Source organism: Pomacea canaliculata, linkage group LG11 (genome assembly GCF_003073045.1).
Source record: "Pomacea canaliculata isolate SZHN2017 linkage group LG11, ASM307304v1, whole genome shotgun sequence".
Taxonomy (NCBI): domain Eukaryota; kingdom Metazoa; phylum Mollusca; class Gastropoda; order Architaenioglossa; family Ampullariidae; genus Pomacea; species Pomacea canaliculata.
Window position 1 is genome coordinate 15,112,881 of NC_037600.1, and position 280,913 is coordinate 15,393,793.

General features: G+C 38.6%; 25 protein-coding genes across 43 annotated transcripts; 9 read left to right on the top strand and 16 right to left on the bottom strand.

Moving 5' to 3' along the window:
- The first annotated feature begins 250 nt into the window (after window positions 1–250).
- LOC112576036 lies at window positions 251–21,944 on the top strand. 5 transcript variants are annotated; one of them, XM_025258251.1, is made up of 22 exons: window positions 251–368; window positions 1,902–2,035; window positions 2,375–2,519; window positions 3,189–4,976; window positions 5,608–5,849; window positions 6,186–6,333; window positions 6,555–6,754; window positions 7,378–7,578; window positions 8,417–8,481; window positions 9,107–9,163; window positions 10,037–10,184; window positions 10,516–10,678; window positions 11,750–11,922; window positions 12,046–12,305; window positions 12,506–12,897; window positions 14,688–15,126; window positions 15,441–15,560; window positions 15,955–17,010; window positions 17,648–17,671; window positions 19,025–19,177; window positions 19,690–19,795; window positions 20,154–21,944. In XM_025258251.1, exons 3-22 carry the CDS (start codon window positions 2,450–2,452, stop codon window positions 20,298–20,300), a joined length of 5,952 nt encoding a protein of 1,983 aa, XP_025114036.1. In that variant the 5' UTR covers window positions 251–368; window positions 1,902–2,035; window positions 2,375–2,449; the 3' UTR covers window positions 20,301–21,944. The 5 variants fall into 5 exon arrangements, with proteins under 5 accessions (XP_025114036.1, XP_025114038.1, XP_025114039.1 ...); XM_025258253.1 differs by having other exon boundaries at window positions 11,762–11,922; XM_025258252.1 differs by having other exon boundaries at window positions 269–375.
- A 521-nt stretch (window positions 21,945–22,465) lies between these two features.
- On the bottom strand, window positions 22,466–29,238 carry LOC112576040. Of its 2 annotated transcripts, none has more exons than XM_025258263.1 (5): window positions 28,731–29,238; window positions 27,601–27,718; window positions 24,277–24,439; window positions 23,607–23,824; window positions 22,466–23,112 (listed from the first exon to the last, which is right to left on the bottom strand). In XM_025258263.1, the coding sequence occupies exons 2-5, from the start codon at window positions 27,697–27,699 to the stop codon at window positions 22,948–22,950; spliced, it is 645 nt and encodes a 214-aa protein (XP_025114048.1). In that variant the 5' UTR covers window positions 27,700–27,718; window positions 28,731–29,238; the 3' UTR covers window positions 22,466–22,947. The 2 variants fall into 2 exon arrangements, with proteins under 2 accessions (XP_025114048.1, XP_025114047.1); XM_025258262.1 differs by having other exon boundaries at window positions 22,472–23,112; window positions 27,601–27,748; window positions 28,731–29,210.
- Window positions 29,239–33,404: 4,166 nt separating this feature from the next.
- Window positions 33,405–41,522, bottom strand: LOC112576039. 2 transcript variants are annotated; one of them, XM_025258260.1, is made up of 5 exons: window positions 41,147–41,522; window positions 40,547–40,679; window positions 36,625–36,814; window positions 35,564–35,787; window positions 33,405–35,321 (listed from the first exon to the last, which is right to left on the bottom strand). In XM_025258260.1, the coding sequence occupies exons 2-5, from the start codon at window positions 40,637–40,639 to the stop codon at window positions 35,157–35,159; spliced, it is 672 nt and encodes a 223-aa protein (XP_025114045.1). In that variant the 5' UTR covers window positions 40,640–40,679; window positions 41,147–41,522; the 3' UTR covers window positions 33,405–35,156. The 2 variants fall into 2 exon arrangements, with proteins under 2 accessions (XP_025114045.1, XP_025114046.1); XM_025258261.1 differs by lacking the exon at window positions 41,147–41,522 and adding an exon at window positions 40,815–41,008.
- A 6,507-nt stretch (window positions 41,523–48,029) lies between these two features.
- On the top strand, window positions 48,030–59,258 carry LOC112575804 (PE-PGRS family protein PE_PGRS30-like). 3 transcript variants are annotated; one of them, XM_025257829.1, is made up of 11 exons: window positions 48,030–48,267; window positions 50,078–50,141; window positions 50,374–50,469; window positions 51,400–51,462; window positions 54,803–54,829; window positions 55,356–56,612; window positions 57,217–57,294; window positions 57,476–57,697; window positions 58,143–58,176; window positions 58,685–58,860; window positions 59,092–59,258. In XM_025257829.1, exons 1-11 carry the CDS (start codon window positions 48,250–48,252, stop codon window positions 59,106–59,108), a joined length of 2,052 nt encoding a protein of 683 aa, XP_025113614.1. In that variant the 5' UTR covers window positions 48,030–48,249; the 3' UTR covers window positions 59,109–59,258. The 3 variants fall into 3 exon arrangements, with proteins under 3 accessions (XP_025113614.1, XP_025113616.1, XP_025113615.1); XM_025257830.1 differs by lacking the exon at window positions 51,400–51,462 and having other exon boundaries at window positions 48,037–48,267; XM_025257831.1 differs by lacking the exons at window positions 51,400–51,462; window positions 54,803–54,829 and having other exon boundaries at window positions 48,036–48,267.
- A 902-nt stretch (window positions 59,259–60,160) lies between these two features.
- On the bottom strand, window positions 60,161–68,155 carry LOC112575528 (transcription initiation factor IIB-like). The gene is made up of 10 exons (XM_025257463.1): window positions 68,080–68,155; window positions 67,543–67,650; window positions 66,546–66,627; window positions 66,013–66,117; window positions 64,835–64,921; window positions 64,290–64,419; window positions 64,051–64,160; window positions 63,573–63,667; window positions 63,037–63,113; window positions 60,161–62,344 (listed from the first exon to the last, which is right to left on the bottom strand). Exons 1-10 carry the CDS (start codon window positions 68,097–68,099, stop codon window positions 62,211–62,213), a joined length of 948 nt encoding a protein of 315 aa, XP_025113248.1. The 5' UTR covers window positions 68,100–68,155; the 3' UTR covers window positions 60,161–62,210.
- Window positions 68,156–70,763: 2,608 nt separating this feature from the next.
- Window positions 70,764–75,551, bottom strand: LOC112575420. The gene is made up of 2 exons (XM_025257287.1): window positions 74,545–75,551; window positions 70,764–74,210 (listed from the first exon to the last, which is right to left on the bottom strand). Exons 1-2 carry the CDS (start codon window positions 75,108–75,110, stop codon window positions 73,487–73,489), a joined length of 1,290 nt encoding a protein of 429 aa, XP_025113072.1. The 5' UTR covers window positions 75,111–75,551; the 3' UTR covers window positions 70,764–73,486.
- Window positions 75,552–75,611: 60 nt separating this feature from the next.
- Window positions 75,612–77,925, top strand: LOC112575421. The gene has a single exon (XM_025257288.1). The coding sequence runs from the start codon at window positions 75,760–75,762 to the stop codon at window positions 76,618–76,620; it is 861 nt and encodes a 286-aa protein (XP_025113073.1). The 5' UTR covers window positions 75,612–75,759; the 3' UTR covers window positions 76,621–77,925.
- A 657-nt stretch (window positions 77,926–78,582) lies between these two features.
- LOC112575193 (coiled-coil alpha-helical rod protein 1-like) lies at window positions 78,583–89,005 on the top strand. Its single transcript, XM_025256863.1, has 20 exons — window positions 78,583–78,687; window positions 79,167–79,314; window positions 79,576–79,597; window positions 79,882–80,130; window positions 80,487–80,674; window positions 81,348–81,483; window positions 81,975–82,082; window positions 82,339–82,391; window positions 82,807–82,894; window positions 83,725–83,835; window positions 84,237–84,343; window positions 84,830–84,942; window positions 85,374–85,467; window positions 85,793–85,917; window positions 86,081–86,151; window positions 86,672–86,789; window positions 86,976–87,077; window positions 87,381–87,532; window positions 87,654–87,804; window positions 88,215–89,005. Exons 1-20 carry the CDS (start codon window positions 78,642–78,644, stop codon window positions 88,319–88,321), a joined length of 2,289 nt encoding a protein of 762 aa, XP_025112648.1. The 5' UTR covers window positions 78,583–78,641; the 3' UTR covers window positions 88,322–89,005.
- Window positions 89,006–89,113: 108 nt separating this feature from the next.
- Window positions 89,114–96,030, bottom strand: LOC112575194 (adenylate kinase 8-like). Of its 2 annotated transcripts, XR_003101580.1 has the most exons (11): window positions 95,857–96,030; window positions 94,706–94,790; window positions 93,295–93,458; window positions 92,833–92,983; window positions 92,016–92,087; window positions 91,627–91,827; window positions 90,962–91,093; window positions 90,409–90,498; window positions 89,965–90,106; window positions 89,310–89,703; window positions 89,124–89,235 (listed from the first exon to the last, which is right to left on the bottom strand). XR_003101580.1 is itself a non-coding variant. In XM_025256864.1 (10 exons), the coding sequence occupies exons 1-10, from the start codon at window positions 95,938–95,940 to the stop codon at window positions 89,388–89,390; spliced, it is 1,437 nt and encodes a 478-aa protein (XP_025112649.1). In that variant the 5' UTR covers window positions 95,941–96,030; the 3' UTR covers window positions 89,114–89,387. The 2 variants fall into 2 exon arrangements, 1 of the variants encoding a protein (XP_025112649.1); XM_025256864.1 differs by having other exon boundaries at window positions 89,114–89,703.
- An 86-nt stretch (window positions 96,031–96,116) lies between these two features.
- LOC112575195 (mitochondrial carrier homolog 2-like) lies at window positions 96,117–98,746 on the top strand. Its single transcript, XM_025256866.1, has one exon. The coding sequence runs from the start codon at window positions 96,154–96,156 to the stop codon at window positions 97,069–97,071; it is 918 nt and encodes a 305-aa protein (XP_025112651.1). The 5' UTR covers window positions 96,117–96,153; the 3' UTR covers window positions 97,072–98,746.
- Window positions 98,747–99,152: 406 nt separating this feature from the next.
- Window positions 99,153–115,470, bottom strand: LOC112575192. 3 transcript variants are annotated; one of them, XM_025256860.1, is made up of 10 exons: window positions 115,276–115,470; window positions 114,324–114,519; window positions 113,418–113,534; window positions 113,032–113,194; window positions 109,365–112,693; window positions 108,740–108,847; window positions 107,321–108,332; window positions 106,128–106,178; window positions 105,581–105,658; window positions 99,153–103,785 (listed from the first exon to the last, which is right to left on the bottom strand). In XM_025256860.1, the coding sequence occupies exons 2-10, from the start codon at window positions 114,486–114,488 to the stop codon at window positions 103,595–103,597; spliced, it is 5,214 nt and encodes a 1,737-aa protein (XP_025112645.1). In that variant the 5' UTR covers window positions 114,489–114,519; window positions 115,276–115,470; the 3' UTR covers window positions 99,153–103,594. The 3 variants fall into 3 exon arrangements, with proteins under 3 accessions (XP_025112645.1, XP_025112646.1, XP_025112647.1); XM_025256861.1 differs by lacking the exon at window positions 115,276–115,470 and adding an exon at window positions 115,087–115,186; XM_025256862.1 differs by lacking the exons at window positions 99,153–103,785; window positions 105,581–105,658; window positions 106,128–106,178 and adding an exon at window positions 106,397–107,138.
- A 1,205-nt stretch (window positions 115,471–116,675) lies between these two features.
- On the top strand, window positions 116,676–127,705 carry LOC112575931 (probable ATP-dependent RNA helicase DHX58). Its single transcript, XM_025258075.1, has 16 exons — window positions 116,676–117,650; window positions 117,762–117,908; window positions 118,468–118,776; window positions 119,071–119,181; window positions 119,475–119,558; window positions 119,987–120,243; window positions 121,124–121,296; window positions 121,856–122,057; window positions 122,411–122,579; window positions 123,087–123,194; window positions 123,594–123,778; window positions 124,108–124,249; window positions 124,380–124,970; window positions 125,524–125,691; window positions 125,799–126,162; window positions 126,292–127,705. The coding sequence occupies exons 1-16, from the start codon at window positions 117,458–117,460 to the stop codon at window positions 126,839–126,841; spliced, it is 3,753 nt and encodes a 1,250-aa protein (XP_025113860.1). The 5' UTR covers window positions 116,676–117,457; the 3' UTR covers window positions 126,842–127,705.
- Window positions 127,706–129,819: 2,114 nt separating this feature from the next.
- On the top strand, window positions 129,820–139,268 carry LOC112575488 (GTPase IMAP family member 4-like). 3 transcript variants are annotated; one of them, XM_025257393.1, is made up of 6 exons: window positions 129,820–130,056; window positions 131,513–131,843; window positions 132,443–132,618; window positions 133,532–133,825; window positions 136,860–137,056; window positions 137,425–139,268. In XM_025257393.1, exons 2-6 carry the CDS (start codon window positions 131,813–131,815, stop codon window positions 137,609–137,611), a joined length of 885 nt encoding a protein of 294 aa, XP_025113178.1. In that variant the 5' UTR covers window positions 129,820–130,056; window positions 131,513–131,812; the 3' UTR covers window positions 137,612–139,268. The 3 variants fall into 3 exon arrangements, with proteins under 3 accessions (XP_025113178.1, XP_025113179.1, XP_025113180.1); XM_025257394.1 differs by having other exon boundaries at window positions 129,820–130,019; XM_025257395.1 differs by lacking the exon at window positions 129,820–130,056 and adding an exon at window positions 130,131–130,151.
- Window positions 139,269–140,043: 775 nt separating this feature from the next.
- LOC112575487 (hillarin-like) lies at window positions 140,044–153,083 on the top strand. Of its 2 annotated transcripts, XM_025257392.1 has the most exons (13): window positions 140,044–141,813; window positions 142,272–142,415; window positions 143,345–143,579; window positions 144,861–144,983; window positions 145,428–145,657; window positions 146,534–146,752; window positions 147,161–147,520; window positions 148,161–148,635; window positions 149,906–150,055; window positions 150,604–150,889; window positions 151,426–151,703; window positions 152,019–152,201; window positions 152,406–153,083. In XM_025257392.1, exons 3-13 carry the CDS (start codon window positions 143,577–143,579, stop codon window positions 152,475–152,477), a joined length of 2,379 nt encoding a protein of 792 aa, XP_025113177.1. In that variant the 5' UTR covers window positions 140,044–141,813; window positions 142,272–142,415; window positions 143,345–143,576; the 3' UTR covers window positions 152,478–153,083. The 2 variants fall into 2 exon arrangements, with proteins under 2 accessions (XP_025113177.1, XP_025113176.1); XM_025257391.1 differs by lacking the exon at window positions 142,272–142,415.
- Window positions 153,084–160,320: 7,237 nt separating this feature from the next.
- Window positions 160,321–165,655, top strand: LOC112576145 (gibberellic acid methyltransferase 2-like). Its single transcript, XM_025258420.1, has 8 exons — window positions 160,321–160,777; window positions 161,776–161,874; window positions 162,186–162,284; window positions 162,570–162,708; window positions 162,930–163,060; window positions 163,323–163,471; window positions 163,784–163,961; window positions 164,263–165,655. Exons 1-8 carry the CDS (start codon window positions 160,522–160,524, stop codon window positions 164,502–164,504), a joined length of 1,293 nt encoding a protein of 430 aa, XP_025114205.1. The 5' UTR covers window positions 160,321–160,521; the 3' UTR covers window positions 164,505–165,655.
- A 477-nt stretch (window positions 165,656–166,132) lies between these two features.
- LOC112575788 lies at window positions 166,133–170,710 on the bottom strand. Its single transcript, XM_025257810.1, has 8 exons — window positions 170,337–170,710; window positions 169,512–169,610; window positions 169,150–169,248; window positions 168,861–169,002; window positions 168,170–168,327; window positions 167,228–167,400; window positions 166,629–166,848; window positions 166,133–166,428 (listed from the first exon to the last, which is right to left on the bottom strand). The coding sequence occupies exons 1-8, from the start codon at window positions 170,620–170,622 to the stop codon at window positions 166,133–166,135; spliced, it is 1,473 nt and encodes a 490-aa protein (XP_025113595.1). The 5' UTR covers window positions 170,623–170,710.
- Window positions 170,711–185,915: 15,205 nt separating this feature from the next.
- On the bottom strand, window positions 185,916–191,778 carry LOC112576213. The gene is made up of 6 exons (XM_025258508.1): window positions 191,711–191,778; window positions 190,707–190,845; window positions 187,558–187,688; window positions 187,118–187,293; window positions 186,705–186,873; window positions 185,916–186,533 (listed from the first exon to the last, which is right to left on the bottom strand). The coding sequence occupies exons 2-6, from the start codon at window positions 190,829–190,831 to the stop codon at window positions 186,298–186,300; spliced, it is 837 nt and encodes a 278-aa protein (XP_025114293.1). The 5' UTR covers window positions 190,832–190,845; window positions 191,711–191,778; the 3' UTR covers window positions 185,916–186,297.
- Window positions 191,779–194,137: 2,359 nt separating this feature from the next.
- On the bottom strand, window positions 194,138–200,310 carry LOC112576130 (probable S-adenosylmethionine-dependent methyltransferase At5g38780). The gene is made up of 8 exons (XM_025258390.1): window positions 199,816–200,310; window positions 199,121–199,219; window positions 198,678–198,776; window positions 197,884–198,022; window positions 197,226–197,356; window positions 196,766–196,941; window positions 195,100–195,268; window positions 194,138–194,741 (listed from the first exon to the last, which is right to left on the bottom strand). The coding sequence occupies exons 1-8, from the start codon at window positions 200,072–200,074 to the stop codon at window positions 194,503–194,505; spliced, it is 1,311 nt and encodes a 436-aa protein (XP_025114175.1). The 5' UTR covers window positions 200,075–200,310; the 3' UTR covers window positions 194,138–194,502.
- Window positions 200,311–201,714: 1,404 nt separating this feature from the next.
- LOC112576129 lies at window positions 201,715–209,252 on the bottom strand. Of its 2 annotated transcripts, none has more exons than XM_025258388.1 (11): window positions 209,047–209,252; window positions 207,955–208,052; window positions 207,688–207,804; window positions 207,061–207,290; window positions 206,638–206,856; window positions 205,740–206,096; window positions 204,800–205,343; window positions 204,149–204,446; window positions 203,737–204,014; window positions 203,330–203,509; window positions 201,715–202,986 (listed from the first exon to the last, which is right to left on the bottom strand). In XM_025258388.1, the coding sequence occupies exons 2-11, from the start codon at window positions 207,961–207,963 to the stop codon at window positions 202,930–202,932; spliced, it is 2,289 nt and encodes a 762-aa protein (XP_025114173.1). In that variant the 5' UTR covers window positions 207,964–208,052; window positions 209,047–209,252; the 3' UTR covers window positions 201,715–202,929. The 2 variants fall into 2 exon arrangements, with proteins under 2 accessions (XP_025114173.1, XP_025114174.1); XM_025258389.1 differs by having other exon boundaries at window positions 208,995–209,252.
- A 1,115-nt stretch (window positions 209,253–210,367) lies between these two features.
- LOC112576189 (hillarin-like) lies at window positions 210,368–217,462 on the bottom strand. 2 transcript variants are annotated; one of them, XM_025258469.1, is made up of 11 exons: window positions 217,282–217,462; window positions 216,687–216,742; window positions 216,062–216,178; window positions 215,486–215,715; window positions 215,027–215,245; window positions 214,402–214,758; window positions 213,325–213,883; window positions 212,726–213,035; window positions 212,300–212,577; window positions 211,739–211,918; window positions 210,368–211,330 (listed from the first exon to the last, which is right to left on the bottom strand). In XM_025258469.1, exons 2-11 carry the CDS (start codon window positions 216,693–216,695, stop codon window positions 211,274–211,276), a joined length of 2,316 nt encoding a protein of 771 aa, XP_025114254.1. In that variant the 5' UTR covers window positions 216,696–216,742; window positions 217,282–217,462; the 3' UTR covers window positions 210,368–211,273. The 2 variants fall into 2 exon arrangements, with proteins under 2 accessions (XP_025114254.1, XP_025114253.1); XM_025258468.1 differs by having other exon boundaries at window positions 216,687–216,789.
- Window positions 217,463–219,753: 2,291 nt separating this feature from the next.
- On the bottom strand, window positions 219,754–230,455 carry LOC112575895. Its single transcript, XM_025258027.1, has 10 exons — window positions 230,372–230,455; window positions 228,588–228,785; window positions 227,511–227,740; window positions 227,114–227,332; window positions 225,729–226,085; window positions 224,910–225,438; window positions 224,419–224,716; window positions 222,899–223,176; window positions 221,947–222,120; window positions 219,754–221,788 (listed from the first exon to the last, which is right to left on the bottom strand). Exons 1-10 carry the CDS (start codon window positions 230,384–230,386, stop codon window positions 221,735–221,737), a joined length of 2,352 nt encoding a protein of 783 aa, XP_025113812.1. The 5' UTR covers window positions 230,387–230,455; the 3' UTR covers window positions 219,754–221,734.
- Window positions 230,456–236,471: 6,016 nt separating this feature from the next.
- Window positions 236,472–251,095, bottom strand: LOC112575894. The gene is made up of 10 exons (XM_025258026.1): window positions 250,986–251,095; window positions 249,004–249,165; window positions 247,874–248,100; window positions 247,496–247,711; window positions 246,085–246,441; window positions 245,270–245,798; window positions 244,769–245,066; window positions 238,985–239,262; window positions 238,002–238,175; window positions 236,472–237,560 (listed from the first exon to the last, which is right to left on the bottom strand). The coding sequence occupies exons 1-10, from the start codon at window positions 251,064–251,066 to the stop codon at window positions 237,510–237,512; spliced, it is 2,373 nt and encodes a 790-aa protein (XP_025113811.1). The 5' UTR covers window positions 251,067–251,095; the 3' UTR covers window positions 236,472–237,509.
- Window positions 251,096–252,452: 1,357 nt separating this feature from the next.
- On the bottom strand, window positions 252,453–259,204 carry LOC112575789 (hillarin-like). Its single transcript, XM_025257811.1, has 10 exons — window positions 259,127–259,204; window positions 258,016–258,162; window positions 257,553–257,782; window positions 257,204–257,422; window positions 256,445–256,801; window positions 255,611–256,172; window positions 255,121–255,418; window positions 254,490–254,767; window positions 253,988–254,167; window positions 252,453–252,551 (listed from the first exon to the last, which is right to left on the bottom strand). Exons 1-10 carry the CDS (start codon window positions 259,202–259,204, stop codon window positions 252,453–252,455), a joined length of 2,448 nt encoding a protein of 815 aa, XP_025113596.1.
- Window positions 259,205–267,705: 8,501 nt separating this feature from the next.
- Window positions 267,706–275,714, bottom strand: LOC112574772. 2 transcript variants are annotated; one of them, XM_025256035.1, is made up of 11 exons: window positions 275,392–275,714; window positions 273,007–273,098; window positions 272,668–272,784; window positions 272,060–272,289; window positions 271,442–271,660; window positions 270,908–271,264; window positions 270,066–270,624; window positions 269,565–269,862; window positions 269,139–269,416; window positions 268,506–268,685; window positions 267,706–268,161 (listed from the first exon to the last, which is right to left on the bottom strand). In XM_025256035.1, the coding sequence occupies exons 2-11, from the start codon at window positions 273,013–273,015 to the stop codon at window positions 268,105–268,107; spliced, it is 2,304 nt and encodes a 767-aa protein (XP_025111820.1). In that variant the 5' UTR covers window positions 273,016–273,098; window positions 275,392–275,714; the 3' UTR covers window positions 267,706–268,104. The 2 variants fall into 2 exon arrangements, with proteins under 2 accessions (XP_025111820.1, XP_025111819.1); XM_025256034.1 differs by lacking the exon at window positions 275,392–275,714 and adding an exon at window positions 273,573–274,146.
- A 1,119-nt stretch (window positions 275,715–276,833) lies between these two features.
- On the bottom strand, window positions 276,834–280,309 carry LOC112574785. 2 transcript variants are annotated; one of them, XM_025256062.1, is made up of 6 exons: window positions 280,237–280,308; window positions 279,674–279,757; window positions 278,699–278,840; window positions 278,262–278,533; window positions 277,457–277,636; window positions 276,834–277,144 (listed from the first exon to the last, which is right to left on the bottom strand). In XM_025256062.1, the coding sequence occupies exons 2-5, from the start codon at window positions 279,680–279,682 to the stop codon at window positions 277,508–277,510; spliced, it is 552 nt and encodes a 183-aa protein (XP_025111847.1). In that variant the 5' UTR covers window positions 279,683–279,757; window positions 280,237–280,308; the 3' UTR covers window positions 276,834–277,144; window positions 277,457–277,507. The 2 variants fall into 2 exon arrangements, with proteins under 2 accessions (XP_025111847.1, XP_025111848.1); XM_025256063.1 differs by lacking the exon at window positions 276,834–277,144 and adding an exon at window positions 277,169–277,217 and having other exon boundaries at window positions 280,237–280,309.
- Window positions 280,310–280,913: the final 604 nt, after the last annotated feature.

A 280,913-nucleotide genomic window follows, 5' to 3' on the forward strand; every position in this document is an offset into this window, starting at 1 on the left:
TGCTTTCAGAAATGATCGTAAAATAGTTCTTCCATTTTTCATGTTTGAGAGCAGTCATTCACACTACAGTGTCGATCACTGTACGTCAAGTTCACTCACATCGCTTCTGCCAAATGATTCGATCACGGAATTTCATTTGGCATTTCAGCCTATCGAATCATTAAAATCAAAGTATTATTTGATTCAAACACTTATTTCTTTCACAAAAACGTCGAGTTTGTAAAACTGGAAAAAAATGAACCCGCTACATTCTCGCTGCAGACGACACACTTGTTTCTGTGACGTCACAAAGAAAATGTCGGCTATCCTCTTGTGTACGATTACCAAGGCACAGACGCCGTATCTCGGACAACGCCTTCCTGTGATGTGTACGTAGTACGTGTCGTATTATCTTATTAGCAGTTGTACCTAAAGCATAGCTCTCACCACTTTTCTGTGTATAGTTAGTTTAAGTGTGTCTGTCTTGGTTTTAGAATGTCAGCGCAGAGTGATTCTGTAATTTCTTGTTATGAGATACTGACGGAGTGGAGGAATAAACATATTTGCGTGTCACAGGTGTTTATACTTTCTGACCAATAAAACTACAAGTGTTCACTAAGCACGGATTTGAATTTATCATACTTTTAGTACAATCATATAACATTGTAACTCAAAGTGCGAAATATGCATGTGCTGTTTTACGTGGGAATGTCCCTGTGAAAATTATATGGCATGTACTGTCATCGGCGCAAAAAAGATCATGTCTGTGCATGCAGTGCTTTCTGACCAGTCTACTTTCCGAGGTATTTAAATTATTCCCGAATGTAATAAAACATTTAACGACATTTTCTTAGATCTTATGGAAAGTTGTGTACTGATTAATCTTCTCTGCTATAAAATTATTGCATGTGTTTTGTACTGTCAGTGCTGTGAAACAAAGACCTATATATATATATGCAATGTTATTTGAGTTGTGTGTATTTGTCAAGTTAGTTAAATATAAAAATATTTTTACTTAAAAGTCTACACATGCTATTATGTATTTTGATGTAGATGGGATGTATAATTAATTAGTTACTGCAAATTTAAAAATATACAAGACTGCCATGCAGTCTCATGTAAACACAAACACACATATAGTGTATACTGACAGGTAAAATCAGTGACCTGTGAACTACGTCACAATGTAGTACACCAATAAACAAGATTTATGGTTGTTTTGCATGCAACTATGTTAAAGATAAGCAACTCAACATTTCTGGTATATAACGTACATTGGTAAAGACCATATATAACTGATCATTTACTTAGTGAAAAAAAAAATGATCCTCATATGCAAAAGTTTCCATTTTAATATTGATAGTTGTCAGTAAGTGAAATATCCATTTGAATTTGCTTTTTTCAGAAATAATGCTATATATCTTCTCAGATTTCAGTGCATTTTAATACTTTAATGAGGTGTGGTTGACAGAAATAAAAATGTATGCTGAGTTGCTAATGCAAAAATGGCATATAATTACTAAACACATTATTAATTAAATTATGCTCTGATATTTGTTCTTGAGTGTGTAGGCCTGCTTGTATGCAAGTATGCTTATGTATTGTATGCATTTTAGAAGCTGGTAAAAAAATTAACTGGCCATCTGCCATTAATGGACTAGATTTTATTTATAGTTAGTAATATACCATATAAATCAGCATGCTTAAACTTGAAACAAGTAAAAACATTTGTGACTGAGAAAGTTTATGTACTGGATATTTATAAACAAAATATTGCAGTATTTACATTATCAGTGTGAATTTATAATTGTAGAAAATTTTTTAGAGGTTGAGCATAAGTTTTATCAGTATATCTTGCATTGAATAGGAAAGAGACAAGAGGTGTCCTGAATGATCAAGAATGTTAATGACTGTCTTTTCAGAATACAAATGATTTCTTCTAAGCCAAAACATTTGGCTTCATGCCAGCTGGGATTGTCCTGTCACACAACCATGATAGTCTGCACCACAACCTACATTGCTTAGGTTTTGCTTTCATCTGTTACTTTCCTGTCAGGTGCAGCTGCTTTTTTATCAGTAGCATGTAATTTAAAAGTCTCTCAGATTATGTTCACAGTCAGAATAGCTAGATCATTAATGATACTTGCATGCTCACATGTTTAAATAAGATCATTACAACATGCCTTTTATTATATATTGGATCGAGAGCATGATCATACATACATTCACTCTTATAGACATATAAGACATATATACTTATATACATGCACATACAGACGCACACACAGACACATATGCACGAATATATCTTTAGATAGACAAGACAGTTACTTGAATAATGAAAATTAAAATTCTACTGCACAGATGTATCATTTAATCATTTGTTATTTTTCAGATAATTGAATAATCAGCCATAGAATGTATTCTGTAAATGCATAAAAGAAAAAAAATCTGACAGAAAAGTTCAAGGATGGCACTAGCTGCAATAAGTGATGACTTTGACCTTGATGACTGTGGAATTCTCAGAGATTCAGTGACTTGTAAGTCACTTGTTTATTGTTATGTCAAAATCTTATAATCTGTAATCATTCTTTTGCACTTTCAGTAGTAACAACAACAACAACAACAACAACAACAACAACAACAACAACAACAACAACAACAACAACAACAGTTTGCTTGTATAGCACCCTCATTTTAAAAAAAGTGCATTGTTTGTTTGTGACTTGGTGATGGTGAGAGAGTGGAATACAATATGTCATTTAAAACAATAGTGTTCTGAAATCCTTATGATAACATCCCTAGTTTTGATTTTATGTCTTCATCCTTTGCACAGATTTTCCCACTGGTCTTCATATACATCCAGCTTAATTCATTTACAGCACTTTTTGTAGTTAACTGATCTACCATATATAAAGCTTGTGTAATTTACGAGCTTGTGCTTTTATTTTAATTTTACTTTTTCTTTGTTCCATGCCTACTCTAGCACCAGTAGATTTGAGGATCCAAGATATCAAGGCTTCCTTCTTGTTTAAGCTGCAAGTTGTTAGAGCTATATCAATACATTTAAAGACATCGTACTTGAATTTGAGCAAGTGTGAACAAAACATTTTTTTGGATGTTCACAAATTTATAGAAATTATTATAGTAATGCACTTGGGCATTTTAGTTACTGATATCTGTCATAATTTTTGTTATCTTTATTTTAGCTGCAGAACTACTAATTGATGATGATGGCATTCTTCAAGATGACATCAATGTTTTCAAGCATGTGGCTGGGACAGGGGGTCAGGGGACAGACTCTGGCTTTGGAGGAGATAAACAGTCAAGCACATCAACAATTCAGCATCTTCAGGCCAGCTTTGATGAGGATCTTGCTCCCATTGGCGATGAGAGCATCAACATCAGTGACTTTGAGGCATCCAGAGATGACCTCGATAGTATTGGCGGTGACCTTGATGGTCATCGAGAAGGAAAATCCCGATTCTATCATAAGTCAAAAAACTTGAGTCTGGAGGTTGATACACCAGGAAGCACTTTAGAGCATCCTCCGGATTTCAAACGGGAAGTATTATCCCAACAGAAGCTGTGGGGGAAAAACGAGAACAGGAGCGAAGATAAGAACCTCTTCACAGATGACTACTATCAGCAGCTGAGAGAGCTTGGTGTATTGGTGGAAGGTGCTGACTTCTCCAAAGATGAGTCCTTCAATGACGAGTCAGAGATGCTTGAGGGTCAAATGTCACAAGAACCTGGTGACTATGATGATCACAGGGATCTGATTGGTGAATACCTGCAGGAACAATATGACAGGGAACTTGCAGAACAAGAAGAAACAGAGTCACATAGCAGAGTGAGGAGCTATGAGATGAGTGAGGCGCAGGTCGGCCGACATTCACGAGCTAGCTCTGCACCTACGATCAGTGGACGTTCTTTTCCAGAAATCTCACCTGAAGATGCTGGCATAATTCTGTCTGAGTCACAACAAACAGAAAATGAGGATGAGATTTTCTTGATCAACAACCAGTTATTACCAGCATCAAAGCTGAAGGCTCAAAAATTGCCTGTCACACCATCAACACAAGGCAGTCGTCCTGGAAGTCGGACTGGCAGTCGTCCTGGAAGTCGGACTGGCAGTCGTCCTAGCAGTCGTCTCAGTACTGTGGGAAGTCGATCAAATACACCTCAAAGTATTGATAGTCGAGGAGGAGGTGATAGTCTAAGGCAGACTTTTCAAAATCACTTACAGCAACCAAGTTCTAGGCAAATTCATTCTCCAGATACTTGTCACCATGAGATGCCATTCAGTCATGAAGAACAGGTAGTGTCTCGGTCCGAAACAAATACCCCGCACAGGAGACGCACAGATTCTATGACATCAGAAAATATGTCTGCAGCAAGTCCTTCCAAATCTACAATTTCTAAAGCTCGATCACAGGAAAGCTTCTTTGAACTGGATAGACAGCAAGCAGTATCTGCAGAGAAAGGTCACAAACGACTGCTGCCTACTCCTAGTATTTCTGATGTAAATGAGTCATTTAAGATCAGAAGCAAAAGCAAAAGCGTCAGCAACATCTCTCAGCGTTCTGGCCCAGTTAAGCCCACCCATATGTCCATTTCTGAAATTGACCGCATGGCAACAGAAGAAGGAGGCATCAGCATTGGTGAACAATCCGACGAGATGTTAAAGAAGCTGGAAGGTGAGTTGAGCACTCAGCTGAAGCAGGAGTCAGTGCGCCGTAAACAGGCCACAGAACTTGTACAGCAGCTGCAGAAAGAATATGACATGCTTCTGTCAAAATATGCCCTGGCAGAACTCACCATTGACCAGATGCGACTAGGTGCCCGCATCACACTGCATGCCAATTCACCTACCCCAATCTCCACACATGCAGGAATGGTCTCGTCTGGCACAGGTGCCCATAAAGGCCAGATTATGCAACTGGCTCCACCACCAGTCCAAAAGGCTGTTGTTGATCACTTCAGCCCTACCCCAGGTAAGAAGACTTGATATGTTTAAATCTTATTTTAGAAGCTATACTGTAGCAACAGTTCCATTACATATCTTAATTCCTTATTATTAGTTTAAATTATAAGAGAAAGAATGCAATGACAGAGAAATTTTAGAAGTTTATTGTTAAATGCAGATGATTAATGGGATTCTAATTCTACATAAAAAATGTATTGAAAATATGGAATTGTTTATCTTACATTACTTGCTATCGAAAAATAACAAGTCTGTTACATCTTTCAATATATTAAGGAAACATGTATTTACAATGCATGAGAGTGACAATTGCAGTAAGATTAGATATGCCTAATAGTCAGCATAGTCAACATAGTAGTCATAGTCAAGTGACAATTGCAGTAAGATTAGATATGCCTAATAGTCAGCATAGTCAACATAGTAGTCATAGTCAAAAGATTGATGCTTAGAATGTGTCATACTCATGTTGTTTCAAGGACACAGATTTTATTTCTTTTAATTTCTTTACATTTTTTGTTTGTTTCTTCATATCATAGCTTTATTGATATATTTGAACAAACAGATCACCTTTGATAATTTAATGATTTATTTCATTGGTTTTCTTCCTTTTATTATTCTTTTTGTATCTTTACTTTTTGCAGCCAACACAGTCCTACTGCCAAAATCAGCAGGTGCAAAGAATAGTGATCAACATACCAACTCAGGTTCTCAGACAGAGAAAGCAATGACCTTTGGCAGTGCTGCCATTGGTGTTGGTGAAGATAGCAGTAGGCCAGGTGAGCCTGTTTTTAGGACTGAAAACCGAGTAGGCAATAGAACATCAGTGCCACCAGAGACAGTGAAGTTGAATCTTCAAACACAGGCATCATCACTTGATGATCGGGTGAGAAAATGTTTATTTGCCCCTGAAATATTTATTTTAAAGTATCAGTGTCTGTGTTGTCCATGATTAAGATGTCTGTGTGTGTGTGCTTTGGTGAAAGAAAGTACTGTTATTTTACACCCTTCCCCTATCAATTGCATTCCATATACATGGCTTTATAACGGGAATCTTAAAGAACCTGGCTATGGGATTCAGTGCTATACAATCATAATCATCATCATCTATATATATATATCATATATATAATGCAGTGAGTGCTCTGGGAAATTCACAATCCTCAATCCACTCTTTTCAGATCATTCAGTAAGTTCTCATGAAGTCTTTTTCCCATTATAGCTCTCTCACTTCTACACACTTCTTGAGGAGCAGCATCTGACTCTTGAAGAACAGGAACAGGTCTTCGACAACATTCGCACAGACCATGACAAACTGCGACGAGCATATCTGCAGGCTAAAGAGGACTATAATGTTCTGAGACGTTCAGGTAACAGGTTTACAGAATCTTGCATTGTTTGAAAACAGATCTTTAGCATATCAATAGCTTAAACCTGGTATATTTTTGGTAATGAGATATAAGTACAGGTCTGTTTTAGGTAATACAATCTAAAAGTTTAGAACATGGAAAGTGCAGGGTAGCACTACCCTATTTTTAAATTCACAGGATCTTCAAAACACATGCCATCTTTCTAATGTGTGGGATTACAGGTGCATCACTTCCAAACACAGAATTTGATGCCAACAAGGAATTAGAAGGTCAGTTATTCCGCTTGGGAATGAGGTTTGATGAAATTCATGAAAGGGTAGATTCAAACCTGAAGGAAAAGTCCATGAGGCGGCATCCTTTTCAAGCCAACCGTCATGCCAATGATGATGATAGTGATCAAGGCAATAATACTGATAACCAGGTATGCTGTAAATTGGCTATTAAATATAAGATTAATATGAACTACAAGAGGAAATAACTCACAGTTAAGGTGGCCACAATTTGAGATTCTCCTTTATTGTGACTAACCCCAGTGATTGCTGTGTTCCATGGCAAGCTGATTTTCTGTGAGAATATGTTTGAGATAATGGAGTTTCAAACTTTGCTTAAAGAGAAAATGTATTTCTAGCAGTTCAATGCTTCAAAATATATTTTCATCCTTAGAATTATTCTGATTCTTGTATGTATTCTGACCAAAAATTAATCCTCCAGTTTCACTACAAAACCATGTTGCCATGTATTTTTGTAGCGCACAATTATCTGACACAAAGTTCAAAGAGATCACTGGTCTTGTACAAAGATTTCCATGCATTTGATGGAGGAAATTGGAATGCATATTATTCTTCTTGCATCCAGAATTTTGCAACAATTTATTTAAATGTGCATTCCAGAAAAGTGGTAGAGAACAGGTAGTTTGATGATGATAATGATAATTGATGACAGTGACAACAGCAATGATGACGATGATTATGGTGGTGGTGATAGACTTCTTGTAAATCCAAGGTTTTTTTTCCAACTGATTTCTCCCTCCTTACTTTGGTTCAGGACATAAACAGAGGCAGTGAACAGGCTAAAGATGGCATGCAGCTAGCAGTTTCTGAATCTGAAACTGGAGATGAACAACAATTCGAAAAACGAGCCCAGTTTCTTCATGATGAATATAAAGCACTAATGGACAGATATCGACGTTTAAAACAGATGTCAGAGACACCTGAACGTGAGAAGGAGACAGACAGTCTAGTCAGAGTAAGTTTGCTGATGCCGCTGAGATATATGTTGGGGGTATTCTGTCCATTTCTTTACTAAGTCGAATACTGGGATTTATATTGTAGCACTTTAGTAGTGTACTAAGTTGTCTTTGTTTGCAGAGGGTAGGATCAAACAGCTCCCAGGAATATCCCTTTCTCTTGCCGACTGCATATATAATAGCCAGCCTTAAACTGCCCACCCACAGCCACTGGTGACTGGACCTATTGTTATACCAGAAGTTACAAAAGTTGCCTAAGACACTTGGGGAGACGATGACCAGACAGGGCGGGGTGGATGTGATTACGGGGGCTAAGAAAGGTCATGACGAGACAGTGGGAAAAGGGGGTGGATGGTTCTGGAACGTTCGACGAGGAGGGAATCAGTAGTGTAGCTTTACAGTTGAGAGAGGCTTTTTGATTTTGGAAGTGAGAGTGCAGGCCAGCCGTTTAGTAAGACTCTGAATAAAATCTATGGTTATGCGGCAATATCCATCTTTGTTGTGTTCTTTTACGACTAGCCCACCCCTATGTAGCCATCAGGGTCTGACATGTTGGTTACAAAATATGTAGTTCTTTACGAAGTTAAATCTACATTACATATTTATTTTTTAAAGCAAGATAGGCTGTGTGTTTGTTTCTGACTTAAAAGACAAAAACTTATATTGTAATGTTAGTTGTAATGGTGATGTTGGCAGTGATATTGTAAAAAAAAATACTGATCAGTATGTTGACAAAATTATGTCACGTTAAATAAGATAATGTGCAGTATTGAAAAATATGTTGCTGACTCTAACAGGTTTTCTTTTTTTCATAATTCTTTCATTTTTGCATTTCAGAAATTAAAAGACATCTGTAATGAAATGCCTGACATGTTCAGATTACCACCAGAACTACAAAAAAGGTGAGATAGTGGAAATGGAAGAATTAAAAAAGTTCAGCCTGCAGGCCAGCAAAGGCTTAGACTATTTATAAATTCTCCATAGTTTTTAGTTTACCTTTGGCATTGGTCTGGCAGTTTTTCTGGAAGTTGTCATGATCCAGTAGTTATTTTTGAAGAGGCATTTTTTAAATTTAGGATTTTATTTAGAATTAGAAGGCACTGTCAAATGATGGTAATATTGAAATGTTGTTCTCTATTAGGACTAATCAGAATTTCAAATGATTTCCTTATCAATTCATCGCCATAACAAATATGCATAACTCTGTGGTGGGAAAGTTCAGGCATGTCAGCATTGCTGCCAACAGTGAACAGGGCTATAGTGTTTCAAAAGTCTTTTTGATGGCAGTTCACATAAAGAGGTCATAATTATAATGTCTACAAAGCACATTTAATTTTTTTCCAAATAATTAATTCAAGATTCCTGTAATTTCATTGTTAGATCTTCCTAAATAGTATGAGAAGGAAAGGTGTCTTGTAATAACTACATAGGTTTCATACTTTATAATTTATAAAGAGTTTGGGGGAAAAATTTGCACAAAGCATTCTGGTATATTACATATGCTTGGTGCTCCTCTTCATTTTTAAGGTTTAAGGAATGGAAAAAGAATGAACGACTGAGACTGTACTACCAAATGAACAGTGTGTGAGTTTTTAAAAAAAAAATGCATTTAGTTTTGTGTTGTATGCTGCCAGTATATTACTGGGTGTTCCTGACATGACAGCAATGTGTCTGGTCTGCTTGTTCATATGTTGTCATATGTGTAGGAGAACACACTTTTTGTGTGAATTGCTAGTTTCAAAACTGATTTCCATCATCCTAATGTTGTTCACTTATTGGTTTTTACTGTTGACAAATATTTTCAGACAGCAGCCTCTGCATGAAATTCAATAAAGAACCTATAGAAGTCACATGTCAGCAGTTTATTTGCATTAATATATGCAGAGTCAAATATCTGATGATTCTAAATTATGTTCACTTTGATCAAGTCACTTCACATCTGTTTTGAGGCAACAGTCTTATGCATCCTGTGTATTCTTCTGCATGCCTTAACAGAATTGTCTAGCTTTGAATAGGAATTTTATTTTAGAATTCAAAACGGCTTGAGAGCCTTTTGCATGCAGTTGTCGTGAAGTTATTTGGCACATTTTTAATATTTTGTGGCAGTTTGCGTTTTTTAAAATTTTAGCACACTTTTTATATCTTAGCTGATCTTAGACATGTAGGTTCAGATCATAATGAATCTGTAAAAGCATCATTCAATACATTTCCTGCAAGCATCTTTGAAAGAAATGTGTAAACATCTCAGTTTTCTTTGTATCTTAGTTTTATTACAGCTCTGAAATGAAAGTATTTAAAATTGAAGTATCATCTGAAATAGAAAGTATAATGTGTTGTCTATTATTTTATTTGGTTTATTGTGTATTGAATATTCAATTGATCAATATTTCTTTAAATGTTTATAACATCTGCATTAAAAAAAATTGTTTCACTAAAGTAGAGATCCCTTTCACACAGATGGGAGCGACTCCAAATTCGAGATCAAAGACGATCTCCTGTATTGTCATCAATGACACAGCAGCAAAAGAAAACAGGAGACGTAGTTGGAGGAACTGTACCTTCCAGGGAGATTGGAGGATCTCGTGACATGTCACCACTTCCTAGGGTTGGTTTTTTTGCCTTTTCCTTCATAGTTACGTTTTACTTGGTTTGCACAATTCACAAAAGAGAGAAAAACGATGACCGCCTTAAAAATATATTTAAACTGTTTTATATCTTCGGTTTTGTAGTTAATAATCAAATGCACCTTGATCAATGTTTTATTGCTTCACTGAAATTTTGTTAGGTCCTGTGTTTGAGAAAGACTAGAAGGCACTTGGCATGAATCAAAATAAAATGTCCAAAAGCTTATCTCAAATGTATGTGCAGTCACAATCAAAATGAAACAAATGTAAACAAATAATGTTTCTGAGTGAAGTTTTTTTAATTATGTGCAGGGCCTGGGGACACCTGTCATGGGCGATCACACAATTAATGCATATGGTTTAAATCAGCATGGTGGGAGAGACATGACTGGGGATGACAATTTTAGAAGATCACTTAGCAGTCTTGCTGGCAGCCATTCCAGCATGGCATCTCCCAGGGATAATGACTCTGCAGGTGGGAAGTCATTAATAACTGACATGTGCTCGTCCAGTGGTTCTTAAAGTATTTTGGGCTGCAGACCAATTGACTAAAGTAAAAACCAAGGCCTAAAATTAGTCTGTACCATGAATTTCAAATTTAAATTGCTGCATTTGTTTCATTACAATTCAAAACTAAGTGTACTTTTGTGACAGTAGTAGAGTAATAATTACATAAAATTACATACTTCACAAAGTTCTTTATTAAAATGTTAGTGTGATGAATGTGGTTGTTTTTGATGAGATGTTAAGGTGATAAACATCACTTTGCTGACATTTGACTGTCGACTACGGACCACCTGACTTATGCATGCAGCCCACAAGTGATCTTCAGACCACATTTTGAGAACCACTGTGCTAGCTAACTGCATGGGCATCAGAGTTAAAGGGAATAGCTAAAGGAGCAGGTTGGGTTCAAATGATAGACACTGACATTCTGAATCATTTCTTCTCAAAACCTGCAGATCCAAAACCATCATTTCCTTGTGATCACATCTGAAACACATTTAAAGGGCCAAAGGAAGAGTCAGTCATATTTTATTGAGTGAAATCATTGATTCCATCCTGCACTAGAGTTCACCTTCAGTTTCCTAAGTGCAGTCTTCACAACACTGGCATCCTGGATGGGAGGATCATGCCAACATTTTCAAAGAGAAGTCTCACATGAGAGAGGATTCCTTTTCTTATCAAATGGTACCTCATATGTCATGGATTAGGATAAGTTTTTCCTTTGCACCACATGGCAGTTTCTGGCAATCAGCACAAAGCTGTAGTTTAGACATGATTGTAAGTAAACAGCTCATTTGAAACCTCAAAGATTGAGCAGAAATGATTCAGAACATCATTCTCTATCTTTCTAGTAATTTGCCTTCTACTTTATTATTCTTCATAATAATAGAAAGGGAGTTAATAAAGCATAGGATTTGTCATATGGAAATTAACAATACAGTTTTAAGGTTCATTCAAAAATTTTGAATTTTAGCATTTCCCTCATCCCCAGTTGATAAAATTGTGGACTATATTATTACTGTGGAAGTATCATGGTCAGGTATGCTTGCAGCTGGTCGTTCCAGTGCTCCTTTTTCTCCCCACCATCGTGAGCTTATGTCTCCTAGTAGTGCAGATGGAGCAGCAGCTCTCAGAGACAAGGAATCTTATGACCCTCGAATGCCTCGCCCTCATCAGCATAAACACGGCTTTCATGATCCCAAACTTACCAAGGTGAGGTCACTTGTGTATGTATTTTATATATTTTAATGCTTATGGGTGCACCGAGTGCTCATTTTTGTTAGACCATTAGAAAACACACAAGTTAACATCTCTTTCTAATATCTTTGACAATAGCTCCCAGACAGAGGAAGCTACTCCAGTCTTCCAGACAGTGGAATTTCAGACCAGGAGCAGCAAACCAAAGATCGTCATCACAATGATGCCCTTGCAAACCTGCCAGGACCAGGGAAGTTTAAACAGATGACACGGCAGAGAGGGGCAGATGATGTTGACAGTGGCTTTGTGGGCTCTGTTGTTGGATCCGAGGTGCTACAAAATCAGTCACATGATCAGGCTGAGAGACCACTAAGGCTGCAGGATAGACGTATTGATCAGTGAGTTTCTAAGCTGTCTTCAAAGCAAGTTTATCAGTTTCTTTTGTAATAGGATTTAATTTTGTCTTCTCCCTTTGGAAAAAGTAGCTAACCTTTTAATAAACAAAACAAAACAAAAGTACATTGTGCTGCTTTCATAGTTTTGCAAGGGACTGTTTCTTTTTTGTCTTCAAAGTCTTTTGTTTCTTTTTTTAAAAAAGGAATCCAAACAGGTCCTTTTTAAACAGCTCAGGTTCGACCTCCACAATTGCTACTTCAGCAGGGTCTAGCAGAAGAAGCAGCCTAAAGCAAAATCTCCCATCAAAACATTCATCAACAGCAACAGGAATGGTCAATCGGTCTGTGAGTCACAGCACTGACCAAAGCTATGACGGGGAGCTGGATGAATCAACAGTAAGTGAAGTGCGCGCCAAAGTCCTGCAGCCTAGGGATGTACCAACCAAGGAAAGATACTCAGTGAATCCATTGAAACTGCAGTTGTCAGAGTCTGTACCAGGTCATAAGTCAAAGGGGAAGGATGAGTCGGTTGAAAAGTCACAGTCTGTCCAGGAGAGCACATTTGAAGACACAAAGAACGAGGAAACAGACGAAGGTGAGCAGAGATAATAATAAAATATGTAATACATGACTTGACAGGTGAAATTCAGAATAAACCTAAGAAAAGTTACATATAATGATGAATTTGTTAAGCAATGTTAAGACAATGTTTCCCATCCATAAAATGTAAGGAGTTTTCAAATGTCCAATTGTAAATTTTTTTAACAGCTGATACATTTAACCAGCCTTAGAAAAAAGTACACGTCAGTGTCCATGTCTTAATATTATCATTTTCATGAACCTGAGTCTAAGAAACCGATTTAATTATTAGTACATTACAGTGGAACCTCGGTTAACGAACTTAATCCGTTCTGGAAAGCTGTTCGTTATCCGAAATGTTCGTTATCCGAAACAATTGTTTCCATAAGAAATAAAGGAAATAGATTTAATTGGTTCCCAGCCCCTGTTGACTCGCTAATATTTGAAAGTTACAGGCTATATAGGTATTTGTTTTAATGAGAACAGTTATAATGAAATATGAATGGAGTTAAATAAACATAAAAACATTAACGAAAGCATTTAAACATCAGGAAACTTGCCGTTTTGACGGCGTGAGTGGATGGAGGTGTGGGGAGGAAGGGGTGGAATTACTTGGATTCCCCCTCCATGAGCACACGTGACATAATAAAATCGGGGATGACTTCCCTTTTCTGTAGCTTTGAGGTTAAAGGAAAAAACTTGTCCAGTGTCTGTTGCTTCTGCCTTTTTTGTAAAACTCTTCGGTAATACGACATCACATTACGACAGACGCATGCCACCTTAACATACTTTGAAATCATTTCCTATTTCAATTCATTTGTTGGCCGCTTCCTTGTCATTACCTCACTACTATTAATTGCTCTTAATCTTCTTTAATGCCATTATTGAGGATTATCTTATTAAAATAAAGCACAAAAATCACTAAATAAGAAGGATGCGCATAGATAAGGAACGACTGATCGTAACTGGGTCTCGAGCGCGAATGATGACCTGCTGGTCGGTCACGTGTGGTTCACGTGGCTGTTCGTTATCCGAAATTTTGTTCGCTATCCGAGACAAACTTTTAGCGAAATTTTTGTTCGTTAACCGAAATATTCGCTATCCGAGGCGTTCGCTAACCGAGGTTCCACTGTATTTTTATTTATGCAAAACTTTGTCACAAAATTTATAACAAGTAACGGTGAAATATCACCTTTTGATATCTTGGATTTGATTAGTACAAAAAGTCATATGCAGTGCAATATAGTTCTTTATATAATTTGGGTATCTTTTATGTGATTTACAGAGATTTTATGTGATGAGAAATTAAAGTTTTCTTGCAAACTCTGTCTTTGATACTTACCAGGTGACCCAGCTTTAGGAGGAGCTTAGGGGATACAACTGCTTTTTAACCTAATTACTTTACCGTCAGTGGGATTAACAGTTCTGGCCTCCGAGGGCTCCAATGTATCTGTGTGCATTCACTTTAGACCATTATATAATGCTCCATGCAGACTCAGCGAAGGCAGGAAAGGCATCCAAGAAAGAATTTACAAGGAAAATTTCATTTCTTTATTAAATTTATCAGATGACCTCACTGTTAGGAGTATAACTACCAAACTTTGACAGAACCACACTCACATTGCAGTAAGAGAGGTGAACTGTATTAATCACTTGGAGAGAGTGGAGGTGAACCTGTGATTGAAAAAGCTGCTGTATAATCATCTAGCTGATTATCTAAAGTATTTTACTTGCTTTACTAAGCAAAATTTTGTAATTTAGGTTTTCTTTGCATGCCCTTCAGCATTTGAAAATGTTTGGTGCCAGATTTTTCCACTTCTGGGCCTGAAGAATCGGCAGCAAGAGTTTATAAATCAGTGGAAATAACAAGAGAACAGCATATTCAGGCCACTCAGCATGAAACTGCTTCTCTTCGTCCATCCACACCTCGTCGTCCACCTACACCGTACCAGCTGGAGCAATCTCAGGAGAATCACGTAGAAGATGCAGATAAAAAGAGAAATGGGTTGCAGCAGCAGAAAATGCACCCAGCTAAAACTTTGAAATCTCATGTAACTTCAGATAATGAACTTCACAGCATGAGCAAACTGAGGCAGATGCATAGATCACAAACTCCGCCAGTACAAATGCAACAAGATCAGCAAAGACCACAGAGCCGCGGTGAACCAACCACAGACCTGTACCATACCCGTGGACAAAGAGGTCACAATAGCGATGAAACTAAGGTCATTTCAGAACCAGTTAGGCAAGTCATTTGATAAGCTTTTATACCTTTGTTCTCAAGATCATTGTCAGATATTAATTGACTGTTACTAAAATTGCCAAGCACATGCAGAGAATGAGAGTTTAAAGGTGTTTTTAAAATTTTAATTATTTTTTTATTTTAGGAAGATGATAACTCTGACTGCCATAGATGACCTTCTATTTTTACTTGATCTTAGATTATCACAATTCAGGAAAATTTAATTTGCCTGCTTCCTTATTGGGCATTAATACACTTTATACTAATATGATACATTTTGTATATATATATCTTAAATTGATCTTTTATATTGACAGGCGTTCATCTTATGAAGGCAGACGAGAAAACCAGAGACAAGACTCTAGAGTTGAGGATGTTGGCATAAGCACCGATACAGATGTTCGATCTGATGTCACTAGAGGCTCTTCTGTAAACAGGTAAAGTGGATATATTCACCTCTGCCCAGGCAGGCTAGAAATGTTTGATGAGATTCTCTTTTATTTATAAAACCCTTTTTATAAGACTGAGTTATGAAACATTTTGTGAATATTATCCATTTTTTTCCTCTGCTTTTTTTTAATGGACAGGACACTGGCAAGTACAATAGTAGTGATATGCAGAGTTAATATGTTAAAGGTATATATGAGATATTGGAGATGAGGGATAGAATGAAAATGAAACTATCCACATACAACATTTGTTTACTGTCACATTGGTTTTTATATACATAGGAGCTGTTGTTATATTTTTCTAAGTAAGAATATAACAGCCGATATCAATACTTTCCTTTATTATTTTGGCATTTTACTGGTAGTGGTCGAAAAATTTAAGTTCCAGGCTGCGAGCACTTCAAGAAGAGATTGAGAGGCTGAAGGAAGGAGTGAAACAAGCCAATGAGAAGGCTTCTAATCCTCCACAGTTTCCTCCTCCACCCCCTCCCCCAGAGCGTCAGGACCCTGAATACTACGATCCCTTTGATGACCCTTATGGATTTATGAGGATGCCTCGTCGCCGTGCAAACTCTTTCTCTGGGGGACGGGTGCGAGATTATGATGAGTGGTATTGGACATTGCCAAATGAGAGAAGGAACGAAGATGGGGACATTCCACTGGGTTATGCTGCAGCCGATTCTTTTAACAGACGAGCTCATGGACAGAGAGACACACATGAGGCTTCCCATCGTCTTAAGCACCGTGTGCCAAGAAGACGTGCCAGCTACATGCAGCCAAAAACAGTAGATGCTGGTGGTGGTGTTGATGGTGAGGCAGCACCTGGAATGACATCTGAGCCAACTGCACAGGGTGCACAAGGTGCACAAAGTGCAGCACCATCTCAGACTGCCAGATCCATGCCCTTAAGAGGACATCCTCCTCCACCTCACATTACAGACCCTCAGGCTTTGTTCAACTATTATGTTCCAACCCGAAACAACATTCAACCAGCTTATATGCCATCTGCTACAAAAACAAATCATACAGTTCCTCCTTCTTCCTCCCAAACAAATATGGCTGACGTTCATGCATCAGCAGTCACTTACCAACCCCAGAGGAGAGCATCTGACTCACAGCAAAGGTTGAGAAAAGAGCCTTGGTACACCATCCGACGTGATCCAAGGCATTTGTCTGGTGGGGAGTATGTGCCTGTCTATTCACACCAGCCTGCAAGACCCGAGTATCAGCAGGCTGCAACCTCCCAGTCCTACATGGCTCCCAACACTTACTATGCTGCTTACCCTGTGGTAGGGGGAGTAGCTACAGCCCATGGTAATGTTGGGCATAGTTACTGGACAGAGGTGTGCCCTCTTTGTGGTGGCCCAGGAGGTCATATTCATGAGGAAGATGTGGAGCCTGTCTATGGATATGCCGCAGATGATTTTGCAACAGAGGGGTAAGTTGCTATATGTTTTTATGTAGTACATGATGAGGCTTACATTCCTCCCTCCCAAAAATAAAACATAAAATAAACCCTACTGACACCACTTTGGTATGATGCCTAAACACAGTATTGTCTTTGCCTTTGATAAGCATTATTGAAGTAGTAATAATAATCTCATGGTTAGAGTTAAAAGCTCACTCTCTTTTGAGTGCCCTTACTGTTCAATCAGAGTTTAAAAATAAGGTAAAGATAAGATCAAGCAATAATGTCAGAGATTATAGAAGAGCAGCACCAGACAAGTCGGACATGACAGGAACTACCCCAAAGCAAATATTTTCATATATTTTTATCCCCTTGTGTAAATATCTTTTTATGATCTTAGATTTAAAAAGGAAGCTTTACTTGAAGTGTGTTAAAGACAGCAGTGACAATCTCATTATAAGTAATTAATACTCCAGTATTGACAAGTTTAACTATTGACACATTTTCTAAGTCATTCGTTGCTGAGTTGCACAGGAAGCAAAACTTTGGTTCTCCTTTTACCTTTTGCACTCAGTAGCAGGCATCAATATTAATCATTTTCATATTTAATGCTTATTTATTCTGAATCTTCTTCATGCTGGTCAGAGATATATGATCATGATTGCAGGATGCGCTATAAGAGGCGATGGCGGTAAGATTGCAGTAAAAATATTTTGAAGATTCCTGCTCCGCTTATTAATGGTTGTTGTTCAGTTTTGTGTTTTTATTTTTCTTTGTTACATCTAACAGGTCAAACTCTGCCACCTAGCAAATTCTGCAAATGTTGTCAGCAGCAATAGATCTTTGAATTTTTCATCACATGTGCTGCCTGTCTGTTCATGAAATAATAGCTGGTGTTTTCTTTCATTACCTGTTTAATGACAAAATGTGCCATCACTGTTGTTAAAAGTTATTTTTGATGAACACTGCAATTTACCATCTTCACTTATTTCTAACATTGCCATTCCTTCTCCCATTACGGGTTTCATCTGAGTTTCCAAGCATTCTGGTGCTTGTCAGTTGTCTTTATGCTTATTACTATTTGAAATGCTGGGAAATCTGCTGTGTGTGCTTACTGAAAGGTGTTAGTTTTGATCTTCTCCATCTTGGCTCATTACACACATAGTTCTTAAACAATCTTATGACTGAACCTGATCCATATAGGTGTAGAAAGCTTGAGTCTGATATCACAGTTGGCAGTAAAAAAAAAAAAAAAGCACCCAACCATGATTATTTCAAATTACTTACGCTGGTACAAAAATTGTAGGCACAGTGCTTCACTCAGTATAAGTAGATTTAAAGTCATGCTTAGATTTGTTAACATTAAAGAAATTCTCATCAATTTTATTTTCGTGGAAGATCTGTTGATACATAAGTAGCCTTATTTGTATCTTGAAATGTATTTGAATGTCTGTGTGAATTCCGTTGAAACTAATATATGCTAACCACTTATCAGTTAATAACCGTTTGTCGAGCGGTTATGTAAGTTCCTCTAGTAAGCTTCTGCTTAGAATATGTCTCTGATGTGAAATCAGCCCTAGAAAATATATTTTTAATTACCGAGTTATTTGCTCAATTTGAAATTAACAGCTCAATTAGTATAATGAGAAATTATGAATTCAACCATGACATAATTGTTAAGGAGCTGTCCTCAAAAAGAAATTTTACAGCTTAAATTAATTTCAAGTGAATGATATCTATGCTAGTAATTTATTATAAAGATGTTAAATAATCTCAGAGTAAAAATTTTAAAAGTTGTCCAGATAATACATCTATAATTATTTCCTTTTCAGTTATATATATTGCAAAAATTGTTGCAGTGTTGAAAAAGGGTATGGGGGCAGGGGAGGCATTGTCCAAGCACATTCCTCATAATTTGGATCTAAGCAAGCAACTCATTGCAACATTGTATTTATAATATTGCATTTACAAGGTTGTATTTGCAACATTGCATTTACAACATTGTATTTGAGCTGATTATATATATATATTTTTTTTCTCAAAGACAATACCGAGGACGTACAAGGCAGAGGTCCAAATCTAGATCACAGCGCTACACACCAGAAAGAAGTTCCTCACAGAATCAGTATCTGGTGCGAGAGTATAGAGAAGCTGCAAGCGATGATTCTGACTTGGAGGAAGCAACCTTTCACAGAAGGTAATAGTTAACATTCAAATATGACAGTTTCTTCTTGTTGTTCCTATTCGCCCCCAGTGGAGCATAGGGCCAATATGACAGTTTACTCGGTGATAAAATTTGATGTGTCAGCATATTGTGTGAGAGCATACACTGGTTTATATGTATGTGCAATCTACATGACATGCAAGCAGGGCCGTGCTTAGGGGCAGGCGGACGAGGCATCTGCCTAGGGCCCCGCGCTTCAAGGGGCCCCGCGCTTTTGATTGACGAACGTTACAAATAAATTAATCGTAGGCTTATGTTGTAATGTGTATGCAGCGTGCTGTCAATGATAAAAGACGAGATATCCCTGAGGAAAAAAGTGACTTTAGATCCCAACTAAAACCATGTGATCGTGGCGTGAGGGCCCCGCACATGCCCTTTGCCTCGGGCCCCGCGGGGGCTAAGAACGGGCCTGCATGCAAGTATGAGGGAAAGAAGGCTGCATGTTTTGTGGACATACAATTTTTTTCTTTTATTATTATTATTAGGAATCGCAGCAAGTCGCGTTCAAGAAGCCATTCAGAAACACGTTCTTCTTCAAGACATAGGCACAGCAGACGATACCGACGGAGGAGGGATCAAAGTCCAGACTTGGTAATTAATAAATGAATGAATTAAGAAAATAAATAAATCTGCTTATCATTTTTCTGTCCATGTAAGATAATTGAACTCACATTACAAGCTGCTTAATACCCGAACATTTATCTCAGATTGTGTTAGTGATGCTTGAACATGTTGTTGGCCTCTCAGAGTGATCACTTGAACCATATAAGCATCATTATGGGGCATAGTGTTAATGGGCAAGTACTTTTGTCTTTGTGACTTATGTAATGACAATTATATAAGTTATGTGATCTTGTTTTTCTTTAGGCATTTAGATCTTTCTTTAAATCTAATCACCTCTTTCCCTTTTTCTTAAAATCTATTTAAAAAAACAATATCCTTTCTGCAGCTTGACTCAGATGAGAATGTGGACTTGAATGAATCACTTGTACTTTCTGAAGACATCAGTCGTTTGACAAAAAGGATGTTGGGCACCGTTCATGGTGAACTGGTAAAATCAAGAAGCAAGCCTGACTTTGGTTCTTCGTACTGGTGATACTTACACCATCAAGCATCTGGAGATAAAATTTGGTGAATCTGAATTTTTATCGCCTGCCATGTTAACATTGCTTTTCAAGAACCCTACTTTAGGTGAGGAAAACTGTATCTAAAATACAGGCTAGCTTTTGAGCTGCAGTTGTCTAAACCTAAGAAAAGCTGGAAGGCTTAATAAGTCTCAACACCAAAGATTTTTTGTCAATGCAGCAAAGCTGACATCACCTGTTACAAAGGAGGATTTTCCTTAAGTAGCATTTTTTTTAAAAAGGCATTTCAGTAACTTGAAGTCAAATATCTTACTTTTAGTGAGAGATTGGGAATTTGTAATTTTATTTCATTTTACACTGTCTCTCATCCTAAAGCTGCTTGTTTATCTGCAATAATTAGTACAAATACCCAATATTGTTCCAAAGTATACAGTTGAATGCAATGTGCTTGTAAAGTGTACACTAGAGACTGATATTTACCCAATACTTGTTTTTTAAGCAATATACAAATAGTTCAGCTGATTTTATACCCAGGGACTTCACTTTATTATTTTTTCATTCACTACTACTCATTTTTTTTACTGAGTTTTTAATGTGAGAATAATAATTATTGTATACACATAAAATAATTAGTTTGAATGAGCCAGAAACAAATATTATGAATGTAACTGTTGGCAAGAAAACAAGTGTTGATTTGAGATGAATCATGTAAAGAATTGTGATATCAGTGAAATTTTAGACTAATTAATTTGTAAAGTACTTATTGCATATTTTATCGATTCTGGGTCTTGAATTTTCCGGATACTAATTTTTGTCAAGTTGTAAATTTCTGGAAATTTTAATTGAAATTAACTGCATCCCTAGTATACTTGTTACTTCCAAAAAGTGGTTATTTTATACGTTTTTTTGTCACTAAGAGATCATGAAGACTGTCTTCTCGAAAGCTAGTTCATTCATATTTTGTGTTGAAAGAGAAATGACCCATACATATTTTTAGTGAACATTATGACAGAATGTAATTTGATATTTGAAAAGTTTAAGAAAATGTTTCATTATAAAATAGTTTATAAAAATAATGGCATACATAATATTTAAATAGCTTTAATATTTTGTATTCTTATTTTATAAGCCTGTTTTACTTTATTTTTCTTCTCTGTAATGAATTTTATTGACCATCTTGCTGTGATAAAATAAGTTTTTCAACAGACAGGAGGCTGTTTTGGTCTACAGTTGACCTCTTAAGTGCTATCTTTATATCTGCACATGGATGTACGCACTTAATTGCATCGAAACCTTGGAGTGCCTTTTGGTGGAGAAATGTGGAAATGGTCATGATGAATTACAGACAGTCTTATATCCACCAACAACTTGTAATCTCGTATTTCATTTCGCATATCACTTTTATCAACATCTAAAAACACTCATCAAAGATAATGCTGCTTAAGACTTTATCACTATCTACAATATGTTGCGATTGTAATATTATAATATAAAAGGACATTTTTCTCATGTTTTACTTTATCATATCTGGTATTGTAATGTTTTATAAGTCAATTCTTTTGGAAATATTCTTGTATTACTGCAGGCTTTTGCATGCATATCAAAGTTTTGTATTGCATTCCGTCCACTGAAATAAACATGATATGCTGAAAGTAGTTCAAAGTTCTCTCTCTTTAAACTTTAGAGCCCCTTATACAAACTCCATCACTGCAAGACTACAGTTAGTAAATTTGGTTAAAAATTATATGACGATATTTTACTAACTTCATATATTGTGATAGGGCTGCAATCTTAAACTGCATTTGGAACATAATGTCCACGTGGTGTGAAATTATTCAAGTTAACTCCGTACAGCCCAGAACATTGCTCCATGCTTGCTTGCTATTTTCATTTGACTGTAAAGTAAGAAATGGAGGCCCTACACACTTTTTCTGTCATGCACAGCATGGTAAAACCAAGCCCGTCATCACAGACTGACAAATATGCCCAGAAGTGCTTTGTCATCGGTCGTTAAACCTGGCCACACTGTGCTTGAAGCATTTTTTTTTTTTTAAAGAAAGCCGAACCTGAACGAGACTATGCCAAAGCAGTCTGCCTATTGCAGTTTCCAGTTTGTCCATTTCTTCCATTCACCTGTCGTATGGAAACGTAGATCGAGGGGTCGGTCGGTGGCGCAACGGTAAGCGCCTGTCACCAATACAGTGAAGGTTGTACGTGTGTCCTTTTTTAAATACTTCGTGACCGCATTATTTCTAAGCTGGTAGGAATGGGGCTGCGAATGATTGTTCGTTTGTGCACGTGAGCTGTAGTTCTTGCACGAAATAATAGGGGTGGAACATGTAGCTAAGCTGGAACATCGAACTTGTCTCTGATATTCGTAAAACGTGCCTCTAGAGGAGAATCTAGGTTTTATTACTCGCAAATGTCAGCATCATTAAGACATGGGTTCTTATAACTACTTACGATGACGGCATTGGTATATGTTTTTGACAAATGTTAAAACAAATTTACAGAAATGTCAATAATAATAACAACATATTTAAGAAAGCATTTAAAGCACATCAGTTTTTCTTGATTTCAAGTATTCTTTCTCAAGAAGAGTTTTTTTCCAATGTATTCCAAACTCGAGTTTTAGCCTACATTCTTCAGAACAGACGATTACTGCCTGACATCTCTGCAGAAGAATTTTGTCTGGTCCCGAACGGACCGATCAGGGTCGCAACTGGTGTCTGTGGGACACTCGCAAGGATATTGTGTACGAGTCTCGTCCTCGTTGGTCGACATGCATTCATCTCGGTTAGGTCCTTGGATGTTGCATTGCCTCTGCATGTAAATAAATAAATAAAATGTTTACAGCGTAGCGTCGATCCCAAAAGCTCTACTACACCTTTTTACAAGATACAATTTCCACAAACATTTGTGAAAACCCTCCTTAGGTTCTCGAGACACGGGTCTACAAACATCACCATGCACAGGAAGCTGTCAAAAATGCAAGATATCGGAATTGTAACTGTATATATTTACGTTGTCAAAGCGTCAACCACTGAGAGAGTTGAGACTTCGTATGTTAATTAAGTGTAGCTGTGGAATCGTTTGACATCTTTTATGAGGATGACGATATTTGTAGGTGGGTATCTTGATCGAGTTATTCACCCACGTTTCAAGTAATAGTAACTACACCTGAGTTTCATCCGTTTATTTTTTTAAATGCACCTTTAATGTAAGGACCTAGCAAAAGTGATAAATTACGCCAAAAAAAAAAAATTATGCAAATTGAAGATAATTAGACCTAATGGAGCAGTTTGTGCAGTACAAACCTTGAACTCTGGACAACTGTATTTCATGTGCGTGGCATGGTCATAATCGATGTAAGTCTCGTCCAGAACAAGCGGTCGCGAATCTGCGCATGTGCAGGTGAAGAACTCAACATTTTGAGGAAGTATGGAAACCTCAGCGAGTTGCAGTGCCGTGCCATTGTCAGTGCACAGTATTCTAGGCTGAACTTCGCTGCAGAACATCATGCTCATGGTCATATCTAGAATCAGAAACGGATTTATTAGTAAGACAATCGAAAGCAGACGACTGCAAACGCGTCTTTTGTTCGATGAGGTTTTGAAGAACTCCCTCCTGCGTCCCCCACTCCCAATAAATATATAAACAAAATAACGAAGAAAGATCCTTCATCTTGTGATGACTAAAATAATGAAAATGATGATGATGTAATAATGATTCCGTGTCTATATTAAAAATATTTCTTTGTTATGGAGATGCAAAGCGCACTGAGCTTGCTGCTATACTGTAGTGTGAAAGTGCGCTATATAAATCCACTTTTCTTACATATTTATTTTTTTAAGTGATATTGATCGAAAAATCATAAAATTGATTTGTATATATATATATAAACAGGTGGATGTAGTCACAGGTATAAATGTGCCAGAAAAAGTGACACAACTGTCGGGGGATTCATTGAGGTGAACAGAAACTCACCGTTTAAATGCTTGACGGTGATGACGCGGCTGGCGTCCCCCTCCCAGTCCGAGGAACAAGGGTTGCTGGGAGGACACCTGCACTGCTCAGCGGTTTCCGTGGTGGTGGAGGTGCGGTGCAGGTGAATTTTGATGCGACAGGGTTCTGATAAGCTGCAGCGACCCTGTCAAACAACGTTGAATCCAGTAGTATGCAAGTCTGGGAACGAATTCCTTCCCATACAGGCCATCAACAGTTAAACTATAAAAATTATGAGTATTACTGGATTAGGGAACAGCGTTTATTTATTTATTTATTTATTTATTTTTGTACACACATTTATTTAACTCACTATCCTTATCTGTCGGTCCGTTTAATTTTATAATCAACATTATACCAATTTCCCATTTTTTTCTTGGGTCTCGGGATTATTTTTAATACAAAGAGCTTAAAATATAAATGTGTGTGGGTGGTGGGTGGTCTACCTATCAAAAATTTTAAAGTTATATATTTGTTGATAAGATTATTATCGAAAGAAAGTTAATTATCAATATTTGTACGAGTGCCCCTAACAGGTTTAACTTGAACATTATTCGAAAAAAAATTGACCCAGCTGTATCATTTAACCAGTCAGTGCTCAGTACCTAGTGATTATCTCCGCACGTTTTCTAAAGTACACCGCAGAATATCTCTGCGTCCGGCTTCTCGGCAGCTACGGGAGACGGATTCGGTCTAGTTCACATCAGCAGGCGGCGCCATGTCGACCTCGAACGTGTGAAGACTCACGGGGAACACATGCAGTCATCTTCACGAGAAAGGAAGTGCATGGCTTTCAGCCTGATCGAGGTTCTGATGGGGGTCAGCGGCAGTAACACTCAACCCTCTGTTGTGTGGCCAAATGTGACCGAACACTGGAGGAAATGCACATGCATCTTACTTAGACCCGCACAAAGCTGGGGCTATGTCGGGGTTATGACCCTCGGTGCAAGATGTCCAACTAACCTATATATTATATCTATATATATATTTCATTACATATATTTCAGTCACATAGCTCTCTCTTCATGTAGACCTCTCTAGCCCTCTGTGTGTGTGTGGGTAAATGGAAAGGGGAGGGCTACATTCTATGTTGAGATACTTGTATCACGAGAATCGACAGCTGTTCGCTTAAACTTTAAATATTGCTCATTTTCCAATGAGCTAAACCTAAATACTTGAAAAAAAAAAGAAAAAACAAAACAAAACAAAAGAAAACAAACAAACAAAAAAAGCAAACAAACAAAAAACAAAAAAACAAAACAAAAAAACAAAAAAACAACAACAACAAACAAACAAAGAAAAAGTTTTGCAGACGGCTTAGTCTTTAACTAAATTCGTACTTTTTCTTTTTTCTTTTGGGATTCTTTATCTCCTTTCCCTTTTTTTTTAAACGAGGGGTTGTGGAATGCGACATGTATAAATATAACAGCTGAAAATAAACTAAATAAAATAGGTATCCTTGTAACAACAACAACAACAACAACAACAACAACAACAACAACAACAACAACAACAACAACAACTTTGACGTCATTTCCAGGCTGAGGCCAACGCAAGAAATCATGCACGTGCTTTGCTTATCTCGGCGACGTTTCGCGCCAAGTAGATATCAACGCACGCCGTCGAGGGAGAGAACTCTGCGGGGAGTAACTCGCGGTATGCGTTGTGTACCCGACCCCATATCTTTCCGGAAACAGTTGGTTAGCGTGGGTGGAAGGACACGACTCGTTGCACCGCAAACTTTCCGGCGAGGGAAACTTGATATCAAGCTTCCGGGCACTGTCAATGCTCTGCCTTCCCCATCCCCTTACAAATGTTTCTTTCTGGCTGCCTGGTGTTTACCTTTCCTGTCAAAACAAACTGCCCCTCTCGTTTTTTTTCAGGATCTGCACTTAATCTAGTTTCTACCAGAAATTTTGTTGTGGGAACATATTTGATCAAATGCTTCTTCTAAGACTTCAAACAAACACTCCTCTCCTTCCCGCCCCGTACAACATGTAGAATCAGGAATACGTTTTTGAGGATTGCATTCCCGTACCTTGTTTTCTGTAAATAATTTGTCTTTTTATGAGTGTTGTCATGGACGCAAGATGCTAACCAGTGTTACTACAAAAAGTTTTCTTTTAATAACACATAAGAATCCTGATGTCCTGTTAAAGAAATATTCTGTAATGTCTGTCTAAGGAAATCAAGAAGTGTGCTGATTTTCATGGACCCTTCCTCTACTCCAGTGTTGCTTATTGACCTTTTTTAAAAAAATAACGTGTCACCTTCCTTGTATGTTTAGGCATAAGCAGCTAAAAAATGCGAAAGCTAGCGGGAGGAGAATTTTGTTTATAAACATCCCTTTCAAATATACGCCCCTGAACAAGAAGCAAACGGCCACAGGCCCGCCAGGAATTTCATGTCACGACTGACATGCAGACCACGAGACGTAACAGGGGGAGCTCCTTAAAACAGGGGACCATGCTTCTAACACTGGACTGTGAGATGGACTGAGGAGATGGACTGACTGAGGAGGCGCCAATCCCTTCAGGCTCAATTCATTGGGAGACAAGAGCAGGAGGAGGTAATCGCTATTAAATGCTGGTCTACGGTTATCGCCCTCTGTGCTAATTACTGCTGACATTCCCGAGATTAACACAGATAGATCGCGGAAGGCATACCAAACCCTCCCTACCAACCCAACTTTCCAGGACATATGATAGCAAGATAATTAGCAATCCCAGTTTTTGTCTCCTTTAGGACTTTACAGTGTGGGAAAAAATGATCTGTTGTAAACAATTAGTGTTTTTCGTATGTTTACTTTGATTACAGATAGATAAGGAAGGCCACGGAATGCTTACTAAACTTTCTCTATTGACCGATTTCCTCCCTCCCGTGACACATGACAAGATGATTAGCGACCCCAGTCTTACTCCCCTTTACCAAGTCGCAGTGTGGGAAAAAAACTGTAACTGTTGTAAATAATTGTAATACCTGGCAAAGCGAAAGCAAGAAAACCGCCGTGCGATGCAAGTATTTGTTCTGTTAGGATTTCACAGTATAACAAACTCATTTTCGCAAATCGAAAATCAAGCTGTCTTAAATAAATGCACTCGTACTTTTGTCTTAACGGGCTTAATTCGATGTATTGCTACTTGAAAAGAAGCAAGCCAGTGTAATTTATACCAAGGGTGAGATATGAAATAAATACTTAAATACAAAAATCAGCCAGGGATGTAAAAAAAAAAATAAAAAATAAATAGCAAAAGGTTAAAAGAGGAAGAAAAGTGAACTGGATGCCGGGACACATGAAGTACTTACATTTATTAGTCCTGGAAAGAAGCTGTTTCCGAAAGGAGGCATTGCAGAACACACCAATATCGACAGAACTGCAAAGATCCATAGCAGCGCCATTGTCATGAACTTGGTCAGCTGATCACTGAAAGCTCGCAGAAATGCTCGAGTGTATCTGCAGACATAAAAAATACAAAAATTTTCTTCAGCAACTAATTGGTTCTTCGCTTTTCTAAACGACAAAACAAAACAAGACAAAGACAAAACAAAAACAAAACAAAACTCAGCGCTGACTTTTCGTTGTCTCAGTGAAAACTGCTCTCTCAAAAGTTGCCCCCAGATTTGTTCGCATGTTCCATTTCCAGTTAGTCCCTAAACTAAATTTCCTTTCATTGACCAGTCGTAAGGGAACAATCGGATGGAGCGCAGCAGAGGTGAACTCACGCCAGCGGGTCCGCTGATCCACCCGCCTGAGAAGGTCCTCCAGGGAACAGTCTGTTCAAACGCCTTCGACGTTCCTTGCAGTACCGTCTTCGCCAAAGTGACATGACTGAACCACTTCAGCTTTTTCAGCTGGACGGTTCGTACGCAAGGGTTCCTACGAAGTCGTTCGTTTTTCGCTCCTTTGAGGCATTTCGTTTTGAACGCCTAGATCCGCCGTTCTTGTTCTGTTAGTAGGGACCATCGAGACCCAACGGTACTCCTGTCGGTCCCAAATCCGGCCTGTTCCTCCTCCGCCGCCATTCGATTACCTTCAGAAAGGGGCAGTACTAGTGTGTGTTTATTTCTGTGGCCACTGCTCAAATTTTCTGGTGCATGATGGTAAGAGCAATTCCGCTGTGACATTGTCCACGCCCTTCTGGCTGCGAATGGTCTCATTGACCTCATCGCGCAAGACCTGCAGGTCCGCCAGGTTACATGTACAACAAGACCTCAGGTCCACCAGGTTACATGTACAAACAAGTAGAACTGCCTTCCAAGGTGCAGCTGGGTTAAGTTGAGTTCTGGTTGCAGTTGTGTTCAGTCGTTTGAGCCTGCAGTACTTGGATGGTGCAAACGCTCGATGCGCGGGAGCCAACTCACTCGTTGGAAACAAATTCTAGACTAATGAACCGCATCCCCAGCCTGATCACCTGTTCGTCTGACAAGACACTTACATGTGCAGGTGTGCGTTTCTGCTTCTATGGGCGATTTCCCGACAGGTTTTATCTCCCGTTTAATCAACAGGTATTGGCTTATATCTGTAACTTTGATCATAGGTCAGATAACGGTGACAGTTTGACCAGTATCGTCTGCTGCAGCTTGTTATGGCGGACGAGAGTCGGCAGCTGTATTTAAAGAGATGTGATCACTGTTGCCAATTCATGGTTCATGCAGGTACCCCTCCCCAGTGATCTAGGTCAATTCACCCGCTAGCGCCCCTATTCCTGCTAAAAATATTTTTGAATGACTCAAATGGCCAGCGTACTCAGCACAACTACAGTTGCGATTTGAGCGATTCACATCGAAAAGTAGTACGACAAGCGGTATATTTCGACCCCTTACTTCTTTCTTGCTGTTTGTAAAGATGTATACAAACACAGAAACCAACTCAAGAGATCGGGAGCCAGGAAGTGACGCTGCAGGCTTTACCCTTGTATATAAGAGATTTGAAATCCTTGCATCAGCAACCGTCACTCGACATTCAAAACTCTGCCTCCAATACTTCTCCGTGACACTGTGTGAAATCTTTCTGTTTTCATGTCACAAACATATCAATGTCCAATCACCTGCCATTTCGTATGTAACAAAGATAGTTTTGGCTTACATTGCGGCATTGGCACACCTTATGAACGTCACAGTTGCGTGCAGTAGACACCTCTTCCTTGAAACGAAAACCCGCCTCCGTGAGAAAATGTCCGAGAACCACTTCTTTCGGCGACAGATGACGCACATTGCACGTCCGTGGCGACTAATAAAGCTAAACATTAGACGACTAAGTTTTTATTTCAGTATCGCTTAAAATCTTTAATAAAGGTGTTTTATAATTTAAAAGCTACTTACGAAACCATACGAAAACATAAGGTCACGACCTTTTATGCTCGTGATTTTCGCATATACTTGCAGCTCACGTGACTGCTGCGTCTTTTGCAACGTGGATTGTGGCAGGTGGCTGCACGTGAAACCCGTATGATATTTCGTCGCAAGATCCTCCTCTTAGAATGCAAACATTTGTCGATTTGACTGTTCAGAAACGTTGGCTTGTGTGTATGTGTGTTGGCGCGCGCACGAGTGTGTGATATTGGATCACATGTGGCTTTTTATTGCCTTTCAAGGACCTACTTTAAAATAACAGCAAATGGTAGAATGTAAACAAAAAACCCCCAATAAAAATCAAATAAAATGAACTGTGCGCTGTCGTTGGGTTCTGACTGTGTTTGTGATATTTTTCTTGTCAATGTGATCACTTGAGCGTTTGGTTATTTTATTTTATCAAATGTCAATACGTGTCTGAGTTCATGAACGCAATGAAAGTGTCATTTGAGAAATGAAAGGACTCCGGTAAGCAAGACCTATCACAGGTTCTAACAATGTCTGAACCAGAAGAACCGACTATGCTAAATTTCTGCGCTTCTATTTCACGCACCTAATGACAGATGAGGTGTGGAAAAGCAAGAAAAACATTAAAAAAAAAAACAGTACAACATTTACCCTGACAATCCCTTTATTTAATATTTCGCACATTTCAGGACTTGAGGATTTGATAAGGGGACTAATAATAGAAACCAAAGGAGAGTGTAACTTGTAATAATAACCAGAAGTCGAAGAGTAAACTAAGTGCAGTTAAAATACTTAATCTCTTTTAGATATTATCTGAAGCAATAACTGAGCATGCATGATAGCTTCGTGTTGGATATGTCGAGAAAAGTAAGGTTCTGTTTTTGAAAATAAACGTACTGAATGAAGTAAATACCTACTCCACGATAACATTACATTTATTTAAAATGTCTTCTGATAAAAAAATCTTAAGAAATCAGTTTAAAAAGTTAAATACAAAAAATATAGAACACTTCTTAACGGGGTATTATTTTTTGGATTCAGAACTGTTCTGCAGACTACATGCGTGTCTTCTGGCCATCTTGCAGAATTATAGTCTTTTATAGACAACATTGGAGGTGTCACGATGACATTTGCTCACACTACTGGTCATCCATACTCACTCGCTTTGCTCTTTCACTTACACTCATGCACTCGCTTATTCCCATTGCTTCACAAAAAACCGAATATGTCTGTGCCTACTTCCATTTACAGCACCCCGCAAACAACGAGTCCAACTAGCCCTGAGGTCACTTTACATTTGCTTTTTAATAAAGATAAGTTCGTCTTCACTGCTCTTTCCTTTGATTAGTTTACAATGTTTTTCGGGAATTTTTCTTCTATCTGCTATAGACTGTCGCGTCGCCGCAGTATCGGTTACAACGAAATTTCTGTGTGGTGTACACTGTGGTCAGGGGGCTATACTCACTGCAACACTCGCGCTCAGGGAAAGACGAGTTGTCCTTCTTTCCCTACATCACGCTATTGTCTAATGTGCGGGAAAACAAACACATTACAGCAATCAAATGAGATGTGATCTGCAGTGTGTCTGAAGCTCAACGCAGCCAGATCTGATATTAACAATTATCTTAATGGTCCTACATTTAATGCCTTCCTAATGAGGCGGATTGCAGAAGTTTATTGTGACACAAGTGATGCAAAGCATACATCGAAGAACCTTTGAAAAAAGTTATATCATAAAGGTCAACAGTTGTTGCATTTTAGTAAAGGCCGCATTGCGAATGTGCGTTGGAAAGCTGGGACAAATGCACGTGACGCAGAAATGAACTCTTTCGAAAAGTTTTTCCTGATTATAAAGGTAGATTTTAGACAAGGACTCTACTACGAATGCAGTTGTCTCTTTACGTAAAATAATAATAAGAAACAGTTCCACAAACCTCTATACTTAAAAAGAAGTCTTTTTGCACGCAGTACTCTCACTTCATAGCAGAGGAAGCAGAGATGACTGGCTTAAAGATCAACAGAAAAAAAAAGACCGAAATGATGAGAATCAACAACTAGCAGGAACTCCCAATCCAACTTCAAGGAGACAGCATCCTAGAAACAGACCGCTTTACGTATCTGGAGAGCATTGTCAACAAGGATGGTGGAACGGATGATAAAATCAAAAGCCGCATCAACAAGGCCAGGCATGCTTTCAACAGCCTATGCTCCATCTGGAACTTCCAAGTATTATCCTTCAGCAGTAAGACCCGCATCTTCAACACCCATGTGAAGGCAGTCCTACTGTATGGTTCTGAAACCTGGAGAGTGACAAACACCATCAACAACAAGCTCCAGACCTTTACCAACCGATGCCTACGCCATGTTCTGGGAATAAGATGGCCTGTAAAGGTCTCCAACAGCTGCCTGTGGAAAAAAACCAACCAGAATGCCACTAGCCAAGACATCAAAAAGCGCAAATGGGGCTGTATAGGACACACCCTGCGCAAACCAGCTGACACCATGGCTAGGCAGGCACTACCTTCACTCTCCATTTCTGTGACTACAGCTGAAGTCAAACGTCTCCATTGTTCATCGTGTCTACAGCTAAACAGTACATTTCAGTGTCAGTGAGTCATATTTCGTCTGTGTGAATTCTTTTATTGCCAGACTACTTCCTTAAAAATCTGAGTAAAGTCTGGAATCAATTTTCATTATATCCACCATACCTATTGCACATTCAACCCACCCCCATTTTTTTTAGGTTTGTATGGTTGGAATTAAGTTAAATTTTCCCATGTACTTGAATAGAGTCAAGTGTGTGATTTAATCGATTTTAGATTGTTGACAAAGCGACTAATGATGGCATCGACCGGTGACCAACAATACACGGGGGGGCGGACAGCCTTGTCTCACTAACTAAAAGGCGAACCCCCAGTGCTCCTAAGTTTTATTGGTTAAGATAAAGACATAGTTTGTGGTAGTCGGTCCGATACCCATATGAAGCAGTGTACTCCATCCAAACGACTTTCAGATCACAGGACTATTTTTACCTGGTAACAGTACAAGGGAGCAAACTTTGGATTTCGCGCTAAACGGTGGCGGTGGCGGTGGCGTCCCTTAGTCTTCTTTGCCACTTGTCGGCTGCTAGCGGGGTGGGGAACCCTTCATTTACATGTATATTTTTTATTAGCGTTACCCTGAAAGGCTAGCTCAGATCCGAACTTAAAGTAAACAGCAATGAATCATTTATCCTTCCCAAAGCAATAAAATAAATTGATTATACAGAATAAATGCAACCCTGTCAAAATGTCTATATGCATCTAAACATGTGTCTGTGTGTGCGAAGTTTAACTTAGCATCCTGTCAGAAAAACCATTCAATTCTTAAAACTCATGTTATTCAAATTGCATGAAGAAGTGTGTTTGTGCTTCATTACCCTTTAACCTCCGATCACCACTGTAGTTAATTTGGAATGGAGAGATCGTTTTGTCAGTTTGTCTGTCCCACGTACACACACACACAAACGTTGTTTACTCTTCAGAAGATGACCAGAACCAAGGTGAGACGTCAGACAGCTCACCATCCTTGAAGCATTTCGTCAGCAGGAAACTAAGGTCGCTCCTTGGAAACTATGACCAGTTTCCAGTGTCTACAAATGCTCTTCGTGTCTTTTTAAGGCAGTTTCTCGGTGTCTATGTGTGATCAATTTCTCGTTTTCTTTTTATTTTTTCCTTCTTATGATAAGCATTTTAGAAAATCCTGTCATTCCTCCCTCTCTCTCTCAAATATAGTTATTAACCGTCAAACACTATTATTTCAATCAATTTTATCTCATTATCCCACGGACCATATACAGTCTTATGTAAGGTCTGTGGCGATAAATTTCACATGTATTTTTTTTAATTCGGTCGGGATGGGGGGGTAGGGAACTGGTATGAAGGCTTACACAGTAATTCAGCTTTTGCTGCAGTCACATTTTCGGCTGCTTCATGATACAGTTCATTTAAAATTGCAGAGCGCTGAAATTTATACACATTGAAATGTAATAATCAGTATAATATAGGTGAATATATGCCGTTCCGTGTGTAAAAAAAAACCCAACAAAACCAACACATCTCAGGGGGATACTCAGATGTGTTCTCAATAATAATGAGCAAAATATTGTTCTGTTTGACACGTCTTAAGTGGCGCCTTATCATCAAAATGTATGTGATCAGAGTGCCGATGACAACAAGAACTGCTAAGATAAGCACTGCTCTTTGCTAGAAGTGGATTGCGAAGAAGAATCTCATACTTTTTGAAAATTCAATTTTTAAATTTTACACCGAATATTGAAATAATACTTCCTTCGCGCAATTAAAGTTTGGACAATACATCAACAGCAAGATTAATTATAGGGGTAAATACAGGTGGTGGTTGTGGTCGACTGCTGATGAGGGCGGTGATGGAGCAGGAGAACCACGTCATCAAAGCACTCACGTGACCACTTCTAGTGTCAAACGGAAAGATGCCAGAGCCTCTTAGAATGCGTGGCGAGATGAGAGAGAGGAAGTCTCCAGCTCGCCACAAGGCGCATGCGCTCCACCGGGCAGCATGAGGATGTCATCCACTTCAAAGTTAGCTTGACCTGTGACCTTTTCAGGGGGGAGGGTATTGACTGTCTTTTGTTAGTTTCCCACGTGTTCCTTTGAGCTTAAAGTTTTGACAGGAGAATTCATGTTAAAAACGTTTTAGAAAATTTTCCCCGCCCCTCACAAAATTATTTATTGGTAGGGTGGAGGTGGAAGTTGTCAGTTTATACTTGTAGATCATTCCATTAAAAAAAAAAAAAAGCAATCGTATTGAAGGAAAAAAATAATTAAGAGAAAACATCAAAAACTAACGGTCTCTTGAATCACTTATTTTTATCACCTAACACTTGATAATTACTAAAATATGTGATCAAACTTTTCAAAAAAAAATCATGGCTATTATTTCTAAGTTGTTTCTCAAAAGTTAAAACAAATGAACCACGTATTAATCTAGGAATGTTGTTTTCAATGATTGTGCGTTTGTGCACGTGAACTAGTTCTTGCACGAATAATGCTGCGGGGTGGAAAATGGAGTTAAACCGGAACTTGTCTCTGATATTCGTAAAACGTGCCTCTAGAGGAGAATCTAGGTTCTATTAATCGCGAATACTGGCACTTTCAGTCATCGGCACTTAGAATTACTTACGATTACGGCCTTTGTTTATGATTTTGACACAAATATTGAACAACGAAAGAAAAAAGTTTACAGAAATGTCAAAAATAATCAAATATTTAACAAAGCATCTAAAGCACATCAGTTATTCTCGACTTCAAAGATTGGTATTGACACCACGTGTCCCCTTCCTTCTTCTCAAATATTCTTTCTCAGGAAGAGTTCTTTTCCACGTATTCCAATTTTTTTTTAAAGCCTACAGTCTTCAGAAACAAACGAAAACAAGCCAAGCAATAACTGTCACATGTCGTCAGATTATCACTGAGTACTCAGGGCTCGAGCATCGTCGCCCAGTCTTCCTCAATCTTGTTTGTCAATCACTGCCAGACGCATCTGTGCACAGGGGTTGTCTCGTAGGGAATGGAGAAATCAGGTTCGCAGCTGGTTCTGCTGGGACACTTGCAAGGATAGTGTATACGGTTGCCATCGTCACTGAACAACGTGCATTCATCTCGGTTAGTTCTTCGTATGTTGCACCGCCTCTGTAAATAAATAAACAAAATGTTTATATTTGGGATCAACACAAGCGTCTACTGCACCTTTATATAAGATACAATTTTCCCCAAACCCTCATCTCGAGACACGAGTCTACAAACATCACCATGCACAGGAAGTTGTCAAAAATTCAAGACATCGGAATTGTAACCGTTTAGGCACCTCTCAATGGGAGAGCTGGGGCATGTAAATTAAACGAAACGTGGCGCAGAAAGAAGAAAATACAAACCTTGAAATTTGGGCAGACATATTTCATGTGGCGGAAGTGGGCAGAATCAACGTACATCTCGTCGATAACCAACGGTCGCGAATCCGCGCAAGCGCAGCGGAAGACGTCAACTTCCTGGGGGAGGGTGGACAGTCCAGTGACCTCCAGGGCCGTTTCATTGTCAGTGCAGAGCGTTGGAGGCTGAACTTCGTTGCAGAACATCATGCTCAAAGTCATGTCCGTGTCTGGAATCGCGAATTAATTTATTAATAAGATAATAATTTTTTTTTAACAGAAACCTGTCATGTAAAGAAAGACTGTAACACATATTTTAAAATCCTATCATTACATCATTATTAACAATTTTGTTACCATAATTTAAATAAATAAAAAATAAGCAAATCAACTTTGATTAATAATGTTAAGTCTTTAAGAAGAACATTTGAGATGATAGACTAAAACCGCAGGATGGGATATCGCAACAGGGACAAGAAGGAACCAAACAGGAGATAAGACCGTGCACCTATTGCCGTCCGGTGTAGCTGCAACCTTAGTTTGGGGATGTAGGTATTTGGTAATACCTCAGAAGAAAACTTATCCCTGGTGAGAGGCATATACCTCTTCCATATTTACAGCCCCATAAAAGACAAGAAACAAGGGGCAAAATTCTCTCCTACAAATAAACATCAAGGAAATAACGAAGAAAGAAAAGGACATAACACTGTTGATGACCAAAAAAAAATAAAAAAAATTACAATAATAACAATAATAAAAACAAAAAGACATATGAAGAGATTTATGGATGGTAACACGGAGAAACGTGCCAGCACGAACTTGTATTACTAAACTGCTTTCAGGCTATTTTTTTCAGTTAACTACTAAACCGAGGCTGGTGTATACAAAGCTTCCGGTTTTGTCACATTCATTGTTTAGGCTCGCTGAGACTATCAGCAGAGAACTTGGCAAGAAGCTAAGCGTTGGTTTCGGCAAACAGCCGGCAGTCCACCTTCACACGTCCGTGATGCCAGCAAAAGTTATACAACTGACGAGGGGCTCACTGAGGTGAACAGAAACTCACGCACCTGAGTTGGTGGTTGCAAGCTCGCGGGTGATGACGCGACTGGCGTCCCCCTCCCAGTCCGTGGAGCAAGGTTTGCTGGCGGGGCAGCTGCACAGTTCAGCGGCTATCGTCTCCGTGGTGGCGGAGATGCGGTGCATGTCCACCTTGATCCGACAGGGCTTTGATGCCGAGCTGCAGCGCGGATAATGTCTCTGTGAAACAACAGTTAAAAGCCAGTAGTATACAAGTCTAGAGACGAATTCACTCCCAATCAAGGCATCAATGATCAGCAGAAACACATGTTTGAAAAGTTATCAAAATTATCGGAAAGTGTACGCTGCATAATACAATCACAACCAATCACAAAGCAGTATCTTGGTAACTCGGAGAGTCCGAAATCGATGTAAAATATAAACAATGGATGTAAAATATAAACAATGGATCAAGAGACTGAGGTCCTGGGGAGGACGGATTCGCTTGTCGGTGGTCCTTTCCTGATGTGGACAATAACATTTAACGACCAAGAATGTCTTTTCCCTTCTCTCTTGTTAGCTTTTGCTTAACATTGATTCATATTTCCTCCTGCCCTTAATCCAGGATTCTATAACTGCTTTCACGTGATAAAGAGCCAAGGGACCAAATTGTTAGTAGGCAAAAGCTAATGTCAAGTAAAAGGCCAAACCAAAAACACGCTTGCCCTTGAGTTTCCCAATGTTGCCCGAGGGGCAGAGACTTACCCTCACTTCATAACTACGGTCCCATGTGTCTTGTGAAGCTGAACTCTTTTATGTACAAGGTTTGTAAACGTGTATTTCTCCAAGATATGTGGAAATAGCATCTTGAACCCAGTTATTAGAAAACAAAATTATATTCAACTAAATCTTTAAACGGTCACCTAGTACCTACCGATTATCCTCGCATGTTTTGCTCTTGAATGAAAGTACACCAGAGAATATCTCTAAACAATACATCTCCTGCTTCTCGGCAGCTAAGGGACACTACCAATGGGGTCAGGTCGACAGACATCACGTACGTAGTTCACGTCAGTAGGAGGCGCTGAATGCTGACCTCAATCCTGTGGAGACTCGCCCGGGGGAGGGGACACAAACGGTCGCCTTTACGAAAAGGGGCGGAAGTAGCTTCCAGCCTGATCAAGGTCCTCGAGAGGGGTCAGCGGCAGTAACACTCAACCCTCTTTTGTGCGACCGAGCCTTCGAGGAAACGAACGTGAATCTTACCAAGACCGGCACAAAGTTTACCTTGTGTCGGGGTTATGACCCTCGGCGTTATATGTCCGACTAGTCTATACTGACTTCCGTCACGTGGCTGTCTCTCGTCACGTAGACCTCTTCAGCCATGTCTCTTGTGCGCGTGTGTGTGGTGGGGTGGAGGGAAAGGGTGGAGGGAAGGGGTGGTGCAATGAACTTAACCCAGATATTTGAAAATAAAAAGTTTTGTAGTCGGATTAGAATTCACAATTTTGCTCTTTTCTGTCGGGTTTGTTTTCCTTTCCTTTTTTCATTTACGAGTGGATGCAAAATGTGACGCGAAGGCTTAAAAATAAAAGAAAAATAAATAAAATAAAATAAGGGTATCCTTGTGCTTACCTGCTTAAAACAATAACAGAAAAGAAGACGAAGATGGAAAAGAACAAGAAACTTTATCTACTCTCTGTGCTATCTTTGACGTCATTTCCGGGCTGAGGGCAATGCGAGAAATCAGGTGCTTTGCTTATCTCCCGCCAAGTAGATATCAACGCACGTCATTGAGGAAGAGAACTCTGCGGGGAGTAACTCGCGGTATGCGTTGTGTACCCGACCCCATATCTTTCCGGAAACAGTTGGTTAGCGTGGGTGGAAGGACACGACTCGTTGCACCGCAAACTTTCCGGCGAGGGAAACTTGATATCAAGCTTCCGGGCACTGTCAATGCTCTGCCTTCCCCATCCCCTTACAAATGTTTCTTTCTGGCTGCCTGGTGTTTACCTTTTACCGCTGAAGACATTTCCTGTCAAAACAAACTGCCCCTCTGATCGTTTTCTCAGGATCTGCGCTTTATCTTAAGCTTGTAACCAGAAGACTTGCGTGAACACGTTTGATAAAATTTTCCTTCTAAGACTTCAAATAAACATTCTTCTCCTTCCCACCCCATTAACAGTTATCGTGCAGAATCTTGTATACATTTTTTAAGGATTGCATTCCTGTATCTTGTTTTCTGGGAAACATTTTTTTTTTATGAGCGGTCATGAACGCAAAATGTTTGAATGACTGCTTGAATAAGTGAAGAAGAACCATTTAAAAATGGTTTGGTGTACAGCATGAAAAGAACTAGTCCAAGAACACATCCCTATTGAAATCTGAATCAACAATCCAGCAGGTGGGTCAGATGAATCGTGTGACCAGTCAGACAGATTGGTTTTCAACCCAGAATAAAACGATTCTGCAGATGGCGTAGTGGTGTCTGATGGAATCAAGAACTATGTTGGCTTTCATGCCCACTCCCTCTCTCCACTCCCATGTGGCTTATTGAAATTTTCAAGTGTCATGCTTCCTTGTATGTTTACTGTATAAGCAGCTAAAAATGCGAAAGCTAGCGAGAGGAGTATTTTGTTTATAAACATCACTTTCCCATAACAGCGTGAAGTATCAAAACATTCAAATATTCGCCCCCGAACAAGAAGCAAACGGCCACAGGCCCGCCAGGAATTTCATGTCACGACTGACATGCAGACCACGAGACGTAAGAGGGGGAGCTCCTTAAAACAGGGGACCATGCTTCTAACACTGGACTGTGAGATGGACTGGTAGACATCCCTATCTGACTGAGGCGCCGGTCCCTCCAGGTTCAATTCATTGGGAGTCAAGAGCAGGAGGAGGTAATCGCTATTAAATGCTGGTCTACGGTTATCGCCTTCTGTGCTAATTACTGCTGACATTCACCTTGATTACAGATAGGTCAGGAAGGCCCCGGAAGGCATACAAACCCTCTCAACCACCTGTTCCCCTCCCACTGTACATATAATATCAAGATAATTAGCAATCCTATTCTTAGTCTCCTTTAGGACTTAACAGCGTGGGAAAAGTAACTCTAGCTGTTGTAAACAATTTTAGTGTAATACGTATGTTTACCTGCCAGGACGAAAAAAAAAAAAAAAAAGAAAGAAAAACGTGCGAAACAAGTATTTGTTCTGTTTTGCAAGAGCAGATATTTAGTCTATTTTACACCGATCAGAAAAGTTTCAATAAACAACCATACTATTCTTACATTAAAATGTCAAAATTAAAATCTTGTTTAAATGCTGTGTTCCCACACATCTTCGTGCTTACTCATAATAATTACTAATCAATTACTTAAATAAAGTTATTGTAATTAATTACTTAAATGAAATTGTTGTTATCAATTGCTCAACATATATTTTCATTGTTGTACCTACAGTCGAACCTCCATAAGTCGACCTTCACTAAATCGAAAACCTCCCTATATCGAATTAATTGTTAGTTACCGGCCAAACACCTGCGCCTATTACAAAATTTTCTAAACTCGAAAACTCCGTAAGTCGATTTTTATTCGGGTCACTTTGAGTTCGACATATCGAGGTCCGACTGTATATATATATCATTAAACACTGTTGCTATCATTAATTATATATTATGAACCTGTTAAGTCATTTCAAATAACAGCTTTGCGCATCTATCAAACCTCTGGAAACATAAATCAAACCATCTTTCTTAAATAAATGCTCTCGTGAATTCGAGCTATCGCTACTTGAAAAAAAAGGAAGGTAGTAATTTATACCAAGGGCAAGCGATGAAATAAGAAAGAAATTTTTTTTAATGAGCTAGGGATGTACAAACTCAAATTAAAAAAAAAAAAAAAAGGGGACGGAAGAAACGAAGAAAAGTGAGTTATGTGACACATGAGGTGCCGAGACATGAGGTACTTACATTTCCTGGAAAGAAGCCGTTTCCGAAAGGAGGCATCGCAGAACACACGGATATCAACAGGACTGCAGCGACCCATAGCAGCGCCATTGTCATCCACTTGCTAAACTGATCACTGCGAGCTCGTCGAGTTTATCTGAAGACATAAAAAAGAAAAGAAAAATAAATCTTTTCACACGACTAATTGACTCCTATCTTTCCTAGGCAGCGAAAGAAAGAAAAAAAAACAAAAAAACAAACAAAATCAAACAAAACAAAACTCGGTGCTGACTTTTCGTTGACTGGGTGAAAACTGCTCTCTCACAAGTTGCCACCAAATCTGTTCGCATATACGAGCACGTAAAACTGCCTTCCGAAGCGAAGCTGGGTAGAGTGAGTTCTGGTTGCAGTCGTTTGCTGATTCGTTCAGTCGCTCGCTTGGGGGGAGATGGGGAGGGGCGCGAGCGCTCAGCCGTGCCAGTCTGCGCATGTCCTCCACGCGGTCTTTTATCTCCGCGCGGGAGCCAACTCACGCGTTGGAAACAAATTCCAGGCTAACGAACCGCCTCCCCCACCCCACTCACCCGTTCGTCTGACACTGCGACAAGACACTTCATTACTTACATGTGTAGGCGGAGGAGTTCTGCTGCTCCGGTGGGCGGTTTTCCGATAGGTTTTACTTTCTTTTTCAATCAAGAGGAATTACTGGTTTAATGTCTTTCTTTCAGTTTGATTATAAGATCGGATAACGAGGACGGTTTGACCAGTATCCTCTGCTGATGAAACCGCGGTCCAGCTATGCGTCTGGCTTTTCACTATTGCGTTGTTGCGCATGCGCGCGCATCTGGCGACTGCTGATGGCGTTGATGGCTGATGTTGTTATGGCTGACGAGGGTCGGCAGCTGTATTTAACGAGAACTTCCTCCCAGCCGGTTGTGCTCGCTTCACTGCTGCCAAGTCCTGGTAACGTCTGCCACCTCCCGTTTCCTCGGTCAGTTCGCCCGCTCCCGCCCCTGTTCCTGGCTAAAAATATTTTGGATGACTCAAATGGCCAGCGTGCTCAGCACAACTATAGTTGCGAGTTGAGCGATTCACATCGAAAAGTGATACGACAAGCGAAGACGATTCAGCCTCCATTCCTTCTTTGTTGGCATTTGTGAAGACGTATACGAAGATAGGACCATCAACAGAAGAGATTGAGAGCCAGGAAGTCATGATGCAGACTTTACAATCGTATTTAAGAGTTTTGATATTAGATGGCGACTTAAGAAACCGTTACTCATCATTCAAAATCTTGTCTTCAATCGTCCTCCTATGTCCCCACCCACCGTCACAACCAGCAATGTCCAGTCACCTGCCATTTCGTGTATAACTGAGCGTTATTTGCAGCATCAGTCCAGCACCCAGTGCACCCCAAACAACGGAAGTTTTACCGCTTTCACCAGGAGACAGATGCGCAGTTGCGTGCGGCAGTGACACCTCGTGTCTGAGACGAGAACGTGCATGCTCGTGAGAACCTGTCCGAGAAGAGCTTCTCTCGGCCAAATGTTACGCACATTGCACGTGTGTGCCGACTACGAGGACTGAGCATCAGACGCCTTACATTTCCGTTTCGTAATGTTGTCTACTTTTGATTTTACCCACATCTGTCATACTTAAATATTGTTGGTAATATTCGACATACACAATTATTTCCAATTGACTACGAACTTTTTATTGAAGTTTCGTTAAAATTTTTGATAGCATTGTTTTAAATAAAAAAATAATTTAAAACCTACTTACGAAACCACACAAAGACTAGACAAAATCACAAGCTGACGACCAATTATGATCGTGGACTGTAGCAGGTGGCACGTGAAACCCGTAAGATATTTCGAGTCAAGATCATATTAAGATGAAGACAAATATTTGTAGGTTCGACTGTTCAGAAACGTTGGCTTACTCCGCGTGCGTGCATATGTGACCACGCGAGATTTTATTCTTTATTTTGAGAAGTGAAAGGGCGCCAGTAATTAGGACCGATTACAATGTCGGATGGGGTGTGGAAAAGCAAGAGACCAATGAACGGTTGTAAGACATTCACCCCGACAATTACTTATCTCGCGATTTATTAAGACTTGGAAACCTCATATTGAGACTAATAATAGAAAAAAGTGACAGTGTAACTTGCAATAATAATCTGAAGTTGAAGAGTAAACAAACTGCAGTTGAAATAATCAAGTAATCTCTTGTATGTATCATTTGAAGTAATAATTGAGCATGCACAATATTTTCATGTTGGCTGTTATTAGAAGCAGAAAACGTAAGTCCTGTTTTTGAAATAAAACATACTGAGTGAATCAAAATTATAAAATTTATTTAAAATGCCTACTGATAACAAACAACCATAACAAATCGGATTAAAAACCAACCAACCAACCAACCGACCGACCGACCGACCAACCAACCGAACAAACAAAACCCCCTAATGGACATGAGCTGAATATTGCACCCATAGAAATGTTTCAGTACCATTCAAGTTGTTCTTGGCTTTTAGCTGCTTCCTTAAGAAAGAAATATTTTTGGCATCGCGAACTTGCTTGCACCAGACTTGAGCAATCAGCGCGAGCAAATGTGTCCGCACCCCGGAAATACAAAGCTAGAAGTGGAAACTCCATTTTGAGACAAGGGCCACTGAATGAACTTGGCTTTTGGCCTCAGAGCTTCTGAAGAAATGTTTTACTCCTGCTCCAGCACTATTCCCGCGGGCTAGGAAGACCAAAGTTAATGCATCAAGATGAAATAGTTTGATCCAGATTGAACACATGTTATGCCTGGCAATAAATTACCAAAATATTGCTAAGGCAAGAACTTCAAACCTCATGCATTGTTGTGGAATACGCGTCGCTGATTCCAAGACTGAAGTATTTTGCAAGCACTTGACAAAATTCAGTTTTACCGGTAATTGGGCAAAGAAGAGGGGAGGGGATGTTATTTTTTGGATTCAGAATGATTCTGAAGACTTAATGCTTGTCTTCCAGCCAGCTTGCAGAATCCCAGCCTGGAAAGTGTGACGAAGGATGACATCTGTTCACTCGCACTGTTACTCATCCATAAACACTCGGTTTACTCTTAACGTTAGTCACACTGTCACTCGCTTATTCACCACACAGTCACTTATGTATGCACATATAATAATACACTCACACACTCACTTATTCATTCTGACTCGCTTACTTTACTCACTCGCTTACCCGCCAGCTCATTCACAAAATCACTCACTCAACGTAAGCTTCAATTACTGATGTGAGTCATTGTGCAGACATTCCATTGACGAAATGTCAGAATTTGTTAATGTAATGATGAAATACAGCTGGCAATGACCAGCTTTTTCACATGCAGTTTTCCTGATGGGAAGAAGACAAATTTGATGTGCTAAATATTAAAATGCAAATTCTCATTTAAATTCAAGCAACTGAGCGGTTCAAATTTATCTGAGTATTACTTCAGAAGCAAAGGAAGGAGAGAGCAAAAACTAATGAAGACATTCAGATTATAGTTAAACTTGTTTTGAAACAAATTAGTATGTTTTCGAGATATAAAGATCAAACAGATAGTCTCTGTTGTCATGACCTTCCAATAAAGTGGGACAATCGATTCCCTCTTTTAAAAAATTAAGAAAATTCTTAAAGCTCCGTCTGTTTTTGTTGTTTTCCCCTAAAGCATCGTTTTAAGTAGTTTAGTCACAAGTCTTTATAGCAAAGTCTTTGTTCGGGATATTGTCTGTGGCAGTGAACGTGGCACAGAAAATGGACAACCTATTTCCGAAGTTTGCCATAAGGGTCGTAACCCCAGGCACCGAAATTTTGGGAAAGTGGAAGGGATGACGTGCTGTACATCCCGCCCCTCTCTCCCAGTGATTCATGGGATATCCGTAGACGCCACGACTAACCCAGTTTCTCTGTAGTCGGCGTGAATTGCGTCTGACTCCATGTAGCTAACCCAGTGAGGTGAGCTAACCGAGACTTAAACTAAACACCTGCGCACCTGCAAGTGATTAAGGGCCTGTGGGCCTTGGGCTGTGGCATGTAACAAAGACTGACGATAAAACTCCGAAGAAAACGCGGTCATGAAAAACAACGCCCGTGTTTTTGTTTACTTTTATTGTCTCATGTCCAGACTCTTCAGTCGTGTAGCACTCACAAAATTGATGTTTGTGGTGGAATGAATTGCTTTGACTTGGACCGATTTGTTGTTGTTGTTGTTGTTGTTGTTGTTGTTGTTGTAACAATCGATCAGCCTGATTTGTAAACAGCTTTGTTTTGTTTTGTTTTGATTTTGTGTGTGTGTGTGTTGCATAAAATACGCGCAATTTTGCCTCCAGATTTGGCAAACAGAAAAACAAATTTTTTAAGACGAAGAGCGTAACGCAAACAATTAATTAAAAAAAAGTGTCACCCGTTCTAAAACACGATGCTTTATTTATGCTTTAAATAAATGCTTTATTAATAAAAATAATTAGGAAGATGTGAAAGAAACAGGTAAAATATGCTACGTATAAACCCCCAAAAAGTTTTTAAAATTCCGTCTTTGCGTGGATTACAATTACAGACAAAGATAACATTTTTATCGACTGTCAGTACAAAGCCTACGAAGCAGAAAAATAAAACTTTCTAATGTAATGAAAAAAATAAATAAATAAATAAAACCCTTCCTCCCGTGATAAACTCCCTGTATTTAACTGCTTAACCACATTTTTTTAAAGCATAAATTTTAACAGGTGTGGCCTACTTTTAAAGAAACAGTAATTTTTCTGGAAGATTGACTCAAAAACAACATCTTACAACGTTAACAGAAAAATTATGATATGTTACGACTTAAATAGTACCAACAAGGAATGTAAACAACAATAGCAGACTACTTCATGATTAAAGCGCAAAGTGTTTATTTTATTGCACTCTTAACATCTGTTTATTTATCTTGATTTTTGTTTTATGCCTTAATTTAATTTGATCGGCTCTAGGATGGATACATTCTCGTGTAGGTGTGACACTGTCAAAAAAACTTTTTTATTACTAAATACTTATCCCGTGGCTCATATTCGCGTTTGCCCCAATTTGGGAATATTTTAGAAATAGATGGCTAATCCTCTCTGAACGAAATAGAGAAGGTGTGCACTGTCTGTACCTCAACAATACTAACAATGTCTGAACATTCCTGTAGGTAAGTAGGTAAGCTGGCAATGAAAGAAAGGAACTAACGAACACGATAAATTTGTGCTCTAATCATTTGCTTACCTAATTACGAAAAACCGGATAAGTCCGAACATGCTTTATTTTACAGTACCACGCAAACAACGAGTGCAGCTAGCCTTGAGGTAACTTTACCTTTGCTTTGTAATAAAAAAATTTGTTCGTTTTCGCTGCTCTTTCCTTTGATTAGCTTGCAATGTAATTTTATTTTATTGTTATTATGTATTATTATTATTTTTTGGTTGTAGCGACAGACTGTCGCGTCGTCTTTAACACCCACAGTGGTGATTAACACGAAATTTGTGGCGCATACCGGCATCAGGGGGCTATACTCATTCCGAGACTCCCACTCATGGAAGGACGAGTTGTCTTTCTTTCCAGACATCACAATGTTGTTCAGTATGCAGAAAAACAAGCCCATTACAGCAATCAAATCTAATGATGCAGATTGCAGTCACTCATAGAAATTTATTGTGAAACAAGTGACGGAGTGCGTTCTTTGAAGAACCTTTGAGGAACGTTACATCATAAAGGGCGTTGGAAACATTGAACGACCGCATGTGGTCAGAAATTAACTCTCTCGCGAAGTTTTTCCTCATTATTAGGGTTGATTTTCGACAAATTGGTGACATTTAATTCCAAGGACTCTAGTACAAGGAAGAAGAGTGTTGTTGTTGTTGTTGTTGTTGTTGTTGTTGTTGTTGTTGTTGATGGGGAACGTCACTGAGATACCGAAGTGTCAAGTACACCATGAACCTGTGACGACCCCTGGAGACCGGATGCCGCCATGTTGACAGACAGAACCCACTCGACCTCGCAGGCACGCTGTCCACACACACCGCCCTCGTCCCAAGAGGTTTAGCATGGGATAAACTTGTTAGAGATAAATACAAGAGCTGCCTCCCCTTTTTCACAGTCAGTACTCGAAGATTTAATTAATTAGTTATGTGCTGTATATTTCTTGCTTATTTTATTTCTACTTAATAATTATTTACTTGGTATCCGAAAGCTATGAGGTAGGTCGGGTGGTGGTGTTATCTCCCTTACGAACATATGACGACGCGTTTATGTCCCTTGTTGTGCATCTTCCGGGTCCAGGTGAGTGGTTTTCCGTGTCGGCCACCCTCGCCTTCCATCATATGTTTCGTCAGCGGGGAACCTAAGCCCGTTCTCGGGGAACGATGACCTTCGCTGGCCAGCGCTGACGACCAGAAAAATATTCACCATGGCAGCTGAACCCCTTCAACGCTTATTTACCAGTGTGTTTGTAACAATGAATTAAAATTGGCATCAAAGATCCATTATACAAGGGTCCATCGAGACTCTTTTTTATGGAAGTATGCTTATCATTTCCCGCTTATATATTCCCATATTTACAATCATGACCTCAGGCATGTCTTTCTTCGCCCTCTCCTTACATCATTCTAGAGGTGATAGCTGTGAGCCGCCATATCTTTCGTATTCCAAACAAAAGGGAGGTGATTCTCTGAAATTTATAAGAATTACGAGTTCGCGGAAGCAAGTATATCTTCGCAGCAGTGTTTCTCTTCTTTCATTTTCAGAGGATTTTTAAATAATAAATTAATTTCTGATCAGGTGCCATCTTCAATTACAACCTTGTCCTTTTCTCGGCATAACACTGCCGAACAATGTGTTGTCGGTAATGGAGTTCATTGCTTGAGCTGCTGACAATGTTTGTATAAGGACACTGAATCTTGTGATTTCTTAAGTCAGATGCGAAGCAACAGTTATAAATGAATGAATAAATGTTTGGGAAAAGAGATCTTCCACTAATCCCTCGCACCCAGTCTTGTCAAAGATTTCTGTGAAAGCACCTCACTATAATTATATTGTTTAGTTCTCTCTATTTTTTTTTTTTTTTTTAAGGAAAGTCTAAATTTGTTTACTTTGGTACGGATTCCTGGTCAGAAAAAAGTTGTCAGGTCATGACCTCATAGTCTGATGGTATAATGGAAGAATGTCATAAATCTTACGTTGTCTAAGCAATGAAGGCTCAACTGTTGACAGAAGCAGAAGCGTGAGAACGAGAGAGCGAGCGAGCGTGAGAGAATTTAGACAGGAAAGAAAAACTTGTACAAAAAAATATTAACAACGGTCTCAAAGATTATAACTGCACAATCTTGATGTTTCAAGCATAACTTGTAGAATTAAGCTTTCAGGACGACCAGCTTGGGAAAAAAGTGACATAAATGTTGCTAGCTGCAGTGGACGCTCACGACGTGTCACAAACGCCATGTGGAGAGGACGTGTAACGGTCGTCGCAGACAGGATGTCACGTTCTACGTCGCTCCTCCTGTCACAGTCTCCTCAGACACATTGTGTGACACAGATGGAGCGCCATCGGCTCACCTTATAAAACAAAGAAATTATTTCTCTTCGCCTTGTCAGTCGCTTGGGCGGTGTGTGGTTGTCGTCTGCCTGACTGGAGGACACAAGGAAGAGAAGTACTTTGAGTGATACAGGCAGGCCTGGAAAATGAAGATCCTTGTGTCTGTGAGTACAAGTGATCTTCTTGTCTTTTTAAAGCAGTTTTTCGGTGTCTGTTCATTTGTTTGTTTATTATAATCATAATTTTAATGCAGCTATGAAAATCCCGTCGTTCATCTTTTTTTCTAATAGAGTTATTAACCTTCAAAATCATTATTTTTGGTTCGTTTTATCTCATTAACTATAATTGTAAACAATAATAAATGATGATTACGGGCAACTAACAACAATGATGTTGTCTACTCGATTAATTGAGGGCTAGAATTCTGACATTTTTGAATTATGACATCTTGTCCTTTCCAAAAACAGTTTACAATTTTAAATATAGATTTTTTAGTCTTCTCTCTCCTTCTACCTCTCATTGCACCATATAACACCCTTCCATTAACGTACCCTAACTTACCATGCTTCTCCTGACTAGTTAATCTCAGTTAATCATAGTGTCAGAACCTCCTCTGATTATTTCCACACCTTTCCCCCCTATCTAAATTAAAACCGATTCAATTTGAGATTGCGCAAAAGGCAGTCATTTTGAATTGCTCAGAAAATCAGGAAACCCAGTTTTACAACCTCACTCGCGACATGACACTCAAGACGGGACGGCGACCTGTTCGTGTCTTGATGGGGGAAACGTGCCTTTAAACTTTTCATAATTTATTCTACCTGTCTAGTCTGTCTCCTTATGAGACTGCTTATGTTTATGTATGCATCTGATTTCACTTTTTGTTGCGTGAATCTGAGCTGAAAGTGTTCTTTGTTTGTCAATACAGTTTTGTCTTGTTTCGCTGTTACATGACTTTGTGAAGAATGTGTAGTGCGTTGTGATTGGTTTTTAATAGCACCATACATCTTTTTGCTATAAAAATCATTTTCAACTCGTGTTAACTGCCTCATTATTTTCAGTCAGTTATTCTTGATGTAAAAATTAAATTATTTTCTTTCCAAATAATTAATCTTTCAATTTATCTGTTATCCCTAATCTTTAATTTTCAGGGTTTATTTTTTTGGAAGATCGGCCGTTTGAGAACATTTCATTTTTGGGTGTAAATAATATTAAAAAAACAAGTACGACCAATTTAGTTTTAATGCGTATTGAGACTGGTTGGGCCAGTTTCCGTGAGAGTGATGGCCTCCTGATGAATAAAAGTAATTATAGAAGAAGTTGCAAACCGTATTTCTTCACAAGGAAACGTACTCACCTGCGTGTTTTCTGCTTATTTCTACTCTCTCTCGTTCTCTCTCTCTCACACACACTATGCCTGGCACGCAGGTTTACTGTCACGCTGGACTTCACGAGATCTTAGAAAACTCACAAAAATGATTTTCATTTGTCGGTGCATGATGTGACTTGCCAGGTATAGGACCAGGTATTCTTTTTATTTTATATCCTCTATTTCCTATACAATGTACATTAGTCATTCGCTGACTTTGTCTTCCACTTGCTGGATCGACCCTCCTATACCCCTATTGTACTTTTTTGTTTGTGACCACTCACGGGTACTCATTTCGTTGACCAATGCCTGGACTTCATTCCAGTGGCTGTAAACACAATCCTTCTTATTACGAGTTCCTTGTATTCTAGTTGTCTGCCTGGAACAAGACTGACAAAAAAATAAATAAATAAATAAAAAAATAAAATAAAATAAAAAATAATACAAGGTCCTTTTTCCACTCATCATGATGGAGGAGAGGTATTTTAAGGTGTGTTGTGACATAACACGCTGCTGCTTGTTACAGGTGTGCTGTGACATAACACATTTTTGGTATCTGATATGCGCAGATGTTGCTATGGTATAACATACTTCTGCTGTTGCAGACACTGATGTTTTCGATGGTCATACAGACAACATGGAGCCACACAACACCGCCACCATCACCAGGTGCAATAGTTATTCAGCTTTATTAATATTAATTATGGTAAACATCCCTCTGAAACCTCATCCCTTAAAAATGTTGATTACAAATTTCCTTTTAAAGAAAATAATAACATTGATAAATTTTGAGCCGATTTCACCACTAGTTCTATTTGTCTATATTATATATACTTTTCTATTTCCTTTTGTTTGTATTTGATGAGATCGGTCTTTAAACAATAACACATGCATTTTTCAGGCGGTAGCGCTGGTTTCGCGGACGCGATGGCGACTGGACATGCATCAGGGGGAGGGACAGGAGCAGTACCAGACCCAGCAGCAGCAACAGCAGCAGGTCAGCTGTGCAGGAGACCTCCGTCATTACGATTCCTTTCGCAGTTACTTCCTCCTTCTCATCACTGTTAACTCTTGCTTTCTAACACGTAAAAAAAAAAGTTATAATAATAAATCCCATTTTCCCAAGTACGGAACCGGTTGACAAACTCACACACTCAGGACAAAGTTTGTCCAGTGCCTATAGCAATATTTACTATAGACAAATCGTATTAAGGTAGACTTTCTTCCCTTCTTAATAATAATAATAATAATGATGATGATGATGATGATGTGTGTGCTTGTATCGCGCATCAAGATGGGTCGCACTCTCTGCGCAGATCAGTAATGATAATTGAACACTAGATAATAGTGAACTGTGAGATACGTATAGACACACTGAAGAACATAAAAGATGAAGTACAAGAGAAGAATGTAAAGCAATGGATGAAGGTATGAAGTGATGGAGGGACTGTAAACAGTGTAAATATGAAGTCGTTACATGATGGTTAGCGTGACAGACAATATTGCAAAAGGAGTTCAGGAGAGTAATTTAGGGATAGTACTTTGTAAACATATATGTTTACAGGGAAAGTATGAATGAGTGGCGAATATGAAGTGGAAGAGAGTTTCACTGCTTAACAGCACAGAGAGCGGACAACATTGTCCGTATGTGACTGTCTTTGCGGGAGGGAGGATAGAATGCCGGAGTCTGATGAGGAGCGAAGGTTTCGGGCAGTAGTGTGGACAGATAGTACTAGTCTATTCTAGCTTTAATTGGTAGCTAATAAAGAGAATGAAGAGGTGGTGTGGCATGTTCAGATATGCGAGTCGAGCAAACGAGACGAGCATCTGAGTTCTGAACTTTCTGTGAAATGAGATATTATAGCTTCATGACATCTGATTACTGCCCTATAAAATGTTTCTTTTGCTGTAAATTCTTTTCTCATAGATATTTGCTTCATTGACCCGAGAATATGCGAAACTCTCAGATTGAGGGCACCTGCTTCAAAGGGTGAGAAAAATGGACAAAAAAGAAAAAAAAAAATGCTGAACCACGCGCCTTGGAGCAAAAAAAAAAAAAAAAAAAAAGCACATACTTTCCAAATTATTCGCGAGGTTTTGCTTTTTATCTTCTGGCTTGGGTGCCATCAAATGTATGGAGGTAGTCGCTGTAGCTCTGAAATATGTAAGCGGCTAGAAATTTAACGCTGAAAAGCCTGAGGAGGGAAAGATGTTTTCGTTATTGTAGTTTAGACACAAGCTGTCATTATGGCTTTTTATGCTGGTAGACATTGCATGCATTAGAATACGGCGGGAAGATGAAATCAGCAATGTTTTATGTTCATTTGTATTGTCCACGTGACTTACAAACTTGTAGCTTATAACTTTGTAGGCACTGTCATGAGAGTGAAAACTCAAAAGGGGTCCAACGAAAGTCTCCATTCTCAACCGAACTTTTTTTTTAAAAGATTGTTGGGTGCATTTCGGATGTTGGGTAAAGCCTAGAGCAAGATAGTATTTCCCCGCATTTCAACGCTACATGTTAGTTTACAGTGTCAGAATGCTTTTACATATACATATCAAAACCGTTGGGAAAAAATATGGTGGAGTTTTGAATTTCTTTCTCAAACAATGGAAAGTGTAGTGCTGTCTGTGAGAAAGAGATTAAAAGCCTTGGAAAGTCAAATTTTACGACACCACATGTTTAGAGATTTTAAAGCTACCCATGCTAAGACTGTCATGTTTTTATTCTCTCCTCTCCATGCTGCTGACGGCAATAACAGGTATTATTCTTACACAATAAATTTTCACAAAGAACAGAGACAAATATAGCACAGTGAGGTCAAGGGTGACAGCTCTGGGCTGAATAAGCACGGTAAGTGACGGATCGAGGGGGTGGAGCAACAATAATTTAAAAATAAGGAGGTCTGCTTCCGGTTTGAATCATGCTTTCACACCAGCAAAGCCCTCCGCCTTTCTCGAAAAGAAACCGAGAACTAGTGAACACTAGTCATCTGAAAATTATAAAAGTTTGAGTTAACAAAATCGTGCGACATCTCTAGCCCTAACCCCCAACCTAACCTTAAAACCCTTCTTTCCTTGATTTTATTTAATTTTCTCAATCGAGTATCCGTTACAGAATGTGTAACTTCCACCTGGCTACAAAGTCCACCTTCTAAAATAAAGTTGAGGCCATGTCTCTGCTCATAAGACTATTTTATTATATATATAATATGTTATTTTATATAAAGCCCACATTTATTGTCTTGACCTCTATGCCTCTTACTGTTAAATATTTCGAATGCTGATCGCAAGTAAAATTTATCCAATACAAACCGCCTTAATTAATATAACCAACTTTTATTGTCTGTATTACTTGTTGTTAACGTGCCTACATTAAGTAGGTTGTGTAACGAATGTGGCACACACCTAGAGGGGGCAGAATCATCTCTCATGTTTGTCACTAACGAATCTCGGGGTCATTATCTACATATAAATTTATCTTTGCTTAGTCAGTTGGACAGTGAAGCCATCGGACAACCTGTTCTGTTAGTCGTCTGGGCATTCCGTCTAACTTGTTTCTGATTGACTCGTCAGGTCATCTTGTAAGTTCTGGAAGAATTTATTCGACTTTCAGAACCTACAATAGATTTCTTCTGGCCTTAAGCAAAACATTGCGGTTTGTGTAGCACGTGTGTAAACACAGTACTGTACAGTAAGTATTGCAGATTTACCTTCACCGCATTTTTGTAGGTTGAATTTTTTTTTCTCAAATTTTAAAACCATTTATTTACACAAAGTTGTTGCTGTGATTTTATTCTTTTCTTATTATTTATTACTTTTCATTGTTCCTGGCCTGGGCCAATCAAATCGGTTGCTCAAAAAAACAGGCGAGTATACAAACGCTCCGTTTAGCTAACTAACGAACAGCCGTGCGTGTGTGTGTTTATATACGTGTGTATAGGTGTGTGTGTACGTGTGTGTGTACGTGTGTGTGTATGCGTGTGTGTACGTGTGTGTATGTGTGTGTGTGTGCGTGCTAGTGATGTTGAAGGGACAAACTGCAAAATGTTTAGAATTTTGTGGGAGCGTGTGCGTGCGATCGTCTCCCAGGCATGCACGCGCGGGTTTTGTTTCGACTGCAAGCTTCTTCGTGCTTTTGGTGTCGGCTTGGGACTTTTGCGGATTCCAGATAACACCAGCAAGCTATGCTTCAACTATTAATTAGAATGTTCATTGATTTCTCTCACCTCCCGTGTACACCTCTGATGTTGTTCTCCTCCTGTAATGATTCAGTCATCACTTGCTGCAGTCCTGGTGCTCAGGTTCTCCTGCGCAATACTAAGTTTTCATAAGCAGTTCAAGCCCAGAGATAAATAGTTTTACAACAAAGAGCCTTCTGTTCACAACATTTTTTAAACAAGACTTTGTGCGTCATCATGACAGGAAACAGGAAAGGTGAAACATGAGCAGGAAAGAAGCTCTATATCTACGTCCATATATAAACACAAATGCTTCAGCTTACTTTCGTAAGCAGCCAGTGTGTACCCAGAATGTGAATGAAGAAAGTGCTTAGTACAATCCATTTACCAAATTTTGAATTCGTCTACAACCTATCTAGAGTAGTTCGTTTACAATATGTGTATTAATAGGATTTGTCTGCGTTGTGTTTCTGACACAAAGGGATGGGACAGGCTTGAATACTGACACCTAACAGTAAACATATGATATACCGAGAGACAGAGGGAGTTAAGGGATGGATAAATACAAAATGAAATGTGAGCGGCTTTCACTCTGCGGTTACAGTTTTACATACCTGCTTAACACTTCTGACTTTCTATGGCGCTTATTGGGATGTTAACGAACTAGCAATTAGTTCCACTAAAACTCATTAAGCTGCATGAAAAATAAATGTGGTGGTCAACAAAAAAAGTTATTGTAATTAAGACATTCATTATTTTTTTTAGAGATTTTTAAATTTCCATTAATTCACTGATCTTAGTTTTAATACTCTTTTGTGCTAGCTTGTTATACAATGACGATCAAAGTATATCAATATAAATTTCCAATACACTTATTTATTCATTTACTAATTCATTTATTTATTCATTTGTTATCTCCAATATATTGATAAAAACGAAACCCATAGTCACTCTGACACATGTTATGTGTGCGCCTTTTGGAGGCACCTCTCTCTTTGGCTACATTAAGATTGGTCAAAAAAATGGTTAACTTGACATTCCTAGTGAAGTGAGAAGATAGAAAATACATTTTTTTCTGAACGGGTAAAAGGCGCGTGTTTGAAAGTGTCTGCTGTTCGTAATATAAGAAAGTTGGTTTTTTCTCATTAGCCATTACTGGAACTGCACACGGCCCAGGTAAATGAACTCATTTTTTTGAAGTTGGTATCGTCGAAGTACTGCTTTTGGATTTTGTTGTTAAATTAAGTCAGATGATAGCAGTTGTTTACTAGTTCATTAATGTAAATTCAGCTTAAAAATGCTGTCAGAAGAATTTGATATTATCTTGATAATGGATTTAGAATCAGTGGGTAGAACTTTGAAGTGATGAACGAGTTTGAGAAGATGCTCAGTGTGTGTTTTTGTTATTAATTTTATTAATCACTTTTATCCAAAATTTATGTTAAGCCGAAATATATTTTAGTTGAAGAAAACCAGCAAACAGATTTTAAATGTTTCTATAGACTGTACGTGTTCAGTGCAATGGCGCCGGCTTTCAGCCTCCCTGTGATGTCAGCATCTATTCGACTTTAGTGCTATGTGGACCTTCTGGTCGGAATTCACGTCGAGCTTGTGACCCCTAGACTAGAATTCCAGACTGGGATTTGTTACTTGACCGCATGATCCGTCTAGTTATTTATCCCTACTCCCTCCTCTTTCACAGGAACCACCACGGCCATACCACCCATGATCACGCACACCTTCAACTTTGGATACCAGCCCCCACAGACCCCACCGCCACCGCACGGCCCCTCCTTGCCTTTCCTTGACTTTTCAGCCCCGATTCCGGCTCCGGCCCCTACCCCAGCCCCCGTTCCCGCGCCGTCCGGCTCGTACCTGCAGCAGCTGATTTCGTCCATGCCGCGCTTCAGCGTCGCCGACGTGCCGTCGGTTTTGGATCGCGTGCGGCAGAGGAAGCAGGAGTTGTCCTTACTGGGCAAGCCCATGACAGAGCAGGACGTCGGGCAGGTGCTGCTGGACTTCCAGACGCAGCGGTTCGCCACCAGCGCCGTCAGCAGCGGCGGCGGCGGTACCTACGGGGGACAAACGTTCGGCCAGTACCCCAGCCCCAGCCCCAACTACGGCCAAGCCCAACCCACTTCCGGGTACGGCCTAGCTCAGCCCGCTCCGGGATACGATCCGTCTGGCTACGGCACCAACTCAGTTATGAACAGTCCCTTCAGTCCCGGCAGCAGTTTCTCTTCGGGCAGCACCTACAGTTCTGGCAGTGCCTCCAGCGGTGGAGGTGGAAGTGGAAGTGGTTATTCCCTTCTTGGGGCCCCTGGAGGTCAGACCTCTGCGTACGGGAGCAGCTATCCGTCATCTAGCAATCCTGTGGCAGGTGCTCCGAGTTTCGGTTCGGGTGCGACCAGTGGGTCTCAACAGGGGGGCACGTCGTACACCCCACCCGACTGGCAGATGCACGCCTTAAAGGAGGCCGTGCTTAGCCGCCCGAACCCCAACTACCGGCCAGAGATGGGGGGAATGTTGAACACAGGGGGTAGCGGCTCCATGGCTCCTGCCCCTACTCCGTCCAAGTACACGCCGCAGCAGCAGCAGCAGCAGAACAACATGCTATATCAGCAACAACAGTCGGCCAACCAACCCAGCTTCCAGATGGCGAGTAGGGGAGGGACAGGATTTACGCCGCAGTTCCAGCAGTTCAGAGCCCCGACACGGACACAAACGCCAACGCAAGCGCAACTCAACCTACTGCAAGGGTCGCGACAGCCCAGCGCCGGCACGATGTCCAACCCGCTGGCAGGCTTGCTGCAGCAGCTGGGGCTCGGCGGCGCAGCAGGAGGCATGCAGAACCAGCAACAGCCTGCCGCAGCCAACGACCCCATCAGCGCCATGCTCAACCAGATCATGTCGCCCAACCCCACATTGTCTGCCTCCAGTCCCTTAGCACTGCTGGGAGGTACTACTTACGTCTGTCGGACAGCACACTGTCCGTGTCGTCTGTTTTGTCCGACCAGCGTGACGTCTGTTGACGTCCACGCTGCTGTTGCAGCGAAGATTACTGTTTGTCTTGAAGCAACGCTCACTCTGCTTTTTTCTTCTTTTTTTTGTTGTTGTTTTTATTTGTGTTGTTGTCTGGTTGCTGGGACTGCATTCCTAACGTCTCATTGTTTCCAATATTTTTCTTCTGACGTCACAGCTATGTCCATGATGTCATGTGTTTGCTCCTGACGTCATGGCTGTGTTCATTTGTGACATCACTATTTTTTATTTTCTGGCAGTCAGCCAAGGCTTCTTATTGCGTCTACTAGTTTTCACGCTTAGCTAAAAACATTTGTGGCTAAGTGAGATTTGAACACATCTTCTTTAAGCTTTGATGAAATGTGGAGAGTTGTGGGGAGGTAGATATAAGTTGAACACAATTACCCACACGTATAAACGCTTAGATGTCATTGTATTGAAAATCTTGTGTCAATATTGTTATCAGAAGCTCGACATTGTAGTCTTCATTTTATTAAAATACAGCATTTGTCTTGGCGTCTGAGACAAAGTTATCTTTGCAGGAGGTGGCGCTGGAACAGGGTCTGGCACCGGTGGTCCTGACCTCGGAATCTTCAATTTACTAGGCGGATCCGGTGGAGGTAAAAGAAGAGTTTAAATGCTTCAGGCATAGTAAATTTTTAAAAAATCTATAATAATGCATCTATTCTTCTAAATAATGTTTTTCTACTGTAACCCTAGCATCGTTTTATCAGAGCAGGTTTCTAGATATATATAGAGGTAAGTAAGTAAATAGATTTATTTTTTTGTGTGTCTCGACAGCTTCGAATTCTCTGCTCGGGGGATCTCCAAGCATGCAGATGCCAGGTTCTTTTGGTGCCAACGGTGGTTTCGGTGGAGGTGGCCTTGGCGATATGAGTACTTTTACCTCCGGTTCCCTACTGAACACTTTACGAAACGGCCAGAGAGGCGGGATGGGAGGTTCGCCATTCGGAGGGAATGGGCCGTTGGCATCATTAGGAATGGGCATGCCTCAGCCGCAACGTGAGAAAAACATTCATTTACTACGCTTTTTAATATCATTTAGCCTGTGTTTGCTTACGTGCAAGCCTCTTTGTGACCGTCTGTTTCAGAACATCACGAGTATCCACACGACAGTATTAAAACCAAAACCTTTATCAAGAGAAATTTTTCAATGTGACATCGTACTTCTCAATCAGAATAATGCAGTTTCTTGTTCTTGCAAGGAAAAGAGGTCCTCTAAGACAACGACTTCTTCCGTGCAGAGTGAGCAGGGTGTCGTGGAATTTACTGTTTTGTACGATGCATATCCGACTGCGTTGGTCAGAATAGTTGGCGACAACAACCCTTTTGACATCAATGACCTACTATGATTACAAGCTCCACGTTTTTCTTTCCCTTCAGTTTTTATTCTTTTGTGATTTTCAATATTGACTAGACGGAAACTAAATGAAATTTCCTTTTTCAGAAAATCCTATGATGCAAATGATGCTACCAATGATGTAAGTCGTGTTTATTTAATTAACTCTTTTTAAGTCAAATGTTGAGAATTTAGAAGAAACTTGCTGTTTTCATAGTAAGCCGTTCACATTACGGCTGCTCACACTGGCTTCTTTTGTGTTGATAGATAGGAAGTTTATGTGAGAGAAAGAAAGAGAGCGCGCGAGCTGATGAATCTGCGGAACTAGCCATCATTTTACGTTTAAAAAATCGGCGCTTGGCAATACGCATGGAGAATGTATATTACAATGGCAAACAAACGGGATTTTTCTCTTATAACAATCTTTTAAATTAAAAAGATTTTGACAACATTTTCTTGTGAACTTGCATATTTGATGTTAATTGCTCCTTGTTTCATCGGTGACCTATTTGTCTTTTGGACTTGAGACAATTTGACATCGGTCTTGGGACGAAATGGACATAGCTGGGATGAACTGACTTTTGCCTCGAGGTAAAATGGTCTTGGGGCGAAATGACCGGTGACCCGACCAACATGCCTGTTTGTTACAGGATGATGCGGGGAGGAGGAGGAGAAAGTGCCATGATGGCCTGGGCCATGTCGCAGATGTTTGGTGGCGGTGGTGGAGGCATGGGAGGCATGGGAGGCATGGGCGGCATGGGAGGCATGGGTGGCATGGGAGGCAATCTCATGTCCAACCCACTTGTATTAATGGCAATCATGCAAGGTTTGCATGCGTACTTTCAAGACTTATAGTGTCACGTCTAATGCACGCACACATCTGAGAAAAAAGCAGCACGCATTCATACATATTGATTAATTAATATTTCAGTTTGAGATAGTTTTCACATTTGCTGCTCAATTGTTTTTCTGGAGAAATCCATAATACTCGTTTCCAGAATGTTTCATGATTCTTATTTAAAATAATTTATTATTGCTGTATACTTGTATCTTTCAGATGGTTTGGGAGTATAACAAGCTGCAAGTTCCTTTTCTGTTGTCTTTCGAATGCCGTACGGGAACTGCAGAATGGTTTACTATATTATCGCCTGCAACTGTCACTTGTGTACGTGTATTGCTGCATTCTCATCAGCCTTTACGAAAACAATAAAATTATAAAAGAAAGTTCTTAGAATTTTTTTTTTCTATATAAATCCAAAAGCTGCGTTTGATTGCAGATGAGTAAGAGTGTTTGTGTTTCCTTAAACTGTGTTGACCAGGCTTTCAAAAAATATGCAAGCTCAATCAAAATGAACGTAGCAGACGTCATTTCCTCTTCTTAGCGATCGTTACCCATTGAAGGTGAGTTTGTTAGCGATAACAGTTTGTGCTGTGTTTGAACTGTGCTCCATGTGTGCAGCAGTCAGTTGACGCTTTGTCAGGGGAGATAACTGTTACTTTTTAACAATGATACTGAGATTTATGTCCCTTATCCTGTCCGTGTAACGCCCGAACAACGGCAGGATGAGATTATTCCGATCCGCCTAGCGTCTCTTTCATTCAGTAATAGCTTGTTTGTGATGAAATGTAAATCCTTTCCAAGTTATTTTCCTTGGATGATGAGAGTGACAGCTATTGCGTTATTCGGTTTTCAAGCATAAATAAGGTGACCAGACGTTTCGGGGGCGAAAGCGGGACACATGCCGATGATGGTGTCGTCACCGTCAAAGAACGCCGAAAAAAGTGATTTTTAAAGACTACTGGGACATTTGATGGACTTGCCAGAAAGCCAGAAAGCGGGACATTGGGCTTCCAGCCCGATGAGCAGGCGGGACACGAGGTCAAAAGCGGGACTGTCCCGCCTAAAGCGGGACGTCTGGTCACCTTAGCATAAATGTATTGGATTCTTAAATGCAAAATGTTTACAAAACTTGGAATGTTTCAGAAAAAAGAGTTTTTAATTTAAAGCTAAAGTATGACTCAAATAATGAAAATAACAAAAATATTATTTATCTCTCAAACACACACACACTCTCTCTCTCTCTCCTTATACACTAATGTATGAAAGTGGCTGGAAAGGTAACAAAGCAAGTTTGTTATCTTTATTTTGCAGCAATTGCCTTTAATGTTTAGTTTTTCATGTTTTCTTTTTAAATCTTTCATATTTACATTCATTCAGCAAGAGTAATACACCTGTATTTACAGTATGGTATGTACATCCAACCTTCAACAACTTCTTTCATCAGTGCATACAAAATAGTGCTGATGTAGCTGATTTAATTGTGCAATCATTCATAGATTGCCACCACTATACATGCTACAAATTACATTCACTGTACAAAAGGCAGCATCATCATGAAACTCTACCATGTATAAAATATGCAACCCCAATGAGTACAACATCAAATAGAAACTCAATAATGACAAAGGATAAATAGTACAAAGTGTGCATTACAACTGACAAAAACTATCACTGATTAAATAACAAAAATTTCATTGCATCTATAGCAAGAATTTCAAATGTTAAATGGCATCCTTACTTAACCATTTGTAAGAAAGCAGTTTTTTTTTTTTACTAAATACTTTGATTTGACATGTTGACACACAACTTATGTATAGCATGACAGCAAATGTCATTCTCACAAGTTCTTGGGAATGGTGAAACTTAACATATTAATGACTGTATAAAAATCCTCATCTGCATGGGCCTTTTTTTTCTTTTCCTATTTCTTTCTCACACATACACAATGTCTTGGTACATGTTTGTATTGTCATGATTAGGTCAAATGATTTTTAAACATTTGTTGTTCCTAAGATCTGAATACTTTTTAATGCCCTTTCTCAGCCACAAAATTTCTGAAGCTCTTAGCTTTTTACAATTCAAAAGAATTTCTTGCAGAGTAAACGCTATTTTACTATCCAAGTTTCGTTAAACTGTAAGAATGGTTAATTATCACACATTTAATGAATGATATACATGTAAAACTGACATCAACAACTAACATTTACCAATTGTGATATGGTTCTTTGTTGTTCATGGGTGCATTGATGCTTTACTTGGAGTTCTAGATCATCATTGAAATAAAGAGTTCAGAATAAAAATGTTTGATAAGCACCAGCATAAAGCTTAAAACTTTTATATTACAAAGTGATGGAAGGGTTTAAAGTGCAGAAGATGCTTTAATGGACAACAATGATAATGATGCAAGGCCTGTATAGGCATAACATTTTCTGAACTATTAGCAGTGTTGAGCCTTTATAGGAAGAGAGCTTTAAAAAATTGGATTTATTATTATTATTAGTAGTAGCAGCTATATATTGAAGCATTTTACATATAAACACTTGTAAAACTTCTAGCCTAAGAGATTGGTGTATTTTCTCTCTCCTGTCATTTTGAATATTCTATATGTGTTACAGTTTTGAGAAACAGACCCATAAACAGCATAAACAAACAATCAAAAATAGAGATATCTTAATCCTCCTAAACTGCATCCCAAAAGACTTCTTTTTTAAAACAGTTAAAACTGAAATTAATTAAACTTCCACATTATGAAAAGTCCTTCAATTTAAACAGATCTCTACCAAAAAGAAAAAAAGTAAACAAATCAGTTAGCTGTGCATGCATGTATAATTAGCATGTGAAACATGTCTTATAATGTTAAAATGTTGAGCATCCCACAGCATCCTTTTTAACTGCAAAGCAAGAGCATAACCCTCTAAACAATCTCTCTAAAAACTTTTTTTCTGAACTCTGAAATGCCACAGTTCTGTTCTTAAATAATGATATAGTAGAAGAGAACAAAATGGAACTTGTTTAAGTTTAGGGGAATTTTTACCTCGTTTCTTCATGGTGAGGGGGAGTGTATAAAATGAACCGAAATTATAGAGTTACACCTAAGTTTACTGTCAATGCTTAATGAAAAGTTGAATCACAAGTGATACTTGCTGAATTGAAAAATTATCACTTGAAACGTTTTCTCCCTCAAAACAAAACAAAAAACAACAACAAAAAAAAGCTGGCAAAGGATCAAAGGTGAGCATTTCTTGCATCATTACAACACCAATATCCCTTACTACAAAATGCAAATAATACAGCACCATACAAAAGGAGACCAGAGCCTCTCTGGTTTGTTATTATTATTGTGTGGGAAGATTTTCTATAGGTGTAGCAAATTTGAAGTCAGCAGGGAACAGGTCATGTGCACGAGGATACATGGACTTGTATGACTGTCGAATAGTAACTTCTGCCACACCAGCAATCTCACCAATTTCTGCAACAGCAAAAAAATTCATCCAGAGACTGTAACCTATCTCAAGGTTGACTTTTCATGTTTCTCTTGTGCAAGTAAAAATTTTTTGTTCCATTTTTCTGATTGCAGAAAGGATATTTGATTCTCTCTATAGGCTCAGATTTTATTATTCTTGCTTCAAGCTTTAAAAAAAAAAATAGTAAAGACTACACAATGATTTCAAATTAGTAATAATAAAAATTAGTTAAAAAATAAAGATGTCCTTTTTCCCTAACAGTCTGAGATAGGGAGCCCTCTTTGTTTTACTATCATCAACGTGTGGATCTATATGTTCATCTGGGTTTCTCTTCATGCAGTGACTTTCTACTTCTTTCAGTTTTTAATGGACAAATAGCATCAAAATTTCCAATGGTCTTCACCATTCTGTCACTTCCTTTCTAAACCACTTGTTTCCATAATGCAATATGCTCATGATTAAACTTTGCTTTGACTTCTCTGTTTTGGATGCCTCGAAGGCAATCCCCACCACCACCACTACCATCATCCACCATCAGTCACTATAATCATAAACAATCCACACATCATCATTATGTGAAGACAATGGATGTCTCAATCTTTCTAATAGTTGCTATACTTTCCTGTGATTGCTTTAGGACAGGAAAGACAAGCACAGAATTATGGTGGAGTGAACACGGGCAGAAAACAAATCTTACCTCTCTGAGTTTTTTTGTCCTCTGAAGCCTGTGATGCCATATAGATAGCAGCAGCTGCCACAGAGATTGGACTGCGACTGCACACAAAAATAAGCAAGTTCAGAAGAGAATTACAGCCTGAGATACCATATAGATAGCAGCAGCTATCACAGAGACAGAACTGTGAATATAGACAAAAACAAATCAAGCTCAGAAAAGCACTAAAGGGCGAATAAAAACAAGATTCTAAAAATCTAACTGTAAAAGATTTTTGGCAAGTTTGTTGTGCTTGTTTTATGTCTATAATTATCACTTAAAAAAACAAAACCATAACTGTGCCTTGCATGAAAAAATAAATCAGCATTATCTTCCCTGTTTTACAGTTTTACTTGAGAAACAAATGTTCTCATGGATTTTTTTGTAAGTTTAACTTATAAGAGCTTTAAGTTCCACTGTAGTATAAACCACAAATAAGTACCTAATCAAATAGTACATCACATGTTTCCTGGATACATATAAAAATTATTCCTAAAAAAGAAATTCCAATAAAGTCTTACCCTGGGACAAGATCAAGCTCAACAGCTCTTCGTGCAATATGAGTTGCAGCTTTCTGTACAGCAGTTGGAAGTCCAAGGTTTGAACAAAATCGAGACTGAAAAAGAGAATAGTTTTATTCATTTATTTTTTTTAACAGATCCCAGATAAATTTAATAAGATCAATGCAAAATCCTAACAGCTACATTACCTCATGTAAGGATTAACACACTACTGAATTTTCTAGCCTTTTTTTATGTTTTGTAAATTTCAAACATTAGAGAGAGAGTTAGGGGGTGGAGATTGGTATTTTACACCAAACCAGCAACTAAGGCTATATCGCAGCAAAGCAGCTGGTCCTGTAAACAGGTGCCACATGCAAAGAGAAAAAAACATGGACAGTGAGAAAGTGAGTGCATACTTTCATACTTGTGTCTCTCCATGTGTGTGCATGAATATGTCACTTGTCTTTAAGACATTACCATGACAATTATCACTTACCATGAAATCTCCTGTTGTAATGACTTCTACGTTAGTTTCCAAATTCTTAAGAATAAGTTTAAAAACTCGTCCAATCTCTTTCTTGGCAACCCTGGATACTGCACAAATTTCTGCAGAACGAAAACAAAATTAAGTATTAGAGTTACCAGTTCTCTAGCTGAGAATATTCTCTCATGCACATGCAGTGTGCATGCTGTACAGTCATTACCAACTAAGCACAAACAGTAAGCAAGACTCACCCTTAAAAGTACGTGGAACACCCTCCTGCCGACAAGCAATGTACATGCAGGCTGAAGCAATGGCATCGTTACTGCGGCCTTTCAAGGCCTTGCCTTCATGTACTTGCTTAAAAAGTGTGCTAGCACGGTCCTATTAACACACAAATATAATACAAATAAGTGATGCACGCAAACGTACCAGATCCCATGCACACATGTACACACGCTTTTATACATTTCCTTTCAATTTACTACAAAGTCAAACTGCATTGCATCCCTTATAGCTCAGATTTATATAAATTATGTTTCTAGCTCCTAAATGCCATATCAAGCCTTAATTTTGTGATTTTCACTTCTCAGGAAAATCCCTCACTGAACTGTATTTTAAAATGATAAGGTAGCATAACAATATTTTAATTAATAGTCTATAGACTGCCAAAGAAAAAAAGTAAACTCAAGAGTTTAGCTGCATGGAATGATAACAATAACAAAAATATGGGTGCTGAAGAAATTGCAAATCAAAACTTCTGTACATCAGGATACAAAAATACCTAAGTGAAACTTACAGCGATCATTTTGGGCAACTGAAGTCTGTCTGCCATTTGCTTAATCTCATGAAAGGCATTGAGTAGTGCTCTGTCAGAGCTGTTCAGCTGTTCACAAAATGACAATAAGATACTTCAACAATATGAGTACTTGCTAGATCATACAAAAATAAGAAAGGGTCTGATAACTTAACATAACAGTCTTATGAATGAAAAGGATTTGTGTTGCTTTTTTGCGATTGAAAATGCCAGACATATGGTTCACATCTGTCTGCCATAAAACCAATATCATTTGGTGTTGATATTACAAATTTTTGTATTCAGTGGACTTGGTTACTTCATGAAGGAAGAAATATGTTTAACGGTTGATTTAAAGAAACAAATATATCTCCCACTTGAAGTAACTATATGCTTTATACAGTATACATGCATATGTGCATGCACACATTTATATACATAGAGTGCATATCATTATCACACACTATGCAGCACGCAACACAATTTTTGAAAAGAGACAATGTACAAAGCATCATGAAAAACAAAAGATGCTACAAAATCACAGATGTGCTTTTCAGGATAGACCATATGACTATCAGCAACAACATGTTTCTGCATGTTTGATGATTTCCTATTTCGCTATATAAAGTCCCAATGCCATGATGAATGTAGATTGTGAGTCTGTAGTTGTAGATCAAACGACAGATCTGGGACCAAGATTGACAGAGTAGAAGACAAAGTTAAACCAAAATAATTGTCTTGAACAAAGAAGTCAGTTATTATTATAATAACTGTACACTGGCAAAAACACTCAAATCTGGTAAATAAAGTTTCCATAAGCATGGAATGCTGAAGCCGAAAAATTGCTGACAGTGGCAACTTGACAGTGGTTACCTGAAGAATTATATTCTGCATAATTCCTTTGGATGGATACAAAGCACAGCAGAAACCAAAGTTCTGTCAATGACGAACACAGGCACAAATGCCAGCTGCAGCACAACCAAGTACATCAACAGAGGAACACAGAGAAATATGCTGATAAATTTCAACCTTCTTGCTGCTTGTATTTTGTGGAGTTAAATGCATGCAGACTAATGGGGAACAATATTTTTTGAGCTAATTAGGTATGCCCTAATAAATGCACCCCAAACATCTTTATAGCAATAAAACTGGAATACATTTTTTTAGAAAAAGTGACTCACAGTGCGTCGATTCCGATACATGGGCTTTCCAAACTCATCTCTGCACTCCATACCTGGACCAGTTGCAATCATTGTTGACAGCTCGCCACCCTCTAACAGAGGATTCTGCAATGCCAAAGAACTGATATGAGTAAGATTTCTGATGTAAACGAGGGTTTAGGAAGCAAATTTATGGTGTGTGGCTACATATGTGGTCATATGGGACATTATGATGCATGTGGTAAGGAAGAAAAGGATCATAAACAGGTCATGTGTGCAGGCTTATTCTAAAGGAACAAAAGTGGCTGGAAAATCATGTGTGGTTGCTTAAACTCCACCCCGCAAAATGAAAATACGAAGAAAAAGTAAAAAAAGCATCTAAATAATAAACTTTTAAATTATACTGAGTTAAATCTGTTTATGTGAAGTAAAATCTTTAGATGACTTTGTTACATCATTTGTTATATTAAATTATTTAGGATACTAGCATTACAGTCTGATTTCCAAAGACTACAAGCACAAAGCTTAGGGGATAAAAAGTGTGACAAACTCACTTCTGCAGCTCCAACACGTGAATTATCCTTGGTACTTTTCTCATTGCTGAAAGTACGCCATTCTGACCCCACATCTACAACTCTTCAACAAAAACATACAAAATACTTTTAAAAAAGCAATTCATAACTTAATTATACCTATCTGAAAGACTTATACTTTTCTTAGGTTTTTTTTAAAAACACACTTAACCTCAACAAACTAAACACAACATATAAATAGGTACTGTCACACAAAACTATGTATTTTTAACTGAGTATTTTTTGTTATTTTCCCATGAAAGTATACAAAAATATAAGAAAAACAAAACCTAAGTCACAATCTATGTTAGCTTTGGAGATCTTGCTATTTAAAGTTTGTGATTTGCATCAGCTTTACTACTTTAATTTGGTTCTTTGTTTGATGCTTTTATGTGTAGCATCTGGAAATCTTCGAAGTCCCCAAATATTTAATATGAATTACAGAATTTACATAAAAAATGTACAAGTATTTCTGCTTATCTTCAATAATTTAATTCAATATGTACCTATTAATATCCATGCAAAAATATGTGAACAAAACCACAAACAATAATGCAACCATCACATTGCGTTACAGGGCACATACATGGGTGCCGATTTTGTTGTGTGCCATTTATCCTCACAAAATACATGATTCTTTCAGTCACACAAAACAAAAACATTTTTCTGTTCAAATGCCGAAAAGTCGTTCTTAAGCATGATTTAAAATTTGTCTTTCTGTTTCTGATAGTCCATAAAATACTTTGATTTGAAAACGTGTAAACATGATCACCCTTTTCCCACCAGTGGAAAGGCATGTGTGGAGGTACCTAATTTAAATATAAATTAGCATCATCGCTTTAATAGCTGTTAACATATATATACACACACACATACATAGTGCAGCCTAAAAATTCGCAAAACAATTCATAAGACATTCCAAATCTTTAAAACATTTGTGTAATAATTTATTTAGAATTTAAATATAAAAATATCAAACCTGTCTCCAACCACTAAGCCACATTCTGAGCATATCATGTCTCCTGCATGATAATCTTCAATCAAATGTGCATCTGTATGTTCAGGACAAACAACTTGGGCGGACCGTCTGAAACAGTTATTTACACAGATTAATTGACAATATTTTCTCTCGGCTTATCTTTTCAACTGCGTACATTGACTGGTAAACACATGCTGAAAACGTGAGCGAAACGGTTCCACAGACAATTGTATGTCTCAATAAAGATAGATACTAATAGTTATGTAACCCAGTCAATGTTAGAAAGAAATATACAGCTAAACGTTTGTTATAATCACAACAGTGGTCAAACCTCCAGTAGTTAACGAATCGATTACCTATGGCTGGCACGCAAGTGTATAACAAAATAATTTTTCATGGTATCGACATAGGTGTAAATGTACTACTTTTGTTCCGTTTTGTATGATTCTGTGCAAGTTTAATACAATGCTAAAGAGAACCCCACACAACAAAAAAATCAGATGTGTTAGGCTACAACGCTACGAGAAGATCACTTACGCTCGTCTTCCCGTCGCCATCTTACTCGAAGAGCGGAAACGAAGGCATGCTGGGGGTATTTAATATCTTTGGGGATGGTAGGAAATAAAAATATCTGGGAATTAACTTCTTGGATTTATTTGATAAATCAAGATATAGGCAGACAATATTTATTTTAGTCTTCAAAGATTTATTTTAGTTTGCTCGATGCGCTTCTTGATTAGACAGAAGCTCTTCATTTTAAAGAATAAGTGAGGAAAAGGAAACATGACATCCCTTTTTTGTGATGAGCACAGCCATAGAGCTCTTTGGAGCGAAAGTTAATGTCGTGGACAAAGTTAAGGAAGCACATCAGAAAAGTTTGTAGTTGCGAGTACAAAACACAAGCCAAATCAAAATAGTAATTATAATTAATAGAAACTGGGAAATAATAATAATTAAAAAAAAAAAACCCGCGTCAAATCGTTAGCAAACGAATATGGAAGTGACGACAAAAGAATGTGATATTTTAGAATGCAATGAGCACTTCTAATCAGATCCTCACTTTTCCTGGTCATGCGTTTGCGATCACACCTGCTTAGCACATTTAACGACTTCTTTCCCAGACTTTTTCATTTTAGACTTGGTCCTTGTCTTAAGAACATGTCGTTCGCAACTGTCAATGAGGTTGTTTTTTATTATTATTATATCTGTGCTGGAGGAGAATAAGCCCTCAAGCAATAAGCATGATTTGGACACCAAGATCACGTCCGTGCCAAGATCGAAGCACTTGCTTTCCACACTTTGTTTATTTTTGTATTTTGATCAATAATGCATTAGACTCGGGCTACATAAGTACAAAATATAAATAAATAAATAAAAATGAAGGGTTGTCTCACGAGTTTATGATTTGACAATTAGGTCTTAGACCCCGCACTTATCTAGGAGCCAGCGTTTTGCGATGCGATGTCATTTTTGATTTTGCAGGTGTCTATTTTGTTTATGTTCTCTTTTCCTGTTTGTGATTTGATTTGCCGTCTGTTTTGGTGGTTTGACGTGCTGCTTATCTTTTCTTGCAGCTGCCACTTGCTAACTGTAAATAGGAATTTAAGCTGTCTGGTGCGCCGTGGTGATGTAGGTTTGATTTTTACTTTTTAGTCTTGATAATATTGTTGGAATAGTTAACTCCTTATCCCGCTATGTGTGTTTCTGGATCTTGATATTGGTATATATCTGTGCATGGTCTTTGTATGTGGTTCTTAGCTTGAGCTTAATTGTATCTGCTGGTTTTGGTGTTTTTCTTTGTTATAGTTTGTGAGGTTAAAGTCTATCTGTGGTTGTGAAAGTGTCCAGGGTGGTCTTGCAGGCTGTTGGATGGGTAAGGGCCTGTTATGTTTGTTTCTGCATCCTTTGTGTTTTCTGTCGTGGGTGTGTTGAATGGTTGGTTTTGGGGTGGTGCAGCCTGTTCTGTCTGTAGTGTTGTAAATGAATCTGTCAGACTGGGTGGTCTGGTGGGAGACACTGCATTTTGTAGTAGTAATTGGCTGTCCTTTCCTTGATTATCAATTCTATGGGTTTCTGACCTGTTTCTTCCTCATTATATTGCCACAATCAGTCTAACAGTGTTTTTTTTAAAAACAAAATGATGCAGTGACAGTTCACTAGACCTGTTCAAAAGCTACTGGATGCTTGCTTTCCCTGGGCCTAAAAAATGCTAAAATGTCATATTGTTCATCTTCAAACTATGCCTAATTCAAATGTTACCCTAAACTGGTGAGAATGCGGAGGTTGATAGGTTGGTTGTGACTTATCCGAATGAGCACCTGACACATCGTGGTGATCAGCTAGTTGAAGCCATGTGCATAGGTGTCATTTGTAGTGTGGCAATGACAACCTTACTACTGAACATCCCCTACCCCCACCTACCCTGAAAATGTAATGTTGGAGTGGTGTGTGTGTGCATGCGCGTGGTAAGGCACTGTGACAGAGAGAGAGAGAGAGAAAAAGATGTCCCTTTTCTCTGGTCTATGTTTCATGCATCATGTAACCATGGGGGTACAATATGAGACCAAGGTGTATAATGTAGCTGAGACACCACAAGATGCCATCTTGGCAGCCGACACTTAAAGCAACTAATCTTACAATGAAGTCGCCCTTTAAGAGATAGGGATTTGGCATAGAGATATATCTGGCAGTGTTCATGTCATTTAATTTTTGTAAAGCACTTTAAGACAACCATTGATAGTAGGTTAAAGCGCTAGATAAATCAACCTTCTCATTATCAAGAATTTTGGGCAGCTGGAATACCAAAATTGTGTCAGATGACATAACGACCTTCAAAAGAACATCAAACTGAAGCATCTCAATAGCTCCATGATACAATCATCTTAATAATAATAATAGGATTTATATAGCGCATTTTTCCACATAAAGGTGAGCTCAATGTGCTTCACAATCTGTGACTGACAGCATAACGTTGTGAAATGGCATGGACAATGATGCCAGTCATATTCAGGTAACTGTTTTGGGATGGGTATGTGGGTGGGTAGGGTGTGCTGCAACACTTGATGAGAGGAGAGATAATAAGGCAAGTCTGAATTTGATCCCCACGAATCTTGTTCCTTTGCATTTAAAACGTTACAGCAGAGTTTCATAACAACAAACATGCAGTTATACATTTTCCAATTTTTTACCAAAGAATTTATAGTAAAGAAATTCAGCAGCCAAAGGGTCTGCACATTCTTTAATATTAAGACTGAGAGCAGTTATGAATAGCTCTACAAGTAGACATAATAAGGGTATGTGGTGGTAATGATGTTATTGTAAACAGAAATAATGTTTGTATTGGGACAGAAGGTATGAGATTTAAAAAATATCCTTAGGAACAAAATAGCATGGCAGTAAATTGGCTAAAATTAGTGTTAAAACAACCACAGAGAATATCTGGTTTAATCACATACTTGTAACTTCAGTTTAATAACCAGATGATTCAAACAACACAAGATTAGTCTTAACAAACTAAATTTTCCATCTGTGTGCTAAAAATGAGATGTAAAACCCCCTGATGCCACAAAATTTACATTTACCAGTCTAATTGGTCTAAACACATTTTATCACTTAATCATGTACTATGAACTGAAATGTTATTACCCAAAAAGTAATTCTTACACAATCACAAAAAAGCTAACAAACTAGCACAGTATACCGCACTGTACCTAGGATTAGCCATAGCAACCAAAGAGATGGAAAAGTATGATTCCCTCACGCAGAGAAAAACCCTTACCCTAGTAATACTGAACATCTGTGTGATGAGAGAAGATCTTCAAAGAAACAGAACATCAGAAATACCAATGTCTTGTTTCTCAAGGTATTAATTGTACTTTTAAAAACTGTACAGCACTTTTCCTAAACACAGTGAACAAGAGCCTAGAACCATTAAAGAAGATATTTTTTAAATCCACCACAGAACAAAGTGTGATTATTCATACATCTCTTTGTTTCTGCTCTCAGTTAAACCAAAAGTAAATATCCAACAATGAGAACACATGTCACTTCAACTGCATATAGAACCTTTTATTTTAAACAACCCAAAATTTGTGTCCGATTTCAGTTGAATTTAAAACATGATTATCAAAAATTATATTCTATTTATGACAACTCCAGCATACACTAAAAGTGCACATTAAAAGTGATTTTCTTTCTTTTTTCATGTGAATCCTAATTATATCACATTACATTAATGTAAGTACACACTAATGCAGGACTAAATTTCAAAGCATAAGGCTACTGCTGGCAGGCTTTAAAATTGCAGGTGTTGTGCCCATGAATAAGATTAAAGAAAACTACAAGATGGAATTATCAGAAAACAGGTTAACTTGCAAATATGTAACGAACATGCATACAAAGAAAATAACATGCACCTTTTTTCAATATGGTAAACTTCTGCTGCCTCAAATCCATGCCTTATCTCTTGAGAAAAGAAATATAACAAATGCATTATGTGAAAATAATCTTTTCAAAAGTAAAATAATGGTTTTGCCTGCTTGACTGGCTGAATTTGACAGGAAAGTTTTGAAAACACAAGTGACCGCACAGAAAAAAAAAAACCAAAAAAACAAAAAACGTGCAAGGGAGACTATCCCTTCCTCACACACTCGAGGGTGATGACGATGTACATACTAGTCTTGTCCTTCAGGGAAAGTCAGTGGAATTTTATTACGGGACACTTAAAAAATTTTTACAAATGAAAATGTCCCACCTGCCTTTGAAGAAAAGTAAGAAACCCACCTACTGTAGTATGGAATCTCTTCAGGTCATGTCAACAATTTATGCTTAGTTTGCTACAACTCCCTGAAACAAGTTAACAGAGGAACATGCATCAGCAAATATCAGATACTGAATAAGTAACTTTCACAAACCATTCTAGAAGACCTGGACAGCTGGAAAAGTATCTGCACACTGAAGGATGCTGTTTAAAAGTAAATCAATTCATCTTATAACCACATCTCCTAGCAAGAACAACTTGATTCTTCCAAAGCAAATGCTGTCAAGGAAATGTTATGGTATCCAATTACTCTTAATACATTTGCCAAGAATACTGGCATGTTGTAGTTCTATGGATAAGAAATTTCAACATCTTAGAGGTCTGTTTCATCATCAAATAAGCCCTTCTGGGGCCATAGTTATGAAGCGAGGGTAAGTTGCTACAACATGGGGAATTTAAGGACATGCATCTTGTTTCCACAGTTGCAAAGTGGTGTCCACTCCATGAAGGTGTTGTTTTACCTCTAAATCTGTACTTGTAAAGCAGTGGCAAAGGTTTCCTCTAGTAAAGAAATATGAAGTAGTGTGTGTGGGGTCTGGACACTGCTTCACAACTTTCAAATAAGATGTTTCTCCTAGGGTAACAACTTTCTTTTGCTTCATAACTGTGCCCCTTGGCAAGAGAAAGGGACATGATTTCCATGGTGATGAATGACATAGATGGGTTGTTATACTAACTGCTGATTGGTTTTAGATGGAAAGTTCATACATTTTCCACAGGTAGGACATGCATAAAAAAAATAAAAAAAGAAGCAACCGCTTGAATAAATTGTGAGAGCAAGAGGCTGAGAGGGAAGGATGTTAGTGATTCACAGAAGAAATTTTTTACAAGCCCAATGTATACCTCTCATATTCTAATGGATTAAATATAGCCTGTCAGTCCAACCTGTCATTCAGCAACTTTTACACAAACCTGAGAATGGTCTTAAAGAATTCTTGTTTAAAATCCAGAACCAGGTCTTATGAAATATGCCACAATCTGGTGAAGTAATAAGTTCAGTGAAAGGATTTAAAAAAAAAAGCAAAACACCTATTGTTGCTTCAGCATTTGCTATATAGATGTTATTCAATATAAGTCAGTCTTTTATTAAATAACTTGACAGTGAAGCAAAGTGGCAGTCACCTTCTATACATAGACATGTATAACTTTCTGGATTCTTGTTCTGCAGAGAGGACATATGTGTCGATCTAATTGCTGTGAGTGAACAATTGCATTGGCACAAACTATGCACAAACACATGTGGCGGCATGGCAGTATCAGCACAGATTTGTTGGCATCCTGACACACCACACACTTTCGCTTATCACGTTCACGCTCTATCTCTCGTTCAAAGTCGTCTGAAGTCATGCTTTTGACAAGCCGAGAAGGTGTAGAAGAACGGCTCCGAAGACTGTAGCGCTCTTGCTCTGTTGGAAGTTGCACTTCAATTTCAGGATCACTTTCTCCTGATGAGAAAGATTGGGAATACAAGGAGACATCAGAATGTTCATCGTCAGTATCATTATCACTTAGGGTCAATTCCGTATGCACTTCGGATGCTTCTCCATCAGAATCTGTATGATTTTCACCACTAGTGTGCGAATCAGCATCATTGTCATCATCAGCATCACTTTCAAACTCTCTGTCAAGAGGAATCTGCTCAGCTCGATTTGTGCGCTGTGATCTTGGGAAACCACTTTGAAAAATTAATCTTTTGAAATGCTGCATGGAAGCATACCTTGTAAAATAAATATACAAGATTCCTATGATTCCGGCACCCACAAATGTTTCCAGACTGCAACTTTTGAAAGCACTAGAAGTCCACAAAGCAAGCCCTCCCCAAATTCCACTCAGCCAGCCCATGAAGTACCTGCACAACCATTTAAAAGAATATAATTATTTCCCATTTCATGCTCACAAGTTCAAGGTTATAAGATGATAAACCCAACTGATCTTAAGCAGGTTTCTGTGTTTAACAAAGGTATATGCTGTGATAATAAATGTATATGTATATTTATATTGCACACATAAAAATATTTATACACATACTTGAATATGGAATGGGTCAACATAGGATTAATACTCTTTTAATAATGAGGCTATCCAGCAAAGCTATTTTTTCTGTACTATCACTATTGTCACTTGCTCCATCATAAGTAAATGTACACATAAAAGCAAGAGCAAAAGAAACTGAGGTTACCTACCTTGGAAGATGTGACAATGTTGCAGGTATGAAAGCAAGTCCTTCCCATACAGCCAACACACAAGTACTTGCAACAATGCCAACTGTTGTAAACATGCTGGAAACACCTGTCACAAGGCTGTGTGCCAGCACAGCAGTATACTCAGACATGGATTCACAAGTCTCCATGACATCTGCAGCTGACTGATGTACTGCCTTAATTGTAAGTAATCCTCCATTCCACAGCCCAATAAATAATGCTTCAATGCCAGTAAGAAGCAAGCACAACACTTTATAAAGAAGTACTATAATATGCCACAGAAGAAGAAACAATGCAGAAATGCAGTTACATATTTCTGCCAAAAAGTCGAAAACATACACAAATATGATGTATAATCCACGAAAAATGAAGTCTAGAACTGTTACTACAACAGAAAAAGTGTCACACAGAGTAGAATATAATGTGGTGACAATTGCATAATTTAGATGCAATATGTAGCTAAACCATTCTTTAACAGTTGTGACAGTAAACACTACAGTCGCACAAGCACTGTAGAATGTGTCACTTGCCGTTGCTAAGATCTCCATTTTATCTGATCGATTTTGATCAATATACAGTATCAACTATTTTGAGCATTCCAACGTTACCAGCATTTCCAATGCCAGTATAAGAAGCATGAAACAGGCACTCACACGTGATTTCTTTTTTTTTTCATCTCGAACACGGAACTGAATACTCAATGCAAACTTGGTGGTCCCAAACAAAGTTTTGTAAATAAACACTCGACACTAGTTTCCACGACTGCACGGATTAATCAATTAACACTTGTTTGATCCCCTACACACACACGGGAATCAAATATAGCAATAGACAGACTTGTTGTCCCCATTAAATCTACGTGACTGTCATAAACTTTACAAAGTCTAGGATTAATATATATATACAAACGATTTCCCTAGGATTTTTAAAACGCAACTCCACAGACTTTCATGATCTCTTGTGAGCACTTCCCAACGACCACAGTACAAGCGGAAGTGACCTACATAGGAATACGATGTTTTCGTTTCAAGAACTAAAGAGTGCTGATAGGGAATTGCCGTTTTTATTGATAACTAGACGTTGGCCATGCGTCGTTGAAGGAGGAAAAAAAATAAATAACGGCCATCTATCACATCAGCTCAATGACGCATAAAAACCAGTTCTTTGCGAGACCATATTTTGTTTAACAGGTCCAGCATGTTAGTGACACTCGGCCTTGCTCTTCTGTTGTTTACTTGTGTCGGAGTTGCGTCTGTTGCTGTGAAGGCTTACTCGAGCCTGCCACCAACGCTAACAAATATTCTTCTTCATTTAATTGACTTTCTCGGCGCATTTATTCAAACATTTTTCCGACTGATTTACATCGTCCTTCTGTTTGTGTACAGCGTTACTACCTATTTCATGGGGACCGCTTTAAATGTAGTACCAACGGTGTATAAAGTTCTCACCACTCTTCTTGGATTCTTTCTGTGGTTAACAGTTCACTTCATTCGAGGCTTGCTTGGTCTTGAAGATAAAGCAGTCAATACTATAAGCTGGTTAATAGCAACGTGTGTTGTATTTCTTTATATAGACAAAAATTACCAGCGCCTTGGTGGAGGTGGTGTGTTTAGTGGACAAATTAATGCCGAGGTTCTGAACGACACCGACAACAATGAAGAGAATGGTACGGCGGAAGAAATTAACCCAAATGGGCATGAAGATCAGCAGCTGGAAACAGAGAACAGAGAAAACGAAAACGAGGAAAATGCACTGGAAGAGGCAGATAGAAATCGTGCAAATAATGACAATGTGCAGAATGTACAGCGTGAGTTGAACAGAGAAAGAGTACAGTTGCCAGTAACGCATGTGACTCGGGTTGTTGGTGAAGAGTCTAGTGATGAAGAACTTGACCCAACAATATGTTCCATTTGCTATATTAGAAGGAGGAGTGCTGCTTTGTTTCCTTGTGGTCATACACAGCTTTGTAAAGAGTGTGCAAGGATTATAACTGATACTCAAAGACCTTGCCCAATATGTCAAACAGCAGTTCAAGAATTTCGTCGAGTATATGTTTAGCTAGATGAATATAAAGAACATTTTAAAAAAATTGTTAACTAGAGACTTATAAGATTGTAACAGTTTGTGTTTACAAAGTTAGCCGGTATTGATTGCTTGCCTGGTCAGTCATTTGTCTTATCAATACATTTATTAAGCATCAAGAATAGGCAAAGTAACTAGCTGCAAAGAAATGCTTGGCATTAGTAAATTTGATTTTTTCATGAGCTGGTTTGAACGTCTTACCATTTTTGAGGCTTTATTTTCATTATCTTTAAAGACTAATTGATTGGTTTAATGTGATATTAGGTTTGAAAGCCAAATGAGAACCAAAAATTTTTTAAGTTTAAATGTTAAATTTCTTATAAAATGACAGTTCTCTTGTCATGTGTTATAAAATTTTGTATGTACAATAGTGCATTTGTGTCGGTGTACAGTTTTGTCAGCAACTCTATGGCTTTTTAAAAAATAACTTGTATTTATTATTTTAAACTGTTCTTGAATAAATATTCAGATTTAACCAGTAACTTCGGTTAAAATTAACCCATTACTATCAAACTTTCTTTTCTTTTGAGCCATATAATAGCATGAATATTCTGATCTACTTTGCTTTCTTATTTAAGCCTTAGTAGGCTTAACATTTCCAGATGAAATGTATTTTTAATGTTCAAATGATGCAAAAAATTGCTTTTTTCTGTTGTTAAATCATCCTTAGCATATGAATTTTTACATTGTCTAAATTGCACTTCTTATTGATTCATAAGCAGATTCAGGGGTTTAGGAGATGTGCATGCTATGAAGATACACTGTTTCTACCAACACTCCATAATGTTGTTGATAGATACCAAAAACCTCCCTTTACCAAAGTTGTAAGATACCTTTAGGTATGGAAAACAGCCTGAACAAGGAAAGATTGTCACGGGTTGATGCTTTTATCATTTTTGTATTGTGACGATTTTTAACTGTTTTAATTGTTTGGATGTTAAATATGACCTGGTAAATATGTTGAGATGTTTTATGTTTTGAGTTGTTTGTTATTTGAGATTACATAGATCTTCCAAATGATTTCTGTACAATGGATTCTAACAAGTTTTTCAACTGTTAAAAATAATATTGTAGTAAAATATAATATTAACATGATCAAAGACCTTAACATACAAGTTGGCTGAAACACATTGGTAATAATACTTTTCCTGTTTGACACCAATGACCAAATACCATATGTGTGATGGCTAAACATGAACAATTTCCAAAAGCAAATACAGATTAATTGAAAGTGGTCACTTATGACCAGACCATGTTTTTATTAAAATTATGTAAATTTTGTATTGTGATTTCCATTTTTGTATGTGTGAGAGAGAGAATAATTAGTATACTGAACTAGATACAGAATTTTGTAGGAAATAAATTCACGTATACTGACAGAGATATGATGTAAAATGCATGTATAGGCACAATGGTTGTTAGTTTTTTCCATTGAATAGTATAATTGTAAAGATAAAACGTTTTGATCATTCTGTCTGAACCACAGCTGTGGGACTTTTGTAACTGACTTCTGTACAGGCACTATTGTCCTGAAATGAGACTGCTTGTTATCTTCATAATTGAAAACTCAGCTGGAAAAAAAAAAATGAGAAGCAAGAGATGTGCCAGGTGTGTGATTATTTTGAATCTGACGTGTGGGAAAAGGGAGTGAAACTTTTGCTTTGGGAAGGCTCAGAACACCATACAACAGACTTTTAACAAACCGGAAAACGATGTCAGGGTTAGAGTCAGAGCCTGGGTTGAGTTAAGGCTGCGATTAATTTCTTTCTTTAAGGTCTTTCTTCGGGTATCGAGGTGTCCATAATGACCTAAAAATGCACAATAAGTCCTCCCACAGAATAGTTGTGAAAATGGTAGGTGCTGTGACAACGTTTTCTGTCGTGACATATGTAGTTGCAAAACAATCGTCACAAAAACGGGAGACTACAAGGGCATTGCTTGGTTTCCGAAAAATAGAGTGGCATCCCCTAAATTGGCAGACGACAGCAGGCACAGACATGGCGGCGTTTTTGAATAAACCGTCAGATTTTGCACCTTCCTTATGTAAGTGTCCTCCTGCTATAAAATAGTAATATCGCATTTCAAGTTTCAGGAGTTATGCTGTTTATTCTCGACACATTACATTTATTATAGTAATGGTTATTCAATGATAAGTAAACTGAAAGACGTAAGTAATGACATGACTGGACTTGCATTTTACTGTTGCATCATCAGCAACCCTCTCTTTTGACTTTAATATATGATCTGGGTATCAACATCTGCTATTTCACTTATAACTACTATTAAGATTCATCATAAGATCGTGCTGCGTACTGCAGCTTGTACCGAGCATACCAAATTTAGTATTTAGAATGCACACGTACAATGCTAGTCTTGCTGGATGTGATCAAACATTTATATTCTCCCTTAATTACAATAATGTCAGCAGGGAATATAGCGTGGGATATCTATGACAAATATATCGGGCAAACGGCCTTCTTTTTTTTTTAATGTAGGGATATTTGTGATAAATCTTTCTACAGATGAAGACATTGAAAGTCAGATAAAACTGCTGCCCCCATCAGAGTTTGAGAAACCAAAGAAAAAGGCAGAAAATGATTCTTCCTGGCTGGAACTGAAGAAAGCTGCAGACGAAATTCTTGCTTTGAGGACTGAAAATCAAAAACTCAGGTAAAAGAAACATGGCATAAAGATGGGCATAACGATCAATTGATTAATCTTTTTGCAGAAAAAATTAAAGCATTTCTGTGGAAAGGATGAAAACAGAAGTTTCTGAGAACAGATTGTATGAGTCCCTACAGAGAGGCATTTAAGTTGGACATAAACCATTTTAATAAGCTATTTTAACTATTCAATAAATAACTAATGAAGCTGTATTCTGCTCTAGTTAAATACTATTAAAATATCTTTTTATCAATATGTTTCTTTCAGAGACCAGCAACAAGTTGCAAACGTAAGTGCCAATACAATTTATGTCTTTGCAATAAATAAAATGAAAACTGTAGCATGATAAAAAAAATGGCAGTGTATTTATGCATTTTATTATTCATTTGTGGCCATTTTATGATGAGTGGTCAGAGAATATTTAGGTTACATTAATGTTTTTGCCTTAACACATGGTTGAAGGGATACTTGAATGTGGAAGGAACTGATTTAAAATTCAGATACATCAGAATCCAAGCTGAGAGTCTTCAATTATAAAAAATTATAAAGAATTTTCCAATTATCTTTCTTTAGTTACAAGTCCCAACTTCTGTAGTACGACCCATACCAATAGAAGAACGACATTATGCAGATGAGCTAATAACTCGCCAAGCAGAGGAAATCAGTAAACTGAAGTGTGCGGTACAGATGTTGACTATAGAGAAGCAAGCTAGCGAAGAATCTTTTGAAAAACAAATAGCAACTCTTCAGCAGGAGAAAGAGGAAACCATCAAATCCTTAAGGGAAGCTCTTAACCGCAGTGAAGATGACTATAGATGTCAGGTGGGTATTTTCAGAGTGAGCACATGTGGGAAAAAACTACCAAACTAAATCTACTATCTTTTATTAAAGTAATTTTTGGGGGGAAATTAAATTTATAGTCCATATATCTGAATCTGATAATGAGAGTAAGTACATCACTTTTTGTAATTGTTGAGTTAATTTCAAATACTTGATTCTCAAAGGGAAAGAAATTGTAGGTATGTACACAACTCATAAAAGAAGTGAAAGTTAGTGTAATCATTGGGGAAAATTAGAAACATGCGAAAGATGCAGTTTCATTTTTTTTTTTTGAAAAGAAATGAGTAAGATCCAAACACAAAAATAAAATAGAAGAGCTTATAAAATTTCAATTGCAGGTGCACCAGCTACGCCAAAACCATGAAGGTGAAGCTTTAGATCTTAAAAGTCATTTGGAGCATCTAAGCAAACAACTGGAGCAGGCCAAAGCTGACATGGAAACATGCTCAGCCATGCTGACTAAAGAATTGAAAATGGAGCGCGAAGCAGCAAGGAAGAGAGAGGACCAGCAGAACCAGGCAATACTGTGAGAACTGTCATTACCCATAATCTGTTGTTTAAGACTACCTTGTTATAAACAGTGCAACATCATACTCTAATTTCACCAATCATAATTTGTAATGTGCTGTGGGCAGTTTCGCTTTTGTCAAATGTATTAATAGAATCTTTACTTATATGTTGCTCTGTATTTTCAGATTTATAGAAAGCATATATTTTCTGGAATGTGTGATAGTAAAGATCACAATAATGATAAGATTATGAGGGTTTGTATAGCTATTTGTATGAAAGTGTCCTTTTGTACATTTACAAGTCTTAATAAGGAACAAAAGGAAACCAATAAATAGGAAGATTGCAGAAAAAGAATGATAAATAATATCGGTCCAAAAAATAATCATTAAAAATCAGCAGCAGATGATTGAAGCAGGCAAACTGAACTATACAGTAAAAGATAAAAATGACAAGAAGGGAATAAGAGTCATAGACTTATATAAAAATATATGCATATTTAGATATTTGAAAGAGATGTGTGAATAATTGATATTTTGAAAATGATTTGATGATTTGTGAATGTCTTAATAAGCCAGAGTAATCTAACTCAAAATCTTCTTTCTTTACTTCATATTACTTTGCTTGATCTTCGGAGTACTAACCTGTAGACTAGAGGATGTCTTTATTATTAGTCTTACTCTGACTTGCAGAGAAAAAGAGCTGGCAATTACCAACCTGACTCAGCAGTTGCAGCAGCTCAAAGCTTATGTTGCTGATACTGAGCAGCTGCATAAACCCCAGCTACTGTGGCGTCAAGAGTGCGAGACCTTGAACAACCAGATTAAGGTCACTTGATTTTTTTTCCCTTACTGTCCAGCTGATTTCATCCTATCTTGATGGTGAAGCTTTCATGACAGAAAATATAAATGATTGTATGCTGCATTTACATTTAGCCTGTTTGTCCTATGAGATGTTTGCCAAAAAGGATTTAGCTTTCCTACTATTGCTTCATATTTGTCGCCACTTTGCTTTCTTTATTCCTGTATAGCCATAGCATTGTTTACAACTAGATCATACTTAACATAAAGTGCCTTTCTACAAAGTCATGCTCACTGAAGATATTTTATGTTTATTGATTTTTTCTGCTCTTGATTTTACAGCGTTAGATACCTTTGTTGTTTACAATTTTACCCTGATTCATTGCTGGAGGACTGTCATGAACTGTTAAACAAGTTATGTGCAATACTTTCTATTTTTAATTTACATTGAATAAATACATAAAATGCAGGTGTTTAGTGTGTTGCTAAGTGTGATGAAAAGTAAGGTGTGTGTTTCAGATAATTGAGGCTGAAAAGGCAACACTAGAGTCCTCTTTACAGCTGATGGATGTTCGCTTGTCTTCCATGAAAGAAATCCTGACCACACAGGAAGCTGAACTGTGCAAGGTAAACTTGACTTACACATTTATTTATTCCCCTCCTCATTTGTGACTTGACTTATTTATTTATTCCCCTTCTTATTTATGTCTTGTAGTTCATAGAGTCATGGTTACTGCCTTGTGTTGTCCCAGAAATATCCATCATTCTGATTAGACTAAAGGAGATTCATTATTTTATCACATCAACAACTTTGTTAGTATTATACATGTCTTGTCCATCAGCATATAAACTTTTGACACTTTTATTTTTTTCTTTCTTTTAGGCCAAGGAACAAATAACTGATAAAAATAAAATGAGGGAATTACTTCTTACAAGGTCTGGCTTATGAAATGTTTTCCATACTACAGTTAGCTTTATGTTTGTGTTTAACATGGATAGGAAAAACGTGATGATTTGATTTTGGAGCAGCAGTTCATAGTTCTAAAGTTTGTCTGGGCATGTGGCTAGAAAACTCCCACTCCAGTCCCGACATATTTCAACCTGATTCATCAGAGAAGGAAAAAAGTGATTAAAGGATATGGTTAGACACCACCTTTTGGAGTTGTGTATTATTAAGTCAGTGCTTTTGTTTAAATAATTACACTCATCACCATGACATCATTTATTTTAATTTTTATTGCTAATAGATGATTGAGTAATAAAATGTTCCTCACTGTGAGATGGCCTTTGCTGCTGACATGGCTTTAAACTACAACAACAACCAACCTAATAAAATGCTCATTAAATGCAGATGGAGGCAAAAAGTGTATTCTTTGCTGACTCAGCAGAAGTCTGCAGAGCTTGTTGCAAAGAAAGACTTTCAGAAATGGCAGCAAAAGGTACAGTCTGTATTTCTCCATTTTCATTCTGACGTTAGAGTATTCATAAAAATTTTATGTGCGCACGCACACACACACACACACACATGCACACACTTTCTATTCCATTATAGATATCTGAAAAACAGAATTTTTACATAGACAGCTGGAGCACACACGTTCTTAGAAAGGCATCTAAAGCACACACCCACATGTTCTCATAAAGTAAGCTCACACACATGCATATATATTCTCACAGAAACATCTGAAGAAGACACATATGACATTATTGTGTTGATTTATATACACATGCTGTTGTGTTTTTTTTTTTGCCTTTTTTATGTAGACTTGCTTTCTTACTGTGCAATTTAACAATAACATCCCCTCAGCACAAATTGATGGATAATTACACTGAATTCTAGTTAAGTATGCATTTTTGTCCTGTTAAGACTGGCCACAGTTATGCAAAAAGTAGAGTTAACAATGGTTAACAATGACCATGTACTGAGCACTGAAGATACTTAACTGAATTCTGCATTAATTGGTACAGATCAGAGAAAGCACAAAAAAAAGACTAAAACTTAGAATTTAAGAAGTATAAGAAATTACTATGGTAGATTGTATAAATAACACCTGTTATCCCTGGGTCACCCATATGCCACATAGGTTTAGTAATTAAATGCCCACCATCAAGCAGAATCAAAACATTAAATAGATATTTTTCAAAATAAATCTTTCTACTTTTAGTCTCAATTTTTTTTTCATAATTGGGAATCGAGGATGCCTGCTACTTTGAGTCAGTTGTACTTTGTTGCTTTATAATTATTTGTGTTTCTGCTAACTTCTGGCAGACTTCAGATCTGCAAGAACAGCTTTCTTCTACAAAGAACACGATCAGCATTCTGCAGCATACTGTGGCAGCAAGGGAGGCAGAGCTGAAGATGGCTTCCAATAGTGACAAAGTAAGACAGGTTGAGCTTCTGTTCAATTAGGCATGATCAGTTATTGTTTTTTCAGTTTATGCTCCCTTTTGTTTGTTATGGACTTGCTAAATACAGAGGAGACTGATGATGGGGAAGCTGAGGATATGATCATTTGGAACAAAACCAGAAGACTTCAGTGGGTATTTTTTTTAAACCTTCATTGATTGTAAAGGTGTTGCCTCCCCTTCTTTTAGTGTTGCTTTGGTTTTTGCACTTTGCTGCTTCTTCAGCACTTGACATGCATCCTGAATCTGGCCGATGGCAGTCATTCTTTCTGGCTTTTCTTTCACTTTGGAAGTCACTTCTAAAGACTATGATAATTTTGTAGGAAGGCCATTTCCCAGCAGGAATATAAAATGTTGCTCTTTCCTTTTCTACAGAAGCTGAAAGAAGAATTACAGCAATCTCAGCAAGCAGCATTGTGTCTTGACAGGCAAATGATTGAAAACAGGGACATGGTCCAGATGTTGTCAGAATTTGCTGTTAGGTATATACCGTAGACAAGTCTTTTTCTGTTGTCTGAGTTGACTTGACCTGTTCACCTTTCTTTTACTATTAAATTTGATGGCATAAATTTTCTGCTAAAATATCTATGTGACACTTAAAGGTCTGTGTATTAGATGTCTTTTGAGTGTGATGCTTCACTTAGAAAATGTCTCTGTAATACTAATTACACTGTATTATCATTAAAATTATTGTTTTCTAAATGTCATAGATCCATTTGTAAACTAGGGAGATGCACTATTAAATTTCGTCTATCATTTTCATCACTATAGCTAAAAGAGAAAGGGAAGCATGTTGTCTTCAGTTTTTACAATAATGAAAGCTTGAAAGAAGATTTATTAGAGTATTAAACTTGAGTTATATTCTTGAACAATTTTTTTTTTAAAAACAGATGCCGTCTCTATCTTAGTTTTCCTATGTTTGCTGGTGATATTAACTAGACTGAACAAATTTCTGACATTTTTTGTAGTTGTGATAGCAGGACAACAGAACAGGCTAGAGTTTTGCAGCAGGCACTTGCACAGCTGCGAACACTTGGGCAACGTGTCAGTTTTGCGAGCAGTCGCATGGATATGATCAAAAGTATGAAGATTTCTTTTAAATAGGCTTTGCTTTCTGTATGGTCTCTTTTAACAGGATGTTCGGCAGTTTATTCACTATATGTGTGTTACTTGTGTGTGTTTATGTGTGAAGGTTTATGAGGTACTATTGGCTATTGCTTTTGTAAAGTGCATTGAGCATGCCACATACCACCAATAGGCAGGCTCGAATTGTTTTAAAAATCCACCCAGCATAATCAGGTTCTTATTTCCTCGAATTTGTATTTTTCATCAAACTTTTTTCCGAAGACACCTTTCTAATGATCATGACTTATATACTCAATGCATGCATGTAGTTGCCTAATGTGTCAAATACCCATGAGAAGAATATAAATTATTGTTGGGTAAAACTGTAATGTGTCACCTCTTTCCATAATCAATTTCTGACACTTATTGAACCAATTGGTGATGCAGGTCAGCTAGTGCGAAAGAACGCTCTGAGACAACTTGAAGAAGAAGAAACATCTAACAAGACTCAACATCATCAAGAGACTGTGGAAGACTGGAGGTAACTGGTGGTGGTTCTGACTGCTGAGATGCAGTGAATAATTCCAGAATACAAGTTCAAATTTAACAAGTCCTGTAATTTAAAAAAAGAAAAGATTGGGTAAAGTAATTAAAAGGGATATTATTTTGATATTAAAGGTTTTGTGAAGACTCTGTTCACAGCGGTTAAGCACATGCATGGACCTTTAAATTACATGACAACACTTTAAAGAAAAAAATTTGATAAGGCATTAGGTGACTAGGAAAATGACACTATAATAAAAAGAAAGGGAAATGGTGTGATAGAAATAGTTTTCAAGGCAAATACTCTGGTCCTTTGATGACAGGATTGAGCGTGATCAGCTAACGCATGAGCTTCAACAAGTTATCAGAGAGCGGGATATATTTGCACTCCAGCTGAAACAAGATTCTGAAACCTGGGCTGAAAAACTGGCCTCCATGCGAGCTAATTGCAAGTTTCATTACAAAATCTTTTTGAGATAATTTGTGAACAAATTGTAAAATCAAAACTATTATCACAGATTTCAATGTGCTATCTACCATTAAGATTAGTGACTAATGTGAGTTTTCATAGCATGATGCATTGAGATTTATTTGTTTTTGTCTGATGACAGATGAAGAAGAAGTTCTTTCCCTTAAGAGGTCAGTGGAAGATTTGGAGATTATAAATCAAAATAAATCACAGGTAATCATGCCCTAATGACTTATTTCTTTAGGACATGTTCCCTAAAGCCAGTAGAAGAATTTTATAATCTCGTTGAAAGAAAACTGTGTCCTGTATAATTTGTTTTAAATGAAAACAGTTTGGGCAGACACAATAGAATTACCAATGTAGAGACCCTTTCCAAATCCTTCCTCTTTATTGAGAGCTAAAATCGAGTTTTGTCACCTGGATGATTTAAGGTCTTTTTTGCTATTATGTTGCTTTTTTCTCACTTTGTAACATGCAAGTGAAAGATTATAAAATTAAATAGTGTGTACTTCAGATGATATAGTCCTCCTTTTACTAAACTGGATCTGGTACAAATAGATTGTGCATGTACATAGTACTATGGTATTTTCAGAAATCTGATATAATGACTATGAGCTTTGATCTGTATGTACACAAAGAATAAATCATTAGCTTATACAAAGAACAGTAATACTAATGTTTTGCATCTGTCCTACATGGCTGATAGGATTACTCTTTTTCTGTATGAATACAGCAAATGGAACAGATTTTAGAACGGGAAGAAAACTCTAGGGCGGAGCTAGCAGAGTTCACGGAAAGAATTGATGAGCTAAGAATAGAATTAGCTCGCCATCAGAACATCATGGAACAAGGTGGAGAATGACATTTTAAATTTATTGTCAGATATTTCATGTTTCTATAAGGATAATTGGGCTTTGCCTTCTTAATATCTAAAATGTTTTTAATCCATATTAAGCTTTCATTTTCATCTTAGAATTTGAATTATATATAAAATTATATAGAACATCCACAATTCTTTTTTTATACATTTTTTTAAGCACTGGAAAAACAGAAGGCAGAGCTTGAGTCCGAATGGGCAGAACAGCTAGCAGACATGGAACGTAGGCTGAATGAAACTCGCAGGGAATACACCAAAGCTGGTGAGGCAGTCAGCTGATACACTTGAGTGATTAAAAAGACAAATTTTCTTCTTCCAGAGAAGTAATACTATTGTCTAGCAACAATCACCTGGAAAGAAATACTTTAAATTTTGGATTAAAATCATAATTGAAAAAATACTGAAACTGTGTAATATTGATTTCTGATATTTTTTAACATGACAATTACTATTTAGGAAGGCAGACAAACTACCTCTTAACTTCAGTAGGGGCCAACAGGCAGGACTGTTTTATTTGTTTTTTTTTCTCTACTTTCTCTATGATTGGTGATGATGGCATTGGCAGTAGTGAAACTGCGGCAACAGGAGCGTCAGTGGGTACGAGAGAAGGAACGCCTTCAAGAGATTCAGGCTGTGTCTGAGGCACATCTCCAGTCTCAGCTAACCCAGATGGAGGAACAGCTACATGCAGTAGAAAAGGAAAGAAACATCTTCATGGTGGGCATAACAGTTTTCTTATATACTTTATTTAATAATATATAAGCTGTGATATATACATTGTCCTCTCATTGTCTGTATCGAATCTTTATTATCACTATTTTTAATAAATAAACTTTAGGCAACACTCCGGCAGGAAGGTCTTCTTGGAAGACTTCGATCAGAAAGGGGTGAGCCAGTGAGGCTGCAGTTTCAAGATAATGCTGCAGATGAACCTAATTCTCAGTTAACAAGACATGCTAGGACAAGAGATCAGGTCCATCCGCAGAAAGGTAATTTTTTTTTTAATTCATGTTAAACTGTTAGGTTTAACAGATTGGTGGCAGCCAATGTAAAGTGGCCATTTTCATGGATTTGCTAATGACAAAACATATTCTTATTATCATCAAATAGTACAGTGATGGTTGATAAGTGTTTAGACTCTGTTCAAGTAGTTAATATATTTGAATATATAAGTATTCATATTTTGTTGTTTTGTTTTTTTTTTTTTTTTTTTGGTGAAGGAGGAAACACAGCAATGTGAATAATCTTGCTGTTTGTATTTTATCATCCCAGCTTGGGAAGAAGGAAATGAGAGATTTGAAAAGATGGCACAGAAAATTCTAAGGTGTATGTTGATGGTGACATCTTGATATTTAAGATGGGCTGGAGAATTTTCACTAGGAAACGTTTCTTTTGGCAGTGATGGAACCACCGGAACCAGTGTCAGAACTTCTCAAAGACCTCAAGAGTTTAGCTCCAGCTGTGCTTGATGATACAGAGGAAAGTTCTGAGGAGGATCAAGAATAATGCATACAGATTCTATGTAAGACATTTGCTAATGTCTAAGTGTGTCATAATCTTTTTGTAAAATCAAGAATTCTTTGATGAGATTCAAAACACACAGAATCAAAGGGAATCTGTGATAAAGGTAAACCAACAATCATCTGACTCTGGTCAAGAATCTATCTCATGCTGATGTTGGGAAAATGTGTTTGATACCTTGTGGAGCAGGTAGCAATGTACTGAAGAATACTTTTACAGAAGCGAAGAGACTGCTGAATGTCTGCTTCTTACATAACTGATCTTCTACTTTCAGTTTGTTATTTGTATGGGATCTACTAAACATAGGGTAAAAATAATACACTGGTTCTGCAATCAGATGTGAAGCATGTCAGTTTTCATCCTCACTTTTAGTGCATAAGTTTATGGAACAGTTATAGCTGTGAAATGCGGTTTAACATTGTATTTGCTATAAAGACATAATATCCATCAGCAAAGACATCTACTTCCATTGGGTACACAATTGCTTTCATTCACTTATTTCTTTATGTTAATCTTCTGCAGACTTTTGCTATCCCTGCTGTCTCACAACTACAACTCACAATTTTTAATCACTTTTGCTGTCTAACGACGGAAGAAACTATTCTGTAGTCCTGGTCAACATTTTCTTCTACATTTAAGCTGTTTCAATAAAGATATTACCAGATTTAATTTGGGTAGCTTGAGTGGATTAACTAACCATGTCATAACTTTCTAAGTAGTACCAAAAAGTAGACCTTCCAAAACTGAGACTGGACTGAAGACCATACTCATAAGCATAAGATATTTTGTGCAAAATCTTTATTTTGAAGTTTTATCATCTGCAAAGTGATACAAAATTTAGCATGTTTCTACATCTCCCTGTATGATTAAGTTATTTTAAGTGTATTTATAACATAAAACTCATAAATTATTCGGGTCCACACTGGCAAATGTGTTGACAAATATTCTATTGTCGTTTTTTTAAAAAAGCAAACGATGACCATATAGAGGTCTGCCTTCAGTCTGCTTTCCACATTTTTCTAAGTGTGACAGAAAGGTATTTCATCATTTCTCAGTAGTGCCGAGGCAGAGGTTTGACAGTCATGCTTTCCAGGTATTCAAATACAGTATGTGGGTCTTGGTCAGCAATCATATGTTGAGCATCAACATAATAATCCACAAGCTCCTCAACATAAGCATGGTACTGCATGAGTCGCTTGCGTACCTCTTCTTCAGAATCCTTAGGATGCTTAACCAGCCTGTCCTTAATTTCTTGGGTACGTGGAGGGTTGTACAACATATGATACTGGTCCCCTGTGACAGGATCGACGGCTCTTTGGGTTAAACGCTCGATGACGGAATCATTAGGAATGTCCAGGAAAAAAACTCTGGGGGAAAAAAAACAGAAATTCTTGAATTAAAAAGCAACAAGCATGTGTGTGTGTGTGTGTGAGAGAGTACATAAATGCCCATATAGTTAAATTTTCATTGAAAAGCTTTTATAGAGCATCTACAATTCATTTTTATCATCCCAATCCAAAAGAGTTCTTCAAGTTCTCATTAAAACTCTAAACCTGCTGTAATAAAAGTGTGCATTACACCCTTTCCATTGATCTTCCAAAAGAATAGCTATCTAAGTCTTTGCTTACCTGTTTGGGGCTAGTCCAGCCTTATCAAGTTGTTCAGCCTGCTCACGTGTATAAGGATAGCCTTTCAGAACCCAACCACGTGTCTGGCAGTCCAACTGACACATACGTTCTTTCAGTATGTTCAATACAATGTTATCAGGCACTGTTGCAAAGAAATATGTACCACTATTTGTGTCATTCTTTAACAACCCTTCAATGATTTGTTTCTTTAGCGCATTAACTAAAATTCTTAAAAGCTTTCACGCTTAAATAAATAATATCAACAGTTCAATTTTTGTCATTCCATTTCTTTTTAAGACCTTAAAACAACTCTTATTTAATATAGCTACATTACTTCTGTCATTTGATTAATTTTATTAATTTCATGGACATTTTATAGGGATGTATATTAAGAACTTTCCAGAAGATTAGCATATTTGAAAATGGAAAATGTATGCTACCCACTTATCATGCCCTTTTCCACATATGGTTTGGCTGCCATTCCAGCCTTTGTCTCTCTGGTGATGGCCTGTTTAATGAGCTGGCCACAGGATACTGTAACAAGAAGAGCCTCTGCTGTAAGGTTGTAAACAATCTTGCCTCTCTAAGCTCCATCTTTTACTAAAGAAAAATAACTAGGCTAAGATAGAGTCAGAGAGACCCTACCCTGTTTCAATTCTTTCAGTAACTTAAACCAAAACATATTTAAGGGCTGGATGGAAAATTGTGTGTGCAAGCATAAAAGACCATTCTCAGCAATATAGGTATAGAGAATTAAGTCAATACTTCACAAATTATGGTGAATTGGATTTAAAAGCAAATGTGATTAAACTTTCTGGAATCCACAGGAAGTATATATTTGCAAAAACATCCTCCGTTGCTTTGTAGCTTGTTGACTGAACCTGATGTAATATAAGATCAAATGAACCTGATTTAACAATAAAAAGTGGTTAGATAAAAATACTGTCCTCTAGAAATGGCAAATGTTTGCACTGATAGACAACACTTGAACTCTAACCTTTCACAAAGTTGTACTTATTGGCCAACAGGGAAGCTTGGACACCTTTGCCTGCCCCTGTGGGGCCCAAAAGGATGATGCGGGGGGTGCGAGGTGTGTTAGAACGTGGCTGACTCTGAAGGAATACCATCACTGAAAAATTGTTTCCATTGTACAATAAACTGCTTGGATGTGACTATCAGTAACTATATTTTGTGTCTCACAAATTAACAATATTATATAATACATTAAAATACATTACAGAAATCTCATTTATCAAAAATATTTAATTAAGAAAAAGTATATGCACTTTTTGCTAATTTTTTTTAAATTTATTTTTTTTTACCTCCTCTGCAAATACACATTATCAGTTTAAATTGAAATTTGGTTACTTCAGGGAAGTGAGCGAAACAGCATTGTTCAGAGACCCTTTCTAGCTGATATTGTTTGCGCAAAAAAGATAATCTATAAAAAAAAATGTGTGCATCTGTGTACTATTTAATCATAGATAGTCTTTTAAAAACACGAAAAGCACTTATATGACTGCAGTTTGAAAAGCTACTATGAAAAACCTCATTATTTTAGGGTTCTGCATTTCAGTAGACACTGAATGTCCATATCCATGAAATAGTAGGCTTCTAATTTAATAACTCCAGATTAAGAAGTGGGGGCTTAGAAATGACAACCGTGTGAGAAAACATCTGCCTTGGGTTGATCAGCATTTATGACTTTGATGACAGAATTGTAACAGCGAAGAATTCCGTCAGCATTCCGGTGGTACTTCACAAGCTTGTCCACCATCTCTGGCTCACTCTGGCCAGGACCCTCTTCCAGTCTTGCTTGGATGTCCGTAGCATTTGGCCAGTCGAATGTTGTATGGTAAACATCTGTGATATCACAATCAAGCAGGGTTAGGTATCCAATGTCACTTTTAAACAGCTCTTCTGGTGAAATCTATAAAATTAGAATAAAGTGATAATTCTTCGTACTGGATGATTTCTCAACTCATGTTTCTCCAATAAAATATAGTTATACTTGACAAATGCTTCTAAATTTCAATAAACAGGCTACTAGCCTCCAGTTTTGGGGTCGATCCTTTTGCCTGCTGCACGTTCTATCAGTACTGTGTCTGGGGCATCCAGCACCACTAGAAAGAAAACATTTACTTCATACACAGGGAATCTGACAGGTTTTGGCCATTTTGGGGGAATTTACTAGTAATGTCCTAAACTTTGAAATTAAATAAATTAATTATGTGAAATTTATATATCATCGAATCATGCTCAAATAAGAGCTTGCACTAAGCACTTCATTTTTAACCTGTAGTACATGAAGGAACTGCGGCCCTATGCTGCTCTAGGAGTATCAAGGAATAAACACAAAACACATGAAGGAACAGAAAGATGCACAATGATGAGGCTGAAGTACAAAAGGCTGGGAATACTCAGTGGTGCGTATAAAATGAATTGGAGCTACACTGCTTTGCTGCACCATAGTTAAAAAGCCAGTACATGTATATAGATACCATGTGCTGGTCAGATGACATGAGAAGGGTTCAGGTATGGATGTAGGGGAAAAAAAGGAAGCAGCACAGAGGCCTTGTGATGAATGTGAGCACAAACAGGCAGTGCAGAAAATAAAGAAGAGTGACATAGTCCCCCTTTTCTTTTTTTGGCTTTGAGTGTGAGAAGTATAACAGAGTTCTGTACTTTCTGCAGTTTGTGAAGGAGGCGGGCTGGGCAACCCCACAACAAGGATTCATGATAATCGAGCTTGTAATTTTTTAATTAGTAATAAATAAATAGTAACACTTTAAAAAAATTGCTCTTCAATACAGTTAAAAATGTACAGCCATATAGTATGGATAGAATGCTCAAATGTGTGATACTAACCACAGTGCTTTGGGTAGATTCCAAGCTCCTGCAGTGCAAGTGCTTCTTGTCGTGTTTGTGGAAATCCTTCTAAAACCCATCCTTTTTTGACGCAGTCAAATAGCTTCATGCGCTCTTGAAGGATTGACACCCACACTTCAGTTGGAATGGGCTGCAATCGTATTCAGTATTTTAGAGTTTCTAGATAAATGTTTGCCTATCCTAAAGACATTCATTTAACTGTACATCTTTCTTTCTTCATTTACACATTGGCTATAAATAACCATAGCGTTAACTATTCCTCTTATATTGTACAGAGGATGACTATGTAGAAGAAACACTGCTTGCATACATGTTTTTATACATACACACTCAAGGACAAGTATAAACATTTTTGCAAGAAAAAACAATCATGGCAAATATTATATGATGATGATTATATTTTTTCAAGGCCATCTTCATTTCACATTTCCTGAAACCTACTTTCTTGGCTTTAATGTATTCTTCAGCTTTGTCACGAAGTTTCAAATCAGCCTCTTGTACCAGATTATCAGGTGTAATGTGTGCTGTACGTAGCCTTCCACAAACCATCTTGCTGATGCTGTGTTTACCTGCCATTGGTGGCCCCAGTATCATTATCTGTGGGACTAAAACCATACAAACAATTTTAGCATTTGCTTGTCCATAAACTGGTCCCATAGCCTAACGGCTGTAGAGGAAGTGAGCTTTAAGTGGTTAGCAGTGTCAACAATTTGGCATATAGACTCTTTCTGTTGCCTTGTACCTTTTGTGATGAGATGATAACTTATTCACTGCTGGGTAATTAGCAACTTTTCACTAGCTGGTCAAAACCATCCTTGAAATAGTGACCTGCTGTTAAGTTGAGGACACTTATGATCGATATACCTATGGATGTTTATTTATAAGCAGATGAAAGCATACAGTATCCATGTTTACTATGTTTTACACATTAGATGTATGCCTGATTGTTTTTAAAGCAATGTGTGTGTGTGTACATGTATAATGTGAGAGGAGGCTGAATCTGTAAGTTTTATAAATGGCATATACCTTGAAAGAGAAACCAATTTCTTCAGTAAAAATGTAGATTATTTTTAATATTTTCTAAATTAAACCGACAGAATGTTCATAGATAGCATTAGAAGTGTTTAGTTCATGATGATACCATAATGGGCTTGGTGTGACTGGTCAAAAGAGATAAACATCTTAAAAGATTTATTAAAATGAGCTAGGTTAAAGATATGGACCTCACTTCTTTCGACTTGCTGTGGAACTTCTTTAAGAATCTATCCAATGAAAACTAATGGTAGGAATTTACTTGATGTAATGATACCTTCATTTGTGCATTGTATACAAGCAAAAGTACAAGAATGGAGGAAAGGAGGTGAAAAAAGAGGTATATCTGTGTGTATGTGTTTTGTATTTTTGGTTTCTTATTTTGGTGTCAGTTTTGTTACTGTTATTTCTATTGCTGTAATAAACTGTTACATGCAATTAAATAAAAAAATGTTAAAAGCATTATTTCACTTTGATCTTACTAGATATAGAAAAACTTATCACCATAAATGTTAAATTTGTTTTTGCTGAAGTTATCTTTATTCAGCAGAAAACAAATCTAACCAGTGAGTACACCAGTCTTGATTTTAAAAGCATTGTTTTGAAAAAAAATACTTTTTCAGTGGAAGCTTCCTAGTATTGATGCTTAGGAAAGAAAAATATATATACTTCTTGTTTCACATCAGTTTCAAGTTAATGTTGCATTCTGTGCAATGAAAAAATCTCTAATGCTGGAGGATTAATAAGATATAATTTTAAAAAATAAGAACTATGAACTTATGTGCAAAAACATTAATAAGAAAGCAAAACATGGCATTACCATCATTGTTGTCAAGCTTTAGCATTTCTATCAGAAATGCAATAGGGTCTGAGGGGCGGTTAATGATCAGTTGCTCCATCAGTCTCTAAAAATCAAAAGGATGAAAAAGGTTATGCTAAGAAACCATTTAAGCTGTACAGAAGTCATCTAGCTAGATTTTCAATCTCTTGGCAAAGATGCATATTTGTTTTAGCGAATATACATCTTTACAGTGCAGTATATCTGATTCCTTTTAACATATTTCTTTTCTTTCTTAATTATATTTTGTTTTCTTCACAGATATACATCTATTTGATTAATTTTGCGGATGCATATGTGTGAGTGTTGTAAAGGTGCGTTGAATGTTAAGCCACATAGGCATTATCCATTGTGCAACAGAGGACTCAACCTTTACAATATCATCAGAAAAATTGATGAATTTTCTTCTTCATAGTTACTACATCTTTTGGTATAAAGGATAAATTGAAGATGAGAAAAAAGTACAGCCTTGGGCTGAGCCAGTGCTTGTGATAGAAAAAGTGCCATTAACAAGTATACTGTGCAGCCTACAAACCTGAAAGTGAATGACACAAGCTGGAGGTCAAAAGTAATTTGTCTGAGAGTCTTGTAACTAAAAGTCATTGCTGGATGGTGTTAAAAACAAATCAACAATCAGCAAACAACAGTCTTATATTATGTTCAAGCTGTTTTGAAGAGGATCAAGGATAAAAAGTTGAGCACCATTGACACTTCTCTAGCTTGATCCTATATATTGCAACCTAGCTAGCTACAGTGAGTCAAGATAGTTTTCAGTGGCATTTAGAATTGGTATTTAATTATTTTCTCCGTGATTTCCATGACTGACGATGTTAAGGACGCTAGTCTATATAGTGGTTAAGATGGTGAGCTGTAGCCTTCTTTGGAACTGGTATACAATGGTGGATATAAATTAGTACAATTAATTAACTTACGATTGGCCTTCACTGACAGAATTATAATTTTCCACAAAATAAGATGATGGGGGTCATAACTTTACACTTATCAGTCATAACACTTATTTTATGATTGTATTTACTCTGATGGTGTTTGTCAAGAAGTTTCGAAAAGAAAATGTGTAGTTATATTTTGCATTGTTTTGTTGTAAACGTCGCAATCATACTTCTAAAAAATACCTTGTATAAGTCAAAAATCCCATGCTTTTCTGCATATGTCGAAAATTCAGGAGGAATTTGTAGTGGTCGCTTTGTTTGGTCCATTCCTCTGGGTACTGTGCTGGCTCCTACCTTCAAAGATGAACCCAGGCGCCCTTGGATGTTTTCATCGGTTGCTACGAAGCAAAGGTAGAGTTTGCTTTCCCGCGTTTGGTTGGTTACAGCTGTTTGATAGTCATGTTGTCAAATCGATTTTGATTGGGTTTCACGTTCTAGGAACAACAACTCTGTCCCTCTGAAGGCGGTTCTGTACCGAAAATGGCGGCGATCACGGCAGCACAGTATGGCACCGGTGCATTGGTTACGGCCTTGATGCACCCCATAGGGTATGCAAAAGTTTTAATACAGGCAGGCTATGAGCCGTTACCTCCGAAAGCATCAGTATCTTTGTTTGGAAAAGAATCGTTGGTGTACCCGAATGTGCTGCAGTACATGTCCCACATAAAGAAGGTCGATGGGTTTTGGGGGTTGTACCGTGGCGTGTTTCCTCGAGTCGTGTCGGGTACAATCGGAAACATTGTACAGCACAACGTTGGAGACAAACTGAAAGCATGGTTCCCGCAGGCTAAGGCCTCGCCAGAAGAAGAAGAGGGGGATGAGCTCATGTCATGGTTGAGAAGTTTTTGCTTGGAGACCAGTCAGGAGACGGTCGCCCGTTGCGTAGGAATCATCGCGAGCCACCCTCTGCAGGTTGTCACAGTTCGTTGCATGATACAGTTCGTGGGAAGGGAAACCGAATACGAGGGCCTCTTCTCGTCGCTGGGCGCGATCTACCGAAATGACGGAATCCTTGGATTCTTCGCTGGCCTCGTGCCAAGATTGGTGGGCGAAATCCTGACGGTGTGGGTCACCAACTTCCTGGCGAAACTGCTCAACAGGTATCTTGTGGAGGATAAGGATTTGAGGTCTTATACTGCGGCTGCTTGTGGGCTGGTAGTTTCCCACTTCACCTATCCCTTCACTCTGGTCGCCAACGTCATGGCAATCAACAGTTCTGGCCTGAAAGCTTCAAGCCCACCACACATGCCCCGCTATGAGAGTTGGGTTGACTGTTTCAGTGATCTCAATGCCAAAGGTCAGCTGAAGAGAGGATCCAGCCTATTCTGGCGTTACTATCAGGGACCAGTGATTTGGCGTGATGGGAGAATGATGGCAGCACCCAGATACTTAAATTAGCTTATACTGCTCGTAGCCAAATCAAGGTTTCGAACTGAAACAAATTTACATTTAAACAGTCATTATGTGAAATGATTGTGGAGCTGTTGATTCTTCATCAGAGCACATGCTTAGAACAGATAGTTGCAGAAGATATTTACTTTGCTTTATAAATGTTTGAGACAAAAGATCTTGTAAAATCTATTAGTTTCTTCTTTGTTCTTTATAAAATTAAATGACAAGCAAATTAACACAGGCTGAAAAAGCTGAAATACGGAATGAAAATATTTAAAAAAGTGTAGCATACTATGCAACAATAAAAATAAGGCAGTCACTGATTTCAATTGTTGTGTTGTCAACTTCTGCTTGGAGCAGATTTATGACTTTCAAACTGATGTCACTGATGAGTTGTGTAGATACTGTGTCTAAACGATAAACCTTGTTATACTGTTTTGCCTTAGCTCTTTTTGGTTCAGAGTTTCATGCATAACTACTGAGTAAATATGCTTTATGCTATAGATAGTAGACTGAACATGTAAAGACTTTAAATAAACATGCAGCAGACAGTAGATGCATCAAAAAGAATTAAGGTAAATGTTATAAAAGAGATGTCATTTGCATGAAATTTTTGAGTGATAATGGCATCACTCTTATCAAGTTAAATTGTTAATATAAATATGTAAACTTGAGACCATATGTGTGCGTGATTTTATTTGGTGATCATTTCTTCTCTTGATGATACCTTGAAAGTCAGATGTAAACATGACAAATCTGTACTGTCCATTGGCATTTTCATATCAATTTCTCACAAGCACAAACATATTTGTTATTGTATGAAGAGCAGTTTATATCTTTACTATTTAGTGTTAGCAGCAGAATCAGAGATGGGCACACAGTGGAAAGCTGACTGGGCTCTAATGAGACATTCTTTGCTGTTCTTCATTGTGTGATAATGTGATTATATTCTGCTTTAAGAAACAAATTGATTTCCTGTGACTTCTGTACTGAATCAGTTCACTGTCCTCTTGATAAAGATTTTTCAAACAAAACTTTATCCAGTCTTTGTATGGACTTCTCTAAGCAAGATTTTTCGTAAGTTTTTGGGTGTAAAATAAAACAAAGGTCTTTGTCATATTTTGGTGATGGCATCAAAGATTCTGAAAATTTTATTTAGCGTGTTAATAAATAATAATAATTTAAACTAAATTTTCTTAGTGTTCTTTTCTTTCTTCCTAATGTTGATGTTATTTTTAAATAGGTTATACTTTACACAGATTTTTAAGTTTTATATCACCATTACCAGCTTATGTGAGTTCCCTGTGCCTTATGATTTTTATTGTAAAACCAAGGCATATTGCCTTGAAACATGGATTAGAAAAAGACTTTGTAGCTTAAAAAGTTAAAACTTGATTGTAGGGAAAGAATATATATCAGGGAATCTGTACATGGGGAACACATGTTGTTTGACATTTACTTTAAGAGCTACAACTTGTATATTTACTTTAACTTTAAAAATGGCATGCTTGCTGTTTGCAATGGTATGGCATAGTTCTGTCATTCTCCTGCGCTAGGAATTATAATGAAATTATGGTTAGTTGCTACCAACCATTTGAACAAAATTTTGTTGTTGCTTCTAAACATAAATGACTAAATCATATATTATTAACATTTTTTTAATAAACCATAGTCTTCCAAATTGTTGTATTTAAGTTTCGTTTCAGTGCTTGAGTATCTGAGAATCATATGCAGAGTAAGTCAGCTAGAGTCAAGAATTGAAACAAATACCTTGTTTAGTTTGTGCAAAAATACAAATGTTTTGGACAAGGCTAATTTTGTGAACATCAGCTAGCAGAGGGCTATATCAGATTTTGAGCTTTTTGTCAAACATTTCAAGCCATAATATTACAGTGCTAGTTACTAAATTTCAACTTGTTTAAACTGTTCTTAAGTAATATTCATGTTTTGTTTTTTTTAAATCATTTATATAAGTAAAATGCTCTGGTAATTGTTATAGCACTTTAAGCAATTTTCCTCGTCTGGTATAATCTCTGATGCACAGGTTAAAGAAATATTAAAAATGTTTTCTAAACACTTAAGTTATGTTTCATACACAAGTTATTTCCTATATAGGCTATTAGAGTTATAGATCTGGCATTCTCATAATTTCAGTTGGAAGTTCTGCTGAGAGAAGGCAAAGAAACAGAAATTATTTTATTCTGAGATACTGAAGACTGAAAAGCTATGAATTAAAAATCCCCTGTAAAAATAGTGTCTGTTAAATGTTGGCAAAAAGGTTCTAACTCTTTGAGAGGTTAGAGGTAAAAATCTTTCCTTACACTGTTTTGCACATGCATACAGAAATGTACATGCAAGTATGCATATATGGATGCACACACACAGACATTCCCATCCTTGGAACCTATTAAAGAGATGGCAAAATATCTTTATTTTAAAAGGTATCACATGCCAATTACAAATCTGTTAAGAATGTAAGAATACAACTATTTTTACTCAAAATAATTCTGTTTGAGGGTGGCCTTTATAGTATTTGGCAACTTTTTCCCTAACAAGAAATTTTTAAAGCTTAAAGCCAATGTCACCTGTTGTTTCCATGAAATTGTTCCTTAAACAACCTTTTTTTGTATTTACTGTGACATACAGCAACATGTTTCACATACTATTTCCCTTGTATTTTAGGTTTTTATAAGTTGTTCTAATGAGCTGCTGTGCTCTCAACAAAATGGCTTCAAAACCATGGGATCACTTGGAATATTTAGAATGTTTTATCCCTTATTTAATTAAAATTTTGCAGTCACCAGAGTTGTGGGATTAGTAGGCCCAAATATCAAAATAATTTATATAATAAATCAAGTCCTGGGGGTCCATACAGATAGAATTCTCATCAATGATGGGAACCAAATACATAGATATGCCTTCAGTTTCAGTAAATTTTCAAAAGGAATGCTACGCTGCAGTTGACAATTGCTTCATCACTGTCAATTCAAATAATAAGTTGTGAAGTGAACAAATTTCGGAAAAAAAGTTTATCTGTTTTGCATAGCAAATGCAAAAGATGTTTCCAGAATAGAAACATTTCTGTTTTTCTTGGAAACCTTATTTTTCATTATGTGACATAGACTTACACAGACCATATATGTCCATGGACCCCAGCTGCTAGGTGCAAGACAAGCTCTCAATAGTAAAAAAAAATGATATAAGAATTCACAGAATTTCAGGGTAAAGCAAAAAGAAAAACCATATCTACCATTGTAGTGATTGTAAGGCTTTTTTTCAAAAAAAGGGCTATGAGGACATATCACCTTGTGCTTGGACTAAACAACAGAAAAGCAACAGCTAATGGTGGGAATTGTATATTATCAACATGATAAAGACAAGCCACTCAAGCATAAATTCCACTTAAATATATTACTGGCATAAACAGCATAAAATGAATGTTACTACAGTTTTTTTTGGACACTGGTGTTCTAAAATAGCACACTGTATCAAGTAAAAACTAAGCTTTCCCATTGGTAGCATGTATGATACAGTTCACGTATTCTGTTTTCATAAGAAACATGACATTATTTTCCCCCTGAACTTAGCTTTATTTAGAAATTGATGCAAACCTAATAATCACATTTCATGCTTAAATGGACACGTACATCGCATAAGTACTAATGTATCTAATTCCACACACACTGGATTTCCAATGGTGGCTAAAACACTCTTACAGCAAGAACTAAAAGGTGCTAAGTTCTTATCTTGGAATGCTCTTTGTATATAACACCTGATCGCAGGGGTGGGTGTTGTAGAATTTTTTTGGGTGTTCTTGTTTCTACCCCCCTCCCATCCCACTTCCATAATAGTGCAAAATAGCTTTTAGGTAGAAGCACTTTACTATCAACTCAACCAACATCCACATCTTTATCTGAAATACATGAAAGGTCTATAGCAATTCTAAAGCAGTAACATTTAAATACACAAAAAATGTAAAGGTCATCCCCTTTTAGCTTAGTTGGCAAGTTTGGGGCTTAGAGACCCCAGCTTTTTTTTTTTTTAATGTCCATCTCTTCCTCTCGCTGCCTTACCCTTCTCTGTAGAGCAGATATCCATTACCCAAATCTGGGTTGACTTGGGAAAGTTTGCTGAACCCCAGATAGGTATTGAACTGGCATACTTTTGGGTTTTGATGCCTCTGTTCTCACCCCTTAGCTATTTGTTTTCCCCAAAATATACCAAAGGAAACCAAAAATTAAAAAAAAAAATTTGATGGCTAATATCCAGATGTGTTTCCCTTCACCACCTTCATTTTTCACTCCAAGTAACTCTGTAGATTATTACTATGTTTACAGTACACACAAGCTGATAATATTTAAGAAAGTTCTTTTAACAATAAGCATCTCTATACAGAATCACAGTTTGGCTGGTAACAGATGTAGACATAAACACCCTGACTAGAATTCAGAACTGTGCATACAGAGTAAACATTTAAATATCCAACTGGTAAAAATATATGTGGCTTTACAATAAAATCTTAAATTTAAAAGTATGATTCAAAATGGTATGTGATTTATGCGCTTGTGGTGAGCATTCATTGATTCCCTGAGAACATCATTGAAAGTGAAAGGTTTTAAATGCTATGGTAAGAATTTGTGGACTATTTAATCACTAGTAATTTATATAATGTACATGTAAAAATGTGACATCTTCAGTTTTCACTTAGAATGCTTTTTAACAGTTCAAATATATAAACAAGAGTTAAGCAACATTCTGATAATGTTACTTGATTAAAATGTGTAAGTAAAACAATTTAACAAGTTTTATAAAGGTAAAAATTGTACAGTTTTAGAGGATGAAACATTTTTACATAACATGTATTTTTCAATGAACATTTAATTGTTATCAAGCATCAGCATTGGGGAAAAAACAAATGTGAACAGATCCCTGCGCCATGAACTGACAACATGCAGACACAGGTAACAAATTTATCACAGCCATGAAGTATCTACACCAGTGGTGCCCAACCTTTTCTCACCTGAGGGCTGCACTGGACATGATATAAAATCTCGCAGGCCAGAACATGGTGGTTTTGACAGAATCATGACGTTAAAAATGAAATCATGTTGCGTCTGGTTAAAATGAGCAGACCGGATGAGGCACCTTTGTGGGCCAGATGTGGCCCCCGGGCCATAGGTTGGGCACCCCTGATCTACACTAATCATGAGAACTGCTCCAGACATCTCTTGGTTAATTATAGGATGTCTTCATGGATATTTTGCAAACTCTTAAAAGATTACCTCTTTTTCAAAATAAGAATAATTTTAATTATTGTGATGGAATAAAATGATAAGCTGAGCGTTGACTGCAAATGAAGCAATTTTGAATTGTAACATGTGTTTCTAGGTTTTTGATTTGATCAGCAGTGCACTGTTGCTCGACAGCCAATTTTTTTCAACATCAGCTGATGTTGACTTTCTCTCCCTAGAATGGACAAACTTTAGGCTTCCTTTGATACTTTCATGATACAAGACAGTCTTGGCATCAGCAACTCCAAAAAAAAAAAAAAAAAAAAAAAAGGGCAGCATGTTACTGAGACTTTCCATTGACAAAAACTTTATGCACTCATGCTCTGCAATGTTTCCACATAATCTACCACTCTTATATGTTTTCTTTTTGAGATGGTGTAAATATCCATGCTAGACATGCTTCATTCTACTGTAGAGTAATGGGTTATAAAGAATTAAAAAAGCCACAGATAAACCACAAAAACTCCATCATAAAATACAACAGAAAAAAGTACAGCTTGAAATTGTAGTCCAGTTCATGGGACTGGATAGCATATGCTTCACGAGAAAGCTTATAGGAACTACTGGTGCTAGTTTTTTTTAACATGCTGAATAGTATCCCAGGCTGACTAACTGCACCCAATCTAACAGTATATTGAAAAAACTATTATTACCACCACTGGCCCAAGATCACACATCGAATACAGTGGACAATAAGGATTAGAATGTTAAAATGACTACTTCGTTTTTTTGGAGGAGGGAAATTTTAACGTAGATGTGCCATTCATGATGTCCATCTCTTAAAACAGAATGTCCACATGAATGTGTACAAAGCTCTCTCTGGTGATATAAGTTCATTCATAGAGTGACAGTGTCATTTAAGTATTGGACAACAAATATTCTTGATCTAGGTGTCATCATTTATCTGGAAAACAAACAGAAAGTGAAAGGCAAAGTCACTAGAAGAAAAAGAAAGCATTATGGCCACTTAAAAAATATTATGATGATTGAAAAATGAATATGCCAAGTACTCGCCCAGTTCAATAAATGGAAGAAGAAATGGGTTGAAATGGAATGTGCAGATAATTGTCAAATGTTTATCTTTCCAATGGTGCTTTATCTATTCACAAGGGATGTCCACCAACAACACAAAGCTCAGCGTTTTTTAAAACTATGAGAATAAGTGATGACGCTAACAGAGTGTGATGGTTTACAGTCCAACCAACAGTAACATGTCACTTTTCTCCACTCATCTGACATCAGGACTGATCCTGCACATTGGCGCTTTTCCTCTGTGTACCCCCTTTCTTATTTTTCTGAAATCCTTTTTTGGACAAGCTGTTGTTCAGCTCACTTTTAGCTGTTTGAGATCGAAGGCAGCGCACATTCTCTTTGTCTTCCTTTGCAGCTGGTGCATTTGCAATGCTGAGATCACCGCCTGCCACAGAAACTAAAACACACTTGCAATGAGAGCCCAGTCTCCTCCATGCTGTGGTTACATCAATCAGTTAATAATAACAACAACAATAAATACAAAATTTGTAAAGCGCATACATTTCTAACAAGCATGCTCTTAGCATCTAAGAACAAGAACGAAACATGGACAGCATAACAGGGACAGGAAAACAAACAACATATGAACTATAAAAGAATAAACAACAGTAATAACAAAGAATAAAATCAAATACAGAAAACACAAAGAAGAACCAAATAACAAGAACAAGAGCTGAGAGGAACATAAAATTGCAAAAGAAAGGGTGTGAAAAAGGACTAGCATTATGGGAAAGTTTGTTAGTAGTGTTTACAGAAGAGATGCGTTTTCAGTGCACATTTAAAGGATTCAATAGTGGGTAGGTGGCAGATATGGAAAGGCAGAGAGTTCCATCGTTTCGCTGCACAATAACTAAACATCCTGTGGCCATATTGTTCTGGTGACAGGAAGAGTAAGAAGATGATTATCAAACAAGGAGCAGAGTTGTCTGGCTGGGACATAAGGGAAAAGCAGTTCAGACAAATAATTAGGGGAGGTGCCAGAAAAGAAATTAAACACAGCATGAACAGTTTGTACTGGATGCAATAATGGATGGGTAGGCAATGCAGAAAACAAAGTATAGGAGCGGCATAGCCGTTTCCTAGCTCTAAGCACCAGTATATATGTCGGTGGTCGCTTTAATTAGAGTAGTTTTGGAACTGTGAAAAGGTCTATAAGAGTTGTGTAAAATCTACTTTGAGAGAAAGGACAAGTTGGAAACTGGGTGATAATTGTTCCACACATTGACGTCAAGCATGGCTTTCTTAAGAAGTGGCTTCACCAGGGTATTTTTAAACAAAGATGGGAAAACACTTGATGACACTTGATGTAGGTCCATTGCTATATACAGTCCAGCAGATAATAAAATTCCGAGAAAAAGATAGAGCTGTGATCACTCAAGTTTGTTCTTGGCATTCGTAGGGGGTCTATAGATGCAGAACAGATGTATCAAGCAATACGGAGCAGAAAAAGAGACTTTTACATATTCAAAAGATGTATGTGGGAAGGATAAAGCAGCAGTAAAAGACAGGTACTTGGCAAGTGATGATTTGTAGATAATAAAAATGCCACCTTCGTTTGTAGGATGGGGAAACGATTTCAGACAGTAACCCACTGGAGTTTGATGGACACACATGCTGTCATCACTTCGCTGTTTAAGCACATCTCAGTGATAATGAAAATATCAAGGTGACGATCTGTTACAAACACTTCAGTGACTGTTGTGCTGATAATACAGAATGAGTGTTGAAAAGGCCAACATGGAAGCGTTTAACTGTCATGTGGGGAAAACTAGGCAGTCTCCTGTTCTCATACAACCAAGTTGATTTGGTCGGTCATGTTTACAGTTACATATTATCATGCAAATCACAACAAAATTTGATTTAAGAAGTGGTCCAGCTTTTGTTACACGGAAAATGAGTTAAAATGGAATCATGATCTCAGGAAATGTTGATGATGGAACACACAGTAATCAGCACTAACAGGTGTTTATCTTTACCCTGTCTCACCCTTCCTTTAGGACAAAATTTTCCATGATAGTTATACTTGCAACCATAGAAGAATATGTGCTAACAGCTAACAAGGTATGTGAAAATTATGTATGGCAATATAGAACATCTTTGTCAATTTCAAGATCAATTATATTTGGAGAATTATCTCTAACGTTGGCTGCTTGTCTAAAAGAGTGATTTGGAGTTCTCAGTCTGATACTTACTGGTATTCTTGGAATTAGTTTCAATACTTTTAGGCTGTTGGTCTTTTAGACTGGTTTTGCAGTCCTGTTTCCTGCTATCTGCAATGACCACCAACCCAGCAAAGATGCACCACAATTTGTGGAATAATTCAAGAGTTTGGCCTGTCCTACGCAGGGATGCAAACTACTGTCCTTCTAATTAAAAACAGTCACCACATGCTTTTTCATGTTCTCCTTGGCCACTACATACAGATTTTACATTCACAAAACTTAGGCAAACATATTTTAGGTTGGTGTTCTCTTTGTCACTAGAAACCTATAGACTTTTGCTCACACAAACTTTGTAATGGGGAGAGAGTGATAAGCGTTTGTAAAAATTATCTAAAAGTGACAAAACTGTAAATAATTATATAATTGCTTGATTTCAGAATAGATTAAATCAAAGCTACTCCAAATGAAATGTATAGATCTTTGCCTGCAAATTCTTTACAGAGTGTGCTTTACATGCTATTCTGCTTAATGACATGCACTATTCTCTATTTCTCTTGCACATCTACTACAGACTCACTTTCCATTAGCTGCTTTCTTCCTTGCTCCAGTGGCTGTAGCACAGGTGGTTCTGAAGCAAAGAATTTGGTCAATGATATCAATTCATTTTAAATGTTACTTTATGCAACAACTAGTACCTGATAGTCCACATTTTATGCCTTGTTTGGCTACAGGTGTTGAACAAATCTATCATTAAGATTAATAAAAGAACTTTGATGCAACAGGTCTCTATTATACGCATATATTACTCATCACATTTTTATAAAATGTTGCATCGTTAGTACATAGTGTAAAAAGTGAGCTGTATAATTTATGACTTGAAAATATTGGAGTGATCTACTCAGAATCATATGATGTCTGAAACATACCGATTCTTTCATACAGCATACCACTGCCCACCCAGCCTTCAATCCCCTACCATCCCCGCAAAAAAACAAATAAACCCAGAATTAAATATTTCAGAGGAACTTTATATTTACTAATCATATATATTTGTGAAAGATAATTTCACTGAAATTTAAAATATAACTATTTACAATAATAAAATGGAGATATTTTTATGCCTTTTATTGTGTTACCAACACATCAGTCTCTGATGGCTATGTAGGGGTGGGTTAGCTGTACAAGAACACAACAAAGATTGAAATTGCCACACATTTGTAGATTTTATTCAGCTTCACGCGGCAGCTGGCCTACCGTCTCTTCACTCTCACTTCCAAATCACAAATGCCTTTCTCAACTGTAAGCTACTTATCCTATTCCCATCAAACGTTCCAGCAACCATTCCCCCTTTTTTTCAATGTCTGGTCACGACCTTTCCCTGCCCCTGTGATGGCAGTGGTCATCCCACCCAGCACTGTCTGGTCATGGCCTTCCCAAGTGGATCAGGCAACTTCATAACTTGGACATAACTTGGTGTAACAATAGGTCCAGTAGCCAGATGCCATGGGTGGAGAGTTCAAGGCTGGCTATTACCTACACAGCCAGCGTGAGAAAGGAACTGTCCAGGGAGCTGTTCGACCCCTACCCTCTACAAAACAAAGACATAATTTAGTACACTACTAGAGTGCTACAATTGCAACTTAAATATCTGAAATAGCATTGTGAAATAGCAATATGGGGCATAATCAACATACCTTCCATCACTGCTGCCTCAAAATGACTTGCAAGCACAGACAGAAAAAAAATGTGATTTATGTAGATGTTTCTCACCTTTGCATTTGCTCTCCTCCATATGCATACATATGCTCTCCTCCTGTCTTAACAGCACTGGAGGTTCAGAATCAATGTCAGGGCTTGCTATCACTTCTGTCACCACCTCTACTGTCTCTGACTCCAGGACAGCTGCCTCGGAGACCACTTCTTCCTCAGGGCACTGAATGTTGGCCTCACAATCTTCCTCAGCGACAGTGAACATGGCTGGCAGGTCAGCAGTGTCAGGGAAACCCTCTGCGTCCAAGCATTCTTGCTTGCCTCCTTGAGGATGCTGAAAGGCTACATATGCTGTTGGAGTTTCAACTGCGTCATTTTGCTTAGGTGAATGGTTCACAAAAGTGATGCTGGGAGAACTGGCATTAGACAGGACTGGCAAAGTAAGGGCAACACCTGATTGCTGAAAAAGGCTGAAAGTTTCTGAGCCTTCCTGGGAGGATGAAAGAGCAATGGAAAGATCTTCTTGACCAGGGGGGCCCTTCAGTGAAAAGATCTCATCTTTATGGGGCATCAGGGTTTCAGATATGAAAGGAATAAAGACTTTTTCTTGATCTGGGCATTCATTTCCTTCTTGATCTATATTTGTCTGCAGGTCTTCCTGCTGGCAGCCATACTCCTGCTCTAGAACAGTGGAGGCTGGACCCTCCTCACAGCAGAGCTGGTCTTGAAGGCAACTGGAAGGCTGATGCTTAGAAGGATCTTTTGGATCATCTTCTCTATGCTCTTGAAGATTCTGCTGTGAGTTTTCTGATGCCACACTGCATTTTTCAAGGCACCGGAGACCATCACAGTAAAGCAGCACCATTTCTGACAAACGTTCCACACCAGTTTCAAACAGCCCATTCAAGCAAGAAATCATGTGGTGTGCAGTCGAGCAGTCTGTCTCTTCTGCAGGAGGCTGTGACCATATGCTTAGTGTCTGACCACATCTGACCACTGCTTGACTAAGATTCAAGATGCAGCCAAAGAAACGGTTCATGTCAGCCTTCTGGCTCTTGTCTGCTATTAACGACTGTTCGAAGACAAAATGAAAATTAAAAAATGTTTCAGTTTTCAAGTTATTAGTAATATTACTACATTCTTCATTTATTAATCATACAAAGAAAGACCTAAGAAATAATATTTTAAAATATCTTAGTTCTGGAAAGGATGGAAAGTATAACTTAGCTTACCATGATTCTCCCCCCCAAAAAAATGATGTGGCCAAGAAAAAAGAACCACATGAATTATTTTTATTATTTCCATATGAATGTCCCTGTGTGTGATATGCCAGTTAATAAATTTTTTGAAAAAGAATGAATTGAGAAAAATTAAGCAAATAAATTTTAACTAGAGTAACTGAGCAAAAGACCTTCTTCCTAATGATATCCATACATAAGAAATAGCAAGATCCGTGATCTCATATGTGATAGTGCTCACTTGACAGCCTTTCTCTATTGCACCATGTTGGGCAACATCCAACATCATTAGCTGCTGGAGTAAACTACAGACAGCTGCATTCCCAGTAGCACAACTTAGGTCAGCAAACTGGAAACAAATATTTCCAGTCTTTACTGGTGTAATGACCAATAAGTGACAAACACATTACATGTATTACTAAAAGAAGATTATTGATAAAGAAGAAGAGAATTATTCTTTCAGGTCTCAAATCCGGAACTTACAATTGGAGACATCTATGACTATGAAAAAGCAGATATAAAATTTAGGATGATGACCCATGCAAACCAATCTAATGCTTTTTGCACTTTTCTTCTTCTTTGCACACTGATCTTGCCTTTAAAGGAAAAAATGGGCTTTACAAATTACATCTTTATTATTATAGGCTACAGGGTTTAAAACATATTTTGATGACAGAAAACACAGTCTTCTTTTATGATTGAAATTATGTCTTTTTCTGCTTCTTCCCTCAGAAAAAACATGCAAACTGTTCTGTAGTGGTACAAATCTTGAACATCCATGCCTACAGAGGAGAAATTTTAACCAGGTGGATTGTTTCTTATAAGAATTTCTCTATTTATTGCAGTGTGTCAAAAGAGAACATTACCTCCTGGAGTACTGTCTGAATGCTATAACTGGATGCATCTGCATTCAACTCTTCTTGATCTGGATGCTCCAGCTGCTGTTGCTGGAGTGATTGCCCCTTCTGCTGTGACTCCATTTCTACATGACTGGCTTTAAAAGCAGCATCCTGTTCATCAAATGGGTACATCAAGTCCTTCTCATATGTCTGAGATGTCAAGCCACCTTTAGGAGGGAAATAAAAATCCTGAAAGGGGGCATGATTTCGGGCAATTGTGTCATTTCTTCTCTTTTGCTGGAATTTGCTGGTGTGAAGGCTACGGTGACACTCACTCCAATCTGCTTGTGATGGACATGCATAGTGTCTGCTGCCATGGCTGCTATAAGGAGGATATGCAGCAGATATCACACATGGTGGCATGCTATTTTCTTGCTTCTGAAACATACCTCCTCTCTCCGAAGGCACAAAACAGAGGTTCTGGAGATGATGTTCTGAAACATGTTGGTGTTGACTATCCATAAAGTGAGATGGTGCTGTCGCATGACTAGCTTGGAAACTCTGGCAGTCTGCCATGCTAGATAAGAAGGTTGCAGGGCCCTGACTCAATGCCCTTTTGCCTACATTTGCACTGGGCCTGAGATAGGGGTGACAGGCTGCTAGCTGTGGAACCAATGTTCCTGCAGTAGGAAATGTAGAAAAGGATGTTATTTTGGAACCTGCCTGCAAATGGTTGGACTTTCCTGGAAGTTTGTTAGGCAGCAGAGGGTTTTGCAGACAAGAATCTCCTGCCCATCTGTTAAATATACCTGCAAGATTCTTCCCAACAGTCTCTGATAAACCTCTTGATGATGAGGTGATGCTGGCTTGAACTGGCTCATCTCCTGTAAGACTAAGCCAGTCATTTTTCTCAGGACAGCGAGCATAGAATGGTGAGAAAAATGATGGCTGCATGGGAAGATCTTCACACATATCTACAGTAACTGAGTTGGTGGTAGAAGACACATCCAGCTCTGCATGGCTGCCAGTTTGACCCAAAACTGTTTCCAAAATATTTTTCTCATCACTTTTGTTATCAGAGGTACTGACCTCATCCATATCAACTTTGTTCAGGTTTATCTGATCATTCTGATCAGCCTGCATTCCAGGCATTTCATACTTCTCTTTACTCATATCCAGCTGGCCATGTCTAGGTACTGTCCCTTCCTGAACACTGGAAGGCAGAGTAATTGGCTCTAGGGAATCATTACTTGTAGCAAAATTTTCCCTTTTGATTGATCTAGCAGGAACTGATGTCATAACTCCCACTGGGTGGAAATCACTCTCTATATACTGATGAGATGAAGACAGACCATTGCAATGATTATTTGTCTGCATTTCCTGGGATTCCAGCACTCCCACTAAAGATGTGCTGTGTTCTGAAGCTGCTATCTGTGATAGTTCTGACACCATTGTTCTCACCAGGCCTCCTTCTGCTTCCATGATGTTCTCTGGTGGTTCATTCTCCTTTTCTTCAGATAGACCAGTGCTGGACTGCCCAGCTTGCAGTGGCTGAGAGTCGGAGCAGTCCATGATGATATTCTGGTGAGTGTTGTTGCACAGCCACACAGGAGGGACAACATAAATGTCTTCTACGCATGGGCCGCTTGGCATCTCTCGCATTTTCATGAGTGCCACTTCTGCCTCTGCAGTTGTTTTTCCTGCCTGTTCCCATTCTTCTTGCTCCATGACTGTTGAAGATGATTCAGTGCTGACAGAAGCAGAAGCAGAAACAGATTCATGAGGAGTGATGACCGGCTCGCTGTCATGAATGTGATCATTCTTTTGTCGCACCACCTGCACCATTTGTAGCTGTGGGGGTGTAACGGAACTGAGATGTGTGTTGACATGAGATAACGATGGAGCGCATGCCTCACTGAACCACTGGCAGTCCAAAGCTGAGGGCAAAGATGGTGAAATGGGAGGCTTCATTCGACGAACATTATAACTTCCTCTTCCACGCCACATCCTGCTTGAGCGAGCTCTCAGAAATGGAGAAGGGGACATGCAGTAGTATCCATCAGTTTCTGACAGATATCTACGGGGACGCCCCCTTCGGAGAGGAAAGTAGCGAACTGCGTTCTCTTGCATCAAATATGGATGGTGGCGAGGTGGGATGTTAAAATTGGGGTAAGGACAGAAGGTTTCCCCCTGTCTCTGCTGTTCAAGGGCAGCTGGTGATGAAGCCCTGGGGGTAGCACAACGTGTTCTGTGTGAGTAATAAGAACATGGATATGTCTCACACTGCATTCCTGTCCATGTACTAGCTCCATATTCTCCTTGCCAAAAATGCATACGTGTATTTTTATTAGTCATGCTGCTAGGCACTGAATAGCCTGTTAAGCTTTTTACAGTTTTGGGTACATCTGCTACAGTTTGGGAGGGTATAGTGCTTGTCCAAGTTTGTGTGCCACTGTTGTTGCACTGTGCATGGTTATTTTGACATGAATACAGTTTCCCTTCACTTGGGTCAGAGGCAATGGTGTTTATATTGCCATCTGCCCAGTCCTCTAGCCAAGGCTGATCTTTGTGATTTCTGCCAGGTCTGCCACTGGACTGCTGTTCTGCTGGGGTATCCTCTTTCCTTGCCAAACCTCCCATTCCTTGTGTGTGCATATGTTGTTGTAAACAGCCCTGCAAGCTGTAGTCCACCAATGGCTTGTCTTGCAAAATGCTACCAGCTGCTTCATCTGCTGTTGCCATGCCACTAAACATCTTTTCTTTCTCCAATTGCCCTTTGCTTGGAGCCTTCTGTGCTGCAGCTGCTGTCAACTGTGAAAGATTGGACAAGCACTGGCTGATGCAGTCTTCTTGCTGTTGCCCAGAACGAAGATTTTTGTCCTGTGCTGCTTTGTTTAGAATTAACTGCCAAAGCTGCCTCCCAGAACATGACAAGGCTGAACTTTCTCCAAGAAACGATGACATGCTTGGCAAAGATTTTCCACATTCAGATGATGTGACAAGTCCTGAATCAGTGATTGAAAGGCAAGATGCTGTAGTGGATGATGGCTGTGAAAACAGGTGGGTGGCACCACCACCACCTCCATCAGTGACACAGCTGATGGCATCCACCATTGAGGTAGGCAAAGGCACAGATGCAGAGTCCAGAGAATTGGCACCAACCATTTTAAAGATGATGTGGTCTGGAACATTGGCAACAATCCAATCACGAATGAAGCCTTCATCACGCTGAAGTAGGCGCCATGTATCGTCCTGGTTCAGGATCTTGTCGCTTGACTGTGAAGGAGATGAAACCAGTGATGAAATGCCCTTGTCACCTGACATGTCTGGAGCAGTCTGTTGATGTTTTTGCTCCCCTGTTACAAGTATGTTAGTGAATTGAAAGGGGTGCTTATCCTCCTTCCAGCGTAATTAAATTAATGTGACCATTTGGTTTAAAATACTGTACTTAGCAAGGTTTGTATTTTCACCAATAACTGAGTTTGTTTTTGAATCATTTTTATCCATTTCTCAAGCAAGGGTAAAGTGTCATAATTCACAATTATGTTTCATAAATTGCGGAACTTAATTACTCTTGATCAGTAACTGTGCATGAGCTGTTTAGCTGCTAATAACTGGAGTGGAGTTCATCATCTGAAAATGATAATATTATTCAAGGTGAGATCTTGCATGCAGGTAAGAAGCAGTATATTACCTGTCTGGAAAGGATTCTGTAGAAGGTCTGAAGATGAGGATTTGGTGTCTTCTAAAACAGATATCTCTGGCTGAAATGGATGCACTCCAGGACAAGTTGTCTCCCTCAGCTGAGCTTGATCAGTAGCTGATGATGTTACCAAGTCTTGATATGCTTCAGCATTCTGTCACAAACTTAACTTTACAGACACAGGACAGCTGAGAAGATATAAATATGTTATATATATATCACCTCATTCATTACCTACCTTTCTTCAGCATCAACTCACCCTGTAGGTATGGAAACAGCAACAGAGCAACAAGCAAAGCTTCAATTATATCTAAAGATGAGCTCATCAGCATTTCAAATTAAATTTAAAGAATTTTCTTAAAATGTCTACATATTACCTGAGCAAGACTGACTGGAGGGCATCTTAAAGTGTAGATACCAACATGTGATGAACAGGTAATACAGAGCACTGTGGCATCACTGGAATCAGGGTTACACCACTGGCTCTTCACGCACTGCAATCACATAAAACTGAAAGTCAGTAATAAAGTACAGAAAATGGAAAAGAATATTACAGAAAGGGGAGATTATCCAAGGAATATATTTTTTTGTAGGGAAAAAGTTACTGACAAAAAAACAAAAACCCAATCCAACATAGGTATAACAATAATGATAAAGTGGATTTATATAGCATTTTACCATACATCAAAAGCTGGCTCAAAGTGCTTTACAAAATATAACCCATGGACTTAAAAATAACAATAATAATGGAAGCTGGCCTCAAAGTGAATAGTTTATTCCTAGATAATGCAGTTACTCCTGTTGAAAAGAATGTGAGGTAGGAAGCCTTGCACTTGCAAGGAATCTTCAAGAAGTAGCTAAAAGTTATTATTATGTTTGTATGCAAGCACAAATCACAATCTTTTGTGTAAAAATATTGTTCCATCCACACAAGTCTTATTAGCTCATCATCTAACAGTCATTGTAAAAATAAGCCTCCTTGAGATGCACTTTATCAGCAAAATCAGACCTTTCTTTACTACACACCATGCTGGTTGTGATAGCTGTGCATTTCTGCTGTGTATTTAATAATATTAATACAAATACTGATAATAATAGAGTGCATTTCCCCATGGTGGAGGTGAGCCCAATGCACTGAAAAACAATCCAACAATCAACCATACAAGAAACACAAGCATCAGCAAACAGATGACGGCATAGCAGACATGAATGAAAGAGCAGAAGGGCAGGGAATCTATAGTAATATGAGAATAGTAATATCTGTGAGAACTGTAGAAATGTACCTTATAACACAATGAATGTCCACAGGTTAGTGATGTCGGAACACAGTCTTCCTGTATCCATGAATAAGCTTCTTTACATCCAGGGCAAAATAAGCCCTGCTCCTCATTTAACAGTGACTTTGTGTTGGACTTCTTGTCACTTTGTCCAGATTGTGTCTCTGCCATAGTAGAAGTAGCACTTTAATTTTTGTTGCATCTGAAAATTAACAAATAACAAAAAAATTATTGTCTGTAGTTTAGTTTTGTAAAATATGCCTAAAATAAATGACCGCATAACTTATTATCATTTTAAATATGGACAAATTTGACAAAATTAGCTTTGAACTGTTCATATTAATTTAATTTTTCATGGTTTTTTTTTTGGATGCTTGTAAGAAAAAAATCGTGAGTTTTGAGCAGAAAAAAAATCCACTTACAAGAGCCCGTCTGTGTACACAAATACGGGCGACCTCAACACATATATAGGCTAGAACCAGAGAATTGCAACAACAACAAAAAAAAAGTGTTTTGCAAGTCGCACAAATACAGATCTGCTCTCAATACCTGTCTGATAAATGTGATGAAAGGATATCCATTGAAAAGGATGCAAAACAAGTTGACTACAAAGAAGGGCAGGGAAGATCATTTGCCAAATTTATCACAGATCCATTTAATAATTTTCATAATTTATTGCTTTAAGTCCCGGGACTCGTACATACTAGCAGAAGCATCGAAACTAATTAATTTTTTGTGTGGGTCAACTATAGCAGCTGCTTGCACTCACCTGTAACAACGAGACGATCAACGGTCAAAGCAAATGCCATACCAGCCCTAGCTCCCACACATGAGTGATGTCACAATGACACTCAGTCTATACCGGCTCATTTCGCCCTAACTTCCATGGACGTTTTATTTGTTAGTATGTTACAGAAACACGCTTTGTGTAAATAAATTATGTGTAATTTCAACTTACTTATTCACATTTGACTGTGGGACCCTTCATCATCCGCGCTTGCCGAAATATTTCAGACGTTTTTGACGTTTGGAAATCGCGAGCCTGATCAAGGGATATAACTCTGTCGTATCGTGTTTAGATCTAAATCGTCTGACATCGACTTGTAGCAGAAGACGCACGAACTGGAAGATGCTGGTGTACATTTGCAACTGTAGCAGGTGAAGAGCTGGTTTTCTGATACTGACATAAAAATAATTGTGTGTAGCAAGTGTGGGATAACCGGGTATGTGGAAAGAATTTGTAAAAAGAATCCATAAAATATTCACATAGCATGCTCAGAATACCACCATATGTTACATCTGCATGGTACGTTGGGATCCCTCTCTCAAGTCTTTTTTTCTCTCTCTGAAAATTAAAGCAAGCAAAAAATACAACAAAATTTTTTTGATTACAAAATATCCAGACTAGACTTTCTACTCTCTATTTTGGACTGATTTAAGTTTCAAATACACAGGCATTTTCACGTCTCTTAATATCCAGTAAGTGTACAAAATCTAGAAATTTTGAAAATCAGATTATTGAACAATTCAAATCCCAGTACATTAAAAAAATGAATGTTAATTTATAGTTAATGTCATTCTTGAGGTGTCATGCAATGTCTGATGTAATAGTAATTAACATGGCAGACATTTTGTGAAAAGGATTCAATAAGATGTTTTGTATTATATTGTTATTGAAAGCATTGAAAAGCTTAAACTGGTCCTCTACACATAACTAATTTAACAGACAAACAGAACAAAATAAAAGCCTTCAGTCACGGGTCTTCGGCAGGTTGGAATGGTCCCTCAACCCTCAATCCGCTCCAGTCTCAACTTTTTTTTTTTTCTTGCTTTCAATTCATATCTTCCGTTTACTCTTGCATACTATAAGAATGCAGTACTAAAAATGGTTCACAACATGCAAGATATATTTAGAAAACCTACATTTAAAAAAAAATGACATGGATGAAACTAACTGCCAGCATAAGTTACACGGCAGTTTTCGGCTACATTTATGACTGTTGTGGTCACTTAAATTGCTAACGCTCAGTTGACGACACGACTGCCACTTAACTCGATCAGTCTTTGAGTGTGTGTGTGTGTGTTTTGAAATCAAAAGGTATTTAATAGCTACCGATCGAACTTCTTTTGATCATTCACAGCACTTAATTTGAAAAAAAAAAAAAAGTGTAAAACTGGGTACATCGCTGCACAAGGTTGCACGTGTAAAGAGACCTGCAGTCTGGAGTCAAAACATGGCTGTATTGTGTTCACGTTGAAACAAGCCTTAGAAAAGGATCAATTTTAACTCCAGAAAATAGTATACCAAAAATAGCTACACGTAATGCAACTATATTTTTAAGACGTGCGGGAATGTCAGTACCTGGGAAAAATAAGGCCCGCCGAGCCAAATCGATATCGAAATCTGTGTTGGATTCTATACGCAGAACATCTGGAATAGGTTCAGAAGAAAGCGAAGCGTAAAAGGCGGACTGTGAGTGTGAGATAAACAACCCAATGCTGAGACAGGATGGCCGAAGTTGTTGTTTTTTTTTTGGTGTCTATTCTGTCAAAGGTATTCAAGGCTGAGTCGATCCAACTGTCGACCAAAATAGGCAACTGGAAAACCTGAAATCTTGGATGCAAATGTTGAGGCTAGGTCTGGGGCATCTTTATTAACTGCATCACCGAAAACCTCGAGTTTCCTGTCATCGAAATTAACAGCTTTTATCTGCAAAATGAAAAAAGCAAGAGCGGTTTTAATTCTGGTCGAAAATAGGTCCATGGCGTTTCTGATATCTGAATTTAGAGACGAAGACAGGAGAAGAAAAAAAAAAAAATGAAAAAGTGGCTGTATTATGGTTGCACTAAACCAAGCCCTCTTCTAGGAAAGGATCAAAGCAACTTCAGGAATCAGTGTACTAAATATAGCAACATGTAAGAAATTATTTTTAAAACGGGAATCCCCGTACTTCGGGAACCATGCAGGACCCTCCCAGTAAAACCGAAAGTGAAATCTGTGTTGGATTTTACGCAAGGCTCTTATAGAGTGATCAGGTCTTTCGCATTCCTACAAACACTTCTCTTCAGACTCAGGTAGAGAAGAGTACTGTGCGGACTTAATGCGAGTGTGAGACAAGCAGCACAGGGATTGTGATAAGATGGCTGAAGGAGATGTTACAGTTCTCCCCTGGGATCATCTCGAATGTCAGAGTGACCACGAACGGTCACCATCAGGTCCATTGACTTGCGACAACTGCTTAAGAACGGCCATTCAGTTTCTAAAGCCTCACCTTGTCCGGTTTGGTTTTTCAGCGGTGGAAGTCATGGCATTGATGACAACCCAGACTAAAGGTAAGATAAGAACACACATACATATATACCCGTGCACACCCACTTCCCCTTCTCATGCAATATATATATGCTGCCTGAAACTATTTGCTTCAATATTTCTATTTTTTTCAGAACTTGATATGGACAAGAGATTAGCCATTGTTAGAAAGGACAAAGATGGCAAGGACTCGTCGGCTGCTCTTCTTATAGACTACCTTTTGTCGATGTCTCCAGCGGTGATCAACATTTTTATGCGTTCTCTTCACATACGTCCACCAGGTAAGAATGGACACCGTCGACTTAAACGGAGTGAGTGAACACTCTGGCGGACTATGGTGTAACCGAGCATGTGAACCAAGCAGTTTATTAGCAGAAAATATATAGTCCTGAAAGTTCATGAGAGAATATAATTTAAGAAAATGGAAACGAATATTATCAAACTACAGGAGGCAGGGGAAGAAGAACATGCGGTGAAGTTACAGTTTAAAGTGTCGTGTCAAAGTTTAGGTGGCTACCACAAGGCACAAAATCAATGGAGTGCCTGTGTGAGTTCCTCCCACTTGAGACACGACAATCAATCTTTCTCGTTATTTCACCACTCCCTGTTTTTTGTATACTCTAAGACTAAGGTTATAAAGAACAGCTAGCGTGTCAGAGTTAAGATGCGAACTCGTGTCCTCTAATCTTTGATATGCTGGCGAGCAATGTCTCGTAACTGACAGTGACACTGAGAAGGTTCAGAGTGACGAGAATGTGACAACGTAGTATTCAAATATTAGCGTGTGCAAAGTCCGGATGAGGTTTAACGCAAAAATGTGTCTTGTCTGTCTCGTTACAGTTGACGTGCACGACACAATCGTCGTCACGTGCGTGTGCTTGTCAGCCCATCGCAGCATCATCCATCATGTCGCCAATTTGCTGGCCAAGGGACATTCTCTCCAAAACTTTCTGTCGGTTGTCCAGCCAAACTCTGCAGACGACAGCGCCACAGTCAGCGCTGGACCAAGTGGTGTCGCAGCGCAAGCACTTACAAATCAAGGGACGTCATCCGACACCTTGGCGCGTGCCATTCATTTGTTTGCCTCCCTTTATTTCCAGCTTGCCCGTGGTTTGCGAGAGTGCTTGCAAGAATACCGCGATACCAATGGTAAGTGACAAATGTGATTAGTGTGGTAAGGAATAATGGAACTATGAACACTACTTTTGTCTTATATTAACCGAGAAAGCAGAACATTTACAAGCTTTTATTCTTATCCTTTATCCTTAGCCAGAACACGGCAAATCGGCAAGTTCCCGGTTATATTTGCAATTGGTTCAGACTGTAGGGAACAGTTCTTGATTATGCACCACTTGGGCTGTTTCTTCGGTTCACTTTCAGTCATTAGCAGGAAATGTTGATTTGATGAATGCTTCATTTTTAAACTGTTATGGTTTCTTTTAGCTCACCTGGCATGGTGGAAAGCAGTAGCCGCAACTCTGGGTGCGCTGCCTGGTGCCAGATGCCACATGCAATCACCAGAGATTACCGCAAAACTTTTCGAGGATGCTTTAGGTAAGTCGATATCTTTATCTTCAAGGGTCATTCCAAAGAGCTTTCCAGCATCCTTATCTGTTCTTAGTCATTAACCGCGCAACTGTTGAATGCTGTCCCCCCCCTACTTTTAAGTCCGGCTACCCTTCTCCACCCCGTACCCCATGTTCTGTGACAAAACTATCCCGGAGACCTTGAACTCTCTCACCCACAGAGGAAAGTTTAAAATAAAATCGCAGGATAGACTTGAAAATAAAAAGAAATAGTAATAAGATGTTTGCGTCCATTTTCTTTATATTCTCACCTGGTTGCAGCCATCCTTCGGCATGATCCATACATGGAGCAGACGGACAATAACCAGGCAGGTTCAGACGATACCACCAGCCTCAATATTGAAAGTAACGTCTTCCTGTACTTTTGTTGACTTCGTGATAGTCTTTTCAAAATGCTTTTCAAGTCGATCGTAGTCACAAGTCACTCTATAAATAATTCTTTGTGGAGGGGGAGGAGGAGGAGCGGGGGAAGGGGAAAGGGGTAGGTGAGAGAAGGAGAGAGAGAATATAAAAATAAGAAATAAAGATATACTTTTTCTTTTTTAATAAGAGAAAACTGAAAACAGATGTCATAAGCTTGAGGAAACAATTAATAAGCAGCAAGCAATAAAACAATTTCTTGCCATTCTCTCTTAGCCTGTAGACAGACTGAGTGCCTGTGTAGGATACATTTTATCCTTTGCTCCATTAACAACCATGTACATCCCACAGCCTACAAGGGTCGGCAAAAAAAAAAAAAAAAAATGAATCAATGAATTATTTTTCCCTTTCAGACAATGGTAGCGTATTTTCTTCGAACATGTCTGTGATCAGTTCTTCAACGGACGAGTGGAACAATTTAGCTAAAGGCGACTTGCTGCAAGGGATGCCGCCCCGTGACCTTGCAGACCTCATGCAGCTGAGTGAAGGGTCGATAACTCTGCGACCATACCAAGAAGAGTTACTGGAGTCTGCTCGAAGAGGCCGAAATGTTCTCATTTGGTTGGACACAGGAGCAGGCAAAACCTACATCGTACTCAAATACGCTGAGGTAGTTTTATTAATTTACTTTTTATATTCTTAGTCATATTTATATTGTTTGCAACAAAATACGTGCTGGAAGAATTCAGTCAAATACAGATTCTTTTAAGTTAAGACTTTATTATTTTACACAAAATGATGGAGTGGATAGAAATTAAGGTCTTTGGGGTGCGTTGAATACTTGAAGTAAAATTTTCTGGGTTTTGGGTTTGTTTGTTTGTTTGTTTTTCTTTTGTATGGTAATGCATGTAGTAACGTCTGCAAGGCAGCCTATGGATATCGCGCAGAAGTGGTGTGACATAATACGGGTATCCCAGAAGAATCTTTCCAGAAGTTCAGAGAAGCATGGCAGAGAAAGATAAAAAAAAGTGCGTTAGACTCGAAGGGGTTTACTTTGAAGGGGAAACTATGTAGTTTGTGATCTGGAATTGAAACAAATTGTTTATGATGCCAGTCCCGTTACTTTTCAGGCAAACCTAGTATGTTCAGAGGGTTAACTAAATTAATAACTAACTTGAATGTTGCGCAATCCCATCATTGAATTAGGCTCTCTGCGCTTTATATTATCATGTTAAGCATACGGATTTAAGTAAAAAAAAAGTTGCTTGGAGAAGACTCTTAACCATGAGCAACTTCCGATAGCAGTGGGTGAGGTGTTAATGCAAAAGATCATTTTAGAACTAGAAGTCTTTAAAGCACGCTTGAAGAGCGGATAGACCGACAGGTGAAAGGTGGCACCGCCAAAGCTTGTGTCTGTGAGCACCCTCTACTTTCCACAACTGAAAACCTCCCTTCCTTCACCCACCAATTTCGTCCGCCACCTCTCTGTCCTCTTTTATGTCGCTCTAATGCAGATTCCAGAATACAGTCGTGCTGTTTATTTTGTATAGGAGCATCTGAAAGGGGACGAAAAAAGACGCATGGTGTTTGTTGTACCAAAAGTGAGACTTGCACAGCAACAGTTTGCTCGCTTTCAGCGTTACCTTCCTTCTTGCAATCCTCATTTGAGATGTGGCCCGACGAACTCTAGAAAGAAGCCTATGTTGTCTTTCCTGATTGAAAGGTAAGAGTGTACTGTAAGTGCGTTAATTTTTTCCCCACATTACAGTTTATTTCATCCAGAACGATGTTGTCCAAAATAATAATAATGCAGATATACATAGGTTAAATAACATTAAAGTTCTTTCTCGAAGAGTCGTCATCAACATTGTAAAATATGCTTCAGAAATCTCAAACTATCTCAGGTGCCCAAAGTGCATTAAATTCTTATACAGGGGGAATGTACTAAATGTGAAACATTTAAGGTTAATCTTGAATAACTCAGTATCAAAAGCGCTTTCAGACGAAGTAAAAGCAGATTAATTACTAATAGTTTTGCATTTTTATAGCCCACTTCCGTGCTTGACAGAAAGAATTCAATACAAACCAAATATTCTTCTTTAGATATAATTTTAATACAGCATTTTAATCTTTCAAAAGCCTTTATACCTTTAATACAGCATTAGAATTTTACATCAGCATAAGTGTTCATAAAGCAACACATTCTTTGATCGAGAAGTAATAAAGTAGAAATATTTGAAAAGACACTGAAGTTTCTGGGAATGTTTCTTTATAAAACGCAGATACGGTGTCAGAATTTTTGTTGTGACGGCCCAGTGCCTAGTTGAGGCTCTCGATAGAAAGGAGGTCACCCTGAACCAGTTCTCTCTGATGGTATTGGATGAATGTCATCACACGAGGGGAGGCCATCCATTCAAGCAGTTGATGAACCAGTACATGGAGCTCAAGTTTGGATCGCCCGTTGGCAGCGTCACACTACCTCAGGTGACATAAACTCACAGTCTTGATGTCTGTGCTACGTTGTACGTCATTTTACGTCGTTGTGTGTCATTGTACGTCACTGTCATTCTGTTTGTTGAGCACCGTTGTCCATCACTGAACATAACGAATGTAGGTCATTTTACGTCGTTGTAAATCGTTAATCGTTAAAATTGTAAATCGCTGTAATCTGTTTCATTGTAATCTTATTATGTCATTACACAAACATTGTCATTGATGTTGCTGCTGTCGAAGGTTAAAAGATTTACAGTGTTTATCTGTAAAAACGGAAAATGTTTAGAAAATGTAACCTACCTTACAACCAACCTAACTGTCAGTTTTGTGGTCTTCATGGGCAGATAATTGGACTGACCGCAAGCCCTGGTATCGGGCGGCTCAGGGGAGGGAAGCCGGAGCAAGCGGTTCAGCATCTGCACTCGCTGACCGCATCCCTGGACATCGAGGAGATCTGCAGCGTGCGTCGTAACGTACAGGACCTGGAGCAGCACGTCGCCAGACCCAAACATGGTAACACTCGTCTTAGAGTTCAATTAACCATTTCTACGCTAACTTACATTTCCCCTAAAGAGAAGTGCTTATAAAAAGAGCAGATGGAAGATGTGTGTGTTCGTGTGTCTGAATATTGTATGTTTATCCATTCTGTATGTCCGATCCTAACCAAATTTTGCTGAAAAAAGTATTTGGTCAATCGGAGTGCTGTACACTATCTTGATTCATGCATTTTTCGCCAGGGTATGTTTATTTGAATGTTTATTTTTAGCTTGTTATAAGATATGACTGGTGACATCACGCTACAATCTATTCCCGAGAACACAAGTTGATGTAATTTAAGTGGGTATATTATGAAAAAGTGAGAGAGGGAGAGGGGTGACAAGAAGCAGAAATATTGCTCCTGAAACTCACTGAGCGCTTACAAAGGGTCAAAGACTCAACAAAGGGACATCACCTAGGTAACGCTCTCATTCTGATTGGTTGATTGGCTTGATGACTGATTGGTTTATTTATTGATTACAGATATTCGCACTTTCGAGAAAAGGACAAGTGATAAGTTCAAAGATCACATCAAGGTCATCATGCAGGAAATCACTAAAAACATGCAAGATCATCCAGCTGTAACAGAATGTAAGCACTAAAATTTCTGTGTGTGTATATACGTGAGAGAGAGAGAGGAGAGAGAGAGGAGAGAGAGAGGAGAGAGAGAGGAGAGAGAGAGACAGACAGAGAGAGAGGAGACAGACAGAGAGAGAGAGAGGCAGAGAGAGAGAGACAGAGAGAGAGAGACAGACGGAGACAGACAGACAGAGACAGAGAGAGAGACAGAGACAGAGAGACAGAGACAGAGACAGAGAGACAGAGAGAGACAGAGACAGAGAGGGGTATGTTGTTCGAACTCCTTTAAAAGAACACAACTCCCTTGTCATTTCCAGTCCTTCGCGGCATCCTGGCTAGCCAGGTTGGTAATATCACAATAGGACAGGTATGTAAGTTACAATGACACAGTCCTCATTCTTCCTGCTGCAGACTCGCGGATTTTGCAAACTATCGACAGCTCTAAAGCTGAGAGGTTCAAGAAGAGCCTGGTCCCCCCCTCCATCGACTCGAAGGAGGGCTATTCAGAGTGGCTGAACAGTTGCGACAAGCAGTTCCTATACGTGCAGGAACCCAGCGTCCGCTACACCATCCTCACATGCGTTGACACTCTCAAGGTAGTTCGGCAGTTAAGAAGTTGTGTAACTGCGTTAACAGTTGTCATTTATTAAATGTGTAGTTTATAGTGTCTAGAACCCAGTGCGAACGGGCTCATCCTGCTGGCAATTAAAACGGTTGATATGTAATTTATTATTTATGTACCTGTATACTTCGATAGTGTCTAAAAGCTTTACAGTATAGCTCTGTTGTTGAGGGCTTATTGTGTAATTTTTAAATCCCTTCTGATATTTAGATACTTCCCTATCCCTGACCAGCACCCTAAAAACAAATAATAATTAGAAAATAATAACATGTTGTCATCGGAAGCCTTGTTCTTTCCTTGCAGATCTACCTGCAAGCCTTGATCCTGCACGAGGAATGTCAGGCCATTGATGCCCTGAGCTTCCTGAAGGAGGAGACTGAGCGCATGCGCAGTAGCAGTGCGGAGAGGGCCAACGTGGACATGGAGCTTGTTGCGTTGTTTGATGGTAATGCCTCCTTTTTTTGTTCGCTGACCCTTTCTTTATTCCTTTCTTCATTTTTCCATTCCTGTCTTTACATCTTTTCCTTCTTTCTTTTGTCAATCGCAAAACAAATGTTCTTGATTATTGTTCACAGCTAATCTTCCCTTACTGGAAGCTGCAGCCAAAGAGAGCGAAAATCCAAAGCTGAAAGTGTTAGAGGAGTTCATTCTGTCGGGAATCAAGAGTTCTTCACAGGACACAGAACAGAAGAGACTAGAGTTGTCTTTCTTGAACTCCAGAAGCCTCGACAGTCAGCAGTTGGAGGAGCACCACATCGGAGAACAGGTGATGGGTTTCCTGGAGCTGAACAACTTGTCATCAAAACAGATTGTAGATGAAAACATGGAGGAAATGTGTGAGGATGACGACAATATAGATGCGATGTCCGTGCGAACGATGACAGTGGAGAATGACCACCCGCAATCAGCCAGGATGCAAATTCTTGATGATGTTCACGATGACGATAATGACGACGCCATGAGTTCTCTTGTTGACGACATCGACAGCGCCTCAGTCATGGAGTGCCCACCCGGTTCCGAGTGCGAGGAAGAGGTGCGTGGCATGATATTTGTGCGCACCCTGGAGCTGACACGCCTCATACCCAGGTGGATCAACAGGCACCCGAAGCTGAGATGGTTGAACCCAGGCCGCATCACAGGAGCCACAGCCAGCGCTTCACAAGGAGGTGAGTGTTCTCCAGCATATTCTTGTGTGCATCATATCTCCGATCAGTGTTCTCGTCTTTCTATGGTTGCCTAGGAAATTTCTAGACTGATTTTATTTTCACTTCATGAAATTATTTCCTTTTTGCCTGTACTGCTGACAGGTGTCCCCAGCTGACGCTGATATGCAGGAAGAGGCAGCTGTACTGTTTAGCAAAATTTTTGAACTAATATCTTCAACACCTGGGGAATAGGGTAGAGTGGCGTGTGAAATTTGTCTGGAAATGCAGAAAGTTACATGACCGCTATCTCCCTACTTCTCTCTCTCTCTCTCACACATACACACTCACAGCTTCATGAGCATTAAAGCACGACCGCGTACACAATAGAAGCTCACATATACACACCTGTGTATATCAGTGAACACACTGCTACATAAGTTCAACTGTCTTACAAGTTCTGTAGCGGGTGCTTTTATTAGTAAGATTTCTTAAAGTCTTTGGAGCACAAACCGTTCGTCGATGTACAAGTCGCCATGCTCACAATAGCAACGTTTCTCTTTTGGTGCTATAACAGGTATGACGAAGAAGGAAGTCGCGGAAGTGATGGAGGACTTCAACAGAGGGGTTCACAAGATGCTAGTGTGCACGTCTGCTGCAGAAGAAGGCCTCGACTTCAGGGCCTGCAATCTGGTCATTCGATACGATTATGAAAGCAGCCTCGTTTCCATGATACAAACTCGAGGTAATATTTCTGTCAGTCACTGACTGTGTGTGTGTGTGTTTTAAAGTTTCTTATCCTCATTAAAAAAGAATTCACTGTCTCGCTCTAACACCTCAATGACGTCACAGGACGAGCCAGGCAGAAAGATGCCCTGTACGGGGTGCTGGTCAACCCCCAAAAGGACAGCATGGGCAAAGAGCAGCAGAACATCAACAGTGAGCTTCTCATGCGAGAAGCCGTAGCCTCCTTCCAGGATCTTGTGGGCAAGAACCGCGAGGATCACCTGGATACAATGGCACGAACTCAGTTCCAGAATTATCAGAAGCGCTGGAAGAAGGACATGAGCGAGGCCCGGAGTCTCCGAGAAAAACTTCCGGATGCTTTGTATCAGCTGCTTTGTCGCAGGTGCTGTGCCTTTGCTTGCAACTCTTCTGATGTGAAGAGGCTGAAATCGACCAACCACGTAGTAATTGGTCCAAGCTTCCGTCAAAGGTATGATTCAGAAGCAAATCAAACAAATTAACAGTTGTAGAACGATTATTTTATGGCATCATTGTGAGGGAAAAAACTAGTATCTTCTCTCAGTATCGATGTTTATTATGTGTGTTTACTTTGTTGAAGGTATTCGAAGGTGAATTCGAACGTCGAGAAGAAAAAGCAGTACGACAAAGATCTTCCCAAAACCGGAAATCTTGTCTGCCACCGTTGTGGCGAGCCCTGGGGCATCATCGTCAAGTGCATCAGCGAAAACCTCGAGTTTCCTATCATCAAAATCGATCGATTTTGCATAGAAAATGAAGAGAAAGATAGGTTTCTTGTCAAAAAGTGGTCCAAGGCATTTCCGGTACCTGAGCTTGGGGACGAAGACCGAAAAAAGCACAGAATGTCCTTGCCCCCTGAGGCATGTCTTCTTCCGGTCAAAGATGACAATGCTCTCAATGTAAACTTGGTCAACTTCAATGCTGAAGGCATTGAATTTTTGAAAAACAAAGTGGATTTTCCCATGGAAACGAAAGATTCAAACGATTTTGAAGATTCCGATCTAGAAGACGCTTTTGATCCTTTGGACAGGTCAGATTTCTTCGATGAGGAAAATGACTCTGAAAATGAGGACTGTTTCCCAGATATGGAGAATTACGATGAAGATGAAGATGAAGACGACTATATCTAGTATTAGATATGGATAATGATTATGAAGATAAGGAATGATATTCACGTTAGGTGACTGAAGCATAGGTGCAGATACGTATAAAACCTTTCACTAAGTTGCTAACGCTGAAAATGAATAATACTGAACTGTTTTTCAGAATATTTTAACCTCACACTAAATTCTTCTCTGCAATCTATCAATTGTCGTTAGGTAGTTTGCACACATCATATTTTTTTACAGTTTGATCTTTCTTTCGAAGTAAAGCTTTCTTTATACACATATATTTAATATGTAGGCATGTTTTCTTTATTTTGAACTGTAAGGTTCTCCACTCAGCTCATTTAGTCATTGAGATATTTTTTGGTTGCTCTAAATAAAAACACAATACGACCTAAGTCTGAAAGACCTGGAGAAGAAAAAAAGGGAGCTCATTGATGAAAGGGCTCAGAAGACGTCAGGGGACTTGACGATAAGATGATGATATGATGAATACGGCGAAAATAAGATGAAATGTTAAGATGCTATTTTTATTTGCGCTTTGGTAAATTTTCTTGTTTGTTAGATATGAGGAAACCATTAGTGGGATAGCTCTAGACTTGTTCTCTACTCATATTTGAGTGTGCGTTTGTGAAAAGTCCTAAGTGTAGGCGAACTTTTTTTTCCAAACACTATCCCTACGTTTCGTCTAAACTTTTGCCGGATATTTTCACATATGCATTGTGTTTAATGGGAAGTCGTCTACATGACCAAGAGTGTAAACATTTTTCATCAATTTCTGTAGAATAATCGTTATTCGTTCATATTCCTAGACTATTGGATTTGCAATTGGTTTGATTTGAGTTTAAAAATAAAGTTTGTAATGAGCAATGGTCGAGCCGTTTGTGTGATTCTAGTCGCTTCTGTATCGGTGTTAATGCGCCCGTATATACTGCCAGGCGAATAACACAATTTCCAGTATACCTTGCATCCGTCATGCCTCAGAATAAATTCCCATGCATCAACGACCAGAGAGTGCAGTAGACCGAGCAGACGAAAGATAAATAAAATCAGTGATCCTAAAAATCTAATTGCTCAAACATACATTCGACAAAACCTCCATGTCATAGATGAGGAATATATCATTAGTAGAAAAAGTATGTGTTTTCATAAAAAGAAACTTTCCCATAAAAGGCACGAACTAGTCACGATCACAAGCCGTTCTTTGTACGACATCTGGTTGGCCATCTTGATGAACAGCCAGGAGAGCAGTTCAACTGCTTAGTCGGCCTAGCTGTTGTCTAGAATTCTAACATTTTACTAAAAGAAGACTGCTACGTTTCAACTATCCATATATCCAGAGGCTAGAGATAGCCTGTGCATCCGGTCCCTGTAATGAGGAGTTTGATGAGACAAACAAACTTGATTTACTCAGAAAACTTTTGCGCAGGAATTCCCTTCCTTTGACTACTTTTTTAATGCACCTTTTTTTTTCCTTTCTCTGGGAAGGAAGTGGAAAATAAGGCAGTTGAGAGCTTTGCTGGGCTAAACACATCAGTTACGAATTCTGACACAGATTTACATACTTAACAGCAAGAAAACGATCTGACAAGGGAAAATTTTATTTCATATCTACTGTTTGCTGGGAATTCTATGGCCTCCACGACGGGCATGCGCATCTTGAAACCTCATGAAACTACCACGTAATTTCCGGCCGTAAGCATCGTTCAGACAATCGCAAGAAAACACAGCGAGAAGCGGAAGTAATCACGGAGTAAGCAGCCAGGCGAGGACGACTTCAAGAAAAAGGTTAATCACTGTGTGTGTGTGTGTGTTTGTGTGCGCGTGCGTGAGAGGGAAGCCTTGGATCTCTAATCAATTAACTTCCGCCAGCAGGAAGGAGGCTGTAGGTATTAAGCTACGTTAAATGCCTTTATTTTTAAACTTACTTATTTTACAGATCGCATTCTCCGACATCTGAAGAGTTCAGTCAAAAAGTAAGGAACCTGTACGGCTTCGAGAGGTAAGGTGGATACAGTAAAAAGGGGTGTGGCCAGTGTTGGTCACTTGCCAGGATGCGTGAGAGCCAAAACACTGGGAGCGTGCGCCAGACTTGATTCCTTTGATTCTGACAGGTAGACAAGGCATTACGCCATGCCACCCCCTCTTTCCCCGTGCTCGCTCACCTGTGTGGGGCTTGCATCAAGAAGTCATATATAATGCTGACGTAGCCCATTCTTCAGCATATGAGAGTGAGATTCGATTGAACAGATATATTGCACCTATCTACTTTATGATTATCTGTCTTGACATTTTTTAAAAATTTTTGTTTTTCTTCTTTCTTCCTTTCTTTATTTTCCCTTTCTTACTCACCAGTCACAGAGTTACTTCACTTCAGCCCCGGTCGTCGTGGAGGGGGTACTTGATGAATGCATGTGGCCTCAAGCTGTTGAGAAATGATTGACGACCATAAAACTAGGACATGAATCACAGATGTTATGTGTAGTTATATGTGTTTGCGATACTGGCGTGTAAAGGAACGCTTCAACAGATGTGTGACACACTAAACAGATGATCACAACTTTCAACACCAGCCCACCGATCCCTTCACTCAAACCCTCTGGAACAAAACAACAAAAATTATTTTATAATAATAATATTTTATACAATGATGATAATACTAACATCACTTAATAACATTGTCATATTTTAAAGGTAGACTCTTTTTTAAGGTTCAATATAACGATGTTTGTTTCATTCGTCGCTGCGTTGCTGTTGACGCTAATGTTGACCTTGTTATTTTGCAGAACCTGTTCTAACCGTCCCCACCCACCGTTCCCCACCCTTTACTGTTGTTGCTGAGTTGTTTTGCTGAACCCGTTTCCGCCCCCTTTCCCGCTCTAAATCTCTTACGCGGTTCACGTCAGCTCGTGAAGCCTGTTTACCACCGGCGTAGGGATACGTGCAGCTAAAAATAGTCAGCTGCGATGTTGACGCTCGTCTGTTGTGCGCGCCTGCGCACTGGCGGGTAACAGCCCGGAAGTGACTGCATGCTGTCTGCTGTGAAATGCCTGTCGCTGGTTATGTATGATACGAGCCAACACGCGTCAACGCGCCGCAGACGTTTGTGTCCCGACACGCCACACCAGCTCGCAGCCGTTTATCCCCTCGGCAAGTCGAGCACGCAGGGCGCTGTGACACTGAATGCTCAACTGTTGATGGGGTAAGCATGGCGCTAGAAGCATGGCGAGACATCGTTGGTATGTAGGACTGTCTGTACAGCAGATGTTCCCCGTGCGATTGTCGGTGCTTTATGCGTGTGTGCCATCGTGTACACGAACGTTTGTTTATGCAGGTGAATGTGTCAGGGATCTGTATGTGTCTTGGCATGTATATGTGTACATGCATTCCTGTTTCTCATTCTTCGTCTCTCACAGTTTGTATTCAGCGAGAGAATGTATTTGACAGAAATCGCTTGTGTCACGTGCTTTATCTTTCTTCTGTCTATCAACATGTACATATGTGTGTGTTTCCATATCTCTCCTCCGTCTCTTACAGTATATGTGTGTGTGCTTCTTTCATTCACCTCTGTCTCGCAGAAAGAGCGAAAGACTGTTTGTGTATGGTTTGTTTGCTTCTCTCTTTCTCCTCTGTTTGTGTGTATCCCTGTTTCTTCTGTCTCTCAATAAATGCGTATATGAGTTTATATGTCTGTGGTAAGGGTGTGCATAACAAAAAGTTAGAAATAGAAACACACCGCTGTCATTTGTCGTGTAAGACAAACAATTCACTTCCTCATTATATTTACAGCCGTTTCCCTGTCTGCCATCAGACTTTTATTAATTAATGTTTGTTTAAGTTCGGGATGCGAGCATTTACTTCCTTCATCGCTGTCAGGTCTGCGCTGCTGAAGCTTTCTAAGCCGAGCTTTACGGATATTTCTGGAGAGGCGTCTGCTCCACGCCAGCGCACACGTGTTTATGTAAATGTGATTGTTATGTCTGCCCCAGCTCTTTCTACCGAAAGGGTCTGATGGCTGCCGAGTTGTGGCAAGTTTCATTTCCGTTGGAACTTGGAATGGAATGTGTGTGAGAGTGTCCGTTTGTCTGTCAAAGGAGTGTTGGCTTTACGAGGTAATTATAGAAAGTATTGTCTGCTTTGCCTTGTATTCTAGTTGTTTCCCTGTAATACGGTTCTCAATAAACCGCTCTTAAACAGCAATTGATCGGTATTATCGCACATTTTATTCGATTTTCAAAGTTATCCTAATGCACAGGCTTGTTTGGCTAGTTGATTTGTGCCTTGTACGAATACGCAGTCGCGATCAATAGTAGAGTTGTATAAAGCACTTGATGGCACAGTTAATACCGGCCTTACGCCTACAACTAGCGGCCGCTAGTGGATGTAAATAGTTTTCAGCACGACTAGAGCACAGCCACCTACCTTATCAGGGAGTCATGTACCCATTGCTGCTGGACAGTGGACCTGTGGACCTGTGGACTAGGGATTTTCCGTTCTGTAGCCACCTCTATATGTAGGTACTAAGGCAACGAGGTTGGATGGTTGCAATGGTTTGAGTAATATTTTCTGCTCGTATCCCAAGTCTTGCTGCCTCCTTGTCGAGTTACATTTCATTCCTGTTCGTTTTCCTGTCTTAAAACAAGATGTGATATACCGTACAAGCTTGTGTAACGATAGACCGTTTTAATCATTCAGGCCGAAGCTCGGGGGTAAGTCAGCCCGGAGTGTCAAGTTCTGACGACATCCGATCAGCGAAACTCGGGAGCAACATATGAAAGCAAGCCTCCCGTGGACAAGGCCCCCCAACTCCCCTGTCCCGAACACAACTGCAGGGGAGACCGAAGGGGGTGCTGTCGGGGTCGCCTTGCGGTTTCGTCGTCACGACGACCGGGTCACCGCCACAAGCAGGCGGGGTCCAACCTGGAGAGGCTGCTTCACTCCTCGCCTGAGTTAATCTGAGCGTGTCTGTTGCTGGGAGGAGGCTGTCCCTATTCGATGTCATTCGCTGTCATGGAGGTTCTGAAAGGTAAGACCCAAACTTCACTCTCTTGCATTCTGTGAGGCAATCAGTCACGTGGGCTTGCCCAGTACCGCAAATTATCTCTGTAACCACCACCATAAGACGAGCATCAACCGTTTTGTCCACAACAAACAACGGCGGCTGAACGAGGGTGATATGCAAATGATAACCAGTTATAAAAAAAATCAAGATTAGGTTTTGTTACCATCATATAACACCAGGGAGTCTGCAGTGTCAACCTCGAATTAATGGCTCATGAAACCTTATTAGTTCCCTTCCGCCCTTCCTCCTCAGATACTACATAAAAGACATTATAAATGTTACTTTTATTGACTCAGGCCTGAGCCTTAAGGTTTACTCCGGGTACTCTGGTTTCCTCCCTCCTCCCTATTGTGTAAAATCACCTCAAGGTGAAAGCCCTTTCCTACTAAATAAACCAAGCGACCACCCAACTCTTATTTACTGGCGTCATCTGTATTGTAAACAATTTTTTATTTAAATGGTCTGTCGCGAGGGGCTCGAGCCTTGTAGCGCGAGACATGTGTTACACACCTGTAGGACACACATATTTTTTCCCTAAATCTCTTGTTTTGGCTACTGACCAGATTTTCCAGACCAGGAATGCCGAATAATCTTGCTGGGCAAGAGCGGAGCAGGCAAAAGCAAGTCAGCGAACAGCATCCTCTCGACAGACCTATTCGATGTGAGCTCGGAGCACGACTCGCGCCCAAGGATCAAATGTGCGCGGAGTTCCTTGTCTGTGTATGAGAAATCCCTGTTGGTAAGACAACTTTGTCATAATTTTATTGCTTTCCTTATTCTACAATGGACAATAGAGGGTGGACACTTCGAGACTGAGGATGAAAACACTAATCGTCCTGACTATCAGTAATAACGAGTGTAACAATACTTTTGTAGAAAGATGTCATGGCGAAGTTTTGAGAAAAGATGGAAGTAGATTTGTACATAATTATTCTTCCTGGGTTAATGGTGAAAAAGTTTACATCTCTTTGTCTAGGATTTTATTTATATTGTTTTAGTTTTCTTTTCTATGTGTTCGTGTGTGTTGTTGCTTCTGTGAATGAAATCTCGCGATCTCAATTCGGATGTACAGACCCGGTAGCTGGATGCTAACGCTAGCTGTCAGTTAAAATCCTTTTGAAATGGGAACAGTTTATTGCCAACCTCTTGTAGTCACCACTTCTATTTTAGTGGAAAAAACAGGTGGGGTGGGTGGGGTGAGCATGGCGAAAGTATCCCGTGTGAAGTGTCACTTATCTCGGAGGTATCCCATAACCTCACGACGGTAGAGAAGTATCTCGGAGTATGCTGTTGCGAACACGGTTCCCATCTCTTCTCCTTTGCTGCAACTCGGTGAATTTAGGAAAATATACTGCGTCAGACGGGTATCGAACATGCACCATCGGGTTCTGACACTGCTTTTCTAACTACTGCGATATTCACTTCCCCGCTGGACAAAAATTATGACAAAAATATTTTTAATAAAATGACGACAATACTTTAATATTTTTCAAATATACAGACAGCTTAAACTAGCTGTAATACAACAGTGAGTGTTTAGCTATGGGGGGAGGGGAAATAAATACCTTAAAAAAATCTAGTTGATGTTTACAGCTTAGAGTATTCTTGTAGCTGAAAATAGTTTTAATGGAACACTGAAACTTTGTGGTCAGGTGGTCGACACACCTGGCTTTGCAGAGTCGCAGGATGGACGCCAGTCCGTCGTGCAGGTGATCAAAGACGCCATCGTTGCCACATGTCCAGGCCCGCACGCCGTTGTCCTGGTGACCCGCTGTGACGTCACGATAACGAGCGCGGAGACTGATATCGTCTCACAGCTGCGTAGTGTCCTGGGCGAGGAGCTGCGGCGCCACCTGGTGCTGCTGCTCACCCACGGCGACATGGAGCAGCGCGATGTTCGCCAGCTGCTGGACGCATCTCCGGCACACGTGAAGGAGCTACTGAAGGTAAGGAAGTCACGTGATGTCAGCAGACCACGTGCGATGTTGCTTCAGTAGTGTCATCCTTAACTTGGTAACCTTAACAGGAAAAGTTCGTTTTGTCGCTCAGCCACCTTGTTTTTTTTTTTTTTTTTTTTTTTTAAACTTAGCATTTTTGTTGATAGTTGTAAAGATTCTGAAAGGTCTGCCAGAGTGCAGATTTTTTTTCTTTAGTGGATAAGCTGAGATCAGTAAAAGATAATCTCCCCTTCCGACTAAGCAATTTCGTGGCCAAATAGCCGGCTTTGAAAACATGGTCATATATAGAGGAAAAAATAAACAACAACAGCAAAAAAAAAAAAATAAAAAATAAATAATAAAAAAAAATATAAATAAATAAATATAAAAAAAACTAAACAAAAAATAAACAAAATCCTACCTTGGTCGAGACGAGGTATGAACCCAGGATCATCACTGTATTGGCGACATGCGGGCCGCACCACAAATAACAGTGCTGGGGTTTCATTCAGACATTGGTACAGCATGTTGTATTGAGCTGAACCCAGTTGTTTTAAAATAAAACCCACACACAAAAGTCAGCTACATCCTGTCCAAGAAAAGAAAGCCAAATCAAATTGTTTTCTTCTTCTCTTTTGGAGATCAGTCTATTCAAAGCCAGGTATAAGTGGCGCAGAAAGCTCCCACGCAAGTCGGGCAAGTGCACGTGCTTACAAAAAAAACAAAAAAAAACGGTTAGAGAGATCTCAGCTGAGGGCAGGTACACGAAAAGCTTGTGAAGACTAGACACATCGTGAAGATTTATAGTTATAGCTTGCTTACAGTTTCTTTTTCTTTTGCAATAAAAATAAATGGGAATAGTTTAAAACAGCAAACGTAGACAAAAAGGGGAAGCAACCAAACCATCTGAGAGGCTAGATAAGAACCGTAATTGAGTTGCATCGCAGCCAATAACATTTCCTCGTTATATCTGCTGTAAGCAAATGTTCCGGTGAATTGGATCGGAAAGAGTGCGTCTGCCTCTCGGCGTATCTGAATCAATCTCTTGCAAGCGCCGAGCAGTGGGAGGCCGATCTCAGTCAAGCAGTTGTCTCGAATGCTGATGGCGGGCAACGGCGAGGTCGAAGTGACCTGGGCTTTGTGTGCTGCCTCCACTGACTCCACTATGTGCACCGACAAGAGTGCGACAACAGGGGTCGGATTCATGTCTGGTCTTAAGCTGCCGGTCTCAAGTGGGCAAGTCGACTATTCAGACCTCGCTTTACAGACTTCCCATGAAGCCAACCCCTCGGCCGAATGCATGATTCGCCGTTAATCGCTGCCGCTTAGCAACCACTGAAACTACTTACAAACGTTTTAGCTGACTGCTGGAGTGTAGCCATTCAACTACCGATTAGCGGACTACATGCACCTGACAACAAATCATCGTTTGGGTCAAGACACGGGTTGTGGAGTCACTGACATCTTTTTCTGCTCTCGTGCGAACATGTGGAACTTACTGCACGCGCTGGTGTTAGAGCATGCTGCGTGACCTCTCGCGTGCTAGCTTGTCCTGTGTGTAGGCAACCGAAAGTCGTCGTCCATTTTACAATCACACAATAGTTTAGGCTTGGCTCTGTGTCGTAAACAGGGGTTTAAAAAGTGCAGCAGAAGAAAGCGAGTGTGAAAGTCGTCTGCAATAACACTCGGGCAGGGGGCGAGCAGGGTGACGGGCCTTGTTTACTTCTCACCGACTGAGCATTATATTCTTTAAATGCCTTTTCTGGTGCAACCGCACACATACAAACACACAGAACTTATTCGAATCACGTTTGTGCCGGTGGTTTCTCGTGTTCTAGTGAAATCCGATATCCAAGATAAACATCCTGGAACGCCGAATATAGTATGCCCACCCACACAAGAGGCGACCTCACACATTCGTTCATTTCTACTTTGTTAAATCGTGACAACATCGTTAGTTTACTGTGTACCTATTCGTCTGACTTTGGTGGTTTGTACAAACAGCTTTGCCCTACTTCCTGTAGGAACAAAGTCCAAACCTTAAAGCTCTGTTCCGACATGAGCTCTATTTTTTACATAAGCAAAGACCACTATGCTTTGTCCCCATACCTAACTGCTGTTCTGTTACACTGGTCGCAGTAAACATGACATCTGGAAATAAAGCGGACTTTAACTGAAATAAGCAGAATATCGTTTTCATTGCCTGCCTGAATGAAATGCACTGAAAGGTTAAAAAAAAAAAAACAAAAAAAAAACAGGTTCAAACAATTTTTGCTTTAGATTTTCTGACTGTACGTTAGGATTTTTTTTTTTTCATCAGATTTCTGTGACAAAATTGTCTTTCTGCTGGTTAAAGCTGTGGTTGGCCGGTTTGAAAGAAAAGTGCTTCCGATTATGCAGTGCAAAACGATCCTCGGTGTGCAAAGGCGGCTGCAGGCTGCGTGATGCAAAGCACGTCCTATCGAGGGTCCTGTCAGCTCCCGTGGGGCCTCAGCTTCTGTGTGCCTGCTGGCAGGACCAAGCGATTGAGGTTTCCGTTGCTGTGTCGACCCTGCTTTCGAATCTCAATTGTGATTGTGTGGAGGATTGTTTTTGGTGTATGGAGGTCGTGGATATGTGATGGTAATAAGTAGCTCTATACAACCTTCTGTTTAAATGGCTGAGCATCGGCACATTTTCAATCGGTCAGTTTTCTGAGTGCGCATGCGAAGTACGACCGATCTGGAATGCAATATATTAAAATCCGTCAGTTCGCATAACAAAAAAGTCTTCAGTGGAAGTAGTTAGAGGACTATAAGAGTGTTCAGGGTTGGAGGTTAGGGAATTAGCTTTATTTAGGCAGTGTCGTAGGATCGGCGGGGAGGGGGACAAGGGGTGGGCCACCGTCCAGAAAGATACAGAGGAGGCAAAATGTGAACTTCGTTCACTGTCAGCTTGGAGTTTGAACCCTCCCCCTCACAACCTCCAAAATCCGAACATCTTCCTACGCCACTGTTAGGTCTTCTGGAGAGTCTGTTTACTTATTGATTATTTATTTCTACAGGACATCAACGAGCGGTACGTTGTTTTCAATAACGAAGGCAGCCGGGAGGAACAGGAGAGACAAGTGCAGCAGCTACTGAGGCTGGTTCATCAGATGGTTCTGGAAAGTCCGCGCCAGGTCTTCAGTTGCCCCTTGTTACGTGAATGTGAGAAGGACATCACTTATATGAGGAACAGGCTCAGGATGCTAGAACCTCGGTATGTATGTGTGATTAGCTTACTTTTTACGTTTTGCTGTTACTGTTTTGTAGAGTACAAAAGTGAAAAAATACAAATCAGTTATTTATTCTAACGGAAGTTTCTAAGACGATGAATTTGTTTCATTAAAGGTCATCTCAAGCTGAGGTCGAGTTGGCAAATGGTCATCTGCTGTCCCTCCCCAACTAGTTTCAAATTCAGATTCAATTTCAAGCAAATTTTCACGTCAAGATTTTTTTTAAAAAGGATGTACAGGTGATTAAGGGTGGGAACGGGATGTAGCAGTGAAGAGGGAGATGCTGTGTCGCACCCTGTTTGTAAGACGGTTGTCTGGAGGAACTCACCTCTATAACTGTTTTGTTTGACAGAATCGAAACGTGCCGTGACGACGTGAGGCGGCTGTCGCAGGACGAGGGTGTGGCCCCTGAGAAGCTGGGGCACGTGCTGGCCCTCACGGCGCAGGCCATCGAGGACCTGAAGGAACTGGCGGCCGTGGACGAGAAGCTGACCGCGAGGGTTGGACGAGAGAACCTGACTTCCTGCTCCGTCTCCTGACTCCAGCCCTGCTGACACGGGCGCAGAATATGGGGGGACCTGCTGACAGTTACAGGAAACTGCTGTTATAAATGGTCAGAATAAATGGGGTGTTCGTGGTGCTATCTGTTCACGGCACAAAATAAACTTATTTTAGTTTCTGCGCCCTATGTACTATGTTGAAGATGTGACAATGTTCAGCTAATTGTTATAGATACTTCATGCAAAAATATTCCAAACTTAGTTAAGAGTGCCCTTGACAAACAATCGCCACCTTCATTGACACATCGAACGTTATAACCACCGGCCAGACTTGAACTGAGCCATAAACACGAATTTTTGAAAAGACATAAAGTGTAATGCTGTCATTGTGATTTAAACAGGACCAAAGGGGCCAACAATGTTTTAATGCGAGCCTGTTCGGAAAAAATAAAAACTAAACTGCTTATGAATGGGAGAATCGACAGCTGTGCCTTTGGAGAGCTTGATGTTAATGAGCAGATCTTCTGCTGCCGTGTGAGAAGACAGAAAATTTCCACAGGTTGGTGTAAGGTCTGCTGGAATTATCTTTCTTGGAATCGTGTGTGATTTTATTGTGACCAGAAGCCCTCAGAGCTTCTTAGTGTGCTCTCATTGCCAAAAGCAGTGAAATTAATAATGCTTCTCCGATGTAGTCCGGCAGTATTACTCGCCTTGGAATTCCCAGTGTAAATTATTCTACTACTACATGGCGCCTGAGGACCGATGCAGTGTGACAAGGGACGTAAGCACCATTTCCAATGACAGTGGCATGTGGGGAGGTCAGCCTCGAGAGGTTTCGTGCGAAGGTGTTTTGTTAGCACCTGTAGGATGCGACAGATGTGAGCACAAAGCGTGAATGCTTCAATGTGTCCTTGTTAAAAATCTGTAACATAATGAGGCAATTTGTGAGAGATGAAATAGAGACATGACTACTTTCCCCTTTCTTTATGAACGGTTGTATTCCAGTTTCTTAATTGCGTGGTTGCTGGATAATTTACGAGAAACAGAGATTTATGTGAAAGGAGGCAGCGACCAAATGTTGAATGAGTGTCATTTGCCAGACAAACGAACTGTTGGTACGAAGAAAAATCTCGAAGTATTGTGTTCTGACTTCAAGCCGCTCAAAGTCTTCATTTACTAACCTGTTTGATTAATAATATTTAATGTTCTTTTCCTCTTCTACCAATCAAACGCCACAACACAAACACACTTACACACTCACAATCACACACATATAATATGCACACGCACAAACACACACACACACACATATGTGCGGGCGTACACACACACATTTTCACTCGCTCTTGCAGGTCGTTTCTCTACTTTCCGACCTTACAAAGGATATTGAGAGATGTCAATCATTTGCTGCCTCTGCAGTTTTAAAAAATAAAATTCTGACTAACAAATCATTTATTGATAGTCGCTATCGAAAGACAGGTAAACTATATCGCAGAGTAAATTTCGTCGTTTAACGATATGCACGTTGTCGTCTCACAGTCAGTTTCTTCATCTCATTAGTTTTGTGTCCGTTTGCACTGTAGAAGGAATGTTTTTTTCATAAAACTTTTGCAGCAGCGAGGGAAGCGGTGTGTATGTGTGTGTTCAAGTCATTTTCATTTGTAAGACTTTCGTGTCCATTAAATGCATATCTCGTGCAGGCCTTTGAGTGCTCGTGAGCTGGGTGGGTAAGAACTGGCAGTGAGCCAAGTCCGAGCTAGATTACTGCAAACGAACACCAGGCTAATCGCCATGACACGTGAAGCCTGAATACATTTCCCTAAATATTATCCTCCACTGAAACTCCCGACACTGGAGGCTAAAGAATCTGTACCACGCGGAGTCAATGATAGTTGAAGCTAAAGTTTCTTTCAGGGCTTTCTCATACAGACACACATCAGGTCAAGTTTGAAAAGTGAACCTGGGGTTTGTATAGTGATCAGCTTTAATTACTAGTGTGGAATGAGACTTAGCCTTGTATGCTGTGCTAGTGTCAGTAAACCTGTTCGCTGTTCACCTGCTTGAGGCTTGCAATTAATTCCCTCGAGAGACTTAAACCTATATTTAGTTATTTCACAGCATTGCCTTCTCACAGCAATTATGTTCCTATTCTCGAAAGTATTCAAGAAGATAACTATTAAAGGAATTAATAATTTTGATGTAAGGAATTTTTTTAAAGAATACTATTTAGAAAATAACTTTTAATTAATTGAGAATAAAGATCTTTTCTACAGTTTGTTTCTCTTCAACAATTATAACCATCATTTTCCCTATCTTGTTTAATGTTCGACATAAGGACACTAAACATATTCGTATAGGTAATCAACATAGTTTACTTTTTCTAATATACACGACATAAATTTATCAGTACTTAGGTAAGTTTTGGAAAAGAGGGTTGAAAGACAGAAGCATAGGAGAGAAGAGAGGAGAAAAAAAATCTTGGTCTGTTTATTTTAAGTCACTGTTTCTCCAAAACAGGCTTCACTGAACTTTTGACCCTGGCAGCTCTGTTTCGTTTGACACATGTATGGTGATCTTTACTAAGCTTCGCACAACACATTTGTGCAGCAGTCCAGACTTGTTTTCGTTCACTTTAATCATAAATGTCGCAAAAAAAGAAGATACTCATAGATTACAATTGATAGACACCGCGTGGTCTCGTGCGTGGCAAGCTCGCGTGCAAGTCCTCGATGGTGTCTATGGACGCTCCATTGTCTTCACCTGGTGGTGCCCTGGGAAGTCTGGCAAAGTGACAGAACAGTTTTTAGTTTTCCAGGCTTTGCCTTCTTGCTGACATCAAACTGCGATTAAAGTCACTGCATTCTATGGCTTCGCGCCATCGAAAAGTTTACTTTAAAACAAGTTCGTTCCCATCAGAATTCCAATTTCATGACAAATAATACATTCCACTGTTGGGATTGCGAAATATTTATGAATATTAACTGCTAATTTTAAACAGTGGGGGTAGCATATTATTCCAGAATACCTATGCTGTAGTTTTATCGCTCACAGTGCAAATATCTTTAGGAAGAAAATTGATGGCAATGTACATCCAAAGACACTTTTAGACAGCAACTTCTTAATAGTTAAGCGTCCGTAAAGGGTTTCTGCTATCAGTTGTCGGCTACATTTATTTCAGAATTCTCCCCGAAAAAAATCCAAGCAACCAACTTTATGCACCATCCTTCTGTACTGACGGTACACTCGAGCAATGCTGTGCTCGGTATATTGGAAAGAGGGAACAGTGCACTTGATAAAGGTTGCCAAAAAAAAAAAAAAAAAAAAAAAGAAAGAAAAGAAAAGAGAAAAAACAGGTCAATAATGTAACTGTATGAAAACGATCATCGAAGATAGCAAAATATTTTGTCAGCGGCACTTGCGATATAGGAAAAGACACCTAAACATTGGTATCAACGGTACAACTTCTTCTCATCCCCTTCGTCAAAAGATACAAGGCACACAATGCTGATGTTTTACAATTTTCCTTTTATGAAACATTGATATGTATACACATATATATTTCCAAAATGTATAACAACGAGAAATTACAAATTGACATTTACGTTTCCTTATTTACAGCTCTGAAGTCGCAAAGGTGGGAATGTTATTTAGACAGTGAGAGCCGCCTAAAATCGATCTTTCACCTGTAGAGGAATCGACCTTTCACCTGTAGAGGAATCGATCTCTAACCTGTAGAGGGATCGATCTTTCAACTGTATAGGAATCGATCTTTCAACTGTACGGTGGGTGATTTAGCGAGAGGTGACCTTACCGCTGTGCACAGTCTAGTTTATGGTATGTATGTTCAAGGTGCACACACACTTAGATAAGAAATACCTATTGTCCAGCTGGTCTCTTGCCAAACTTTCGCACCTGGATGATAAGGGACAGGTAGAACTACTTCTACTTTCGTCTGGCGCAATGTGAAGGTGTGAGAAACTCTGTAGTCGCCGCTTTTGATGTGCAAACGGCCATGCCGCCATAGGTGTGGGAGTAACCGCCGGCTTCGACTGACTGCGTGATGTAAAGTTAATGAACAAAAAATCCCAGTCTGAAAGGCTTTTATCCCCTGCTTTGGTTCCCTACAAGAAAAATCCCATAATTTGAAAGACTTGGGATCGACAGCGGTGACTGAATATGATACTAAAGTTCAGCTTCCTCGTCATTGGCAGTAATATAGCAAGAAAGCAAGCAAGCAAACAGTGAGTAGTCTTGCTGTCGTTACAACGTTTTTCACACAATATTTATTCCAGAGATTTCGAGTATGTGTGTGTGTGTGGTCGTGTGTGATGATGCCTATTTTGCATGTATTTGTTTCCTGCGTGCTTCTGTGTCCCTTCCACCTCCTACCTGAGGTCACTCCTGACTGTTGACATCTGTTCATCTAAAATTTCTTTCACCTGTTCGATGGATTTGGTTGGAGTCACACTCAGGGCGTATTACCTGTCCCCATAACACCAACCTAGTAGCTGTACTATCATGGAAAGAAATATGGTGGCGAAAGGCGATGGGTATAAACTAAGCTCGGTGAACCACCTACATTTAATTACTCTACGGCGAGTAATTTTCGGAGTCTTTCTTTATCTTTCTTCTGTAACAGGTTTGGAATGGCTGGCAGCTGCTGATAACTCAAAAGCTTTGTCTTTCTTTCTCCACACAGGGGATAGAGGAGGGGAACGGCCAGGGGTTCGAGTTTCACCGAGTCAAAGCCAATTCTTGAATTTTTTTTCCCCCGACATCTATCTCGAGCAAGCTAGAGATGTCTGGCGGCCGCTGAAAATTCTTCAGGAGCCCAGATGCACGAGTAAGGCTTAGCAGTCAGCGAAACTGTTTTATAAATACTTGAGCTGACTGTTAGTCATGGACTTAACGCCTAGCGACCTTCTGTGTATCTGACTTTTAGGTTAGGTCTGTTTTATTCCCCCGAGAGAAAAAGTGTTTTGAACTGCAGAGAAGCCATTACGATTCTATGAAAGTATTTGCTTGGATTGTACCATGTAAGAAGGTTATTATCCCAAGAAATAAGCGTTCTGACTTCCGGTTAACACCTCGCCAGGTGCAGGTAGACAGCTCTTCATGACAAGCTTACAGATCCAGTGAAGTGCATTTTTTTTGTTCACTCACTGTCACATCGATCCCATGAGATAGTGCTAAGCATATAAATTGTAACAACTGAATCTGGACAGTCGCCATAACTTGTTTTTAAGGCTGCTTGCTAATTAACTGAAAATTACAGTCGACATGGATTGATGTTTTTGTGCTGAATCGAGCAACGAAGCCACTTCAACTCTCATTAATACTCAGGTAAAACATCAAAGGGTGTAAGAGCAAACTGATGTTTAAAGTACAACCACTAGAAAACGCTTCTTAGCTTGAAATGGATTCTTTGATCTCGCTTGAGTGCCGCCTTCGTGGTTTTTGCTGCAAAACTTTCTGTTCTGTGACAGACAAAGGTTTTAAACGGAATTTTAGGCTTCTAGTCTTTGTCAGCTCAGTCGCTTTGAGCGATCAGGGTATTCATACCCCATAATAGTAGTGGAATTGTAAGCCAGGACACATTGTCAGTAACGTGTTCATGGTGAAGTGCGTGGGTATGGGACTATCCAGGGATTAGTTCGTGGACTATCTTATGTTCCTCTTAACACGACATGTTAACCCCGTGACCCGGTGGGTGCTCTTGGTGTCTGTCTCAAAGCAAAGACCGACTCTCACACCCTCGGTTTGTGATTTCAGGGTGACTTGCTGAGGTCACGATGTCATGACCGAGGTCCGTGAGCAGCTTTGGAAGCAGTTGCATGCCTTCCTCGGTGCACGCGGACTGCTCGCAATTTCTGGAAGGATCGCCTGCACGAGAGATGTATGAGAAAAGCGGAAAGTGGTAAATGAGCAAACGTCTGACAGAAGATAAAATAAAAAGTTAATAACATAGGCGTCTCACATCTCTGCTGGAACCTGGCAGTGAAAAATGGTGAGAACCCTTAAGTGCTTGAAATAAAGAAAAAAAAATTCCTTTGACAAGATCTCCCTCCTTTCCTTCTGTCTGTCTTGTTCTTTTTCACTCTCTTCCTTTATATTTGTCAGTACACGTATGTGACTGCGTTTGTGTGAATCAGTTTGGCAGATGGTTAGTTATGGGAGTTCTGTGTGTATTCATAAGAATATAACATATTTATTTCTACATAACAGGTTAGATATTTGAGATCATAGATAATTTAGTTTAAAAACATCAAACACCCTCCTCCTTGAACATAGCCATTTCTACAAACCTCATACTGCATTTTGCTCCTCATAATCAAATGAGTAAAAGGAAAAGGAACTTGTCACTCGGGTACTTACTGTCTAATCTGAGTGTTTGGTAAATCTGTGACGTCACAAACATTGCACCGTTATTTAATAACTCTTGTATATGTCTAGGAGAGGAATTGTTTTGCTTTCATAGCATAGCTTTTGTAGTTTATTATTTTTCCACAGTTATTTTCTGCAGACGTATTTCGGTTACTGTTTACACTGAATGTTTACAGTCGGTGTAAATGTCACTCCAGCCATGACGTTACGCTGGCTGCAGCTAATGGCTAGAGACAAACGTCGGTTTGACCGTTAGACGTCGCGATCGCGCGAGATGTGAGAGTAAATTGAAAACCACGATAAAGTCGTCCGATATCTTTTGACCGTTAGCCTGGTCGCTGGACTATCTTCATTCCAGCTGATGTAAATAAGTTCCAAAATATTATTGGTATTATGAATATAACATAAGAAAAACTAATTGATTTCCTGTAAGTATTTAATAAGAAAAAGGCTTTCTGGAACGTTCTTGAATCGGGCTTGAAGTATTTATTTATGGAAAAAGTTAGCCAGCTTGCCTTTAGGTAGTACAGTATTGTATTCATAATTGTTTAGATTTTCAGAAAACACACAGTTTGATATATTTATATTTTCTGCGACAGAATACAGACAGAACGTGTCTTATTGAATTAAGAGAGGGAGAGATGGCCACCATATGCTTTTGACAAAGGAGATAACGAAGTTGATTATAATCTTTGTGTAATACCTTTATGCATTTTGAAATTTTAATTTGTGATAACATGAGATGGTATTTATAGTATGTATGTAGAGACAGACGGACATAAACAGCCAGCCAGCCAGCCAGACGCTGAGAAACAGTAAGCAAAGGCTGCAGACATCTACAATGGAAACGCAAACTTCTGTCAGACCATCTTCCTTGAAAGCAAGAATTCTGGTTTATGTCTAGAATATCACGAACTCCCTATGGGAACCGCTCCCGAGTTACCCCCCGCTGAGGCCTCCTGAAGTCCGGAAGGAAGAAATTTTCAAGGAAGAAGATTATGCAACCGTTGACTTGAGAGCAAGAATGGTTGGTAGTTTTTGTTAGCTTAGAACCATATGTTATTGCAATTAAATAAACAGAAAAACTGAACTTAAAAACCTAAAAATAACACCGGAAAAGTGAGAAAAGCAAGTTTGGGGAATAAGCAGAACACACATTCCATACGTGTTATAACAAAGGTAACTATAGTTACCTTACTTAGCTTTTGTATAATATGGTGAGGTTTAATTTATCTGATGCCGAAGTTCATTTAAAATTCTTTAATTAAATCTAGCATTGTTTTGAACAGGTATTACACACCCTGAGATGTCAAACATTCAACTTTTAATTCTTGTCATGTATTCACTTGCCACAAATCTTTGTCTAATAAGTGAAATACCTTGTTGGTGTGTTCCGTTCTCAAAACACCGGATTTGCTTGTCACTTGTCTCCCAGATTCACAAACAGTAAAACAATGGGCTTGTATTGCAGGCGCCAGCTACACTGAACACGAGCTTCGAAAAGCTTCTGAACTACCTCGTGCACGACTTGACCACAGACCTGCAGAAGGTGAGGTCGATCTTCTGTTGGATGGGGGCGCAGAGAGTTGGAACCAGGCAGGTAATGAACAATGACCTGAGCCCTGGCAGCCCCGAATACCTGACAAAAAAGGCGTACATGAGCGGGAGAATGGTCGGGGAGCTGTTTGCCACCCTGTGTAGGTGAGTAACGATTGGTGCTAACAGCAATATGATGTTGAAATCATTCAGCCATGCGTTGGTTTCTGGTCATGAGGAAGAAAAAGGAAGTTGAATTCAAAGGCTTTATGGATCCATTCTCTGGGCGACAATTTGAGTGTGTATGTGTGTGTGCGCGCTCGCTTAAGGCACTTGTGTTGGGAGAAAAATAATCTGCCGGCATACCTACTGGTGTCCATGTCGTCCACATGTTTTACTTCTGACCTAAGAAACCAGGTGTTAAAGGGAGACGAGCTTCTGAGAACTCACCTACTTCCACAGCTTATACTAAGTCACACTCATCACTCTACAAACATCACGCAGAGTGCTTTGGAGACGAAAATAAATAAAACTTTTTACATAGAAGTTCTAGATAAGCTCAGTAAATACAGGGCAGTTGTATATGTCAAGAAATAAAATCTCTCTCAATCCTAGGTACTTCCTATTTTTTTTCTCTTTCACTACCCGTTAATGTATATATTTACCAGTGATAACCAATGGCTAATCTTTCTTTATGGCGTTTCCTAAATATCGGTAAATGCTTCTGTTTCTCCTTTCTCCATAAAGACACTTGTTTTCGGCGCCTAGCTACTATCTGGCCTTTCTCCCCTGAATACAAGTCTCGTCTCGTAGCTACCGAATAGTGCTTATGTCTCGGAGACAGCTATCTACCACCACTGTCTTTCTTCTGACTTCTTAGGTTTTAAATGCATACTACCATTTTATCTATCTGCGGACTTCCCGCATGCAGTCCGGGGATGACACCACAGGGCCAGCTGCTTGTCCATGATGTAGTCTCAGTTGATGGCTCGGCGCAACAGATCATCTCACCTCATACTGACTAGTGTCTCACGTTTTCAGGAAAGCAGGTGTTCCATGCATCCTGGTGAGAGGAAAAGGCAAGGGGTCGTCCTACGAGGTCGGCGACCAGCACATATCGGGAAGGAACACCTGGGCAGTTGTCTTCCTTGAAGGCAGCTGGAGATTTGTCTTCCCACACTGGGCGTTCATCGGCCTGAATGCCTTCAGCACAGGACACTGGACACTGGTAGAGGACAGCGGCAAACCCGCTAGGGACCGGTATGACGTCACAGGCCGAACCGCCTGTTTGAAATTTACTGTAAATAATTATTGACAACTCACGTCTAACGTTTGGCAAGAGATTAAAGAAACATTTTATCATGTTTGGTAACCGTCATGTTAAATCGTTTGCTAAACTGGCCGAAAATAAGTCCGTTTTTGGTCCGTCGAGAGAGTGTTAAATGAAACAATGTTCTTTTAAATGAAAAATACATGCACGTGCTTGTACTATCAAACGTAGTTGCTCTGTGCATTATATAAAACGAAAATTAAATTTTCTCATTTCAGTAGTATGGAATAAAAGTTGTGTTGGCAGTGACACGATTTTTGACCTTCTGAATTAAGTTTTATATAGTCGGTGACCTGGATGACAGAAAAATAACATCCAAGTGCGTTGCTCTTTCAAAGGCCCAGCGCAAGCGACGGTGTTTTAGAAGCTTATGTAGACGAGTTCTGGTTTCTGACCAATCCAGACGTGATGAACTGTATCTGCCACCCGGACCATGCTGAGTACCAGCTTCTGACCTCACCCTGGACAGAGAAGCAATTCTTCTCCTTACCCTTTTATCAAAAAGAATACTTTTCATCCGGATGGAAACTTTTAAGCCCGGACTCGTGCGTCGTGGAAGCGAAGGACGGCAAATGCTGCATCAGTTTCCAAAGTCCCACGGGTGGAGATAGCAGACTGGACTACAGGCTTTACTTCGACGAAAAACCACCCGAGAGAAAATTTCCTGACGAGATTCAAACTGAGCATTACGTTAACAGGTAGCAGAGACAGACCTGGTTGTAAATATACTCGCTCTCTACTGTTTATTTTTTCTTTCTCTTTCACACTCACTTTTCATGTATGCATCCTCTGAAAATGTCGTAACAATTTTGCATTTGAAACATTAGGAACAATTAAAATACAAATTTTTAGAACATACTGAATATTTATGTGATCGGTGTTTCCTTTCTTTTTTCGCCATGTGATAAAGAAAAATGTCTGCTCTCAAGATGTGTTGTATCAAGAGTTGTAAATTAGGTACATGTTAGATTTACTGACAACAAAGATGAGATAATTAATTTCATCCCACATTTACCAAGTTAAATTAGACTATCATTACTATGTTAAAGGAGGGGATCATTACCAAATTGAATGAGAAAATTTATTACCAAGTGCTATGGGTTCTTCATTGCCATGTAAATTGACGATGTCATTAGCACTTGAAATGAGAGCATCATTACCACATTTTACGAGATCTTTATTGCCACAATGTCATTGCCAAGTAAATTTATAATTGGCTGTTTAGCTATTCCTTTGATCCCTTTTCTGCCTTTTCATCGCATAATAGATTTAATGAAGAACGTTTGGTCCGCTTTTCAACCACCAATACCCATGTGCAGACAAATGTCGGTATGTCAGATTAAAGCAAGGAGAGAGGTTGATGTCGCTGCTCGTTAAGCTACCCTTGCCTGGCGCTTATCAGCTGGAAGTGATCGGCATTCACGACAACCAACGGTGCCATCTTGTCAACTTCCGCCTGACCTGCCAGTCCGTGCCCCTTGACACTAGGCCGTTTCCTAGCAACCCTGACATAGGCTACGGCTACGACGACACGGCGCGGTCGGCAGGGCTGTCTGACCCCTCCCACACGGACGGCCTTGTGGTAGTGTCCAGTGGCCAGGCCATCGACTTCAGCTTCAAGGCGCAGCCCACGCTGGACGTCAGGCCGAAGCTCGTGCACAGGGATCGCTCCCGCGAGGACCTGCGAGATCACGTTTCGCTCTCGAGGACAGAGGACAAGGCCACGGTGACAGCGAGGCTGCCCGACGATGATGCCAGCCCAGAGTACGCGCTGGAGATTGACGTCCTCAAACCACGTGACAGAAAACAGGAGGTAATGATGATGATGATGATGATGATGATGATGATGATGAGGAGGAGGAGGAGGAGGAGGAGGAGGAGGAGGAGGAGGAGGAGGTGTACTTGTAACTTGCAGCATGAGACCAAGATAGATGGCTCTCTCTATAATGATCTCTAAAATGCATTTCAAACAAAGATCAGCGGTTAATTAAAGGTACTGTAAAAAACAGGTCATATTTCAAGATCCCAAGATTGTATTTTTTTGGTATGATGTTGAATTATTGAAATCTGACTTTAGACATTTGCGATTAAAAGAACAGTAGTAAAGCATTATATGGTTTAGAGAAAACTATTACTGTTTGCAAAGGAAAGCTGTCTTTTCAGTTATTAAAACCTTAACGTGGATTTTAGAAATATATTACATACGTTGTTGCCAAGTAATCACATTCTTTCAACGACAACATTTTGTTTTAAAACATACCTTGTAAATGACTTTCAGGATGCAGTACAAAAATTTTTTTTAAATGAAGGGGAAATAACCATGTGTCAAACAAAAAAAGTTTAAAATCTCGATTGTTTCCCTTAGATCACAAGACGACTTGACTAACCTCGTATGATTTGCAAACTCGTAATATATGTTCACAAAAATACAAAAGGAAGTAACCATGTATCCCTCGCTTACACCACAGAAATGCAATTATGATATTTTCACACATTACTAGTGGACTTTGTCACTTTTATTTCAAATGTGGAGTGAAGCATACAGCATGCTAGGACACATCAAAAACTTGAAACTCCCTTTATAACATAGTTTTTAAGAAAGATAGAGAATCAGGTGACTAATATATGAACAGTACCACTTATATTGCATTTTACACAAAACTGGACGCTCCAGGTACTGTTGCTGTCGCTGTGTTAATATGTATGAAATACTTTGCGAAGATTTGACCAATTACCTAACACAACAGACAAGTTTAAGACTATTCAGTAATAATTTTTTTCTTTAAAATTTTAAACTCATTTGGGATTTTTATTTGTTGCTATATAAGCTAACTCTCTCTTGTAATACTTCTATGTAAACTTCACTCGGCAATAACATATTGCCGTATTGAGTGTGATAAAATTCGTTGCTTGTCACACATTCCTCAAACTTTCCGATATTATAAATTCATTCGTCAATGGTGTGTTGCCGCCTGTTTCAATTTTTCCAACTCCAGTAGTACGTAAAAAAAATTATCAAAATTTTAATAAATTCTTGAGTCTTATTCAGCGTATTCTTAACAACTGATGTGTCACAACTTTAGAATGGTGTTTCAACTTCATGGCGCTCAGCCGGGGAAGATGTTGACGGCCCGATCAACAGGCCTGAAGAAAAAGAGTCCGTCAACGTCCTCAACTACTTGTTAACGTGTGATCAGGACCTGAATGTTGTCACCAAAGACGAACGGAAACAGGTAGCGATAGCATTATGCAGACCTTATTTCCAGTTGTCACAATTATTAGCTCATAGAAAGCTAAGATAACCTGAGTAATTCTAAAAACAATTGCCTTAGCGTGGAGAGACTAAAGGTCACTTGATGAATACAGTGTGCTTATCATTAACGTGAAGTGATGATGCAAATGATGGAGCATTATAATTCCTCAGTTTTCTGTGAATTTGTGTCTTGGACACCGACATTGTAACCGCGACATTATAAAAGCTTCTTTATTGTTGGGTCCGCTCTTCACCTTTGTAATGTTCTGGACATCGAGATAAATGAGGGACTAAAAGTGGCTAAAAGAAAAAGCATTTATGGAAAGTCAAGAGCATTGTTGTACTGATCAATTAATAAAAAATAGTGATCAAACTTTTATGAAACGCTTGATTTGCTTTGAAATGGAGGCGATCGTTAACATCCATTTGTACTGCCTTAGAGTTAGGTATCATTTTTTTAACTGATAGAAACTATATTCAAAATTGTTATGCCTAATGGGATTCGAACATATTATCTTTCGTTTACAGCTGCTGCGAGACGTTAACGACGCACTGGAGAAAGGTGACTCCATGCAGCTGGAGAGGGCTGTGTTTCGGTACAAGACTGCAGGCATATCAGACCTGGTGACGGAAGAAAAGATTCTAGAAAAACAGCACAAGTATGAGAGGATTCGTGCAGAGGTGGTTGAAGCAGCCAAGTCCAAGGACATAGATCGCCAAGACAACGCCATCAGAACTTGCGTTGCCTACAACCTCGAGGACAGAGGTGACATCGGAATGGCAAAGGAAATGCTGAAGACACTGTGTGGAACCGGTAAAGTGATGACAGAAAGCTCCGAAGTGTGCACTGTTATACTGCAACAATCCACGCATCCAATAATTTCTTGTATCGTTTTGTTTTGGTTTATCCCTGTATGCCAATCTTTTATTGCCGTTAAAACTGAAATGAATGTTAAGCTTTTACCATGTTTTTGTTTTATAACAACATCAGCACATGCTTTTAGTTTTGATACTATGGAATCTATGGTTGAGTATTAATCGACAGTCAGTTGGTTTGTAGTTTGTCGTATAAAGAGCATTGAGCTTGCCTCCACAGGCGATATACAGATTATTATTATTTATTTATTGCAAACTTTAATCTGAGCTTGTCGCTGTGTCCAAAATATCCAAACATTTTTAGCCTTAGCGTAAAAGAAAACCCACAAACAAATAGTGACTTGGTTAAACATCATCAGTCCGTTCTTTAACAAGACTTCACGAAAGCAAAACCCCAAAACAGTTGTTCTCCAACAAATAACCTCTAACAACATAGACAATAATAGAATCTCTTGTCTACTGCAATGTCCCCAGTGGTTTACAAAGCCATTGAAAGCTGCCAAAGGGGGGAGCTGCAAAATGTTCTGAAGCGAGTGTCCTGTACATGCGTGGGGGAAGCCGTTCAAACGGCGGCCTGTTACAAGGACGGTTTGCAGATGTACGAGGAGCTGCGCCCGCTGGATGAAAGCAGAGAGGAAATATCAACTCTTACGCAAGAAGACAAAATTTCCCTATGTAAACCCCCAAAACCAATTCTTGATGTCATATCTGCCACACTTATCCTCCTTGGGGAGACTGAGGACGACCTTAAGGTAACTCGGGTCTTCAACTCAATGGACAAGAGGAGTTTACTCATCATTTAGTTGTCTCCCTTGCCTAGTTTCTTCCTGTTATCTTAAAAAATATTTTAAAAATCAAAAGTTTTTGAAAATTTTGATTGTCCTTATATAGCCGTGTTTATAAATGTCTCGATACTTACAAATCACACAACTTTTTTCAGGCTATCCCAATGTTGAGTCAAAAATCTTCACCTCAGAATTCGTTGTCATGGTGACAGTACAGTAGTAACACAATGTGAAAAGCTTCTGACAGTGACTTCTAGGGTTTTATTTTCGATCTCTCGACAGTCTTGGCGGACTGTGTGGGGGAAACTTAACGGAGGGGAAGACCAAGAACCACTGTTTACTCGTATGGCGAAATACGACGACACTCGCCTGACTCAACAGCAAGTGCAGCGAGCAGTCGCCATCTTAGATCGTTGGTCTGGGGCGTTCGACGACAACTTGGTTGCTAGAAAGCTGTATCTTTGGGTAGGTCTTTTCTCTGGCATCTTTAGTGAATAATCATGTTTACCTATCATGATGAAATTCTGGTTTATTTTCTTCTCCACATATTCTGAATTTTTCAACTTCTGTTTCTTTGGTTTTGGGTAGGTTATGAACCACAGAGAAATTGTAAATAAGAACTAATTTCTGGTTGTTGCATTCTGGATGAAAGAATTGTTTTATTTTCAGTGTACTAGAACGGTTGAGGTGTACCGGCTAAGACGGGATCTCGGCTGCAGAAGAATGAACGAAAATCTTTAGAGTATAGTACGAAAATAGAAAAAAGACAGTCTTTAAGTGTTGATGTTCTAAATGTTTATTGTGGGGATTTATTCTCATCGCTTATGTTAAACTGTTATATTGCATGATTCCAGTGTGTGTGCCGGCTTGAAAATGAAAGGTAGCGAGTAACGAAAAGTAATAACAATGAATTAGTTCTTTATGAATTCTTTATAAACTTCATTATCTGTAGTAATCATCTTTTTATACATATGATGTATATAATTTCAAGCATAACTCCATGTGTTAGCATCGCCTAGAGTACCTACATTTGTGTGCCATGTCAGTCGAATGTTTCATGTGTCAGATAAATATGTGTGTATATATAGATATATATCCAATTAATACATTACATACTTACCACATGTTGCTTAAAGGAAACAGTGTTTTGTGCAAAAGTAGAATAGACATTGCATTTGTATTAAATAAAATTTATTACTCTGTTTATTGCTCAACAAATGCAGTTGTTTTATGTTCATTTATAGTGGATATACTATATCCTCTCTCTCACACACATATGTTTAAACAAAACCAGGCATGCACTCACACAAAAAGACATTTATCTGCTTATTTCTCTTAATAAGGTTGTTTTGCCTGGTTGTTATGCTCCACTGGGGGTGAAAAGGAATAAGAAGGTTGTTATTAATTTAAAGATGATTGGCAAAGTATATAACTGAATGCAAAGTAACTATTAGAATTACCATCCACATAATATATTTCCGCATAATATCTGCCTATTAGTCCAAACTTGCAATAAACATATTTTAAAAAGTCTTTGGCACAGATACAGCACACATCAGCCTTTCTACCAGTTCCATAAAATAATGTTTAGGAGAAATGCCAACATATAGGTATGTACCAGGTGGAGAAAAAATGCCAAGAAACTGGAATGAAAGATTAAAAATTAACGAAAGAGTTGTACCATTGTAACTAGCTGCTTAAACGAGGGTGTCAAGGACGCTCCTCATGCGTGCGACTTGGCGATGCTCGCTAGCATTTTAGTTTCTCTTTTTCACCTCATTATTCAGTTAGTCCAGTGTATCTTACGCGCAAGGGTATCTGGATCTACAATTGTCACGCGGTGTGTTTGATTGAGTTGCTTCTGACTATTTTTTGTGGCCTTCGTGTGTAACTGGCTGTCAAGATGGCGGGCGGCCATAAGGCCGTTCAACCGTGATTATCTTCTTGCGCTCATCCCGTCTTCGGCTAATCTCCAAGTGGACACGTCCAACTTTCCTGCTGAATCCAATCCGTATGGACAGATCTCCCAGTATCACCAAGAAATCCACCGGTGGAGGCGTGTGTTTCTATGTGAACGAGCGGTAGTGTAACACCGTTGTGGTCAGGGAGAGACTGTGTACCACTGATCTAGAGCTTTTATCCATCTCCCTCCGTCCTTTCTACCTCCCGAGGGAATTTCCTCAGCTGTTCTTCACACTTGTGTACATCCATCCCCGCGCAAGGTCCAAGTCTGCCGCTCACTTGATTACAGAAGTGTCACTCAAGTTAGCAGCCATTTGCCCGGACGCTCCCCATTTTATCCTCGGTGACTTCAATCACTGCCGGTTGAGTGGGGTACTCAGAAATTATGAGCAATATGTGTCATGCTCGACCACGCGAAGCAGTTCCATGATCGACTTGTGCTACGGCTCTGTGTCTGGCGCTTATAAATCTCTGTGTTTGCCATCTCTTGGAGCGTCGTATCATAACAGCATTTTTCTGACGCCGGTGTATAAGGCAGTGTGTCGGAAATTTAAGCCAGTGGTAAAGACAGTAAAGTGCTGGACAGAGGAGAGCAAGCTATGCCTGCAGGGGTGCTTTGACTGCACTGACTGGCAGGTTTTCTACACTCCAGCGACAATCTCAATGACCTGGCTGATGTTGTTTCCTCTTATATCACCTTCTGTGTTGACACTGTCATACCCATTAAGGACACTGTCATCTTTCCTAACAACAAACCCTGGGTGACAAAAGAACTGAAATCGGTGTTACTTAATAAAAAACGCATATTTTATACTGGTTCTGCTCAAGATAGGAAACTAGTGAATAGGGAGGTACGGGATGCCATTAGGGAAGCTCGAAGAAAGTACAAGGACAAAGTCGAGTTGCAGTTCAGTAGTGGTGATCTCAGGGCTGCTTGGGGTGGTATTAAGACCATGTCGTCTGTTCATTGCATGGCAAGCGGTCGTAAACAACCTGTGCAACTTGTGGGCTATGCTGACAGTGATGTTCCCAATGTCCTCAATTCCTTTTATGCCCGCTTTGAGAAGTATGACTTCTCTCACAATGTTTCCACACTCAAACAGTCTCTTGTCTCTGAGCATGGGTTGGTGATTGCCCAGTCCTCTGTCACACATCTGCTGAGGCGTGTCAATATCAACAAGGCTCCTGGTCCAGATGGTATCAGTGGACGTACCCTCCGTTACTGTGCCGAACAGCTTAGTGGAGTTCTCCAACATCTATTCCAGCTCTCTGTGGACTCTGGTCGTATCCCCGATATTTGGAAACTTTCGTACATTGTGCCTGTCCCAAAAACCACTAGGCCCAGTCGACCCAATGATTTCAGACCAGTTGCTCTTACGTCACTTATCATGAAAACGCTGGAAAAAATTGTCAGGAGGGAAGTTATGACTGTTGTTGATAAATGTCTTGACCCACTGCAGTTTGCCTATAGAGCTGGGAGAGGTGTCGATGATGCTAAGCTGTTCCTGCTGAATACTCTGTACAAACATCTGGAGACACCTAGAGCTCATGCCAGGCTTCTCTTTGCTGATTTCTCTTCTGCTTTTAACACTGTGCAACCTCACTTATTAGCAGAGTGCCTAGTCTCAGACTTCCATTTGTCCCATCAATTAACTCTGTGGATCCTGGACTTCTTAACCAACAGGCAGCAGAGAGTTCTTGTTAATGGTACTCTCTCCGACATTACTGTTACCTGTACAGGCTCCCCTCAAGGCTGTTGCTTGTCCCCACTATTGTTCATAATCTATACTAATAGCTGTAGAACCACTGTTGATGGAAGCTTTCTTATAAAATTTGCTGATGACACTGCCTTGTTGTCTCTCTTGTATGAGCATGAACACGTTCACAGTGGCGCTCTTCCTGCTTTTGTACGCTGGTGTGATGAACATTTTCTTGACTTGAATGTCTCAAAGACAAAGGAAATGATCTTTGACTTTAGGCTGAACAGACCTGTTGTGGTTAATAGCACTATCCATGGTGATGCCATCGAGATTGTCAACACTTATAAATATTTAGGTACTATCTTTGATGATAAACTTAAATAGGATGTGAACACTGACATGATCCTCAGGCGGAGCCAGCAACGCTTATACCTGCTACGGAAGCTTCGGTCTTTCTCTGTCAGCCCAGTCATCCTCACTCGGTTCTATCAGTCCTTCATTGAGAGTCTCATCACCTTTTCTTTCACTTCTTGGTTTCACAACCTCTCCGTCTTTTGGTTAATTGTTCTTCGTCTACTCGCCTTATCCGCCTGGGGTTCCTGACCAGCCCTGAGTTGAAAATAATTTCAAGAAGATTCCTCGTCTGAAAGGCACTGTAGAGTGCAGGTGACATACTAGAGGCCCCGAAAGGTGTTGAGGGTCAATTTTGTGCAGTTTGACTTTTTCTTTAAAAATGGATTCCTTGGTTATTGAACTAACAGGAAAATACACTGCTATGTTAAATTAAAAGTTACAAATTGTCTTAAAATACATTTTAATCGAGGTACCCCCAGGCGATCCGTCCTTATTTCCACAGGAAAATGACGAAATTCAAAGCTGTTTTGGTATTGTTTCCCTGTAAGAACCCCACTGTTTTATACCTTGCTAGAAAGCTCGGAGTCTGTATTTTCAATCTGTTTAACGACTGATTCAAGTATTAACCAATCAAAAGACCACTAATCCCCTGTGGAATGCGGCGTCCCTCGTTCTCAAACACTGGTTTCCTCCAAAGACGAAAATCAAGAATGAAATCTTTCAAAAGATTGAGAGACGCCCCTACGTAGGGATAAATACTTGTTCTTCCCTTGTTTTCGTTTTTTTTGGGTTTTTTTTTCTTTCATTATTATTACTAACATGCCGATTTCCTGTACTGTGGGCAGAAGCTTCGCGGGCCGGACGGCACTGCTTCGCGGGCCGTAGGTTGTGCATCCCTGATCTAGACGACCATAATCTTCATTAGATGAAGGGATGGAAATGAAACAGAATTAAGAGATACATTTAAGATATTTGTTTTAAAGACATCTCCATTTTATCCATGCATTTCTGTTATTGAGACCTCATCATAAGATGGACCACATCCGCAACACAAACTACAAAATACATGTACAGTATAGGGGTCCTGGAGGTCTAACCACACTGAAAATAAGGACAGTCTACAGACCTTTCAAGGACCTGGAAACCTATTCTAAGGACCATTCAAATATTTTTTCACAACGTTCAGACAAAACTTACTACATGCCATCTGTCACTCATTTTTGTTTATTAAAGAGATATAGATTAAAGGGCACAATTTTGTTAGAAATTTCCTTATTTAGGCTGAAAAAATAAGTTTTAGTTCTATGGTGTTCATTTTTCTTAACATTCTGTTTGTACGCTTGATTTTAAACTAGCCCCACATTGGAAGAAAGGAATGAACAAACACAAACAAAAGCTTTCAGCGATTCAAGCTTGTTACTATTTGTGATTTTTATTGTACGATACATTTCGTAATTTATTAGATTTTTAGGGAAGATAAGCATCAATTATCATCAACTTACGACGTTAATATTTTATAATTTTTTCTGAGCAGCAATGAGGCATGTCACCACTTCGCTTCGAAATGTTTCTGGGTTGGACACAGACACATTTCTTGCAAAGATCTCGTACAGTCGCTCGATGATGGCCGAGTGTTCATCAGCAGTGCGCGTGTCCAGCAGGCTGCTCCGGAAGGCCGTTTCTGACCAAACTCTCGTCCCTCTTGTGATGAGGTCAGCAAAGTAGACTCGGTCATCGTCGCCATCTGATTAAAAAGACGGATGATAACGGGAAGATCTGATAACCAGTCCGTAAAAGACGACTTGTGCTACGAACACGCGGTAAAGCACACTAAATAATTGTAAAGAAACGTTTCTCACAGATGTTGTATATGACACTACATGCAGTCCATATTCTTTATCATTTGTCTAAATATTCACAGTAAAACAAGAATTAAAAAAGGGAAAATAAGGATACTCTCTTATCCTAACTTAACGATAGCATTTTAAACAGTATACAAACCTGTTTCTAGTCTTTGACGCCATCTTTGTTTACTAGAACAAGGAATAATAGCCGATACTGGCTCTGTCAGCAATGTAAGTCCTGCTTGTCGGACAGGGGACTCAGCCGCCGCCTCAAAGGGCTCTATTAGGTCTGGTACAGTCCGGTTTGCCATCCTAATCGTACAGGACTGGAACTCCTCCTGCAAGATGTCGTTCAGGTTTCGCCGTTAACATCAGTGTTTCCAAACTAACAAACAACGGTCTAAGAATACGATACAGCTATAGTTCCTGAACTGATCAGACTTTAAATAAACTTGTATACTTATTTTGTTTTCTCGATCACAATTACTTTTGTTATTGTATTGCAAACATCGTACCTTTAGTTCACATGGATGATTTGCTGGTGTGAATGATTTGCTATGTTCAGGGACTGTTATGTCTCAGTAAAAAGCGTTCGTGTACTTATCTCGTAGTTTTAGTGTAGATATTGTATACAATAGTACACTTACAGTTGTGATAGCGCCCTCTTTAAACAATTCTTTCCAAGACAAGTCGTAGGTTAGCAGAATGTCCTCCACACACCCAGGGAGAAAAGCAGTCTGACTCTCTGGGGCATCTTTGTGAGGACTACCTGGGCTAAACGTAGGATAGATAACGACAAGAACGCCACCTGTCGGAAACATGAGGATGAAAATGAAGACCTGATGTACCCCATGTGTAACACAAACATTTTGAATAAAAACTACAAGTACTTGTTAAATATGTGGACATTCTTACCTCACAGACACAATAATGTCGTGTCCAGGCCAGAACTAAGTACGGGTACAGGTCACCAGAAGAGTGCATTGCTTAGGTCACTTGGTGAGTGGCTTGTTTGTTACTTGGTAAACGAGGTCAGGTAAGTATATAGCATAGAGCAAGTAAGTGCTAGGTGCCTCCTGCCGTACCCCATATGGACTGCTGAGTGTTTTATCATACTGAAGGACTAACACTTTTCTGCCAAACAAACCTGTAGACCTCTGCTAAAATTGTAGTTGCGTCAAAATGCAATTACTAAAATGCACTCTCTGTCTAGAGGAAATTTGAATGTTGTGCAGGTAACATGTTAAAGGTCGCAAATGAAAGTATTTAATCAGTGACAGATAAACCGACCTGGCTTCAGCTCTGCAGTTCTGTGGAGGAGAAACTGTTGCCAGTCTTCTCGACAGACCTTCAGATAATCTTGACGTTCCTTCTCAGAGTTCGTGAACCAGGAAATGATGGTGTCGGAACACCTGTCCAAACTAAGTATCATTCATTTCATTTACTCTATCTACGACGCGTTTATTATATGTATAATAAACTACTCTACCAAATAAAAGCTAGTGTTATTAGGTATAAGTCAAGCGCAATTGAATGACCCTGACTTGATTTAGGAAATATTTACTACAAACACTTAAAGATTACTAGCAAGAAAAATTCATGTGATGTTCGTGTTAAAAAATTTTATAAGATACTTACTACTTGTCACTTAGCCAGTGGGCGGCGATGGAACAGATGATGAAATCACAAGAGTTCTCGGGAAGACACTGCTTGTAGAATTGAGTTCCACAAGCCAGAATGAACACTTTGTCGAATTTCCACAGGAACGATGCTTCATCTTATAAAGCGGACATATTAGATTAAAATAATATTCTTAATATTACTTGATTCTTATCTGTTTTTATGTTTGTGAACTAGAAATTAATCACAATATCTAAGTAACTATATATGTATCTCTGTTGGCTATCATGACATAGACTGTTATGTACCGTAAATAGTTTTAAAGAGGCTGTTGAAGTCGTTTGTCTCTTGGTCTTCACAAAGCACTTGAATATTCAGGTCCGGGCCATGTTTGCTTCTCAGATGACCTGCAACACGAGATTCCAGTAATCCACCCACATATCAAAATGTTTCTTCCTTAAAATAAAGCTTATTTTGTAATTATCAATGTTTAGTTATTTCTTTGTATCGTTTTTATGTTTGTTTAATTTAAATAACCCCATGGTAGAAATACTTTTACCCGTGACCGAAGGAGAGTGGGAGGGGGTCGACTAGTGACAGGATGGAGGTGAGGGGATGTTTTGGAGAGATGTCGAGTGTGAAGGTCGGGTGAAGAGGGTAGAAGGACAGAACATGAGAGGACAGCTCAGAGGTGACAGCTACGACTGATCCAGAGCGTGAGTGTGTGGTGTGGAGGTTTTGCCTCTTTCGCGACTGGAATCCATGAAAGTGTTGCGTTTGCTCTTGTGGTGAGATCCGAAAAGCAGCCCCATCTCCCCTGTTACTGAAGCACTTGCACTTCAAATACATAAGAAAATAAAATAGAGCAAATAAGTAATATATCTTACTGGTATCATTCTTATTGCATGGGCCTGTCATTGGTTAGCACCAGGCAGTGTTTCGATGGTCACCTTCACTTTACTTGGCTTCACCTTCGTGTTTGCATGTCACGCGAGGTCAAGATGGGTTCAAAAAGCTAACCTGAGTTAGTTGCTGCACGAGAATATGACTGATAAGCTGATAAGACTACCGGATTGTTCACTTGAACTCGCGTTGCCCCGAATGTAGACGCAGGTATTTATCTGTAACCTGATAGAATAATAAAGTAAGAAAAAAGGTATCCCAGTGCTGCTAATAAAAGGGAAGAGATTGTCTTTATATATTAGGTTTACCGAAATCGCTCTGAACTTAGCGGCGGCCTGTCAACTACACTGACAACTAACCGTTACAGAACCAGAGACATTTCTTTAGCAGCACGTTGCAAGAATGTTCCAGGTAGCAAGTTTACGACTAATAAAGTTGCTATTTCCAAGAGTAGTCTGTCTCAAAGCAACTGCACCTTACTGTGTACAGCCAGGGGAGAAGAGAGCAGGGAGTATTCTGAGTTCTAGAGAATGTCGACAGCCGACAGAAAATGCCCCCATCATCGAAAAACTTCCTTTTCAAAGATACTCTGACGACATCGTAAGGACAGGAATATCAGTGACCAACGCCTGTGAAAATAATGTCTTATCGCTCATTGGTAAGATCTTCATCAAACATAAGGATATGATTAAAAACTGTTGTCATTTTGTAATTTACTCAAGATTTTAGAAGGAAAGATGTGTCAAACTTCAAGATAATAACGTGCTGTTAAAACTAACTACAGGCCATCTGTCACTTTATTATTATTATTATTGCAGATTTCTTAAACAGGTAAGATACAACAGTGGGGTACAATTGTATTAGCAGTTTCCTTATTAGGGCTAAAGATGTAAGTTTTAGTTCTGATGTGTTTCTTATTCTTCACATGCTGTTCTGCTTTGACATGTACTTTTAAACTAGCTTCAGTTATGAATCAATATTCAAATATACATCGCAAAATCCGCACTGAGCATTTATCCCTTTCTCGTACAATTTACAGTCTTTGTAATATTTGTAATAACCTATAAATACATTCCAGCTTTCATTATGACTTCATTCGCTGCCCTACCGCTTGCATAAGAAAGTGTTTTGATTTATAAATTTTTGTCATTGCTTTAATGAACGAAAATCAAACTGGAGAAGCCGCATTCATGCCCATGGCAGGAAAGAATGGTCTGACCAGGTGGAGGAGGAGAGGAGTACAGGCGGTGCTGGTTACTGATAAGAGATGAGAGTTTCTTTGAGTGATTTTGCATTTCTTGCTTACAGCACAACATAAGAAAGTAAATGTTGCATGTGCATATCAAGAGCATATCAGCAGAAAATATTTTTTTCGATTCACTAGACTGTCAGTGTTTGCTGTCCTCTCTTGCTATCGTCTGTCGGTGACCAACATTGCTGGTGAAAGTCAACAGATGACTGCACGATGAATAGAGGACACTTCTTACATTAGTTCCCGATGAAAGATAACGGGACGAGCATGAGTACACACAGAAGTAAATCCCTGTCCCAAGTGTTCTTGCCCTTCACATATTATTCTCTATGATAGTTTAATTAAAAATAAAGTAATTTGCTGTACACTGCGAGAATAAGAGCAAAATTTCCTTTCTGCTCCAGACTCTGTACCCGTGCCCTCAGCAAGCGGAGTGTTCACCATCGGTGACTATGGAACCAGTGACGGGGCTGTGTCTCAACAACTGATTCACAAAATCATCGGCAAGTTAATTAATTTCTGCATTTGCCAGAATCACGTGTTCAACTTAAAAAGCTTTTTTTTAAATCAAAACATACAAAATAATTAGGGATAACACAAACAACAAGCGATAAAACGTTTCAATATTTATACTGGATTACTTTTTTAGACTGGCCTGTTGGGCTTAGTTCAGTGTCTGTTCCCTCGAGACTTGAATCTCAGAAAAATGGGGGAAAGTGTTTACAGGCCGTGAGGTCGTTCACCTGGATGACTCTCAAACCTCAGCTTGCTGCTCGCACCTGTGAAAATGATGTTAACGACTTGTGTTTTCCAGAGCGTTTGAGAAAAAAACATGGCCAAGATCTCAACATTCAGGTGTTGTACGAAGATCAACCGTCAAACGACTTCAACAGCCTCTTCAAAAGAGTTTACGGTATACTAAAGATAACCTTCTCTGAATATTAACTAAAAATATTAAGTTTGGCATCGTTAGGCAGCCACAGCTTTTTCCTGGCTGTGCGTTTTAGTTTTTTACGAAAAACAAAAGTAAACAAGGTGAACAAAAACAACAACAACAACAACAACAACAACAACAACAACAACAACAACAACAACAACAACAACAACAACAAACAAAACCAAACAAAAAAAACAAAAACAAAAAAACAAACACTTTTTCTCACAAAAAGAGCAAATGAATGATTTTTCTCTCCTTCAGAGAAGACATCGTATTTGTCGCACTTCAGCAAAGTGTTTCCCCTTGCCTGTGGAACCAGTTTCTATGAGCAGTGTGTTCCTGAGAAGTCATGTGACCTCATCATCGCTACACTGGCATCGCACTGGCTGTCTACAGACAAGTGGGTTCAAATCTGTCTCTTTGATACGACACTCTTTAATCCCTTTCACAATATTAATTTCACCACTAGCTTAGCGTTTGTGTTCCTTCACTTGTATGCACAAATACATGCACAGTATGAAAGAGTGCAGCTGTAAACACACTTGAATAGATAAAATTATAAAATAAATAATGTCTTTACCATACAAATAGGTACTTCAAATTTTTTAAATTTATTTTCAGTTTTGTGCGGTCTTCGAATTCCATCTTTCCATGGCTGTCAACGTCGAGGGAAGAGCTAGGGGCTTACAAAGAGACATGCCAGTACAACTGGGAGCAATTCCTCCATTTTAGAGCAAGAGAGCTAAAGTTAGGTCTGTCAGTTTGTTCCTTGCCCACAAGAGCAAAACAGTGTTTGTGCACGAGTATATGCTCTGCAAGACAACATTGAGATAGACATGTATTTAATAAATCTTCGTTACATGTACTACTATTAATAAATGTTTTGTTCGAATGTAAGATCGTTCCCTTAGAACCCAATTAAGTTTCGTATATTTAATGAACATCATTATGTATACTAATACGTATAAACATTATTATTTCATATTTTCCGTCTTGCTTCTTTCGTCCTTTCAGGTGGCGTTCTCTTTGTAGCACAAACTCTTCGACCAACAGGTAAACAATCGCAACCTGACAGTGGTCATAGGGAGACAGGGACACATGACACTCTAGTAGACCTTGACCTGTCATGGAAAACGTTGTACACAGAGGGCCTGATAACCGAAGTAAGGAACACATATTATTATTTTAAAATTTAAATAACACCTTTTAAATTTTTTTGTTAGTCTTATAGAATACTTCTAACAACAATATACACAGTAATTTAATTTTTTTTTCTTAAATCGTGTTAAATGCGATAATAACTGAGCTTCCGCTCTCGTCAGCACATATGTTAGTGTAAAACATTTCCGCTCTCATGGAAATCGGCCAAAGGATACATTTTAGAAGCAGAAATTTGTGTTGTACTCTTACATTTATTATAAAATATTTTATATCTCTTTCTTGTAATCTGAATGTTTGATGTATATAAATTACAGGAGGAGTTTCAAGCGTGCACAATACAGATGGCAATGCCATCTTTACAGGAGATAAAAGCTCCTTTTGATGGACTTAAGTCCCGTGTTCGACCTCTTGGACTGAGCTTCCTGCAAGAGCCAGAACAATTGATAGTCCCATCGACCGCTATAAGTTTGTGGCGCAAAAAAATAAAAACTGGTTAGTTTTCAAGTGACAGATTTTAATTGTTTAAGCTATGCGATTATAGTGCATCATATTCACAAACTCATCTCATTAAAACGGTGTATATACGATATTTCTTGACAATCAAATCCGAGTGGTGTCTTACAGTAATCATAAATCATGTTACGCAATTTCGATAACCAGATCCACTTGTCATTTCATATGCTGATTATTTGTTGATATATATATATAGGTATTTTGAATCTTTGATCTCTGTTTATCTCTTATGACTGGCCACATATGATTGGTAATATTTATTCTTGACCATTTTCCACAGATGGTGGTGATGACAGAGGCTGCTTTGCTGATCTCCTCACAAAAGAAACGAGGTTTTGGTCAGAGAGGACCTTCAGAAACAGCCTTGTGAACACTCGCAGTGCGGACGAACAGTCGGCTATAATAAACCGTCTCTACCACACGTTTCACAGCAAAGTTGCGGCGAAAGATCCAGAAAATTATCAAAGTGATTGGGTTTTGTGCACGCTCGCTGCTCAGAAATGTAACCAAACCTGTCAGTAAACTTTGAATACTTACCATAGATTCTTTGATTTCAACGACAAGAAGATTGGTGTAGCTGTTTAATCTCTATCGATGCAATTTGTGAAGCTATTATTATCCTTCCCGCTCACTGTCGTCTGCCACAGTAAGGGACGCTACTCCAGCATAATTGCTATGTAGGGCACAGAGTTATCTGATTAGTTGGGCAGCGACGAGACACTGGGCAGCTTTCAAAATAACTTGCCTAGCACCCAACTCTTCGCAGTATTGTTTACTTGCCTGTAACCTTTTTTTTTTTTTTTTTCCTATGTGTTTAACCGTCGGTGACTATGGAACTCGTGATGGGTTTGCGTCTAAAAAATTGTTTCACAAAATCATAGGGAAGTGGAGAAAACTTGATTACTAAAATAAAATATTATTCTTATTTTTATAAAAATAACTTTTTTCATTTAACTCAAAATAAATAAAAACTAAGCTAAAATAACACTGGACTTTTAGTTTCAACAAAGGTAAAGAAATTCTGTTAACTCCTCGGTTGTTTGCGAGTGTAGTGTTTATGCCACTTAATTATTTTAGAACCAGTTTTGTGCAAGAATAGTCCCCGACTAATTTGTGTTGCTGATGATTTTCCTAGCATTCAGAAGACTCCAGAGATGTTTAACCGGAAATAAGTGTGTTGCATGTTTGTTTCGTATTTCTCGTCTTGTTGCACAGTCACGGTTTGTGAGGGAGGTCAACCAGAGCAGTTTCTTTGCAATAATACTATACTTGTTTGTCCATTTTTAAAAGGTGTAGGTACTGATATATGTTATATGTAAAACTTGATAAAAATATGACATTTTTATGTGTGATATGAATGTAGTTCTTGGGTGTGGTTGTATCAGTCTTCTTACTATGGTTTATACGCTTCATGGAATGGAGTGTTCAACATTATCTTTTACTTATTTTTAGACTTGGTTGCACGTTTTAATGAGAAATTAAATGAGGATTCTCTGGCGAGTTGACTTGAGTTAAATGCTGAACTGATTGTATAGGCATACAAAAATTACAACAATGCTTCAGCCCAATGTGTATACTGCGTAAACAAGTGGGCGGGGCATCTTCGGCCAACCGTGTTGACAGCGTAAAGAAAGAGTAAAAAAAAGTCACTGTCGGCCATATTTTTAGTTACAGAAAATAGGTTCATTAATCATTTCTTCTTCCATGACCCAAAAGATTTTTTTTTTCCTAATTTATAAAATAACGAAACATCTATCTGTAATAATTGTGTACATGTAATAAAAATCTTACTTTTTTACACAGCTAAAACAAATAAGGTTATATTGTATCATCATGTCTGTATCCTGTATGATTTTTTAAAATATAAAAATCCATGCTGGAAGAGTCATTAGCAAACACAAGCAAAAGCTTTCAAAAATTTCAATAACATTGTACCTTTATAGGGCGAAAGATTTCGTAATTTATTAGACATTAGGAGATAATTTCCAACAAGAAGCTTGAGATTGAATGAATCAGGCCTAAAAATTGTCAGCTTTTATTTACAAGACTTAGAGCTAAAGAACTGATTTAAAAAAAAAACTTCTGTAGCTGCGTGGAGTCATGTTGTAAAGATTTAGCGTGGATTTCCACCAACTCCCAACCTACTCGTGTTATGACATTTTCTGAGCAGCAAGGAGCCACATGACCATTTCGCTTCGAAGTGTTTCTGGGTTGGACACGGACACCATTCTTGCAAAGATCTCGTACAGTCGCTCGATGATGGCCGAGTGTTCATCAGCAGTGCGCGTGTCCAGCAGGCTGCTCCGGAAGGCCGTTTCTGACCAAACTCTCGTCCCTCTTGTGATGAGGTCAGCAAAGTAGACTCGGTCATCGTAGCCATCTGTCAAAAATAAAACAAAACCGATGATGACAAGCGTCTCCAGCAGAAAGATTTCATTACCAGTCGCTAAAAGACAAAAAGAACACAATATTAATAAATAAATCGTAAAGCACTTAAGACAATTGTAAAGAAATGTTGGAAGGACATGTTTATGATGCTAACTTTCTTTCATTCGCTCATGAGCAGTAAATGCTGGTCTAGATTAACTTAGTAAAACAAGAATAAGAGGAATAAAACCAAGGGTAATCTCGTTTTGCTCTGTTTGCCTCCTACTGAATGATCGATAACATTAAAAGTATACAAACCTGTTTCCAGTCTTTGACGCCATCTTTGTTTACTAGAACAAGGAATGATAGCAGGAACTGGCTCTGTCAGCAATGTAAGTCTTGCTTGTCGAACAGGAGAGTCGGTTGCCTTCTCAAAGGGCTCTACCAAGTCTGGAAAGTTCCGGTTTGCCACCCTCAACGTGCAGGCCTGGAACTCCTCCTGCAAGATGTGTTCAGGTTTTGTTTCATCAAACTGACCAACAACGGTCTAAAACTACGTTACAACTATAGTTACTGAGGTGATCGGACCTTAAATACACTTGTCTACGTATTTTGCTACCGCAAACACAACTGATTTTGTTATTGTATTGAAAGCATTACATCGTTAGTTCATTTAATTGATTTGCTGGTGTAAATTTGTTACATGTAACATACCATGTACAGAAACATGTCAGAGCAGGGAAAGATGGGACTTTACATATATCGTGGAAAACTTATTCCTCTACTTCGTGTGTGTATGTGTGTGTGCGTGCCTTCGCACTTTCCTGTATTTATCATGTCTTTGTTGTACACATATCGTGTATATATAGTACACTTGCAGTTGTGATAGCGCCCTCTTTATATAATTCTTTCCAAGACAAGTCGTAGGTCAGCAAAATGTCCTGCAAACACCCAGGGAGAAAACCAGTCTGACTTTCTGGGATAGAGAAGATTTCTGAGGCAGCTTTGTGTGGACTATCAAATGCGGGATGTGTAACGAAGAGAACGCCACCTGTTGTAGAGAATGAAAATCACAAAGACTGGATATATCTGGTGTTTTAAAACATTTGCGATTCAAGTTACAAACATTTGTCGAATTTATCGACATTATTACATTACAGTAATATGTAACAATATTTTATTTACATAACCACGTGTTTTCCCAAATTCCTCACATGGCCGTTGATGTGATGGTGGTGACTGACACCAAGGCGTTCTTGATCTTCTTTATCAGTATCGTCACGGTTTTTAAATATTTTATTTTATGTTGACAACCAATTAACTGTTGTTAAATACACTGTTGTTGTACTGATACTTATAATACCCATCTTTATTGCGCTGTAAAAAAATTATTTTAATGATATCCATTACGCCTACGCCCTGCTCAAAACCATGTTACGCGAGGCAATGTCCGTTAGGTCTCAACTGAATTTAGGATTAAGAAATCCCTGGCTCGGATCTTGTCTCGATTCATATGTAAGAAACTTTGATGAAAAGTCTGTTTAAGATGATTGTCTAGGATTTTTTTGTGTGTGGGTCATTTCTTCGTCAAGTTCCCATCATCCCCATCCTTCCACAAAACACAAACTCACAACTGAGATAAACACTTTTCTTAAAAATTAGCTAATCAACCTTTTCTAAATTTTCTAGTAGTCTTGAAATGAAAAACTGAAATGCATATGTAGAAAAATTCTTTGTCCAGAGAAACTTTGAAGTTTGGAGCAAGTAACATTCTGAGGTTCACGTCAGACAACATTTTATCCAGGGGATCAAAAACCGACCAGGCTTCAACTCTGCAGCTCTGTGGAGAAGAAACTGTTGCCAGTCTTGTCGGCAGACCTCCAGATAGTCCTCAAGCTCCTTTTCAGAGTTTGTGCACCATGGAAAAATGGACTCGGAACACCTGCCAAAACTGTGAATACATTCTACAAATACATGACTATACACAAAATAAACTTTTATTATATACATGGAGTAATCCACTAAATGAATGTGGTTCTCTATCTATCTGCCACAAAACTGTTTCTAAAATGTTAAAAAAATACAAGTAAAAAATAAACAATGTCATTTCAGTAGGTAGTATCTCGACATTTATTTTCGTTTTCCGTGCATATCACTCACTTTCTTTGGATCCATTATTACTCTCTCCCAGTCAGGAATCTTGGAGTAATATTTGGATTTAAAATCTCTCTCATAAAAACCAACTGCAGTCGGTTTACCATGATACTTTCTTCACCTAGTAAGTTGCATCCCCGATGTCATCCACACGATTTCCGAAAGGATGTTAGGCTAACCCACGAAGTCCCTCTTACATTTATTAGAAGAAGTTAGTGTTCAACATAGAGAGCGCTTTATTATGCGCCAGTATGATCGTCACTGAATATTAAGTGGATAATGAAAGGCTATAAACAAATTGCTGAAAGCTACTTAATAATTTTGGTAACATTTTCTAACCAAAAATGTTATACTCACTGCTCGTCACTCAGCCACTGGAGTGCGAGTGAGCAGATGATGACGTCACAAGTGTTCTCAGGAACACACTGTTTGTAGAATTCAGTTCCACAGGCCAGAATGAACACTTTGTCGAATTTCCACAGGAACGATGCTTTATCTTCTAAAGCAGACACATGATTAAAATAATATTTTTAATATTATGGGTTTTTAAAAATTTGTTTTATATGTTTTGTGAGCTACAAATTCGTCACAACATTTGTATAAAGAAATATCTATGTTGGCTATCATGACATGGACTTTTATATACCGTAAATAGTTTTAAAGAGGCTGTTGAAGTCGTTTGTCTCTTGGTCTTCATAAAGCACTTGAATATTCAGGTCCGGGCCATGTTTGCTTCTCAGATGACCTGCAACGTGAGATCCAATAATCCACTAAAATTTCAAAAAGCTTTACTCTTAAGACAAAGCTATCATGATCAATGTTTCGTTAGTTCTTTTTTGTTGTTGCTATTTTTACATTTATTAAATTGTTGGTAACAATGCAGGAACATTTTGTTGTTATTTTGTCTGTTAAAAAATAGCATTAGAAATGCTAAGCTGAGTGTGATGTTATGTGTTAGAGCTGAAACGAAATACCGTGTAATTCTTAAAATATAATTCACACACTTACTGATAATTTTGTGAATCAGTTGTACAGACGCAAACCCGTCACAGGTTCCGTAGTCACCGATGGTGAACACTCCGTTTGGTGAGGGAACGGGCACAGTGTCTGGAAGATAAGTTTATCTTATACCTTTTACATTTTCTCTCTTACTTTCTGTCTCTTTTTTTCTCTTGCAGGACTTGCTGCAAGTGATGCCGGTATAAAAAAAAACATACATAAGACCACATCCTCATCAGGTATTTACAGGGTCTTAAAGGTCACAACCTATTGTGCTTTGCCGTTTTGGTTTTATTTACCTAAAGTATACGTGAAGTTTTGGAGAAGTCTGTCCAATTTTTTCTATTTTATTTCTGCCCTTGTATGTCAATATGGTAGCACTTGGATTATCAAAAGGAGTCATCAAAATTTATGTCTTTAGGAATATCATAGTTACTTCCTGTGGGATAAATAATATTTTAGTTTTTTTAAAATACTGATTTGTTTTACAGTTGTCTTTTAGTGTTGTTGACATGTACACATTATAAATTTTTTGGCCTGTTTCATTTGAATATTTCATTCGAAAAAAGAATGTGTGTATCCCGACTACCATAACTAACAGAAAAACAAATCCTAGTCCAACAGAACTCGTTGATATTAAAAATGACATATATGACAATTATAGCAGTGTCCCATTGATGATTGTCATCAAATCACGAAAGTTTCGCTGATTATCATCTCATAAATTTCAAAACTTATGATGGCTGCTTCACACTGAGATGACCTCTGTGGCTTGTTTACAAGGACACACGTACACCTATATATATTTACATTCTTACCTTTAACATGTCTTACCTATCTGGGAAAGTATAAAGTCATCCCAGTTGTTAATGATTGCTCTGCCAGTCTCACCCCAGGACTTGCCATAGTAACCAGATCCTGGCTGCCAGAAATATTCCCACGCATATTTTTTAGCGAGAGATACAGACGATGATATTTTCCGAAATATCTCGGGTTTTGTAATGGCGCCATCCCTCGTTTTGTCGAGCACCGTGGGCAGTAGACTTGTAAATGTAGTTACTTTGTAAAAGGCAGGTCCGAAAACTCTGTTTTTACAAGAAAGCAACCTTAGCGACTGCATGGCAGGTTACTGAGCTAGAAACTGAAATCTAATGGAATAATATTTGCTTCTGATAAATTACACCAAGCATCCCCAGGATGTTTACCGTTTACGGAATAAATGTATCGCCAGGGGGGGCCTCTCAGGTATAATGTCCGTCTCGTGGTGTGTCCCTAAGTGCATCTACATTAATCGGAGCACGAAAATTTGTTTTTCTTCCTTTTTTTAATAGTTTATTTAGCATAAGTTGTCAATACTTTTCAAGTGTGGAAAGGCACTTTAGCCGCCTGTGACCACAGGTCCTATTGCACAGGTGAAGTTGACCTACGACAGGTTCACTTGGAGGGTTCAATTATTATCGAAGCGACAGTCTTTTGTGATTGAAACCTTGTTCCTGGAGAACACTACACTACACTACACTACACTACACTACACTACACTACACTACACTACACTACACTACACTACACTACACTACATGTTTTTTTCTGCGTTTCCACAGGATCACAATGGGGATGTAGCTTCAAGTAAAGGTGGTGGTTTAGTCTGTTGTATACTACCCTAAGACGGCAGATTATCAATATTCTTTTCGATATCTGCTCGATTGTAAGTTATGCTTGGTGCATGTGCAATATTCATTTAAATTTTCTTTCCTGTGTTCTCGGACGTAAAAGCTGTTCACACAAACAAATTGGCCGTGCCTGCACAGAATCTTGATTCTCGCTAGCTTATATATTTTTTTCTTTTACCCCAGCATATTTGTCTGTATATGAGGAATCCACAATACATCCACAATACCCTATACCAGTGATGCCCAACCTTTTTCGGCCTGCGGGCCATATCCATTTCGACTAGCCGTGTCGCGGGCCACTTCACCGCAAAAATACAAAAAAGAAAAAAACATAGAACAGATACCATTTTTATTAGAAGCAAGTTGTACTTACCATTAATTATATAGTAATTAGTGGGATATTTGAAGTTGTCTTGTTAAAATAAAAGTTAGAAATTGTCTGAAAATACATTTTAATCGAGGTACCCTAAGGCGATCCGTCCTGTTTTCCACAGGAAACAAACGCTGTTTCGGTATTGCTTCCTTATTAGAACCCCATTGTTTTATACCTTGCTAGAAAGCCAGGTTAAATCTCTTTAACGACTGATTCAAATATTAATCAATCAAAAGATCACTACTTCCCTGTGGAATGCGGCGTCCCTCGTTCTCAAACACTGGTTTCCTCCCAAGACGAAAATCTAGAATGAAATCCATCGCAAGATTGAGAGACGCCCCTACGTAGGGATAAATACTTCTTCTTCCCTTTTTTTTTCTTAGGTTTTCTTTATTACTAATTTGCCGATTTCCTGTACTGTAGGCAGAAGCTTCGAGGGCCGGACGGCACCGTGTCGCGGGCCGGATATGGTTGGGCATCCCTGCCCTATGCCAATGAACAACCTGCACTATTAATTTCAACTTGTATCAGCTGCAATTGTTTTTGCCATATTTTACTTGCTTCAGTTATGTACTTTGTAAAATAATAATATTATATATATATAACATCACATTATAGCGGCCCGGTGGCGCAACGGTTAGCGCCTGTCACCAATTCAGTGAAGGTTGGCTGCCCTGAGTTCATTTCTCGTCTCGGGCATGCAGTTCATTCTCTGCACGTGGCATCTGTTTACAGGGCTGGCTGCCCTTCGCCAAGGACGGTCCCAAGCCCGGCTGAAAAAGGAGGAGGGTTGGGCGTGGGGCCAGCACCCCCACCCCGTAAAACAAATCCTTGCTACCAAAACATCGACAACAGTTAAGACTGTCGTCGATGGCCTATGCCCCAGGAGGGGCGAAGGGCCTAAAAAACAAAACAAAAAAACATCATATTATGATCTTCATTTCTTAGTCTCAGTTTCCCCTCTACTCTCTTTTCTTTGACATCTGTGAAAAAAGTCATATTTTTCATGCATGAGTGGAATAATCAAATGTCTCTGTTGCCGAGCCTCACATCAGGTCATGTTAACCTCAACTTGTTGTCTAGTCAAATGCATGTTAATCGTCTCTAAAAATATCTTTTAAAAAGGGGTATCGCTCTGCTGCTAACGAAAAGGTAGATCAGACTGTCCTTAGACAACTCTGACTGAACTCCACCTACACCGACGAGTCGTCAACACATTTTAAGGTCGTCTTTCAGTTGTCGTAGTGTTCACAATAGAAACTGTAATGACTTTCCACGAGTTGTCACTCAGAGCAAATACATCTAAACTCTGTGTAGACAGGGAATAAGAGAGCAGGGAGAGTGAGAGAATGTCGACATAGTCTGAAAATGTATCCATCATCAAAACATTTCCTTTTGAAATAGACTTACTATGGTGACATTTTGGGAAGAACAGAACAGTGACCAAGTCTGTGATGATATTGTTTTATCGCCCATTGTTAAGATTTTCATAAAAAAAGGTATGGGGTTGATAGCTGCTGGTGTTTTGTAATTATCTACCCAGTCTTATAGAGAAAGATATGTTTAATTACAAAAAAGCTTAAAAGAGACAATGCAAATGCACTTGCCATTCCACTCCCCATTACATGAGTATTTTTAAAATTTCACAATTCATAAGCCATGAACAAACTACAACAAGCGTCATGCTATGGTATTTAAGACAATAAGCAGGCTGATAAAGGTGCAAAATTAAGAGTTGAAGTCAGACAGGATTAAAACAACGTCAGCATAGCAGAGATAAAGACCATCATCAAGGCTTTTCACAGACCATCCTAACTCCCATACAGCTACCATTACCTGTCCGGATCAAATCAGGTAATCTTTCTCCTCAGGACAGGGAAGAACAGACCCAGGCACCACCTTTACTTTAATCTACAATCTTCAATTTCCCACTACTCGCACTCACTGGATACACACGTCCCCACACGTGTTCTTTCAATCATAAATCACATAGATTTATCGTGGGCAACGAAAATTTTTATAGAACTCAACATTAAAGGGATACTAAAGGGAAAATTAAACTGCTTAGAAACTCGTAAATAGTAGGATCAATTTGAATCTCGTCTATTTTCATGTCTGTTCATGTGAAAAAAGTTGAAGGTCTGTAGTAGAATGTTGCGTTTAAGAAGAGAAATTACACGGACTCTTTCGTCTGCTTCGACGAACTCTCGTTCTCGGTCACGTGACCTTATGACGTTTCAGTAGGATTGTTTACATGTGAGACCGAACCATGCCTGCACCCGATTGCCACGAAAAAATGGGAAAAGATTCGACATTGTCATCATTTTCCGAAAGACAGATCGAGCCTTACAAAAAGAGTGTGTCATACAATAACAAGGCTCGATGCCACACGTTTGGGAGCCCAGAGAGGTCGAGGTGTTGTGCAAGCATTTTGTTGACGATCAGTGCTTTACTAGCCGGACTCGAAATGTCCGAACAGTTAGATTTGGCCTTCAAGGCACAGCTTCTGCCAGATGCAATTCCGACCATTTTTCAACACAATGAAATTTCTCGAAAAAGAATGAAGGATCTATCTGACAGACGAGTTTCACTTGCCAAACGACTACACCATAAACAGGTAAGTGTCAGTGCTATGTACTGTTACTGTGTTTACAAAATGCACTTTTCATTATTGGTAGATAGCATTACAATATACATATATCAAAGACTGTATATATCTATAAAACAATAAACGTGTTATGTGGTACTTATAATAAGCGGGTTTCAATAGGTAAAAATTCATAGTACATGCATAATAAATGAAAAATGTCAGCATCAAACTGAAAGTGTAAAAGAAATGATTGTTGAAATCCTGTCACTTGTTACATTATTTTTTTAAAAATCATTGTTTGCTTTTATAAAATGAAATATTTTTAAATTCATATTTTTGAAAAGACAGCCTATTTGTTTATGAAATCTAAAAACAATGAAATTCATGTGAAAGGTATTTCCTACATAATGAGCTTATCAACAATAGTAGTGAAATCTATGTGCAGTACACTGCGGAAGTTAGAATTGATATTTCAACATTTGAAAATTAGAGTAATATTAATGATTGTGTTTTATGTTGGATACTGTAAAGAATTAAAAATAATAATAGCTTGATCACATGGTATAATCATACATGTTTTATTATTGTTTTAATGTTTTGTGGAATGATTACTTTATAAAACTTTAATGTTCAGACTATAACAAGTCAGTCACAACAAACAGTTCAACTGTGCTTAAATAAAGAGGTCCAGACCCAGATCTCAGCTCCAATCCTGAAAGGTAATGGCCACTTTTTAGTTCTTTTCTCTATTACACATCTCTTTTATCTAAAATTGGCATGAATTCCACAAACTGTGCCAGATATTTTCTTCTTATAAGGATATTCAAGGCCAAAAATATGTGCAGTTTTAAACACTTAGATAAAAAAATAATTTTATATGGCTTTGTAAAATTTTTATGTGGATAAATTTTTTTCATAATGAAATGAAAAAGAAGGAAATTGTGTCTATAAATGTCTGCTAGGTGTGATCCTGATATTGATATGGGGAGTCAGAAAATGAAAATGACACCTCAGAGTGGAATAATTCAGCAGTCGAGGAGCACCAGTAAACAAAATTTATATTGCAGTTACTAACAAACAGTCAGTACTTGATAGTTTATATCAGAAACATGCTAGCACAAGAATTTAAGCTGATATTTAGCTATAAAAATGATTTATGGTTTTAACTATGATTTTAGTCTCGATATTTGTCTCTAGGAATTCTCAGAAAGATGAACTGGGCACAAATCCCTTCCTGGAAAGAAAATTTATCATTCACGAAAAGAAGTTGGAGGAGCTGCTGAGTGTCTGCAGGCAGTGTAGCAACCCCTCTATCACAACTATAGATAAGTGTCACATAGAAGTCAAATTTATAACCATATGCCAAGACAGCTCCTGTGGCCATCATTACTCCTGGACATCACAGCCACACTCTTTTAGGCTTCCTAAATGTTCAACCTTTGACAAGTACACAAACACACATGTGTCTCAAATTGTCCACTTGGTTTATTGGAATCCATAACTGTGCAAGAATTAAGAAAATTATGACAAAATACATTGTTGAAACTGTTTTAAATGCTTACAGAGCAATCAAATGAAAAATTCACATGCAGTGGAACTTGAGGAAATAAAAAGATTAAGCCACATGTCTGTATATTATGTGAAAGAAAGAAATCAGTTCTCACACAGTTTTCCTTGCATTGTTATTAGTTTGTAAGAAAATAAAGAATGAAAGGTAAATTCAGCACCAAGTATTTCAGAAATGATGTTTGTAAAATAAAAATGCCAGATGCATGCAAGATTTGTTTTGGACATAAAGATAAAATGTGTCCCATACCTGAGTTTGAACAAATAAAAGAAATTAATGTTAACAAAGGGAAGATTTTATTTTACAATTCATGTCAGATACATGATGCATCTGATATGAAGTGTGTCCAATAACTGGATTTGGATAAATGTAACAATTTTCATGATGTATAGGGAACATTTTCTTGACAATTCACTTTTAAACTTTTACTCTACATTTTTTTATGCTTCAACATTTGTTGTGGCCATTCCTGACAATGCTCACAAATGCACCAGTCTGAAACTGTGATAAATGAATCTATGTAAATACACATTTAAACAACAAACATATAAGTTAAAAGCACAGGCATAATAACATATAAAGCAAACGTCTCTGCTTGAATTCTATCCATCGTTGTTATAAAGTAAGTCATTAGTGTAATTATTCAAACTATATCCCCAAAAAAAGGCTGCAAATAGTATTATATTAAAGTCTGTTTAAAATATTTAAATACAGATATTTCAAACTATTAATTTTTTAAACTATCCTTAGGAAAGTTCACTTAAAACCCAAATTATCATATACAATGTGAATATTCCGGTGTGTGTGAGGAAATAATTAGCATACCAAATGTAATTTTATTTTTTAAATACACTACGAAGTGAATTCGTCAACAACAATGCCCAGTGTAAAGAGTTTGAGTGCATTATGTTTATTTAAAGTGCTTGAAGGTAAAGCGTGCGTTCACTTTCTGTTCCCGTGCACACAGTATGACTTACTATAGTCCTACCAGAGATCTGTCCCTACAGATCTCTGGTCCTACGTACCTGCTTTGTGCTTCGACTGCTGCAACATTTTCCTCGTCCTCCGAGGATGTGCAGTCGATTGTGAGCTGATGCAAGTGGTTCAAATTGGTAAAATTGAACATTATTCATGGCCATCTCGATAGTTAATGACTTTGGAGATCACAAATCCAACTAAGAGACACCACCGATCACTATCCTAGCAATGACCACAGACACTTCCTGTCGTTTGTGACGTCACAAAAGACTCGTCTGCTTGACTCATCTCGGGAAGCTATCGTAGCTACTCGGCGGAAGGACACAAGGGTCGATTTCACTGGATTTTTTCGATTTTTATAAACATCGGCAACCGAAATAGTGCTAATAAGTGGTAATTAAGTGAGAAACGAATCCTTTATTTCTCCTGTATCGCTCTCGTGCTCTGTAATTCTAACTAAATCTATTTTTGAAACGTTTGACTGTCGCCACAGCCTTATCACTACCCTTTAGTATCCCTTTAAACACACACACGTTACTGTGAACTATATATACAGTCTGGATGTCTTTCACGCCGCGGCCTTTAAATCAAATTTGACGATTGTTTTTCGAATAGTTCGCTAAAGTCCTAGTTACTCACACCGCACTGCCTGAAGTTATCGTCTGAGAAACCAAAGATAAAACGTCCTGGTAAATTCCTCCCTTTCCCTGGTCCAGAAATTAAAAGTGCAGTCTTGGCAACACTTGACCGATGTCCACGAACAAAACTCTTAGGGGAACTTCTCACACGTTCCGGTTCTTAAAAGTGCTGACTCGGCAGACACCTAGCAGACGACCACGAATATATTCTCTGGGATCAGCACACAGGATGCAAAGCGAACACTCCACACATTCAGTCCGCCTCTCGTCACTTCTCCCAGCCGTCTGCTCTCTTCCAAAAAAATTTCACTCTCGTACAATCTAAAATTTCGTCATAATATGACGTCGGGTTCTGACGCGAAACCACGACGCAGCAAACACACACATACTGGTAAGGGCAATAATCCCTGCCTACCTATTGCTAGCCACCTATTCCTAGCAATATCCAAACGTATTGGCAAGTCATCAAGATATCGAAGGGGTTCCCTGGCGATAACTTTATCCCATTAGCGGTAAATATAGCGGGGATCGTGCTTGATGTAGTGTAGGGCCATTAACCCGCTGTCCAGTAATTCGCGAATTCGCAAAATGGTTGGATCCTAATTTTTTGACACTATGGATCGAATGGAGGTATACATAGCCTCCCAAACATTCGAGACAGGTGTTGACAGCTGTCATTTTGAATGTCCATGATTGACATGCTATGCAATATTGAGGATTAAATATTTAAATTCTGCTTAATATCTTCAATATCGCGATCGTGAGATTACGACACTACTTTCAAAATGGCGATTCGCGGATCAACACGTAAGAAACAATTCTGATAAAAACCCCCACACTTTTTCATTATTTATTGTAATTTATCCATTGTCAAAAAATATTTAAGCCACGGACCACCCAGAGGTTAAGCAGTTTGGACCCCAATCACCGCGGCTTAATAGCCCTACGCTGTAATTTACCAGAAACAAACAATAACTGTTTGTTGATTTTAAAAAATAAAATAGACCAAAATGAAGGTGCAAGCTTGCTCAATATGTCTTGTTGCCTTATGTCAATTTTAACTACACTGAACAGATGCAATTAAATGGAATATACGATAAGTCAGTAAAGTTCTTCATCCAAAAATATCTGAAAGTTATTTTGATAATTGTATGGAAACTCATCTCGCGATTTACTGTGTATAGGCCCAACTTTCGCAGGTAGAAATATCGTTACATCAACACAACTCTTATGACAGCAACACGCTAACAGTCATTGTAATCTGAGATTCCTGGAGATACATGATGTCAGACTGACCTGTATTGCACGAAAAGCTTTCTGTGACAGCTCGACACAGGGAGGTAATCAAAGTTTCACGTTGTGTCGGAGAAGTGGGGGGGGGGGGAGGGGTGTGCGAACTGAAAGCATTGATGTAGATCTTTGTCTATTCATGTACAACGAGTTTTTAAACAATAAGAATATTTAATCAATACACTTCTCGAGTAATTTAATGAATGACACGATTCTTAATAACTAAATTTGGTTTTATAGGCACATCTTCGGCTGTGTGAAAATTGTCTAATCCTTAAAGTCGCAAACTAAAAGCATGTACAAGAAAGAGGAGAGTAAGTTAAAAATAAATGAGCAAACAATAAGATCCGTACTTTTATATGCATTCTTCTTCAAAGCGCCTTTAACAAGTCTTGGCTCTCAATGGACTGACATTTTTATCTGAACTGCTGTATCATGAATGAGGGCCGCTCGCCATTTGTCTTGCTCCTTCGATAGACCGGTCCACAGAAGCGAAAAAAAAACAACCTTACATTGAAAGATTTGACACTTCCACAGTTGCATTCTACTCTGCAGCAGTATAAACCACCTAAATGGTGGCGAAAAGGGCTATACAAATTTACTTTATTATTATTAAAGTATTTGCACAGTTCTGCGTTCACTTTCCTCCAGGTGTCCGTAGGGTTAATCATAAATATATACGATTTATTAATTTAAAAAGTAACTTTGTTCCCACATAGGAAGGAAAATGCGATTTAGTAAGGATTTAGTAAGGAAAGAAAAAGAATTGGGTGGGTAAAATAAAGGAATGTCTCTTTTGCTTAGATCATGTTTACTGCAAATGCAATGTGTTGTCTAGTCAGATGTTCTTTAGTCGACTCTATAAATATCTTGTTAACATTATGTTGACGCTTATACTCTTTCGCAACCTGACAGAATAATACAGTCATGAAGCAGGTATCGCAGCGCTGCTAGCAAAAGGGAAGAAATCATCTTTACACAAGGTTTACTAAAATCGCTCTGAACTTAGCGGCGGCCTATCAACTACACTGACAACAACCGTTACCAGAACCAGAGACATTTCTTTACCAGCACCTTGCAAGAATGTTCCAGGTAGCAAGTTTACGACTAATAAAGTTGCTATTTCCAAGAGTAGTCTGTCTCAAAGCAACTGCATCTTACTCTGTACAGCCAGGGGAGAAGAGTGAAGGCGGTATACTGAGTTTTAGAGAATGTCGACAGACGACAAAAAATGCCCCCATCATCGAAAAAATTCATTTTCAAAGATACTCTGACAACAGCCTCGCAAGGACAGGAATAACAGTGACCAACGCCTGTGAAAATGCTGTCTTATCGCACATTGGTAAGATCTTCATCAAACATAAGGATATGATTAAAAACTGTTAGCATTTTGTAATTTATTAATTTACATTTATGAACAGTCCTAAATGCGTGTCAACTGATATCAGTGTAAAGATGTAATAAAACACAAGGAGCGAGTATCTTCGATTTCGTGTAATTTTCTGTCTTACGTACAGCACAACGGAGAAAGGAGAACTTACCTGTCCACATCGAGAACTTTTAGGCATCAGAAGAGATTTCTTTCAATTCAGTAGACTGCCCGCACTCCCTGTTGGCTGTCTTCTTTCATTATTGTATGTCTATCGGTGGACCAACATTTCTGGTGACAGTCAAGAGATGAAAGCACGATTAATGTACGACACTGCTTGCATCAGTTCCCGGTGAAACAACATGTGACCAGCCTGAGTACACACAGAAGTGTTCGAAGGGTCCTTATCCTTCACATATTATTCTTTATGATAGTTTCATTAAAAATAAAGAAATTTACTGTACACTGCGAGAATGAGAGCAACATTTGCTTTTTGTTTCAGACTCTGTGCCCGTGCCCTCACCAAGCGGAGTGTTCACCATCGGCGACTACGGAACATGTGACGGGTTTGCGTCTGTACAACTGATTCACAAAATTATCGGCAAGTAGACTGATTTCTGCAACTGCCACAATTACATGCTCTGTTTAAAAGCCTATTTTAAACTCTAAACATTCAAAATATCTTTGGATAACACAACAACCCATAATACGTTTAAATACATTTCTCTTATAGTGGATTTCTTTGTAAGATACCTCCTGGGGAGTAGGTCAGTGTCTGTTTCCCGAAGACTTGAATCTCAGAGAAATATGGGAAAGTGTTTACAGACCGTGTTGTCGCTCACCTCGATGATGTCAAACCGCCCTCTTCAATTTTCAGCGTCCTGCCCTCGTCTGTTAGAAGCTATGATTTGTGTTTTCCAGGTCATTTGAGAAACAAACATGGCCAAGATCTCAACATCCAGGTGTTGTACGAAGATCAACCGTCAAACGACTTCAACAGCCTCTTCAAAAGAGTTTACGGTATACATAAATATAACCTCATCCGAATATTAACTAAAAGTATAATGGTAAGCATCAGTAGGCAGCCACGGATTTCTTCTGGGTGTGTGTAGTAAGAAAGGGGAAAGAAACAGCACTGTTGTTTAAATAGCACGTAAATAGCAAATGAATATTTTTTCTGTCCAGTAGATAAGACATCGTATTTGTCGCACTTCAGCAAAGTGTTTCCCCTTGCCTGTGGAACCAGTTTCTATGAGCAGTGTGTTCCTGAGAACTCATGTCACCTCATCATCGCTACACTGGCATCGCACTGGCTGTCTACAGACAAGTGGGTTCAAATCTGTCTCTTTGATACGACACTCTTAAAACTGTTTCATCGTATTAATTTCACCACTAAATTTCGTTCATTTTCCTTCACTTGCATGCACGAATCCATGCACAGTTTTAAACTGGAGCTTTTAAAGTTCTTTCACTTAAAATTAGAGAGACTTACTTTCAACTTTTCTTGTCAGCTTAACATGGAATCAAGTACATATTTTCTAGAAAATCTTTGCTCCTATCTTTTTCATACTGCGCCTATTACTTATTTAAACATCTTTAGCAAAACCAGTAAATGGCTAGTGATGGCACACCTGCAGTATGGCATCTCGTCTGCAGCTCGAAATTCAATGAAAAACACGCGAGAGGAGAAATAAGAAGAAAATATAAAGAGAGAGAGAGTGTGTAAAATAAAAAATAAAAAACAAAGGTTAATCATGTGATCTTTCATATCGATATATTTAGTTTTTGCAAAACCTGCTGGGAACTTCTAAATATAAGTTCGTCATAGAATGGTTTCGACATTCAAAATCAGTCTCATGATTGAGTGTGCTTGTAAACACATATCAACATTTAACAAACATTCATGTTTAAATCAGTACATGTTATTCACCAGATCACATGTTACATCTCCTATAGCTATTGCTATTGGTGCTTGCTATTTGAGAATAAAGTTGTGGTGTAGGGTGCAATCAACAGTAAAGATCCATCGTATAAAAGAGTGTAGCTGTAAACACACTTGAATAGATAAAATTATAAAATAATGTCTTCAACATGCAAATAAGTACATGTACTTCGAATATTTAAAATATATTTTCAGCATAGTGCGGTCTTCAGATTCCATCTTTCCATGGCTGTCAACGTCGAGGGAAGAGCTACAGGCTTACAAAGAGGCATGCCAGTACAACTGGGAGAAATTCCTTCATCTTAGAGCAAGAGAGTTAAAGTTAGGTCTGTCAGTGTCTTCCTTGCCCGCAAGAGCGAAGCACGAGTATGTGGTTTGTAAGACAACATTAAGATAGACATGCATTACACATGCAATTTAGTGTGTGCATTCAATAAACTTCATTATATATACTAATACGTTTAAACATTTTTGTTAAAATTAAAGACAATTTTTAATTCATATTTTTCGTCTTGCTTCTTTCGTCCTTTCAGGTGGCGTTCTCTTTGTAGCACAAAATCTTCGACCAACAGGGAGACAATCGCAACCTGACAGTGGTCATAGGGAGACAGAGGCTGAGTGCATACAGGACACTCTAGTAGACCTTGACCTGTCGTGGAAAACGTTGTACACAGAGGGCCTGATAACCAAAGTAAGATGAAAATATTATTAGTTTAAAATTTAAATCACACTTTTTAATTTTATCGCGATTGTTTCCATTTTGAAGTCCGTCTTGTGGCAGCTTGTATTTGTTTCGTGCGAAATCTTATGTTTATGATTTATGTACTATTTTAAGCAGCAGAACATCTTTTTATAATCAAAAAATCTCAAAAGAGCTTCACAATAAAGTAAAGATGATTTAGAAATCTTCTTTTACAGTATTATTATTATGATTTGTATATTTAGTGAGCTCTACATCGGTTACTAGGCTAAAGATTTTGGATGTTACACACAGTAAGGTGAAACAAATATGAGATAAAACAGTCTTATCTTATGTATTTTTTCTGTGACTTTTACAATTACAGGAGGAGTTTCAAGCGTGCACAATACAGATTGCAATGCCATCTTTACAGGAGATAAAAGCTCCTTTTTATGGAGTTATGTCCCCTGTTCGACCTCTTGGACTGAGCTTCCTGCAAGAGCCAGAACAACTGATAGTCCCCTCGACCTCTACAAGTTTGTGGCGCAAAAAAATAAAAAACTGGTTAGTTTTCAAGTGACCGATTTCAATTGTTTAAGCAATGTGATTATAGTGCATCATATTCATAAACTCATCGCATTGAAACGGTGTATATACGCTATTTCTTGACAATCAAATCCGAGTGGTGTCTTTCAAGCTGAAAAACAGCTTTCTGAATAAATTAGAAAAAAAAATTGTTATAACTTGCATATGCACTGTTGGGTGACAATCTTGCTGCGATTATAACAGTAAAATATAATCTGTTATTAGTTTATAGTCTACAATGACAAGACAAGTCAAGACAAGTCTGGTCAGTAGCAAATGATTTATTGAAATCATGTAGTATAGGATACTGCTATATGATATACATAACAGACTGTCACGTGATAATGTCATACGATGATGTAGGTTGTGTACCGTTAAAGCAATAATGTACCAGACATAACGACACACAACGAGATCTTCTCAGCATAAGGGCCAAACACACAAATTAACCAAAAAAACTGATAGCTAGGTTACATTAAAATGCTGCATGCTGAGCTTCAAAAGCGCAATGGACCATTCCTCAGGTAGTTGTGTGAGCAAGCGATTTACATTAATCATAAATACCAGATCCACTAGCAGAAAGAAAGGTACTAATCGATTTATTGAATTTTTAATTTCGTCATTTCATATGTTGATCTCCTATGACCATCCCAATCTGATTAATTCTTGACCCATGTCCACAGATGGTGGTGATGACAGAGACTACTTTGCTGATCTCCTCACAAAAGAAATAAGGTTTTGGACAGAGAACTCCGTCAGAAACAGCCTGGTGAACACTCGCAGTGCGGACGAACAGTCGGCTATAGTAAACCGACTCTACCACACGTTTCACAGCAAAGTTGCGGCGAAAAACCCAGACAGCTATCAAACTGATTTGGTTTTGTGCACGCTCGCTGCTCAGAAATGTAACCAAAACGGTCAGTAAACTTTAAAGACTTACCATGAATTCTTTGATCTTAACGACAAGAAGATTGGTGTAGCTGTTTAATCTCTATCGATGCAATTTGTGAAGCTATAATTATCCTTCCCGCTCACTGTCGTCTGCCACAATAAGGGACGCTACTCTAGCATAATTGCTATGTAGGGCACAGAGTTATCTGACATTACCAGTTGATGACTGTCTTTGGCTCTGATGTGCCTGCTGGCTGCACACGTGGCTAAATAATGATGCATATGACTTTCCAGACCATTTCTCAAGTCGGTTTAGTAACTTCTATGATCTCTGGGTGTCGCTTGTTTCCGCCTCACTGCAACGTCTGTATTTAGTTCTGGTAATTACAAATTTGATGATTTGTAAAAATGTCTCGACTTATAGTCAGGTAAGTCTAGGTATCGTATTTATTGTTTCCTTCTGCGATTTATAAATGCATCCATTCTTGTTGCATTTTTCATTGGGCTTGGGCCAAGAAGAACCACAACTCAAAATTTTGCTTCCGCCAAGTTATGGCCGGTGCAGTTTCCATTCTTTCTGAATGTAGTAGGCTGTTATTACACTCGACAACTGAAAGTGGATGGCGACAATAAAGAAGTACGGACTAAGTATATTTTACTGTGGCTACATTTTAAAATGGCCGATCGAGAAAGCGCGAGATTCGCCAATTAAATATAAAATGTGGAGAAACAATTTTTTGTAGTAAGAATCGTTAGGCACATTCTTTGTGATTTTTCTTTCTGGTTGGCGTTATGTTGATACATATGAAAGAGAATAAATGAGCGAGACTTTAAGGAGAGCCATCGCTAGGAAATATATACACTAACTAACGATTGAGAGAACATGTGTCGCTCATTATAATGACACAATAGGTTCTTTACAATTCAGCTGGTTCAGTTACCTCCATGGTCTAAAGAATAATCTTTTACACGAACATTTATTGCAAAAGTGGTTACCATATAAACAGCTTGTCTTTAGATATTGGAAAAGAGAAAAAAGAAATAAATGGTGAAAAAGGGAGAACAATGAGAAAAGAAAGGGAATTTATTATTGTGTATTATTGGAATAGTGTATTCTCGGAAATTTGTATTATTAAAAATGTCAGCATATAATGTATTCTCTGTAATCTCTTAATGTCAAAGTTTTAATATAATGCCTATATAATAATACCAGAAAAGATTAACCTGATGTATTTCTTTATGTAATTATTGTTTTCTTATTTGTTGTCTAAAAGCTGATACATAAATAAGGGAACGAGTGTCAGTGAAACTCGAGGTTTGTTTGCTTTCTTCTGTGCGTGTGTGAGAGAGAGGGAAAAGAAAAAGTTAGTGTCGAAAATAGGAAAAAAAGGGAGAGAGCATGTGGTAGAATGTTATTATTACAGTTATGTAAATTGTACATTTAAATTTCGGTTACTGTACCGTAATATGGTTTAATAAGAAATGGCCGAACAAAATTAATATTAATGCTATGGGAATAGTTCTCGGATGGGTACAGGTATCGCTTTTTGTACTAGTGCTTTTATAGTGTATAGGGCGAAATGTAAGACAGTACCTATTATTTTCAGGGGTGATTACCCTTTTCATAAGTGGTGGAGGACTTTAAAATGCTTTTTTCTAACTAGCGATAATTTGGCTTTGTAGTTGAATTCAGCTATAATTTTAAAACAGCAAATTAAGTATGTCACTGAAATGTACTTTTAAAAAAGTTGTTTAAAAAGGTTTTTTTTGTTTGTTTATCGAATTTAACAAACATTAACTGGCTTGTTTCATTAGATACATTTTAGTTTTTTTACACAAAAATTGCCACACATCAGCCTACCAGACAAATTATCAATTAAAAAAAAAATCAACATTGTAACTTGTAATTATCATCAATTAAATGAAGATTAACCAGAATGAGGGGAAGCACAGTAAACAAAGTAATTCTGATGAATTTGCTGTAAACAGAATATTATGTGGAGTAAACATGTTTGCTCACGTCAAAGGGCTTTCGTTGAAAAAGACCGGATGTATTGTAATTAAATTTAAGCCTTTGGGATATAACATAAATTAGGGATTCAGCTCTCAAATGAAGAATTAACCGTTCGCAAATATAAAAGTAAAAACACAGGTGCGATGGTTGCAGCAAGCGTGGTTACTGGGTGCGACATAGTTCGTTAGTATTGAGATAATCAAGAGTCGCTAATGTTGGACTGATTTCTGAGCAATTAGTCTACTCAAGGTAAGATCCCCGAGGTAGTTGTCTGGGTCTACTGCTGCAATTTTGCTTCGAAAGGTGTCGTAGAGTCGTTCTATTATATCCGACTGTTCGTGTGCAGTGCGAGTGTTCACCAGGCTGCTCCTGAAGGAGGTTTCTGTCCAAAGTCTCATTTCTTTTGTGAGGAGATCAGCAAAGTAAGCTCTGTCGTTAACACCATCTGTGGACAATGTCAAATATAAATAAGTTCTGAGTGACTCTTGGTGCAGTCATAAAAAATAATTATAGCGTGAACGGTTTTAAAATATCTTTCACAAATTTAACATCCTTTCTGTTTTATGCTGTATATTGAATGATATCTCATAGAGACCCTGATCGTTTGAAAACAAACCTTTTTCTAGCTTTCGTCTCCATAACTGCTTCGGAATGGAGGGCACGAACATTTGCTCAGGCTCTTGTAGTAAGCACAGTCCAGTACTTGGAGGTGAATTTTCAAAGGGAGCTTTAGTCTCTTGCAGAGAACGAATTGCCATCCGTAAAACACACGCCTCATACTCCTCCTGTAATTAGACACACACTAAAAAGTAAAACATAGGGAAGACACTCATTCGTTAAGATTTGCACATTGTCTTTGAAAATTTGCAATGATACGATATTTTTGTTCTGAAATAAAAATTGCATCAATATTGTTTATTGATTTTCGTTATTCATTCATTGTCTCTTTTTGAAGGCAATTTCATAATTACATGGTTTTAATTAATCTTGAAAAAAATTTTAAAATAAAACTCGGTGTTTGCTACTTGCCTTACTTATGAGGCCCTGTTCGTATAACTCTGTCCATGATGAGTTTAAGTCAAACACAATGTCCTGTCCTCCATGAAAGGATGTCGTACTACTTTCCTGATCAGGCATCGTCACGGAGGAAGATCGCAGGGGCTTCACTGATGTTTTTAAATGTTGAACTACAAAAAGAAGTCCTCCTAAAACCAAAATAAAATGTGAAAACAAATTAAAATTTTGTTTGGCCAAAAAAGTTTCAGATTACGAGACAAGCACCTTCAAGAACAAAGTGAAATACTTGACAAAGTATTGTATGTCCAACTATGGAGTTAATGAGATTAAGTAATCCCATGTAAATCTGTGTGATGTCGCTCGCTGAATTATCAATACATACGGTCGCACACTCTCACGCACATTGTAGGAGTTTAGCATTAAAGTGAGATAGTCACAAATGAGTCGCACACCTGGTTTAAGCTCGGCTGCTCTGTGGAGGAGAAACTTCTCCCAATCTCGTTGGCAGACTTCTTCATAAGCTAGCATCTCTTCATTAGACGATGACAGCATCGGAAAGATGGAATCCAGACATTTAAAATTGCTGAAAATACAGTGAAATACACTTAGTCTTTTCAAACTATCAAGTTTATAAAAAATACCTTTGCGCACACTTACGACAAGAAAGAAGTACAAAGTAAAGTGAACCACTACAAACTTTGGACTCGAATACGAATACGATACGAATACGAATACGAATAGTTTATTTGTTAGGCCTTTGGGCCCATTCAAAAGGATTCAGCATGTCACAAAAAATACATAGTGTTATTATCATGGAATAGCATATCTTTTCTTTGTCGCTAAATATAAAAACTTGGCAAGATTGGACAGTATTGTTTCATTACTTGTTGACATAAGCATCTGCAGTTTGGAATTATTTGGTCTAGTGTAGTACATTGGTGGAATGAAATTTTTTCTCAGATCTTTCAAGCATGGACAACATAGTATAAAATGAAACTCATCCTCTTCATCAATTTGACACATAGGGCATATTTTACTTATATTATTGACAGAATATCTTAAAGCATGTGTCATTATATCTGAAATACCAAATCGAATTCTCACTAATGCATTTCTGATGAAGCTATTAATATCTAAACTCAAATACATCTCTCTGTGAGTCGCAGATTTAATTGACTTATAGAAACTATACCTTTCACTGCTATTGATTATAAAATCCCATTCTTGCCAGTGGCAATCAATCATTCTTTGTTTAAAACATTTTATAAAATTGCTTACTGATTCCACTCCTTGATTTAGCCAAACATGTCCAAAACCATATCTAAAAAGAAGTAACCTGATCTCAGATACCCAGTTTTGCTTTCCATTATTGTCTAATCGTTCTAACATTTTGTAAGCTCTCCATGGGAGTCTTTGTTGTTCCATCCTTGTTAATTTTATCCAATATCTGACACAGCTTATGTATATGCTAACGAAAAGTGGATATCTGCCAAAATCACCGTATATCATCATGTTGGGTGTGCGTGTACCCACCCCCAAAAATCTTTTCATAGCATATGTGTGAACTTTTTCAATTTCTATACAGACATTTCCATGAAGGCCCCAAACTTCGGCTGCATAACATAAGATTGGTTTAACTTGCATGTCAAATAGTCTGGTAAAAACATTAACAGAATGGTTTCCTATCTTGTATAATGTATTAATGATGCAAAATACTGCTTTCTTGGCCTTAGCAGTTAGGTCTTCAGACGCACGGGAAAAACTTAATCTTGTGGAGAAGTAAAGGCCTAAATACTTATATGTATTTACCACATTTATTTGCATACCTCCATAGAGCCACCTTTCACTCGCTGCTAAAAATCCCCCTTTTCTAAAAACAACAATATTACTCTTGTTTAAATTAACATTTAGGCCCAGTCGTACTGATGCATTATATAAAGTATTTAGCTGGTGTTGTAGTCCTACTATAGTTTCGGACATCAATACAATATCATCTGCAAATAAAAGAATGAATATTTCCATAAATTCATGTGTAAAGGTTGCCCCATGTTTTCCATTATTCATAATTTCTAAAGCTAGCTCATTAATAAAAAGCGAGAAAAGTATAGGGCTGCACACATCTCCTTGCTTAACTCCCTTTGTGCACTCAATGTAATTCGTGAAATCGCCTCCACATCTCACACGGGCTTTAACCGATTTGTACATATTTTGGATGCATGTGTGTAGTTTACCATGTATACCATGTTTGGTAAGGATTGGCCAAAGTAATTTTCGAGAGACAGAGTCGAATGCTTTTTCAAAATCAATAAATGCTACATAAAATTTACGGTTCATAGCAAATTGTTTCTGGATGATGGCAAATAATGTAAAAATATGGTCAACCGTAGAACGATCTTTCCTAAAGCCAGCCTGGTTCTCCCCCACTATCTCATTTAATTCTGCCCATTTTTTTAACCTGTTATTCATAATGTAGCTGTACATCTTACTACTAATATCATTTAGTGATATTCCACGATAATTGTTTGGATCTGAGTAATCTCCCTTCTTATGAATGGGCTGAATAATAGATTCAGTCCACTGTTCTGGGTATATGCCTTTATCGAATAGGGTGTTAAAATATTTTACAAAAAAGTTTATAAAAGCACCATCCGAATATTTATAGACTTCACCAATTATGCCATCTGGACCTGGTGCTTTACCATTTTTTAGGGATTTTATGGCTTGTATAACCTCGGTTTTAGTGATAGGATAATCTAAGCCTGTATCTTCTTGTAGTATATTCGGAGTGGGTGGGTTCTCTATTTCACTGTTGGCTTCAAGTACTGTCTTGAAATGGACATACCACTGATCAACATCAATCGTATTTCTTGTCAACCCACTTTTGCATGATATATTCTTTATAGTCTTCCAAAACGATTGCTGGTTAGTGGAAGAGTTGATAAGGTCTGCACATAACTGTTTTTTGTATAGCTTCTTTTTCTTCTCAACTAGTTTTTTGTATCCCTTACGTGCTAGAATATACATCTGACCATCTTTCCTATCAGCTGATCTACGGAATTTTCTTAAAAGTTTTCTTGTATTTCTTTTCTCTTTGATACACTCAGTGTCGAACCATTTTTGCTTATACTCATTTCGGTCTATATTAATCCGTTTATTCATGCACTGAGTGCAGTTCAATAAACAACTGTTAAATAGTGAAAGTGCTTCGTTTATATCTTTATCAATCTTATCGCTTGCTTGCGTTAGTAGCTCCTGTATCTCCAAAGTCAGTGAGAAGTTTTCTAGTCAATCGACAAAGTGGACTGATTGTGCCTGCGGTCAACTGTAAAGTTTAATTCCTTAAGTCGACTACTGTACAAAAGATAATAATAAAAAATCAGTTAATACCTTCAGAATATATTGCCGAGAATTAAATAATTTAATACCAACAAATTGTACTCCCTGAACAATAATAAATGAAAAAAAAACATGACAGCGAAAAAAAATCTTGTTGTAATTATGATCTTTCACATAGTTATTCTCAATGAAAGCAGTACAAATGAAGAAGTCGTGTGTACAAAAAACAAAACAAAACAAAATAAAATACCCATATAAGACTGACCTCTCTTCACTCAGATAATGGGCAGCAAGTGTGGAGATAACGACATCACAGAAGTTGTCAGGAACACATTGTTGGTAGAAACTGGTGCCACATACCAGCGGAAACACTTTGTCGAACTTCGACATGTAGGACCTGTCATCTGTTTGAAAGAAAAGCTCAATGCAAATAAAATATGAAGCCATTTACTAATGACTTAATTTTATCAGTGGAAAGGGTAAAAATTGTCCGAACAGTATTCTTTTATAATTACCAAACTACATAAAGATATAGTCAATATAATTTAGAAAGATACAGCAAAATTACACTGAACTCACTAAATCTGTACTCACGACTCGGCAATGTGTTCATTGTAGATTGGGTTATCAGTAAAGTTTACAACCTGCCTTGTTTGAAACCACATTAATATGCTCCTGATCACCATTTTTACTTTTTTTACTTTCCTTAACCACCAATTCTGTTGTTTTTACTTGCTCTTCCTATTTTCATTCAAACTACAATCATTAATCCTTTGTTTTCTCTTACTTTTGGGTGCGCCATAGTAATTTTGAGTCGGTGAGTGATCCAGCATAAGCTCGCGAAAAGAGAGAAATAAAAGCAAATTTTGTCTTTTTAGTTTTACTTATGGGACCTAAGGATATACACCTATGTCATGAAAATTCACACTTAGTAAGGGAAGTAAGAAAAGTCACGAAGAGCGCAAAGCAAGTGCTCTGCCTAACGATAAAAATCTCGGACGAGAAATGCACATCGCAACAAGAGAGTAAATATCAAGAATAACCCAGTAACTAGTTAGTCATTCAGCTTTTAAACAGACGAAAGTGTGGCAGACAAACAATAGGGTGTGAACTGGCACTCATACGTGATAGCTACTGAAAGGACTCAACAAAGGTTTCAATGAAACACCCTCAATCTTGTTGCTTCTAACCCTATCCTCTAGCGACTGGACCTGTTAAGGAAGAGAGAAAAAAAACCGTTTGCGATAAAAGAAATTCATTGTAACCTACCGTACAGCCTTTTAAATAGACTGTTGAAGTCGTTTGAAGCTTGGTCTTCATACAACACCTGAATGTTAAGGTCAGACCCATATGTGTTTCGTAAGTGAACTGAAATACATGAATATTGAGGATAACTAAACCAAACATTAATTTCTATGAGATGATGAGAAACCAGGACAGCCTATTGGATATAGAAAGTCCGCCATGGGTAGATGATTCGAGTATCTCTGTGAATGTTTCCCAGTTAAAAAAAAACACCTGTTGAATAGAGTCGATAAATGTTTGACAACAAGGTAAAGGAGTTGAGGACCACTCTCTCTCCATCCCTGAGATAAGCTGATAAGGGATGTTCTTTCTTCCCCCTTTGTTAGAACTAAAAAGCCAGGGTGAATTTAGCTTTGCTTCTTTTTATTGCAAAATTAAAAAAAAAGGTTATTTGGATGAATTCTAAATAAGGTTAAATTGCTAATTCTTGTTTATTTTAAGATTTTGTGAGGTAAAGTGGTGTAAGGCTTTCTCTGACTACTTGCCGATGATTTTGTGAATCAGTTGTGGAGACGCAAACCCGTCATAGGTTCCGTAGTTACCGATAGTGAACACTCCACTAGCTGAGGGCACGGGCACAGAGTCTGGAACAATCAAACAAAAACTGAGTGTTAGTTGTAATAGAGGTATTTATAAATATTTACCAAGGATGGTTGCAATACTGACTGCGTCTGATCTCAAGCATTTACTACGGCCTTTTCTTTACCCTCTTCAATTTTGGTTACATGCTTGCAGTCACATCTTTGTAATATACCAATTTAAATAACAAGTTTCGGGACGAGTTTTATTAGTACCTTACCGATATACGACAAGAGAAAATCCTCACATATGTCGTTCACCAATCGTCCAGTCTTTCCTAGCATGTCACCATAGTAACCAGAATCCTGCTGCCAAAAATATTTAAAACAAGGTTTGTCAGTAGATGCATTTTCTGACCTCTGTCGACAATGTCCTGTCCATGCAAAAATTGGTCCTCTTACCATCCAGGCAGAAACTCCAGGAGGGATAGCCTTGTTCACACGACCTAACCCGGCAAGCTTGAACATTTTGACAACGCAGGCAGTGAGATAATAATCCGGCACTAAGTGAAAAAAAAAAAATACTACGGGTGCAAAGCTGAAAAGTAAAGGACAGGCATACGTTGACCAAGGAGTCGATCACAGTATCTGGTGTCACGAGACTACGCCATTTGCCGTCACTGTGCGAGAGACCAAGAATTTAAATAGTGTACCACAACTGTCGCCTTGACATAGTCCCTGATACGCTCGACTGACTCGTGTACTTATGCAAATGTTCGCGTCGGTCTGTAGGATGCGTTACGTGCAACCCATATACCTCACTATATGTACGGTGACAGTTACTTCAAACCTCTCGACTCCAATATTCCTTTATAATCTTAATGGCCGTTGAGCTTGTCGGGTCTCAACACAGTGAGTCAAGGCACACAGACTTAGACACAGGTACTCTAATTATATCATTCCACACACAACAAATATCTGCCAGATGGTTTCCTGTGATTGTATTGAAAGAAGTCCTGGTCTAATACTTACTTAATACTTCTTTTAGTTTCCCTTTTTTTGTTTTTTTCTGCTTATTAAATTTGCATTATATCTGATCAGAACAGAACATGCTATTAACCCCCTTATAATATAGATAAGGATAAATCTCCCATAGGTGAGTCACTTCACTTTCTATGGGAGGGTACGTGTGGATTTTAGCCGATCTCTTCCATTTAAATGGTGTGATTGCTTTTTTTTCTACACTGTTCGTCCTGTGGTGCATTCTCCGCAGGATACTGTTGTTTTTGTTTTTTGTTTTGTTTTTTTTTTTGCTTGCTGTTTACTTCTGCCTAGCCGCTAATATGTGTCACACCACTTGCTCTGCTGTCTGCGGCGCCCTTGTGTCACCCTGACCCAGACTGTCCTTTAATCTACTCACAACGGACTTCTTCAAGTTTATAGTCAAGCTAGTACCATATCTGCATTTTCGGATAAAAACTATACTGAGTTCTAACTTACGAATGCTGGAGTTTGTATTGCGTATTTTTAAATATTTCATCAGCCGTGTTGTTATGCCTTTAACATTGTAATCCTCACGCTTACCTTGCTGGCGTGAGTTCGCCTCCGGTGGGCTCCATAGTATCCTCCCTGCTACTTTTTAACGGAGGTACCAGTTAGTTACAGATAAATAACTGAATAAATACATTTATGGGGATAGGCTTTATAGTTGGTCCTGAGGAAAAAAAGTTACATCTTACAAATAAGACAGAGAGAGAGAAAGATGATGTTTTTGTGTGTATGTGTACGTGTGAGAAACAAGAAACATTTAAAGGAAAAACGATCTAAAGTTCTTTTTTCATTTTAATATGTATATGTATAAATATAAATAAGACAGATTGTAGGTATAAAAAGTAGTGTAAATACAAACAAGACAGATTGTAGTTATATAAATATAAATTAGATTGTGCAGGGGGTGGGGAGGATAAAAGGAATTATTATCCGGGCAGTAACTCTAAATCGTAACAGAGGCAGCACAGTGATGTTTATCTCCCCTTCTTCTAGAAACTGCGGCGCTGACCTGAGAGATGTGGATGGTTGTTATAGCCTCTCCCACGAAGGGAAATGATCCAGGCAAATCAGATGTATTTATGTGATTGTCTCTTTTTCTTATAGGGTAGTCTGGTGTATATGTTGGAATGTAAAACTGTAACTTTATATTAAGGTGGTTTACCATTTTCTTAATTAACTTAATGATAATTAGCGCTGCTGAATTAATTTCTGAGCAATGAGCCTGCTTAAAACAACATCCGAAAAATAGGTGTATGGATCCACTCCTGCTAATTTTTTTCGAAAAGTGTCAAACAGTTGTTCTATGATAGCCGACTGTTCCGCCGCAGACCGTGTTTTCACCAGAATGTTCCTGAAGACTGCCTCTGTCCCAACCTGCATTTCTTTGGTGAGGATATCAGCAAAGTAGTCTCTGTCATCAACACCATCTGTGAACAATGGTGTGAATATGTATATAAAGTGTTTATGCAGGTATTAAAATAATTAGGAAAGTTTTTGTTTTTTAAAGTTTAATGCTACAGGCAATAATTTGGGCTGAATGAACTGAGTTTGCGTGTCATAACCCAAGTACACATGAACAACATTTACAATTAATTCTAACTGTCATACCCACACAAAAATTGAGCTCCTCGACCAGCCATACTCCTTTCTTAAAATCTGAATCACAAGATTGATCGAGACCTTTAAAAGGAAGCAAAATACTTCTTAAACATCTCTTATTATTCTGTCATCATTTTAAAATTTTATAAAAAATCTAATACAAAGCAGGGTCATTTGTAAACATACCTCTCTCTAGTTTTTGTCTCCACAGTTGTGTAGCCATGCAGGGGAAGACCATTTCCTCAGGTCCTTTTAGCAAGAATAGTCCAGCCCTTCGAACCGAATTTTCAAATGGAGCTTTAGTCTCCTGTATAGTGCGCGTGGCCACCCGGATAGTACACGCTTCATACTCCTCCTTTGAAACGATGAAAATAACTGTTAAATTTTGCAAACGGCTTATGGAAACATGTAATAATAAGACTTGTATTCTTAAATAAAGATTAGTACAATTTAATCATATATGTTCGATTATTTCCTTTAAATATTTAATTTAAAACGATTTACGCTTTCTTGTGAAAATATTGAAATATCGTAAAGTCTATCTCCTAATTAAAACAAAATAAAGTCTCTTTCCGACTATAAGGTTCTCCACGAAAGTAAAAATAAAACCTCACAATGCTGCTTTCCCAATTAGGTCAGTTCAGTTATGCCCTTCGCCCCTCCTGGTGCATAGGCCATCGACGACCGCCCTCCAACGCCTCCTGTCCTGGGCTACCGTCACCAGCTGACCCCATCCAAATCCGGTGAGCTTGGTGTCGGCGGCGAGGTCCCGTCTCCAGGTGTTTCTCGGCCTTCCTCGCTTTCTCTTTCCCTGGGGGTTCCACGTCAGCGATTGTCTTGTGACGTTGGATGTTGGTTTCCTTAGGGTGTGTCCTAGCCAACCCCATCTTCTCCGCAGGATTTCCTCCTCTATGGGCTGTTGTTTCGTTCTCTGCCACAGGTCGGTGTTGCTTATCCTCTCTGGCCAGTGAATTCTGAGGATTCTGCGCAGGCACTGGTTGACAAACGTTTGGATCTTCTTCGTTGTGCCCTTGGTCGTCCTCCATGTTTCTGCTCCGTATAGTAGGACTGACTTGACGTTGGAGTTGAAGAGACGGATCTTTGTCGTGTAGCCTATGCTCCCGGAGCTCCAGACCTTTCCAAGCTTTATGAAAGCGCCTCTTGCCTTGTTAATTCTTGTCTTTACATCCGCGTCTGTCCCTCCCTGTTTGTCCACCACACTCCCGAGGTAGGTAAAGGTGTCGACTTCTTCTAGCGGCTCCCCATCCAACCTGATTGGCTCTTCGCAGTCAGTGTTGACCTTCAGGATCTTGGTCTTGCCCTTATGGATGTGTAGCCCCACTTGTGCCGAGGCTGACTGGATCTCTGATGTCTTTTCTTGCATCTGTCGGTGGCTGTGGGACAGGAGTGCCAGATCGTCTGCAAAGTCAAGGTCGTCTAGTTGGTTCCACAGAGTCCACTGGATTCCATTTCGCCTTTCATTGGTGGCTTGCTTCATCACCCAGTCGATTGCGATCAGGAACAGCAACGGTGAAAGCAGGCAGCCTTGCCTGACCCCTGTCCTCACCTCGAAGCTTCTTGTTAGCTGTCTTTCATGCACTACTCGGCACGTCATTCCCTCATATGAGTTGCGGATCAGGTTGACGATCTTCCTCGGGATGCCATAGTGTCTCAGCAGTTTCCACAGCGTCTCTCGGTCCACACTGTCGAATGCCTTCTCGTAGTCCACGAAATTGACGTAGAGAGGCGAGTTCCACTCTATAGACTGTTCTACGATGATCCGCAGTGCAGTGTTGCTATCTGGTTCCCAATTAGGTCTAGAAAAATATTGTTTATGAAAAGGATGTCTTGCCTTAGTTATGATCCCCTGTGTGTATAACTCTTTCCATGACGAGTCAAAATTCTTCAAAAAGTCTTGTGCACTGTTAGAACTTGTTACAGAACCTTGTTTGTCAGGAGTGGTTTCAGAGGAAGACTGGAAGGGTTTCGTTGTAGGCTTTAAATTTTGAGCTACAAAAAGCAGTCCACCTGAAAATCAAGCAAGGAGACAAGTTTGCTATTTCAATAAGTCAGAAATTTTAGCTACGAGATACACATTCTAAAAGATGATACAGTACTCGATAATGTATTGATATATCTACCATCAGTATCAGTAATTTCGCTCCAAGTTGTTTGTAATCATGTTTAAACCAGTATAAATCCGTTCACCACACCATCTTTACACACGGTTGCACGCCTGACTTAGGTAACTAAAGTTGAGAGACTCACGGACTTGGAGTAAGTTATTGAGAGTAGGAGAAACACTTGCGGACCTGGTTTCAACTCCGCTGCTCTGTAGAGGAGGAATTTCTCCCAGTCGCTTTCGACAACCTGTTGATAAACTCTCATCTCTTCCTTGGACGCTGACAGCATTGGGAAGATGGAATCCGGGCATCGGAACACGCTGAAAATATATGTAGTCCCCGAACATTGATGTTGTTGAGTTCATGAATAGCATAATGTGTTTGCTTGTAATACACACAGAGAGAGGTTTGGATGAGGCAAATTTCTCAGCCTCTAATGCAAAACACAAATATTCAACTTGACATAGTTTTTCACTCTTTTTGCTGGTATGCATTTGAGAATTTATTTGCCAGTCATGTTTGTTTGGTTCGTTGCTACAAAAAGACACGTCTGTTCTATCTAGAACATTGGCTCGCATGTCTCTCACAGTTATGTCCTTAGTCTGTATTAACAACTAATGTGGTCATTGTGACAACCGGTGAAAAGTTCATTTATCCTTCACTGGTAACATTTGCCGAAGGTTTCACTGGTTCATTGGATTGGTCACCATGGAGAACGACTTGAACGACTGGACAGACGGAGACTTAGACCTGTCTTCAGCTAGAGAAAAATAAAACCTTATTCGAGGAGCTTAATATAATAATAACAACATAAGAATAAAAAGTAGAAACAGTCTACAAAACATACCACTCGTCACTCAGCCAATGAACGGCAAATGTGGAGATGATGAGGTCACAGGAGTTGTCAGGAACACACTGTTGGTAGAAACTAGTGCCGCATGCCAGCGGAAACACTTTGCTGAACTTGGACACAAAAGATTTCTTATCTGTTTGAAGAAAATGTTCAATGCAAATGTAAGGCCACGGACACCTATAGTTTAGTGCATTGACTTTACCATCAGTTTAAATTCAGATATAGAACGTGTTTAATTCTTTTTGTTATGCAAGATAAGTCAAAAGTATACCGATAATATGCTGTCACACCATAATGGTATTTAATTAAATAAAGAATAACTTTGTTAAAGGTGACCTAATAAAAAAATGCCTAATTATTTGTCATCCTAAAAGTTTTTCTTTTTCTTGAATATTTTATTTTGAAAATATACAACTCATGATCAATATTTTTCCTCCAAACGCTACATCAATTTTTTGTTCTTTTATTTTGGTACTTTATCGCCAGAAGAATTTATTTACTTTAGTATATATATTAAACTACTATTTGCTTACTCACTCAAAGTCCCGAACTCACAAAAAGAGAGGACAAAAGAAATTATACTTTTTCTTACCTGAAATTTAAAATATGCGTATGAGGTAAAGAAATTAGCGTATGGATACTAAGGAAGAAAGTGAAAGAATAAGTAAGTAACACTAAACATATAAGGCGTTATATCCAAGTGACCAAAAGTGTAGAAAGTTTAAGGATGGCCCACTAACTAGTTAGCTGTTAGCTGGCCGGTTGTGTCGAGAGACATAATAATTCACCGTAGATTCTTTTAAAGAGGCTGTTAAAGTCGTTTGATGGCTGGTCTTCGTACAACACCTGAATGTTGAGGTCGGGGCCATGTTTGCTTCTCAAATGAACTGAAAGACACCAATACAAGATATTATTAAATCTACTATTTCTTGGCAAAATAGTGAGCCGAGTGGTTAGTGTACAGTTGTTGCCACAGTAGCGGGTGGATACGGGTGTGCAGTAGCATCCTTCTACTGATTGATTTAGCTGTTGTATACTTAAAAATAATAAATGATTACAATTAATGATTAATGCAAGGTGCCTAAAAAAGTCGTCTTGTTGCGGGCCTGTGCCGACTTTCAGCAGCCCTGCAGCGAGAAATAAAAAAGCGATTTAATGAAGTTGTGACATGATGTTGGTAAATAACAGCAGTGTTTATTTAAGTCGTGTAACATGTGTATGGTCTACTTGCCAATGATTTTGTGAATCAGTTGTTGAGACGCAAACCCGTCACATGTTCCGTAGTCACCGATGGTGAACACTCCGCTTGGTGAGGGCACGGGGACAAGGTCTGAAAGAAAAACAAACAAACAAAATAATATCTTTCTGTATGTTATTTATTTAGGAAGATTGTTGTTTCCATGGTCTGATCTTTAGTATTTGGTTTCTGCTTGTTATTTAAATTGACAACAGTTGACACTATGATTCACTAGATAGAGTGCACACACCCTCTTCTTTACCTACCTTACGTACTATGACTTCTATCGCCTACACTATACACCTGTTACTTGGCCCGGAATTGACCCCAAAGAGACAGGTGGTCAACAGATTAAGATTATTGTATTTGAAAATTTTAAACTTCATCTGCACTAAACGACTTTATCACTTCAATGTCGTTGCTAGCAACTATCTTGAAACCTTTTTTTTACTGTATCATTATTACTAAAAATATACTTTTATAACAGGTTTATTTATTTGAGACTGATGTGATGCTTATTATATTTAAATATTTCCTAAGTGTTACTAACTTACACACTCTCTTTCACACACATATACAAATTGACACACGCGTACGAACACATAAATATATTCCTACATTTCATACATATCTTCCTTTGTGAGTTAACCATTTAAAACCCCAAAACAAGAGGTTCATAAGCATCTTACCCAAATGTGACAAGAGAAAATCCTCGCATATGTCGTGCACATATCTTCCTGTCTTTCCCAGACTGTCACCATAGTAACCCGAGCCTGGCTCCCAACAGTATTGAAAGGATGGGTGGTTGCTAGTGGAAGCATTCTCCGACATGTGTCGACATTGTCCCTTTGCCCCTGCCTGAACACAGAAAAGTCCCTTTCCAATCCAGGTGGAGATTTCAGGTAGTATTGCCTTGTTCACGAGACCTAAAGCTGCAAACTTGAACATTTCAGCAACGAAACGGAGCAACGGTCTTAAGTTTCTGCTTCGTTGTAGGGTATCGGCAACAACCCACCCGATGAATATGTAGGTATTTAACGGCCGTCGTAGGGAAAACAATCTCCATCCTACTGAAAGCTTGGTGTGTAGTCTAATAACAGATGTCGTATGCCATGTCCTACTTACAAGTTCAAGGAGACTGCCGGTGAGGAGCAGGGACTGTGTACTGAAGCCTGTGACAGCAGTGAGGACAACATCCGGGCGATAATGGGTAGGTGGTGTGAGTAGGTATAATTAAATTAGCTCTGGTGTTGGGGTATGCACGTACTAGCAGCCGGCTGGGTGATAAGGAACAAAAATAGATGTTTGCAATGACTAAGCTGTGTGTTATGAAAATGTGTAGCCGCTGATGTGTATCACTACACTCTGTTGTTTGCGGCGCTCTCATGTCAAGCTGCCCCGGCATGACTTCTGACCTCTTCACCTCGCTGGCTGCTCGAGTTATCAGAGGTTAAGAACAGCTGCACCATTGTGATATCACACCGTGAATACAAAAGCTGCAAGTTTAGGTTTTTTTTCTTTTCATTCGGATTCCCCTTTTTACCTTTGCTATCCATCTTTTGACTAACTTTTTTATGCGAAATGTGTGTGTGTGAGAGAGAAAGAATGCGTACATATTTGTTTAACTCGCAAACTTCACATGTATTAGTAGCTGCGTTAGGATATTTGCTCATGCGTAGAATATGTCAGTGCCAAAACTCAGTGTAAAAAATATAGCTCCCTCCAGGGGTGACTGAAGGTGTAATGACAAACTGTAGCGGGGGAACTGGTTTAGGTCCACGTGTACTGCTAACAGTGCTTAGTCCCTCCACCTTCATACTCGGTCTCGCGAATTGCGCAAGTCCATACACCCAACAACACTACAGGGGACGAAGTACCCAAATATTTTAGTAGGAATAGGAGGCAAAATATAGTGCTTGCACCGTTTCCGAAAGAAGACTGGTCCTGTGTAGAAGAGCAGTTAAAATCCTGTTGCCGTAAAGCAACTGACCCTGCTTGGAAAAGCAGTAAAAACTACCACACGGTGACAAGGTTCCTTGGCTTTGGTTGCCGCGAGGTGACCTTAGTTCCCCACCTCAGGTACGAGAGAAATATTTTGCGGCGAGGTGTTGTGGTCCCGCTAGAAAGCGGCTCACGTCACTCACCCTCTCTTCTCCCACCCCAGGTAGCTAGGTGCTAGGTTTTAGTAGGAGCACCTTTACAACTATATTCCTCTTTTGGTAGTTAGGAAAGAGGTTTTATAGAAGCCCTGTTTTTTCTCTAATTTCAAAGGCTCAGGTACCCACTCATCTGCATGCATTTCTGGCGATACGTATTATTGATAGAGAAGGACTGCTTTTGCAAGAAAGTGTCACTGAAAGAGTTCACAGGAAATTGCATTTCAAATATAAGGAATTATATACACTTTCCTTTACTGTATTTGTTACTTTAATATGCCACAGAAAACTTCTCCCCTCCCACAGCCAAGAGGCATTACACTTAAGGTATTTGTATACTGGGAAACAAATCTGAGTCCGCAATCGTCCTTGTAGCTTTGCTAATGTTGTACAGGATAGCTTTAATAAAAATCCTCTAGAAGACAATAAGAAAACAGTTTATTTATAATTGATCGCTTGTGACATCGAGATTCAAAATACACTAAGGAATAAAATTAACTGGAAAAATTTTAAAAAAATAGGAACACAAAAAACACATAAAGTAACAATACAGTAAGCATCAACATTTAAATAAGCCACCCTTAACTTAATTAAAGTTTATTCTCAGTGAAAAAAATACGGATGTTTGCATAAGGGGAGTGAACATGTAGGGAATCTACGCTCATTTGTTACTTCCCTTTTTCTGCTATGAAAGTGGCCTCACAAAAGCAAGTTAGAATCAGAATTGTACTGCTAGTAAAAGACATGTTTTATAAACATCCTCATTAATTTAAGCCTTATTCATTATTCCCTTGCCTTACTTTTTAAAAAAAATGAATTGAAAGAAAGCTAAAGCTCACTTACATTACACTTATAAAGCATTTATATGGTTATTTTGATGTGTTTGATATTATTGGTAGTTCTAGGAATTTTGGCATATCCTGATTTAAAAACAATGTAAATCAGAATGTGCCAAAATACATAAAATTACCAATAGTAGCTGGAAAAGATATCTGGGTTCAGATGGGTTTCCCATATGGGAAGCCCATATATGCCCACTAGAGGACCCGTTTGCGCTTTGGGCGATGGTCCTATATGGCCCCTCCCTCCAGTGCTACTAGGGTAAGAAACAGCAATAATTAATGGATATTTTAGCTACTGTTTTACAAGCAGAACCAAATTTATTTAAGGAAACACCGCATAACAACAAAATGCTACATTGGCTTCTACCACTATTATAACTACCTTTAAAACTTTTCAGATGATCTAGGAGGGAAAATTAAGTATTGTCAGGATTATAAGCACAAGAAAAAAGGGAGAAGTGGTATACATTTAAACTTAATATCTTGCATACGAAACACAACAAACGTTTAATTACGGGAGATACCCAAGTATAATAGCCTTGCTACCTCAAGGCGATGTTTTATATGGCTACAAAATATATTTGGTTGATGGGAAGAAAGTTCAAAGCTGTAATATTCCTATCTGTCATAAATAAATTTTTCGTGTAATTAAATGGCATTATTAAATGTCACATGATGTAGAAAAGCTCTAGTAACAACAAATAGATGGCAATGATGCCAGTCTCTGAAAATTCAATAATCTGTCGATCAGTTCCTGATTTATAGCTTCTTTCTCGGTCCTTGCTAATCTTTTGTTTTTACGAAGTTAGTTTCTCCCGTTGAGCTTCTCTCTCAGTCGGTAGAATTTAATTCTGTCGGAGCACTGCAAAAGTCAGCAATGGCATACATTAACACATTGTTCCACGTGTCCGCTAATTGCAATAAGTAATAAAAAGTTATGAAATTAATTAGAAGACCTCTAGTTGTTTTTTTTAGCGATTAAGTATTTTAATTTCTTTATTGACTATTTTGTCTTATTATTTCTTTTTTCACTTATTTTTTTGTGAAGAAAAGTTATGTACAGTTTTTACGCTATCCTTGTATCTGAGAAAGTTTTCTGATCTGTTAGCGTTATTTTGGCGATTGCTTAGGAAACAATCAAGGTTTGTATTTGTAACTGTATTTTCACTCAGCTCATATATTTATTGTAGTTTGTATATTTTTACCCATTCGTAAAGAGTTTTGGCTATGATATTGTCGCTGAACGCCCCGTCATGTTTTTTCAACCTCTTCTCTGCCTCGTCCACCTGTTCTTGAGTGAGCACAGAGTCGTCAAAACTGCCCAACCTGTCGAAGATCTGACACTCGTTTGTTTTTTGCAGTTTTGCCCATATATTTCGCCAGGTCTGTCAAAAGTCAAGTGATTTTATTGCCAGCACATAATTGTCACAATCAAAGCATTATCGTATGTAGTCTAGGGAAGAAAAATAGGACATGGACAGATTTGTGTACTTTACATTCATGTAACAATTTTAATTTGGCATAAAAGTTGGCTCTGAGGTAAATGGGAACACCAATACATTCTAAGCGTCGAAAAGCTATTTTTACACTTCCAACTCTTCTTTTTACTTACATTGAGTTCGGTTTTACTTTCTCCGATTAAGACAAATGTAGCAATGATGATGTCTACCACTTTTTCAGGAGGTTTGTAAACACTTGCCAGGTCATCATCCGTTTCTGGCTGCATCTTCTGTTTGCTGTCCTCAAAAGCTTCAATATCCCGTTGTGTCTGCAATGCATTCTGGAACCAGACTTTTTCCCGCAAAGTCTCTCCAACACAAGTTTTCAACATTTTGTTCAAACATTCACGGAGATCTTCAAGTTTGACCTCTTTAAGGACTTTACGTATTTCTGGAAAAAATCAGCGACACAAACACACAATTACATGCAACAACAATAAATGGCTAGTCACGTCCACGTGTGACCTGCAAGCACGACATGTACGAAGTCAGAAAACTCAAAATATTTAACACGTAGTCTCTTACCTTTCTCGCACAGCTCCATCAATATGTCCATGGCAGCCTCCACGTCTCCTCTGTACTGAAGGTTGACAGCCACGCATTTTCTAAGGGCACGATTCAACTGGTCAAAGTTTCTATCCTTGGCCGCAGCAAGAGCATCTTTTCGCAGCTGTTTATAGGTTTGTCTTCTGGTTTGTATTTCTTCTTCTAAATCCGCATTTTCTACTCCAAATAGTGACATTCGACATGCAACTTTTTCTAACTCTCTTGCATCATCTTTTGCAAGACCGTCACAAACGTTTACCCAGACCTGTAGATTCTTCTGGAAAATATAAATTAATATTTGCACATAAGTTGGACGCAATCTAAATTTGTTATGATTTTGTTTTCCTGTGATGAAACCATTTTACATACATAGCTCACTAATTTCAAACAACATAACTATTCCATCTAGAGGGGCTTTCCAACTAGTATCATACTGTAAAATATGTGGCTATAACAGAGTTTAATGTGATCGTCATGTAAGACATTGACATTAAATATCAACTGTAAAACACAGCTGATAATAGCTATACAATTTACAAGCATAGTTCCCTCCCCTGTTATCTTGTGTTAAGTACTCATAGTATTTGAAGATAGTATGTTAACTCGATATATATGGTAAAAGATTAATACCTGTTCTGTCTCATCGGTCAAGCTATCAGTCAAAGCCTTGTCACTGGTCAGCAGGTAGTTCAAGGCATTAGTTGTCTCTTTCTCTGATCTTTGTCCTCCTTCTGTCTTTTTAATGGTATCGATTTCCAAAGAATATTCTGGCTTTGGGTCGTCGGCCGGAAGTTTCGCAGTAACTATTGCATTATCTTCGTCTCTACGAACGCTGACGTTGTCCCGAAGCTCTTCCGTTGTCCGAGTGGAGTGGACCAGTTTGGCTGCAATGTCCACGTCTTCTTTAACTTTGAAGTCAAACTTCTTTTCTTCGCCACTTTTGACTGGCACAAAGCCCTCTGTATAGGAAGGCTCCGATAAACCAGCTTCAGCCGCTGTTTCTCCAAAACCATATTTAGTTTCCGGGGCAGAGGGAAAGGGTAATGATTCATTGTCACAGACAATAATACGGAATTCTACCAGGGGCAATTCCTGATATTGATTAAGTCCACTCACTTTAAGTTTATATGTTCCAGTCACAGGAATTCTCATCGCCAAGGAATTCTGTACTGTTCTGGACAAAAATTGTAATGCGAATTTAAGTTTTAATTTCTTTACATCATAGAGCAATCTCCCAAATAATAACTATTATCTCTCAGACCTTTGAAATCTATTAAAAGATTTAAATAGTATTTGTTCTGAAACGCTTTAAACGTTTAAATTATAAAGAATGAAATGAAATAATAAAATAATAAAATAATAAAATAATAAAATGTTTTATAGAAAAAGTGTTTGCTACGACTGAAACCTTTTAATAGAACAGACAATTGTTAGTCGAGAGATCGTAGAAATGTGTAGATGTGTGTTTTGTGGCTGGGTGAGTAGGTGAAAGAATAGGTTTTAGGATCTTCGTAGAAGTTAATACAGCAGAAGTGTGATAATAATAAACCAAAATCATATTTGTAATTACCCTCTTATGTAATCCTGTGTTTGAAGCTCTTGGGGAAATGTTTTTCCAGAACGTTCCTCATCGTAAAACAGTTTGTACTTTAGTGTCGACTCTTTTTGCTGATTATGGAAGTAGATAGTTTTCCTTCCATCTTCAGGCCTTATGACACACTCGGAAGATGTTTTTAGCCGCCAACCAGATGAGAAGTAAGACTGCCTGAAGTGAGGCGAAGTAAAAAACTTCTCTTTTGTCCATGGCACAGTCAGCAGTTGTTTCTCTTTGTCGTGGGGATGACAAATATAGCACATCTCCTTAGGGTCAGTCAGGAAATAAAACTCATCAAATTCAGAAATCGTCACACCTGCACTTGCTGTGAATCTAAGACATAAACGAATCATCATACGTGTTTACATTTATTAACTATTACTAATTGAGACTGTAAATATTTGGCTAAGAACATCCTTCAGATAACACAATAGAATATTACTAGACAGATGAGAAGATTATGAAACTATATTCATGTGATAAAAATGTTTAATTCACTCCTGATTTTAATGCAAAGAAAAAGACTTGATAGAAATTGTAATATTATAAAATGCACTAACAAAAATTTATTGTAAGGAATCTTCCTATGATTTTGCGCAAGCTAGAAAATTACCTTTGAGCTGAAATACAATTATTTTATAATAAAACTATTGTGGTCTATTAAAACCATGTAAGCAGTTAAGACTAACATTTTTTGTTCTTGCTTGGGAACATAAAACATAATATATAATGAATCAACTATCATAACAAAAATGTTGGGATTATGCTTTCAGACAGGTGGTGTAATTTGTGGCACAAAGAAACGTGGCAGTTATCCATAAAATGAAGCTATTAATTTCATGACAGTACGATAAAAAGAAACATGTTAAAATACCTTTGCCTTACAGCTTTTCCAGAATCCTCAACCAACATCCAGTTTCCCTTTTGGTGGCCATATACTTTTACAAAGGCCCAGTGAGGGAGCACAAACCGCCAGCTGTCAGCCACGTAAACAACTGCCCAGGTATTGTCTACTTCAATGTCATCGTCTCCAGGGTCGTAAGAAGCTCCCTTTGCCTTGCCTTTTACAAGTATGCATGGAATTCTTGCGACTCTGTATAACATGAATGTAGCCATTATTATGAAAAATCCACAAATTTCAAATTCTCGACCACCTTTATAAGTACACTGAACAACAGCTATAATCGGTCGATATCCTCGTCGTCAATGATCAAGATCCATACTCTAGTGCTCTATGAGACACTTCAGCTTTAAGAATGATCAAACATTGTTGCATTATTGTGATAAACTAACTCACCTGCACATCTTGGCAAAAAGTTTAGCGATGAATGTGCTATTTACATGTGCCATCTTTAAGTAGTATTTCGGACTGTCTCTGTCACAGACGCTTTCATTCTGTTGTTTACAACCGATGTTCTGAGCACCCATCCAAGCAAAAATGGCTCTTAACTTGTGCAGATCGGACTTCAAAGAACTAGTGAGGTGGTGGACAAGTCTGTCAAAACTTTCGTTTAATGAACTTGGAGACTGAAACGCACAAGCAATATGTTGACATAGAGATAAAGACGACCAGAGAAGACTAAACTGAAAGAATCAATGAAGGAAAGGAAGGTAAAAGGGAAAAGAAAGACCTGATTAGCTGCTATATGGACTAAGAAAAGAAAGTACGACTAATACGCAGAAAGAGACCACCAAAGAGTAAAAATCTGCGTGTGCTAAGGGTATCTTTATCTTCTTTTCCTACTTCTTTAGCATGAACATTATTGAGACTGCTCTTTATTGTGGTTTTTTTCACTTTCATTATTATTAAGATGATTATTATTTGACTAACTCTGTTATACATATCAAGTGGTACTGATCCTGCCCGCTATGACTATGTTAGGCATCGGTGTTAGTTATTAATCATAATGATCATAGTTCATACTTCCTTGGCTGCCTTGTCCACCTCTGTGAAGTCTTCATCCCGAAGTAAGTCCTTCTTGGTGCTTTTGGGCGGACCTAGCGGTGGGTACCAGCTCTCTGGCTTCCACAACTCTTCATCCTTCAAAAAAGAGCTTATTGAGAAACATACATACGTCCGCAAGTATTAACGGTTATTTACCTGCACAGTCTCTCCCAATATTATGCACAAACAAACAGTAATGGACAAATCCATAAACACACATCAACAGTAGTTTACATGAAATCTGACCTGATCCATTTGTAGAATGTAGATAAAGGAAGACTGGTTTTTACAATTAGTTCTCAGATGGACCTGAAGCTGATCACTGTGCAGGAAGTTTGACCTGCCTTATAACAAAATTATAATCAAAGAAACTATAATAATAAGCATTCCTGGTGCTGTATGTATGACTGCAATGTAATGTCACATATAATATTTAACGTCACATTTTGTCGCTATCTATGATTCTATCGAAAATTATTGCCTTTGACCTCAGTGTAACTAACTGTTCACGCTCGAATTTCTCATCGGCCTACACTCTTCTCTTATTCCTTGAAAATAAGACACTTCTCTTAAAGAGCGCTTTCCATGTCAATCATCAAGTAGTTCTTCATTGTAATACTCCATTATAAGTACAAACTAAAAAGCTAAACTAATAACGGGCTCGGTGTTACAGTATTCAAAATTGTTTGTTGACAGCACTAATGGATTAGTCTGTATAATTATACCTGAAAGGAACAAGTGGAGCACAACGTTCATCCCTGTACATACATGTAATACCAACCTTTCCTTCCAGAAAGACATCAAGTTTACACACGCGTACTTCTATGTACATACCCAAATTATATATATTTACTGAGTGTATGGAAATGGAAATGAAATACTGAATACACAATCAGGATTTGAGCCAAATTTACAGCCACTTTAAAACTTTATGTTCTTTGAATGTAAAGCATTGTTCGTGAGGACATCAGCTGACAGAATAATACAGGAAGCTTGAAACGTTGATGTAGGGTAAATGCAAAAATAAGTAAAAATAGTAAAACCATAATTGAATTCTCCAAAAAGTCCACAAAATCTTTCCATGCTAAAACTAGAGCATTATAATAAGCTGGATAGAAGCTGCATTCCTTTTCTGATGCTGTCATGACAAGCAAGTGTCAAAAGGCATATCAAAAGTTGCCTTAAGAGTAAAAGCTTTATTCCGAAAACAACAGTCTTATGAAAGAAATATATAAATCCCTAGATAACATGTCAGTCTCTCAAATAAATTTGCGTTTAGTACTTACAAAAATCCTTCAACAGAAGAAAAAGCTCCTTTCATATGGAAGCCTAACTTACCAGGGAAATGTATCTGATTCCTCCAGTCTGATCCTGATATACCCGGATTTTGTTTTAGGCACAACGCAAAAGACCGACGTTGGAGCGGGTGGCGGGAGGTTGCTGGACATGTCCAGGCTTGTTTTCCTTGTTTCCCAAAAATTGTTTTACTGAGATAAACAAAGGTGGTCGGATGTTATTTTTGTGTTCAAGGCTTTCTATGTTTAGCTGTTGACAGTTTTATCACGCATGACTGCCTCTTGCGACAGTGGAGGGTGGAGTAGTTCAGAGTACCTCATTAGACCATTCTTGTCATGCCAACAGGTCACAGGTCAGTTGTTTTGACAGTTTGCCAGCACAAGAACAATTTTGCTCTTGTGTTTAAGTGCTTGCTGGCGCTGTAGTTAACTTTAGAGCTAAATGTTTACGATATTATATTACAGCAAACTGAATGAGTTTCAAACTAGGTAGTGTGTGTTGTATATATTCATGTTCAGAGTAATTAAATGGTGTGGAAAAGGAAAAAAATATTGACTATAGATTAGAAAGGCATATTATCAATAACTGTCAAGTTTGGGATGTGTTAATATGTACACAAACCTAACTGTTTATGTCTATATTACGTCGCAGGTTTGTAAATTAGGGACTACCGTGTGGAGTTTTATAGTTTTCAGGCGGCGTCCACCCTTCCCCCCGAGAACATAGTCACACTTATTATAGGATTGTGTCTGAGTGTTAGGACGTTGAGAGTTTTTAAGAAAGTCCTTGAAGTAGCATAACTGTAAGAGAGGCGAACAAGTCACGAAATGTTTTCAGTACAACAACCACCACCTCCGGCATCCCCGACACAAACTACTATGTCTCAACTCCTGACCTATTAACCTCGTGTGACCCTGTGGAGATTGCTGTAAGCAAACATACTTGTAAGCACTCAGTCCGATTGTGAAAGGCTCAGCTCCGGCTTTGACTGTCTCTACAAATCTTATTCCAGGTGAATTTCTTTAGACCTCCCGCCACCCAGAGACCAGGACACCTTTACATATTTTGTCTCAACTTCTTCACGTGCGCTGAAAGTGCGTTCATGGACGTACATTAGCAATTTCACTGTTAAAACATTTATTAGTGAATCTAGTAACAAACATAAAGTACTTTTAAGACAATGTGTGCATAATCGAGATACAATTAGAAATGAGATTTTAATTTGTTGGTTAACTTTTTCTAGTTTGTGAAAGTATGGGAATGAAGACGTGTGTGCAAGTCTCAACGAGAATTTAGTGTTTTTGATGACAATGAGTTAAGGGAATAAAACAACATGGAAAATACAGAAAATTGCGCAGAAAGAGAAGATTTTAACAAATTTATTACAGAATGTTACAAACACACGACAGTTTACTACATTAAGTATTACTTCTACACTCTGCCTACAAATTTACTAATAAAGTTAGGTTTGCGTTTACGTTCAAAGCTTTGCAAAGTTATCAGATATATATATATAAATCATATAACTGCAAGATTATCCGAAACAATGTCAACGTTGATTGCAGTTTAAAATGACGAATGAGAAAGGAGATGACCCAACAAAATTACACTCTTCTTACAAACACAAAGACAGTAGGAAGAAAAACAGTAGGAAGAGTCGAAACATCATCGACACTGAATTATCATACGACTTATCAATAAAGAAAGAATATTTCTTTATTTTCCAGAACTATTTTTTTCAACAAGTTCTAGCAGAAAAGACAAACGGGGAAGTTGGCGATTAACATAATAAACATTCTCATTTTTAATTATGATAATAATTACATTATTGAAGCCTTTTAGTACCGTAGTCTCAGGTAAAATGATGCGGGTTATAGGCAAAACAAAAAACAGTATTCATGCAGATATCAAAGAAGGAAAAGAAGTTATCATCCTTTTAAATTCTCACGTCAAAAGTGTAATTTAATATTTATACTTTTAGTCGTAACTTTTTAATGAGTATAATTTTGCATGCATTTATAGACAACAAGATAGTCTTCCGTTTTATGAAAAAATACTGTAATTGATTTCAGGCTTAGGTAAAAAAAAAAGTGAGTTCAAATCATATAAAGAATTGTTTATATTGCCACAGACATTATTTCAAGTCTATTTTAGTGTTTATATTAAGATCATTGTAGAATATTTAAAATGAAATATAAAATATATCTGTAGGTAGATACAATTATGGACATTAAACTTCGCATCGTTCCTGTCTTTCATGTCCATGCTACTAGTTCCTTCTGGCGAGCTTCTCTCTCAGCCAGTAAAACTTGATTCTATCCGAGCACTGCAAAATAATGAGAGTACAAATGTGTTTGTTCTCTAGTCATATAGCAATAATTATAGTAGTATGCTCTGCTCTATGTGATACGCAGAGTAATTATTTTTATCACTACAGAGTGTTCATGTGTACTCCTTTTTCTTCAAGAAAAATAAAGCGTGAAGCTGTTTATCTGCAAGAAATATATCTGAATAAAAAGCAGCAAGATGGTTGTATGAATCGGCCACACTATGCTTTTACTGCTTGTTTTCATTAACGTTTGGTTAAAATAAATAATGATCATATATGTAGGTCGAGTTATATAACAAATAATGGGTTTTATAAATCATTTTTTAATATAGATTGCCAGCAAAAGCATACAAAGCTATTTTGCTTGTGTGTGTGAAAGGTTATGTGAGCAGGGCAGCTGCTTACCCAAGTATATAATTTTTTAAAAACTAAATCGTCGCCTAAGTTTCCTTTACACTCTTGTAACCGTTTCTCTGCAAGGTCCACCTGTAGTTGAGTCAGCACATAGTCGTCAAAGCCGCTCATTTTGGTGAAAAGTTGTTTTTCACCCATTTGGTGCATTTTTTCCCAGATTTTTTGCCACGTCTGTTAAAAGTCAAACGGAACTGGTATTAAGATCAACACTCTACTGAAGAAAAATCTGTCCCAAGTTATGGAATTAAGGAATTCTTCAAATTGAGGGGAAAGGTTGGTCGACGTTCTATTCTAAAATATTTCATTTTTACACTTTAACTTTACTTGTGTTATATTGGATGTTACTAAACAATAGATTAGAACGGATCAATGCTTAACAAGACATTTTGTATTCATGGACTTTAGATGTTTACGATTTCAAGTTTAATACACAAAAGAAGGCAAATATAATGAAGCATATATGATATATACCGTCCTTATTTATTCATAATCACAGAACCAATATACTTACACTGTAAAAGCGATTTGCTGACATGGATACTGAATACTCACATCAAGTCCTTCTTGTCTCTCTCCCAGCAAGATGAATGTAGCAAACAGAAGGCTAATGATCTGGTCAGGAGGCCTGCACAGACTCACAATGTCATCACCCCTTAGGCTTTGCGCCTTTAGTTTGGTTTGTTCAAGTTCCTGTACATCCCGAGATACTTGTTGGGCATTCTGGAACCAACCTTCTTCCTTCACGGAATTGCCGACACAAGTTTTAGCCACTTTGTCCAGACATGCCTGGAGTTCTTGCAGCTTTAAAATTTCATAAGCTTTTTGTACTTCTGCAAAGACAGAAATTATGCAAATACATATGGACGGAAATACACGTTTAAAACGTAAACAGCGCCATGTAAGTGCTTCCACAATGTAATGTTTATATATAACAACACATCTACAGTAAAAGCACTCCTGTTTTAAATATCCCCTCACCCTCATTGCAAAGCTCCAATAACTCTTCCTTGGTGGCCTCCACGTCCCCTCTGTGCTCAAAGTTGATGGCCATGTAGTTGCCCAGGGCGAGATTCAGTCCATCAAAATCTTTCTCTTCTGCAGCAGCGAGCATTTCTTGTCGCATGCGTTTGTACTTTGCTTTCACTGCTCGAAGCTTTTCATCTAAGATCGGATCTTTAAGACCAATCATCTTGATGCTAGTAAGAACTTTTTCTAACAGCTTTTCATCACTTTTAGAAAGGGCGTCATGAGCTTCCTTATAGCATTGGAGAATTTTCTTTTCCTGTGTCTGCACATAATTAGTAAAAATACAGTAAGTAATTTTGAAAGTGTTGTGTAGACTCTTTTACTAGACGCAAATATTTATGTCTTAATATAATGAGCTAAAGTGGGTAACGTATATACACACAGAAACATAAAAAAACTCTTTTCTATCTTTTTGTGCCTGATGCGTTCTCACTATCAGCAATTTTTCTAACAAATCCATCATGCGACAATGTTACAAAAACAGTTTTTCATTTACCTGTTTTCTTATTCTAAAACTAAAGTGTATATTTTATTTTTAAAAGCATCAATACCTGTTTGGTCCTGTCCGTGACGGCTGCATGCAGTGTTTTATCGCTGGTCAACAAATAATTCAAGATATTTGTGGTTCCCTTCTGTGACAAGTCTGGTCCTTCCCAGTTTTTGACGAGACTAATTTCCAGTAAATATTCTGGTGACGGATCGTCTTCGGGCAGTTTTATTGTAAGTGTCACCTTATCGGCTTCTTTCTGCGGTTGGACGTCCATTGGTGTTCGAGTGGAGTGGACCAATCTGGCTGAAATGTCAGCATCGTCTTTTATCTTGAATTGGATGTCGATCTCTTCGCCACTTTTCACCGGCACCAGTCCTTCTGTATGGGAAGGATCCAACAATCCAGCTTCAGCCGCTGCCTCTCCAAAGCCAAGTAAAATGTCCGGAACATGTGGAAATGGCCGTGTCTCTGGCACCGAGTCACAGACAACACGAAACTCTACGAGACTACACTCTCGACCTCGGTGTATGCCAGTCACTTCTAGTTTGTATGTTCCACTCATGGGAAGCCTGACTACAAGGGACTTTCTCCGGCTTCCTCCAAAGGCACCGCGGTCCAGTCTAAAAGAAAATTTAGACATCGTTAGCGAATTACACAGGAGACATACACTATTGAATAATGAATTGAAAATAATATAAGATGCTATCAACTAAAATATTTTCTAATTATCCACTATGCCACTTAGTTTTAACCCAAATCCAACTGCAGGTAACATGGTCAAGGTCTAGCAAAAGGTCGTAGCCTGATGTTTCTCAGGTCGTTATGGAGTTAGATGTTAGAGATCTGTCTCGTCTTGGAGCCAGCTTAATGTGAAGGTGGTGTTTATGTACTATCCATGGCGGTCTAACTTCTCTATTTTTTTGGAGTCATGCACCTATTACCACTAGCTGGGTTTACTTGGGAAAGTGATATTCGGCTAATCGTGTCCCCATGAAAATCTGAATATTGTCTCGCAACCAGTTTCCAAGGTTGGGTTTGAAGATATCTTCAACTTCGGTTCCTTTAACATTATTCGATACTATTCATTAGAGCAAAATTTCTAATTCTTGAAAGCAGGAAGAGCTTATTTTTGTCTTACCTGTACAGGTAATTTTTAAATTGTAACTTTTCAGGAAAAGCTTTCCCTGAAAGGAATTCATTGAAAAAGAGCTTGCAGTACAGTTGAGTCTCTTCGGATGGACAGCAAAAGTCGACACAACAGCATCCAGACACAGGCTTTATGAGGCAGGTCATGGGGCTGGTCAGCTGCCACCCACGCGAGAAATACATCTTCTTGAAGTGAGGCAAATCATAAAACTTCTCCTTTGTCCATGGCACAGTCAGCAATTGTTTGTCCTCGTCCTCGGGATGACAAAAGCAGTTCATCACCTCGGGGTCCGTTAGGAAGTAAAATTCATCAAAGTCAGATTTCGGATCACTTTCGCTTGCTGTCATCCTGAAAAAAACTCACTTCTTATATGTGTCTGTGTCTTTACTATTGCTTGTGATAAAATGTAAATAAATTTAAAGCATTTTTACGATAATTCTTTTGATTATGGCTAATCACGTTGTGGTACGGTACTAGAGTTATTGGAGTAGAACTGCATAATAAGGCTAAATGTTTAAGTGAAAACAAAAAACCATTGATTCGTTGTATACCGCTGTGATATCATAACTGTAAGATAAATCAGGTACAACACTCATTAAATAAACTATTAAAATACCTCTCTCTTGCGTTTTTTCCACAATCCTCAAGTAACATCCAATTTCCCTTTTGATGGCCGCCTGCTTTTACAAAAGCCCAGAGAGGAAATACAAAGCGCCAGCTGCCGGCCACGTAAACAATGGCCCAGGTGTTGTCTTCCTGAATGTCATTGTCACCAGGGTCGTAAGAAACATCTTTTGCCTTGCCATTTACAAGTATGCATGGAATACTTGCACCTCTGTATAAAAGGAAGAAATAGTATACTGATGTAAGAACTCAGCTAAATATTTCACTTGTTTTTAAGGACGTGTCTTAAACTGCATTTCAGTGAGATGATAAAACATTCCTAATGAACCAAATGGAGTAGTTCAATCGTGTTAAAGACAAGCGACAGGACGCATTTAAACATACTCTTGCAATCAAATAAGTGGATTTAATCAATGTTGTCCACTTAAGAAATTAAGGGAGCTAATCTTACCTGCACAGCTTGGCGAAAAGCTTCGCGATGAATAAGCGATTTCCTCTTGCTTCTAATAAATAATATTTTGGACTGTGTTTATCACTGCAGCTTTCATTCTCCTGTTGGCATCCAATGTTCTGGGCACCCATCCACACAAAAACAGACCTTAACTTTTGAAGATCGGAATTTAAATGGCTGGTGAGATGTTGGACAAGATTCTCGAAGCTTTCTGTCAATGAACTGGGTGTCTGAAACATATACCCAACAGAGATTTGAGAATGAATGGATGATAAAGTAGGCTTTGTGTAGGTTGTCGGAATACTGTAAATGTTACTGCATGTTTAAAAGTCTAATTTGTTTTACGTAAATCTCTAAGAATTCAGTAAACAAAAACAAATATCAGAATCATTCTTCCGAATACAGTCCTTATGCCTCGTGTCTTAACTTCTTTCCAGTGGTATAGTGCTATCAAGTGAGGTTGTCCTTAAGTATTGTATACCTTTTCCTCTAGAGGGACTACAGTCAGGATGTGGTTTTCTGTTTCAGTTCTCATTATCATAACTAGCTGTTATTAGTTATCAATATTATCCTCACCGTCCGGGCTGCAAGGTCCACATCTGTAAAGTCTTCATCTCGAAGTAATTCCTCTTTGCGACTTTCGGGAAAACGCAGGGGTGGATACCCGTCCTCTGCCTCCCACAGCTGGTCATCCTGGAATAGAAAGGCTATAAAATAAATTATTTATACGATGTTTAAATTGTCAGATTGCAGTTTAGTACGTCCACATCTGTGAATACATGCTAAATGCACAATATAATTTGTATCTATTTTGCTTTTTAAATTGTTCCCGTAGCTTGGCTAAAAAAGTGAAATGAATGTTTTAAAAAAATGACCAAATATGAATGTGTATATGTATAACTGCGAATGAGAACAGTTAGCTTTGTCGTCGTTATAGAATGAAAGAAGGGGAAAATATTTTCTACTGAGCTTAGCTCTAACAAAATTCAGAATGAATACTTCTACTGATGATAATGGTGCTGGTGGGGATGATGATGATGAACGAATACTTGCACATACTTATTTTCTAATTCTTCATAAGCATATAAAATGTACAGACTGGCTCACTGTTGGCACACACAGGCACACACACACACACACACACACACACACACACACACACACACACACACACACACACACACATATAAACTAACCAGACCTGATCCATGTGTGAGGCTTGAGTTAATGACACCGGAGGTCACCTCCTTTGTACAGCTGCTGGCGGGGAAAATACTAACTTGCTTAATATCACTTAATTTGTTCTGTAAATAAACATTGTTTGCTGAATGATTTCAGAAGAATATAATAACAATTGCTAATAACCAGTGCAAACATATATTCCACTGAATATTAACAAGAAATATTTTGCAGTGTCATTTCGCAATGTTTTCATAGCTTCTCACATTGCCCTCGTTCTCATTAAGTAAACAGTTCTCCAAAGATCCGTAGTAATGGCTAATAAGAGTTGGTGACAAATTGCCTAACGACTCACATTAAAGATTAACGATGATAAGAATGTTAGAGTAAAATTATTTAAATCAAGACAAAGAGTATTATTTTATCTTATAATTATTATCTAAAACATGACAGACCACATAAAATCGGAAGGAGCCAAATGATGTATTATCTTCACCAAGATAATTAACTGTCATTAGACTACAGCTCACGTCCTCTTTTCAAGCAGTAATTACAAGTGACTGCATTGATGGTGGTGTCTAACAGTTTTATAAAGAAACTAAAGGCTTATTACTTACTCAAAATCACACAAGAGGCATAATAATCACAAGCTTTATGCACCAGAGGGACCGCTAACTCTAGCCAGTCTGCTCCTGACATACCCGGCTGACTGTAAGGCCTTGCTAAGGTACCCGATGGTTCCTGCGGTGAGCGGTGTGGCGGGCTTCACACGTCAGAACATGTGCCTCAGTAGAAGAATAATGCAGCTATGTTTCTGAGAAAAAGAACTAGTCATTTATGTTTTTTTTTCTGTTCGTGTAGGAGAACTACTGATTGTAGCCTTGGCCTTAGCGATCTTTACTATTCGTGTCGCGCATGACTACTTATAAGAGCAGCAGGGATTTGGGGAATGGGAGGGGACAGCTCAAATTACCCCCATAGGGTGAAGTAAGTATTATTGGCAAACACTGTGACCGAAGCTTAGTCGTGTTTTCTTTATGGTCAAGTTAAATGTTTACGTGCCAGATGTCACTGTGGCTTTATGGGGTCACAAACATGAGCTTACTGAAGAGGTTATGGGGTGGGGGTAAGTCATTGCCGAGGGGGCAACATGAGGAGGAGATCAAGAAGTAGAGTTGCGGTCCCCAGACCTCGCGGACACTATTTCATGTTTGTTTTCTGTAGGACACTTCTCCCAGCGCTTTGTAACCAAAGTTTAATATGTGAAACACCTGCGGGTCCTGTACACCATTTTATAATAATAGAAACAGGACATTGTTCCTTGAGCTCCCCACGTTATTCAAGGGCGACGACTTGTCCTGGCTTCATGACTACGGCCTCTGAGAGTTAGATGTCATACAAGACATGTGTACTCGACGGTATAGCCTTTGTTTTATCTCTATATACATAACAGTCCCCTCCATTTTCAAACTAACTTTTATCTACTGAAACGCTTTACACATAATGCAGTATAAGTTGTTTTTAAAAACTGTTTGAATTATTTCTGTTTCTGTTTGAGATGTTTTGTGTTATGTTACTTATGTTAACCCCTACCGCTATCTTTGTCAGGGAAGCGTTCAAATCACACTTTCACACTACTCGCACTCACTGTACGCACACGTCCCCTTACGTGTTCTTTCATTCACAAATCACAAAGATTTGTCGTGGGCAACAAAACTTTTATATCAGTCAACATTAAACTCACACACACGATACTGAGAACTATATATATATAAAGTCTGTAGGTCTTCCACGCCGCGGCCTGTAAATCAAAGTTGTATGTTTTTGAATATTTCGTTAAAGTCTTAGTTACTCACACCGCACTGCCTGAAGAGAACATCTGTGAAACCCAAAAATAAAACGTCCTGGTAAATTCCTCCCTTTCCCTGGTCCAGAAGTTGTGCAGTCTTGGTAACACTTGGCTGATATCCACAAACAAAACTTTTAGGGGAAACCACATACACGTTCCGGTTCTTAATAGGAGTAAGTGCTGACTTGGCAGACACCTAGTCGACGACTAAGAATAAATTCTCTGGGATCGACACATAAGATCCAAAGTGGACACTCCACACTTTCAGTCCTCCTCTCTTCACTGCCCACAGCCGTCTGCTTCCTTCCAAATAATTTTCACGCTACGTCCCTCTAAAATTGCGTCATAAAATGACTTCGGGTTCTGACGCGAAACATGACGCAACAAAAACACTCTCATACTGGTAAGGGCAATAATCCCTGACTAACAACAGACAGGGGGAACAACCCCCTGTTCCTAACAATCTTTAGTCTCATTTTTTTAAACAACAGATTGGCATTCTCTCTGGTGATTGCATAATCTACGAATGAAAGCATCAACTGAAGCGTTTTTATACCATTAATCCCATCTTTTTAGTCATCATCATCTTTGGGCTACTGATGGACTTTGATGACAAAATGTTTGTTTGGTGTGTACTGCTATATTTAAGGAATAATAGACAAGTAATGTTTTAATTTTCCTAGAAGGGCAAAGTCTGCTTAATGCAGAATTATACACTTCACAGTGAACGAGTCATAGTTGACTGTTTGCAGTTTGTTTGGTGCCTTGTTCCACTTGTGACTAGGTTATTATTATTATTATTAAGGCCCTTCGCCCCTCCTGGGGCATAGGCCATCGACTACAGTCTTAACTGTTGTCGATGTTTTAGTAGCAAGGATTTGTTTCACGGGGTGGGGGTGCTGGCCCCACGCCCAACCCTCCTCCTTTTTCAGCCGGGCTTGGGACCGTCCTTGGCGGAGGGCAGCCAGCCCTGTAAACAGATGCCACATGCAGAGAAAGAACAGCATGCCCGAGATGAGAAATGAACTCAGGGCAGCCAACCTTCACTGTATTGGTGACAGGCGCTAACAGCGCTAACCGTTGCGCCACCGGGCCGCCTTGTGACTAGGTAACACTAGGAAAATGAAGAAGTGGAGTGGGAAGTCCCCCAAAAAGTCCAGGTTAGTCAAAAGTTGTGATGTCCAGATACAAGTGCCTGTGCCGGCAGACGAGATTTGAACATAAACTTACGACACTTACAAACCTTACACCTTTGCAAACCCACTACGCCACAAATGTAAATAAAAAGTATGTTTATTATTCACTGCAAGAATTTTAAAAAATTCAATTAATAAGGTTTCAGATTAAGCATTAATAACACAAACAAACACACATCTCTGTGAAATCTATATGAAGCAAATATTTTCAAATTTATTACTCTTAATATTTATATGACTACAAATACACGGCTATATTTACTTGTTTATGCAAGAAGAAGACACATTTTTACATTTTGTATATATAACTATATCTTGCTACTATCTATAAAAAGTTCTGTTTATAAAAAAAGGTTTATTAATACATTTCAAGAATTACAAAACATATTTTCATATTGTCTTGAAATTGAAATGAGAAATGTTATCTAAACAAAAATCACATAGAAAAAATTTTATAAATATTATAATCTCCAATTATCATAGTAATAAAAGTTTGCATTTGTGCTTCATATCTTGGCGATGTTTGTGTTTATTTGTTTGAGACAATGACACACGAGTTATCTTTTACAAAACGTGAAGTCTAGGCTAAAGAAAAGAAAACCCAAATATTTTGTTTATTAAAGCAAATGTAGCATACAATATTATCAAAGTAGCTTTTAGCTCAATGGTCAATGCCAATGTTAAATATTTGACAACATATTCTAATTTTCAACAAATATATTACTTCTACCACTGCATACAAACACGAGAACTACTGAAAAAATGGTTAGACTTTAAATAATTCAAAACATTTCTTTGCGAGTGTGTGTGTGAGAGAAAGAAAGAAAGAAAGAGAGAGTTTAACGATACGATATGATTAATTAAGTGCTAAAATATCAGAAAAATGACATTAATAATTTTGTTGAAAAAAAGGATCAGTCTGTGTTACCTTCAGTTTAATATTTTATGCACTCACAAAAAACCTGTCGTAGACCAGATTTATATTTCGAACAGCAATTTTTTTAGATGGTGTACATGTTAATAAATGTAATGCAGGATGATGTAATAATAAACAAGCTCACTTAAAGTTCAAATTAGTCAATGGAGCCTGGGAACTTTATTTACAGGACTATGCGTCTTCTGAACCTTCAGTCACGATAGAGAAATGTTTGTCACGTGCTCTGTGTTTACGCTGAGTAGTAAACAGAGGTCAGTGTCCAATCTTTGTGTGGTCTAATCTAAAATAAACTTCAAAAAAATTCTTAAGTACAGTATCAACGATAAAATCTTGCGAGAAAGGCGCAGTATACAGTCCAGGAATGCTCTCTTCTTCCACAAAAATGGATTCGTACATACAACGATCGGAAAGCGTTGAAAGAATGCCAACAAAATGTTTGTATAATAATACAGCAGGCCATTTGACATCATTCAATTATGTCTTTAATCTTGAGTAAAAGTTTTATGCAGCCATCAACATCGCAGAAATAAAAGTACGCTGGTAGACCGTAGACATTTGAATAATGATCAAGGTATACAGTGTAAAAACGTTTGATAAGATTACCCCACAATAGCTACATACTTATTTTCATCAGCTTTTAAAGAAACTTTTCCTAAAATCTTCATTTCAAAGCTGAAGGATAATTTGTCACACTGATCTCGGTGGACGTTGATGTGACAGAAGGTTCCGTCAATGGTATTCCTATCACTTGCGCTGTTTATCAGCATAGAGAACATCATGCATGAAACCCTACTTGACCATGACAATCAGCTTCAAACGAAAGGTCCATTTGTAGCCTACACTTTGCAGACACTAACAGACCTTACCAACAGACTGGCATACAACTGAGATTTTCATTAAAAACGTTTTAAAAATTTAAAACTGTTAAATAATTAGTTGTAAGCATTGATTATTGGTCAATGATCAGTCTCCTCAACTCAAGGTAGTTATCAATTTGTCATCGATGGTGCAGAGAGGGAAAGCAAAACCAGAGAAGAAGAATTATAACCTTTATCTGAACCTTTTGCTTATCCTTGAGTTTTACGAAGTTAGTTTATGGTGATCTCCTGACTCAGCCGGAAAGTCGCAATCCTTTCCAAACACTGCAAAAGTGAACAATGATATGAAGGTGTTTTGATCAACATCTTTCACTGTAGTCAAGTTTTTAAAGAAATATAGTTGACGTGTTATCAGAGAGGTAAGTCTGAGTGACTAGTTATGTGAGCGTGATTCTTAATTAACGTAGATTGCACGTGCTTACCCACAAGTGAAGGCGTGTGATGACGCCTTCATCGCCAAGCTTCAATTTCTTTAACTTATCTTCTGCAAGATCCACACGTCTTCTTCTCAAATTAGTGTCGTCAAAACTGATCGCCTTGGTAAACAGTTCATCTTCGCCCGTTTGTTTCAGTTTTTTCCAGATATTTTGCCACGTCTGTTACAAAACACATTGTCAAATTCTTCCAAAGAAAACTTGGATCTTCTGCAGTTTAGTTTGAGACATGTGGAGTATTACTATTTGAACTGAAAACCCTTTTTTGTTCTTTAAGTATTTCATGTTTAACATAAACTTTCATTGACTGACTTATCTGTACATGTTTTAAACTTGAGACTTAAAACGTTAAAGGGCTTTCTGAACCCAATAATTAATCTGGGTTTGACGATGTTAAATAAATGGTCACAAGCAATAACTGTTTATGTGCGAACGTTTGGAATTGTCCTCAATGTTGTGAGCTACATACATAGTTGAGAAAAAACTTGAGAAAAATTGCAATCCTGCTTCATGGATTAATCACTGTCAATCGTTCTTTATTCACAGAAATGGTTTTGACGATTTTGAGTTAATCATTTAACAGAAATATGCACTGGATCGCATACTTACAGGTGTATGCATGAAGACCAAGATTATAAGGTTGCGATCGTAACATTTTAATAGCTTTTACTGGATATGCTTTTGTGTGGCTAATTTGTACATGATAAGTCAGAGTTTTAAAAACAATTACTATTTGCACAACCCAGACAATTAACAGCTGAACTCAATTGTAACACAGTAGGCAAATTATCAAAACCATATTTTATGTGAATCACGTGTAACCTGTGATACCTATTTGAAGTAGCTGAGGGAAACCTTATAAGTAAGGCTGACTTTTATGTGTTATTTGCTCGTGCATTCATAATTTTGTTCATGAAAGTTTTGTGCAACATTTACTCACATCAAGTTCCTTTTCACTTTCTCCAAGCAGGATATAGGTGGCAAAAAGGACATCAATCACATAGTCTGGAGGTTTAATCATGTTGGCTCTCTCTTCATCCTTTAGTGACTGTAGATCCTGTCTTTGTCTTTGGAGCCTCTCTAGTCTCCGGTATGCTTCTTGCCCTTTCTGGAACCAGGCTTGTTCCCGCACCCATTCACTAATACAGCTATTGGCTGCCTTATCCAGACTTTTATGAAGTTCGTTGGCCTGAAGATTTTTAAGAGCTTGTTTTACATCTGCAAAGAAAATAAACACAAACAAATATATAGTAATGGCAGGTTTATGCGTCAGTCTATAATTCAACTGGTCAGGATCGCAGCTGGAAGAGCTGTGTGGTTTTAATACGGAGTAGACGTAAACAACTCAGCTAAAGGGGTAAGTAACAGCACCTAACGTCTCACGAGGCTCGAGTCCTGGTACTCAGTGTTGTCTAATTTGTCAACACTGCCAGTTTATTAGGCTATGAAACGTTTTTCACCTAAGATGAACTTCTTATTCCTACTTATGCCCTTTTCATTCCTCATCTTTTGCTGCGTTGGTAGGTGCACAGCTCTGGATGATGGTGATCTTTCTTTGGAGTTGAACCTGGCTGACATGAGTCATGGGAAAACTGGTTCCCATACTATTAGTGATCTTGCAGCCTCTGGTGTCATCAGTACTGCTTATCCTTGTGTATGGTCATGGTCAGGGTCTTCATGTCCAGAGCTGATAATAGTATCTCTTGTCTTTTCTGGCCGCTGCCATTCCACGTGGTCTCGCTCAGGCGAAGGAGCTTGATGTTATAGTTCTCTCTACCTGAACTGATTTTCCTATCTCGTATAGGGTTCTGATGTTCCAGGTCCCTCTCCTGGTGTTTGCCTTTGCCGTGAGAAGACGGGTCATATTTTATTTGTTTGTTTTGCCGTCCCTCGTATGTTGTCCATGTTTCGTTTTTGTTCTTAAGTGCTAAGAGCATGCTCCTTAGGAGTGTGAGTATGAGCTTTACAAATTTTGCATTTTTATTATTGTTATTATTATTGTTATTTTTGTTATTGTTATTATTATTATTAAAGAATATTATGCTCGAAAAGAGTGAATGATTTATGTATCTACAAATTAATGTGATTGACTATAAACAACGGCCTAGTTGTCCCGATTAATGCTGATTGGGAAATAGCATTAGACATGTAATTTTCCTGTCTGACATAAAGAGTTTAGAAAAGAAATTAATTTCCCGATTTTTTGTGTGTTTCGCTTACCTTCCATTGTGCTACAAACGATTAGGTTTCTATGTTACAAGCTATACTTAATCGAACTTACTAGAAATATCCCATTATTTAAAACAGATTGAAAAACAAACTAACACGTAAAACCAAAGGCTTCTATCATTGTTTATAACATTTCTTACCTTCTTTGCATTATACTAATGCTACTTTCTTTTAATGCATCACAACGATAAGACTTTCATACCGTGCATTATAGCACTAACAGTTTCTTACCTTCCTTGCATAATGCCAACAATACTTTCTTGCCATCTTCTACGTCTCCTCTGTAATCAAGGTTTGAATCCATGCAGTGTCTCAAGGCAAGATTCAGCCGATCCACGTTTCTATCTCTCGCCGCGGCAAGTACTTCCTGCCGCATGCGACTGAACTTTGCCTTCTTTTCTCGAATTTTTCTATTTAATATAGGATCTTTAATATCAGCCATCTCGACGTGAAAGGCAGCTTGTTCTACCAGTCTTTCGTCATCCTTGGCAACCCAGTCATAAAGTTCTTCGTAGCACTGTAGAAGTTCCTGGTAAAGGTTTGAACAAAAAGATATTGTTGTTAGTGCCATCACTATCAGTTAAGCATTTCGATTAGTTACAAGTTTAATAAATGATCAGGTGTGGAAGCTTTAGAGTGTACTTAATTTAACCTTGATTTGGGTATAACTAAATTTTTCTACATCGATTATAAAATGTGAGCCAGTTATACGTGTACTTCACCTGCTTGTCTTTGTCCACAATGGCGGCATTGAGTGTTTCATCGCTGGTCAGCAGGTAGCTCAAAATGTTAGTGAATTTTTGTTTTGAACTTTCATCTGCTAGTCTGTTTTTGATGATATCTATCATTATCGCATACTCTGGTTTCGGGTCATCTTCCGGCAATCTTACATTAACTGTCACTCTCTCCTTTTCTTTCTGAACGTCTTGGTTTTTGCGTTTCCCAGTATGGTGGACCAGCGTGGCCATAATGTCGATGTCCTCCTGAACCGTAAAGCTTAAGTCTATCTCTTCACCCCTTTTCACCGGCACCACTCCCTGTGTGTGGGAAGGCTGAGACAAACCGTTTTTGGCTGCTTCTTCCGTAAATCCATGTCCGTTCTCTGAACATGGCGGCAAGGGACGTATGTCAGATGGCACGTGCTCACAAACAATCCGAAATTTTACTAAACCGCCATTCACTTCAAGTTTATAGGTTCCAATCACTGGAAGTCTGGCCATTATTGACTTTGACTGATTTGTCCTCTTCAATCTGACAAGACATTTTTAAGCCAACAAAAAGGAAATAATTATAAAGGAATTAATGTAAAACGTTTGACTGTTTCCACTGAAACATAAAACTATCACAAAGCTCAAATTATAGAAGTAATGCCAAATAGACCACAATACGAACGTTATTTTCAACTGTATATTGTGGAAAGCGTTTAAAATAAACAACCTATTTATGTTTGTTGCTAACAAATATTCTTATTTGGAAGCTAAAACGCTTAGCTTGATACTGTGACTTTACTAATAACAGAAGAAGTAGTAAATGATTCTTACATGGTTACATAATGATCAATTTGTAAATCTTTCGGAAAAGATGTCCTCGAACGATTTTCATTGAAAAACAGTTCGTATTTGAGTTTAGAACTTGCTGTAGGACTGCAGAAGTTGATGAAGCACCATCCACGTTCAGTCTTGATCTCGCATGTCAAAGGGTCGATTAGAGACCATCCAGATGAGAAATAATAATGATTGAAGCAAGGCAAAGCAAGAAATTTTTCTTTTGTCTGTGGTTCAGGCAACAGCTGATACTCCTTGGTAGGTGTATAACAGATGTATTGCATCATGTCAGGGTCGGTAAGCCAGAAGAATTCATCAAAATCTGATAGTTGACAGCCATAATTTGCTGTGAATCTGAATAATATAGATCACCTTAAAGTTCTGTGTTTATAGCATTGCTACTTACTGATTAGATTGAATAATAATAAAAATAATATTAATCAACACAAAGCTCAGTATAAGAGTAGAAAGTAAATCAATGGATGAAGGTATGAAGGGATGTAGATACTATAACAGTGTCAGATGGAGTCGTGATATTATGGTTAGCATGACAGACAGTATAGCCAGGGAGTTAAGAATAGTAATTCAAGGATAATACTTAGTAAACAGATATGTTTTCAGAGAGCGTGTGAATGTAGCTTTATAGTCCGAGTGGCGAATGTGATCAAGAGAGTTCCACTGCTTAGAGGAACACAGGGAGGACGTCCGTTGTCCGTATGTGACTGTCTCTGTGGGAGGGAGGATAGAATGGGGGAGTCTGATGAGAAGCGAAGGTTTCCCGCAGTAGTGTGGACAGACAAGATTTCAGTAAAGTAGTGGTCGAGGAGCCTTCAAAGAATCCATAGCATAGAGTTGAGAGCTTGTAGTCTATTCTGACTGTAACTGGTAGCTAATGAAGAGAGTGAAGAAGTGGTGTGACACATTCACATTTGAGAGTCCGAAAAACGAGACAAGCAGCTGACTTTCTGAAGCTTATCAATAAGGTAGTGTGGACAGCCAGCTTGAAGAGAGTTGCAGTAATCTAATTTAGACAGAACAAATGAGCAGATATGAATTTTGGTGGTTTTTGAATTTTGGTGGTTGAGATGGACAGAGTATGGCGAATGGAGCCTATATTCATAACATGCAGAACAGATGTGAGAAACATGCTCATCAAGAGACATGTCATCAGACATTATGTAACCTAAATTACTTTTTGAAGTAACAACAAGAACATTGGCATCGTCACTACTAAAAACGAAGATGCTCATACGAGCGTAACGAACGGAACACGTGTACATTATATTTTGCACAGCAACGAACTGCACAAAATGTACATACCACCACAGCATCCATAAACATTCGCAAAAGTAAAATAAAAAAGAACACTTCCCATGAAATACCGTTGTCTGGAAGCCTCTCCAGAATCTTCAACCAGCATCCATTTTCCTTTCTGGTAGTAAATTACTGACACAAAGGCCCAGTGAGGAAACACGAAGCGCCAGCTGCCGGCCACGTAAACAACTGCCCAGGTACATTCTCCTCTAATGTCCTCATCACCAGGGTCGTAAGAAGCACCTTTTGCCTGGCCGTTCACAAGTATGCATGGTATTTTTGCGGCTCTGTGTAAAATGAGAGTGATCATTAGAAACACAGTCTTGACACAGAAAGTTTCGGATACTACTACTGTATACTGTAGATGTTATTTTTATGAATATGATAATGAGAACATCTGTCTACAATAAACTCATGCTCAAAGATACACACACACACCATACGAGTTGCTGATACAAAACTTACCTACACATCTTAGCAAACATTTTATTGATGAATGTGTCATCTATGCATGCCTTCTGTAGGTAATATGTAGGACTCTGCTTATTTTTGCATTCTGATTTCTCTTCTCGACATCCGACCTCTTGATCCCCCATCCACACAAAAATGGATCTTAACTTGTGTAGATCGGTGTCCGCATTCCTAGTAAGATGATTGATAAGTAGATCGAAACTTTCTTTGAGCGAATCCTCTGTCTACAACAAAGTCACGCCCAAAGACACACACACACACACACACATGCAAACATAGTTGTTGACAAGTGACCGTCTTCAAGCAATGCTTTACTATCTAGGCACTATTGCATGCAATGTACACTTTGTAATTTTATTTGAGATGAACTCTGTATTTTAATGGCTATTCTTGCTATAGCTTTCCTTCCTCTTCTTCTTGGACGTCAGGGTCGTTTTACGTGATCGACCTGATTGTAAATAAACTTTTCAGAGGCAAACTATAGCTTAACACATCTTTAGCAATTGAAATCTTTTGATACAACGTGCAATACTAAAACACATGTAAAATATTTTTAAGGCAAAGATGTGAATAATTCTGAAAATGACAAAGAATGTTAATGTTGTAGCCTTAAACTTGTGAACATCTCAGTACGTTTCACACTACTTGCAGGGGATTATTAATGTTAGCATGGGGCCCTATAGCATTTATGATAGAAGATGTCAGTATTAATCGCACAGATGTATTACACGTCGAAGGATTGCCATAATGTCACGTGTTGTTCTCAGAGGTAATTAGGGATAAAAAATTACTAAAATAAATTTCCCTACTTTTTTTTCTAGGAATGATTTTTGTCTTCGTTACATCCTGTAACAACTTTTCCTTTTTCTGCTTTCCAAACCATGTTCTTGATCCTTATATTTCCTGTGGACTAGAATTTGGATCTGCGCAGGTAATCGACTATATTGTGCCATTCGACCTCCTGTTACATGAATTTGCTACATACTTCATCTTACATGTATTCTTTTTCTTATTCTGTGAGTATTTTTAGTGCTAGTGCTATTTGTTAATAGTAAATATTTTCGCTCAAACCTCTCTGGCTTCCTCGTCCACCCTCGTAAAGTCTACGTCTCGAAGTAGTTCTTTTTTGGGGATCTCTGGCGGACACAGCGCTGGGTACCAGTCCTCGGGCTTCCAAAAAACGAGGTCCTCATCGTAGTCCAACAGAGGCCTGGGGATCTGTGGCGGAGGCGGCGGTGGGTTGGAGGAGCCCAACAGACTACGAAGAAACTATGAAGTAAATACATGGCACTGATCAGCAAGTTTACAGCAAACTTCTCACAGGTCTGAGATGTCTTTGCACGTGTATTTGCAAGGGAATGACCCTTACCCCTATCCCTCACCTTGAAAACACATGCACTCTCTTTTTTTTTCTTTTACTTATACAGTGAAGTAGAACGAATTTAGCCTTTTATTTCTTTTTTTTTAAAGAATTTTCTAGAAAAAATACCAAAGCATTACACATGTAAAATCAAGTTTTAAGGACACATCCCCTCAAATTTGATTAAAATCGTAGTTTTCAACCATTTTGAGAAATTAGCATATTACGAAATTTGAACATTTTCTTTGTCCACCCTAAAATTCACCTTTGGTAAAAGCATCTAGAAATATGTAAATTTTATCAATAAACACGGTCCCTGATTTCAGAATGCTCCTTATTTTGTTCAGAATTCGTGAAAATAGGAAATGTTTGATACATAGCAACTCAGTCACCCGTTTGAAAAACTGGGTCCATCTGTGTATCAGCAGAAAGAGAATTCATTGAGCTTTCAAACAAGGGCATATTCAGGGCCAGTGGAAATTTCTACGAGCAGTTTTGCGCTCTTTTCTAAGCAAGACAAAGAAATGGACATTTCCATATATGGATGAGGCATACACACGCTTTAATAATGCAAAGGCCCGGAAAGGTCGTCTGTCTCAGGGCCAGTGCTGGCTTTCAGGGTCTCTAAATTCCAGGGAGAAGTTCTCGAACTGTATTTTTCTCTGTGTGCTGAAGGAATTTTAGTGAAAAGCAAGCAGAAAAAAATACAGTGGCAACATATCATCTGCAAGAATCTATGAATTCTTTTTCTAGACTATAACCAGTCAGACCACTCGCCGTCCTCTTAGGATAAACATCGATTAGCATTGCGTGTGTGTGTATTCCAATGTCGACACAACAACAGCATTCCAGTTCAGTACTAGTCTAACCACAGGTAACAGGAACCTCCACTTGCAACAGTCAAAGTTGGTCTTTTCTTTGCCCATGTGACTATCCTTGAAAACTATACTTTAAGGTATCTTGGAGGGTAGTAGACACCGGGGTGGCCAGAGGATAAACTGGCTTACGAATGTGAAGAAGTAGACTTGTCGTCCAAACAAACCTAAAAAATCAGCTTGCAGAATATCACTCGTTATGGAATCGATAATCTATTGCTTACTTAGAAGCTGAATCAACCATTACTAATGCTCCATGAAAACTTTAGAGCATAGGATGATAAAAACATGACATCGTATGTAGCTTATATTCACGTAAATACTTAATATTGCCCTCATTTTCATTGTCATCACCAAGTCAGTTCAATTATTTGTAGCAATAGATGATAAAGACTGGTGACAGATTGTTTTAAAGACGAGCAATGAGCGTTCACGACGGTAATACAAATAAATTAAGCTCATCAAGACAATGCCAATTTTTATTCTATATAATGATTTAACCAAAAAAAAAAAAAAAAAAATTGAACTTACGAAAAATCAAATGAAGCAAAAAAAAAAAAAAGAAATTATCTTCACCTTCATCCAGCAATTATTAAAGCAACTAAATGTTTGGAACTCACCTCAATAACAAACATGTTATTCGCAAGTGTACTGTACCAGCAGGGAACGATAAATATCAAAATGTCACCCAGTCTGATCCTTATATACCCTTGCAGGGTGTCATGATTAGTTGCTGTAGGACTGGCGGTGTGGCTAAACAAGTCTAAACGTGTTCAGTCATTATTGTATGTTCAGCTGGGCCAGGTACAGAGCTCAGGCTTGGCTTTGTGATGCTTGGCACGTCGCCCATGAGTAGATCGCAAGACCACGAGAGTATGGGGAGTGGGAGGTGGCTCAGCTCAGATGAGAAAAATATGTAAATATATTTATCACAGATTTTTGACAAAGGCTTGTATATGTTTTATTTTGTTTAGTTGTTATTGCTTAGGCACTGTATTTGACTCTAGTTTAAATTGGTAGACAAAAGGTTGCTGAAGAGATCCTTGTGTTACCTGTAATCCAGGCAGACAGTTCATGGGAATGTAGGAATCTGCTACAGCCATGTACTTTGTGTGCTCCACAAGTGTGAAATGTGTTCGAGAAGGTCAGTAGTACATGTAAAAGGTAAAAGGCGACGACAAGAGAAATGCCTTGTCAAATCTTGAATACTAGATTTTAGAAAAACAGTGGAGCTTTGGAGAACTTTGCAAGAGGCTAAGCGTTGGTCTCGGCAGACAGATAACAGTCCACCTTTACACGTCCGTGGTCTGACAACACTTCTGCCCTACTTCCCGTTGGCATGCTACATGTAGTTTACAACTTATCACATTTACTCTCACTTTATTCCTTGCATTTTAAACCAAATTTCACTCGCTAAACCCTTTAACCATGAAGTGGATGTTAGCAACCGTGCATTGCTCAAGATATTCATTCGAGAGAACTGCATCTTCTGTTATAAAAGAACACAACAACTGCCTTAGGCTGCCTTCGGTAGTGTGTATTTGCTGTTCTGGGTCAAGAATTTTTAGGAGACAGAACAAGGAAACCAAAGAAATACCCAGAAGACGAGCTTTGTCAAAATCTGGGAAATCCACATATAAGTACCTGTGGCCGAGACTAAAGCTGAACTCGGAAACTTGCTTTTTATTGTTGAAGGAGTAACATGTTTGGGTTTTATTTAGATAGTGGAAGAGCAAAGGGTAAGTTAATATAATTAACTGTCATCGGTCAGTGCTTTACTTCCCAAGGAGACACTGAAAGTGGCGGGATACCAATATAGACACACTGTTTGTACAGCACAGGACCATCTGACATCACACTATCATGTCCTTAATATTCCGCCACATAAACTGTTCATTTAATTAAATCCAGGACAGATATAAAAGTATGTATGGGACCTAGAGGGTTTAAAAATGTTCGCAAGTTACATGAGCAAATTAACTGGATAATGTTTGATGCAGCTACCCCACAATAGCAACATCTCAACCACATTTTCGTTTGATCTAAAAGTAACATTCATAATAAGCATATACAGAACAATAATACAATAAATTCACATTAAACTTTGCGTTAAATTAGAAATAAACAAATTCTTTCAGGCAAAGGGAAATATTTTAGGAAATATATTACCCGGCTTGCTGTAAAGCCTTGTGGATGCCAATCGATGGTTGCTGGGGTGAGCTCAACATTTCGCTACTGGTGAGTCAGCAGAAAAATAATGCAGCTGTGTTTCTGAGAAAAAGAACTACTCATACATATTTTTTGCTTTCTCCGGTAGGACAGCTATTGGTTGCAGCCTTGGCATTGGCGATGTTTACTATTCGCGTGGAGCACGACCACCTTATAAGATCGGCAGATGAAAGGCGAATGAGAGGTGGCTCAATTAAATTATTCCAAGAAGGAGTGATAAGTATTATGGGTACAAACTGTGACAGAAGTGTAGTTATGTTTTCGTATCTTGCCATTCCAACAGCTTACGTGCCAGATATTCACTGTAGGATAATGGAGTCACATGAGGTTACTGAAGAGATCAGGGGTCGTAGTCAGGAGGTGAGGGCAAGTCATAGCCGAGGGGCAACGTGGGAAGGTCAAGGAGGACGACTCTCGGTGCCCAGACTCCGTGGACACTATTCTATGTGTGTTTTCCATAGGACACTTTGTCCACCATCTTATAGCCTTTGTCAAAGCAAGAACATTTTGTATTTGTGATTCATACCTTGCCGTTGTTTGTGTTCATTTGTTTAAGACAATGCCACTTAAAACTATTTTTAAAACATGTGAAGTCCTGATAAAGGAAGAAGCCCAGATATTTTTATACTAAAGCAAATGTAACATACAACATTATGAACCATTTTATTATATATATTATATATATTTATTATATACCCGACAGTACTTCTCCCGCACTCGAAATAAAGAAAAGGGGAATGTAGTGACAAAAGTTATCCCGTGAGGACACATCCGAGGTTTTATGCAGTTCCATTGTGCATTTAGCTGGCCGGTTGCGCCATCTTGTTCGTGTTTAATAAATACTGTTTCATCAAACTACAACACTGTCTAGTGCTGGTCGTATTGCTTTAAACAGAAGCTCAATGTTAAATATTATCTGACTTTCCCAAGAATGATATATTATTGATATTTCTAATGAACTAGAATGTAGCTATGATTCTGCTGCAGGACCGGTAAAGGATACTGATGCTTACTGGGGAAAGAGTTCACGATTACAGTTAATTACTAATGCAAGGACCTGGAAATGGCATCTGTCCGAGGGCCAGTGCTGACCTTCGGGAGCCTTTAATTCCAACTAGAGGCTATACAACTCTGTGTACTGAAGGAATTTCAGTGTAGAGTAGATGGATAAAGTTATATTTGCAAGACCTTAACCACAAGAAGCCACTAGATGCTCTCTAAGGATACATTGATTGGGCCGTACCACGACAAAGGGTTGTATTCTGCACAGGTTGGAATCAATGTCGCCATGGCCACAGTACCAGTACCATTCAATCACAACAATAACTGCCAGTGACAACGAGACCAGGTTCTCCCAGCAAGATGTCTTTGTTATGCCTGCCAAAGGATCTGGACACATTGCGAGGTCTGCGGAACATCGCGCGCCGCACCAGCCAACATTGAAATATTTACACAGTTCTATACACTTGTTTTTTTATTGTCACACAAAAGCATTGTACACCAAAGAACCAGACCTGAATCATTTGTGAATATACGAGTTGATACAGAAGCTTTCTTATCTGCTTCTTGAATGTATCTGCTTATGAAGTTAAAAATCGTTCTCTGGATGACTACAAAGGCTGAAAAACAATTCTTTATATCCCACACACAATTTAGGAATGTAAAAGCATTAAAAGTACATATTTTGAGGCATTTTTTTTATTATTTTGAAGCCTTAACTTTACATGTCACTATTTTCATACCTGCTAAATTCAGACTGCCCTCATTTTCATTAAGTAAAGAAACCTCTAAGTAACTAAAACCATAGATAATAAGGGTGTGACATATTGCTCTTTAAGAGATATAATAAAAATTAATGACAATAATGATCGGTTTAATCTATTAATACAATGGAAACTGGTTTTAATTTTAAGTTCTGATTATTTGTTAAAAAAACTGAAACCCACATGACATCGAAAGTAGACAAGTATAACATTATTCTTAGCAAGCAAAACTGTAATTAAATCGTACAAAGAAACTAAATTTCTGGTACTTAATAACCACAAAAGAGGCATATTGTTTGCAAGTTGAGTGTACCAGCAGTTAATTAAATGTTCCCAGTCTGATCCTTGCATGTCGTGATCGAATAGATGCCGGTGTGACCGGCACTGCAGCTAAACAGGTCCACACATGTGAAGCAGAAAAATCCATCAACATTTCTGAGAAAAACCGTTACATTTATGTTCAGGTAGGGCAGGTACAGAGCTCAGCCTTGGCTTTTGTGATGTTTAGCGCGTCGCTCATGACAACGGCTCAAGACCAGGACAGGATGGGGAGCGGGAGGTGGCTTAGCTCAGGTAACCATACAATGGGAGGTATTACTCACAGATCGCGACAAAAGTTTAGGTATGTGTATTCTTTTGTTGTCGTTATCAAGTGTTTAGGCGTTGAATGTCACTTCAGTCGAATAGTATTTACAGACAGAAGGTTACTAAAGAAATCTGTGAGTGACTTGTAATCTAAGAAACACAGTTCTATGTAGCTTAGGAGTTCCAGAAGTTCCTGGCTCAAGGAGGCACCAGGCTTTCGTATTTATGAATAAAAGTAAAAGATGACCAAAATGAATTGCACATGGCAAACATCAAACACTAGATTCTTAACCAAGGGTACGTACCTGGCGCACGACAGGAAGTCCACAGCAGTCGGACTCAGTTTTAGCTGATAATAGAAACTGAGGAGACTATTCACAGTTTTCAAACAATCTTCGATTTTGTCTCTTGACCTGAGAACACTTCTGCCTCCCCCACCCATCTTCATCTTCGTGGCGACAATTTTGCGACACATGCTTTTGAGTTTCCTCAAATTCATCGGTTTTATTTAAACCGCACACTGTTTTGATCATTTTGTTATCAAACTAAATGAGAAAAAGTATCTATTCTTAACGCCCTTAATGCCTTTGTAGTCCCTTTGTTAAACTTCTTGAGGCCCTCAAAATATGTGTTGACCAGTTTAATGAGTTTATCTGCACAAATATTCAAGATCTCCTTGGCTACCTTCATGGGCTGTCTCTACAGCTTCACGAGCTTCTTGCTATTATTGCATAAAGCTTACAACTTGACAACAATTCTTTACTTCTGTTAACACTTTAAAGGATCGCCTCAATAATAATCCTTTAGATAACACTTTATTTATAAGCAGCTTGTGAGAATGCGATTCACATTATTCTATGGCATACAATTAACGACTAGGAACATTAAAAAATTAGGAAAGTACAAAACAAAACAAATAAAGTAACAAATAATAAACATTTAAATAAACCACTCTATACTTAATCAGAATTTCGTTGCTTGTGAAATATAAGCACATAATTATGTTTAAAGTTAAAATAAGGGGAGTAAGCATACATGAAATTTAAGCCTCGTTTGTTACTTCCCTTTTTTGCGATTGAAGTGGCGTCCCATGGGTAACTCAAGATCAGAACTTCTTTGCGAAGAAAGGGCATGTAGTAATCATATATAATATTAAAACTGTTTTAATTGTTTCTGTTTTTGTTTGAGATGTTTTGTGTTATGTTATTTATACTAACCCCTACCTCTATCTTTATTCTCACTTTTTTAAACAACAGATGGAAACAACAGACTCAAACCTACGACATGTACAACTCACCTTTGCAAACCCACTACACCACAAATGTAAATAAAAAGTATGTTTATTATTCACTAGAAGAATTAAAAAAATTCAATTAACAAAGTTGCAGATTATGTATTAATAACACAAACAAAAACACATCTCTGTGAAATCTATATGAAGCAAATATTTTCAAATTTATTACTCTTAATTATTATGTGACTACAAACGCACGGCTATATTTACTTGTTTTTGCAAGAAGAAGACACATTTTTACATTTTGTATGTATAACTATATCTTGCTACTATCTATAAAAAGGTCTGTTTATAAAAAAAAGGTTTATTTCATGAATTACAAAGCAGGTTTTCATATTGTCTTGAAATTGAAATGAGAAAGATTATCTAAACAAAAATCACATAGAAAAAATCTTATAAAAATTATAATCTCCAATTATCATAGAAATAAAATTTTGCATTTGTGATTCATATCTTGGCGATGTTTTTGTTTATTAGTTTGAGACAATGACGCACGAACTATCTTTTACAAAAAGCAAAGTCTTGGCTAAAGAAAAGAAACCCAAATATTTTGTTTATTAAAGCAAATGTAGCATACAACATTATCAAAGTAGCTTTTAGCTTAATGGTCAATGTTAAATTTATGACAACATATTCTAATTTACAACAAATATATTACTTCTACCACTGCATACAAACACCAGAACTACTGATTAAATGGTTATACTTTAATTAATACAGAACATTTCTTGCCAGTGTGTGTGTGTGTGAAAGAAAGAAAGAGAGAGTTTAAGGATATGATATGATTAAGTGTTAAAATATCAGAAAAATGACATTAGTAATTTTGTTGAAAAAAAGGAGCAGTCTGTGCTACCTTCAGTTTAATAAATCTTTATGCACTCACAAAAAACCTGTCGTCGACCAGATTTATATTTCCAACAACAGATTTGTCTTAGACATTGTACATGTTAATAAATGTAATGCAGGATGATATAATAATAAACAAACTCACTTAAAGTTCAAATTAGTCAATGGAGCCTGGGAACTTTATCTACAGCATGTCTTCTGAACATTCAGTCACGATAGAGAAATGTTTGTCACGTGCTCTGTGTTTACACTGAGTAGTAAACAGAGGTCAGTATCCGATCTCTGTGTGGTCTAATCTAAAATATACTTCAAAATAAATCGCAGTATACAGTCCAGGAATGCTCTCTTCTTCCACAAAAATGTATTTGGTACATACAACGATAGGAAAGCGTTGAAAGAATGCCAAAAAATGTTTGTATAATAATATAGCAGGCCATTTGACATCATTCAATAATGTCTTTAATCTTGAGTAAAAGTTTTATGCAGCCATCAACATCGCAGAAATAAAAGTAAGCTGGCAGACCGTAGACATTTGAATAATGATCAAGGTATACAGTGTAAAAACGTTTGATAAGATTACACAACAATAGCAACATACTTATTTTCATCAGCTTCATTTCAAAGCTGAAGGGTAATTTGTCACACTGATCTTGGTGGACATTGATGTGAGAGAAGGTGTCCATCAATGATGCTCCTATCACTTGTGCTGTTCATCATCATAGAGAGCATCATGCATAGAAACCTCAGCGACCATCACACTCCATTTCAAATGAAAGGTCTATTTGTAGCCTACACTTTGCAGACACTAGCAGACCTTACCAACAGACTGGCATACAACTGAGATCCTCGTTGAAAATGTTTTAAAAATTTAAAACTGTTAAATAATTAGTTGTAAGCATTGATTATTGGTCAATGATCAGTCTCCTGAACTCAAGGTAGTTCTCAATTTGTCATCGATGGTGCAAAGCAGGAAAGCAAAACCAGAGAAGAAGACTTATAGTCTTGACTTTGACCCTTTGCTAACCCTTGAATTTTACGAAGTTAGTCTATGATCTCCTGACTCAGCCGGAAAATCGCAATCCTTTCCAAGCACTGCAAAAGTGAACAATGACATGAACGTACTTGTATCTGATTGGTTTGATCAACATTGTCCACTGTAGTCAAGTTTTAAAGAAACGTAGTTGACGTGTTATCACAGAGCTGATAATGAGTATGTCCCTGAGATGCTTTGAAACAATGTTATAATTATTCTTTATTAAATTTCTCATCTCGCTGAGCACATACATGCAATGTAAGTGAATAAAAATAAATCTTTTAGTTCTTTATCTACTAGCTTCTCTGTTGTCTATAAATTTGCTATTTCTTGAGCACACACGATTAATTGTGTATTTACAAGCTTAAGTCTGAAAGAAACTGAAAGAAACAGTTGAGATGTTTGGAGCAGCACTTACATTGCCTTTATTTTTACATTTAATATTTAGTGACTAGTTATGTGAGCTTGACTTTTTATTAACTTAGATTGCACGTACTTACCCACGAGTGAAGGCGTTTGATGACATCTTCACTGCCAAGCTCACAATTTTTTAACTTCTCTTCTGCAAGATCCACACGACTTCTTACCAAATTAGTGTCGGGAAAACGGATCACCCTGGCAAACAGTACATCTTCTCCCATTGATATCAGTTTTTGCCAGATTTTTTGCCACGTCTGTTACAACACACATTTTATGGTTGTTAAATTCTTCCAAAGAAAACTTGTACCTGATGCAGTTAAGTTTGAAACATGAGTATTACTATTTGTACCTTCTTTTTGTTCTTTGATCATTTCACGTTTAATGTAACATTTCATTGACTGACTTATCTGTACATTTTTTTAAACTTAACACTTAAAAGGCTAAATGGCTTTCTGAACCCAATGATTATTCAGTGTTGGACAATGTTGACAACTTTGAATGAACGGTCACAGGCAATAACTGTTGATGGTCGAACGTTTGGAATTTTCTTCAATGTTTTGAACTACGCACATAGTTGTTTGTTCTCAACTTGAGAAATAATTGCAATCCTACTGGATGGATTTATCACTGTCAATCCCTCTTTATTCACAGCAATGGTTATGATGATTTTGAGTAAATCATTGGACAGAAATATGCATTGGATTGTATATTTATAGGTGTATGCATGAACACAAAGATTATAAGAGTATGATCCTTACATTTTTAATAGATTTACTGGATATGATTTTGTGTGGCTAATTTATAATTTATACATGATGAGACAGAGTTTTAAAAACAATTACTATTTGCACAACCCAGACAATTAAGAGCTGAACTCAATTGTAAAACAGCAGACAAATTATCAATACCACATTTTATGTGAATCACGTGTAACTGTAACGTGTGATACCTATTTGAAGTAGCTGAGGGAAACTTCACCTTACTAGTAAGGCTGACTTTTATGTGTTATTTGCGCGTCCATACATAATTTTCTGCATGAAAGGTTTGTGCAACATTTACTCACATCAAGTTCCTTTGGACTTTCTCCAAGCAGGATATAGGTGGCAAAAAGAACAGCAATCTTATAGTCTGGAGGTTTAATCATGTTGGCTTTCTCTTCACCCCTTAGTGACCGTAGATCCTGTCTTCGTCTTTGGAGCTCCTCTAGTCTCGGGTGTGCTTCTTGCCCTTTCTTGAACCAGGCTTGTTCCCGCACCAATTCACTAATGCAGGTCTTGGCTGCCTTATCCAGGCTTTTATGAAGTTCGTTGGCCTGAAGATTTTTAAGAGCTTGTTTTACATCTGCAAAGAAAATAAACGCAAATAGATATAGTAAAGGCAGGTTTATGCATCAGCCTATAGTTCAACTGGCCAGAATTGCATATGGCAGAGCAGTATTGTTTTAATTTAGAGTCGACGTAAACAACTCAGCCAGTGACAAATTAACCGCACCTAGCGTCTCTTGAGACTCGAGTCCTGGTACTCAGTGCTGTCTAATTGTCAAAACTGCAATTTTATTAGGCTGTGGAACGTTTTTCATCCAAGATGAACTTCTTATTCCTTCTCATGTGGAATATAGAACCACAGCCACACCCCACCATAGGACCCGTTTCTGGGCGTCCCTTTCCTGTAGGGACCATGTCATGCTAGATGTCTCTGCCTCACTGTGGACTGATCTCCTCCATGTCAGTCTGGGTCTCCCAACCCTACGTCTCCCCTGTGGGTTCTAGCCCAGAGCTTGTCTTGTTAAATTGTTGGCCGTCTTTCGCAGGGTGTGACCGATCCAGCCCCGGTTCCGATTCTTAATGTCTTGGCTGGCAGGATTTTGGATGGTGTAACGACAACCGTGGTAGATCTGATTTAGGGTAGTGGGCTGGAAGTTGTTTGCCCTTGAGCAAATGACGTAAATTGTGATGTCAAAATAAAGTGACGAAAAAGATAGAGGAAAATAACGTTAGAGGGAAAAACGGTAACAGAGAGCAGACGGCGGAACAGAAGTTGGAATTGGTGGTTTTTCTCTGGATTTTCTCGCTACTGCTGCGTCCACGGAATAAGTGTTACCGGGGAAGTAATATTGTGTTTATACTACAGGTGATGTACTTCACTGATCGTGATTTGCTGTAGTCCGTGTCCTCGCCGTGGGGAGCTCTGTGGCTTGGGCATCCCGCAGTACAGTTTCTTGGTGGGGCCAAGAAGCCACACACTGGTGTGAGACAGTAAACGACGGATCCAGATCTTGGTGCAAAACTTGCTCACCGACCATCATCCGTCGCCCCGAAAGGACAGTTCCAAACAGCCTGAGATTAAACCGCCGGTGAAGGGAAGGTTTTCTCTCGGCCTTCAGCTCACCTATCATCATCCTGCTAAACACCCAGGAGGCAACCGCAAGTGCAAGTCCGTGACGTTCTGCTTGCAAACTGTCGGTATCGTAAAAACACTTTTTTTTAATGATGAATCCACATATAGGAAATAAGATTAGTGTTACTCATAAGAATAGAGGGTTGCAAAGACTATAATATAAAAGGTTTGGGTTTGGTCAAGAACGAACATTTTATACTATAATACAGTGGATATTAACATTGGTAATTCATCAAGAAAGGACAGCACCGGAGACAGCGGAATACTTTATCAATGACAGTATTTATGTGAATCAACTTTATTGTTAACTCTAATAGTACGTTGGATGAATGATATAATATATTGGTAATATATCTTGTGTGGCGAAAGAAGGAGTGAATCTCTGATTGTTGATACTTTGTCCTTTTTTCATTTAAAGTTGTGTTCGAATTCAATAATTATTAGTGCCTCTAAGGAGGTACGCCCACCCTCAAGCGATCTGATTGTATTGGTTTATGGAGAGAATGCGCGTGTCTGCGGACGGTCTGTGACAGATGGATCTCTCCTGCAGGTCTGTAATGGAGATCTTCTCGGGCCATCTGAAGTTGATGATGTGGCGCTGTGGCGCTGTGGCGCAGATATCTGTTGACAAATGTTTGAATCTTGTTAGTGATGGCTTTTGTCACACACCATGTCTCAGATCCATTTAGGACTGACTTTGCACTTGCACTGCATATAGGAATCTTGGTGTGTAGAGATAAGGCCTTGGAGTTCCAGATAGGTCGCAGGGTGTGGAATGCAAGCCTGGCTTTGTTTATTCGGCTTCTTGCATCTTCATCTGTACCTCCATCTTTGCTGCCAAGGTAGATGAAACAGTCAGACTGTAATACATTCCCCATGGAGTTGTAGTGGGGCTTCTTACTTATTGTTGACCCTCATTAGATCCGTCCTCTTGATGTTGATGGTCAGGACAGTCATCGCTGCTTCTTCTGAGAGCCGAGTGAGCTTTGTCTGTGTAGGTTGCTGCTTGTGGGACAACAGGCTGATGTCATCCACAAAGTCAAGATCCTCAAGTTGCCTGGCGAAGGTCCACTGAACGCCCGTGTTGCTGTTAGAGGTTCTTCTTCTCATGATCCAGTCTATGACGATCAGGAAGATAATCGGTGAGAACATACAACCTTGCCTCACTCAAGTCCTCGCTGCGAAGGGATCAGTCAGCTTACCGTTGTGGATCACCTGGAATGTAGAGTTTCGACTGCCATTCGATGGACTGTTTAATGGTAATTCACAATGTAGCGATATGGTCTATGCATGATTTACCCTGCCGAAAACCTGCCTCTTCTTGCCTCAGTCTCTTGTCTAGGGCATTCTTTAGTCTCTCCAGGATGATTCTTGTCAGCACCTTCCTGGGAATGGACAGTAGAATAATCCATCGCCAATTGCTGCAGTGTGTGAGGTCACCTTGATGGGATAGCTTTACTCGATGGCCAAGCTTCCAGTCTGCTGGAACTTGCTCCTGTTCCCAAATTTTCTGCAGCAGAGGTTCTAGCATCTCTGCTGCGGCTGTTGGGTCTGCCTTGAGTGCCTCTGCAGGAATGCCATCTGGGCTTGCCGCCTTCCCATTATTCAGACTTGATTGGCTTGATGATTTCTGCTTTGGTTTGTTGGATGGAGTTGCTCGGCGGCTGGGGCAATGTCAATCGTGGTTGTTGGTGGTGGCCGGTTCAGTATTTTTTCAAAATGTTCCGCTCAGCGAGATCGTTGTTCTGCATCCCCGGTAATGATGCTGCTATTCTTCACTGGCCTGTCCGCATTGATGTTTTTCCTTCCTGACAAAATTCTTGTAATTTTGTATAATTTTTTTTCATTATTTTGCACAGCTGCTTGTTCTGCCTCGTCTGACATTCTGTGTGCGAACTGTCTCTAGTCGCCTCTTGCACTCTTCTTCACTTCTAGGTTCATCTCCAAGTACTTTGCTCTGAGCTCTTCTTTTTCCTGCTGGTCTTGACATTGAATGATTTTCTGTTTCAGCTCTTTCCTTTCCTGTATCTTTTGCCAGGTCCCTAAAGTCAGCCATTCCTTGTGTTGTTTTTCTTTCCCAGAATGCGTGTGCAGGCAGTCTTCTAGGTCTCCTGTAACCCTTTCTGGTTGGCCACTGTTTCATCCAGGAGTCTTTGCAAAGCCACAAAGGGTGATTTATCGTGATAGGTCAGTCTGGTTTACTGTATGTCCATCTATTGAATTCCAGGTGGTCTTGTGCATGGTTTTGTGTGGAAAAACTATACCTCTGACTAACAAGATTATTGAACAAGCAGAAGTCTGTGAGCAGCTCACCATTTTCATTAAGATTGCTCACATAGAGCTTTCACATTATGTGTCCTTCGAGTTGTCATCATCAATGTCACCCATTATGATCTTTACGTCTCGATTTGGAGTACAATCAACCATAGCTTGTAGGGAGTTGTAAATGTCTTTCTTTTCCTCTTCTTTAGCTTCGTTGGTAGGTGCATAGCACGGGATGATGGTGATCTTTCTTCCTTTAGAGTTAAACGTGGCTGACATGAGTAACGGGTAAAACGGTCCCCATGCTATTAATGCTCTTGCAGCCTCTGGTGTCATCAGTGCTGCTACTCTTTGAGTTTGGTCATCGTCAGTGTCTTCATGTCCAGAGTTGATGATAGTCTCTCTTGACGAAAGTCTTGTCTGGCCACTGCCATTCCACCTTGTCTTGCACAGGTAGCGAAGCTTGATGTTATTACTCTTCATTTCCTGGGCTACGTGAGCTGATTTTCCTCTCTCGTACAGGGTTCTGATGTTCCAGGTGTTTGCCGTGGCCGTGAGAAGACTGGTCGGCGAGCTGGCTTCCCGAGGGCCTTCGCAAACACGCGTCATAGGCCCTTCCGAAGAGGGATCTTCCCTTTATGCTCTCATTGTGCTTGTGTTGTATTTGCCATTTGTGTAGCAGGGGTTGTTTTACAGAGTGGGGATGCTAGCCCCACGCTCAAACCTCCTCCTTCTTCTGGTTTGAGACCGGCAGGTTACCTGGGAGGTTTCCAGGCGTAGTTACCTAAGACGAGCAGGTGACTGAAAATCGTAGCAAATTTAAAGTCATGGACAGCGTGTAACCTTTGTGACAGATATCTAAGAAAATGATACACCAAAAGAGCGAATGATCTTTTTCATTACTGCATCTACAAATTAATGTAATTCTATCTATTCTATCTATTCCTCTTCGTGCATCAGGTTGCACATAAGGCCTCAACCAGAGTCCGCCACCGATGTTGATCGGCTGAAACCCGCTCTAGGTGACCCCATGTCCAGCCCTTTCCTTTCATCTCCCTTTCCACTGTTCTTCTCCAAGTTTCCTTTGGGCGGCCTTGTTTTCTTCGGCCGTCTGGAGTCCATCGTAGGGCGACTCTGGAAAGGTCTGCTGTCTGCTGGCGGAGCACATGTCCAATCCATCGCCAACGCCTTCGTTGAACCTGCGTGGTGATGGACTCGGTTTCAGTTCTTCGGTGGAGTTCTTCGTTGCTGATGGTATTTGGCCAAAAGATGTTAAGTATGCGCCTGAGGCATCTGTTTTGGAAGACGTCAAGCTTGTTACTGATGGTTTTGGTCATCTTCCAAGATTCTGATCCGTAAAGGAGGGTGCTGATCACATTTGACTTGAAGATTCTCAGTTTGATCTTCTGGCTGATGTTTTTTGCCTTCCATGTGCTCCTGAGTGAGGCGAAGGCCTGGCTGGCTTTCGCCAGTCGGGCTCGAATCTCCACCTCCGCATCCCCGGTGTTTGACATTTTGGACCCAAGATAGGTGAAACTGTCAACTTCCTCAATCTCTTCTCCATTTAGTTTGATGCTGTCTTGGACTCTGGCGTTCACTCTCATACTTTTTGTTTTCTTTGTGCTGACCTTCAAGCCAAGGTTTCCAGCTGTTTCTGAGAAGGCCTTTGTTTTTTCATGCATGTCTTGGTGGCGGTGTGACAGCCTCGTTAATGTAATTGGTTATAAATAATGGCTGAGCTGCCCCGATTAACGCTAATTGGGAAATAGCATTAAACAAGTAATTTTTATGGCTGACATAAAGAGCTTAGAAAAGTAATAAATTTCCCCAAAAAAGTTTGTTTCGCTTACCTTCTATTGTGCTAGAAGCGATCTTGTTTTTGTGTTACAAACCATACTTCACCGAAATTACTAAAAATATCCGACTATTGAAAACAGATTGGAAAACAAATTAACACGCAAAACCAAAGGCTTCTATAAATGTTTTACAGATTCTAAACTCCAATACAAACTACTTTTCGATGAAAATCGTTCGAGGACATCTTTTCCGCAAGAAATCCAAGCAGATCGCTATCAAGATGTTCTACAAACATTTCTTACTTTTTTTTCATTATACTCATACTACTTTCTTAATGCATTACAACGATAAGACTCTCATGCCTGGCATCATAGCACTAACATTTTCTTACCTTCCTTGCATAATTCCAATAATACTTTTTTGCCATCTTCTACGTCTCCTCTGTCATTAAGGTTTGAAGCAATGCAGTGTGTCAAGGCAAGATTCAGCTGATCCACGTTTCTGTCTCTCGCCGCCTCAAGTACTTCCTTTCGCATGCGACTGAACTTTGCCTGCTGCTCTCGAATTTTTCTATTTAATATAGGATCTTTAATATCAGCCATCTTGACGCGAAAGGCAACTTTTTCTACCAGTCTTTCGTCATCCTTGGCAACCCAGTCGTAAAGTTCGTTGTAGCACTGTAGAAGTTCCTGGTAAAGGTTTGTAGAAAAAGATGCATTCCTTATTTTTAATGCCATTGGTATCAGCTAGATGGTCTATTTATTTTAAAAACTACGATTAGTTACAAGTTTAATAAATGATCAGGTGTACAAGCTATAGAGTTTACTTTATTGTATAACTAAGTGTTTATATATCTATTATAAAATAAAAGCCAATTATACGTGTACTTTACCTGCTTGTCCTTGTCCACAATGGCGGCATTCAGTTTGTCATCGCTGGTCAGCAGGTAGCTCAAAATGTTAGTGAATTTTTGTTTTGAACTTTCATCTGCTAGTCTGTTTTTGATGATATCGATTTGTAACGCATATTCTGGTTTCGGTTCATCTTCCGGCAATCTGAAATGAACTTTCGCTCTCTCGTTTTCTCTCTGAACTTCAAGGTTTTTGCGTTTCCCAGTATGGTGGACCAGCGTGGCTAAAATGTCGATGTCCTCTTTAACCGTAAAACTAAAGTCTATCTCTTCACCACTTTTCACCGGCACAACTCCCTCTGTGTGGGAAGGCTGAGACAAACCAGCTGCGGCTGCTTCTTCCGTAAATCCATGTCCGTTCTCTGAACATGGCGGCAAGGGACGTATGTCAGATGGCACGTGCTCACAAACAATCTGAAATTCTACTAAACCGCCATTCACCTCAAGTTTATAGGCTCCAATCACTGGAAGTCTGACCATAATTGACTTTGACTGCTTTGTCCTCTTCAATCTGACAAGATATTTTTGTCAACAAAAATAAAATAATATAAAGGGAGTTAATGTAAAACGTTGACTGTTTCCACTGAAAGATAAAACTATCACAGAGCTAAAATTATAGAAGTTGTACCAAAAACACTATAGTAAGAACGATATTTTAACCTTTACATCGGGGAAAGCGTTTAAAATAAACAATCTATTTATGTTTGTTCTTAACAAAGAACCTTATTTCGAAACTAAATACTTAGCTTGATACTGTGACTTTACTCATAAGAGAAGAAGTAGTAACTTATCCTTACATGGTTACATAACGATCTGTTTGTCGTTCTTGCGGAAAAGATGTTCTCGAACGATTTTCATCGAAAAACAGTTCGTATTGGAGTTTAGAACTTGCTGTAGGAGTGCAGAAGTTGATGAAGCACCATCCATGTTCAGGCTTGATCACGCATGTCCACGGGTCGATTAGAGACCATCCAGATGAGAAATAATAATGATTGAAGCAAGGCAAAGCGAGAAACTTTTCTTTTGTCTGTGGTTCAGGCAACAGCTGATACTCCTTGTTTGGTGTATAACAGATGTATTGCATCATGTCAGGGTCGGTCAGCCAGAAGAAATCAACAAAAGTCGATACTTCACTCCCAGGACGTGCTGTGAATCTGAATAATATAGATAACCTTAAAGTTCTGTACTTAAAGTATTGCTACTTAGTGACATATTTAATAATGATAAAAAATAATGATAATAACAAAAACAATAAGTACAAGCACAGCATCACGACCAAGATAGATCGCACGCTGCGCTTAGAGTAGAACGTAAAGTAATGGATGAAGGTATGAAGGGACGTAGATACTACAAACAGTGTCAGATGGAGTCGTTTGACGATGGTTAGCATGACAAACAGTATAGCCAGGGAATTAAGAATAGTAATTCAGGGATAATACTTAGTAAACAGATATGTTTTCAGAGAGCGTGTGAATGTAGCCTTATAGTACGAGTGGCGAATATGATCAAGAGAGTTCCACTGCTTAGCGGAACACAGGGAGGACGTCCGTTGTCCGTATGTTGCTGTCTCTGTTGGAGGGAGGATAGAATGGGGGAGTCTCTGATGACGAGCGAAGGTTTCCCGCAGTAGTGTGGACAGACACGATTTCAGTAAAGTAGTGGGGGAGGAGCCTTCAAGAATCCATAGCATAGAGTTGAGAGCTGGTAGTCTATTCTATCTTTAACTGGTAGCCAATGAAGAGAGTAAAGAAGTGGTGTGACATGTTCTCATTTGAGAGTCCGAAAAATGAGACGGTCAGCTGACTTTCTGAACTTTATCAATAAGGTAGTGTAGACAGCCAGCTTGAAGAGAGTTGCAGTAGTCTAGTTTACACAGAACAAATCAGCAGATAAGAATTTTGATGGATGAGATGGACAGAGTATGACGAATGGAGCCTATATTCATAACATGCAGAACAGATGTGAGAAACATGCTCATCAAGAGACATGTCATCAGATATTATGTAACCTAAATTACTTTTTGAAGTAACAAAAACAACATCGGCATCGTCACTACTAAAATCCTAGATGCTCAGACGAGCCTAACGACCGTAACATGTGTACACTATATTTTGCATAGCAACACAGTACGTAAACTTTACATACCACCACAGCATGCAGAGACATTCGCAAAAAGTAAAATAAAAAAGAAAGCTTCCCATGAAATACCGTTGTCTGTAAGTCCCTCCAGAATCTTCAACCAGCCTCCAGTTTCCTTTCTGGTAGTAAATTGCTGATACAAAGGCCCGGTGAGGGAACACGAAGCGCCAGCTGCCGGCCACGTAAACAACTGCCCAGGTACATTCTCTAAGGTAATCATCACCAGTGTCATACGTAGAATCTTTTGCATGGCCGTTCACAAGTATGCATGGAATTTTTGCGACTCTGTGTAAAATGAGTGTGATTCTTAGAAATGTCGTCACGCAGAAGTTTTATATACCACTACTGTATACTATAGATATTCTTTTCATGAATATGATAATGAGAGCATCTGTCTACTTATGCTCAGATACACACACACACAGGAGATGCTAATACAAAACTTACCTACACATCTTGGCAAACAATTTACTGATGGTAATCTTATCTTCATATGCCTCCTGTAGGTAATATCTAGGACTGCCTTTTTTGCATCCTGATTTCTCTTGTCGACATCCGACCTCTTGATGACCCATCCACACAAAAATGGATCTTAACTTGTGTAGATCGGTGTCAGCATTAATAGTAAGATGCTTGATAAGTAGATGGAAACTTTCTTTTAGTGAATCCTCTGTCTACATCAAAATCATGCCCAAAGACACACACACACACACACACACACAGACACACAGACAGATGCAAGTATAGTTGTTGACAAAACAGACCGTCTTCTAACAATGCTTTAAAGGCACTATTGCATGCTATGTACACTGTGTAACTTTAATTCAGATGAGCTTTTCTTCTTATTCTTGTACATCCGGGTCATTTTACATGATAGACCTGATTGTGAATAAACTGTTTGGAGACAAACTATAGCTGAACACATCTTCAGCGATTAGTATCTTCTAATACAAATACAAAGTACAGGTAAACAAATTTTAATGCGAAGATGTATCAGAGTGAATATTTCTGAGAATGACAAAGAATGTTAATTTTGTAGCCGAACATCTCATTAGGTTTCCCACTACTTGCAGGGAATTATTAATGTTAACAGGTGGTGGCTTTTTAGTTACGGGCTTCTGTGTTTTGAAAGATGGTCACTTTGTGTGGTGGATGTCTTTACCGTCCAGAATATTTACTGTCTAATGAAGTGTAAACTAGCATGAGGACATATATAATTTATTAAAAAAGAGGCAAGTGTTAATAATACAAATATATTACACGTCAAAGGATTGCCATAATCTCACGTGTTGTTCTCAGAGGTAATTAGAGATAAAATATTACTACTTTTTTTTTATCTAGGTGTCTTTTTTGTATTCGCCATATACCGTAACAACTTTTCCTTTTCTGATATCCAAAACATGTTTTTCATCATTATAGATTCTGTGGACTAGAATTTGGATCTGTTCACGATAATTTCGTGCCATTCGTCCTCCAGTTACATTAATTTGCCACATCTTCTTCTTTTTCTATTTCTTTTTCTGTGAGTATCTTTAGTGTTACTGCTATTTGTTAATAGTAAATATTTTCGCTCAAACCTTTCTGGCTTCCTTGTCCACCTTTGTAAAGTCCACGTCTCGAAGTAGTTCTTTTTTGGGGATCTCTGGCGGACACAGCTCTGGGTACCAGTCCTCGGGCTTCCAGAGGATGTAATCAGGGTTCGACAGATTAACGGAGAATTCCAACGCGTCATTCAGAACCTAACGAGTAAATATATGGCACTGATAAGCAAGTGTAAAGAAAACTTATAACAGGAGTGAGATGTTTTTGTAGGTGTATGCGCTACGGAATGACCCCTATCCCTGTCGTCGGAAACACACACAGATACTCTCTATTTTTCCTTTTTACTTTTTTAGTTTTTCTTGTCTAGAAAAAAATACCAAAGCCCTACACATGTAAAGTCAAGTTTCAAGGCCAGACACGTCCCCTCAAATTTAACTAAAATCTTTGTTTTCCACCATTTTGTAAAATTAACATATTACGAAATTTCAAAATGTTTTTTAATCACCATCAAAGCGATTTTTCATAAAAGCATCTTGAAATATGTAAATTTTGTCAATAAACACGGTCTCTTATTTCAGAATTCTCCTTATTTGTCTAGAATTAGTGAAAATAGGGAATGTTTGATTCACAGTTTAATTCACAGCAACTCAGTTACCCGTTAGAAAAACTGGGAATATCTGTTAATCAGCAGAAACAGGATTGATTCAGCTTTCAAACAAAGGAATGTTAAGGGCCAGTGGAAATTTTAACAATCATTTTAGCTCTCTGTTCTTATCAAGACAAAGAAACGGGAAATTCCATAAATGGATGATGCATACACACGCTTTGCATACAGCCAATCAAAATTGTTCACCACTGGCCTTGGCCGACAGGTGACACGAACGCGTTTCGGAAATTTTCGGCTGTCCCAGAACCCACTGCGCTTGTAATTAAATGGATATTTGAATTCAATGGGAACTAGAGGATCTTTCCTTTCCGAGAAGTTCACACTGCACGTTAGAGGATCACTGTAATTATCAAACGGTTATTTTTTCTCAAGATGACACGTGTGAAAGGAAGAAAAGGACGACTGTATCTGCAGAGTACAAGAAAGGTTAAAAAAAATGAAAGAAATCTGACACACCTGTCAAGAACACTGAAGAAATAGAAACATTGAATTCTGCTGGCAATATCAAGAATGGGTCACCAGCAGGTGTTGCTACTCTTGAGCTTGGTATTTGTAGAGATCATCTAACAGGTAATGTTGTAGATTTTTGTCTTTTGTTAAAATATTGTCATGCATGTCAACGTGCAGAGGTAAGAGGACTATCAGCAGCTGGACCAGCTGCTTGGAAAGAAGAGCATGGCCCAGATTGTTGCTTGGGTCACCTCACTACGGCCCAGAAAGGTCGTCTGTCTCAGGGCCAGTGCTGTCTTCCAGGGTCACTAAATTCCAGGGAGAAGTTCTAGAACTGTTTATTTTTCTGTGTGCTGCAGGAATTTTAGTGAATAGCAAACACAAAAAATATAGTGGCAACACATCATCTGCAAGAATCTATGAATTTTTTTTCTAGACTAGACTAACCATGACCACTCGCCGTCCTCTTAGGATAAACATATAATAGGCCGTAGCACTGCGTGTGTTTATTTATAGCAGGTCGTAGTCAATGTCGACATGACAACAGTATTCAGTTCAGTACCAGTCTAACCACATAGACGAGACAGAATGTAGCTTATAGTCACATTAACACTTAATTTTGCACTCATTTTCATTGTCATTATCAAGTCAGTTCAAGCATTTGTAGCAATAGATGATAAGGACTGGTGTCAGATTGTTTTGAAGACGAGCAATGAACGTTAACGACGGTAATACAAATACATTAAGCTCATCAAGACAATGTCAGTTGTTATTCTTTACAATGGTTTAACAAATAATGGAATTAACGAAAGATCAAATGAAACAAAAGAAGAAATTATCTTCATCAAGCGAAGCTATCACTGAGCAATCATTAAAGCAACTAAATGTTCGGAAACTCACCTCATAATAAGACATATTATTCGCAAGTGTACTGTGCCAGCAGGTGACGATAAATATCAAAATGTCACCCATTCTGATCATTATATACCCTTGGAGGGTGTCATGATTAGTTGCCGTAGGACTGGCGGTGTGGGTAAACAAGTCTAAACGCGTGCTGTCATTATTTTATGTTCAGGTAGGTACAAAGCTCAGTTTTGGCTTGCACCCATGACTAGGTCTCAAAAGGAGAGTATGGGGAGCGGGAGGTGGCTCAGCTCAGATTTCCAAAATAAGTAGAGATATTTATCACAGATTGTGCCAAAGGTTTGTGTGTGTGTGTGTGTGTTTTCGTTGCTAGTGTTTAGGCACTGTATTTGACTCTAGTTCAAAGGGGTAGACATACTAAAGGTTGCTGAAGAGATCCGTGTGTTACCTTAATCCAGGCAGACAGTTCATGGGACTGTAGGAATCTGCTACAGCCGTGTACTTTGTGTGTTCCACACGTGTGAAATGTGTTCGAGAAGGTCAGTAATACCTGTAAAATGTAAAAGGAGACCACAAGAGAAATGCCTTGTCAAATCTTTAATACTAGATCCCAGACAACATGGTAGCTTCTCTGTTCTAGACACAACAGACCACATAACAGAGCAGTACTCAGTCAGCTGACGATGATAACTCTGTAAAGGAAATCCACGGGAGTTCTTTTACTGAAATGTTTCTAAACAATTGACAAATTTGTCTTTTGATATGACAACACTTCTGCTCTACCTCCATTTGGCCGAGCGGTCCGGTGGCGCAACGGTTAGCGCTGTTAGCGCCTGTCACCAATACAGTGAAGGTTGGCTGCCCTGAGTTCATTTCTCGTCTCGGGCACGCTGATCTTTCTCTGCACGTGGCATCTGCTTACAGGGCTGGCTGCTTGCCGTAATATAGCCTTAGCTGCTGACACGGCGTAAAACACCAATTCCCCCCCCCCTCCATTTGGCCTTGTACTTGAAGTTGACAACTTTATCACATGAGCTCTCACTATATTCCTTGCATTTTAAAACTAAATTTCACTCTCTAAACACTTTAACCACGAAGTAGTTTTTAGCAACCGTGCGTTGCTCAAGGCTTTCATTCGAGAGAACTTCCCCTTCTGTCATTAAAGAACACAACAACTGCCTTAGGCTGCCTCAGGTGTGTTTTTGCTGTTCTGGGTCAAGAATGTCCTTATTTCTCCGCCAGACAAACTGTTTGTGTAATTAAATCCACGACACAAGTTACATGATGTCATTTCACAATGTAACCTATAATGTTTGATGCGGTTACCCCACAATAGCAACATCCCAACCACATTTTCGTCACATCTAAAAGTAACATTCATAATAAGCATATACATAACAATAATACAATAAATTCACAATACACTTTGCGTTAAATTAGAAGCAAACAGGTTCTTTTTGGCAAAGCGAAATATTTCTGACTCTACAACACGATAGCTCTACTCTATCCAGTGTGCTCGTGATATACCCGGCTTATTGTAAAGTCTTGCGTATGGTACTCGATGGTTTCTGGGGTGAGCTCAACATGTCGCAACTTGTGAGTCTGTAGTAAAACAATGCAGCTATATTTCTGCGAAAAAACTAATACATATTTTTTGTTTGCTCCGGTAGGACAGCTACTGATTGCAGCCTTGGCTTAGCGATGTTTACTATTCGCGTCGCGCATGACCGCGTTACACGATCGGCAGATGAAAGGCGAATGAGAGTAGGCTCAGTTACATGACCCCAAGAAGGGGTGGTAAGTATTATGGGTACAAACTGTGACAGAAGTGTAGTTATGTTTACGTATCTTGTCATTCCAACTGTTTGCGTGCCAGATATTCACTGTAGGTTAATGGAGTCACATGAGGTTACTGAAGAGATCAGGGGTCGTAGGCACAAAGTGAGGGTAAGTCATAGCCGAGGGGAAATCAAGGAGGACGACTCTCGGTGCCCAGAATCCGTAGACACTATTCTATGTGTGTTTTCTGTAGGACACTTTGTCAAAGCAAGAACATTTTGTATTTGTAATTCATACCTTGCCTTTGTAGGTGTTTATCAGTTTAAGACAATGCCACATAAAACTATTTTTGCAATATGCAAAGTCTTGGCTAAAGGAAAAAAAAAACCCAGATATTTTTATACTAAAGCAAATGTAACATTCAACATTATAAACCATTTTTCTAGCTTAATTTACAGTGTTGAATCTATAACAACAAATTCCATCTACAACAAGTATGTTACCTCCACCACTGTAAACAATCAGCACAACTATTTAAAATGATTATAATTTAATTTGTATCAAATTTCTTGCTTTTCAGTCGAGACTGTCTCTGAACATCATAGCAGATATCGTTTCGTCATCGGTGTGGAGGAAAAGAAATAGAAAGGAGTAGATGACCTATTGACTTGTCCTTGACCTTTGTAAACCCTTTATTTCTATACAGCTAGTGTCTTCTGGTGAGCTTCTCTCTCAGTCGGTAAAAGCTGATCCTCTCCAAGCACTGCAAGTAATCAACAATGGTATGAATGCACCTGTCTCTGTTTAATTACTTTGAAGAACAATCTTTTGCATGACTCTATGTACAATAACTTTTTTATGCTTTTGTTATCACAAAGTAAGTACGAGAATACAGATATTAAGCTGGCTTTTAGCTCAATGGTATGTATTTTGTTTACTCTGTATTTAACTTTCCATTGCAATGGGCTTTAAGATGCAGTCTAAGAAAATTAAAAGCTGCTAGCATTTTTTTTTTAATTTTCTTCTTATAGCTGCCAAATTCTCAGTTATTTGTCTACTCGGTTGTTTGTCGCAAAATCTTTGCTTTTTGCTGAATTCACACAATAAATTAGTTATAATACCGAAGCAGATTAAAAAGAGATGACTACTGAGCAATACAGATTTAAGTAAGACCTGTATGTATTTATCATTATAAAATTTAATGTTTTACGGCTGGTTTTGACAGTGTGATTATTGATGACTATAGCTAGTGAATTTACCCATGAGTAAAGGATTTTGATGACTCTTTCATCGCCAAACGTCCCGCCACAGTGCTGCAACTTGTCCTGTGCCAAGTCCACCCGATCTTGAGTCAACAAAGAGTCGTCAAAGCTGCTCAGTGTTGTGAACAGTTGTTTTTCGCTAGTTTGGTGCAGTTTTGTCCAGATTTTTTGCCACGTCTGTCAGAAGGCAAATTTTATAGAAAAACTCTTCCAAAGAAAAAATACATTATGCAGATCAATTGGATGAATCTATTCTCGTTTTAAATTAGGAAATTTGTTACTCTTTCATTAATGTAATGTATTTTAGCATCTGTTTCTTTAATATCAGGAACCAGCGAATGCTTTAATTACCATTTAAAAAAATACTTTTAACAATGTGATAGTTCTCATGTCCACGTACGTGAGTTTGGGCGTACAGTATTGTATTTGTTATGCCCTCCCCCATATGCACAGAGTATAGATACACAATCTAGTGTGTGAAGGTTTTATATCGACTTACATCAAGTTCTGTTTGACTTTCTCCGAGCAGAATGAAGGTGGAAAAGATGATGTCGATGACATCGTCTGGAGGTTTAAAGACATTCGCCATGTCATCGTCCGTCAACGACTGAACATTCTGTTTTATTTCCTGAAGCTGCTGTAGTCTCCAGTAGACTTCCTCAGCATCCTTGAACCAAGCTTCTTCCCGCACGGACTCACCGATACAGGTGTTGGATATTTTATCCAGACATTCGTGAAGTTCCTCTACTTTAAGATTTTTAGTAGCTTTTTCTAGCTCTGCATAGAATATGAACACAAATAAATGTGGTAAACAAGTTTAAGCACCAGTCCATTACTGAAATGCGATAAAAGATTTACTCTACATACGTGTTAAATAAAGACATACACACCATAGTTAACCAAACTAGGGGAAAAATCTTTAAAAATATTGACAAAGGATTTTAAAACAAGTTAGCATGATAAACCAACTTCTAATGTCTCTTGTCATCTTTCAAGTGAGCTTCTTTGTATGTAATCAAAACTCTCAACAAATTATTTTTATCAGCATTTAGTTTCAATGAATCTTCACAAAGCGCAAGTCTTCGCTCGTATTTCTCTAAGAAAGCAGTTTTAAAAAATAACATCTTTACCTTCTTTGCATAACTCCAATAATACTTTCTTGGTGTCTTCCACGTCTCCTCTGTACTCAAGGTTTACAGACATACAGTGTTTCAAGGCAAGACTCAGTCGATCCAAGTTTCTTTCTTCCGCCGCGGCAAGTACTTCCTTTCGCATGTGCTTGAACTTTGCCTTCTGTCCTCGAATTTTTTCATTCAATATAGGATCTTCAATACCAGCCATCTTGACACGGAAGGCAACCTTTTCTAACAGTCTTGCATCATCTTTTGCAATAGAGTCGTAAAATTCTTCATAACACTGTAGATTTTCCTGGAAAGCAAACGATCACCATCAGCATCAATGAAATGGTCCATACATTTTAAACACCATGAGTAAAAACAAGTCCAGGAAATAATTGAAGTATTGAATTAGAAACTTGACCTTATTTGACCTGCTATCTTTGCTTATTAACAAGGTTTAATAGATATTAATTGCATAATTGCAATTATACGAGTACTTTACCTGTTTGCTCTTGTCCACAATGGCGGTATTCAAAGATTTGTTGCTGGTCAGCAAGTAGCTCAAAGCATTAGTAAATGCTCCTTTCGGTTTATAGAATCCTTGTGAGTTTTTAATGGTATCAATTTGAAGAGAGTATTCCGGTTCCGGGTCATCTGCCGGAAGTGTCGCAGTAACCGTGGCTTTGGCGTTTTCTCGCCGAACTCTGACACTGTCCCGAAGTTCATCCGTTGCCCGAGTAGAGTGGACCAGTCTGGCCAAGATGTCGACATTGGGTTGAACCCTGAAACTCATGTCGATCTCATCGCCACTTTTCACCGGCACAACTCCCTCTGTATGGGAAGGCTCCGACAAACCAGCTTTGACTGCTTCTTCTCCAAATCCAAAACCATTCTCCGAACATGGTGGCAAGGGTCGAATGTCAGGCGCCACGTGCTTACAAACGATCCGAAATTCCACGAGCCTGTGAAGAATATTTTGATGAGAGCCAATCACTTCAAGTTTGTAAGTTCCAGCCTCTGGAAGTCTGACCATGACTGACTTAGTATGCTTTGTCCTCTTTATTCTGGAAAAATATTTTTTATGCCAGAATAAATGAAAAATATTTTTGGCAAAAAAAAAATGATGGAAGAAAAACATTACAGACTAAATTTGATAGGCTATAAAATAAAAGTATGTTTACAAACACACTCAGAAAACGTATCAGAACATAGCAAGCAGATTTTATTGTTTGTTTACAGCATTAACAAATAATTGCTATACTTTTTACAAGGAATGTACACAGCCTTATATATTTTTACTTTTGTCTTAAAGGTAGAGATACTGATTGATCCTTACATGGTTACATAAAGATCCATTTGTATTCCTTTTGGAAAAGTTTTCCCTGATCGAGTTTCATCGAAAAAAAGCTTGTATCTGAGTTTAGAACCTGCCCCTGGACTACTAAAGTCGATGAAGCACCATCCATCTTCAGGCCTGATCACGCATGTCAGAGGGCTGACCAGGTGCCATCCAGACGAGAAATAGTGCGGGCGGAAGTAAGGCAAAGTAAAAAATTGTTCTTTGGTCCATGGTTCAGCCAGCAGCTGCTTCTCTTTGTCATGTGGATGACAGATGTAGTTCATCATGTTAGGGTCAGTCAGAAAATAAAATTCGTCGAAGGTAGATATTTCACTACCATCATTTGCTGCAAACCTAAAAAGTAACAAATTGCCTCAAATTTTTTTTTATTAATGGTATAGTATTTCTATAATCTAGCATTGTTCTATTGCTATAATATACCATTATGGTATGGCCACAATAAATATAATAAATGGCACATGTATTCCACTGTTCACATCCCAAGCAGTTTGAATTCCTGAGCTGATCAACAATAATAAAAACTTAGCAAACTAGAAAACAAAACATGCAATGATACACAAACCAAACTCAGACACTAACATGCAGTTCAAAGACAAAATTTGTCCATCTATGAGGGCTTTTCTGCAAAATCACCTCAAACTTCAATACACTAACGAAGAAGAACAATCGCAGTCTACCTCCATTATTTAATCTACACGCTGGAACTTTTATTTCAAAGAGAACAAGCCAAAATACCGTGTTCGTAAAGGATTTCCCGAATCCTCAATGAGCATCCAGTCTTCATTTTGGTAGCCACGGGTTTTTACAAATGCCCAAAATGGAAACACGAATCTCCAGCTGCCGGCCACGTAAACAACTGCCCAGGTGTTTTCTTCTCTGATGTCTTTGTAACCAGGTTCATAAGAAACACCTTTTGCCTTGCCGCTCACAAGTATGCATGGGATTCTTGCGGCTCTGTGTCAAATAAATGTGGTTATTAAACAGTAATACATTTAACAGTTTTTAAATGCCATTAGTGTCTATTGCAGACATTGTTTGTATGGATATAATGATAACAGTCAAGATTTTTTAACGCAGAACTTACCTGCACATCTTGGCAAACATTTTGCCGATGAAGACAACATCTGTATATGCCTTCCGTAGGTAATATTTTGGACTGTGTTTATTTTTGAAGCTTGTTGTCTCTTGTCGACATCCGATGTTTTGTTCAGCCATCCACACGAAAATTGCTCTTAACTTGTGCAGATCGGAGGTGAGATGACTAGTAAGGCTCTCGACAAGATCGCCAAAACTTTCTTTCAAGGAATCTGGTGTCTGAAACAGCACAGTATGCAAGGCTAAATGATTATTGAAGATAAGATGATAAAGAAATGAAAGATTTGTTTCCCTACCAAGTAACTCAATGTCTATCATATTGTAAATGGTTTTCTTTGTCAATATAATTAAAGCGACTGCACTAGCACGTGGTTGTTGATATTTGTACTCTATGACTATTAATGACTACATGGTCACTCCTAGTTAGTAATAGTAAAGTTTCTTTAACATACAGCTCTGGCTATCATGTCGATCTCCGTGAAATTTTCATCTTGAACAAGTTCTTTCTTGAGGATGTCTGGTGGACACAGTGGTGGGTACCAGACCTCGGGCTTCCACAGCTCGTTATCCTTGGAGTGGCGGAAAAGAGCACGAAAACCCTAATGATAAATATCAAACACTGATTAGCTACAGGGGACCTCTCAGGTGTGAGAAAATTATATGACTGCCAAACAATAATAATAATTATCTAAAATTATTGGGATTTTGATGATGAATTGTGGACGACTACTTTGATAATGATAATGACAACCATTACTGATAATTGGTGATTATTCATTTGACCTATCTAATAAAGGTAAACTAGGTCATGCACACTGAACGGAGGCGTTCAAATAAATGCTACTACCCAGCTACTACTGTCATTAAGACATATACACATAAATAAACAAGACCTGATTCATTTCCAAAACGTTCGTTGATGAAAAGCCCGCAACGTCCTCTGTATAGTGCTTGTGGCGATAATGATTCGTTCAGCACGGCAGTCTACATACAATAAAATAAAACCAAATTATATTTTATGTTCAGCTTTCAAAATTGTCATTAAAGATACATAAAAACACTGGCTTTGCTCATATGGCTAAAATAAAGGGAGGTAATACAAAAGCACTTTTTGTTTCCTATTTTATTTCTTCTTATACCTAGCGTCTAGGTGTCCAATGGTGGTGTTGGTACAGGCAAAAGGTTGCTACAGATATCAGAGCTACATGTGATTCATGTAAACACATTACTGTATTGCTAAGAATCTATCAAAGGCGTGTACGTTGTCTACACCCCGTTACACGATGTCCGTGGTCCCAGACATGGATGCCTCTTATTTATGAGGACAAATAAAAAGAGGGTGAGGTTTGGCTTGTCAAATATCATATCTTAGATCCTCCAAGCCAAGGGCAATGTTCCATGACTACCAGTCCACTTAAGAGTGTAGAAAGAGTAAGACCTAGCAGGCGTTAAACAAGTTCTGTAGGTTCACTGTAATCCTTGTCCTTATAAAAACAAATTTGCAAATGTGCTAAGCTGTGTTCGTTTCTCCAGTATGTGAAAACCAAGATGATATTAACTTACCTTTCTCCTAGCAAACACTTTATATTCTTTATGCTTAACATAATAATCATAAGCACAGGAAGACTGGTCGCACAGCATGATTTAGAATTTCAGATATAGTGGTTTTATATTTAGAAATAAAAACTGTTTCTAAACATAGTCATAAAAAGACACCAAATGCTTGTTACTTACTGGTATAACCTGGATTTGTTCTTCTTGTGTCTCAGTACCAAGCTTTGAAATGTATTACCGCTAATTCCAGAGCAAATGAGTGTTCTTTAGGTCTGGTGAGGAGAAGTGAAGGTTGGGGTGTGGGGAAGTTACCTACATACGAACGCATGTTTGCTATGAACATAGATTGTCATGAAAGAATGTTTTCCTTCCAAGTAGAGCCAGGTGTACATAACGTTTGTACATTTAGCTGCTTAATGTCAATATACTTTAATATACGGGTAGGGGGACCGTTTGAAATAGCATGTGCTTTGGGTCCCTACTCAATGCCAACCCCTTTCCCTAAACTCTTTCACCGGTTCACCGGGAGAGCGGTGCAGCCCAGAGAGATACTCGAAGAAGAAAAGAAGTTTATTTACTATGCAAACAGCACGAGACTGTTTGTTCTTGTCTCGTGCCAGTCCAGGTGGGCTGTTCTTTCAAGTACAGAGGCTCAGCACCACCGTGTCTTATGTCTGTCACGGACAGTCCATGCCTTCTGTGTTTTTCGGACTATTTAACCCTTTGGTGGCTCACGGACTGAAAATGCATGTCGAGTGTAAGTTGAATGGACGAGAACATTAGTTGGAAAGTGTTAACTGGGACAGAAAGTGTGTAGTGAACGAAGTTGACGAGTAGGTTTTGGACGAAACGAGTTTTGGGAATTAACTCAGGCCCGGTGTCGTGAGCTCAGGAATTGCCCGAGCCCAGGAATTGCATTCTCACAGTGCGCAGGCGCAGGGGTCAACAGATGCGCATGCGCAGACAAGGCAATTTGTGGGCTTGATATTCCGTGAGATGAGAACGTGTCCGAGCTGAGGAATTGCCCATGTGTTAGGACAGAATATGTCTTGAATTTAACAACATTGTCAAGTGTGGTAGACTCGCGGATCGAGGACGTGTTGTGATGCAGCTCAATAACAAATCAGCCCTACAAAAATAAGAAGGTAAGTTACATTTTAATTTTTATTCGTGGCTTAGTCGATCGGTTTCTTTGTAAATGTTCGTCTGCTATTTTTTTAGGTATCATCACGAGCTTGTGTCCCCGGTTTATTTTGTACTCGTCGCTTAGTCGGTTTCTTCGTAGTGTTCCGTCTGTTATTTGTTTTTCTAGGATTGTATTCGTGGCTTTATATAGTATTATAGCGTGCTAATTAATATAGTGCACACAGGCTTATTTTTAATTCATATGAACGAAACGTGTAATGTGCTTTTGACGTTTAGCGATGCTGAACGACCGATCGTTTATAGAAGTCCGTGACTGAATCAAGCAAAGTGATTCAGTCGTTTTGACTACTTAGGTTTCATTCTTTATTTCCGCACTACACAGTAAGCACAGTTACAAGATGTAATAAAATACTTAAGTTTATGAACATGTACTGTATTATTACTTTAATATGCACACAAACCTTTCCAGATGATGACAAAATGTCACATGATTTGGGTTTTTAAAAGAATGGTTGTAAATAAGCAAAAAGTAGACATGGAGAGAAAAGCATGAAGCAGGATTTTAAACTGGACATCATTACCAACTAATTCAAAGAAGTATGTTTGCAATAATTAACAAGTTGGCACATTTATATTTGAAGGCATTATAATCAACCACTTTGAATGCAAAATAAAAGTCTTACAATAATAATAAAATTTAATTTTGCTACTATTACCTTGTTTTTCTTCTTATGTTGATGTCAATATTAAGATTTATGCATCAGTCAGTCCATAAGTAATGCTTTAGCATATCACGAATAAATATTTAGTGTTTTCATGCACAGTGTGATCACCACGATTTTCTTTTTCAGTGCAGATCTCCAGAGATGGGAGCTAATTTCCAAAAATTGGGTGCACAAGATTTGCAATATAGTACAGTGGAGCAGAAAAAGGGATATCACAATATGGTAAACAGTGTAAAATGCGAATGATGTCAACTGCTGCATTTTTTTCTACCAGCAAATGACATTTGAGCTGATTTCACAATGAGGAATAAATATGCTGTTAGTTTAAATTGTAAATTTATGTTTTTTATCATGTACGACAGTACTGTATTTCTCTGATTGCTTCCAACCCACACAACATGGATTGCCAGCCAAACAACTATCTATCTATCTATTCCTCTTTGTGCATCAGGTTGCACATAAGGCCTCAACCAGAGTCCGCCACCGATGTCGATCGGCTGAAACCCGCTCTAGGTGACCCCATGTCCAGCCCTTTCCTTTCATCTCCCTTTCCACTGTTCTTCTCCAAGTTTCCTTTGGGCGGCCTCGTTTTCTTCGGCCGTCTGGAGTCCATCGTAGGGCGACTCTGGAGAGGTCTGCTGTCTGCTGGCGGAGCACATGTCCAATCCATCGCCAACGCCTTCGTTGAACCTGCGTGGTGATGGACTCGGTTTCAGTTCTTCGGTGGAGTTCTTCGTTGGTGATGGTGTTTGGCCAAAAGATGTTAAGTATGCGCCTGAGGCATCTGTTTTGGAAGACGTCAAGCTTGTTACTGATGGTTTTGGTCATCTTCCAAGATTCTGATCCGTAAAGGAGGGTGCTGATCACATTTGACTTGAAGATTCTCAGCTTGATCTTCTGGCTGATGTTTTTTGCCTTCCATGTGCTCCTGAGTGAGGCAAAGGCCTGACTGGCTTTCGCCAGTCGGGCTCGAATCTCCACCTCCGCATCCCCAGTGTTTGACATTTTGGACCCAAGATAGGAGAAACTGTCAACTTCCTCAATCTCTTCTCCATTTAGTTTGATGCTGTCTTGGACTCTGGCGTTCACTCTCATACTGTTAGTCTTTTTTGTGCTGACCTTCAAGCCAAGGTTTCCAGCTGTTTCTGAGAAGGCCTTTGTTTTTTCCTGCATGTCTTGGTGGCGGTGTGACAGCAGGGCAATGTCATCAGCAAAGTCCAAGTCTTCCAGTGCTGTTGTTGCTGTCATAGTCATGGTCCATCTGAGCCTCTCCTCTCGCTGTCGGTGGAAGTCTTCATGATCCAGTCCATGGCCAGGATGAAGAGGAACGGCGACAGAATGCAGCCCTGCTTCACCCGGTACTGACGTTGAAGGGGTCTGTGAGCTCCGTGTCACAGACAACCTGGGATTTGAAATCGCTGTACAGCATTGCAATGACCTGAACAAGTTTTGCAGGGACTCCGTAATGCCTCAGGATCTTCCATAAGGACTCGCGGTGGATGCTGTCAAAAGCCTTCTCCAGGTCGATGAAATTGATGTACAGCGGTGTGTTCCATTCGTTGCTCTGCTCCAGAATCTGTCGCAGAATGAAGATGTGTTCGGAGCAGGATCGCCCAGGGCGAAATCCTGCTTGCTGTGGTCGGAGGTCTTTCTCAAGAGTTGCCGTCAGTCTTGACAAAACAATCTTGCTGAAGACCTTGCTGGTGAGGGAAAGAAGTGTTATGCCCCTCCAATTATTGCAGTCTCCAAGATCTCCTTTCTTGGGTAACTTGAAGATGAGCCCTTTCTTCCACGCAACAGGGACCTGCCCTGATTCCCAAATTTGCCTGAAGATTTCAGTCAGCTTGGGAGCTGTCACATTCACGTCTGCTTTCAACATCTCTGCTGTTATTCCATCTGCCCCTGGTGCTTTGCCGCTCTTCATTGTCTTGACTGCTGCTGTCACTTCTTCCAGGCTTGGTGGGTCTGTGCAGATGTCAAGGTCTATAGCTGCTGGCTGGATGTCTGCAAGCTGAGGGGATCTGGTCTGTTCAGAACTGACTCAAAATGCTCCCTCCAGCGCTGTAGTTTTCCTGCCTCTCCCTCGACGACATTACCGTTCACGTCTTTCACTGGCACATCACTGTTCTTAAACCCGTTGTTTAGCTGTTTGTTTATCTTGTACAGTGTCTTCAGGTCATTTTTACTTGCTGCATTTTCTGCTTCATCTGCCAGTTTCTCTATGTGATATCTTTTGTCGGTTCTTGTCATCCTCTTTACCTCTTTGTTCAGTTTTGCATATCTTTGTCTGTGTTGTTCCTTCAGGCGTTCAGATCTGGTGCTGTTGATTCTTTGTTTGGCTGACTTTCTCTCTTCTATCTTCTTCCATGTCTCTTCTCTGATCCACTGTTCTTTCTTTTTCCTTTGGAAGCCCAGTATTTTCTCTCCTGATTCCTGTAAGACTCGATTGAAGTCGTCTAAGGTCATCTCTTGTTGGTCTCCTAGTGCCTGGAACCTGTTCTTTACTTCCATAGCAAAGGCCCTTTCGGTGGCTGGATTTTTTAGTTTGCCGGAGTCCACTCTCTGCTGACGTGCCTGTTCTCCTCGTGATCGACGCAGCTTCAGAGAAACTGTGGCTATCACAAGAGTGTGGTCACTGGCAATGTCTGCTCCTCTGTAGGCTCTAACATCTTGAAGTGAGCTCCTCCATCTTCGGTTGCTGATGACAAGGTCTATCTGGTTCTTTGTGATCCCATCTGGTGATGTCCATGTTGCCTTGTGGATGTCTTTGTGTGGGAAGAGTGTGCCTCCAATCAGTAGGTTGTTTTCTTCACAAAAGTCTGCCAGTCTCTCTCCGTTGTCATTGATGCTTCCGATTCCATGTTTGCCCATGACATGCTCCCTGCAGGTGTTGTCACTTCCCACCTTGGCATTGAGATCGCCGATAATGAGCAACATGTCGTGGGCTGGAACGCTTTCTGAGGCTGCCTGGAGCTGATCGTAAAAAGCATCCTTGTCTTCTGCCTCAGAGTCATTTGTTGGTGCATAGCAGGCTAGCACTGTCAGCTTGGTGTACTTGGAATGGAATCTTGCTCTCAAAAGCCTGGGTCCATAAGGCTTCCATTCCAGCAGTGCCTTTTCCGTTTTCTTGTTGAGGAGTAGAGCTACTCCTTCAGAGTGCTGAGCGTCTGATCTTCCTGAGAACAAGATGGTATGTCCTGACGCTAGTCTCCTCTTTCCCGTGCCGGTCCATCTGACCTCACTGACTCCCAGGATGTCCAAGTTGTAGTTGTCAAACTCCTTGACTAATTGGAGCATCCTGCCAGTCTGGTACAAGGTCTGGACGTTCCAGCACCCCACCCTCAACTTCTGCCTCGGCTTCAGCCAAACAACTGCACATAGAATAAACCCGGGCCCCCTCGCTCATGTGATACATCATCACATTAAGTCAAATGAGAATTAAGAAACATCAAGGGTTTTGCCAAACGTTTCTGTAAAATACACACAAGTTTCATTGTTTTCATTTAACTTCTACTGTTCATGCTGTTATATAAGTGACTTAGTACCCAGATTATGACCCTAGAGTTGTGGGTAAAGCACTGTACCAGTGTACATTCATTATTACTCAATAAATCTTAGTTGTCCTTAATGTATAAGGTGAATGTCCATGAAAAATTTGTTGTTTGCACATGCACTTAAAATGGACACTTACAACACCTACACTTGGAAATGAATATTTGCCTTACGTTTACATATGTATATATAAGCACACACACATATGTACACCATCCCCTTTCATGTACACATGCAGGCACCCTCGCAAAAATAATGTTAATACCACATAATATTAACCCTTATGCTTCATATTGAGATGGGTGTAGCTGCAAACATAAAGAACATATGGCTGTTCAGATTGTTCATACCAGTGCATAGCTCCTCACAGTGTTACATTGTCCCAGTGTGCAGTGACTATTGTTATTAATAATCTATTTAACTGTAAAAAATTTGATGACCAGTGTAAAAATGATTTACCACTTTACTATATTCACAATCCAAATGCTTATAAATTCCAGCCATTATTAACTTTAAAGAAATCAAAAGACCCTCAGCATATTAGCGAAAGTTGTGAAGATATTACTAAGGATGGTGAACCAGATAAATGAATAAAATGTATATGTGAGATATTGTACATTGCAATGGATGGGAGTGTGTACCCCTTGGAGGGTGAATAAATAGTAAAGAATACAGAATGTATGTGACAGGAAGAGAGAGAGAGCAAAGGTGTGTTTATCCTGTTTGAGTATGCTTTTATTACATATGCAGGTATGAGGCTGGAAGAAGGAAAGAATGAGTGCTACGAAAAATTAGTTGGGATTTTTTATATATATATATAAGCTGTCTGCATGGTTTGGTTAAAGCTCTGTGCTTTGAGCTAAAGATTTGCATTGTCATCAAGATCCTAGGTGTGAATGACTTGGGGAAACATGCATTTGCAAGGTACTCTTGTACTAAGGCTTTTATTGCATGTGCACATTACTTTCAAACATGACTGTCCACTGCAAAGGATTTTATTATAATTAGAAGTCAATGGTTTCTTGCCCTTTTTATGTGGAAAGTCTTCTTTGTTGTAATTTATCATTACATTGGACCATGTGTGCAATTTTTAAATTCATGAATATACACCTTTCATATTATACCAATTGAAATGTTTTTGTCGTTTACGGTCAGTTTGTGGAGCACTTTTACTAAGTTAGGTTTTATTTCAACTGATAAGATAGCATAGTATTATGTGGAAATAGTAATCACGGTCTTGTAATCACTGCGTTGAGGCATGATGTCTCATTTGCATTCGGGCATTTTATTACATACAATCCAACACATGCAGACATAAATTATTAATGTATTGCATACTAATGGGGAATGAACATTCAACACTCATTGGTAAATTATTGCACTCTGTACTACACTTGTACGTGATACAAAAAACATCATTTCACTTCCATTTCTTTATTGAATAAACTCACACATCACATTGTGCTTAAATTGCCAAATAAATCCATGTACACAGCGCAGTCCTATGCAAACAGAAGATCCATCTGAAACAATGAACCACTATGTTAACAAAACCATACCCACATCTCATAAGGAAATTGTCTGACATAAATGTAGGAGAAGTACATACACCACTTACACTATTGTATTAATGAAAACAAAAAAGAAAATTTATTTACATCCACATGTGTGTGTGTGTGTGGTTATAATATTATAGTGTATGGCAACCCACACTGGAAATTCAGCACTGCATAAGCAACATGCTATAACCCACAAACAATTAGAAGTGCTTATGCAGCAAATCATTCAACTATAAACACAAAGAAAAGAAAGGAAAACGACAACACTTCACAAGTGTACTACTCCTGAAACTTTTTGTGCAAAAAATCTTATTATGTCTACCTTTCTTTGGGGAGGAAAACAACAGAATCAAGAAATCAGTAGTCTGTAAACCCTATGGGCTTAAAATGTGACATTTACTCCTTTCTATCAACAATGAAACCTAGAGGGTTAAAAGGAATCGAGCAAGACAACACCTCAGCAAAGATTCTCCTGACTATTCATTCCATACTTAAAAACATAAACATTTTGGGCCAAGTATGCAAATAGTATTATGCAGAGTTCAAAATCTCTTTTGGGAAGATGTGGCTAAGCAATATTAAAAAATATTTAATGTTTTTCAAAAACTAACATTTGATGTCATGCAATGAAAAAGCAATGATGAAATATTAGACTTCCTATGCTTGGTTCATTAATAACTGACATGTAATAATATTTCTTATACTATATTTGTGACAGATTAGATCATAAATAGAATACTTGCCTTCCAGCACATAGTGCTTTGCTTGATGCCTTATGGTATTCTCACTTCTATTTGCACCAACCCAGAATTTTTTTGTAGCGATGAATTAAAGTGCGTAATCTTTCCATCTGTGCGCGCAACTGAGCCATTTTACCTTCGTCCATCGCTAAAACTAGATTATAGTTAGCAAGAATTTAACGATGGTTAACAACAACAACAACAACAACAACAACAACAACAACAACAACAACAACAAAAATGCTTAGATCAGTATCGCAATTCGCGAAGTTCAAACATCCGAATAAGCCAATACTGTTCAGTGCGCACTATGACATGGCAATTCCTGGGCTCAAGGCAATTGGCGGAAATGACCCGTCAGTGGTAAACATGACCTGTTGACCCCTCTGCGCCTGCGCACTGTGAGAAAGCAATTCCTGGGCTCGGCAATTCGTGAGCTCGTGACACCGGGATGCCGAGAGAGGGAGGCGTGCCTGAGTCACGTGTGTACATCTCCCGAGTGAGAGTTGTGTAGAGGGTAGTGGACATCGACGCGGTACTGACCCCTTGTTGGATTAACCTCGTCTAGACGAGATTTTAATTGTATGGACTGAAAGAGTTGGAGCTCTACTGGATAAAGAAGAATCGCCTCTCAGGACCATTCTGTGATCAACGTGTTTTGGTTCAGCACCCACAGCACGTGGGCTAGGAGCTCCATGACGTCACCGCGGATTACCTCCCCTGCGACTGCGGAGTCTACAAATATTCTACAAGTGCCTCGTGTCAACAAACTTTCTCGGGAATGTTAGGACAGCAAACTATGAACACAAGTATATTTACACTCATATAAAAAAAGAAACAATACATCAACATAAATTGACATTAATTTTTATTCCACTCAACACCAACCATTAATCTCAGCCAGTAGGTCAAAGGGCAATTATTCTTTACATGGCATGTTACATAGAAAAGTAAAATAAAAAGTCAATAGCGATATGAGGACCAATATGTTTGAACTGCATACAACTTTATATTGTACTTGACACTCATCATGACTACAACATTAAGTATTGAGGTTTTTGGGCCAATGTCTTAGTAGTTGCAATGCAGAGGTTGTTTTCTGTGCTCTTGGTAAGGTACACATAAACAACTTATGATGGCGTTAACAAATTGAATAAATATCAACATTATTACTTAATTTAGTTTCTAATTCTGACATTATATAGCACATGGAGTGGGAGTTATAGCCGTTTTGATCATTGTCGACATCATTTACTTTAATAAAGCTATTTTATCCCGGTGAATTCCTCTCTCAGTCGGTAGAATTGTATCCTGTCCAAACACTGCAAAAATAAATCATGACACACATGTATGTGTTTCTTTCGTTAAGAGCAATAATTTTGGGATGACACTCTCATGTAAAATGTTCTTATATTGCCTCAGTATCTTCAAATTGCATCTCAGGATCAGTCGTAAAATCTAATGTTGCTTTTAATCACGCTTTATTAATAATCAACCAAATTGTAGTTTTATCTGCCGAGGAATGTTTGATAACAATGAAAATTTTCTGTTATTTTCGAAATTTTTTGCGATTTCTTTTAAATAATAATCTACAATTTTTTTCATCAAATAATTTTAATAAATGTATCAGTGAACTTCGTTAAGTATTGGTTTATATAGGGTCTACCCATGCGTGAAGATTTCTGATGACTGTATCGTCGCCACACTTTCCATCACACGGCAGCAACATCTCAGCTGCCAGCTCCACCTGGTGTTTAGTCAGCAGACAGTCGTCAAAACAACTCAGTTTGGTGAAAAGCTGCCCATTGTAAGCTTGGTGCAGTGTTGTCCACACAGCTTCCCACGTCTGCCAACAAACATAATTCAATGTTTTAAGCAAAAATTTCTTGCGAATAAGAGGTTTCTCTGAACAATAAATGAAGGTGATCATTGCCATCTCGACATTAAGCACTTTATTATGTTTAAATGTATGATAAGTGAGGGTGAGTATTTATGCCCAATTCAATTAAATTTGTGTTTCCATTGGAAACATATTTTACAAGAATATTTGAAAAATTGAAAAAATACACGAATTTTAAAACTCCATTGACACCTCTTATATCAAGTTCTTTTTTGAATATCTTTGATTTTGATGAGGCGGTGGGTCGAAAGTTAACAATAGAGTCAATAATGTGTTTGTAACAGAAAGTAATGCCTAGTACAATGTTCTCAAATTACACGATATATAATACAGAATATAACACAGTATATAAGACTTTGAACTTATAGATAGTGTGTACATTGAACAAGGTATACTTACCTTAAGTTCTGCTTGGCGTTCCCCCAGCAGGACGAATGTCGCAGAAATAACTTGAACCACGTGGTCAGGAGGTTTAAACACACTTGCCAAGTCTTCGTCTGTCAGAGACTGTATAATTCGTTTGCTTTCTTGGAGCTTGTCTAGTTGTTTACACACTTCCTGTGCGTTCTTAAACCAAACCTGTTCCTTTACTGCTTCACCAACCAAGGAACGAGCCACTTTCTCTAGACAATATTGGAGTTCTTGGACTTCCAGATGTTTAAAGACTTTTTCAACTTCTGCAAAGAAACATATTCACAAATATAAGCACAAAGGTTGATGCACATCCTACATACACAGTCAGACACCTAAATCTTTCCTGAACATAATATATACCGCACCATGCTCATGCAAACAGAAAGCATGCAACTAAAAATATTTTCTTACCTTCTTTACACAAAGCAAACAGGACGTCCTTTGCTCCCTCTACCTCTGGTGTGTACTGAAGGTTTACAACCAGACAGTGTTGAAGAGCACGATTCAGTCGATCAAAGTTTTTTTCCTCGGCAGCAGCAATCACTTCCTTTCGTAAGCGTTTGTACTTTGATTTTTTGGATTTTAGTTTTTCATCTAATATTGGATCTTTCAGACCGGCCATCTTGATGCGAGGGGCAATTTTTTCTAACAGTCGTGCGTTGTCTTCGGCAAGAGCGATGTAAGCGTCTTCATAACACTGTAAGTGTGTCTGAAAAATAAGTATTTTGTCATGGTTTTATGATAGATGAATGGTTCATAATTATAGGTCAACATTACTAATGAAACATATGATGACTAATCAGAAGTAGAAGCTTTTAAACAGTTTACTTATCTTGTCTTCTTGACTTTTAAACATCGACTAAGCTCCAATAGTCAAATGAAAGAGTATGTTATTCACCATGATATCAGTACCTGTTTGGTCTTGTCAGTTATTATCGAATGCAGTGTTTTATCACAAGTCAGCAAGTAATTTAACACTTGAGCATTAACACAAGGTTCCGTCGGTCCGTGTGAGTTCTTGATGGTATCAATTTCCAGAGAAAATTCTGGAGCAGGATCGTCTGTGGGCACTTTCACAGTGATTGTCACATTAGCTTCTTCTCGACGCACAAGCACATTGTCATGAAGATCATCTGGTTTCCAAAAAAAGTGGATTAGTCTGGGTGAAATGTCCAAGTTGGCTTCAACTTTAAAGTGGATGTTGACCTCTTCACCACGTTTCACCTCAACGATTCCTTCCGAATGTGAAGGTTCTGACAATCCTGCTTCGGCAGCTGCTTCACCAAAGCCAAAGCCGTTCTTTGGGTGGGTTGGGAAGGGTCGTGTTTCAGGAGGCACATAATCGCAGTCGATACGAAAATGTAACACCTTGCAGGCATTACCTTTATGAACCCCAGTCAGTTCAAGTTTATAAGTTCCTGTCTCTGGAAGTCTGACCAAGAGTGATGTGGTTTGCAGTGTCTGACTCAGCCTGAAAGGACATTGAATTTCAAGACACAGAAAACATAATACATAAGGGGGGGGGGTAAAGGATAAAAATATGTACAATGAAGCTCAGTATACTAAACATATATAGCAGTAGATAAAATTACTGTGTAAAATGTCTGATAAGTGTAAAATTTCAACAGGGAACTTACAAAAGTAATCTGATTTAAAATATGTATTGATTATCTTTATTATTTAACAAATAAATATTTAATTTTTTCAGTACATTGCGACTTCTCGAGATAAAAAAATAATAAATTGATTCTTACATTATTACATAACGATCCCTTTCTTTCTCTTTTGTAAATGTATTCCCAGAACAACTTTCGTCAAAAAACAGCTTGTAATCGAGTTTCGAGTCTCCTCCTGGACTAAAGAAGTCGATGGAGCAGCCTCCCATGTGGGTTTTTATAAGACATGTTGCAGGGCTGAGCAGATGCCATCCCGAGGAGTAATAAGCATTGCAGAAATGTGGTGAAGCAAAGAACTGTTCTTTTGTCCATGGCTCATGCAGCAGCTGCTTCTCTTTGTCATTGGGATGACAGATGTATTTCATGACATCAGGATCCGTTAGAAAATAAAATTCGTCTATATCGGATATGAGTTTACCATCATTGGCTGTGAACCTGAAGAACACAGAGAATCTTTAAATACATATCTAAATGCACCCTGGATTGTTCTAGCATCATGTCTCCTCAATCACTCGTCGTCGTCATCATCATAATCCATCATCCATCACACATCCCCATCCTCATCCCAATCATCATCATCATGACAGAATGATTAATTTGCTAATAAATTACCTTGTTCTTGCAGAATTTCCACAATCCTCAACTAACATCCAGTTTCCTTTTTGGTGGCCGCTTGCTTTGACAAAGGCCCAGTGAGGGAACACAAACCGCCAGCTGCCGGCCACGTGTACAACTGCCCAGGTGGTTTTTGCTTTAATCTCATTGTCACCTGTAGTGTAAGAAGCTCCTTTTGCCACACCCTTCACGAGTATACATGGAATTCTTGCACATCTGTGTGAAAGAGTGTTTTTAGAGGGCAAATCGTTCACCTGAGTAACACTTCAGAAATAATACCAGAATAAAACCTATTCATTTAGAGTTTAGATCATCAGTATTGCGACCCACTCTTAGAAATGACTCACGACCACGTGAAAGATATAACAACAAAGAAAACCAGTATGATACTATTTAACAGCTTTATTTCTAACATATAAATAAAAGAACTTGAATTTTTGGTGACTGAAGTCACGCTTCGTGAATACAGACTGGTTGATATCCATACTATGACCCCGGAGTTGATGAATTTTAGCGAGTAATAATGGGGAGGTTTTATCGTACTGTAAATTAATAAATTAGTTTGACACATGTGACTAAGGTAATGACGAAGACCTTTAGTGACACAAAACTTACCTGCACATCTTAACGAACAGTTTACCGATGAAAACATGATTTTTGCATGTGTTGTACAGGTAATATCTTGGGCTCTGGTTGTCTTCGCACGTGTCTGTCTCTTGTTGACATCCGATGTTCTGAGCGCCCATCCACACAAAAATGGATCTTAACTTTTGTAGGTCGGAATTAAAATGACTGGTGAGGTAGTTGATAAGTTCATCAAAATTATTCTTTAGTGAATCTGGTGTCTGAAACAATAACACAATATTCAAGAAGGTGTATAGGGTATGGTTATAATAATTAATAATAATAATAATAATCATCATCATCAATCATCAATCATCAATCATCCATCCATCATCCATCCATCATCCATCCATCCTCCATCCATCCTCCATCCATCCTCCATCAATCACCCATCATTCATCAATCATCCATCACCATCTATCATCATCATCATCTAGAGACTCTTATATCTCACAATAGCAATCAAGAGGGTAAATAAAGATTTGAACAAAAATCATCAAAAGTATTAATTCAAATATAATCGAAATGATATGAAATGTAATGTTTTAATAATAATCAAGTGACTGATGGTAAGCAATATTAGCAAGTCTCACTCCTACCTCCCTGGCCACTTTATCCACCTCTGTAAAGTCCTCCTCTCGAAGTAGTTCCTCCTTAAGGCTCTCGGGGGGACAGAGCGGTGGGTACCAGTCCTCTGACTTCCACAGCTCCTCATCCTTTGAGGAATTCAAAAAGAGGTTAATGAAGTTAATGCCACATTAAGAGAGAAATCACTTCATCCAGAGACAAGATTGCAACTAACCATCCACTTGATTGGTGAAAACTCTTTGAGAAAATACACGAAATAACTACTCATACACACTCCTTGCGATAAATCACATTCACACACATATTAGAGCCATTCACAACATAAGTCTGTAAGCTACATGGGTTCTGACCTGCTTCATTTGAGGTGTCGGTAACTCAGAATAAGCTTGGCTCCTAGAATTCCCCGTGTTTGGGCAAGTTGTGTCAGACAATATGTCTGATTCTATAATAAGAAAATATTTTACTAAATAAGTACAGAAAAAAAAATAACTGCATCTATCCTTTCATAAATTTGTTTTGTAAATAACTGTCAAGATTATTTTGTCTTATGTATTAAGGTGAATTAAGCAACATTTTTTGTATCTACATGTATTTAAAATTGTAACGAACATATCTGATGTGATGCAGAGAAATTAAATTTAATTTGACTTTTTGAATTATTTTAAGGTACATCTACAAGGGAGATTTGATTAACATGAGTGGCCATCCAGCAGGACCAGGAGTAAATGTGAATCTCATCTGTTATCAGTGTGCTCGGAGTCAGTCATCTGTCAACAAGGCCCATAATTGACCTTTAAGGGGTCAGGCTCCTTGAGGATAGGAAACCGAGGAATTAATGTTTAAATACTTGTATGTTACAGTGATTTATTGTTAAAAGAAAAAACGCCAAGAAAACAAAAGAAACTACAGTACTTACTTGAGTTTACCTTCAAAGAGAGAATAAATCGTTTCATTCACAAGCCTCTTGTGCGTACAATAGTTTATCTCAGCCTGATGATATATCCTCGATAAGGCGATTCACCTGACTCAAAGCTATGTTCACATAAATAGCTTACATTCGTTACTGGGTTTAGTTCTCCAAATCTCACAAAATCTCAGCAAATAATATTGTTCCGTGACTTACATTATAGACACAGATGCGTTCAAACCTAAAAGAATTGCCGTGAGTTCAACAAAGGTGGGCTGCTATCAAATCACACTGAAGTTCCTGTCACTGGTGGAGGACTTAAAATTTCGGTCAGTCTCCATTACCAGCTCCTCAAAATAAAACAAAACTAAACAAAAATTCGATTCGGGATGAGACAGTGACTTCGAAACATTCGCGACTGTCGTCTAATCATGTCAACACCAGTGCAACTGTCTGTTTGTAAAACATAACTGAAATATGTCCGGGTTATCAGCTCAAGTTACACACATCTGGTGTTTCGAAGTGTAAGTCGGGAACAGCACAGACATCAGTCAAATACAAGATTTTTTCTTGTTTATCGCATGGCTTATCACGACCGCTCTTAAGTGTGGCGAACGATAGGTTGTAAAGGCTCTGAACGAGCATGAGGACCTAATCGAAAAATATAACTGATGTGATGTTTACTGCAGGGTTTTGTTTTCTTCTGTGCCATGTCGGGAATTTTGCAACTGAGGGAGCTGGAAGTTTAAGGACTCCGCACATATGATGAGGAACACATCTTAAAGGTCTTTTTCTTGTCCAGGAAAAAAGCTTCACAAATACATTCAAAATATTTCTTACAATAACACAATAACACTGCACATGTCCATTGTCCGTGATGGTGGTGTGTGTTGTGTGCTCGGCAAAACTCGAGGGCATTGACAGCAATAGTAGTTATCTCACTAGATAACTTGCTTGAATAGGGAAACAGAAACTCACCCGAGTGTTACGAGCACCTTAAATATCTCAAATTCTTAAAATGGAGGTTATTCAATGGATCTATTGTTCCAAAGAAATATTTTTAACTTGTCAAAAGGGACGTAAACGATATTTTAAATTATCTCATTAGTTATTTCCTCTTTTATACCAGGAGTGTTGCTGGTATTCCCCTTTAAATGAACTGACGCGAGGTATAAACCTTGGGACTCCGGTAATGATAATAGTAACGTGTAAAGATTATCTTTCATACAGATTTGTATTTTATTTTATCTCGTTATTATCTATCTCACAATGTTGCTGGAAGGTCAGGTCATGTTGAGGCCAGTGATTGCAGGGTATATGCTACTTGAACTTGATGCTAAAGCTTATACCCAGGGTATCCATCAAGAATTTAGTCTGAAAATATGTTGTCATTTTTTCGTGTGAGGGAGAGGAGTTCAGGTTCGTTTTACGCGATGATATTCTTCGTCTTCAGAAAACTAATCTATGCTAACTGACCTGACCTAGTTAAGGCGCCCCGTACAGGTGTGCGACACATTGTTGTAACCCCAGTAGATGTCTGAGGTTGTATTTCTGTGCGTAAATGAATGATACATAAGGGAGAAAACACTGTAATATTTAGGAATTGTTCCACTATTGATTACTTCCCTTTAGATCCCGAAAAAGTCAACCAATCAGGAATTTCTCTCGTATAGAGATGTGTGTAGGCCACTTAAAAAAAATAGAAAAAAACCGACTGTCTATATGTAATATTTATATTTTGAAACCATTTAAATGAACCAAATACATTATAGGATGTTAAGAGATCGTAGAAATATTAAAGATTTATTTTAAAATACAATGCGATTACCTTTTTCATGAAGAGTATACGTGGACTGACATAAAATTAAACAAATAATTAGAGGTCTTAGCGTCGAGCATGTTCTAATGAGGCTCCATCCAGTCAGGGAATTTGATCTTGAAGTAAATATCCGAAGATAATAGCTCCGATCTGACTGCTACAGATCCTTGTACTCGAGGCAACGAGTGAGGATGTTCTGACAAATACGTAGACGTAAAATGGTATTGCCCTGTACTCTCGGTAACATTTCTTACCACCCACAACTAAATCACAAATAAGGACCGTCCACCCTGCCAGCATGCAGACCATTGTGTTTGTCCACGTGGACACCGCTTACAGCTCTGTTCTGTGTCCTGTTTGTATTTTTCTCCCGACCGACTTTAAGTACTCTGTGGCTAATAAATTGTCGGTGACATTGGCAGTCATGTGATGTCCTCAAGGTGCGTGTCCTGTTTGTATTTTTCTCTCAACCGACTTTAAGTACTATGTGACTAATAAATTGTCGGTGAGATTGGCAGTCACGTGATGTCAAGTACATAGAAACCTCCAGTTACAAGAAGTGACGTTCATTCGCCTAGCTAGCATGATATCTGCATTTTATCACTTCCCTGGAATAGTTCTTATTATGGGTCTGCCAAGCCATTGTGCATTTTGTTGCGCTGTACATTTGTGTTTTTGACTGGTCTATGAATGCATGAAAGACATTTACACACGTGGACTACATCATTGAATAATGGTCTTCGTAGCCTGCAGTTTGTCTGAATGATCTTGTCCAAGGGATTTTTTGTGTGGTGGACTACTTGTCTCCTCACTGCAATTTTACCTTGTTATTTTTGATCTTCTATAAGTCATTACCTTCGTCGTAATTTCGATATTATTTTCATTTTTATCTGCGACTGGACTTTGCAAAATTAATGTAGAATAAAATGAAAAGGCAGTTCCAATAACAGTGAACTGTCCCCAGACGTTCAGCCCTCTAACCGCTGTCCAGCATCATCTGCCTTCACCCTCCATCAACACACTTCATACTTCTTGCACAATATTTTTTGCCTTATTGTCAAGTATGACTTTGAATATACTGTTGTCTCTGTTTGTAGAATTTTACTGTCGCAACTCCTTTCAATGGTTTAACGCAGCTGCTCTTGAAATATCTTCATCACTGCCCAACGTCTACAACTTTTACAGGATCAGAGCCATGTGTTAAGTAGTTAAACAAAAACTCCGTTGAGGATATAATAGATTAGGAGGACTATTCTTTATTCCCAAGCACACTTTCTGTAAGTCAGCTCTAGAACACATAAAAAAATTATGTGACAGAAATACCAAGTTTTCATCGGTTAAAACTATATTTCATGCGCAATAAATATTTTTTTAAAATTTCAATGAAGTCTTTTTCTGTTGTCTGTTGTACTCTGGCTCTTTCAAATAGCAATTAGTTGAGAATAGCTAACATTTTAAATATTATGATCTAGGAATTTTAAATTGTCTAAATGGTGATGCGGAAATAATACAATTAGCACACATGATGAAAACGCAGCAAACAGTGACAGATGTGTACATGAAAACAAAAGAACACAACTCTTAGTTGACTCGTGTTACGAAATATACAGAAAGTTTGTAAAGTAGAGATTTATTACAATAATGTGTAAAAATTCTACCTATAATAATTAACTAAGAGTCAAAGCACTTGTTACTTTGTCATGAGTAAGGGAGACATGGCGCAGCCTCTACCTACATCGTTGATATTCACGGGCATCGTACTCTGTATGAAAACAACAAAAAAAAAAAAAAAAACAACTCTTTGTAGGTTTGTGGTGACAAACAATACGGAAAATCTGTAAAGTAAAGAGTCACTGAAATAAGTTGTAAAATATTTCCTAAAGTAATTGATTAGGAGTCAGTTTTTCATCAAAGCATTCATCACTTCGTCATGAGTAAGGGAAACAAGTCGAAGTTTCTTGATGTACTGTTGATACTCTTTATGAGTTAGTTTCTCTTCATACATGGCTATGTGGTACAAGCTTTTACTAGATTTGGGCAGTGGGGTTTAATTTAATACGGTTTGTAGGTTTACCTCTTTCTTGAAAGTTTCTGTTGGTCTGTGCTCGCCAAACGTCCCGCCAGCTCACCCCAGCTTCTTTTTGACCAGATCCACCTGATCTGGAGTCAGTAAAGAGCAGTCCAAACTGCGAACTTTGTTCATAAGTTGTTGTTTGCTTATTTCCTTCAGTTTTGCATTGACCTTCTGCCATGTCTGGAACCCAAATATAATGTTGCTCACATATAAATTGTCGCAAGGAGAACCTCCAAGACATCCGTATAATGTTACAAGTTGAACACACCGCCATGACTTTTGCTGCGAGTTAAATATAATATTATACATCTGTTTGATTCTTCAGTGCTCCAGGAACATTCTGAGCTCCTCAATGACTAACATTATTATGCAAGAATTATCTTACTTTACTTTTAACACGAACACTAAAATTTAGATTAAAAGATTTACAGGTGTAAAGTTCACACCCAAAAATTAGATTTTACAGTTTGCTGACAATAAAGCAATGAAATAATTAATAAAATCTTGATCAGTAGAGTAAGATAGCTCAAAGCTACAAAAATGTTTTGAGTAATATTTTTAAGCTGTTTGTATATTAAAGAAATTAGCTTAGTATTAAGTGTATTTTAAATTACATTACCCTTGTGAAAATAACGACAACAAAAATCATGAAGAAAGTAAGGTGTATCTTAACGATTGTTATACTTATTTTCTGCACTGCAGCCTGATTTTTGCAGTGTAACTAAAAACTGAACACGTACACAATAATTGAAGGGTAAAACATATAAACCTGCATCCTGTACATTTATATACACCGTGTACTCACATCAACTTCCTCCTCGCTTACTCCAACCATAATGAAGGCTGCAACGATGACGTTAATGACATGGTCTGAAGGTCTGTCACCATCGACCTCATCGTTACTCCTCATGGCCTCGATCATCGCTTTCTCGCCCAGCTCTCGTTTCCATAATAATTCCTTGCCCTTTCTGAACCAAGCCTGTTGTTGCACCATGTCCCCGACACAGGTGTTCTCTATTTTCTTGATGCACTCACGGAGCTCTTCCCAGTTTTTTCTTTGAACGGCCCCTTCCATTTCTGCACATAAAAATTTACAGACACATGTACCCACATTCACACACACACACACGAAAACAGCCACGTGTACCAGCTACCTGAGTCCCTAGTGTCATGTCTGTAATCGTATAGCGTCCACACAAAAGCAAAAGATTTATTTAGCTTTAAAAACTTTTTTTTTCACACCTTCCTGACACAAGGCCATTAGTTGTATTTTAGCGTCCTCTATCTCTCTTTTGTTCTGAAGGTTGACAGCCATGCAGTCCGTTAGCGCTTTATTCATCTGATCCAAGTTTCTTTCTCGTGCAGCGGTGAGCATTTCCTCTCGCTACGAAGGACATAAAAGAGGACGCATACAAACTACTGTTGATTTTTTTTTTCTTTTTTTTTTTTTTTTTTTTTTTTTTTTTTGCAAAAATTAAAGTAGTTTCATCAAAGAAACCCAGCTAAAACAAACTCTAATGTATATTATAAAAGCCATTACATCATTGGGGTTACCAAAATTAATGCATATTCTGACAGTTTGATTTTGTGAGCTTTTCATACAAATGTCATTAAGATTTTCTATTTAAAATTTTTTCTATACTACGTCTTACTCACATAATATCATTCGAAGTGTCATTACAATCTGATACATGTCTGTGTTTAATGCAAACAGTACTTCATCGCTGATCAGCAAGTAATTCAGAACATGATCAATAAACAATGTTTTCTCGATTTCTTTCTTTCTTTTATGTTTTCTATAGTATCGATTTCAAAGAGTGGGTGCATTGAACATGTTTATGTACATTTTAACAATTGGCTTTGTTTATAGCTCAAAACACACTGCATTCATTGTCATTAAAAGTGTTAGTACATTTTGGACACACTGGAGTCTTATAAAAAGTTTCTATACTGGCAAAATTTTCTCCAGCCTAGAGTCGAGATTTAAGGCTATGATCAAAACTTTCTTGCTGGGTCCTAGAGGAGGGCATGACAGTTCAGGTTTTTTGTTTGTTTGTTTGTTGTTGTTTTTTTGTTTTTGTTATTGTTTTTGTTTTTGTTTTTTTTGATTGGGTGGACAGTTGTAGTACACACACAAACATACATTTTAACAAATCATACACACAGACGCAAAAGAATTATCAAGCGTAAAAATAGTAAAGTCACATGACTTCTAACCTGATTCATTTGAGAAGTGTTGGTAATCGAGAACTCTTACAATTCTTGGTACTTCAGGCAGAGACTTCCAGAAATATGGTTGGTCTGGAATCAGAAAATTGTTTGTTGTTGATAATGATAATTCCAAACGTACGTGATCACTTCTTCTAGAAATAACACGGTAAATAGTCTTTTACCTAATCAAGACAGATCCTGGTAAACCAGGTTTACTCCTACATGTCTATCAGTGTGATAAATAGTATTTTTTCTAAGTGGAAATGTGGGATGTTAAAACTGCTGTAGCGAAAAAAGAATAATTCAACACTACTCCTGAAAAAACTGATTTGGTGAGACTACAGGTGTTATTCGGGGTAATTAACGCCATCATTTGTGTGCAAAGAAACAAAAATTTCAAAGGTAACAACGATGATCGATTCAGTCCAGTTGAATAAAATCTCTGTAAACAATACAGTGAGGCCCAGGTCTGTTAACATCAAAAGAAGATTAGTTTTGGTCATTTGAATAAAAGCATTTTATGAAATAAAGGGAAGAACCCCAGAATGGTGTAGTAGGAATGTACTCACCGCTGAGCTTACGATGTCACATCTGTGTCGCTTCCTGTTCAAATCGTCGTTTAAATACAGGTAACTGAGACCTGGGTACCTGTCACTAATGACTGAGTAATATGATAGTTTTAAAGGACTAGTAAAGTAAAAATGTTTTAAGTGTTAGACTAAGAATGAGCACACCATGTTACTTCAGGAAATTGTTGTTTAAACGAACACTTTGAGGACTACAAACATCAACATGCCCAGAAAGAGATCTGCTGTAAGAATTGTACATGGGTATGTAAATGTTATCTAAGTTTAGAGGGCGAGCTGGGACCATTAGAGGTATCTGTGTCAAAATGTCATGTCACCACACTGACCTTTCTGTGTATGGTGATATTTGTAGGGATGTACTTCGAGCACAAAAGGGGTGTGTATACATCTCACATTGTGATTGTACTTGATTAATTAGACAAACATGCATCAAACTAACCATTTAACAGGTCAGCTTAGGTAACAGGATGAACAAAGGCTACATAGAAGACATAATTATACCATACCCACCTTCTGCGAAACGGATTCCTGCGATGCAGGGGTTGTCTTTCGATGAAATGATTAACTTTGATAAGCTTGAATAACTTGTCTGATAGTGTGACTTGACTTGGTGTGACTTTAGTATCAGTCCAGCGACAGTCAGTTAAACCCTGTCATCT

What these genes read in the sequence shown, in the direction of transcription:
- LOC112576036 (XM_025258251.1), top strand. Translation starts at nt 2,450, where the DNA reads ATGGCACTAGCTGCAATAAGTGATGACTTTGACCTTGATGACTGTGGA. An exon ending in TAATGTTCTGAGACGTTCAG is followed by an intron (nt 6,334 to 6,554) that starts GTAACAGGTTTA and finishes GTGGGATTACAG; the next exon opens with GTGCATCACTTCCAAACACA. An exon ending in GTCATTTCAGAACCAGTTAG is followed by an intron (nt 15,127 to 15,440) that starts GCAAGTCATTTG and finishes TTATATTGACAG; the next exon opens with GCGTTCATCTTATGAAGGCA.
- LOC112576040 (XM_025258263.1), bottom strand. Translation starts at nt 27,699, where the DNA reads ATGACAATGGCGCTGCTATGGATCTTTGCAGTTCTGTCGATATTGGTG. An exon ending in TCTTTCCAGGACTAATAAAT is followed by an intron (nt 24,440 to 27,600) that starts GTAAGTACTTCA and finishes GTTGTTTGACAG; the next exon opens with GGTCGCTGCAGCTTATCAGA. An exon ending in CACCGTCAAGCATTTAAACG is followed by an intron (nt 23,825 to 24,276) that starts GTGAGTTTCTGT and finishes TTCTGATTCTAG; the next exon opens with ATATGACCATGAGCATGATG.
- LOC112576039 (XM_025258260.1), bottom strand. Translation starts at nt 40,639, where the DNA reads ATGACAATGGCGCTGCTATGGGTCGCTGCAGTCCTGTTGATATCCGTG. An exon ending in ACGGCTTCTTTCCAGGAAAT is followed by an intron (nt 36,815 to 40,546) that starts GTAAGTACCTCA and finishes GTTGTTTCACAG; the next exon opens with AGACATTATCCGCGCTGCAG. An exon ending in GCTTGCAACCACCAACTCAG is followed by an intron (nt 35,788 to 36,624) that starts GTGCGTGAGTTT and finishes TCGCGATTCCAG; the next exon opens with ACACGGACATGACTTTGAGC.
- LOC112575804 (XM_025257829.1), top strand. An exon ending in ACTAGGCGGATCCGGTGGAG is followed by an intron (nt 57,295 to 57,475) that starts GTAAAAGAAGAG and finishes GTGTCTCGACAG; the next exon opens with CTTCGAATTCTCTGCTCGGG. An exon ending in CAAATGATGCTACCAATGAT is followed by an intron (nt 58,177 to 58,684) that starts GTAAGTCGTGTT and finishes TGTTTGTTACAG; the next exon opens with GATGATGCGGGGAGGAGGAG.
- LOC112575528 (XM_025257463.1), bottom strand. Translation starts at nt 68,099, where the DNA reads ATGGCGACGGGAAGACGAGC. An exon ending in TGTTCCACGTACTTTTAAGG is followed by an intron (nt 64,161 to 64,289) that starts GTGAGTCTTGCT and finishes TTCGTTCTGCAG; the next exon opens with AAATTTGTGCAGTATCCAGG. An exon ending in TTACAACAGGAGATTTCATG is followed by an intron (nt 63,668 to 64,050) that starts GTAAGTGATAAT and finishes TCTCTTTTTCAG; the next exon opens with TCTCGATTTTGTTCAAACCT.
- LOC112575420 (XM_025257287.1), bottom strand. Translation starts at nt 75,110, where the DNA reads ATGGAGATCTTAGCAACGGCAAGTGACACATTCTACAGTGCTTGTGCG. An exon ending in ACATTGTCACATCTTCCAAG is followed by an intron (nt 74,211 to 74,544) that starts GTAGGTAACCTC and finishes ATGGTTGTGCAG; the next exon opens with GTACTTCATGGGCTGGCTGA.
- LOC112575421 (XM_025257288.1), top strand. Translation starts at nt 75,760, where the DNA reads ATGTTAGTGACACTCGGCCTTGCTCTTCTGTTGTTTACTTGTGTCGGA.
- LOC112575193 (XM_025256863.1), top strand. Translation starts at nt 78,642, where the DNA reads ATGGCGGCGTTTTTGAATAAACCGTCAGATTTTGCACCTTCCTTAT. An exon ending in AAGATGACTATAGATGTCAG is followed by an intron (nt 80,131 to 80,486) that starts GTGGGTATTTTC and finishes TTTCAATTGCAG; the next exon opens with GTGCACCAGCTACGCCAAAA. An exon ending in TTCAGAAATGGCAGCAAAAG is followed by an intron (nt 82,895 to 83,724) that starts GTACAGTCTGTA and finishes AACTTCTGGCAG; the next exon opens with ACTTCAGATCTGCAAGAACA.
- LOC112575194 (XM_025256864.1), bottom strand. Translation starts at nt 95,940, where the DNA reads ATGGACCAAACAAAGCGACCACTACAAATTCCTCCTGAATTTTCGACA. An exon ending in AATCTACCCAAAGCACTGTG is followed by an intron (nt 92,088 to 92,832) that starts GTTAGTATCACA and finishes TTTTCTTTCTAG; the next exon opens with TGGTGCTGGATGCCCCAGAC. An exon ending in GCTGGACTAGCCCCAAACAG is followed by an intron (nt 89,704 to 89,964) that starts GTAAGCAAAGAC and finishes TTTTTCCCCCAG; the next exon opens with AGTTTTTTTCCTGGACATTC.
- LOC112575195 (XM_025256866.1), top strand. Translation starts at nt 96,154, where the DNA reads ATGGCGGCGATCACGGCAGCACAGTATGGCACCGGTGCATTGGTTACG.
- LOC112575192 (XM_025256860.1), bottom strand. Translation starts at nt 114,488, where the DNA reads ATGGCAGAGACACAATCTGGACAAAGTGACAAGAAGTCCAACACAAAG. An exon ending in GGAGGAGAGCAAATGCAAAG is followed by an intron (nt 106,179 to 107,320) that starts GTGAGAAACATC and finishes TCTTTGCTTCAG; the next exon opens with AACCACCTGTGCTACAGCCA. An exon ending in AAGAAAGCAGCTAATGGAAA is followed by an intron (nt 105,659 to 106,127) that starts GTGAGTCTGTAG and finishes TGGTCATTGCAG; the next exon opens with ATAGCAGGAAACAGGACTGC.
- LOC112575931 (XM_025258075.1), top strand. Translation starts at nt 117,458, where the DNA reads ATGGCTGAAGGAGATGTTACAGTTCTCCCCTGGGATCATCTCGAATGT. An exon ending in TTGTCTTTCCTGATTGAAAG is followed by an intron (nt 121,297 to 121,855) that starts GTAAGAGTGTAC and finishes TATAAAACGCAG; the next exon opens with ATACGGTGTCAGAATTTTTG. An exon ending in GCTTGTTGCGTTGTTTGATG is followed by an intron (nt 124,250 to 124,379) that starts GTAATGCCTCCT and finishes TATTGTTCACAG; the next exon opens with CTAATCTTCCCTTACTGGAA.
- LOC112575488 (XM_025257393.1), top strand. Translation starts at nt 131,813, where the DNA reads ATGTCATTCGCTGTCATGGAGGTTCTGAAAG. An exon ending in TGTATGAGAAATCCCTGTTG is followed by an intron (nt 132,619 to 133,531) that starts GTAAGACAACTT and finishes CTTTGTGGTCAG; the next exon opens with GTGGTCGACACACCTGGCTT. An exon ending in ACGTGAAGGAGCTACTGAAG is followed by an intron (nt 133,826 to 136,859) that starts GTAAGGAAGTCA and finishes TTATTTCTACAG; the next exon opens with GACATCAACGAGCGGTACGT.
- LOC112575487 (XM_025257392.1), top strand. An exon ending in TTGACTTGAGAGCAAGAATG is followed by an intron (nt 144,984 to 145,427) that starts GTTGGTAGTTTT and finishes CTTGTATTGCAG; the next exon opens with GCGCCAGCTACACTGAACAC. An exon ending in ACTGAGCATTACGTTAACAG is followed by an intron (nt 147,521 to 148,160) that starts GTAGCAGAGACA and finishes TCGGTATGTCAG; the next exon opens with ATTAAAGCAAGGAGAGAGGT.
- LOC112576145 (XM_025258420.1), top strand. Translation starts at nt 160,522, where the DNA reads ATGTTCCAGGTAGCAAGTTTACGACTAATAAAGTTGCTATTTCCAAGA. An exon ending in CACTGGCTGTCTACAGACAA is followed by an intron (nt 162,709 to 162,929) that starts GTGGGTTCAAAT and finishes ATTTATTTTCAG; the next exon opens with TTTTGTGCGGTCTTCGAATT. An exon ending in GCGCAAAAAAATAAAAACTG is followed by an intron (nt 163,962 to 164,262) that starts GTTAGTTTTCAA and finishes CATTTTCCACAG; the next exon opens with ATGGTGGTGATGACAGAGGC.
- LOC112575788 (XM_025257810.1), bottom strand. Translation starts at nt 170,622, where the DNA reads ATGCAGTCGCTAAGGTTGCTTTCTTGTAAAAACAGAGTTTTCGGACCT. An exon ending in CTTTATACTTTCCCAGATAG is followed by an intron (nt 169,611 to 170,336) that starts GTAAGACATGTT and finishes CTTATCTTCCAG; the next exon opens with ACACTGTGCCCGTTCCCTCA. An exon ending in CAGTGGCTGAGTGACGAGCA is followed by an intron (nt 168,328 to 168,860) that starts GTGAGTATAACA and finishes TTTTGTGTATAG; the next exon opens with TCATGTATTTGTAGAATGTA.
- LOC112576213 (XM_025258508.1), bottom strand. Translation starts at nt 190,831, where the DNA reads ATGTCGAAGTTCGACAAAGTGTTTCCGCTGGTATGTGGCACCAGTTTC. An exon ending in CATTATCTGAGTGAAGAGAG is followed by an intron (nt 187,689 to 190,706) that starts GTCAGTCTTATA and finishes CTGTATTTTCAG; the next exon opens with CAATTTTAAATGTCTGGATT. An exon ending in AACAGGGCCTCATAAGTAAG is followed by an intron (nt 186,874 to 187,117) that starts GCAAGTAGCAAA and finishes GTCTAATTACAG; the next exon opens with GAGGAGTATGAGGCGTGTGT.
- LOC112576130 (XM_025258390.1), bottom strand. Translation starts at nt 200,074, where the DNA reads ATGTTCAAGTTTGCAGCTTTAGGTCTCGTGAACAAGGCAATACTACCT. An exon ending in CATTGGCTGAGTGACGAGTG is followed by an intron (nt 197,357 to 197,883) that starts GTATGTTTTGTA and finishes ATATATTTTCAG; the next exon opens with CGTGTTCCGATGCCCGGATT. An exon ending in GAGACAAAAACTAGAGAGAG is followed by an intron (nt 194,742 to 195,099) that starts GTATGTTTACAA and finishes CATTGTTCACAG; the next exon opens with ATGGTGTTGATGACAGAGAC.
- LOC112576129 (XM_025258388.1), bottom strand. An exon ending in TGGACAAGGCAGCCAAGGAA is followed by an intron (nt 207,291 to 207,687) that starts GTATGAACTATG and finishes TGTGCGTTTCAG; the next exon opens with TCTCCAAGTTCATTAAACGA. An exon ending in GATGGAGCTGTGCGAGAAAG is followed by an intron (nt 204,015 to 204,148) that starts GTAAGAGACTAC and finishes GATTTTTTCCAG; the next exon opens with AAATACGTAAAGTCCTTAAA.
- LOC112576189 (XM_025258469.1), bottom strand. An exon ending in GGAAAAAACGCAAGAGAGAG is followed by an intron (nt 214,759 to 215,026) that starts GTATTTTAATAG and finishes AGTTTTTTTCAG; the next exon opens with GATGACAGCAAGCGAAAGTG. An exon ending in ATTGGAGCTTTGCAATGAGG is followed by an intron (nt 212,578 to 212,725) that starts GTGAGGGGATAT and finishes CTGTCTTTGCAG; the next exon opens with AAGTACAAAAAGCTTATGAA.
- LOC112575895 (XM_025258027.1), bottom strand. An exon ending in ATTGATCATTATGTAACCAT is followed by an intron (nt 225,439 to 225,728) that starts GTAAGAATCATT and finishes ATGTCTTGTCAG; the next exon opens with ATTGAAGAGGACAAATCAGT. An exon ending in GTTGGCATTATGCAAGGAAG is followed by an intron (nt 223,177 to 224,418) that starts GTAAGAAACTGT and finishes TTTTCTTTGCAG; the next exon opens with ATGTAAAACAAGCTCTTAAA.
- LOC112575894 (XM_025258026.1), bottom strand. Translation starts at nt 251,066, where the DNA reads ATGATCAGAATGGGTGACATTTTGATATTTATCGTCACCTGCTGGCAC. An exon ending in ACAGATCGTTATGTAACCAT is followed by an intron (nt 245,799 to 246,084) that starts GTAAGGATAAGT and finishes ATATCTTGTCAG; the next exon opens with ATTGAAGAGGACAAAGCAGT. An exon ending in TCAAACGCCTTCACTCGTGG is followed by an intron (nt 237,561 to 238,001) that starts GTAAGTACGTGC and finishes TCACTTTTGCAG; the next exon opens with TGCTTGGAAAGGATTGCGAT.
- LOC112575789 (XM_025257811.1), bottom strand. Translation starts at nt 259,204, where the DNA reads ATGCTGTGCGACCAGTCTTCCTGTGCTTATGATTATTATGTTAAGCAT. An exon ending in TCGACATGATAGCCAGAGCT is followed by an intron (nt 257,783 to 258,015) that starts GTATGTTAAAGA and finishes GTGCTGTTTCAG; the next exon opens with ACACCAGATTCCTTGAAAGA. An exon ending in GGAAATCCTTTACGAACACG is followed by an intron (nt 256,802 to 257,203) that starts GTATTTTGGCTT and finishes GTTACTTTTTAG; the next exon opens with GTTTGCAGCAAATGATGGTA.
- LOC112574772 (XM_025256034.1), bottom strand. Translation starts at nt 273,609, where the DNA reads ATGAAACGATTTATTCTCTCTTTGAAGGTAAACTCAA. An exon ending in AGGGATCGTTATGTAATAAT is followed by an intron (nt 270,625 to 270,907) that starts GTAAGAATCAAT and finishes ATGTCCTTTCAG; the next exon opens with GCTGAGTCAGACACTGCAAA. An exon ending in AACGCCAAGCAGAACTTAAG is followed by an intron (nt 268,686 to 269,138) that starts GTAAGTATACCT and finishes GTTTGTTGGCAG; the next exon opens with ACGTGGGAAGCTGTGTGGAC.
- LOC112574785 (XM_025256062.1), bottom strand. An exon ending in AATGGCCTTGTGTCAGGAAG is followed by an intron (nt 278,534 to 278,698) that starts GTGTGAAAAAAA and finishes TTTTATGTGCAG; the next exon opens with AAATGGAAGGGGCCGTTCAA. An exon ending in TAAGCGAGGAGGAAGTTGAT is followed by an intron (nt 277,637 to 278,261) that starts GTGAGTACACGG and finishes TTTGGGTTCCAG; the next exon opens with ACATGGCAGAAGGTCAATGC.